The 288358-nt window shown below is 40.1% G+C and overlaps 13 protein-coding genes and 1 long non-coding RNA gene across 41 annotated transcripts in view; 2 read left to right on the plus strand and 12 right to left on the minus strand.

The window, feature by feature from the left end:
- Positions 1-2438: 2438 nt before the first annotated feature.
- LOC122780516 (uncharacterized protein KIAA0040) lies at positions 2439-14872 on the minus strand. 4 transcript variants are annotated; one of them, XM_044043515.1, is made up of 3 exons: positions 8086-8254; positions 6715-6805; positions 2439-4048 (listed from the first exon to the last, which is right to left on the minus strand). In XM_044043515.1, the coding sequence occupies exon 3, from the start codon at positions 3491-3493 to the stop codon at positions 3149-3151; it is 345 nt and encodes a 114-aa protein (XP_043899450.1). In that variant the 5' UTR covers positions 3494-4048; positions 6715-6805; positions 8086-8254; the 3' UTR covers positions 2439-3148. The 4 variants fall into 4 exon arrangements, with proteins under 4 accessions (XP_043899450.1, XP_043899473.1, XP_043899459.1 ...); XM_044043538.1 differs by lacking the exons at positions 6715-6805; positions 8086-8254 and adding an exon at positions 14775-14872; XM_044043524.1 differs by lacking the exon at positions 6715-6805.
- Positions 14873-16497: 1625 nt separating this feature from the next.
- Positions 16498-168599, minus strand: tnr (tenascin R (restrictin, janusin)). 4 transcript variants are annotated; one of them, XM_044027767.1, is made up of 31 exons: positions 168337-168599; positions 116928-116976; positions 97599-97648; positions 82747-82867; positions 81381-81588; positions 81173-81273; positions 80094-80256; positions 78506-78982; positions 73697-73816; positions 73395-73538; positions 72168-72283; positions 69267-69417; positions 66313-66491; positions 65441-65531; positions 64930-65012; positions 64048-64150; positions 63311-63400; positions 61489-61622; positions 61220-61349; positions 58696-58962; positions 56393-56512; positions 55931-56074; positions 47202-47321; positions 45238-45381; positions 38445-38575; positions 29817-29949; positions 28744-28895; positions 28461-28557; positions 23617-23778; positions 22273-22436; positions 16498-20102 (listed from the first exon to the last, which is right to left on the minus strand). In XM_044027767.1, exons 4-31 carry the CDS (start codon positions 82828-82830, stop codon positions 19983-19985), a joined length of 4128 nt encoding a protein of 1375 aa, XP_043883702.1. In that variant the 5' UTR covers positions 82831-82867; positions 97599-97648; positions 116928-116976; positions 168337-168599; the 3' UTR covers positions 16498-19982. The 4 variants fall into 4 exon arrangements, with proteins under 4 accessions (XP_043883702.1, XP_043883682.1, XP_043883693.1 ...); XM_044027747.1 differs by having other exon boundaries at positions 64930-65030; XM_044027758.1 differs by having other exon boundaries at positions 64930-65030; positions 116923-116976.
- Positions 140867-144072, plus strand: LOC122782123. Its single transcript, XM_044046339.1, has 2 exons — positions 140867-141509; positions 141596-144072. The coding sequence occupies exons 1-2, from the start codon at positions 140867-140869 to the stop codon at positions 143680-143682; spliced, it is 2730 nt and encodes a 909-aa protein (XP_043902274.1). The 3' UTR covers positions 143683-144072.
- A 15998-nt stretch (positions 168600-184597) lies between the features above and the next one.
- On the plus strand, positions 184598-185407 carry LOC122782147 (axonemal dynein light intermediate polypeptide 1-like). The gene has a single exon (XM_044046366.1). The coding sequence runs from the start codon at positions 184598-184600 to the stop codon at positions 185405-185407; it is 810 nt and encodes a 269-aa protein (XP_043902301.1).
- Positions 185408-201200: 15793 nt separating this feature from the next.
- Positions 201201-211669, minus strand: LOC122780678 (zinc finger protein 273-like). Of its 2 annotated transcripts, none has more exons than XM_044043828.1 (5): positions 210757-211669; positions 210288-210345; positions 209630-209696; positions 209290-209524; positions 201201-206082 (listed from the first exon to the last, which is right to left on the minus strand). In XM_044043828.1, exons 1-5 carry the CDS (start codon positions 211045-211047, stop codon positions 204754-204756), a joined length of 1980 nt encoding a protein of 659 aa, XP_043899763.1. In that variant the 5' UTR covers positions 211048-211669; the 3' UTR covers positions 201201-204753. The 2 variants fall into 2 exon arrangements, with proteins under 2 accessions (XP_043899763.1, XP_043899754.1); XM_044043819.1 differs by having other exon boundaries at positions 209630-209702.
- Positions 211670-212015: 346 nt separating this feature from the next.
- LOC122780688 lies at positions 212016-214122 on the minus strand. 3 transcript variants are annotated; one of them, XR_006361727.1, is made up of 5 exons: positions 213241-214122; positions 213053-213083; positions 212888-212953; positions 212685-212780; positions 212016-212615 (listed from the first exon to the last, which is right to left on the minus strand). It is a non-coding gene; the product is annotated as an uncharacterized LOC122780688 (long non-coding RNA). The 3 variants fall into 3 exon arrangements; XR_006361728.1 differs by lacking the exon at positions 213053-213083 and having other exon boundaries at positions 212888-212993; XR_006361726.1 differs by having other exon boundaries at positions 212888-213083.
- Positions 214123-214739: 617 nt separating this feature from the next.
- LOC122780657 lies at positions 214740-220822 on the minus strand. 5 transcript variants are annotated; one of them, XM_044043811.1, is made up of 7 exons: positions 220277-220822; positions 218509-218583; positions 217229-217335; positions 216677-217021; positions 215414-216542; positions 215067-215171; positions 214740-214967 (listed from the first exon to the last, which is right to left on the minus strand). In XM_044043811.1, exons 1-7 carry the CDS (start codon positions 220565-220567, stop codon positions 214827-214829), a joined length of 2193 nt encoding a protein of 730 aa, XP_043899746.1. In that variant the 5' UTR covers positions 220568-220822; the 3' UTR covers positions 214740-214826. The 5 variants fall into 5 exon arrangements, with proteins under 5 accessions (XP_043899746.1, XP_043899738.1, XP_043899718.1 ...); XM_044043803.1 differs by having other exon boundaries at positions 215067-215174; XM_044043783.1 differs by having other exon boundaries at positions 215133-215300.
- Positions 220823-221944: 1122 nt separating this feature from the next.
- On the minus strand, positions 221945-226463 carry LOC122773003 (probable serine/threonine-protein kinase kinX). Of its 3 annotated transcripts, none has more exons than XM_044031362.1 (5): positions 225642-226350; positions 225161-225239; positions 224951-225053; positions 223891-224119; positions 221945-223482 (listed from the first exon to the last, which is right to left on the minus strand). In XM_044031362.1, the coding sequence occupies exons 1-5, from the start codon at positions 226194-226196 to the stop codon at positions 222322-222324; spliced, it is 2127 nt and encodes a 708-aa protein (XP_043887297.1). In that variant the 5' UTR covers positions 226197-226350; the 3' UTR covers positions 221945-222321. The 3 variants fall into 3 exon arrangements, with proteins under 3 accessions (XP_043887297.1, XP_043887314.1, XP_043887306.1); XM_044031379.1 differs by having other exon boundaries at positions 223414-223482; positions 223891-223974; positions 225642-226463; XM_044031371.1 differs by having other exon boundaries at positions 223414-223482; positions 223891-223977; positions 225642-226463.
- A 57-nt stretch (positions 226464-226520) lies between these two features.
- On the minus strand, positions 226521-234581 carry LOC122772982. 3 transcript variants are annotated; one of them, XM_044031343.1, is made up of 10 exons: positions 234178-234581; positions 233016-233090; positions 232105-232211; positions 231523-231867; positions 230305-231412; positions 230151-230222; positions 229585-229657; positions 229397-229502; positions 229148-229313; positions 226521-228995 (listed from the first exon to the last, which is right to left on the minus strand). In XM_044031343.1, the coding sequence occupies exons 1-10, from the start codon at positions 234436-234438 to the stop codon at positions 227685-227687; spliced, it is 3624 nt and encodes a 1207-aa protein (XP_043887278.1). In that variant the 5' UTR covers positions 234439-234581; the 3' UTR covers positions 226521-227684. The 3 variants fall into 3 exon arrangements, with proteins under 3 accessions (XP_043887278.1, XP_043887270.1, XP_043887284.1); XM_044031335.1 differs by having other exon boundaries at positions 229082-229313; XM_044031349.1 differs by lacking the exon at positions 230151-230222 and having other exon boundaries at positions 229082-229313.
- A 4683-nt stretch (positions 234582-239264) lies between these two features.
- Positions 239265-246408, minus strand: LOC122779718 (angiomotin-like 2a). Its single transcript, XM_044042308.1, has 11 exons — positions 246234-246408; positions 244547-245343; positions 243926-244091; positions 242503-242647; positions 242290-242379; positions 241304-241599; positions 241006-241181; positions 240798-240899; positions 240489-240685; positions 240207-240338; positions 239265-239735 (listed from the first exon to the last, which is right to left on the minus strand). The coding sequence occupies exons 2-11, from the start codon at positions 245266-245268 to the stop codon at positions 239650-239652; spliced, it is 2112 nt and encodes a 703-aa protein (XP_043898243.1). The 5' UTR covers positions 245269-245343; positions 246234-246408; the 3' UTR covers positions 239265-239649.
- Positions 246409-262462: 16054 nt separating this feature from the next.
- Positions 262463-267110, minus strand: aire (autoimmune regulator). The gene is given in 13 exon segments (XM_044046418.1): positions 262463-262893; positions 263478-263576; positions 263977-264055; positions 264427-264548; positions 264634-264759; positions 265005-265074; positions 265167-265288; positions 265402-265538; positions 265624-265752; positions 265835-265900; positions 266231-266374; positions 266713-266933; positions 266935-267110. Coding segments are annotated over 13 exon segments (1575 nt in total). The 3' UTR covers positions 262463-262809.
- Positions 267111-268498: 1388 nt separating this feature from the next.
- On the minus strand, positions 268499-275122 carry rab6bb (RAB6B, member RAS oncogene family b). Its single transcript, XM_044029262.1, has 8 exons — positions 274909-275122; positions 272936-272994; positions 272496-272549; positions 271914-272019; positions 271704-271815; positions 271460-271553; positions 270506-270572; positions 268499-269673 (listed from the first exon to the last, which is right to left on the minus strand). Exons 1-8 carry the CDS (start codon positions 274976-274978, stop codon positions 269609-269611), a joined length of 627 nt encoding a protein of 208 aa, XP_043885197.1. The 5' UTR covers positions 274979-275122; the 3' UTR covers positions 268499-269608.
- Positions 275123-275949: 827 nt separating this feature from the next.
- LOC122766138 (espin-like protein) lies at positions 275950-286675 on the minus strand. Of its 3 annotated transcripts, XM_044020788.1 has the most exons (8): positions 286612-286675; positions 280733-282839; positions 280232-280269; positions 280066-280132; positions 279602-279713; positions 278915-279033; positions 278230-278409; positions 275950-277622 (listed from the first exon to the last, which is right to left on the minus strand). In XM_044020788.1, the coding sequence occupies exons 2-8, from the start codon at positions 280874-280876 to the stop codon at positions 276030-276032; spliced, it is 2253 nt and encodes a 750-aa protein (XP_043876723.1). In that variant the 5' UTR covers positions 280877-282839; positions 286612-286675; the 3' UTR covers positions 275950-276029. The 3 variants fall into 3 exon arrangements, with proteins under 3 accessions (XP_043876723.1, XP_043876732.1, XP_043876740.1); XM_044020797.1 differs by lacking the exons at positions 280733-282839; positions 286612-286675 and having other exon boundaries at positions 279602-279716; positions 280232-280714; XM_044020805.1 differs by lacking the exons at positions 280733-282839; positions 286612-286675 and having other exon boundaries at positions 279602-279716; positions 280066-280714.
- Positions 282961-288358, minus strand: part of kif1ab (kinesin family member 1Ab) — a 24827-nt gene continuing 19429 nt past the window's right edge. For all 9 annotated transcript variants that reach the window (XM_044020719.1, XM_044020737.1, XM_044020710.1 and 6 more), the window contains 3 exons: positions 288357-288358; positions 288120-288238; positions 282961-286672 (listed from right to left, as the gene is read on the minus strand). The exon at positions 288357-288358 is cut by the window's right edge and continues 191 nt beyond it. In XM_044020719.1, coding sequence (XP_043876654.1) covers positions 286615-286672; positions 288120-288238; positions 288357-288358 — 179 coding nt within the window. In that variant the 3' untranslated portion in view covers positions 282961-286614. The remainder of the gene's footprint in view (positions 286673-288119; positions 288239-288356) is intronic.

Raw genomic sequence — 288358 nt, forward strand, 5'->3', positions numbered from 1 at the left:
ACCACAAACTACTGTATGTTTCTTCTGCCGCCTGTATGTATATCAGATTTGTTTCCTTTATTTAAGCACATTATCAGAATCTTGGCAGCCATTTTGAAAAAATGAGGCCTGTGTAATATGTTCACATGACTCATATCAAAAGTCAACAGCTCTGTTGACTTTGATTTCTATTAGGAATACAACGAAATTCCACAAAGATAGAAAAATACTTTATTTTTCTCCCTGTCATCTTCCATATTTGTTCTCCTTCATCATTGTATTGCTGTATGTCAGAAGAAATTATGCATGCAGAGCTATCAACATTGCCCCAGTCAGGCAAATAATTAAAAGAGAAAGAAAGAACTGCCTCACCTTTTTTTTTTTGTTTGTTTTCATCTGTGGAAAAAAACAAAATGTACAATGTCATGTATAATTGGACGGGATGAAAAAAGCAGTAGAGTCCAGGACGGTTGGTTTGCTGTTCAAACAGCGGATCCTCGCCGCACAGCGCACTGACACTGACACAAGCAGAAGGAAAAAACATATATATTTCATATTCTCCACCTCTTTGACTCCCTCGGCTGATTATAACCGATACGCGGCATACAAATAAATGTTCAAAGCAAGGGAAGTCGAAACAGGTTTTAACTCAACATGCTGCCTCACAGGTGCTGACAACGGAAAATATGAGCGGTGTGTGAACATGTTAACAGGAAACAAAGAGAAACCATTAATACAAGCAACACTTCAGCATCATTTACATTTATAGCACACGGGCTGTAAAAACACTCGAATATTGTATGATGAATTTTAAAATGTGTGATAGGATCAGTGACTGAGTCTGAGATTAGAAAAAAAAGTTAAAAATGATTCATGTTCGTGTGTGAATTGTTAAATATGTAAAAAAAAAGCAATTTTCCTCTGATGGAAACATTCAGCATGTCTTACCAAATACACTGTTACTGGGTTACTGGTGGCTGCTAGTAATATTATTACTATTGCTTTATCCAATTTTTATCATTGAGTTATTATCATCATGTCAATGCTGTGTAAATTGACTGTTTATCCGTCTGTGACAAAAACAAACCAAAGCAAATTGTTGAGCCAACACCTGAACATGTCACTGATCTTATCTCCTGGCAATCCTTCCTGTCTGGGCGGTTGCCCAAATTAGTCACTGTGCTTTGCTATACAGAGGCTTTGTTATTCGGCGAATTCAGCCCAGACGTGTGCAGTTTCTCTCTGTGAACCTGCAGCAGAAGAGACACAACCACACTTCCCACATGGGAATGTGTCTGTGAAAGCAGCAGTGATGAGTGGCTCCTATTTTCCCAGCAGTGCTCGAGCAAGAAGATCAACTCCAGCGCCAGTGTAAACTAATCCATAAAGATGATGATACTGCTGAGACACTTCTCCCTAATTGGGTTTTTGAGATGTCATCTGCTTAAAAAAATAAAATGAGCCTTCCAGCACCATCTACTCCAATCACTTCATTTGATTTATTCATGGTTTCTCTTCTTCTTCTTCTTCTTCTTCTTCATCTTGAACGTGTTAAGTTAAACCAGTTCAGCGCTGCTTTCGGATATTCTTGAAATCTCGTCCTCTTTAGCGCATCTCTAAGTTATATTTACATGCATAATTACACAGTGAGAGTGACTAACAAACAAAATAAATGATTATGTTTGTTCTCAGGCTCAATGTAATTAAAATGCTGCTGTCTTTTCTAGCATTACTGAGGCATAAAAACCTGAGCCTTTATTTATTAAACTGGTGAAAATGAGACTTAATGATGCTGTAAAGACACAACTTAAAAACTTTTTATGCTTGGTGAAAGCAATAATAGCACTTTTATCAGGCAGGTTGTTCTTTCTTTCTTTCTTTCTATCTTTCAGTGGGGGATAAATAACGTATATGAATTTGCTTTCAAAGTGCACTTTGTCATTCTGGTGAGCATTGACAGCACACTCATATACATTTTCAGTTTGTGCAGCAAAAAAACCTGCTTTTTCTACCTGGTTAACACCGGTGAGCCTTTTTTTGCATCGTCATTCTCTCGCTGCTGCTGCTCAAAATGAAAAAACACACTCGACTTCTGCTTGCGCTGCAACTTCTCTCAGATTAGGTGTTTCCGATGTGACTTCGCTGGCTTTGTAGAAGAAATACAACCATGAAATCAAAGCACAAACCACTTGTAGTACCTTGTGTTAGTAATGTGTTAATATTAACGGTGTCATGTCATCCCTGATTTCGCTTTAACCAACTTCAGAAAGCACTGGATCGCTCTTAAATTCTAGGAAGTCTGAGAAATAGCTTTCATGCTGTCACATCATTTTTTCAAATGGCTTTTACTATTACTGCTATTACATTTCCACCAAGCACAGCTTTTCAATAAATGCAGGCTCAAGAATCAACGTTGACGTAGCCGTTTAGTCGCGTTAATCAATACACTGAAAGATCAGTTTGGAAAGAGCAAAGATTCTAATTTTATTCTGTTTCACACATCCACTCACACCTTTGCAGTCTCTCTAACCCACAAGTGCAGATTTACACACACGCACATACGTACTTATGCTCTGTTTGCTGTATGAACAGCATCATATATGTAAAACCACAAAAAGCTGTAAACAATGGAATCAGATCTCCACATGAATCCAAACTCGCAAAACCCTGTGCGGTTCACGTGTTTCAACAGTAAACTGTACTCAAAAAAATGGACATAGCCTTCCAGTTTGAAAGTGAAACCAACAAAGAAGGACTCCACTGTTTGAATAGAAGTCTATGGGAACATTTGGTAAACAGTTAATGGTCTCAGTCACAAAGTTCTGCTCTTCTGACAAACTATTTCGTAAACTATTTGGAGGGAAACAGACGATAAAGTGTGCACATGGACACCGGTGTGATTAAAAGATGGTACTGTCCAATCGGAGCCCGGTTGCAGGTGATCGCCAGTTTCAAAAACTGACACGCCGCTGGTCAAATCGCAAACCTCAGGAGTTAGTTTTGCAGTTGGAGGGCTACATCCATTTTTACATTACAGTCTATGTTGTCATACTTTTCTGTGCCCATTACAACATGAAGTGCTTCCCAACAGTTTAAACAAGGTCTCCAGCCTCCGTCAAGTCTGAGCTCCACTGCACCAACTGTCCCAGGATCAGCTAAAAATGAATCACTACACCATAGTCAGTGCAACCCTGTCAGGTGTCATTGGCCCCGTCTTGACAGAGATCCATAAGTCTTCAGAGTTGGGTGAGTTTTTTTTCTTCTTCGTGTCCGACCTTGTGGTTGCCATGGCGTCTCTGCAGCAGCAGCAGCAGCAGCCGCAACAGCAGCTGTTGGCATGGCGACAGCAGCAGCAGTGGCAACACATGACCAAAGTAATGAGGAGGACCAGCAGTGGCAGTGTTAGGAGGACCACCAGACACACGGTGTTGTAAACCCCCTGGTTGTGTTTGTCCATGACAAAGGTCCATATTTGATGGAAAAAATCCCGAATGCTGTCAAATTTCTCATCCATGGCTTCAGAATACAGAAGTGTGACTTCTGCGTAACGGAGCCTGTGTGGCAGATATAAACTTTTAATGAATCGTTTCAGAAAGTTGTGAAGTTTACAAGACAGTAAACGAGCATAAAAAGCTGCTGGAGATTTCAAAGTAGTTGAGCCTCAGGTTTTAATTTGAGTCATATTAACTAATTAACCAACACTTTTAAAGTGGTACGATGTGAAGTGTTCAACAGCTGTCGGGCGGTGAATTTCATTTGCTTGTCTTCTGCTCCTCGAGATCTGTGCTCAAGCCTGTGTTGTTCTTATTAAACAGTCAGACTGGAAGTAGACGTGTCCCTGCTAAAAGGGTCTTTTAACGAAAGGCTGAGCATATTTTTAAATAAATCAAGAAGATGAGTTGTTTGAAACCCCTCAGTTACGATGATTATGATCCTCAGGGACAAGTTTTATTTCTTCATGCCACTCTCTCGATCTGTGTGCTTGCGGGTCGCCTCTTGTCCTCCAGCCTCTCGACTCTAGGTTTAGTTTAATCCAGCCGTGAAGAGGTGGTTCAATTTGGTCGTGTATCTGGAACAAAAACAACAACAACAAAAAAGACAGCGTGAACGTGGACAGAAATGTGGTTTCTAGCAGACAGCTCGTCTTCAAACCGCTTCTCTCCCTTCCCCTGCCTCCGATCCATCTTTCTCGGTCTTTAACATCTCAACTCCAGCTCTTGTCAATGTCAGCTTTAGATTTATTTTTTTATTTTTTTTGCAGCTCTCCTCTCATTAATACTGCAGAGTCTTTCAGGATTCAGGGCAGAGCTCTCGAAGAATCCCACTGTGGAGGACGGGGGTTAAGAGGTGGGGGGGAGGGGGGGGAGAAAATGAAACAAGCGAGAGGGAGAGTGTGTCTGAGGGAAGCAGAGACAGTTAGAGGTAACCAATCTCTCTAAGAGTCCCACTGAGACAGAAAGTGTGACAGAGCGTCAGAAAGAAAAAGAGATGGGAGAGAGAAACCTGCTGAAGGAGGTTCATTTGAATATATGCAGCTAATGGTTCCCACTGGAGACGATAGTTTTTGACCTAAGTTTGAATACGTTTCCGATTGTAAAATTGCCCACTGGCCTCAAATGAAGATTTATCTTAACAGTTCATCTAGAGAAGAAATCATAAGATAAGGTATTTTATCCAGTAAAGGTCTTTAAAAGAAAAGTCTGTCCTTTTATCTATGAGAGAATACTTTGACTGAGTCCAAGGCCTTAAGGCAACCATCTTTATATGAACAGTGTTAAACAATAATAGTATTTCTAATATATGTCCCCTCAGGTCTGTGTAACTCACGGCCACAAAGCTTCTTTATATTCTACTTGCTGCAGCATTTGTTTTTATCTCACATGCGGCTGCTTCAGAGATTGAGGAAGATGCACAAAAAAGAAAGAAAGATCTGGCATGGCTGTCACTGTGTCTTGCATCTCATGTGTGAAATTGGTTTACCCGCACACAGCTCGCTAACTTCAGCCCTCTTCATTTCCTCAACAGGAAGCCGGCCGTTTAAAGCTTAGCAGCAAGAGTCACCTGAAACGTCAGAGTTTCAAAACCAAATCAGCACATTTGAACTGTGCTGATTTTCATATGAAAGATAAAAGAGGGGCATTCACACATCGCAGCGGTGGGGTGTTTACGGCCTGCGAGGTGTCACAAGTGTTTTTCAATTTCAGACTTTTTTCTGTACATCATAGATGAACTGATGTGGCACGAGAAAGGAAGAACACTTAATGAACTCGTACTGGGCTGAGACAATAAAGTAACACAAATGTAATAATATACGAGATTGGCCCCTGAGTTAAGAAGGAGCCAGACAAAGTGGATTCCACAGTGGAAGGGATTTAGCATTTTGTGAAGGAGACATTAAATACGCTTGCTCTTCAACATTAGTTTTAACTCGATAGAGTAGAAAAAGAGGAAATAAATACGTCTGGTTTATAGCTAAACCAATCATGTGGGGATTTCAATAAGGTTTGGATGAAGTCACAAGGACAAAGCAAATGCTTTCTACATTCATATTTCTACAGTGTTGTTTTTCTCTGGATGGTTCAGTGTATAATGTGATGCAGGAGAAAAGATTGGACATGAAGCACATAAAGTTCCTTTCCTTATCGTACAATAGTTAGCACTTAATCCTTTAAAGTTCTATTATTATATTAAATGAATGGAGAATTATGTTCTGCAACTGTTGATCTTGAAACAGTTTACCGTATATACTGTATATACTGTATATACGGTAAATGTAATAAATAAGGTGCTAACCCTTTTTTCCATTACTATGTTAAAACGTGTATACAGAGGCTATAAGAATGTGCAATATAGAATATATATATAATAATATATACATGTAATCTGATGTAAAAATATATTTTTTTAATTTTCATCAACCTGAACAAAAAGTTAAAAGTTTAAATCAGATTGAATTTGGAAAAACGTCACTTGTCTCGTTTTTATGAACAAAAAGTAGTCTTTTTTGTGACTTTTGCACAATAATCGCTACACACATACAAAACGATACAAAATTAATCATAACTTTGAAATAAATGCATTTTTATAAAGCCTGAAGATGACCTATAAACACACACACACACCCAGGATGTCCATTTAAGGGGTTGTGTATTTTATTCCCGCTGCAATTTACCAAGGGTGCCCCAGCGGCACGGCTCTGTGCCGCGTGAGCACGAAGGGTTAAACTACCATTGATCACTGACTACACAGAGGACTGGATATTGTTGGGAGAAACATCAATTGTGATTATTCTCTGTGTCCTGTCCGTACGTTGTTGTGATGAGCCTGACTGAGCTGCAGCATCCTTGTTCACTCTCTGATCCCACTTACATTGTGAAAACATTGTCAGCATGACAAAGCGCAGTCAAACAACTGAATGTCTGTTTAAAAAAAACGGACAAAGGTGTGAGCTGTATGAAAGACAAGCCGACAAGTGTCCCAGTGTAAAAGCCAGACACGCACGTCACTTTTAAGTGTTGTGCTTAATAGTCCCTAACCCTAACCCAACAATGAAATCATTGAGAGTATCTGTACGCTGAATTACGTATATTGTGTTCACATGTTATTTATGTGCTCTTACACAAATGCCAGCCAAGGGTATTCACTGAATATTGATTTTTTTCTTGGGTGACTGGCCTCTTTGTCACCATTGTCATCGCGTTCCCACCTGTCACTTTTATAGAACTGTGAAAGTACCTTTTTCTTTATCTTGTTCACTCACTACATCACTTGAAGACACGCGTCTGAACCATAGACCATATATGGGCAGAGACTCTTCTGGCTTCCTCTGTGAAGTCAATCACAAAGTAAGAATGAATTGAATAGCAACCAGAGGGGAAAAACAAGTCATTTTAAATGGATGTCTATGGGAAAACAAGGAGTTAATGGTCTTAATGACTTGTTTCAAATCATCTTTAATACAACATGATGTTCATTTTTGTAAATGATGTTCCCATTTCGAGGAAAATTGTCAAATCATTTAGATGCAAAACCTTAACATGGCTCTGGACTAATTGTAATTTTGGAGGCTTAATAAAAGCGGTACGGGTTCCTGCCACTTGGTCGGAACTGAGGTTAATTTATCAAAGGTAAACAATAGAGAACATCATTTATAAACAAGACATAAATGTGTTTTCAAAAAAAACAAGATGGCCTTCTTGGTACATTTGAAATTTCAAATGGCGCTCCCTGGGCTTTAAATATCTCCTCACTTCATATCATCTCAGTGAGATGCATTTTCAGGACTCTCACTGAATGCTTTACTTTCTCATGACATTGTGATCTCCCGCAGCCATTCATATGCAGGAAAAGGCCTTTTCTGGGGCACACAAAGCCAGGAAGGGGCTGAGAAAAATGTTATGATTGCACTCAATGAGCCCCTGCTGCTTTTTAAAGGGACGACACTTGACCTAAAACGCAAAGTTGTGACAGAAGGCATGGCAGGAATGTTTAATGACTTGCCCCCAGCACATGTTCACGGCAGATCGTTCATCAGGCAGCTCTAATGTACTTGGTTTGATGGTGTACTTTGTCGCGAGTCGGCCGCCAAATGTAGTTAGATTACGATGTTTTCGTTTGCATGATGCAGCTGTTTCCATGCATGCCTTTTAATAATCGGGAGAAGTGCAGCTCTCAAGAACAAGCATGCAAGTCCATTACAGTCCAGACTTGCATCAACTCGATCCCGACGGAGCAAAATGAGCATTCCTACGGCACGAGCAGCAGCAGGAACAACAGTCTCTCTGATGAAACTGTCATGTGTAACAGTGTGAGGCAAATGTTCATGTTGTGATAAGGTCCATTGAGCAGAAACAACAGGAAGATACTCCGTGTGCACCAAATATACTGTTAAAATAATTAGCGTTAAACATTTAATTTCTACTATTTCCATACATTTGAATAGGAACATTTAAATAGATATCACTCTATCACTCTGACTTCTCTCTGAAACTTTTGCCAACTTTTCCATGAGTCACTGACAACAAATCATCAGCAGCTTGTACACAACAGTCAACAAAGTTTCAAAGCACTCGAAGATGCTGGCTCTAAATGAGTTTGGCCTCTTACCCCGCAGGCACTTGTGAAGTGGTCAGGTTTCCTCTCATGTGTAATCCAGTCAGCTGCTCAAACTTCTGCCGTTTCTGTTTTTTGGTGTCTCTGCTCTGTGCTTGTCCCCTTCACCCAAACATCTTGACAAGTCTTCACTTTCTGTTCCTGTTTCCCTCCGTACCCTTGTTTCCCATCCTCCTCCCACTCCTCCTCCCCCTCCTCCTCCTCCTCCTCTCTGTCTATTTGAGTGTGTGTTTTGGTCGCGGCGTCACTGCACCCTGCCCACTTTGTGTAAGAATGGGCCCTCTGTCTGTGCTTATGTGTTTCCTGTACGGCTCAGTGGATTCTTGTGGTTTTCTTTTCTTTACTCACACAAGCACCGAATGATGTCAAGCGGAGACGGAAAGATAGAGACAAAGGTGGAGCTGGGCCACAATTATAAGAAGCCATATAACAACTTACACATGCAAGTTATTGAGAGTTCATTGCACATACGTGTGCTAATCTGAAAGCCGTGCAACACCAGAGCAACTTGCAGTGGAAACATTTTACATAATGACATCATATTACGGCTGAAACACCCCACACCACCCGTCAAAGTGTGCGCGTGATAAGTAGCACCCAGTAAAAGACAGATACAAGTGAAGAGTGAGGTCATGTCCACACACACTGCCACAGGCAGCATGTGTGGTGCCCTTTCAGTTCAGTCAAGCCAAAGTGGATTTTAGTTCAAGTACAGGAATAAAGAAGAATGCATATTGCCAGCATTAAATTGCAGTCTTTGTATTCTCCTCTTCCCTAAAAGAGGGAAGTTGTGACGGGCACTCACACACACAGTATGACGTGAGCTGTCAGTTGGTGAAAATATCCAAATATTGTACATTATATAACAAGAACTTTGTGCAAAACAAAAAAAAAATAAAGATTACAAAAGAGAGCATTTCTCATATGCTACATATAAATCAGATCGCAAGTGTTATGTCACAAATCATTTTGTCATCGTGAAAACACTTTTTGTAGCTACAGGGTATGGTTAGCCTCACCATGTCTGCAAGTAACACACACACACACACACACACACACACACACACACACAGAGAGCTGGTGCTGTGTGACTGGCACCTAGAGCAAGTGTTGATTAATGACCTCAGTGTAGCAGAACTGTCCTTGAAGGAAACACTGCCTTACAGTAGATTATATGAAAAGGATCTCACCATATACATATATATACAGTATATATATACTGTATATATATACAGTTTCATGAATTTATTTTTTAAAATAATTCTGTTGAAGCATGGTTGAAAAGCAGTGTCTGACTTTTATTGGTTAAATTTCATAGAATTTTTATTTATTATTACTTTTGTCAGATTCAAATTATTTCTTTGACCATTGTGAGTTTTTCTTTCATTAACCGAAGGGTACCAACAATTTTGTCCATGTGTATATGTATATATATATGTATATATATATATATATATATATATATATATATATATATATACACACATATATATATATACACACACATATATATGTATATATTGATTGCAATTGATTGGGAATCTTCTCAGATACAAGAGAAAGTTGTTGTAACCGTCTTTTCAAATACTACTCAGAACAAATGAGCAATAGTTGTGCTGGATTTATTTTTCATATTCTAAGGACATATTTCACATGATATAAGGACTCGATTGTACCTTTCCTTCTCTCCGAAGGTAACTTATGTTCAGCTTACGCTGTGGTGACCCTCGTATGCGTCTCATTTCCTCCATGGAAACCTTTCTCTCCATTATGCTGTGTTGACCCTGTGCTATAATGGGCGTCGCTCCCATCTGGTTTATAGAAACCTTACTCTGAGCTGAGTTCGTCTAAAGCTCAGACAATATATCCCTTTATCCGACTCGAGTCTGTGGCTGAACAAATTGCAGGAAAGACCAGTGAGCTGGCACTGAATCACTGATCACACAGCCATGATAGCAAAAAGTGACAGTGACATTAGTGGAAGCATTAGCCACATGGAATTACAGGAGTGTCCAAACGGGCGTTGCAAATCACTGAGACCCACTGGCTCTGCCAACACACACTGAGATATGTGTGAGCCTGAGCCTGAGCCTTCCACTGTGAAACTTTGAATGTGAGTGCTAATAAAAAAGTGTCTAAAAGGTGTGCTGTAGTGGAATCTGACAAGCATCCAGAAATAGTCCACCAATAAAAGAAGTCGCCCCAGGGGTAAAAACCTTCGCTGTGATTCAGTTGTGTAACATGTTTGGACCCAGCGCTCTGAAAACAGGCACGAATGATGGAGAAAAACGTTTGCCTATATAAGGAATTCAATCTTGCTCTATAAAAAAACCCCCAGTGAAACGGTTGGCATGTAAACATGTAAGCTTTTGCGAGGACACCTAATTGCCCACTCCAGCGCTGAGGTTACTCTGTGCTATTAGAATTACGTCATCATCTCAGCATAGTTGTCCCGTGACATGTTTTAAACCTATTTTCTTGGCTTGTGAAGAACAGATGTTTGCTCTCTGTAGCAAAAATGTGATGCCGTCAACTTCCTTTTTTTTCCTAAATGGCTACATTTTAATCAGAGGGGATTTTCTACCTTCCGCTATGCTTCCCAGTATTTCCAAATACAGAAAGAGAAACATGAGACACTGTGGGAAATGACTTCCTTTCCTGCTGAGAGTTGGAAGATTAATACCACACTCATTTCTCTATTGTAAATAAGAAACTTGAAGTCTTAGTTGCATAAAAGTTTCAGTATCTTTGCACAAAAACAGAGCACAGGAGAAAACTGTGAGCTGTATAAATTCTCCCTGAGAGCAATGTTTAACACTCACTCACCAAAGTGTCGCCATCAATCAAAAACTTTAGATTTGCAACATTATCAACTTAAAACACAAATATGATTATAAATGATAGAATATGATGTGGCATTAGTTAGATTTAAAAGAACCTTTGATTAACTAGTTGTAGCTTTGATTAATTAGTTATAGCTGATGATATTAATCTAGATCTGCTTTGAGTCAATAAGTCTCTAAAAAAAGAGAGACCCGGCCAAGAGAGGGCGTGACCATTTTTAAAATGACAATCATGACACAAACAAAGACAAATACTGTACCACACACTGTAAAAATATAATATACAACATAAAACACAATAAAAAGTCAAGACACATAAAAAGACGAGAATAAAATAAGGCGCCGTATTAGAAACAATCAATTTTTAGCCTACATTTTTGTATATAAATTCCCCAAAATGATCAATTGTGACATTTTGAGCAGCACAAGTTCACCATCATTTAAGTGTAGGTTTGGATCATTTTGGTTTCTGCGCATGCATGAACACAGATGCATGGGAATCAAACCATGCATAAAGAGCACGGTAATGTGCACAATTTCCAAGACCAGTAATAAAACACAGATGATCCACAGCATCCTTCTGCAAAAGGTAAAAGCCTCCGTTTAAATTTCCTACAGACGTACACACAGTACGATGTGACCTTTTCAGTATAAACTCCTCATCAGTAGAATGGGTGGCAATTTTTGATGTTTGAGAATATCACGTCTAACGACTGCTAAAGATATTCAGTGATACATTACGAATGCTGTGTCATTATCTCTCACAGACAGACTTGGACTGTTGCTTCCTGCAAATAATAAATGTGACAGTTGTGTCGTCGTATGTGGGTCACGGGTAAACAACAAGAGTTTGAACACCAACTCTCTTTTAATAGATTCTCCCTGATCACACAAGAGATTGATGTTGACTTCACTCAAAACATGAAGTGATCATTCCAGAAAATGGCTTTCACCCTTTGTTAACCATCATTGTGAAGTAAAATAGCACAATTCTGCATATAACTCATATGATTGAGCTATGACTTGTTTTCAAGTTTGAAGTTGGGATGATAAACCTTTTCTTTGAGTTTTTTGTTTGTTTGTTTGTTTGTTTGTTTGTCGAGCATTCAGACCGACATTCCTGACATTCCCTGGTTTTCCCCCCAATCCTTTCACGACCAAAAACTAACACGCCATTTCAGTATGAATTCAGTTCAGGCAATTCAGACTGTGCACTGATGCGTGCATGCGTGCACTGAATTCAGGCTAATACACTCTCTCAAATGGCGAATGTGCCCACACACACACACACACACACACACACACAAATGTAACATCACAAACTCTGCTCCGAACACTGCAGTCTAAAATCTTGAGCTTGTGACACTGTTTTTCCTGCAGGTGATGTGATAAAGTGGTGAAGCTTCTCTCTGCTGGACTCGTCCCTCGGGTCACTGTAGCCCTGAGAGACACTTTCATATGTGTGTCAACTCTCATATTCGAGCGGCTCCTGGGCAGCACTGATGGCACAGAGCAAAAAAAAAACAACTCTATTTCCTATGTGGCCTTAAATCATGAACAGGTAACAGAAAATCATCTCTTTGGATTGGGAAAAAGAAACTTTGAAGAAACACCGTGTGGTGAATCGAGCACTTACATTCTTTACGGGTATCATTTCTGTAACACATAGACATGTAAGACATAGAAAGGCTTGATAAGCATTACGTGTGGTCATTTAACAGACATTTATTTGTTCTAATCTCGCAGGCTGCAGGATCCAAATCCAGTTTTGAAGCTATTATTATTATTATTATTGTTATCATTATACACTACTGTAAATATTTACATATTTACAGTATTTTATACAACACAAGAATACAGCTGGCTTTAAATGCGATTTGAATTACAGTACAGAGCCTTGACATCGTCGATGTTGTAATTTGGCGCTATACAAACAAAAATTGAATTGAATCCAAAAGTTACACACTGCAGCTTTAATTACGAAACATGCATGGAATGGACCCTGGGATTGATATACTCAGACTATAGTTCTGCCTGGAAAAGTGAAGCCTTGAAAGCAGGACGAACAGTGCAGGGCGACTCTACTGTCAGTAAGCATTTTCTGAGGAGGTAATGGTCTCAGCTGGAGGAAAATATGTCGATTTTGTAAATAGTGGTCGCATTTAATTAGGTAAATTGAACACTCTAATTTGACCGTAGGTGTGAGAGTGTGAGTGGATGGTTGTTTGTCTCAGTGATGGACCACTCATCACTATGTCAGCTGAGATTGGGACAGCACCCCCCCCACCCCATTTAGTGGCAAATATGAGTGTACGCCAGTATGACTGGCAACTGCATCATGCAAGAGGGGCTTGGTTGCAAGTGGCATCTGTGAATTTCCATTTTCTAAAAGTCATAGCGCAGGTTAAATTGAAAATCTTGACGCTTCAGAAATGTCCATTTTCATATAGAGTGCATGGTTACATCATATCAAATGAAAGGACAGGGGGAGAACGAAGGGAACGAGCGAACAAGTTCCTGTCTTCATCCGGTGTTGTTTTTTTTTTTCCCTAGAACAGCTGTCAGTCAGACTGTTTCCTTGTCATAGCCTCACCGTCTGAACCAAAACACTCACAGCGTTTAGGTTCTGCGTGAGTAAAACAGCATGAGTATAAGCCACTGGAGGGAGTGGAGACTCTGAGTAAGTCGAGGGCATAATTGGCCAGTAATTATTAGTGATGAAAAAAGAAACTCAGTCTCATTAAACAGCGTTTTAATTTCAGTGCAGTTGTTCATTAACTGCAGGTGTTCAAGACGATGATGAATGACCGAACGGATGCTTGGATTGATCAGTCCAATAATAGGCGTTTTGTCTCTCTCTTGTGATCACTGATACGGCTCAGGTAGAAGGACTAGATGTTCAACCAGCAGCACACTCCTCCTCCTCCTCCTCCTCCTCAATTCCACTGAGGTCGTCAAATCACCCTTGCACGTATCTCTGATTTATGAAGCTCAGCGCAGTCTCCCGCTCTCCAACTCATGCTCCTCTGAGCATCAATAAATGCCTGATGAAAATCAAGCTGTTCACTGGCCGGTGGCCCAATTAAGCTGTGGTGTTTACAACGCTATCACAGAGAGGGTCTAACTGGAAAATCTGTGTTGTACCTCCCTCTCACTCAGACGCCTGCCAGGGCCTGTTAACTTTCTGGATTCACTGAGATGTAAAGAGACACTTGGAGCGTATGGGAGACTGGGGAAGGCTCACAATGCTGCTTTATATCAACTTCACTCTGTCACCAGCTCTGTGCTCAGTCCTGCACAGAGACACGGAGACGTTACTTGATGGATGGCATGACGGGAGGAGAGGAAAAGTGAAAGCAACAATGCTTGTTGCTCCATTAAAGGTAGGGTGGAGCACATTTTTCTTTTCTACTGTATTGCTAAAAATCCTCTTCACAACCCGATTGTCATTGTCACAGAAATGAAACATGTCAGTCAGCTGTGGAGCGGACAGGCCTGTGAAAACACCATCCTGTGAAAACGCCATACGGCCTGAACAATTTCATTGGATGGCGATGCATCAATCAAACTGCCATCTGCCACGCACATACACCTCTTCGTGCACTCATCGCACATGCTCAGAAGTCAACGCCAGCGCTTATGCTAGCTTGCTAAATCCAACGAGACAGTTGCAGCAACGTTACGGCAGAAAAGGTGCCAACAACAGGTGCTGGTCACAAACGAAAGATGACTTTGGCGAAAGCTACCGCCAAGAAAAAAGGCTGATGCAGAGCGATCCAACACCAGATCATCATCAACTTGTCAATTGAACAAGTATTTAAAAACTTTACCGTAACGTACCGTAAAGTTAGCGATGCCGCGCAGAGCTCATGAATCCGTGTTTGTTGCGTGATTCCTGTGCTCTGGAGGTAAGTCTGAAGAAAGGGGCTTGGACTTTTGACTGTTTTTACAGGATCTCCAACTGTACCTTTAATAAAGCAGAAGTCAATTTATTTACACTTATAATGAAACCAAAAAAAGACATTTTCTGACATTCGTGCAGCTCTTTTGTTTAAATTCAGAATAAACATCAACAAAAGATCACTGAACACTGTGATTGTACTGTGGAGTTGGCATTTGCCATCGGTCAATAGAGTGTAAGTAGGGTGCAAGTTGAATTATTTTCACTTTAACCAAGACATCCTTCACCACATATTAATGACATGGAACTCTGGCTACAGAACCTCATCAAAATATCAAATTGATTAAATGACTCCGCCGTGCATGTGAAGTATTTTGTTTTGATAAAGAGTGAAGCAGAGCTTATCTCTGTGACCTTTACTACCAGTGATAATGTGCTGCTCATTTATTTGCCTGACTGTAATATATTCACAAACCTTGTGCAGCCTCATTATCTACTGAGCTGTTTGTGCTGACCAGACACTCCAATGGATAATTAATGGCTAATAAGAACACACATTAATTAAGCAGAGTCTTAAAACTGCTGCAATGAGGGTTTTTTTTTTTTCTTTTTTGAGGATCTGTTGTGATAATAATCTGTAGCTGTAATCATTAAGGTTTGTGTATATGTAGATTAGCATTCTTTTTCCTGCATGAATAAATCTTAAATTACAGTTTCAAATGGACAAGAACACAAAAGCAGACATTAATTATGAACATATGGTTTTGAATCACAGTGAAAAAGATTAGTAGTTTAGTCATTTCAATACTAAGCCACTTTATTCGGTACACCTCGTCAAATATCTAATCTGGGGAATCACATGGCAGCAACTCAATACATTTAAATACATTTAAATATGTAAAGTGCTGACCTGCTGAAGTTGAAGCGTCAGAATGAGGAAGGAAGGAGGCGTGGTTGGCTGTTGGTGTCAGATAAGATTTTTCACCCACATTCATCTCTGGGGGGTTTACAGAGAACGGTCTGTAAAGGAGAAAATATCCGGTGAATGGCAATTTCTAGGAGAAAATGTCAACCTATAGAGGGATCTATAGAATAAAGGAAGCAGTAGACGAATGTTGAAAGCTGCTTAAAATATCTGATACAAGACGACTCTCTATTGCATTATAAATGCTTTGTCTTACTGTCTGTATTATTATATGTGTTGTCTTGTGATGTTATTTGTTATTGTGAACGACTGGGTCTCAGCTGTAAAGGAGATTTTCATATTAAAGAGTCTTAACATTTTTTTAGTCAAGACATCGTAATTGAACTCAAATTCTTCTCCACAACGACTTATTTGAAGTCCATTAAATTGTAAAATTGTAATAGAGCGCGAATGTGTGAGCATGTGTGTGTGAGTACGAGTTTGCAGCAGGTTCATGTAGGTCTGCTCTGCCTCTGTGTGCAAGTGTAAATTATGTCCTGGAGCCAAACCACATGGGTGACGCCAGCACCTTTTCACTGCTGCTAATGATGTGAAATTAGAGGTGAAGTTGCTTTGAAATGTTTACGGCATGAAGTGTTTCATTATTTACGCGTACGAAAAAAAAAGGAGGAAGTAATCGTAACAACAGCTCAAACGAACACACACCAAACGAAGGGAAACACACGAGACACCCAATGTGACTGTTTTAATATTTTATTAATATGTAGAAAATGTAATAAAAAAGGAACTATATAGTACATGTTCAAACTAGAGCTAAATTTGACAGTAATATCCAAGGTTATCCAACGACAAATCCACTTATATGAGCTTTTCAAACTGTCAGAATCACAATTTTGTCAACATTTACATTTCCATGGCATGATTTCAATTTACTGACAGTAGTTGTATAACAAATGCCACCAAGCATCGTGGTAATATCAGTTAATCAACTTGTAAAAGTCAACCCCACGAGAAAAAAAAGAGAAAGAAATCATTTTGACTCCACAAAGGACCTGGTGTCATTATCAACCTTTTTTTTGTTTCTTACAATGTCGCCATCAGTCACCGAGTGACTGCAACATAAAGAGCAGTGAAATAAATGAGGGGGACATGTTTGTTTTCCAGTGACTGAGACTTGAGTTTTATACCCACATAACAAAGCTGAAGCGACACAGCTTCATATAATCCAAAACAGACAAAGATAAAACAAATGAGATTAAAAAGTACTTGCGCTTGCGTGACGCTAGAAGGAACACAGCCACATTATTCATAACACAAACAATATAATTCAGGCTCTGTCTCATCTTTTGTTTGTGATTGTTGCATTTATTTCAATTTAAAGTATTTCCTTTATTTTCTGAGAGCTCGCAATGAAAAGTAATATTGCTTTTAACACGCATGGGTGTGATGTCTGTCAACAATTAACAATTTTAATTAATGAAACACACGCATGAATTAATAAATAGTGGATTCACTTTGAAGGGATGTTAGGACGACTTGACTCGAACACTTTCCTTCTTGTGATTTCCTCATGATTGACAGAAACAGCGTAAACTCTCATATGCGTGTTATTGTTATTTTTTTTAAATAAAGGGCACCTTATTTTTAGCCATGAGACATATCCTAATATAATACTAATAACATTATGTTCCTTTTCTGTAAAGCTTCATGACCTTTGTTCCTTCAACAAAAATGCACCGAGGCAAACTTCATCCGAGTCGTTAATGAAATAAGTAAGTACACAGAGAATTCCCTACTCTACCATAAATCACTGTGGGAGATGGATTGCATGAGAGGCTCTGAAACAGTCACGTTGACACTGAACCATAAATCAGACCCGGGAAGTGTCGCACATTGAACTTGTTTGTTTCAAATCATATTTTAGTTTTTTTTCTTTTCTTTTTCTGGCTTTGAGGACCGACTCAACTTCATAGGAACCTGATAATCCATGTTGTCTTCTGTCTCACGAAACCCTTTCAGTTCTGAATCAAAGAAAATGGTCAAAGTAAAACACATTTTCCACCCGGTTCAAGTTTGCTGTTCAGTCAACATGCAGTAGGCTCCGTCCACCAGTGAACACAAAACTGGCTAAATATACAGAGGTTAAACGGACATGTTTTAGTGAGCTTTATGAGGAGTGTTTGATGTATAAAGGAGGGAAACACATCAAATGACACACTATCCTCTACTCTATCTACATGGGTATATTAGTAGTCGTTTAAAAGAGTGGAAAGATGCTACCGTTTAAAACAAGTTCTAACAAGAACATCGAATGAATAACATCCACAGTCACATGATACACGCCAGATTTGCTGGTTCGCTTCAATGAAAGGACTGAAATCTATAATAATGGAACTGAAATAGACAAGAATCAAATTCCCAGCTGATGAAAAAGGAAAAAAAAACCCCGAAATCAGCATTTGGAATATTGAACACATACCTGGCAAACTGTTGCTTGTAGCGATGGTGAAACTGATATCGAAGTGTCGTTGGACAATAGTCTATAGAGGAGAATTACAGTAGCCAGTCGTTTGTGTTCAAACTCAACAGTTGAATTGTTTGAGGAAAAACCAGAAAAAACAACACTTTGTGCAACAGCGTGAAGAGTGAATAAAATAAAATTGTTGGTGGGCACGCTGCAGATTATGGCCGCCCTATTAAAAAGAATACACTCGCTGCCATGTTTGCTGATTATGCCGTTTCATTGGGGAGCTTAGACAGCAAAGCAAGTCAAAGGACGGCACAAAGGAAAGAGGCTTGGCTGCTCTCCACCTACTGTTCTGCTTTCTTTGCTAAGTTCATTGCAGTTAGCAGGGGGAGAGGCTCAAATCTGCACAATGCCCACCCTGACTTTCTTTTTTTTGCGTCGAACTTAGTGTTCACATGGCCTATAGTAAAGCCCGGGGACATGATTAACATAAAAGTCTCTCAAGAGTGAGAATCTATTAAGAGAGGAGGGCGGAAAAAAAGAAAAGCTGCTGCAGTGACTTTGGTGACAGAATTGACTGGCATCTTTCCAAACAGCAGGCTCACTCTTAATTATGCAGCTCTTTGGTTAGACGTGACATCTATCAGCACCATCTCTGCAAGCAATCACAGCATCGACAACAGGGGTGAAATAGATGTTAAGTGTATGTCATTTGTTTGAAAGTCATATGAAATGCCACCGAACAACTTCGCAAATTAACCAAACTGAATGACCAACAGCGTTCACTGTGCTCCTACTCGTAGTGCAAATCCTGTCTCGTTTTTTCTTCATAAACCAAAACACGGATGTTCATTCTGCTTTAAAAAAAATGATCATCATTATCAGTAAAAACAGGCGTGGAAAGAAATAAAATAGACAGTCGTGAAGCTGTTGCTGGTGCAGTGCTTTGAGTGATGAGTCAGTTTTGCTTTTTGATGGTTATTTTCTCTTTATAGCCAGTATTCCTCATCGTGTTGTATGATTAAACTTAATACGCACTAAAAAAAAAAGTAAAACCCAAGGCATCAAATCATATTGATTAGATGGGACTTCTGTCACAATATCAGTTATAAAAATATATATATCTTACAGTTAAGGGTTTTTTAATGGCATATACAGTATCATTTTCATTAAAAGTGTTGTTATTTCATACAGATTAAAAATAACACCAGCTCTAGCACGCTTGAGCACATTCCTCAACGCCTTTCCTTTCCTTGCACCCCTGGGAAAGGCAAATCACAGACCAAATCACGGGGGGGTTGTGGGTTACAGCAAATAAGACCATTGTCATTCAAAGTATTCAATAAATTACATACAGCGTCTTCTATCATTCGGGTACAAGTCCAGCAGGGAGAGACAGCTAAAGCTGGACGGGAGTGAAGATAAACAGATTCCGGACATTGTTTCCCCTTTTGCTGTTACTGTAATTTTTATCACACCCATGCTTATCACAGCTTCTGATTGTTGGTGGTATTTTAATAATGTGTGGTGTTATTTTACAAATGAATATTAATAAAATATTAGTATTTTTCGCTTTTTTTTTTTTGTCGTCACAACCATTTTCTTCTTTGCAGGCTTAATAAAGACCCTCAGAACTGTTAACATGCTGTGCTGTCAGTGAGGCACACTGAACACTCGCTTCTAAACATTGTCCGAACTCCATTTATCCAGACAGTGGGGGGAGGGGGAGGGGGAGGGGGGGTGGAGGCGGTTTGTTTATACGGGAGCGGACCGCCTCCTCTTGCTGCTGATGCTACGGTAGTTGAACGGCCTCATCTTCATCTCTACAAAGGGGATGGAGAACTCGTGGCCCTTCCAGTGGTACCAGTTGATACCCTGCCAGAGAGTGAGAGAACAGTTTGAGAAGCTGCTCAAATCAAAGGCAGGGCAAAGTGTTTGAAAGTGGCTGGAAATATAAAATAACAGTCTGAAGATGGCAGTGTTTTATTTTCACTCCAGTGTGTTTTGCTGTCTCGCTCGGAGGAAGCGGGCACAGCGGTAAGGCAGAAATGCAGATTAAAGAGGAAGCACAATAATGAGCTTGGTGCAATTACAGTCTCACTCCGGTCCTGTAATACATGTCACCATTAAAACCCTCCGGTACGAAGCTCCACACCAAGTCGCAATGTGTTTTCTCCCATCGCTCTCTGCTCCCACTTGGTCTTATTTCATGTCATCAAAAGACCAAGAGAAAGGCACGGAGCACAGCGAGAGCAGCAGCGATGCCTTTTGTAGCTCGACCTACCTAATCACACCTTCACACAACACCTCGCTTTCTGTCTCTTTTTTCTCCCTTCTCTGTCAAGCTGAGAGAGAGAGAGAGAGCGCTACATCACACAATGCGGACAAACTCTCAACTCTCACTCCCTCCTCACCTGTACGGACTGAACAAAAACATGTTCATTTCACTCAAAGCTTCTTTTTGTTTTTTTGACTTGAATATAAACTTGTGGACATGAGAGTGTTGGATATCAAGATGAAAAAGAAACACATCACAGATTCTGTGAGGATGCAACACATTTTTGCTGTAATTAAAATTGGCACGTGACACAGTTTTGCCCTTTCAGTACGCATTAGCTCCACCATCAAACCAATCAGTGTAATTAAGTATGGAAATGGATGTCTGTCGTTGGGTAATATAATTCTGAAATCATTTAATCACGGTGCTGTAATTGTGCCGGAGGAATTTTCACTAGAATGTCAAAGTTAGGTGTCAAAATGCCAACCGGCCATGACAGCACTGAACGAGAGTTCAGTTAAGTTCATGTTAAAACACATCTGTAACTGTTAATAAAACACATTCAAAGCAAAATGAAGTGTGTGTTGGCAGATATTGAGTATGTTTGTATAATGTAAAATATGTTGGGTTTATGCAACCTCGGGTTAAGCTGGAATCTCTGTATTTAGCAAGGGTCTCGCTTTACAGAGGCTGCCATCTTGTGCCACCAGCTTTCTACGGCAGCCCGAAATGGACAAACCAGCCAGAGGTTGGATGGTTGTGATGGGGAAGTGAATGACATGAGTGCACACTACACCCACATAAACGCCTGATGCATAAACCAACGAAGGAGGAGGAAACAAAGGAGTCAAAGGCTAATTACCATCAAAACCTTTACAGTTCGGCTTTATATAATGTCCCTGTCTGATGACATCACACATGATCTGACTTACTGAGTACAGCACACGTTTACTCAAGGAAAACAGCGTCATTTAAGCAAATAAAAAAATAATGAAGTGTAGCATTAATAGAGCTGTCAATCTGCCAGTTGATAATAAAGCTGTAGCAATTAACCATAGTTGACATCAGTGGTGCAGACCTGGTTAATCCTTTACCACGGAGCGTATCAAAGACGACACGTTGCATTACTGTAATTACGCCTCGGGAAAAAGGAAGCCCGCAAATCACCAGAGAGGAGAGAGTTGGAAAAACACCTGTACATAGTTTCTGTTGTTTGGCCTCAACTTTTACCTTTGGGGTAACTCAAACAAATGTTATTTTAAATATGTGTTATACTGTTCAAACTTAACACAAATAATCTGGTGGTCGTGTACAACTAAAGTGTTTTTTCTCAATAAAAAGGGTTTTGTTTTTTTTCATTTTAAATTGTTAATACACTATTTTTACATGCAGTAAATTATAAATAACTCCCAGACATCGAAAGTTATTCTGGAAAAATGAGCAAAAGACATTTTTCTGGCCCTTTTATGGTTAAAATAAGCAAAAAAAATAGTCCAGACGGACATTTTGAGGCTTAGGTATTAAAGGATTAATACTATTCTTTAGTGCTGCATGTCCTTAAACGAATATTTCAATGATCACGAATCATTTCACACACAAAGTCTGGATCTGTTGGAGCTGCTGGACCCACAATATCTCCCCCCAAGAGGAAGGTTAGGGGTTTTATAATATATGCATACATGCACCCGTCCAACGTAAGCCACGGACAGAATATCATTTTACAGCAGATTCACTGTCTACAGTTGATGCAATAACTAGATGACTGACCTGACTATGTCTGGATTCACCGTATTTTCCATTAAGGTTGGCTCGGTGGCAGTTCTTGTACCACCAAGCTCCTTTGTAAGACAAGGCACAGTTAGTGACGGCGATGTCGTTGTCTCTGTCTTTTGTAGAGAAGGGACGACCCTGGTGGTAGCTCAGAGAGTCACCTGCAATCAGGGGGAGAAAGAGGGAGAGAGAGAGAGAGGCGCAGAGCTGTAAATATCAATGTATGATGGGCAACACTGGCGTGTGATCAGGGAACATAAATGATCAGGCAGGCAAGTCGGAAGGAAGGTGGAGAGGCATGAGAGGAACAAGGTGCTTCTGCAGGCGCTCTGAATGTATTTAAGAAGAGAGAATTATAATTACAAACATGAGGAGATGACAGGTAATTCTGCCATATGGTCGTGTTGAAAGACAGATGAGAGATACATGGAGAGCGAGGATGAGAGGAAATGCTGCAGTGGGGGGTTTCAGGCGGGGAGGAGGGGAAAAGATGGAGGGAAGGGAGAAAACATGAGAAAAAAGTGGCAGATGGCAGAAGGGAGATGGGTGAGGGTCCCCCCCCCTCCCCAACATTAAAGGTTAGGAAAAGCATAGATGGATGGATGGCCTCATTGACTACTTCTACAAAGTGAGTGGGTTGGTTGTGAGGGTTTCATCCACATAGCCTCATGAAAGGCAAGATAACACATGGAAAATATTATTAATATGGAAGATAATTAAAACTACATGACACAAGGTATGAGGAAGGAAAGGGGCTAAGAAAAAAAAGTAAAAAAAAAAAAAAGATGGAGGCAGTAATGCAACATTACAGATGGCAACTGCCATAAAACATCAACACCAACCACAAGGGCTGAACAATTAATCTTAATTTGAAACAACGCAATTGGCAAATCACATTTCAAGGTGGTCAAACAGAGTGACAAAAGTACAATAGCTGGATTAAAAAAAAAACTTTAGATGTTCATACGAGTCAACCTGACAATGTTTTTAAAACATTCTACTGTCTGAGAAGCTTTTCTTTATCTGTACTATTTATACCATTATCCCCATATTACATATTTGTCTAAAAAACAAACAGATAGTTACAATAATGAATTTAATATATATGTTTCTTTTACTAGCATGGCTGTTATGCTTCTGCCTTCTCCGTGTCAGTCGTGATGTAAAACACAGACACTCAAACAACGGTATTCATTGAGAAACACAGAGAGAGTCATGTGGAGCTGAAGTCAACTGACGATAGTTTGAATATAACTGACATATTGAAACATGACACAGTACATCTTTAACAATAATCTTAGATATCCAGATAGTTTTGTTTCAGCTTTAAGAACCACACACCTGCAGTGCCGTTGTACTCTCCTATCCTGAGCTTGTACAGATTTCTGGCATCTCCAATGGAGAACTTGTCATAATTGGCGTATACCGACTCTTGTCCGTCCTTCATGTCAATCCTCAGCTCGTAGCGTCCCTGAGCAGCAATCCTCTGGATGTTGTCCAGACCTGCAGAGAAACACAGCACACCACCTCACTTTGAGTTATACTGTAGATGCTGCACTGTATGTCAGACTCTAGAGTGTTTATGTTCCACTTACATCACCTCTCATTTATTTAATGACCAGGGAAAGATAGGATACAAATGTGTTATGTGCGATCCCCCATGGAGTTATGTAAGCTGCACTATGGGGTAATGTGATGATGAATCGGGGCTATTAACTGTTTCATTATCCTCCCCGAACTGCCCCAAAAATGAATGTAGGCCGTTTCAAATTTAAAGTCTTTGTCTCCAGATAATACGTTCACGGGAGTGAGATGGATGGACAGACGGACAGCAGAAAAACAAAACACTTTGCCTAAGGATGTCATCGCTGCAGAGGCATAAAAATGCAGTCGACACGTTTTCCGCACCCCGAGGATAAGTGACAAACACTGATTGTAAAAATGAGTTTGCGTTCAATAAAACTCCCCCTGAGCACCTTTAAGATAATGCAGCCTCAACACGCACGATGCAATTGTTGCTGCCCAGGGTCTCTCAATCACAGTAATAACAAAATGCCTAGTTTGACGACGTCTGGAGGCAGCACAGGATCATAGTAATGTCTGTGTTTGGTTCCCCTGTGCATTTGCGCTTTACTGGGACAGCTATCGGTTAGTAGAGACAGATAAGGTGGATGTTCAAAATGAAAGTGTCCCTTTACTTGAATAAAAATGCAGAATGTTGGGAACGTTTTTAGCTAATGTAACTGCATTGCTGAACAAAATACACAACATTAGCCATTTTAGGTATTTGAATACAAAAAATATAACTTACATACATTTCAATAAAACTTTAAGAGGAACATTTTACATTTCTTCATTTTTGTGATTTAGTGAAACGACCTCATCTGTCCTGTTACTTGGGGTAATAAGTAATAAATCATAAACACTACATCAGACGTGTTGGTCAGCTGGGTGTGTGGATGTGTCCAGAGAAGAGTAGTGGACACTGTCACCACCAGCAGCCCTGGAAATGCCACATGTAGCAGCTTTCAGAGATAGCTCTGTTTGTGGCTTTGCTCTCTATCTCTGAAGTGGCAGATATGAGGTTTGCTTGAACCCAGACAGGCAATAAGGCCCCAGACAGACCTGAGAGATTAGAACCACGTTCGCTATCAGATTATAACAAGCCCCTATTTGGACAAAGTCTCTTTCCCTGCTTAACCTCCAACAGGAACGTCAATTTTTTTCGTCTTCTTCCTCCAGAAACTGAGTGGGAAGAAAAATCCTCAAAACTTCACCGATAAGGGAAAAGGAAATAGAAATCTGGGAGAGTGGAGAAAACTGAGTCTGTAGTAATATGTCAATGGGTAGGAGATAAAATCTATTTTACAACCAAAAGCCACTTACAGTGGCAGGAGGAAAGCAATCGCTGTAATAAAATTGTTTGTACCAGCTCAAATTTATACTCTATAATAACACTGGATTATCAGCAATTACTGTAGCAGCCACGTTTTTACCCAACAGTTTTATAGGATTGGCCTGCTCTATTCCAAACAACAACAATTAAAACATGCAGTTTGACACACTATTGCAGTGTGGTGTTACTGGTATTTATCTTGTCACATTTTATTACTAGGTTTTCTCTCTCAAAAAGGTGGAGGGGTGTGGATTTGGAGAGTAAAGGGAATAGGATAATTATATATATATCACACACAGCCACCCTGGTTTCCCTGTTATTACATCATCAAGCTGACACTGTGTTCAGCATGAAACTGGCCGAGGTCAGTGAGGATGGAGAATAGATTGCCTGCGAGCGGCAATAAAAACGATCGCTCTCAAGCTGTAGCAGTTAATAATGAAAGCTTAATTTCCATATTCTTTACTGCTGCCCAGTGAAGTGCCTCTCCTTTTTTAGTTTGAGTGGATATAATATCGATGTTTATGGGTCCATACTGTCCACTGTATTGCAGTGATTAGCTAAATGTTGGTTATGACGGTTCTCCGGGGCGGCGACTGTGACCCGATCTGCAGAGGGGGAGTGAAGGTCAAATGGTTTGAAACTGTAATGACAATTAGTGTGACATTACCTTTTATTTGGACGTCATCATTTCCCCTGCCTTTATAAGACTTTTTTTCTTTTTAGTTTTTGTGTAATCCACTTACCGTTGTATTGTTTTGTTGCACATTATCTATACATGGTTTATTTCTGCTTTGGGTAGAGGCAGACGAGAACCTAGCAATCATACTTTGGGCCAAAACAAGCGTACTGAGACCCATTAGAGGTGGTGATTTAGATGTGATGAACTTATGGTGGGAAAATGATGTGACCTCAACGTGACCAAACTTATGAAGCATGCTCTGTAAGTTTGTAAAAACAGGTCCCCACAGCCGGGTCCACTTTGTATGCTGGGATGTGGAAGAGTAAAAACAGCACTCGCAATAGTAAACTGACTGTCTTACAGAGTTTCATAATGCAACTGTGTTCGCTGCTGGTATGTTATTTTTAATCCAGCATCATAGGGAGAAGCTCTTAATAGCTTTACACCCTGAGGTCACATTAAGCTGCTTTAATGCACTGAGAGGGTAGAGTACAAAAGAGGGAAACAGAGACCTCCTCGGGGTCAAACTACAAACCCTTGAGATGGTGGTGCCCTGGACTGTTGTACTGTAAAGTCAGATTATTGCTGATTCATCTTAAGTAGAAACAGGTCAGATGTCGTGCTGTACTCACTGACCTAGATGCGCGTGGACATCTTATGAGTACATTGCACAGCCATTAAAACTACCAGATAGGAGGTAAATCTGTGCTGGGATCATTTCTACACGCTGCGGAGTCGAGAAATACCTTCATTCTTTTTTTCAAAAAAATACTACCCTTATTCTACTAATACAAAGCTAAATCGGTGACGTATTCCTTTAAGGTGTCTTTTTACATAAGCACACAACACCAGTGTGGTCCATGCATGTTTGATCCCCAGTTTGCTACTGAAATACAAAAATAGGCAAATCACTGATTACACCAGCAGACAGAAAACATACGTTATGTGTATTTCTTGTGTAATAACAAAGTGTTAAGTGCTGCCTTTGAATGCTCTTCCTGTGGTTGTGTACAAGAGTAAGTGGGGCAGCATAGAATCTTACAAGGTATGGCTTTAAAAACCAAGTGACACAGCTTAAACACAAAATGACCAGGCATTATGTTGTCAGCCTCTATTCATGATGGGTTGAATCTAAAACTCTTGGCACATTTACTTAATTCAGTGTGCTTTAGTCACTAATGGACTAGAACGTGCAACAGCTATCTTGTCTTATAATCCAATATGTGTCAGCTGCAAAGCACCAGCCTTCCCTCGGTTATAATGTGGTTATAATGTGAAGCCATAACATTTCCTCCCAGTGTTATTTAATTTCTCTAATCAAAAAGTTTAGAAAACATTCTTCTCAAAGTCCTGATTCACTTGATGAAATATTCATGTAATATTTTCCTTTAATCATCTGCACCAAAAACAATAACGCAAAAACTGGTCTAGGAAGAACCATGACTCATTTGCACATTTTCTAATGAATATAATTATTGTTTTATAATGAGATTTAGAGAGGTGGGAGGAAAAAAAAACATTTAGTGTTCCATCAAAACAGCGAGGCTGTTCTCTTTTGTCTTTGGATCAGGCTGACACTTGAAACAATTAGCAATTCATTTCAGGGAAAGATGAGCTTTCGGAAATTCCATTAATGAATGGCATAGACTTTGTGAAGTCATGTGCTGAAAGATGAGATGAGAAAAAGCATAAAAGGTCTGGTGGCTTCATTCTCCATCATCATACAAAGTGGAAACTCTTCCAAGAAAGCATTTACTGCCCGCTAAAGATATTGGGAATATTGTAGCCCTCGATAAAAGAAAAGATGTATCAATTGGAACCAGATGAAAGCTAAGTCTCTCTATTGATTGCACCTATTAATTCCACTACAGTCATTGAGACAGTGTGCAGATAAAGAATGTAATACAGTTTTCAGAAAACTGGAACACAGATTGAACAAAACGAGTGGAAGGTTGCAGCTGAGCATCAGCCTATAGCTTATAGGGGCAGGTTAACAGGAAATTGAAGTGAGGCAAAGGCAAATCTAATCTTATCTTTCCATTATGTTGTACACCAATGAGTCAGCCAGTGTCATTTCAGTATCTTGAAGAAAACCTATGTAAAATGCAGACTCAGTTTGACTGGAGGAGGTATATTTCATAATCTTATCCCTGGGAGCAAAATCTTTAAAGATATATAAAGTTATTTTATGGAAAGATTGCTTGCTTTTTTTCCCCTTCCACTGACAATCTTCCAGTACATTAGGTTAGGTAGTGTGGTTCGCTACAGTCAGTTCATAACAATGCATTATACAGGACTTTGCATATATCAACCCCAGAGCAACATGTACTGCTGATTTAATCCCACAGAAGACAGAGGTACTAATAAACAGGATATTACCACAGCTGTGACTACTGTTGATGCATGGAGCAGGGATTGTACAATCTGTAATCGTGCTAATCTAAAATGCCAGCTGAACCAATCTACAGGAGCAAAGTTTTTGTAAGACTGATTCAACTTCACACCCACATTTATAAACATAGAGCCCAGGTTGAAAAAGGCTCGGACTAGAAAATACTGTCAGCGAAGGTTTTATCTAGAAAAAAAATGATCTCATTAGAGTCTCACCAAGCCAGAACTCATCCTCCAAGTTTCCAAAGCCAACCCGGTAGTCACTCCACTTCCTGGAAAAGTCTGTCAGGCCATTCTGACGACGCTGGAACACCTGCGAAACCGAAGTGATGGCACCACAAGTTCAAAAAAATAAGCAGTTGTTCAGACTAAAATAGCTGTTACCAAGTAATTTGACAGTGAAATTTCTCTTATACTCTCCTCCTACCTTTTCACCCACATTCACACGTTTGACAACAGTGCTATTAAAAGAGATGGTGTTATTTTCACAGGGACTTACGATCCACCCTCCTTCATCAGTGGTCATATCACAGTACACCTGCACTCCCTGGCTGGGGTCTCTGTTGATGTAAATTGTGTAGACACCACTCAGCGTCTCTCCATTCAGCAGGTGTTGGGCACAATTCTGAGGTGTTGCAAATAGACGACTCCCTGGAGAGGAGCAGAGTAGGAGTCGGTACAAGACCATATTTAGATCTCGAGCATAGAATTTGAAATGAGACGCAAGAATTTATTTGAATAATGTTGCTTGTAGTCACAACGTTTTTGCATCCTTGAACTAATTTTAATGCACATAACTAAACCGTCCTTCGCGTATGGCCGGCAGCTAATTTTAAATTCTTTTAAATACTTCTGTACGGAAGTATCTGCATGGAACTTTAGTTCTTTGTTGTTGTAATAGTTGGATGAGTTTACACACATAAGTGCACAATCCTCAACCACAACACAGTCTACTGCTATGTCCACAGGTTGATTGAAATAATGGATACTCATATTTATGTTTGAAATGTTCCCCTCAATTACATATGATTAGCAACTCTACGGTATCCCCTAACCCTCACTTGACCAACATCCAATTACAGGCTGAGGACAGTGGAGATTACACCAGACTGTTCAGCTCCATGATTGTAAATTACCACTCTGCAGGTGCAGTCTTGTGGGTCATATCTCTCACTATTCTGCAGCAAGTAAAGATGAAAATGGTGCCCGACAGTGGGGACCCATTATTATAGTTACTATAATGTGTGATGCATTGCACAAGGGGTAAACTAATTCATGAAGCCAAGAAAATGCTCGATATTCCAATAATTTCCAGGTACTCTTTTATATAATATATATACAATCACATTACATATGTGAGTAAAAGTGTGTGCATTGGGCATAGGTAATGAATACCAGTATTAAACAGACCCTAGGGCAAGACAATAAAGTCAATAAACTGTAACATTATTGTTTCTGCTAATAAAGATAATTAAGAAAATAGATTTCTTGCGCATTCCATCTCACAAACACTGTTTAAAACATTAGTTTGACTGCTCTTTGCTGTATGTTCATTACAGTGAGGTGCAGTACCTGTAGTGAAGGTGGTGGAGACTACAGCACTGGTGTCAAGTCCTCTCGCTGCCTGGAGCTTGACTGTGTACTCTGTGGTCTCAGCCAGTCCTTCTAGACGGATCCAAGTGTCCTCTGCATCCAGGATCAACTCCTAGCACACACACACACACACACACACACACACACACACACACACACACACACACACACACACACACACACACACACACACACACACACACACACACACACACACACACACACACACAGAAAATGAATTAACATACATAAGAAATTGCCTTCTATAATGTAATAAGAGAATTTGCTCGGTACAAACCAATGGGTAAAAATAAAATCCCTGCGAGTTGAAAAAGAGACACATTAAATTGCACTTGTAGTGTCAGAAAAAACCTGTGGTGACATTTATACATTGCATTAGCATCTGTTCCCCATTTGCTGACTTTATTACAGTTTTCACATATAAAACATGAGAAGCAAGAAAGGACAAGTGTAAATGGGTGAGGACCAGATAACAGACTGTTAGTGACTTGATTTTGAGTGAGAGTCACAAAGGCACATCGGAGTAAGTTTTTACAAATCCTCCTCTGTTGAGCATATTATAAAGAGTCAGGACATTTGACCATTTCTGACATCAGTTTATGACAGGAGTTTCTTAGGTATCACATAAATCCACCAGCAGGATGCTCAAAACCTTAACTTGTCAGTGTGTGTGTTTTTTGTGCATGTGTGTTCCAATTTTGCCTGAATACACATTAAATATGAACAAGTTAAAATGAAATATTCAGCCGGTTTGAGGGAAAAAAAATCATACATTTCCAGGCAATGTGTCCCTGTGAATTATGCAGGGAAGCAGCTGGTAAACGATGTCTCTCTGTCTCCAAGGAGCTGACATTTTCCCACTGGGTTTTCAGGGTCAAGATAAGATTTTTATTGCAAGCGAAACAGCCTCATCTTATCAGGTCTAATAACAAACCTTCATACACTCACCACAGATAGTGTTCGAGTGGTGTGCAGATGCCTGTTGGCCCTCGCGCATGTGTGTGAGTTATCGTCACACTCCGGAGATGCCGCGCATTCATTTACCAACGTAAATAAATGTTAATCAGAGAAGAAATTAATCATGCACGTTCTTTGAGCATGAAGTCAATTAACTCGGTGAGAGGGGAACCTGGCTGAACAGCTGTAAGTCTCATCAGAGTTAGAATACTGCTCATGGAATACAGCCATATTTTAAGCTGAGTCAGACCTCAAGTAGAGACAACTTGAGGAAAACCTCACAAGGACCATTTCGATTTCTGGCAGAAATATTAAAAGCATGAGTGGTGACTCATCAAAATACGGGACTTCTTCAAGCTGCTCACTGTCTCATAAAAAAAGCATTACCAAATAAAAAAAATGAAGTCATCACGTTGGATAAGATAACTAAGTCTAGTTGTCTGACCACATGCAAAGGAGATATGATGACGACTCTAATGCGATTATAAGCATACAAACATGATTCAAATGGAATTGTAACATGCCCATTACTGCATGTTGATGTAATCTAATGTATTTGTAAAAGCCACAATAGACAACAACTAAGCTTCTTCCAGGAACAAGGACAACACGACATAGAGCATTGGATAAACAGTAAAACTGTATGTAGAACTTTCTAGCAGGCAAAGCTATTTGTCTTTCATTCTATTTATCTGTTCATTGTTGTAACTGGTATCAAAGCACCATTGCCTTTAAAGTGCCTTTAAGGTGCATCGTCAAAGCCATGTTTTGTTATGTATTGCTTTCGTATGCGCCTTTGTAGATCTATCTATCATCAGAACCTGTACGACTTGTCGGTTTTATAACCTGACTGACTCTCTAACTGACTGAAGTAAGTGGATAACAAACTGTCTAATTGCTAACTTACTGCTGCTTAACCGTGTATGTGGAATAAACCTTTAGAAAGACAGTCGAGTTGTGCCCGCCGTACTTGTTCTGGTCACCCTTTCCAGAAGGGAGCATTGAGCTGGGAAGACCAGCCAGCAGAAATCTGGACAGTTATAAAACCGTTGTTGGCAACGTATCAGCGCAGTACGGACAGCCGAGCGGAGGACGACAATCGTGGAGCACCAGGACGCTGGTGAAGCGAATCAGTCGTGAATTACTAAAGAGCTGGAACAGAAGAGCCAACGCAGCCGTGAATAAGGTTGTGCACTTGGAATTCAGAGCTCTTCTGGGCGAAGAGCCTCACAGAGGATTAAAAGAAGTGCCGCAGCCGTGAATAAGGTTGTGAGGATTGCACAAGGAACAACGAGCTCTTCTGGGCGAAGAGCCTCACAGACTGTGACATTGACACGTCGACAGTTGGGGGCGTTGACATCCGTGTGCCACTCATAGACGTGTCGTTTGCAAAGAACTGAATCCTTTGAACCAAGTCACTGGCAACGAACCAGAGAGTCAAATCCTTTGAACAATTCCAATTCCGGAGTCCAAAGAACACAAAAATGGCAGACGACAAGCCAGACCTGGAAGACCTACAACGGAAGCGATCAAATGCACAGCGGAGCCTAACGACGCGTATAAACTGCCTTAATTTCAAGGCTGGTCGTCTAGGCACAGGAAAATTGTCGCAAGAGTTGGCAGGGTTGGAGAACGACTATGATACTTTCGTCTGCGCCTGCAGTGAATATATCGAAGAACTGGAACAAATAGACTCAACGGACGACAACTGTGAGTTAAGAGACACTCTGACAAAGAGGGACGCCATTGGGCAAAGGTACCATGAGACAATGGAAATGTTGTGGTTTAAGGATGCTGAGCCAGAAATAAGCACCCTTGTGGCACGGTTCAATTTAGCTTTCGACCAGGCCGAGGTACTCGGCAGGAAAAGTGCGCTACAGCAGTGTCAGCAAGAGGCCAGAAGGAAGGGACTGGATCAGGAACTCCAAGAACTCAGAGACGCTGTGTATGTTTGGAAAGACTATCGGCCATACGGGAAAGAAAAGTGGAGACTTCTTTTAACATTGGAAATTAAAAAGGAGGAACTGATGGATGAGTGGTCATGCCGCCGGGATAACAAACGGGGAGATGGGCATACCCGACCAGTAACTCGTGCTAGTACCACCCCACCTGTTCACACCCACTCAGCTATCAGGCAGGGCACCATTGCTGGCACCAGTCCCCCTCATCAACCTCCTCAACAGCCTCAACAACCTAATTATGGACCCACTGCCAGCTTTACTCAGCCTCCAACCCTCACCAGTACACCATGGCCACCGAGGTTTCACACTGCTCCCACCAACACCAGCATGGGACAAAGGGGAACTGTGCCCACCAGCAACTTTGGTACAGTCACAGGGGAAGAAGTCAGCTCTCAGTGGGCCCGACCCAAAGCAAAGATCACACCGATTAGCTTGCCTAAGATGTCTGGGAGCAGGACAGCTGACTGGGAGAGTATCCAGGTGCAAGCGGGTCCCACAGAGTCCATCGAAGAAAAGCAGAAGAGACTGAAGGGTCAAGTGACAGAGTTACAGAAAGTAACGGAAGTCAATGTCAAGAAGGTAGAGGAGCAGAGTAAACTGAGGGCCGAGATGCCTGAGCTGCTGAGCTCTGAAAAGACCCAAACTGCAGAGCTGCAGGAGACCTTGGTGCAAAATCAGGAGAATCTCACTGAGCTTCAGTCTGACTTCTACCAGAAAGAGTCAGAAGAGTCTACTCTGCATCAAGACCTCAAGGCACCAGAAGAAAGACTGAGCTTAGCACAGGAGGACTTGGCTACCAACACCACCCAACTCCTGCTAACCACACCACTGCTAACTCCAAACCAGACAGGTTTGGAGGCTCAGACAAAGGAACTGAAGAGAAGCCAAAGCTCATTGGAGCCAGAGCTCACTGAACAAGAGCAGAAGCACCTGGTGATACCGTCTTTAGAGAGCAGACTTTCTGAGAAAATGCTAACACAGTGGCTTGCGCATGTGAGCAGCCCCAAAAACTATGCCTTCCAGGGAAACCATTTCGAGAAGCTCTTATTGTTCCTGGCGCCTTTCCTGAAAGGCCAAAAGTCATTACTCACAGGAGTAAAGCTTTTGAAGTTCAGCCAGCCAATCCCCATTTACACTTCTGAGAGACCTAGCTACCATGAGAAGCCGGTCGACTGGAGGAGGATCCTTGAGGGAGTGGAGAAGATCCTGAAAGCAAGGGGCTTCTACCTCAAGCCCTGGGTCCGGTCTGGTCAAAGTGGGAGGAAGGACGAGGCAAAGCCTGACCAAATGACTCTCCTTACTAAAGGAGAAGTGGATGTAAAAGCACCAAACCCATTAACTCGTTGCGTCCTACTGAGCCAGATCACTGGATTGTACGACCCCATTGACCTAACAACACCTGTGAAGCAAAAAGGTGTGATTCTCGTGAGGAAGGCCTCCCAGGAGGCTGGCAAGTTCACTAAGGACACTTGGGATGAGTCCCTCTCTGACGAACTCCGGGGGAAAGCAATCGAGCTGTTCAAGGAGTACGCTCGCTTGGGGAGCATCAAGTTCAACAGAAGCCTCACACCCTCCGGCTGGAGGGGCGAGCCCTGGGGAATCACATTCTCTGACGGAAGCTGTGAATCTTACGGCGCCGTACTGTACCTGCGATGGGAAACGTCAGATGGTGTAGTTACCCGGTTGGTGGACTCAAAGGCCAAGTTAACCCCCTTGAACCAGAAAGGCGAAGCTGTCAAAGCTGAAATTTGTGGGGCTGTCTTCGCCACACGCCTGAAGGGATACATGCTGAAGCATGGAAGATTGGCTGTAGAAAAGTGGTACCACTTCATAGACAGTCAGACTGTGCTGGGAGCCATCCAGCGAGACAGTTACGGATTTCAAACATTCTTTGCAAATAGGGTCGGGAAGATCCAGAAGGCTGGGCCCGTAACTGATTGGTGGTGGATCCCAGGTGAAGTCAACGTCGCTGATCTCGTCACGAGAGGGTGTTCACCCAAGCGACTAGACGAAAACTCCGTGTGGCAGAAGGGTCCCGAGTTCCTGTCTAGTCCAGTGAAAGATTGGCCTATGGAATCTGCAGCAAAAGTGGCGGCTGATGCTAAAGAGACAGTGAGTAAACTCCAGAAGAAAGACTTTACAGCAGCTCTCATCAGAACCCAAGCGCAGAAGTTGTTAAATTCTGGCAGTGAAGGCCGGAATTTCACAGATGGAGATAGCAGGTCTCTAGCAGGGCTCCAGTTGGCAGGATATGAGACGAAATCGATCCCTGTCGAGACCAAGAAAGATGAGACACTGGGGGGAGCCACACTCATAGTCCGAGTGGGTCTGAAAAGGTACAACCCTCTAGCTAAGCTCTGTGGAGGGGTCAGTCACGCCCAAAAGGCTGTAAAGAAATGCGTTGCTCGTATAGGGAGAGCCCCTATTCCAGCAAAGTGGGAGGTAGAACTGACAGTGACCGAACTTGAAACTGCATTCCAAGATCCCCCTACGTCATCCCGCTACGTCATCAGAGACACTGTGAGGCGGGGAATAAAGAACAGACTCGTCGTCAACAAGGACGAAGCGTCGGGGCTCCTGCAGTGCTACGGCAGAGTCCAAGCCATCACCGGGGGAAACCCCGGAGTACCCCTGGTCCCATATAATGCCTGGATCAGCACCCTGCTCGCACGGGAAGCCCACGGAGCCAACCATGAAGGCGTCGCTGGCACACTCCTCAGAGTGAGGTCCAAAGCATGGGTAGTACAGGGGCCAAGAATTGCAAGAAGCATCATCGACTCCTGCGTGCACTGTCGAAAGACCAAGGCAAGGTTATGCAGGCAACAGATGAGTGAGCTTCCTAGTGAACGATCTGAACCAGCCGCACCGTTTGAGCTAACAGCACTGGATCTCTTTGGCCCACACGTTGTCAGAGACACTGTAAAGCGAAGAACAAAGATGAAAGTCTGGGGAGTAGTATTCAGTTGTATGGCTTCCAGGGCACTGCATGCTGACATCGTGGAAGACCTGTCAACGGACGGCTTCCTAAAGGCGTACCAGCGCTTCACAGCTCTCAGGGGCCACCCAAGAAAACTTTGGTCGGATCAAGGGACCAACTTTGTGGGCGCCAAGCCAGTTGTAAAGGAGCTCTATGAATTCCTGGACAACATCGACAAGGATCAAGTCCAGAAGAAAGCGACCGCTGCTGGGACCGAATGGGCGTGGGCGTTTCACCCAGCAGACTCTCCCCATCGAAACGGAGCAGCTGAAGCAGCAGTCCGTACACTCAAGAGAGCGTTGAGCAACATCGGGGTGGAAAGTCACCTGACAGCACTGGAGTTCCAGACTCTCCTCTACCTGGCAGCTAATCCGTCAAACGAAAGACCAATCGGCGCAAGAGTCCAGGTACAAGACGAGACTGTAGGAGTCGTCACTCCCAACTCACTTCTGCTTGGCCGTGCTGGGCCTAGCGGGGACTCTCGAGGGTTCGAATACCGGACTTACCCCGTTGCGCGCCTGAGAGCGGTCCAGATCAAGGTCGACAAGTTCTGGAAGCGGTGGAGCCAGCTGGCGGGCCCGGGCATCTTTGTTCGACAGAAGTGGCACACGCCTGCAAAGAACGTCACGGTGGGAGACTTAGTGTGGTTGGCTGACCAGAATGCACTGAGAGGCCAGGTTAGGCTCGGTCGAGTTGTGGAGGCCCATCCTGATGTGAAAGGCGTAGTACGAGATGTGAAAGTGAGGACGTGCCAAAGTTGTCCAGTTTCCAGTGGACAAGGTGGGAAAGGCAAAGACAAGGAGAACCGTCCCTCCACCATCCTTCACAGAGATGTCAGAAGGCTGGTGGTTCTGTTGCCAGTGGAGGAACAGAAATGGATTCCCCACCACATGATGGTGTGTTTCGGAAAAAGGGATCAAGACCCCCCCTCCACCATCCTCCACGAGAGGTGGTGGTGTGTTTCGGTAAAGGGCGTCACTGCGTCATCAAGGACAATGTGAAACCTTTATTTGTCATTTGTATCTGTTATTCATATCGTGTGTAATACGTTCATACTCCACGATGTAGCTTCATGTACCCATTTGAAAGTTAAAAAATTGTGTGTAATACGTTCATACCCTGCGATGTAGCTTTATGTACCCATTTGAAAGGTAAAAATTGTGTGTAACGCGTTCGTACCCAGCAATGTAGCCATTGCGGAAGGCAAAATTTGTGGTTGTTGTGGCCTACTTGGATTTAGGAATCAGTAGGCCAAGTGGGAGGTGTAGAACTTTCTAGCAGGCAAAGCTATTTGTCTTTCATTCTATTTATCTGTTCATTGTTGTAACTGGTATCAAAGCACCATTGCCTTTAAAGTGCCTTTAAGGTGCATCGTCAAAGCCATGTTTTGTTATGTATTGCTTTCGTATGCGCCTTTGTAGATCTATCTATCATCAGAACCTGTACGACTTGTCGGTTTTATAACCTGACTGACTCTCTAACTGACTGAAGTAAGTGGATAACAAACTGTCTAATTGCTAACTTACTGCTGCTTAACCGTGTATGTGGAATAAACCTTTAGAAAGACAGTCGAGTTGTGCCCGCCGTACTTGTTCTGGTCACCCTTTCCAGAAGGGAGCATTGAGCTGGGAAGACCAGCCAGCAGAAATCTGGACACTGTAATTAAAACTAGTCTGTTTGCTTGCATGTAAAATCTCATGAAGAGTTACAGTTACAGCCTTGTGCATGAGTGACACCCAATGGTCAACCTCACTACAGTACCAAACTTTCAAGGTTAGAGTGAAGAGTAATTTAATTTCTGTTTCTTTACAAGACACAAGTCTGTTCTGTGTGTGTGCTTATAATGTGACGTCATCGCTTTGGTCGGGCTGATTATCTGTTCGTATGTGAGCTGGTCCACACAAGCTCAAAGGACTTTTTGATTTTTTTTTCTTTCTTTCTTTGTGGCGGATAACAATAATAGTTACTTAAAAGGGGCATGAAATATCAGTGAGTGCTCTCACGACGACACAAAGGCCCAGCCTGTGTGTCTCTGTGTGTAAAACACATAATTGCCATTTTAAAGGGAGTCTTGCAAAGCATCATAGGGAATGGTTCCAGTCAATTTGTTAAAGGGTGCAATGTGCTGCACACAGATCTTACTAATGTGCTTTATTGTCATTACCCGGCCACATCAAAGGGTTTAATCAAAACAAAAATGTCTCTGTAGAGACACATAGAAGCCATGTCTCTGTTGGACAGTTTAACTGTGCAGCTCCCTTATGCTTACACGCTCCATATCAAGGTATTACAAGACTGAAAGATACATTTTGAACGATAAGGTTCTTGACACAAAGAGACTGCTGCATTCATTATGATTTAATAAAGAGTGTTTCACATTATCCAGTCTTAGTATAATTATTTGAATACATTTTGGAACAATATCTGTTTAAGAGGAAGTTTCAGTGTGTCCCACAGGAACTACAGAGATCATTGTATGATTTCAGGTGAGCGGATTAACCAAAGTACAGTTTATCTCCCTGACACATTTGCCGCTGTAGCTGGGAGACTGAACAAGATCCCGGGGATGTGTAGACTCATTCTGGTTGCAGTTAACATATCATAACATATCAACCATGGGTTTGTGAGTGCATCTGTTGTACGCGCAACGACAGACAGATGTAAGACCTGACAGCTGTGAGTGCTACTTACTTTTCGGTTGCCATCGGTCGATTTGTAAGTGAGCATGTAGTTGTCGATTTCTGCGATTGGTGGTTGCCAGGAGATAAGAGCGCTGCGGTGATTCACTTCACTGGCTGTCAGGTTCAGGGGTGTGTCCATGGCTGTGGGGACGATAAGAAAATAAACTTGAACTAAATTTAATTTGGCTGCAAACACTTTATTCAAAGTGGAATTTGAACTGATGACCTTCCTACAGCAAGGTCACAACAGTAACTACCAATCTGCAGTCAACATTGAAGCTACAACATACATATGTTTTTTTTTTTTTTAAGAAGTTATTCTATATATCTACAGAATGAAAGTGTGGTGCAGCATGATATGGATTTGTTTGCCCACAAACTTTTTTTCCTCTATTTATAGTGGGAATGTGATAATCTCATGTGTTGAAATAAAATGAAATGGCTCAATATTTGTGGTATGGGTAATGGGTAAATAACGCTATATTATATGTTGTTCTGGTTTTGTGTGATTCACACTTAGACTACTACATTTTACAGTGTGAAGTTGGCGATAATGAGGCAGAAACAGTTCTCTTAAATTTTCAACATTCACATTTCACGACAATTGTTAGGTCCCAACGCTGTCAGGCAGTGAACACTAAAGGAACAGTCAGATGTGCTCATTTGAGATTTTCTTTCCCAACATTAGCTCATATGAGTAGGCCTAGTAAAAATGAGCACACGGCCATGCTGTTGCCACGTTTTCTCTCACTGGAAAAGACCAGCACTAGATTTAGCAGCACATCAAAGACTCAACAAAACCTTGGCTCCTCCAATTCATCAAGACGGAGACTACGTATGTGCTGCTGAAGGCCATCTTGAAAGGATTTGTTTTTTTCTTCTTTTGCCACTTGAACCACACTGTAAGTGTAATATTCTCAGTCTTAATCAAGATTCAAAGGATAAGCCTGATGCTGATACTTCACTTACTGTACTGACAGCAGCACAGATAGTACAAATGGTAAAAGGTAATACAAAATTAAGCACGCAATCTAGGAATATAAAAATATATACAAATTCCATATATTAAAAATTAAGAATTTAAAGCATTTACAATGTAGACAGTGTGTAACAAGTATATATATATGTATATAGCATGAGAGTGACATGTAAAATTGGAGGGGATTACTTGCATTGTATAGTACTGGATCAACATGTGTTTTCATGTAGTCTACTGAGAGCAGTGCTGGTTGAAGAGCGTAAGAGCAGCAGGGAGCAAAGAGCCGCAATATCACTCCTTCACACACTTATAATAGGGTGGATCAATCTGTCACTGAAGAAGCTGCCCGGTGCAATGATAGTGTCCTGGAGAGGGGGTGGGACAGGTTCCCCATCAGAGATAATAGCCACAGCAGACCACTCCAAAGAAGATGCCTGATGCCACCAGAGTCATAAAAGGTCTTGAGGAGCACTCTCTGCACACCAAAACATCTCACTCTCCTCAGTGGAGAGAGAATCTGCTCTGACTCTTCGTGTGCAGAGCAGCAGCATGATCAGTCCAGTTCAATGTGTTGCTGCAAATGCTGATGCAATGTGCTACATAATGTGTAAGTTCACTTCTCAATTACTTTTTAAATATTGCTCAGTAAAAAAAATGTACACAAAAATCAACATCATTTAACAAAATACATTAAAGCTCCAGAGTTTTGAGCCTAATGCGCTGATGAATGAACGCACAGAAATATAAAATTAAAGAAAGGACACTATGCCAAACATTGAGGGCTGGGACGGAGCTTCCACTTCCACACAAATCTACAGTTTCTTAACTGGATCCCTAGTATTTGGTTTTCTACAGCAGTATGCTCTCAAAATAACTTTAAATTACAATTATTTATCTATCTATCTAAGGCATATTGAATGGATTCTTGAAATTGCCAGTTGTCCTCAGATAATTCCGTCCCAAAGTCTTTATCTCACTGATTCCCAAGGTGATGAGAAGGAGAGACTCTTTTTTGAACTGAACCATATAATTACAATATTACGTCCCCCTCGTGTGTCCCACTTTAGACATTTTCCAATCAAACTCTGGATGGGAAGGGGGACAAAGAGCCTTCACACTGGAGATGTATCTGAGAATGAAATGTCATACTCTTTCAAAAGGTTTGAAAATAATATTTCTTTTACGACTTCATCCATTACTGAACCACCACTGGAGTAGTGAAGGAGAAAAAGATACCGGCTGTAATAGGCAGACATAATATATTTATATTTATATTATATATGTATTATTTATTTCCAAGTACATGTACTGTTGTGTGAATGTAAACAACGAGGTGGGTAAAATGTCCCAACACATCCGAGTCTGTTGTTGTTCTCTCCACTTTAAATAAGGCCCGATTATAGTGCTTCACTTGGTACTCGGATAAAATCCCAAGGAGACACAGCCTCAGTTTCACCAACTTTTATCATCCCACTGATCCCACTTTCAACATGGTAGCAGAAGCTGCCTCAGCCTCGCTTTTTGAGCTTGCCTGAAAATGGATGACCTTGTATTAGAAAACTCAGTTTCCTGGAGTTACATCATGACTCTGGCACACATTGTCAGCCACTCAACCAACAGAGAGGCAGAGGTGCTGAAATAAATGAAGTGTTGCACCATGAGTGTTCAGCAGTTAAAACATCCCTGCTGTAAATATGAATCAAAGACGTCCACCGCAGAGGCGCCGCTCGCTGTAATTTACATTGTCTGATCTTCTGGTTTCTAATTAATTTTCTTTCTTTTCCATCACCACCTTTGCAGTGAAAGGACCACAGACTTTTATAATAAACACAAATTTGTGTTTATTAGCGCCTTAGCTTTTAGAACAGCATCTTATCCTGGATGCATAAAACTAAAAGGAAAACTACAACAATAACTAAATACCCACTTACATCAGTTGCTTTTCTGTCATTCATCTACTAATGTATACCAAGTGCCTTCTCTTAAATAGAGGGATAAGCAGATCCACATTGTGTGATAGGGAAAAAAGAGAAAGTGAAAAGAGAAAAATGCTTTTCGACCATCCTGCCTTTTAGCCATTTCCTCCTATTCCAAAATAAACCTGGGGTCTTCCTCTATTTCAGTCCCCTTATCTTCTCGTATCTATGTCTCTTTCTCTGCTGCTCTTCATCTTTCTATCTTGTGTCCACCTCATCCTTTCCTCCGTATCTGACAAGTTGCCATTCTAACTCAATGGGACAGAGAGTGAATTGTTCTCGTCTTCTTTCCACGTTTTTTTTTCCTCTGAATAATGTGTTGGTGGAGGTTTGTTGAGAGAAGGAAGAGACTTGAATGGGAGTTTTGAGTTCGTAGAAAAACAGAAGACCCTCAACAACCCTCATTTTCTTTATTCTTTCCTCCTCTTCGCTTGCCAATTAAATCTTTCCCCGCTCATTTTCTCGCTCACACTCTGCCTCCAATTAAACCCACTCATGGAGTGCGGCTGAGCAGGTGAGCAGGTTTTGTCTGAGCTGCTGGCAGTTCTGAACAGTGCGACTGTGATATACAGGACTGGCTTCATCTGATGTCTCATTAACTCAACGTGTAAACAATGCAAGAGGAAAAAAACACCCAGAGAGAGAATGGAAGGACAACATGGGTAGCAGCAATTTGCTGCAGGAAGACAAGAGGGTAAGTGTTCTCTACACATAACTCCACTGTATTTATTAAGTCCACCATAAAACTGAATCACAGGCTGCAATGGATATCACATTGACCTGTGTCTGTTTGTCTGTTTGCAGAATTATTCAAAAACTACACAATCACATTGCATGGCAATTTGTGAAGAAGTGAAATGGGAGCAGAGAACCAACCCGTCGCCGTTTTAAAGCAGATCCAAAAACAGGCATATATTCTTATTTTCTTTCACCTTTGATAAATAATCTAAAGTACAGGTCAATAGACTGTGGTATAAATGTTCATGTAGTTGTAGTTGGGAGCATTTTTGCCACACGATCATTAACATTACAGATTTAATGCAGATACCAGTACTTGAAAATTATGTTAATCTTTTTAAAAAAAAAGAAAAAAAAGTTGCCTGAAGAGTCAGGATTATCTTTCGTTTATAGCAGCACTCGAATATCAGCCAGAGCTCAAGGAAGCTGCCTAAAGCAAGGATCTTTGCCAGTTCAAAAACATGCCAAGCACCTCTCAGCAAATGGGCTCACACACATCTGAAGGGAAGACGTCCTGATGCTGCAGCCTACAGGCTTATAGAGACACCCGTAACAAAATCCCTGATTCTCCCAACCTTACAGCTTATATGTCAGCCTTTGGGGAGCCAAACTACCTTACTGTGTTGAACTTTTGAGCCACAAAGGCCAGACAATAAAACAACTCTCAGCTGTGATTAAGAGTTTTGGGAATCAACAAAGAAACTTTGCCCCATAAACAGCCATATTCATATCATTTTTCTTCATTCTTATCCTCTATGTGGTGTGACTTCACAGTCATCATCAAACTGAGGGCGCAGCAGTGACGCAATGATCTCATCTAATGATTAGAATAAATACTTTTTTTCTAAAGGAGCACAAATAATGTTTACAGCAGCAAGTTTAATAGTATACAATCAATAATACCACTGTGGAAAAAAATGTAAAACAAACTAAAATACTGCTGACATGATAAACACTAAGAATGAGATCATTCATCTCCGGCAGGTAATGCTGCAAGAGACCGTGTAGCTGTAAATTAAAACAATTTAACAAAGTCATTTGAGTAAAAAGCCTGCTTTTCAGCTTCTAACCAATCAGCAGTAGCTTTGTTTACAGCTTGCTGAAATAAAGAGTTATTAATTATTAATCGTTTTTTATTTTAAAGAATTGGAATCTGTCGCACGCGAATATATAAGCACAATCAAAATGCACAGCGGACAGAAACAGAGCAACAGATGTGCAATTGGAAAAGTGTTGACCACAGCCTGAGAGAGCATGTTGTGTGAGCACAGCAGTACTGGGCTTCAGCATTTCAATTAAGGAGTTTAATTAACAACACGAGAAGACCCCTCTGAAGTTGGTATTGACTCAGGCGCCCCCTGGTGAGACATGGTATCATTAGTCCTGCAAGGAAAGGAATGCAAACACGTAGGCTTTATACATATTATTATTATTGTTAGTCTGTTATTATTTACATATGCGGAGCCCCATCATGTGTGTAAAGAAAAAAACTAAGTTGATACGTTGAATATTTTAATATTGCCCAAGGGTGGCACTTGATTGGGTTGAGAGATAATAGTCATTCTTTCCATTAATTCAGTCCTTCACTCAAATTAGGTCAAAAGTACCTATCTTTTATGAAGGCCTTATTCAACATAAAAAACCACAAAAAACAATCCCAGATGCAGCTGTACACGACAGACGTTTGCTCTGTATATTTAAATAAAACTGATATAATTCCAAATATTTTTCCAAAAAAGACTCTTTCTTCTTGAATGGAGGCGAGAATTATTTGGAGGATTTCCAAGTAGGTTTTATCTACATGCCTTTTCCACCCAAAGAAACTTATTCCAAAATGAAAGCATGAATAAATTTAGGAGAGTAAAAACGGCAAGCGCCCAACTGTTTCTTTGATTTTATGAGACATGGTGTTCAAAAGAAAATCCTGTCCTATTTGCTCTCTTATGAGAGTCTAACCAGGGCAGAGATGCATGTTTCTTGTTTTTTTTTTCCTTATCTTTTGTTCCACTGAGAAGCCCTGCACTCGGCACAGCATCTGTTTCCAAATTAGAACCACCTTAAACTGCCAAGAACAGTTGTTTATGTATGAGTTGCTATGTGCACGTATGGCATTGACACTTTTAGAGGTACACCTTATTTTCCTGAGCCCCATTTATGTTTTCAAGTGTGCACAGCCCTGCTCTCAGGTTCTCTGTCAGGGTTTGTTTCTTTTTCAAGCAGTTTGTCTGTGCTGCAGTGCAGGACAGGTAGCACAGGGTACTCCTTTGGGGATATGAACTCTTCTGCTGACTGAAAAGTTTTCTTCCTCCCTCCAAGAAGTCTACAAAAAAACAAGGTTTACAGAGCTGCAACTCGGTTAAACTGGAACAATTCCTTCACCTTTCACATTTCTCACACTGGGCAACTGATAAAAGTGAATATAAGTGGAGAGGTGGGTCACATGCCGGTGAATTAATGGCCTCGACTATGACATTATGTCTCACAAGACACTAGGCCCTGTGACAAATGTGACTCCCAATAGCAACAGCACAAAAATGCTCCTGATCTAATATCTTGTGTTGTTGTATTGATGCACATAAAGCTAGACGACAAACAACATCAACAATGATTAAAATAAAAACAATCTAATTGAAATGAAGATTAAGACGTTACTCAACAACACACTAAAAACCACTTGCATCAAACAAACAACTTTTTGACTCATCATATTCCACATTCTTGCAGAAAGCCCTGTTTTGCTGCTACAAATTCACAAATACTAATTTTTTAACAATAAACACACACAATTGCCTCGGTGGGCAGCAGTTAGCACGACACCTGTGCATTTGACTCATTTCACCTACTCCAGAAGCAGTGAGCAGCCACTGCTGTTTTTCAAGGACAAGGAGCATTCTTAAGAAGCAAATACAATATTTTTTTTTTAGTGTGAATCCAGCTCGTCATCCTCATCTGAAGGAAACCCCACACACAAGTGAGAAAAATGTATACTCTACAATGAAAGGCTCCAGTCAAAACAGGAGCAGCGTTCTGCTCAGAGGCAACCGAGATTCCCACTGAGCCACCGTCCCACAAACTGTACTAAAAAACAGCTGAATAAAATGAACACGTACGTGTTTGGAGGTTGGTGATGACTGTGCCGCTGGTGAGGGGTCCTTTGGTGGCGTACAGGGCGACAGAGTAGGTGGTGCTCGGCTTAAGATTAGACAGCTGGTGCTCCTGCTTGTTGCCTTCCACAAGGACGGTATCAGCTGTCACTGGATAACAAGTGTAACACACAGGTTTACTACATTTGCACCATCCTACAAACATTCTGTTTCAACTTTTCTGTTTTTGTTAAATCTTTGAAGCATACACTGCACCATGATATTGCAGCCAATTTGAATTTCAAAGCCAAGATTATTATTAATCCACTGTGAGGGTTCTTCGTCATCTGAAATTGAGAGGACTTTATTACATATTTAGCTAAAATTAACTTCTGAGGACTATTCCACAAAAATAAGGCACATCTTCTATATGATTTGCATTAAAATACAGTAAATGTTTCAATGTAGCTGAATTTACAACAATCACTTGAAGGTTTAATCGTGGCTGAGATAAACTGACTAATTCATCTAGACCAGCTAAATCAACATTTGATTTTCAGTCGGCCTCTGACTCGACAGTGAAAAGCATTGCACTGGTAATTGATTGCAAGACAGCAAACATTTCTGGAGAAGACATTAAATATAACAAGTCAGCAACAAGAACTTGGGTCACAAAGGTTTTTAATTTATAGTCGTGACACTACGACCTGTGAAACATAACTGTGGCAGAGATGCTACTTTGAAACAGGAGAAAAACTGATTTTTTCTCTTTTGGTCAGTTTTTTTTTTATAATATATGGGTGCTCCATATACTTCCAATAACAACCTATTTTTTTGATGCAGGACAACACAAAATTAAATATGAGATTTACCGAACTTGGTTTAATACATAGACAGCCAAGGGAATTGCACTTCTGTGCACCATGGCGGGCTGCTTTTAAAATATGTGTCTCGCATATAGATACTGTCTCTGTATATGAGATTATATGGCTGCGATCCAGTCAGTCCATGAGTAATTTACACATCGATTCCTAGAGCTGAGCAATACAGAGTCTAGTGGATACCTCATGACATGGCTCATTTAGTAGGGTCATGCGCCTGTGAGAGAAATATGAGCCCTGTGACATACATGTCACCTAAGAATTTAATAGTGTTTGAAATGATGTGTCATTAAAAACTTGACTGGTGAGTGCAATCACTTTGCAGAGACTAATACCTGCCAACACTTTCGGATGTTTGTTTGAAAAATGTGAGTCCTTCGAGACTTTTTTACATGTTCCCGTTTAAGCACTCTGGCTGAGCATGTCAAGTAGCTTCAGGCTGTATCTCCCACTGGCTAACCTACTGTAAATGAAGTCAGCCACAGTTCAGAGAGTAAATTATAAACTGGCTCTGAGCGGCCAAGCAGTATGGCTATCTCTTTCTTATCTGAATATGGCTGTCAGAAAGTGAGGCCATGGGTCTTATCACAAACGTATGCTGTGTACGGCAATGCCTACGCTGAGGCTTAGGGGTTCCACCGTGCATAATGAAATGAAAACAAGACTAATGTATCTATGTTGCCTCAAAGGACCCATCACATGGATCTCACTTTTTAATGGGAATTTCTCAATGGCACCAACTCCACAAGCGGCATCTGAATGACCTAAAACTAATCTGCTTATTATAGCCTGACTCTGCAGGCTGGTGTTACTGCAGTCAGCAGTAGGATTCAAACGATATGCAAATGTTAGTATATAAATGTTTGCTTAGACAGCACCTGGTATCGTCTAGTGCTTCATCAAACACAAACAATGTTTCTCGTATGCATTTGCTTCATGTCATGAAGCACAAAAATTGGAAAAATGACTCAAGATCCTGGTAGTAACTGTTAGGAGAACACTGCATTAAAATCACTTAAGAAATCTAATCGTCATTCTATCCCATCAATCGTCTATAGACCTCTACATTGTCTACCTGAAAAAGAAAATGAGATTTTGAAAAAAACGTACCTTGATTGTGTGTGAGGGTCATGACGTAGTTGTCAACACTGGACATAGGAGGACTCCACCTCAGCAGGGCTCCTCTGGGAGTGATGTTGAGGGCCGTCAACTCAGCTGGCATGTCCATCGCTAGAATCACATTAACAGAGAAAAACAAGCCCAATGTATTTTAAATATGACGAGGTCAAACCCTAAATGTGGGTGAGTAAGCACACAGAGAGGAATGCCTGAAGAGGAAAATGAAGGTTCGAGCACTCAAACGACGACACAGGCGACTATCATCAACATTAAGAAACTGAAAAAACACCACGTTTTTTTTTTGTTATGTGCTTTTTGAAAAGAAAGAAAAAGCTGCTAAAAAAGGAAACCAAGGAAGAAAAGCGCTATATTGGCAAAACTGCCTGTAATTAGCCCCGGACGACATAATCAAAACTGTTTATGCCAAAAAAAAATTAAAGCAAAAGTGGAGAAAATCCAACACCAGGCAGCAGAACAATTACAGACATTTATCACTGTTACATGAGTGGACGTGGCATTCAGGTCGCATTCTAGTTGCAGCAACTGGTCATGATGTCACCGATAAGAATCTGAACTAATCAAATGTGATTATTGAAGATATATTCAATTTAGATTTAATAAACAAAGATATTTAACTGAAGATATTCAAATTACAGAAGACAATGTAAGCAGAACACATTTAGTTTACAAATTTGGGAAAGTAGCAAATCTTCCCATTTCAGAAGCTTGAAGAGAAGAAAAAAATAATCATTTGTACAGTGTTGATTCCAATACATTCAGCTTGAATGCATGAATAAATTATCTCAAAGATTATAATATTATTTCAAAAAGATGAGATATATCTATAAAACATGGATTATTTTGAAAAGAAAAGTATTAATCAACCTGCTTTTTGTGGTATAAAGAGACTCTTTGCCATTTTTATCAGTTTCTTCAGTTCTAACACATCAAAGAAAGATTATGCAGTCGAAACTCTAAAATAATATTCCTGAGCCCACCGTTACCCCACCCTCTTCCTCATTTCATTCTAGGACAGCTGGCCATGTCAAAATTGAGTTTGAGTTTAATTATACCTTTAACCTCAGTGTTTCAACGCCAAGTTCTCCTCAGGTGTGATATTTTGATGCAGCAGTGAGCGTGGCAGTGGAACACACAGTGCTGTACACACAGTATATTGTGTTCCACAGCTTTGCCCAGATGAGCTAATAAACACTGTGATAGGGCAGTATTTATTTCATAGGAGTAAAAAACAAATGTGCTCATTAGCACATTGAAATTAGTTGGTCTGTCTTGTCACTGAAAAAGATGAACAAACCCAATTAACATCATTACTTTAATTGCAATAAGGTTTAAGTGAATTCAGTGGAGGTTTGCCAAGTCAATTAGATGTGCAACAGAGACAGAGTAGAGATGACCAAAAAAGAGAAATATAAACAGGTCATCCTCTTTCATCAGTGCAAAAATCCAGTCTTGACTCTCCATCTCCTGATTGCACTGGTGAATCACAGGCTCCAGCCAACTACGATACACAAATCCGCACTCGGATGAGCATCTGTTCCCGTGGTCAGAGTGTATGGGGCTGTGGTGCATTTATGGGACGATGGAAATCTCAGCACAATTACACTTCAAGTGTCCACCGCTGAAGAGCAACTCCAACTCCATTTAACTCAAAATCTCTCCACGAATACAGAAGAGCACAGGCAGAAAGATAAAGGTCATGTGAATGTAAAAGCCTTCTCCAAAAAACCCTACTTTTCCTGATGAACAGTATCACAACACAACAGAGGTGTAAAGTATGAAGAAAAGGGAAAAATGAATTCAGCTCTCTAATGAGGTGCAACTATAGCCTGGCGCAGTGTTTCAATGAGACGGTAAAATGGGCCAAGTTGTACTATTCTAGTTTTACACTATGTATGCTATATATGCCATTTCAATTAAATAAAAATGGGATATTAGGTACATTGTTTGAAACCACAAAACAAGGCTTCACTTGTAATTACCCTAAGACTGTATAGACTATTTTCACCAGGGCTGAATTGTAAAACTAAAAAAAACCACATTAAATATTAATTTGCTTGAAGATCACGTCTAAGAATGAGATTATTATATTCATGTGTTTAAAGAAACCAGACCAAGTCACAGCATCTTACATTTAGTTAGAATAACCTAATGACTGTGATACTAAAAATGACTTTTCATTACTAAAATCACAACAGTTAAACCTGGATTATTAGATTTAGATTAAGTTGCCTAATGATGTGGCTCTTGGAGATCTATTGCAACCTCTATAATCCAATGGGAATAACAGGTAAATGTGTGGTGACATTTCAAGCAACATGTGATCAAATTACTCAAATGATGATTTTAATGTCAGGGAGACTGTGAAAGGAAAGTCGGCAATGTTGGGGACTGATACTATTGTTAATAGTTCACTTTCAAGTCAAAACAAATACACCCCTCTGTCTTTCTTCAGTGCTCCCTCCGAAGTTCAGACAAGAGAACACAGGAGGCTAATATAGCCATCCAACGTATCTCAGAAAAACACACAAAACGAAAATAATCTTTGAATATTTTTGCCCCTCTGAAATGGAATGGAATCTATGAATAAGATAAATGTTTATGTGTCTCCATAAAACAACAAACAAAAAAACCCATTATATGAGCATAGTACAATATTGTGACTCCCACCCTCCCTACAACAACTGTCATTTAATAGCTGCTCATAAAAAATTCCACACTGGCTCATGGTGAAGTTTTTGCTGTTTGTTTTCACATGCTCCTGCCTGGAGGTTTCTCGCTAAGATTTGTTATTCTTGTTTGTTTTTTGAGCCCGAGACTTCACATATCTTGAGGAAAAACATTTCACACAGGATCAAAGCTGATAAGCTTTTGAGTCCTGTGGTGGTTTACATTCCATTTATAATACTAATTTGGCAGAGGCCATGTTCACATTCTGCGCTGGAGTAAAACCAAAAAAGTGTGCTGACTCTTTGCGCCTTAACACCTTTGGAAGCCTATTTTTCTCACCACTGGCCTTGTATCGATGTATTCCCTCATGCCTCTCTGTGCCTCTTGACTATCAAGCTTGAGGAGAGCGCAGAGCTCCAGCACTTCTGCTTCAGCACATCTCACCCCACACTCCACTGGCCAATTGGAAGGCTGCAGGCTTTTGGTATTGGCAAAGAACTGCTGATATTTGTCTCTAGCTGATACACACCTAATTCTTTGCTCAAGACTTCCAGCCAGGGTATAAAAAAACAACCCCTGGGTAATTGGTTATTTGTTTCTTCTATGGTGCGTTTTATTTAATTTTTCTTTTAAAAGATGCCAAAAAGATGCCAGTTAATCGACTGTGAATTATTGTAAATCTACAGTATCTTACAGGGTTAGGGAGACAGATTTCTCCAAAGTCATTACACACAAGTCGTAGTTTGAGGACAATGTTTGGATTCTGATGTTGTTAACTGACACACACAACGCAACCCCTTCTATGCAGCTTTTGTGTAGGTGGGAGCTACCTCATTTATCCTGTGTGAAACCGCAGTGAAGGAGCTATAAAACATGCGGTCAAGTCCTTTTGATTAATGAGAAGCATGGCTCTGTCACGTGGAAAACAAATTACTGTAGGAATTCTGAAAAGCCATGATGAGATACTAGGTTACTGAGCAAGACTGTGTGATTATCTTCTGGAGGTATGGTGCATTGACTTAATATAGGATATCTTTATATCAGTATACAAACTTAGAGTATTTTTAATTTTAGTAACAGCACTAAACCTGGTCACTGATCAGAAAGGTCAGGTTTTCCATTGTTTTGTTTCACTGTTGTCACAGCTGCCTATTTAAAGTCTAGGTTTTTGTATTTTAATACACCAAGACCCTCTGCCAGCGTTAATCATGTTAAAGGTTTAATAACCCAGGTTTAATAAATGAGCCGCCGATGTACTGGAGGTCATTCTACTTGCATCCCGGAACATTGTCGTTTCTTCTTTCCTTCTAATCATTTTCCAAATCCAAACTGCAGTAACTTCCTGATTCATCATGTTTCTGCTCTGCCTCACTGCTATCTCTCTCTCTCTCTACCTCACCTCCACATTGCCGGCCCACTCCTGCTGCTGATTTTGTAGTAACCCCCTGAACCTCAGTAAAATTGCTTATTCCCATCAACATGTCCGTGTCAACAACACCAGTGGATTTTGTGTCCAATAGCTGGACCGACACAACTGAAAAATGAGTTGTAACAAATGTGCGTTCACTTTGAGTGCTCCTAATATGGACCACCTGCTCTCTCCTTCACCTCTACCATTTAGCTGGGAATTGTACATAGTTTCATTGTAGCCCCAATTACAGCAATCACAAGACATGAGGGAAACATTAAAGGTAAATGAGGGGACTGTAGACATCAGGGAAATGGATGTTAGTTGTTTCTATATGCCCCCCCCCTTTGCTTTGTTAATGTTCTAAATATTAAATATTAATGAATTGTGCTAAAATTGCCACCGAGTTCAGCAAACTGTTCTGCTAATAAGGAATGCATTTTGGTCATTTTGCTAACAAGGGGGATGACACCCAGTTCCAATCATCAACTGGCTGTATTTATCTGCCGTTGGCTACGGCATACCAAACTTTATTATCATGACAAGTGCATTCAGCTAATGCAAAATTGCTTACTCACATATATAGACTGTTTATAGTAATGGGCATAGCCTTACAGTCTGAAAAGTGCCTGGGGAGTAAGATAGAAGTAGGAGTTGGTCACCAGGGGGTGACTCTGTTGGTTGCAAGAAGTAATTCATCTTAATGGAAGTCCGGTTTCCTCCAAAACAAGCAGATTTGGGAAAACTGGACACTCTAAATTGCCTGTAGGTGTAAGTATGAGAGTGGATGGTTATTTGTCTCTATGTGGCCTTGTGATGGACTGGCGACCTGTCCAGGGTGTACCCCACCTTTCGCCCTATGTCACCTGGGATTGATACCAGTGCCCCCTCATGTGGAGACTGAAGTGGTAGAAGATGGATGGATGGAAGTTTATGGGAAAATGAGCCTACTTCTCACTTGATTTGTAATGTCAATACATCTACCTGAAGAGTTAATGGTCTTAGTCACTAGTTTCAGGTTGTATTCAATTATCTAGATTTTGTAAATGATGTTTCCATTTAAAGGAAAACAGATGACAAGAGCCACATGGCAGCTGGTATTGTCCAATAGGAGGTGATGTCTGTGGAAAACTATGTCCACTTTTCATCTACAGTCTATGCTCACAGACTGCTGGTCTGTTTATTCCAGAAGCACATATTACACATTATAGAAACCAAAAGGATATATTGTGGTTTCCCCTTCCTAAGTGCTACTCATAGAATAAATGTGATGCTAAGGTTTATAACCCTGCGACAAATTGAATTCTGTCCTTCGTTTTATTGGGGACTATTGGACACGGGGATGTTGCAGTGATGGGTTATTTTACAGCTAGTGTACGATGTCTGAATAACACCTCAGCAACACTCCGGGAAAACGCATCAAACCGATCTGTACGTTAAGTCGGGTATTTCTGGAACACCCCAACTGTGCTGTTTGCCAAGGGGTCACGCTGCTTTCTGCTGTGTGTGTGTGTGTGTGTGTGTTGTCATTATGTAGACCAATAGACAGGGCCGTTAGTAAGACACACTGGGCTGTTTCGCACCCCGGTCTATCTCGACAACTTCCCTCATTACTGTAGATAGTGCACTGCTTCACTGTACGAGAAAACAGGCTATCAGTGTGTAAGTGTGTCCTGCACATTCACCCCAGAGCTACACTGTATGTGTTTGTGACAATATACTAATACTCATGAGGGGCAGAACACAGCCATACAAATCGTTGTATCGGCTGCACCAGCTGCATATGAGCTGTTTGGTTGTAAAGCTGCAGGGGAACTTTTAAATCCTGAATATTAAATTTGGATGACACTCTAGCTGGAGGTAGATGTGTTTCCATGTACATTTATATGAAACATGAGACAAACACAGCCATTATACAAAATGATCACTGGGCATATTCATTAAATAAATCGTCATTAAGCAGAATAATAGAAGGTCACATTAACCACACATTTAAAATGATCTAAGTGCATTAACATTGTCCACATGATTCAGATGATTCTGTTTGAGAGTGCACTCTACAGGCAAATGATGCTAACATCATTGAACTCCTTTGTTCGTGGTTGTTCAGGAAATACTTGTTAGCAATTATGTAATTGGCAGTTAGATGCAGATCTGTTCCCTGTCTTGTTAATAACAGTTTTCTATGCCGATGATGGTTCACCAGTGTAACTGATTATAATGCAAGTGGATCAGTGATCTCTTGTACCAGTCACACAGGTGAATGCAAACCTGTAAAAAACCCAACATGGACAAGCATCACTGCACCTTTCATTTGTTGGTTTCCTGGAACATTTATCCCTTTGTTTTGGGGTAATTGTGATTTATTTATTTATTTATATATTTAATTTCAACAGTGTCCATTTTACCTCCTTTTGATCTATCTAAGAGAAATGTTGGACAAGCAGGGAGGAGTTTAATAGTCTTAAATAGTCTTCCTTCTTACTTCTACCTTCAGCTCTGGAAAGACTGATACTTAACTTTGCTAATGAGCACCTTTATTAGTACTTAAACAGGCCTTCACACAGTCCATTTAGTGCCAGCTCTGCTAAATACATCTTAGATTGGTGGTACCTGTTGTGTTAGCAAAAAAATATATGGTTTCTGCTGCTTTTCATCCATTTTGACAATATTTAATTATAGAGTCAACAATTCTTTACATGTTTAGCTAGGCAATGACACATTATTGTTCTTGTCTCCTGTATAGTTGTTGAAACTGGTAGTAAAATGTCCACTGGGGCATTGTATGATGTGAGGAAAATGTTATTTCTAAGAAGCTTGACTTTGTAGTTATGTTCTTTTCAGACTATTACAGCCCCAACACTGTGCTCATTGTAAGACTGACTGATGTAGAGGGGAGCTGATAGGAAAAGCATAGCAAGACAGAGATGAGAGGGAAAGCGTGTGAAAGAGACTCTTTTAGCTTCATCTTTCTCACTTGATTCTTGAACCTGGCGGCACCTGGTGAGTCAGGATTCATTGGCATTCAAACACTCCTCCTGTGCTCGTCGCTACTGTTCTCTGCTCTCCTGAGTTCACAAGCTTTCCACCCCCCTCTCTCTAGAATGGTGTCCCATATGCACATGCATTTGTGCTCGAGTGAGGTTTTATGTTTTCCTGACTTAAGGCAAGAGAGCTGGAGAGTTCTCGCTTATAATGGCGAATTGTGATGATGCGGTGGGGAGTGGGGAAGGGGCACGGGGAACAAAGTTTCCGGAAAAAAGTGAGAGGAATAGAAAATGGACAAAAAGATGATCGAGAACAAAGAGAAGAAAGAGGAAGCGATACAGAGTGTCACAACAATATAGGGAGGAAAAAGGAACAAGGAGATAAGCAATGGAAAAAAGTAGAGAGATGAAGTTGGAAGTGGGTTCCCAGTTACTGGGTCATCTATTGCAATAACAGCAGAAATTGCACCTCCTGCATTGTCAGCTGCACCATTAGATTGTGTCTGATGTTAGTGTGCGTGCGAGTCTGTGTGTGAATGCACATGTCTGCTATTCCTTTTGGTCCAAATCTCCCAAAGCAGAGGCGATGTTGTTGTTAGTGTGCAAGTGTAGCAGACCAAAATTAAAGTCAGAGAAAATTCTGATGTTCAAGTGGTCTCCAGCACTGTATTATGGCTAAACTGCCATAACACGTTTATTATGTCCACGCTCGGTCCAATTTCTCCAGCGTTTGCTATTATAAACAGACTTTCTAAATTATAAATTAGCATAACCACCTGCCAGAGTGAGACACTGGAGGCAACTACTCATGTCTCCTATGGCATCATTTAGCTATGACAATAAAAGCACTGATACAGTTGTTCAATGACTAAGTGTAAGTTTTATGTGTATGTTTATGAAAGGTTTTATGTTGTCACTAATCTGATACAAATTGTGAAGTGCAATGACTGAGCAGGTCATTTCCTTTCCAGCAGTAAATTGCCTTATGAGCCAGGCTCCGCACTCACTAAATCCAGTCCCAGCAAATTGACTAATTACAGCTACCTATGGTCATAAAAATGGGCAAAATGAAATTGAAATTGAAATGAGACGAACAACCTGAGCAAGGAACCACCATTAAGAGATGGACTATTGGAAGCCACTTCTCGGTTTTGTCCCTTAATAATATCTAACACTACATTACCCAGAGGGGACACACTCAGTGTCACCTCTTTGTTTCCCTCTAAATAGGAAAAATAACTGACAAAACTATATTGAAGAAGACCTGCAACTAGCGCTTGAGAATATTAACTCCACAGGATAATGTTTACTGATGTTAAATCAAGTGAGAAATACTGTAGTCTCATCTTCTCATGGACTTTTTTTTGCCCCCTGGTGGTTGTTATATATTATACAGTATAATATATTTTTAATTTAACCCTCATAAATGTTATACTCTGGACCTACTGTATATTTATAATATTAATACAAAACTAGGTCCCCCCAAAGTGTCCCTAGGTCCCCCCCTGAGTGATTGCAGCTTCTGTGCTGGCTGGAAATATACCAGGTGGTCATTTTTGATTGGTAAGAGGAAAAAAAATAAAGAAATCCCCTTCCAAGAACACACCTGTCATGAAGCCCTTATAATGTTTCATTACCTGTGAAGACGAAGGTGCTGACCACTTTGCTCTCTTGACTCCCTCTGACAGCATTGAGACTGATCTCATATTCTGTAGCAGGAAACAGACTGGACAGGGTGTAGTTGGTCACGTCACTGTCAATCACCACGCTGTCCACTCGACCTGCAAAATACACCCGAGATAAATTGTCTAACATCAGAACCTCATATTTCTTCCACGAGAGAATACTGCTCAGTCAAGTAAAGTACATTTTTGCACAACAGAGTAAATATTTAATCAATGCCACATTTCAATTAAAAATTCAATTAAATTCCACAGATAAAATGTTAGAGTTAATTACACAAGACGCGGGTGTGTGGCATGGCAAAGCAAATGGCTTGTTCATTTAAGTGAAACAAGGAAATACTGTGCCGCATATAATGTTAATAAAATAAACACCTTGTTATTATTAATGCAATGAACACAACAAATGTGCAATACCTTTGGCTGACTGGTAAGACAGCTTATAGTATTCAAATGAAGCCAGTGGTTTGATCCAGGAAATAGTCACTGCGTCCTCGCTCACGTCTGACACCATCACCTCTTTTGGTGGGTCTATGGCTAGAAGGGTGGTGAAAGGTAAGGAAAATTATAATGTGTGGACAACCCATCACATAATCAATCAATCAATCAATGAGACTATTCTAATCCCAGAAAGAGAAGAAGAGTGTACCATGTGGTACAAGTTTAGGAATTTACATAAACATCTCAAGGAAATGGTGCCTTTAGAAAGCCCAAATAATTCAGTAATCCTTTTAGGTAACTTTTAATCTCAATTTTACAATTACACATTTACACATGTGCTTCACTTCAGAAAAGTACATTTATTTCGATGCAAATTTCTGTTCGACAAACACAAAATTCAGCTATAAGCATTATGTAGAATAAGCAGGGTTTACACAGTAGTTTGACAGCTGCATTATGTGTATGCTGAGACAATCTGGTTGCCATGGAAAAGGTCAAAGCGATTGCAACATAATCACCAGGTCCTTTACTACAGGCAGAAATAAAGGGACACTTATATTGAACAAGGTGGGGAAAAAAAAAAACAAGTTTGAAACAAGAGAAACCAACCACTCTGGTTCTCACTTTGAAAAGAATGATGGCTGTTATTCACAAAACACAGGTCAATTTATAACTCTGGACTTTAAAAGCATTTGAATTGCAGCTGTAAGTAGCATTTATAATAGTTGTGATTATTCATTCTTACATTATCTTACTCACTTTGTTTTCTATAGCAGAAGGTGGCACCCAAGAAAAATGGGTAAAAACTGTATTTTCGAATGAAATTTCAGGCCAGCTCTGACAGAAATATCTACGACTGTTACCGTGTCCCCTGTAGAAGACCACAATTCAATTTGCTCACTCTAAGCTAATAAATGTACCCCTTGGGCCGAATCCTGTTACGATTCCCTTTACACCCGTCTGTAAGAACCAACTATAACTACGGTTAAAACCTGCAGAAAGGTGACGTGTTTCTAATCTTGCAAACACAGCACATCCTGAAAGCGCTGATCTAATTTACAAGGAAAGCCAGAGAGCAGCCTCTCACCGGCGCTTACATTCAAACATACAAGATCAAAGGGGAGCACAGCAATAAGACACATGCCTGAAATACTGTGCGTCCGTCTCAAAATACCCGGTCCAATTTCAGTTGACAATCTCAAAATCTACTTTTCATTGTGTGTGGGTGAATGTAGGGGACAGACGGACAGACAGACAGACAGACACACACACAGACAGACACACAGATGCCGCAAAACTCTTTTCACTATTCATCTTCAGCCCTCTCGTATTCCATTTTGAAATGTTTTCCGACAAAAGAAACCTTCGACAGGTTTAAATATCGACCCTCTTCTCAGTCACTTGAAATAAATGTTTTCAAGACTACTTTTCAGTCAAAAGCCTGTTAATGGGAAAAAAATGTATAAACACTAATGTGTTGTATAATGCATTAACAAAAGTAGGAGAAAGCATCAAGGATCTTTGGGGTGGAGTTGGAAGAAAACAATTTTTTTATTGAAAGAAACTAAATAAAATGACGGAGGCTCTCAGAGGAGATAAGAGAAGCTGAAGATTAAAAATATGCAATTCAAGTACTGAGGGAAACGTAGCAGTACAAACATGAGGACTGCTCTTACGTTAAATGTTACGGTGACAGTTTCAGTCCTCACACTGCGTCTGTCATTCTGGTCACAACTTTCCTTTTTCTCCTCCTTATTAAAATGCCATTAATGAACGCTGGCACTTTTTAGTGTATAATAAAATGTTTTCTCAAAGTTTGCATAATGTGTCAAGAAAACAAAACAAGTCTTTTTTGGAAATGTGTCCCAAAATCTGACAAAGATTTAAACAAAAATAAAAAGCTTTGGGGGAGACCTGTAATTACAAAATGAATTGTGCTGAGGCTGAAGCAAATTTAATTCACTCAACATTTACATTTCTTACACAAATATCCCCTCTCCCCCCCCACCCTTTCTCACACATGCTAATTCACAGCTTTCCTCAAATGTTTCTCCTGTTTCTTCGCTGAGCTGTGTACACCACTCTAACTATTCTTAGCTATACTCGGCTGTAGATGTAGCATTTAGCCAAACAATAAACATTGTGCCCCTAAAACGTGATCACATGATAACTTCATGTAAACAATGACATGCATGGGGAGCAGTAGTAGTCTGAGGCAAGAATGTTAGTGTTCTGCAGAAATATTAGACATCAACTTTCCATGAAATCAAGTATCTCACCTGTAGTGAGTGATGCTGTAATAGGCTCAGAGGTAACGTCCCCCTGAATTGTGATTAGACTGACGGTGTAATGAGTGGAAGGCAGCAGCCCTTGGACTAGTGACCTTGTTTTGCCGCCGTCCAGAGTCACCTTAGAGGTGTCTGTCCCATCGGCAGAGCTGTAGCTCAGGATGAAGAAGTGAGCAGGCGGCGCTGGGGCGCTCCACGCCACCGACACCGAGTCCGACGTCACCTCTGACAAGTAGAGGTGAGTTACGGGTCTGATTCCTGGAGGAAGGAAGTGTCCAAAGATCATGGGAGAGTTTTCTGCCGTCTGCTGTCATTATGGAGATGATGAAGAAGCAATGAAGTGATGGATGGAAGGAGTCTTTGATCGGGTTTAAATACATTTGAGAGGGTTAGCCACAGGTGCTGTCTTGAGGGAACATGTGAGGAACAGAAGAGACCACAGATGTGGAGGAAATAAAAGGAAGAAACAACAGCGAGTCCGCCATTAGGAAGATGTGAATGGACTGTTCGCAGTGAGAAACGATGATGACAGCAGAAGCTATTGTCAAAACAGGTGACCTGAGCAGGAGATGTTATGAACGAGTGCAGCAGCTGACGCGGCATCCGATCGAAGAGAAATTCAGTGTTAAATAGCCATGTGTTGATATTAAACAGCAGGAAGACACAGCAACATTGGCTTCTTATCCAAAGTAATATCGTTCAGCAGAGTATTGATACAAGATATACTGATTTAACACACGCTTCACAGCAGCAGTTAGACTGTCAAACACTGCACATGGATTATTATGGAAGGAAAGAAAAGGGAAGATTCATTGTTGGTCTAGTTGGTCCAGTATGACGTCCATGGTGGTTTAGTTGTCGATGACATGTTTAGGTTTTCTTGCACGTTAGATTATGATGTTTTAGTGAAGTTAACTATCAATGTGAGGTTTGTTTCTTTCTGATTTAATGATTATGATTATTCCAAGTATCTGTTGATAATCCTGGAGCGCTTCTGTATTGGACTAAATGCCAGTATATATCAGTATATATACCTGTTCCAGAAATGCAATTCTAAATCATGTCATCATGTTGATGTTTTGGATGTGACAAAACATTTATACTGCACAATATAGCTTATATTTATATAAGTGTTCACTTTACATGATTTATTTAATGTTTACATAAACATTAAATTATTTTATATTACATAAGGATTGTAAAAGAATAGAGAATATGAAGAACATAAAATTGCTCTTTGACTAATATGACAACTGTGATAAATATACAATGCAGATAATGAGTCAGAGCAAGTGATTTTAGATTTTACAGTGACACAAACTGAAGGTCAGGTAGTGTTGCTGTAAAGGCCATCTGTGATTCATAGATTTATAGATTTATAGTTCAACATTTGAATTATTCAACGTGTTTTTTTTAACTCACGGTGAAGACAGATGGTGCCAATATGGTCAAGTGTAGAGTGGATAAGACGCTGACAAGTATTTAATTATCTTTCCTGTGATTCTCCTGATCTGTCAGTTTATCATCCTGTCATCTTTCCAGATGGTTAGAGTGATCCGAGTGAAGGAAACCGCAGAAACGACGAGGAACGCGATGGTGACAACTGCCACGTGATCACAGTGAAAGGAAGAGTGGATGACGGTGATGAAAGTGAGGAAAATAATGACAAATCCGGCAGTAGGCAAATGGATGCCCATCATTCTGACAACATTGTTTGTGTGACTGAATAGCACATCAACCTTTCAGCAAAAAAAAAAAAATAAGCCGAGCAGGCTGACAACTGATCTGACACCGAGTTGGATCGACACAACAATTGTCAGAGAAAGAGGTAACATCTCGCGGGGCCAAACGGAGTGTTTCCCTGAAATAGTGTCAGGAGGAGCCAAAACACAACAATTACATTTAGGTGCAATACAGAGGTGCAATTAGGGAACACTTGAAACAAGCTCATTAGCGAACTTGACTAATTCACCATTACTAATTGCTCCTTCAAAGTCGTTAAAGTCCTCCATTTTTCTTTCAGTGCTACTGGCCTTACCTGCTGCTGCTGCTGCTGCATTGGAGGTTAATATATTCACCATCCAACTTCATTCAAACACCACTGTGTTCAAACAGTTCTCTGGGGTTAGGCAGTAATGAGACGATGTTTCGTGTCTAACTGAAAAACTCATAAGTGAATTCTATTGTGAGTGAATTTGACAATATATTGGGGGAAAACTGGGAGTACAGCATTAATACTCTTTCAAAAAGAATGTAGAGAAATAAATGGGTGGTGGTATGAAGAGAAGATTTCTAGATGCGCCCCATAAAAGTGCAAGAAGTTTCAGACAACTTCCCAAGTCCGAGTATACATGTGTGGAGGATTATATCAATTTATTGCAGTGTACGTGTGACTCCACCTCCGTAAGCTAGTGCATATTGAATCAGTAATCGGACTATGAATCACATTATCCAGGTATGTTAGTCCAACTAAGACTAGCCATTGTTTTTGGATTATGAAGAGTGTTGCTTCTACCTGTGAAGGCATCTATGGTGGCAGCAGTGCTCTGCTGTCTTCCTCTTCTTGCCGCTACAGTGATGGTGTACTCCGTCCCAGGCTCAAGGTCCACGAGGGTGGTGGTGGTTACATCTTTAGGCACCGTCAGCTACGACAAGACGAAGCAATCAAACATATATTTGACTTCTTCACAGCACAAGGTCAAAGCTTTGTTGACAACTGCAACTGAGAGATCATATAGTATGTGGCTGTATGTGCTCTTAGCTGATGGATGTCCAGTTGTATACCTCAGTAGTGACACCAGAGGAGGATGTGTAGGTGACCTTGTAGTGGTCGATGGGGCCCTGGACAATACCCCACACCAGAGTGATGGTGTTGTCTGTCGAGCCTGTCACAGTTAAATCCATGGGCACATCCAGAACTGAAAGAGAAGCAAGGGTGCTATGATCACCAGCCCCAGCATTAAGGCAGCATTAAAACCGGCCCTGCATTAGCATATTACTGTTACACAGGACAGTGCACTTGAGTGGGTTCGCACCAAAAGGGCAAGTGACTAGACAATTTAACATATTTCAGAGGCAATGCTCCTCCACCATGACAAATGTCTTCTGACTAAGGGGCAAGTGCCTTTTCTTTCATTTACCTTTATGGCTCTCATTTCCCATGAGCACCGTTTCACATAAGGTGTAAAAGATTATTTATTTTTCATCTGGTGACCGTAAACTATTTTTTAAACATATTTGAAATTTTGCAGTTCAAAAGATGCCCTTTTTTATTATTTATACTTATTTCATCTGCACCAAGCTTAATTTTCTTTCTGCAATTCATAGACAATGTGAATTTTCAGTTTCTGTTTATATTATATATTCATTTTTCTGTCATCCTCTTGTTTCATATAGTTGCATTATGCTCAAATATAAAGGCAACTTTAAAGTACAAGACGTTAAAGCAGATGCAAAAAAAAGGCAGAACCAAATTTTTCTAATACACCTTTCATTCTGCAGAACATCAAATGTATTCTCTTTTTTTTAAGTCCAGACAAAGTAGCTTCTCTTATCCTGCTAGATTGTGTTATTTTGAACATAAACATTACTTAAGTTGGGTGATAATTACATCCATAAATCATTCACAGCATTTGTCCATTTTATGCAACTTAGATTGGTGTGGCTTGACATCTAAGGGATAAGGATTATTGATGGAACTCTATATTAAACTAATGATCCCACATTATGTATTCCAGCCTTTTCATTTTGTTTGCCCAGTAAATCATCAATGTGTATTTCTGATGTAATCTTTAGTAGCATTCTCTGCCAGAACTGTCAGCTCTTTGTACAAAAAAAAAAAAAAAAATAGAGTTGGATGGAAAAGAAAAACAGACAGAACTGAAGCCATTGTTCATGGAAACAATTCTTTCAACTTTCAACCGCTCACACTGGAGCTCGTCTGTGTGCTCCGCAGACAGATGCCCTCTATCTTTTGAGGCTGTTTGGAAAAGATATGGTAGATGTTGGAGAACATTTTCAAAGTTCAAAGAAAGTGCACAAAATACTTGTGAGGCAAATGACATAATTTTGTAAAGTGCAAAATACCTTCATGCCATTAACTGGTGAAGGTCTGTGCTCTGCAGGGATAATAGAATAGTACAGCGAAGCACATCCTTTATCTAACATTTTAAACAGAGGGTTAAATGGGGTCTTTTTTCATTCAGCCAAACAACTCATGTCAAAACACAATGAAAGTTCTGATTGCTGATCAAGTACTGAAGTAAAGTGGGGCCATATGTGAAATGCTATGCATTATTACAGCAGGAACAGGAACTTTGACGCAAGCCGGCAACATAAAACCGTCACACGCGCCCTAAAATCAGCAAAAGTCATGCCAAACGTTGAGCTTAATTTCACAAAAATGGCTTTTAATGGTTGAAACAGGAGCACTGACCCACAGCACAAGCTGTGAATTACAAGTACAGTGACAAATGGGCCAGCTAGCTGGCTGCGATGCCACAATTTCAAGTGCAATGCTGCTGTGTTTCACTTAGTATGTCTTACAAGCATGAATGGATCACTGGGTTTATGGACTGTGATATATACAGTACAGCAATTCACTCACTGGTCCTGGCGTTCATTGTTGCTGGTGTACTCTGCTTGCTTCCTTTCATGGCTGAGATGCCGATGCCATACTCTGTGCCTGGCAGCAGGTCTGAGACACAAAGAGAGAACCAGCAACCGATTCAACACACAATATATGTATATATACACCAAAGAACCTGGAGAAAACCCACACACACACGGGGAGAACATGCAAACTCCACACAGAAAGGCTTGTGTCGGATCGGATCGGGTGCTACACGTCGGATGGGGTACTTATTTTTGCTGCAAGGCAACAGTGCTCGCCACGACCCCGCCGCGTGGCCTGATCACTTAAAAATCAATTCAAATAAATCCAGAATGAGTTTCTCATCAGCAACAGAAATATTGATGCAGACAAGAGCAATGAGGAATGACCAGGGATGACAAGGATTACCAGAGGAAAAAGGGGGAGAGACGGAGGAGGAATAGGAGTAGAGAGAACATTAATTGTGAACGGCTGAACAGAATGACACAAGGACCTTTAGGTTTTATTCTTATGGTGGCTGTGCCCTTTCCAGCACTGTGGCCTTTCAGCCAAAACATCCCAGATGACCCCTTCTTTCTGACAATATACCCACAGGACAACAAGAATTTCCACAGATACAATCAGTGGACTGTCACCAAAGTGTTAACACACCCACACACACACACACACACACAGACCGCATACCTTTCACATCTGCTTCAGTACATATAATTTGCCACCTTCCCACTCACCTGTGAGTGTGGTCTTAGTGGTGGCTCCCTCATTTCGTGGTACGATGACTTTGTCATACTGATCTCCAGCCAAAGTGCTGTACACCACCTGGTAACCCTCCACCTTCATGGAAACGATGACAAAACTTGTTACATTAAAAGGTTAAAAAAAAAAAAAGAAGCCTGCATTGCTGATGGCTGATAGAATGAATGGTTTATTCTGCACCAGCTCGAGATGTGATTTGACTCTCTGTCAACACTGCAAAATCATGAGGCTGAATAAATTTGCAGTGTTAAAAGGCATCAAGACAGCTTCATAAGTATGGGTGTGAGGTTACTGAGCCCTAGAAATATCACTGTAACTACTCACAGCAACAAAATTATTTACTATATTAAATTCGGAGCAAATCATTCGGTGTTCACTTGCGTGAGAGAAATCCAGAGTGCTCAGGAAAACTGAATCCAGACAAACTGGGTAAATCGGGTGAATCTCCATGAGGTCTGGTGTGGGAGAGTGTCCACTCTTCAAAAAACCTGGACTATCCCTTAAACATGTGTGAGCCATCTCATCCACTATTTTATGTCTGAGTTATTTTGTTTTATTTCTTGAATGTATAATTTACACGTTTTCCTGAATAGAATCTTTATGGATTTTTTAGTTTTGCTTGTACAGTTCCCTACACTTTTAGATGGTGGGGTGTTTCAGCTCCAGTGCCATCCTGTACAGTGAATATTTTTGTGTGTGTGGGAAGGGTCGAGAAAGTGAGCATATGATCACGCTTGAATATAATGTATTTAATTGACTTTTGCTTTGTTTTATTCTCACTACACCAGAGTACACTTAGCGCATCAAAAATTACAAAAGCAACATCCAAATGACAAAATACATATTCAGCTCATTACCTCCGCTTCACTGTTATCCCACTCCAGCTCGAGGGTGGTAGAGCTCTTGGACACAAGCCGTAAGTTCTTGGGGGCATCAATTTCTGAGAAGAATGATAAAGCTGACAATGTTGGGGACACTGAGACCAATTCGCAGGGATTGTGAACAAGCAAACATCAGCAGTTTATCTGTCTCACAGACACTGCTGCTGTCAAACACTCCTCCCTAGACTTACTCTGTGTGTAGGATGACACATAGTTTCAACTTATTTGATTAATTTTTAATTTAAATAAAACTTTTTTTTTATTCTAAGCATATTTAACTGAAAAATACATATATTTATTACGTTTTCACAAATAACGTGTTTTCTTTTATAAAGGCAAAAAAATATACACATATACTGCATGAATCACCTTGAACAGATGTTCATTACCATATCACATATACTGTAGATCAACAGTGTAGTAAACATTAGGCCATATGTCATTTCACACAACACTACCACCACATCTGCTTGCTGTCAGACCTCACCGGTAGTGAATTCAGTGGAAATGGATCCGCTCTCATTTCCTTTCCTTAAACCTCTGACAGAGACCTCGTAACGGGAGCCTGGACGCAGAACCTGTGGCGCATAAGATAAATTAACAAATATCCCACAGTCCAAAAACATGCAATATGGGGATTCGGTAAATTGGACACTCTACTGTAACCATAGGTGTGATTGTGAGAATGGGAGGTTGTTTGTCTATGGATGTGGCCCTGTGATGGACAGGTGATCTGTCCAGGGTGTGATCCCGCCTATCGCCCTTTGTCAGCTGAGATTAGCACAGCGCCCCCCGCGGCAACCCTCATGTGGAGGGTAAAGCAGTAGTAGATGGAAGGATGGATGGATCATTTTGTCAATTCTTTCTCTGTTAATATAGTCATCATGTCAAATTACCACTTCTTATAATAAGTTGAAGAGTGGGTGTTGTGGGCTCAATGAAAAGTCATGTACATGGGTGTGGAAATTAGTCACTGTGTATTTTTGTTTGCAGATATGTCCTTTGATTGTGTCACTTCCTGTATGTTTCGTCAATATGTTGCAGCGTTTGTTTATTTATAGTATTGGACTAGTGTTGGAACATGTGATGATTGCTTTTCCATCTCTGCAGATATGCAGCTGGGAAATGTTGAGACTACACACACACACACAGAAACATCATTTAAACACCTATAAAACACAACAATACTTGTGAGGCCCATACGGCTATCCCAGAGCAAACACTAAACGTAAAGATTAACAGTTTAAGTTGTGAGTAATGGACGTGTCAGTCCCCATAATGCATCTGTGTGATCCCATCTGTGACCACAGGTCAATATGAAATCAACATACATTCACACACACAGGCACACACGCTCACCTGCAGTGTGTATTGGCTGAGTGTGGGCTGGAGGCGGAAGGTGGTCCGTGGCCCCTCACCTCCCACAAGGCCATAACGCAACACGACCTGATCGATCTTTGCTTTAGGCGGGCTCCACTCCACAAATGCCACGGTGTCTGACACATCCCGCACGATCAGCTGAGTGGGGCCATCAATCACTGTGACAGAAATAAGTATTGAGTGTCCTTTTGTTATTGTTGTGAAAAAAGCAGAGTCACTGAGGTGTAATCGTTTCGTCAATCTTGACATCTACTTCAGCAAAAACCTTTGAATAGGACCAGGTAGTGTTTGACATTTATATTGCACTGCTTTTTTTAATTTATTTTTTTTAACCTCAGTTAAGTCTGCAATTCACTGCAAGATAGACACAGATACACTAGATATAAACAAGATATATAATTACACACTCAATAAGGATAGACCTACTCAGTTGACTGTTTTGGCAAACCCATTTTTCAGGTTTGTAACCCCTAAAACAAAATGCAGTCTTCTTATGACCTCCTTTACAGGTTTAAGATATGAACATATTGTATATATATTTATAATCTTGTCAACATAGATTTACATTGTGATTCACAGGAGGGATAACAACACTGGGGATTTGGCACAATGTTTGGCTCAAACATCACAAATGATCAAAAAAGGCCAATTAATCAACTAACTCACGAATGAAAATGTTACACCTAAATGATATTTGACCAAATAAACCACAGTCTTGCTCAAAGGCTGATTAAATGAAAAGTAATCAAACCGTAGGTTTTTATTCCAGCTTCTCATTTGGACCAATTTCAGTCAACATTTACAGGGGAGATGAAAATGAAATGATGGAAGTTAATACTGGAGCTTTTGCAGCAGTGCAGTAGCTATGGATTTGTTATCAGAAAACGCTTTTCTTTGACAGCCAGGCATTTGAAACTTATCAGACCTGACACATGCTGAGGCAATGAGCTTTATCTATGCAAAGTCTAAACCACGAGCCATGATTAAAGCTCCTCCAGGCTGCAATTGCTGGAAAACAACACTTGCTGTGTGTGAAGAGCTGCAAAAACAACGGGTGTGATGAGGAAAAAAAAAAAGTTGACAGAAGGTAATCATTAAACATTATCTCTACACATCCTCATTGTTAAAGCATTGGCGCCATTATACGGAAAAAGAAGTGTGAGAGAATGTGACAATTAGCACCTTGTTTCATTAACCTGTTAATTACCTTTTCCCACAAAAGCTGTTGCTTTAGCAGATAACAGGAAAAATGCAGGTGCTTTTGATTTTTCACATGAACACTTCTTGACAAATCCCACTGCTGTTAAATGGTGCTCAACGCTTCAACATAAATGGTATTTATTCATAGTGAATGATTGTTAATAGGAAGAATTGTCCAATTAAATCTGAAAAAGGTGACTTAATGTTCAACATTAGTGTTTTAAACCCCAGGGGAACTCAAGGAAAAACACCATATTTCACATAAAAGATCACTGTTCCCTTTTCAAGTCTTCGTTTGAAGCTACTACAAGTCAACCCTGATTCTTGATATATTAGAAACTGGCCCCATGGGCGTCGTCCTAGAAAACATCGAGAACCAGTCCCCATATTAGCCATCCACTCCCTTTGGTTTTATCTGTGTCTCTTCATCATGCTCTCTCTCTGTCTCCAGGGAAGAATAAATTGTTGTACTAAATAATTTAGTAACTTCAAATTTGTCTTTTTCTCTGTCTTTATCCGATATGGTGACCTGCAGTGGGCTACCATGAAAAACGAATGAGAGGGCACAATGAATTATTAATCAATACTTAATTACAGGCTATGAAATGAACAAAGACTTGACAGGAAATTGATGATGTTTTGACTGTTTTGGATTGTTATGGACGACGTTTGAATTGGTTCCATTACAGCTGTCTGACTCATCTCACTCCTGTCCACTGAGTGAAGAGTCATACAGTCTTACATCAAGGCAGAAAATGATAAAACAGTGGTGACAATCAGTGGTGAACCATGTATGTGCGTCACAGACACTTATTTGTTAATTTCACTTATTGTTCCAATAATCCGATTGTAGCTTTGCAAAGCACAGCACTCACTGCAGATTTGTTGCATACTGAACAAAAATGGGCCTGTGTCACACACACTTTTCATGCTGCCATAATGTGTAATGTTTGACGAGTTGCTTGGTAATGAAGATGCTTAAATATGGCGTGAGAACAGAGAGTGAGAGGCAATGTGACAAAAAGCCAAGAAGCCTTGTGCACGGCGACGCTTACTAAACTCTGAAATGTGCTCTCACTCCTCCACCTCGTTATTTTTGTTTACCATTAGTGTCTCTGTCTAACACAAACACAGCAAGCTGTGGCACCTCAGGTCAGCAGGTCGAGGTGTAAAGCATCGGAAGTAGACTGACGTTAGCGGCCAGCAGGTCCAGGACAGGTGCGGTGAACTAGTGGGGGACAGCTAAAGGTGCAGCCTGTGGCCAATGGGAAAGGAATTGAGCTTGTAACTGAAGGGTTGTCGGTTCACATCACGGGACGGTTCGTGGGCTGGGGGTGCCCGTGAGCAAGTTCTGCCCACTGCTTCTTCGCCTGGCTTTTGTGTGTTCACTACTGATGTGTAAAAACGAGGCATGTGTGTGCAAAAATAACTAATTCAAATTAAAGCTAAGTCGAGCGTCACAAAGCCTGGCAGCCAACATCCCACTAATATTAAATATGTGCATCCATGTCCACTGAGAAGACCCGAGCCCAGTATTTCAAAATTCATTGGGTTAGGGTAAGCTTTTGCTTCAAACTGTGGCTGTAGAAACAGGAACTCAAAGATCCTGGCTCTTACACACTCGATCTTTAACATTAACAGCTTTGAGGTATTGGTTGAGACTGACCGGATTAGTTGTTTCCTTTGAGACCAAACATTTTGGGATAAGACTGATAACATAATGATTTACATACATGTTGTGACAGTAGCGGTCACTGGCTGACTTCGACCCTGGTCTCGGAGTGCCACCAAGTTAACGGTATACTCTTCTCCTGGTCTTAGACCAGTCTGCACATAGGACGTGATGGTGCTGGGCAGCTGTGCAGTCATCCCTCCATCATTGTCCTGGTGGGGAAATAAAGAAAACAGGCTGTGGTAATAAGATGAAAATGTCACTGTAACATTGCATATTTTGTGTCAGCTACGGTGTCGTTTAAACTTCTCCCATTGAGATAAAAAAAAAAAAAACAGTCAGACATACTTTGTCAATGATGTCATGCAGTAAAGTTCTTTTTTCCTTTTTTTTAACTTACTGTATTTGTAAACGTCTGGATGGTTTACCACATGAAGTTTCAAAACTGTGTTAGCAGGCAAAAAATGAGTTTTTCTGTGCCTGTTTTGCAGAGGCACCACTCTGTACACTACTAAAAGCCTGTCACTCATCCACACAGAGACCCTGCTATTCCCAGCTGTTCACAGAGAGCCAGTGTTGCACATGCATTTCCTGCAAACAGACATATGTTACACCTACTGCTGCTCCAAGATCCCCAAAAGCCTGTGCTGCGAAGGCTCGCATTGAAAGGGAATATACAACAGCCTGCTCCTTTCCTGATTCACAACTGTAATTAGAGATGTACCATTTAATCACCTCAACTAAATTACCGAGGTGGGCAGTAACACACAGCGGTGATGTTCCAATAACAAGCGGTGTTCAATCTCAATGATAATACAGTTAAATGAAGGTAATGCTAAATTACACAAAATGAATCACCGTAATTGTATAACCTACTCCCATCTCCTGTGAGTGCTCATAATTAGTTATCATTCTCTCTGCTGACAAGATGCTCAGATACGCAATGGTGAACGGTTCTCGTGGAAGTATTTTTTTATCATCACTTTAATTTTATTGTGCCTAAGAGTGTCAAGAATGTAGAACTTTTCGATTGCCGAGTCATACTTACTGGATGCTAATTGGGCAGATTTGGTTTTCCAAATTTTTTTTTTTTTTATTTTATATGTGTATCTGCAGAATGAGGTAGATAATAGAAAATGATTGGGGTGTGTCAAAGGGTTTCCATTAGAAAGACACTAATTCTGTTAAATAAAATAAGTGTGAGAATACACATAGTGGATTATGTAGAGTAACAGGGACACGGCTCTGAAATAAATACATATCGCCTCTAGCATATTAGGGAGTCAGCAGGTCTCTCAGAGAAAGATGTATGTTTTTATTGCGAGTGAGAAAGACATTTTTAAATGTTGATCAACTTGCTGTTTGTTTAGACCTATGCAGTATAATGCTGTAGGTATATAAGTGGCACCACTTCAGCTTAATCGCTTCATAAACTATACTACACACCACTGCAGCTTCGGGGGATAAAATGAGCATGACAGATCATTTTTAGATGTTCATGGAATATGCCAGACACCTTTTTCCCAGGAGTAACAGAGTGAGTCACGAAGTTCAGTTTGAAAACAGTGCTATAGCCAAAGGCACAAATTAACATAATTCATGTAGACATCATTCCAAAACACTTTATGTTAAGCTTTGCATCCTGTGCTTTGTGCTTGTGTTGAAACGTATGTGGATAAAGTTCAGCGGACTGTTCGAAAAAATCAACAAATACTGTACATATAATATTATTTGATTAGGTCATTAATAATAACATATTTATAATCTGGTTCTTCTAGTAGTGGATGTTAATAACACCAAAACTGTGTTTGTTTGCATGGGCCAAACCCTTCATGCCTACTTCCATTATGAGACTGTCAAAATCCACAATTCCCATTGCTGGATTAGATCCACAGGTTGTGGGACTGCCAACTCATAATATGATTTCCCCTGTGGCTAGAGCAAGGGATAGAAGGCAAGTTGAGTGGAGCTAGAGGGAGTAACCTATGCAGAGACAGGCAGAAAAACAGGATGAGGTGAGGGGGGAATGGCACGAGTGGAGTGTTCCTTTTTGGGGGTAGAGAAGAAAAAAAAAATCCAGATCTACACCAAAGACATGATGGATTGGAAAAAAAAAAGAGAGATAATGATGAAAGAGTGAGTGAGTGAAGGATGCTAGAAGAATCTGAAGGAGCTGGAGAAAAAGAGGGCTAAAAGCAATCAAATTAAATCAAGAAGCAGGCCGCTCCCATCGATAGACGTTCTTCCCTTACAAGTGCTTGAAATACATACAAACATCTTAACATCAGATTTAATGCTTGGAGTCTGGCTGGACCAAAGGATATTGCCCCATGAGAACACCTTAAAGGAGAAAACCAATTACTATGACAGGGCACAAGATTGGAGTGCCTAGACTACCCAAGTTTAGTTTAGCAGGGAAAGCTTCTTGCTTTCTGGGTTTAAGTCTGACCCTGTTGTGATTTACAAGTTATTCTGGGAAAAGCTTTACCACATCATCCATCTTATAGCCAATAAGCTTAGGACAATTTGTTGATCTAATTTGGTACTGGGCCCCCACAAAAAAAAACAACTTTGTCCACCCAGTTTGTTTTTCCAGTTTCGCCACAGAAAGTCACTAATACATTTTAGTATTTTTACTAATTTTTTGTCTACACAGAATAAAATAGAATAGAACTATATTGCCTTCAGTTCACCAACATAACATAATATCATAAAAAAAGAGATGCAGGTAGTCACAAAAACAACTTGCAGTTAAAATAGGATAAGAGACATAAGAGAGATAGACATGAGAGATAAATTGTAAAAGACATAAAAAGAAGACCAAAAAACGTGTGTGTGTGTGTGTATAAGACAAGAGAAAAATCTTCACTGTTGATTCCTTATGCACACAGAAAACTTTACAGCATCACACTGGCACTGACAGTAAACACATGCACTGGGTGTGTGTGTTCACCAGCTTTACCTTGGGAATGAAGCTGATCTCCCATCCATCAAAGGAGTAGTAGAATGGTTGCCAGTGGACCTCAACTGACGTCTCTGTGATGGATTTGAAGACTAAACCATCCGGATTAGAGAGATCTGGAGAGTTCATTTCAGACATGAGCGATGCGCTTATTGATTTATTTTATTTTATTTAACAGTTTGATTTTTGTTTCTGACTTAAAACAATAATTTATATCTCACTTTTGTTGAAACATATTTAAAAGATGCTTCATAACGCATACTGCCGATGCTTTCAGCAGAGATTAGACCTACTCACTTCACTGCGTTGATAAAACTTGCACCATTGATTTTGTGAAAATAGTCATAACTCATACTTTGACCCAGTGCAATGCAAGAATGACTTTCTTCACAGGCAGATGTGGCCCTATAAATCTTCCAAGATAATCAGATTCTATAGTTCATAATTAGGTTTAGCCAAGACAACCCAACTTTTCATATCATCTCTGATAAACGGTTGCGTTGGGCTTAAATGCCTGAAATTGTCTTTACTACCCCTAATTGTATCACTGAAATTAAATTCACTTATCTGTGAATCGGAGGATAATATTAACAGCAGAAAGTGCACTATCAGACTGTTTCCACTGTATATCTGCCAGTTGTATATGAAGTGATCCAATTGTTTTTGTTGCTTTTGAAACTAGGGTTAGGGTTATTACTTATTCTTGGGCTGGTATTAACGTCCATCCCAACTCCTGAATGATCACGGCCAGATTGTGCTAAGTGCAGGTCTGAGCGTCCCCTATGTGTCCTGATTATGTCCTCTTATCTGATCCCAGAAACCACATTCAGAGGTGGTTTGAGGACGCACGTGTCCACCTCCTCAGCTGAGGTCCTTTGACCAGCAGTAGTTTATTTATTTACTTTTTTTGTCCCAATGCTCATATGTTAGGTCTGAACAGGAACAAAAGGTACACAGTACATTAATGGGCCGGTTGAGACACTGTATTGGAATTTAAGTGACTGCAAACAGATGGTGTTTGACACCGACAAACTTTAAAAAAACAGGTTGTGTGCAAGCTTAAGAATAAGAGTATGAATCCATGAGCCATAGCCTACCTTTCAAGACAAAGGAAACATGATGAGAAATGTATGATATGGGTATTACAGCAACACTTTGCAGTGGGATATACTGTGTAAGGCCTCTATGGGTTATTTTTGTCACAATGAGACACAAGACTGTACTTACATGTCCAAACAGTAATGCTGTCAGGGACACTGATACTGTTGTTTATGACAGCAAACACGTTAATGTTGTACTCCATGCCCGCCTCTAGGCCAGAGATAGTACAGGTGGTGGTGTTGCCTGGAATCCTCATTTCAAGTTGCACACCTGACAGAGAGAGGTAAAAAAAAAAGGGTACACGGATACATGGATGCACCAGAAGAAATATGCAAATAAGCACATGTATATTTATTTTTGTATATTTGTATGAATAAATAAAAGGAAAGGCTGTCAGTCAATTGAGCAGCACGGCTCTGTGTATTTACCTCTGGGGCTGCTTGGTGTGTAGGTCACCAAGAAGTCCGTCAGCACTACTGACCCCTCCCACTCCAGATCAACAGTGCGATCAGTCACACCTCGGACCTTTAAGTTCATGACAGGTGCCACTGCGGGAACAAAAAAACAAATAGCCTAACTTATCTACAAGTACATTACTCAGAAAGTTTTTCATATCAACTTTTCCTGATGTCTGTGTCATTTATATTGATATTCGAGTATATTCATTATCCTTTTTAGCCATAGTTTTGTGTCTCTCCAATGCGACTGAATGTAAACAGAATATCTATCTTGTTATCTCATCCAACTCATAAAACATGACAGATACATAACTCATGTGACTCAGAAGTGTTGGTTGTTCGAGAAATCCAACATTTTAAAAGTCCACTTTTAGTTGACTGTCACTCATTCCCTCATGTCATAAACCTGGGAGTTTCAGATGAATAAACAAGAGCATCAACATATCCCTAGCCAAAAACAGTGGGAGGAGGAGGAGGAGAAAGAGGAGGCAGAGCAAGGTGAGGGTCATCACGGAGGAGAAGACAAGACATAAAGTGCATACAGTTACAGCTGAGGAATGGCGATATGGATGCACAGTCGACAGCAAAGAACTGGAGAGAAAAAAGGGGGCTAGATGACATGTGCCAATTTAAAGAGAGCTGATGATAAGAAAAGGAACGAAAAAAACAGTGAGATTGATGATGTCATCTACAGCATGTATATCCTGTGATACAGCTCTTTAGACACTTTGAGCCACTGCTTCCTTTAGAGGAGTTTGCTCTTTCAATATCCCCAAACCTGAAACTGGGAACATCTCGTACAGTTCTCACTTAGCTACAGGAGATGTTGAATCTGCTTTATCAAGTCTATGACGTAAATAGCAAATGTGGGGTAGGAGGGGAATGAATGTGGTCATGCAGGGCAATGAGAAGATGAGCCTGTGGGAAAATAAAGACATTTAATCCAGAACAAAAAAGAGCAGAATCTCAAGAGAGCATTGTGGAAAAGGTTGCTCTGAAAAGTTCGACAAGAATGTTGAAACTGAAATCTATGACTTTACAGTCAAGATGCTACAAAAACGTATTATGTGAAAGGTCAACAACAGCCAATTAATTTGAATGCAAATGCTTGTTTACTCAATTTGAAAAAAAAATGACAGAAGCAACCAAACACCCTGTCAACATTTCTCAACAGCAGAATATCAAGAGAGTCTCTGACCTTTGTGTCTGGGCCACTTTTCATCTCCAACAGCATTTTTCATTTCCTCTTTGTTTCCCTGTCTTAACCAAATTTCAGTACATTTGTTCTTCTGGCTAAAATATCTTTGGATGGCATTAAATGTGTTATCTACCAATATCTTGACCCAGGTAGAAGAATATGAAGACTTCACATCTTCACAGGTAAGTAAATAATACTTCTCATTTACATTACATAAATGATAATGATAACTCCTCAGGCACCTATGCTTCTCAAATTTTACTTGCTGAAAGTTATTTAAGTTATGAGTTTAATCACTTTACCGTCTAACAGATTCAGGAAAATCTACTGAACTAAAACCTTGATGGTACGACTGCAGCCGACAACAGAGGTCAGTGCTTCATTAAAGGACTAACTTACCTTCAGGCTACTTCGGGCACTACACTTGCCAATTTGCTGAACTGACTAAATTGAAAATGTATATAATGTATAAAATCTTGTTGCCTGTTTGTTGTCTGCAAATATCCCCCAAAAAAATCCATCCACACCACCTGTAAACGATGTAGTATTATAATGTAAATGAATGTGATTTAAGTGTTGGGTTCTGCTTTGAAAAGGGCCCATTGGTCTTATTTCACTCAGATGCAAATTTGATTTTGTACTCTCGACAATGTGATAAAGCATCATTAGGTGTTTGCTAAGAGATCAGACCTCCATTCATTTTGATTGGCAAAGCAGTGGCACAAAATCACAACAAACACACACACACACACACAGTCAAAGACATGTAAATACACACACAGGCAGACAGTAGATACCACAAAAATACAAATGATTAAAATTGTGTTAATATGAAGAATGAGGAAAATCTAACTAATAATACATTTTAACAGGGAAAACCTTTTCATGTATTGCATATTTGCTTTTCATGTATTTTATATTTTCATGTAAAAAAAAACTACTGTACCTTATATTGTGTGTTTTTCATGTAGCTGTCAGCTTACATTAAGTGCCGTGTGTATGTCTAAAGACCAATGTGACACCACTGACGCTGTTTATCTGTCTAATAATATACGAAATATTTACGTATGTGTCTGTATTGATATGTTATATTATATTTCTGTTTTTATCATTTGCTGCAAATAAATATAGCAACAATGTTTAGATAAATTTTATTGCTGTTCTAAAGCCATGGTTCTCTTACCACCAGTGGTACGTGTGCTTCCTCTGGTGGCTTCTGTATATACCAGGGTATGTGATTGGAGTGCAGCTGTAGAATGTGTAGAAAATGAAAACAAATAGAAAACTAATAATAATCAGAGTCACCTTATCTCGCTCCATCTTAATTTAATTTCACTATATCTGTGTCCTAATATGTGAGGAAGCGGACAATGATGAGAGAGTAAATTATCTTATAGGCAATACATCAGCCTTCTGTGAAAAGTCCATAGCTGACTTTGCTCGGCCTATTTACAGCCCCGTACGTTGGCCATAATGGTGTTACTTATATATATATTTTCTCAGGTGGTACTTGGTAGAAGCAGGGCAATAAAATCTAGTAATCGAGTCCGATATCAACGCTGGTGCGATATGACAAACGTAAATGTCTCTCATCGCCCCAGTGTCACTAAGAGGATGTCAACAATGTGAGGGTGTCATTGCTGGTTGAGAAATGCAGCATCAGAACTAAAAATGAAAGTGATGGAGAAATAATTGTGTCTGAATGACACTCTCCTGCAAAAGACTTTGCTTTGAGTGAATGTTGTTTTTTTTTCATGTAAAAATACTCTATCTTTCCTCCAAGCTTCAAACATACAATTTGAAATTCCATTATTTCTCATAGTGGGGGGAATACAGGACACCACAATTTAAGCCAAATACATCCCATTTTCTTCTGCTCATAATAACATAAAACACTTAATCCTGTCACCCTACAGGTCTCTGGCAACTTAACTGCTTCATTTTGTATTCAGCAACCTATCCTCTACAAGTATTGGCTATTTAGCCACTAATTGCAAAGAAATAAGCAATCCACTCTGCCTCGTTTGGTGTAGATATTAAACTGGCGGGCAGTGCTCAGGAATCAGCCTTAGTTATATGATTTGCAGTCCCTGTCTCTCTGTCTCCCGCTCCTCTGCCTGTCCTCATTTGTCTCTTTGTTGACAGCTGCGAGGATCTGATACTTTGGCGTGGAGAATTTCTCCGAACAAAGGCAGCCTCAATTACTGCAAGTCACACGTCACACCACCTGCACTTGAAGCACAGATGGATTTGTTACCCAAGGATGCTCACACACAGCAAACAGCAGGGCTGAGTCTTGTGTTTTCCGACCTTTCAAACTACACTTCAATCCCACAAACAGAAAAATAACATTGCATTCAGAGTTCTATGCAAAAATCTACTTTAGAATACTAAACCTCACAAGGTGGTTGAATTAAGATCTTGGTTTCTTCATATTAATGTCGTGCTGCTGACGAAATGCTATGTGTCTGCCTACAGACTCTTAACACCCCACGATTTGAATGGAGACACTTGTGCAATACCTGGGGTTTATGCAGTGCTGGTACCTATAGCAACATATTTCTGTCATACAATTCTGTGTGGAGTGTGCATGTTCTCCCCGTGTGAGAGTGGGTTTCTCAGATTCCTCCCACAGTCCAAAATATGCAGGTTAATTGGACGCTCTAAATTGACTCTAGGTGTGACTGTGAGTTGCTCGTCTGTATGTGTTGACCTTGTGATGAACGGGCAAGCATTTGCTCGATTTTCTGCTTTTCTCTCTTTTAAAACACATTTTGAATTTTGCCGTGTCATTGATCATTTTAAAATATCTCTTTGGCATCGGGGGAATCGTGATGGACAATTTATGGGCTTTTTTGATAGATTAAATAACTTATTTCTTCCCATCTAAGCAAAGATAAAGCCATGATTCTATGTATGTTTGACAGATGGTGTTTACACGGAGCTTTTGGATCTTAACTCCATAAAAATCCAATCTAAACGTCATATTCATGACTTCTAACAGCATGAGGGCATCTAAAGCTCTATTTTATGAGAGAGCCTTAAGGGAAAATGCATTTTACTATTTGTTGGTGTCATTTATCAAAAGTTAGTTTCTTTACATTGACTTGTAGAATTACTCCCACACTGTAAGTAAAGATAGAAATGTTCAGAAGACATTCTGGAGACTGTAATCTGAGGTGTGCATTCAGGTTTTGCACCCACATAGACCTTAACAACATTGCCAGCCGTTCATGAGCAGAAAATGTGCCCACATTACAGATCATCACTCTTGGTAATGAATGCAGTCCATCTAATGTTGTGGCTGTAATTTATAATGAAGCCTGTTCTTCTGCAGAATTCAGCTTTAAGTGTTTGAGGGTCACAGAGTGTCACAGTGAAATCAGTTCAGACTGGATGGCTGCTCTGAGTTACTTGATCTTATTCATACTGACAGTGAGTGTTAAAGGGAGGACGACGTCTTTGCCTAGAGTTTGAGCTTCGGGGACCTGAACCCCCGAATGTCAGACAAACTACTTTTTGTAGGTGACAACAGTCAGAGGATTAAACTGAGGTGAAGGATAACATAACACACAGCCTACCAGAGTTGCAGTCATCTCCAGCAAAGCCATCCTGGCAGACACAGAAGCCTTCCTTGCACACTCCTTTCTTGCTGCAGTTGTTGGCACAGTACACCAGCGAGCAGTCTTCTCCCACATAGCCAGGTCGGCAATGGCACGTCCCATTGACGCACAGCCCCTGGTCCGAGCAGTCATTGAGACACCTCCCAACCATGCAGTCTTCTCCAGTGAAGGACTCCTCACACACGCACTCCCCGTCAATACACAACCCGCGGCCCGAGCAGTCTGAAGGGCACCGCGGCTCTGAGCAGTTGTCGCCTCCAAAGTCACGGTCACACACACACTCCCCTTCGACGCACACACCCTGGCCGGAGCAGTCGTCCGGGCAGCGGGGCTCAGAGCAGTTTTTGCCACTCCAGCCTTCGTCACAGATGCAGCCGCACAGGTCAAAGCTAAAGCTGCCGTGGCCACTGCAGCCTGGGACAAAATCCAAACGACCTGGAGAAAGCACATGTGTCACTTTTTATAGAAAGGCAAATAGGATTATTATTGGTCCATTAGAGGTGAGTCGGTTTAATTAATGAATACACTTGTACGTTAACCTTACCAATCCTTGGCTGGACATCTACTAATCTTCTAATCTGATATTCGTATGGATTTGTTTCATGTATTTTTATATTTAGCTGTGTTCTAGTCTTGTACTCAAATATGGATATGTTAACGTGCCCCCTTTGGGATTAATTAAATTGCTATTCAACTTAAATATTAAGTTGGATAGCATATATAATATAAAACAAACCAACGCCAGATTCAAAAATAGAAAACCTCCCGTCAAATCAACCCTAAAGAAAAGTATTTTTTTCATTTTGTGACCACAATAAAACAGCTGGCTTCACTAAATTGGGTACGATTTGCATTTTAAAAAGGGTAATCGTTTCATCATCAACTCAGAAATTTAATTATATGAAATATCTAATCTGCTTGGGAGAAGCAGTTGTCAAGACATCAATGGAAACCTGTCTCATTCTGTGTGCGTCCTCTCTCTGCCACTGCCCTCCCCAGCTGGACATTTCATCCTCATTCAGATTCAGATTGTGACTGCAGCAGATAATCACATTCTCACCACAAGACATGGAGCATTTCCAGAAAAAAATATTTGAATGTGGTGACGGTGTCAATGGAGTAGATCCTTTGACCACAATATCCTATAACTCTATCCATTCCGGTCTCAAAATGGAATGTCAGCGTCTTCTGGACAAAATTTTAATCAGTCGCAATGTTTCCCCACTGCTTTTAGACTGAGACTGTGCAGCAGCACAATGGAGTTTGGCCCCAGGCATCAGTATTCTGCTGCTGCTACTGCTCCATGCATTGTATAAACAGTATGTTTTGCTCTGCTTTCACTTAAAGTGCATGTTTTTTTTTTTATATTCTTGTCACCAATTAGACTGCCTGCACTGAAGGATTTTCATACAGTTCATGGTTTTGCCACACAAATGAATTGTTTATTTATTATTATTATTGAAAAAGTAAAAAAAAAAAAAAAAAAGTAAAGAGGCTTACACGGAATAAACAATACCTGCTTTTTCTTTTTGTTATTGTGACTCACCCATGGCTGAGCTCTCTCCACAGCATCCTGATCCACACTGAGCTCTAAGCAGGGAAACTTCTCTCTCGAGCATCTCTACCCTGGTGGCCAGCTGCTGGATTGTCGCTGTTACTGCACAACCACATGCAGCTTTTGGGATGTTGATGCGGTGAGTAAACGTGACCTGTTAAGACGACAAATTAAGAAATGTATTTTAAAAAGTGCAACTAACCTCATTTTACACACACACACACAAGAAATTATACCTCTGCGTCTGGGACCACGCTTTGGTCTCAATCCAGTTTCTCTAATCTCAAAGCCACATAACCTGACACCCAAATATAAACATTTAAAGTGGCAGTATCTAAACATCCTGCAATATTATACACTTACATGCACAAATGTTATTTGTCAGACACGCACACAATCGAGAGCGACACAGTTTTTCTGGGCATATCTGCATCACACCAAAATGAAAATTGCACCTACATTTTTGGAATTTCAGTCGGTGCATCTTTTCATATTCAGAACAGTAGGTCATAGTGTTTTTTTTTGTGATTTCACACATTACACAATTTCTACATACATTTTAATGTCTGCACTCAGCCAAAGCTTGGCCCGAACTATCTCTGCCATTGTTATCAGTGACATAAATATTCATCATGAATGTAAATTGCTGTGTGTGTGATGAAGCAGATGTTGTACTTCCAAAATGACTCCATGCCACATGAGAGTCAATTAACTACCCTCACATCTTATTCCCACTCCACACTTTCAGGCTACCTCTTGCCTCTCACAAGCTCAAACCTTTTTCAGATTTACATACTCTCCACTGGTTGGACACATAGATATTCCTACAAGAACCAACCAAAATAGACCACTTTCAGACCAACATCATTTCCATAAATTGTATTTCAAGTCCTGGTGACTTGCTAAAGTTATATCATATTGAATGTGGCAGCTGCTTGAAGACAAATAGCCTAACCTACATTGATTTAAAGTGGAGCTGGAGCTGAAAGCACTTTCACTTCAAAACAGAGCCAAAGCAGCGTAACTGCTTGTCTTTATAATGCAGGGGACATCTGAGCCTGAAGAAATACCTGGCTGTCAGCATCCAGAGTCTGCTCAGTGTATTCTGCAGGTCCAGTTGGATCCACTGGACCCTCCACAGAAGGTTTGGATGCCAGCTCAGCACGTGACCCTTTAAAATTTAAAAGGAATAAGTCTTAAAAAAACAATCTCCAGGACAGCAAGTCAAATATCTGCAGTGAGTTTACAGCACAAACACATTCGATGAAATGACCTCACCATCAGGTGGACTGGATGTGTCCAGGTCAACGGAGCACAGAGACTCTAAGGGTACGTTTATGTTGTAGACGTGGTTAAAGACCACAGGTTGCTCCCGCAGTGTCTGGTTGGTCGAGGAAGCGAACTGATCCTCCCCCAGGGTCTGTCTCCTCACTCGGGTGGTACGAACCAGCTTGTTGTCCCCTGATGGAGCGGCACAAGCAGCACCCTGGAGAAAAAGAAAATATGAAACAAACAGCAGCAACAAAAAAAAGACACTTCACATGGTTTTGACTCAAGGGTTTCCAATTGTTTATTTTTTTTCCTCCTAACTTGAGTTTACAGAATGATGGAGTGAAGCGAGGGAATAGAACCCAGGGGACACAAAACAAGATGACACTAATAAAAAGTATATAAAGGATTTCCTCTGGCTGCAAAAGTGACAAAACAATTTTCAGGTTAAGAATTTAGCTCATTTTCAAAGGACTACAGCATTAATTCTGTATTTTAAGATGATGTTTTCTTTGTGGAATGGCACACCTCAGAGAATTTCATTTGACATGTTTCAATAGTAGAAATTACAGTATTGCAAAAAGCAGGCAAAGTTACAGAATTACTTCAAGCACTACCTGAATCCAAACTCACATTTAAAAAACCCAGTGCAGGAGATGATCTGCATTTAAAGAGTTTGGATAGTTGTATTAACCCTGCAAATCCCCCCAAAAAGCATGGGAGCATAAAGAGTTTGTTGCTAATTAAAATGTAATTGGTAGAATATTTGCCAAAAGATACAAAACACTTCAGTTAAGCCAAATAAAACATTGTGTGAGAACAAATAAAATGTTTCCTTATCATACTTTTACTTCTCCTCTCTCCAATATACAGAGAGATGGCGTTTTCTTTAATTCAGTGTCTCCAACATAGATGCTGACTTCCTGTAACATACAGTTTCTCTTGTTGTCTTTTAGAACAATGCATGTAGACATGAAATCAATTTTCAATATATATATTTCACATGAAAATTAGTCCAGCGTGATTGGTCACCTTCTTGATTTCACAAGCACTCTCTTGAGGAAGGAGAATGTGCATTTATATACAGTAAATCTGTCTAAAATCAAGAACCATTATAGTAAACATGCAGTGTAATAGGTGGGGACATTTGCGACAGAGCTGTAGATGAAATATTAAAACGCAGCAAAAGCATGCACAGAGTCCAGAAATCATTTGTCTTTGATACTCTAAACTATCCAGGACAGATTTTGAATGAATATGTGCTCGGCGTCAAGTGATTATTATGGCAACCAAGAACTGTAGATTGCACATAAATAATAAATATGAAAAAGCCCTGAGCAGCTGCACAGGGGTATTGTGGCTGAACACATTTTACCTGCAGAGCAAGGAAAATAGCCAGAATCAGGACCCAGCCAGTTGTGGGCACAGTGGCCCTGTGATGCTGCTGAGAGAGTGGCATGCTGCGATGAAAATCCACTACTCTTTTTGACTCAGACCTGTGGAGAAGGCAGATGTAGTAGAAAAGGGAGGTGTTAAGGAAAAGGTAACAATGAAAAAACAGTGGTGCACAAACTGTAGCTGCTCCAGTGCAGTTGGTACTGTGCCAAAAATGCATTACTGTGCAAGTATGGGGAGTAACATTACCATCAGCTTATCCTCTGCAAATGGTAAATACGTTTGTTTGATCTGATGTAAAATAATTGGCTTTAAAAAGAAAATAAAAGAAACTCCTCTTGGGATTATGAGACCGACTAAGAACCTCTGAATATATTTCACTGCGCAATAGCAAATATTTGATCTGTCCACTTGGGAGGAATGTAGAAATATTGCTCAGGGAGAGAGTTGATAGATGGATTTCAGCAGAGACGTGGTTTGAGTGATGCTGCTGTAATCCCCTCTCTATTGAGTGGGGAAATGATGACAGGAACGCACTAAAATGAAAGCTGCACAGAGGAAAAACTGAGGCAGATCCTAAGAAGCACTCTCAAAGTGGCTATTTGAATACATATAGTGCATTTTTTTTTTGTAGCTAGAAAAGACATTCCTAATTAACCTATAAAGATGTTGTACCATACACAAGGTTATACAGAACTGAAAAGTAATGTGTAAGTTCACGTGTTTTACAAAATTTTAAGCACAATTCCCTTTAATTTGAATAGCTCGTGTGTACGTGTGGGCAGAAAATGGTCTTGTAGTAGAGAAAAGAAAATCTCACAGATGATCTTCTGTACTCTGTATTCAAAGAGGCCCTTTTATCACAGCAATGCATCTAATGGTGGTGAAGCGGACTATTGCACTCAAATGTTTGTCTGTTGTGGCAGCCAGATGGAAGTCTTCTTGTCACACCTAACTGCCTCTGGCTTTTTGATCATTTATGGAGAAAACATTGAAACGTCAGTGTATTTGCACATAGATGAAAAACAGAATGAATACCAGTGTGTGTGTGTGTGTGTGTGTGGGTGTGGGTGCACATGTGTAAAATACGTGTCCTTTTAAAGTTCCTCTTTTTTTTCCCAAGACTTTTTTTGTTCGAACAACGTACAAAGACGAAGGACTCCGGGTGCAAACGCACATAAGTGTGTCTTTGCATGTGTGTGGTAAACGGAAACACATAAAGGATGTTGACATCTGCAGTATATCATAAAAGAGCCATTGGGGAAAGATAGCCGGTCATATGTTACAATCTGCGGCATGCCTCGCTTCAGCCATTGCGGCTAATGTTTTTCAAAACGACTTTGGCCTTGTTGGAATAAACTGCCAACCAATATCACCCACCCAAAAGCTAAATATATAGAAAACGTTCCACTTTGAAACCTTCCCTCAAGCACGCAGCTGCTGTCCGACGCGACACAAGCCGTTAAACTGCTGAATTTGCGGAATAAATGAGAAGCATGCAGATGGTGATGGAGTGAGATGGACAAAACCAACTGGAACCATGTTGTTCAAATTCATTAGTTATAGTGCAGTTTCTCTTTGGCTGGCTTTAGTAAATGCTTTGGCTCCTTGAAAGATGTGACGGTGATGAAGAGCACAACATGGATGATTCACTTCCTGTAATAAGGAGAACAGAACTCGAGCACAATCCCCCGCCATTAGATTAGTATTTATTTGTTTGAATATTAATAAACTGTTTTGCATCAGGGCCCTCTTTATGAGCATTCAATTCCAGTCTCTGAGACTTTTAATAAGTTCAATAGAGAAATGCTCTGTTTAAACATGAAAGCTTGATTTGCTTTATCATGATTTTTTACCCAGATTTGTTTTTATATTTTCCTTTTTACTCCTTCTGCTGAAGGTCGTTTGAATACTACCTGTTACATCCAGCCTATGTCTCTGTCTTCTGCCAGTGGTATTATGATCAATGTTTTTGTACAATAACTGACCCTGACTGAAGGTTTTCTAACATTTGATCAGGGGAGAGCATCTTTACCTTTTAAAAACACATTCTTACAACACAGTTGTACTGATTGTGTGTGTGTGTGTTTTTAATGCACACTTGCAATTTTTTTCTGTATTAACCGCATATGCTATGCCTCTTTTCCACAACAAAACAATTGAAGTAAATATAGTTAAACAATGTGATAAAAGTGTCATGCAACCTTTGTATCTCCCCTAAAGGTCTCATTAATGCACGCACAGTGCACATTTCACTCTGCATTTAAATGGCTGCCAAATATAGACGTGTACATCAATACAACACTCTATACAGCACACTTTCATATTGACAGTGATGAATGTGTGAAAGAGGTTCAAAGTCATTGGGTCATGGTGCAGGCATTTGCCACACACACACACACACACAGAGCGAGAGGAGGTTTTTCATGAAGCCTCAATTAAGGACAGGCCTTTTCAGTGAGATGAAGGGAATTAACATGCTTTCGGCATAAAAACTCGCTTCATGTTCTCACTTCTATTCAGCACTCCCAACACCAACACAATACCAAATGAGTCCACTTGAATGCCATCGTTGTAAACACAAAAAAACACCAGCATTATGTGCACAGGCATATTAAATAAAGTGTGTCTCATGTGTTAGGAAGGCCTTGGCTTTCATTTTAATAGCATCTAACCTGTGTTCATGGTAATTAGATCTGTCAGCATGTAACTTCTCAAGCAACACAAGCTTTCTAGCCTGGGAGATTGAGTACGAGTCGGGAAAGTGTGACGTGACCTCTGACTTCCAAGAGGCGTGACCAACGGACGTAGCGGAAAATGCCTCTGTAATATAAAATCGGACAAACCTACGACCAATCAGACCAATGAACCAGATGATGTATGCAGATCGCCGAAAAACACATCAACTGTGCTTGATGTGGTTTTCTAGAAGCGATGGCCATCTAGTAATAGCGTCTAACCACTTTTGAGCAGGGTGAGCTCCGTGGCGCCAGTCGCTTCAAATGGAAGCAACGGCCGAATTGAAAGATGGCTGCTCTTTAGTGGCCGCCATGTTGGATGTATACAAAAGCTGGGGTTTGTGATTATAACCCTGTCCAACAACTCAAATGACCCTATTGGTCATTTGCAGCAGCGTCAGTGGATTACAACTCATAGTTAAGTTTTTAGCGGTCGCATAAATAACAGCAATCTGGTATCTTCTTATCTGGTGTCTTTTTTTTAACCCTAACCTTGAGCTCGTTAACACTTGTGCCTAATTGAGTTGAATCATACCTTATCTCTCTATCTACTGTCGGGGACCGTACATTAGGAAACATAACCCGTAAGGAAAGTGCTTACTCTGGTTGAGCTTTATTGACACTGCCTCTTCTTCAGTGATGTACTCTGCTATGGTGCAGTGTACAGCGAGCTCTTTCAACTGGAACTCATTATGAGTACAAATTTCAACTAGTTTTAGACTAACATTTTGTGGCATATATTTCTTCTATCTCAGTCCACTTATCATTCTAGTAAGTCACTTTGCACTTTTAATGCACTAAAGTGCATGCAGAGGTGGAGTAGGTAGGGTGTCTATACCACTCAGGGAATTTAGGGATTAGTGGAGTTCACACTGAAGCTCACACTGAAACAGGCTTAATGCTTTGTGGCTTTACCAAGCAATGCTTGCGCATGTAAACAGATCAATTTAAAAATGGCTTATCCTTCTCTCTTGATTAAATGTTGCCCAACTGAACCTTTGTATACATGTTCGCTAAACACTAAACTTGAGTCTATCTACCTTGAAGGGGTGTTGTTGTTTTTCCCAGAATACCAAAAAATGTGATGCATGACATTACCAATATACAACGGATAGGCATTAGGGATTATTCTACAAGCAAATCTATAATCTACCAGGTATCTTTATAATGTCATCACTAATTTGGTTTTGTTTCAGCCTCAAATAATTTGTTCCTGCCTCACCACATTGGCTCTCTGCAGACAGTGGATGTCACTTGTTTCTCGAGTTATCTGGAGATGTCCCACTGAGCTCTCATTGACCTACTTCTGTTTCTTCTTCCTAGATGGTTTCCAACGACCTATTGAGTTGACAGCTCTTGAGTTGCAACTCTCTTCAAATTACAAATTTGCTGATTTTAATCTTTCCTGGAGCAGCAACAGAACCTATTGACCCTGTCCACATAATACCTTCAGCTGTAGCAGGCAGTTTGAGTTAACAAGCAAGTTAAGCAATATCCACCGACCTTGCACCTTGCAGCTCTCAAGCAGGAGGACATGCAGTGGCTCATTTGGTTTTGTCCTTTATGATAGTGTGACTGACCAGTTACCTGTTTAAACAGTTGTTGGGAGTTTATTTTCAGAATAAAGTACATTTTCCATGTTCAGCACAACAAAGGAACATCCAATCAATGTAATAAAAGTCAAGTCAATACTCAATAATAAGCAGTTTACTGACTGACAGTCAATCAAAGACAACTATTTGGCGACAGCTCTAAAGCGAGATTAGATGCTCATGTCAGTTTTGAGCTAAATGTCAAATATTTAATGGTTAAAGTATCCGTAATGTGACAATTTGCCACTTTCCAGTCTCATGTTGTAGTGGACTAAATGTCTTTGCCTTAGGACAATAGGTCGATTCCAAAATGCTACTTGAATGCATCATCATGGACGCCTCATCACACAAAGTATACTCAAAACTTTCTTGTTATGACCAGTTACTGTTGGGTTTATATTATATAACCGATGATTCTGCTTTACAGACACATATATCATCAACCAATTCTTCTGCGGTTTTCCTTTCTGTTTGTTTGTCTGTTAAACAATTTCAACAGACCTCGGCAAAAACAAACATGTACACTGTGTGCCATTGTGCGCTGGTGTAACATTGTGAATTTCCCAGTTGTGGGACTTATCCATCTTGTTGTGTTATTGAGCTCAGACAAAAAAAATACCATTTTGGCAAGAATCAGGTTCAATGATAGATACAGTATAGTTTTGGGTGGTGGTCATAAAGGGCCGCGCACCAGTGTTGTAACAAGTAACCCAGGACTGTTTTCATCGCATGTGCTAAGCTACAAACTAGACAACATTTTTATGACCATAAGAGCATTTATAGTAGCTATGAGGGCTACTCCCCCCCCCACGACACTTTTCATCGGAACTTTGTTACACAGACAACATGAAATAAATAAACAACAATACATAAATTATAATAATAAAACACAAGGGGAAGCCCAATACAATAGACAAAAGGAAGTTGTATGTTACCGAATTAATACTAATTACTAGAGACGGAGACAAGAGATCTTATCCAGTCAGCTGCACCATGAATGAGGAGCTAACACCGATGCCTCTTCCCACACACTGCTTGTGATTAGCCTCTCTGTAAAAAAAAAAAATCTGTGCGTAGGTGTGTGTATGGGCCTGTGTGTTTTGATAGTTAAGGATCCACATGAGATTAGCATCCCCATTGGAATATAGAGTTATATGCACTGGAAAGCTTCCTCGACTCTCCCTGTGTATGTGTGTCTCACTAGTCTCACCACGGCCGCAGGGCTTTTTAGAATGTTGCCTCTCTACTAAGCGCTTGCCATCTTCCCCTGTACACATATATCTCAATCTGCGAGTGTGGTCTCTATCCTCATTGTAGCCTTGGCAGAGGAGCTCAACGAGAACAGATAAGTTAGCCTTGGGAACTGTTCGCTGTCACTATCCCTTTACGAGTCCAGAGGAGAAAGCGTTTATGAAGCATTTGTCTTCTGTAATCCGGCGGCGATGGTAATCTCCAGTGCGGCTCCAGGTACTGAGTCACAATGTCGGTCAGAGAGACACTGTAATCATGAGCAGTTGTTGCATGGGGAGGCTTCAAGTGCTGGTTTTGGTTTACGACACTGGTCTCTGGTCTGAAGAGGGGGTGTGGGAGTGAGTCGGAGACATCCATCTGCTGTTATCTTGTCTCTGCTCAGCAGCATCACACCTACTGTGTCACAAAAAGGGGAGAGTGGCCAAGTGGAGAATTTACTGATGTACTCATTTTCTTCCTCACCCTTTTATTCATCTTGCTCCCTCATCGTCTGCCGTCTCTTATTTGCAACTCACATTATTCCATTATCTCTTTTTATCCTTTTCACCATCTCCTTTCATCTCACTGACGGGGATTTCATTTTCCGTCCTTCTCTTAGGATTTCCTTATCCCTAAATTAAATTTGTTCCCACTGTGTGAGGTAATATGTTGTATAATGATGTGTAAAAATATATCTGTAGCTGACTCTCTGGCTGAAAGTCACACACTGCAGAGATGGAGAGACCGAATTTTTTCACTACTTCATTCTTTACCGTCCCTCTCTTTCTCTGGCAGCAGCCCTGTTATCCCCTCCTCGCTCGCCCTTTGGAAGTAAAGCCATAACCTCTATTTGCACAAGTTAATGTGCAGCCACCTCAACATGAACACAGAACCAATAGCAGGTCTTTCTGTGTGGGTGATCACTCACCCTTTCTCTTTCTTTCTTTCTTTCTCGCTCCTGTCTCTTGCATTCTCCTCTATTTCTTTTCTGTTGCTACTTCTCTTTTTAGCTCTCTCTCGCTGCCTCTCTCACAATCGCACTCTCCGCCTTGTAAATTGGACTCTGGTAACATTACGATGGTTTTCTCATTATTCCCATCACTCTGGCCAAATTGCCTTGTCTTTCAGGACCATTGGGCTCTGTTCCTGGTGCATGCTGGTGCAAGTCTTTTCCTCCTTCTTTCAGAGCAAAGATGGGACCAAGAAATTCATTCCATTCTAAAGAAAATAATACAACCTCAGGCTGCTGATGATGGCATGCTCCATGTTGCACAATGTGGCTGATTTGTCAAGGAGGATGCAAACAAACTGTCACAGAGAGAACTGGGACAACATGCAGTAAAGAAGTATGTGATCTTCTGAGGGTATTTGTTCTTAAATTGATATTGCTGATGTTTTCACTGATTACGTCTGGGGTTTTTTTTCCCGTGCAAGTTTGCTTACATGTGTATGCACAGTATAATATTTTGCAAATATCCAATATGCCAATATATGTCGGGATTGCTGTATAATTGCGATAATCAGTATTGATGTATATCTATATCTATATATATATATATATATATATATATATATATATATATATATATATATATATATATATATATATATATATGTATATATATCTATAGGAAGTAGCAGCTTATTCAGCCTACTGTTTAAGGGTGCGTTTATACCTGTATTTCGTTCAATTCAGAGAGTAATTATGTTACAACACTACGTGCCTGTAAACAGTTTTGTGATTAGTCAAAAATGTGCGGGAAAGGTGCCCTTTGTCGTTCTCTGGACGGTGATATATACCAGTGTTCACTATAAACAAACATTTCCAATTTGAGCGAGCAACTAGGCTACGCCGAGAAAACCAATTAACCAGACAGCTTGTATTCTGAAGATGCATAAGATAAGCTGCTTGGTTATATAGCCTATTTATAAGCCTTTAAGTCTTTTTAACGTGTAGCTCAAACTCTGTTTACCAAAGTTGGTGCTGGCAGTGGCACTGTTGGTCATACCAGTTTGTGGGTAAATGCAGGTGGAGACTATTGGAAATTGTGTGCACACTCCGTGGAGCGATTGCAACCAGACTGAGAACGCCCACTCTCGGCGGTCTCAGCCCAGTTGAGTTGTGCATGCTATTGCTGTGTTCACACAAGCCCATCAGATCTAGGGGAGAAACGGCCCTGGTTTCAGAACAAAAAGTTTGGTATGAAAGATATGAAAGCCATTTGTCATATTGGGAGATCTTGTAGTGTTTGCCAATATCATTCAATAATATATTTTAAAGCCAAAATCAATACTGTGGCAATAGTATCATGCATCCCAATACATATATACAGTATGCCAATAATCATACATCAGACTATGAGCATACAAGAAAAAAATATGAACTTGTTAGCTTTAAGAGTTTAGGAGCAGCGGTTTCTCAGAAATATAAACCACTCACCCACAGGAATATAAGGCAAGTGAATCTAATAAGGTCACACCTGTGATTTAAGTATCAAATTTCAATGTGCCTGTATTGAGTCATCATGTTCACAAGAATGAGTCTCAGGCACCAGCATGGCGACATCGTGTAATCTCCCACATGAGAAATAAAAACACATGAAATAACCCTGCTACAGCATTTTGGCAGTGGACACAACAAACAGAGGTTTGCCAATAAAAGTGTTAGGGAAGCATCTTGCATAATTATTGTCGGTGGCTCCAGTCTGTAAAAGACGAAATGCAGGGTGACAAGTGCAACCAATTAACTCCACTCCTCTGTGCATTACTCTGAAAAGTATTACACCACTGGTGATGTCCTGATTAAATCCAACCGCCCGTATTCCCTTAGGTTTGTGTCTTTTGACACACTGAAATCACTGGAGTCAAAATGAAGAAAAAAGGAAAACTGAATGGCTATCAAGCTGTGTTTCCACCGAGCGGTTTCGGTTTGGTACAGCATGGTACGTATTGTGAAGTATAGTGAAGTAAAGTTTTTAGTGGCTCTGTCTGTCTGTGTTTCCACACTTGCATTAAATATGACCAGCAGAGGCCGACAGAGGCGTGTTGCATGAATGGGGTGAAGTCTGCCATCTCTGATTGCCTTGTTTTTGTTTGCATTTCCATTATAAATAATACCAAAATAACCAGCCCCGACTGTTCCATTATTTGCCCACCTTCCCTTGGGGTACCAGGGTAAAATGGTATGGTACATCCATAAAGCTGTATTACTGCTTTTCTAACCTAAGGTTGGTCTTGAGCGAGTATTTCCAAGGCCTTCATAATTATTTTTATAACTCTGTCTATTATATCTCTTTTTTGGCTGAAAATGTGACTATTTCTTGGACTTGACTTGATATTTTTTTTGTTTGTTTTCATTTCTTGTTTAGCCTCAATAGCAAGAGTACTAGTCTAGTTACACATCTTGAATTTTTTTTTATTAAAGCTTAATAGTGGCAAACTATTACAACAATGAAATGACAGGCAGACGAAAATAAACGAGAATTAAAATAACACTGGGGGGAAAGACATGGAGGAAAGACATGGCAGAGCACAGGAGACGGAACAGAATGATAAAACAGCGTGAGAGGAAAATGTCGAGAGTGGAGGTAAATACTCATGTGCTTTTTGAATTCAGCCAGCTATGAGTCAGGAGAAATTGAAAAGATTTTGATTCTTTCTCTCACCGTCTGCTGTAGATGAATACCCACTGCTCCTTTATTCTGTGCTCACACAATGCTTGGCTTTTAGTAAACTCATTTTCCATTTCAGTGCTGCCTGCCGGTCATTTAAACTGGACAAAAGACATATACATATATATTTATGTATATATATATATATATATATATATATATACATATATATATATATTTACACATATGTATGTCAGGACGTGCATGTGAATTAAACCAGGATCTGCACTCAAAGTAGACCAAAACAAACTATATATGTGTGTGCGTGAGAAACTTTAACATCTTCACTTCAGCAGAATATCAGGCTTCACTTTGTATTGACGGATGCAATAGATTTTTATTTAAAAGCAAATAAATGAAGCTAAGACATGGCTGACTGTTCGGCACTAATATGCCTGCTTCAACATGCACCGCAATTGTTACTTTATTTGATGTATGCTGCCCAAAAAAGGGAGTGAAAGGGAGGGAAAATGTCACCACAAAAAAAAAGGAGGCGATACCCATAATAATCCTTGTCTCTAAAACATAATGTCGTATAAGTTTTAAAGCAACCACCTATTGTGTTTCTTTGCTATTGAGCCGTTTATTTAATAATTGAACACAATCCCTACTGAGCGCCGGGAGCACTTCTTCCCTCTCTGTGGTGGCATCGAACACACAGCACCCAACAGAGGAACATGTCAATCCTTTTGATCCCTCGTAGTCGCTTTATCATCTCCGCACAGCTTATGGTATTGGATTGTTGCTACGATTTGTGTGTCAACCCACCAACCCACCCCACCCCCCGCCAAATCACAGAGGAGGGAGGAAAACCGATAGCGCAGGTGGGAGAAGGATGACTTCCCTCCCACCTATTTTTACTGTATATGAAACGTACAGGCAGATATGTTGTCTCCTCTGTCCCACAAGAGACACAAGCCTTTAAGAGAGGGAGATGAAAGGACAACAATGGCTCCCTAGACAGAAAGGGAGGGAGAGCAGCAGCGAACAGTAGCTCATCAAACGGCAAATGGCAGGTTTTTTAAGCTTTTTTTAAGCTTGTTTCTTTGTCCTTTTTGTTTTAGGCCATGCCTGAGAAAAGAAGATTGGGGCAGAATGTCGGGTGAAAGGAAAGAGAGGTTAGGGATTAAAAGTGCATGACAAATTCAGTCTGACTGTTTGATGTGTATACATACCATATACTAGACCTATACCAGCCACAACACTGAAACTAATTAACCAGGTGGGCTGTACAGTAAGAGGTAATTAAAATAACAATTGAACAATTGTGTTATTATTTAATTTTCTAATTTAGCTGTAACTGTACAATATTTGTAATCAATACAAACAATTACTTAATTTAAGTAGTCAGAAGTTTCAATTATTGAGTGGAGAGACATAATCCAAGAATGTTTTGAGCATTGTCTGGAAAATCTGATTATTCTGCAATACAATTCATTAAACGTCTTTCTTTTATTTTACTAAAGAAATTGTCACAAAAATTATTAACAAAATATTGCCCTCCCCCCCTTTTTTTTATCCCAGAAGTGCTGGATTGGTTGGTCATAACCTTTTTTATGAAGGCAGGTGTAACGACTATATCTTTGGGTGTGAATTTAAAATGAAATTTTCAGAAACTTTGATCTCATACTGTTGCTATGACTTCACTGGCTTTCGGTGCAATCATAAACTCATCTAGACTCTTATTCATTACCTTTGAGACACATTTTAGACCAGCTCCTATCCATGTTTGAGCTTTTAATCCCCTGTGAACTCAAGCACAGCTTGAGATCCAATAAGGAATCACTTCTCTGGTGACTTTACAGTCCAGACGGGCGACTACGGATTATCGAGCTTTCTCCATCAGGATTCCACCAAACTCTTTGAATCACCTGGCTAATGAGATTAGGCCAAACTCTTTAAAACACTTACTTTGAAGACAGAGTGCTGTTCTGTGCTGGGGCTGCAGCCAAGTTGCATTAATTGTATGTAAATTTAAATCCAACTTGGATTGGTTACAGGTACAGTACTTTTTATTTTTTCGATGGAGGCTCTAAGTCAATCCCGTCATTGTATCTCCAGGAGTTTCGATATAAGCAACTGGACATGATTTAGTTTCTCAGCTATGGCAGTTGCAAGTCTACATTGGCAACACTTTTGAAAAGATACTATCTACTACTATATAACAAAAAAAAAAACTCACAGCGCAATCATTATTTCAAAAGAAGGTTCATGTCTTCAGAGGGATGGGTCATACTGTTAAAACATCCAATATTGATGGAGCAAACATGGGGTCAAACTGGCAAAGATTCCAATACATGGGGAGGTAAGGTCAGACTGAATGGGTTATCTCGACAACATCTCTGTACTAGGACATCAGATGGTGATGTTATCAGTTCCAGGAATAGCCTGGTGAGGAGGAGATACAAAGGTCCACTTCATTAGCAGGGAGCCTGTCACTGTGATAGACCACTCTGACAGTTTTCAGCAGCAACCTCCTAACCAAGCAAAAGCATAAAATAGGATTAAATCTCACCAGTGAGGAAATACCTCCAATTTTAAAAGCCATGTCAAAAGAAATGGTCTTGTTTTTAAGCAATGACTAGACATTCCTCCGAAATAAACAATAGTTTTGGTCAAATTTGTTGGTCATATGGTCATATAATTATTTGTCAAAACCTTCTTAATGTTGCACAGCGGGATATTAATTGTGCGGGTGCTGCTGTCGCAAGTGAAGTTGTACCTTTGCAAGACGTTTTCGGTTCAACTTTCACTCTCTTTCAAAGTTTTTTCACACTGTGCAAACTATATTTTCTCATGTCAGTACGGTCAGTAAGTCTCCTTTCAAACTAACAGCTGCAAAACAAAAACTCTAACTTATCTTTGTCCTATATAAACAACAGGTAACACAATGAGCATTAAAGCTTTCATCATAATCCACATTCAGCTTGTTTTATAATATACATTTGCAATGACGTGTCAAATATAGGGATGTAACGATTACCGGTATGACGATAAACCGCGGTAAAATTCCCGACGGTTGGTACTACCATTTCAAATTTTAATTATCGTTAAAACCGTGATTGATTACCACAACTGATGACCGAAAAACTCAGTGATACTGCTCATTTCCTGAAGAAGCATCGGCACCTGAACGGCACTCGCTCAGAAGCGGAAGCAGAAGTTTCCACTGTCCTGTGACAACACGGCTGAAGCCACCTGCGCTCCAGAGATTTCCCCCCCAGTAAAAAAACAAGATCTGAAGTCTAGGCATATTTTGCATTTTTAAATGATGTTGACGGTAAAATAATTGAAGACAAAAAAAAAACTCCGTGAAGGGGGGTAACACTTCCGTGACCACCACCCACAACGTTTCAGCGAGTGTAAAGTAAGTCAACAAAAACGGGATTTCGGAATAGTGGGAAATGTCATGGTTTGTCTGTAAAACGTTCCTATTTTCTCAATGTTATTGGGCGCTATCAGCGAAAGCGAGTAGTGTGTGCAGACGACACGTACCGTAGGTACACACATGAGGACCTGTGTGTGTGCGCACGTGTCAGTCAGTCAGATGATAATTAATAATAATAATAATAATCATCATCATATAATATAAAATATATTTTTTTAAATAAAACTTTGTTAAAAGATTTCAGTGTGTGTGTTCAGTACTTTTTGAACACATCTAACAATACCGTGATAATATTGATAACCGTGATAATTTTGGTCACAATAACCATGATATGAAATTTTCATCTCTAGTCAAATAAAATGACACACCCTCACCTGAACCGAAAAGAAAAACCCAACAGAAACGCTGTGTGTGCTGACAAACACACGGCGGAAAGAAGGTGCATAAATCATCACATTTGAAAAAAGTAACATCCTGACTCGCCAGGTGTAGGTGGTGAAATCCGACTGCTGTCAGCGGAAGAATTTCACATTCGGAGATTTTACAGTGTTCTCCGGGGTCTTTGTGTCCCAATGCAGTTTACACTCTGTACAGTTGTGTTACATATGATTTCCTGTTTCACCTTTGTCAAGAGAGACACTCCTACTCTGCTGGCACATTACAGTCACTATAAAGCAGTTTGACTGATTGTGGCAGTGCAGTCTCTACAGACTTTGGGTGTGACAACGACGTAAACACAGAGCAACTCCGGGTTGTTTTCTAAAAGCAAAAATCCATCTGTGTCCTGACTGGATGAATCTAGACTAGGCTGTGCAAAGTTTTTCTGGATCCACCTCTGTCTGTTCCTGCTGCCATGAGGACTGACAGGTCATTGATTATCAGGCACACAGACCATAATCCCCATTAAAAAATGTAAACTCAGAGTCTTCTAATGCTGTCGCTCTAACTGCAACCTCCACCCTGGATGTATTCATTTATTTCTCTGCTCTGCCTGTCTTTGTCTTTACTGGTCCACACTTGTTTCCATCACTTTCAATGCATCTCATCACTGCACCTGTTTCAACAACCATATTTGCATACCACACATCAGTAGAATTAGACATACAATTAGAACACCTAAATCAATATGAACCGACTTCTTCTGAAACACATTTTCTCCTACATGCTAGCTTATCTACAAAACACTTAGTAATTGCACAGATTGGGAATGGCCGGGCCCCTGTTTAGTGACTGCTGTTGCAATTAAACAATTTAATCAGTGAAAGGGTTCGCATTAAACAACAGTGCTACGCCCCGACAGTCACCACACCACTTCCTCTATTTTATTTATTTGTCTGTCTCTATTTTATTCTCCCTCTGTGCAATTTGCCTTTCTAACTCTGTTCCATATCAACACTCTGTGAGTGCTCCATTAGGACAATGACAATACTTTATCCCACAACAGCTGCTACCCTTCACTCCAATATTTATTTTTTTTTTTTTTTCCTGAGGAAGAAATAAATATTTGCAGACACACCACAGCAAAGTATTAGCAAATGTTTCTTGGTGAAGCTGCTCAACATGCTGAGTAGTTTTACGGTACTTACAGCAGTTCATGAACAGTTCTGTACAAAAAATATTTTCAAGTGATTACAACAGGTGGTCAAGTAGGGACATGAAAAGTAAAACTTTGGTTGACTACAATTCAAAATCAGTTGTCTGAGAGGAAATTAAATCCTGCATGTTATCTATTAATATGGATTAAATCACTTGGATACAGACGGGCCTGGTAATATTGTCCACCTACATGTACCATAAATAATACATAATTAGCAGCATATTACATAATTTCAGTGTAAAAAATAGTAGTAGTAATACTACTGTTACTGAATGGAAGTCAACGAGTGTCTTTAAAATTATAGCTGTGCAGCTGTGTCTGTGTGTGTGCGTGTGTCAACTGTATAATGCGATAGAGGAGTGACAATCCGTGTGTGAACCTTTCTAGAATGCCAGTCATGGTGATGAATTCATACATGGAAATGAGTCCAAGATGAGGGCTAATTGTCTGATTAGATGTGCTTCAGGTTGATAGATGCACAATAAGTCCATGCGCACATAAAGCAGTCATTAAGGAACATTAGACCATTAAATTGAACATTACATTTTAGCCAGAGGGAAAAATATGGATCTTCATTAATGTGCAGTGTGGCTACATTTGTGAGTGGGTGCAGTACCTTTTCCTGTGTGTACTTTCTTCTGTCGTTGCAAATCTCTAGCTCTGCACCTGTTCGGGAGAGAGGGGGGAGATTAAATTAGCAATACGCCAATTACACATTTGAATTGCCTTCTCTCCAATTTAAGACTTAAGCATTCCCTGGAAATGATGTGAAATGCAAATCGCTTGGTTGCAGAGATACACGCGCTGTAGCGCTTCTCTAATATCACAGACGTGTTTATTACTCCCACACACACACACAACACGCCATAAACTGCAGGCATAAAAATACATATACAGTACTTTCTCTTAAATCTCGTCTGCCCCTTACTGCTTGGCAATGTGCACATGCAAAAGCGCGGGGATGTTATTTTAATTAGCAATGTAAGTCGGCACTTACATAGTCACACTGCTAAAAAAGCGCTGCCTCCAGTGGCTTTTAAAGAAACTCAAGGGCACTGTAGGGAAACTTAACATGCACGCACACTCTGGCAGGAGGGCTCCTAGAAGTGCATTCTGTGTCCCATGCTGTGCAAGAACAGGAAAATAGTGAGGCTCTTCGATCAACATTGAAAAGGGAAAAAGTGCTCATTTGCTTTCTTTGTCTGGCATGCTGCTGAGGGTTGTTTGTTGCAGCACACCTCCTGAGGCACTCTCACACACACACACACACACACACACACACACACACACACACACACACACACACACACACACACACACACACGCGCAAACACAAATCCAAACCCTGTTTGCTTTTGAGGGTGTCTTGCTCACCCTGAGAGATAAAATGATATGCTTTGCTGAATGAGGTTGTTTACGGCTCAAAGGAAATGCAAATTCTCTGAGAATAACCACCTTCTAATTTCTGTGGAACTGGTTAAGCTCAGCTAAGCTATGATTTGAATTGCGATTAGGTTGCGGTTAGTCATTAACTGGTTATGGTCAGGTTTAGGGATAACAGTCTGTCCAAATGAATGGACGTCAATGAGAGCAGCTGCATGAATGTAGAGCTGCAGCTAACGACTATTGTTCTAATCCATTAGTCTGCTGATTATTTTCTCGATTAATCGAGTAATCGCTTGGTCCATAAAATGTCAGAAAACGTTAAAGTAATAATGGCCTGGAAATAATGAGGTTCTCAAATGTCTTGTTTTTTCCCCAAACCAAAATAATTCGCTTGTAACTATTTCTTTGTTATATGGAGCAAGGAAACAAAGAATATATCCACATTTAAAGAAGCTAAAACAATTAGAAGTCTTGTTTAAATCATGAAAAGCCTCCAACCGATTAATCGATTATCAAAATAGTTGAAGATTCATTTAGTAATGAGCTCTACATGAATGTGTGTGTGAATGTAATTCTAAATATTAAAATATTGGGGGAATACTATGAAACCAAAAACTGAGCATAAATAAAAACATATACAGTAAGAAAACATAAATGAATAATAAATAAACTGTATTCCTCTATTTTGGAGGATACCACATAATATCAGCAAGCTGAATAAATAAATTTGGGGATAATGGGTTACAGATGGGAAGTGTACTGTTCGAATGAAAAAGCTGTGCGAATGGAAAGCATAGTCTTTGAACACAGTGTGTAGTGGAGGAGTTGGCCAAAGGGATTTACATTCCCCTGCTCGCTGACTTATTTCACAGCTTCCACATGCTGCCGTTTGATGTCCAGTCTGCTCAACAGTTAAGTTTAAAACAATTAAAGGTGTTATTATGATGCTCAGTGAGGAGTGAAACTGAATGAAGCAAGATTAGTGAACACTGTAGTTAATTAGCATAGCAGTGGTAAGGAACTAGCACATTTCTCACATTTTTTCTTTCAAATTCATTCTTGAAGCACAAAGTTCCTCTGGGGACAAAGGGTGAGGAATGGAAGGTGCAAAGCAGCTGTGGCTTCTTTGACAAACTGATACTGTTCCTAACTACTTCTTGAGGTGCTTCAAACTTTGCCCCGAGTCTTTTGGTATTTGCTTGTTCGTGCCATGTTCCCAAGAGCATATTGTGTTTTTCTAGATCCCTCAAGACGTACTGCATGTCATATTACATTTAACCAGTAACATTCTATAGCTTTATAATATTTAGCCACAGTTTTTGGACGCACAATATTATTGCTACAATCTGCTGATATTGGATTTAAATGTATTATCGGCTATCTATGCTTGCAGCTTCACCAGCAATTGCATTAATTTATATTTTACTCTGCAGTTGGACGCAAGTATCGGTATCAGTTGTGGGCCCCAAGTACTCAGATATCGGCATGCATAAATTGATTCTGAGTATATGACCAAACATACACCCTTCTGAGCAGCGATTATACATTCATGATTTTTTTTTTATTATTATTATTTAAACAATTGAGGAACTAATTTTGTGCTGCTCATGTGCACATGAATCTGAAAACATTGGAACTTAATGTGCATTATTGTTTATATTCCTAAACCTTGGCATAATTCTATAGCAAAGCTGCTGGAGAGACTCCATAAATCACGCTGGATTATTGAATTGAGGAAGTATGAAAATCTTCAGATGATAGATAGTTGGTATTTAGTCTATACGGCACTCAGCTCCTTGTAAATTATATTGTGTGAGTGTGAAAGAGAGAGCGAGGGGGGGTAACACAGATTGAAAGACATCCCCTCTATCTTCCATGCTCTTGAATACAAACACACACACATGATTTCACTGTGCCTTACAGTGTGTGTTGTTCTTGTGTATGAATCAGGGGCTTCGCTCTCTCTCTCACCCTTTTTTGTATCAGTGGATGATCCCATTTCTGTTGTGTTGATGCAGCAGATGGATTCCCTCCCACTAACCATTCATCACCTGCAACACCAAAACCTGCCGTTGCCCCCTTTACTCCAATGAAAAATGAGTTCTGAGCCACAGTTTTCCTGAAGAAAATAAAAGTCGGTTAACGTGTCAACAAATGGGTTCGGTCGCACGCTCCGACTGGGAAAAGAAAATTTTGTACTCCAATGGCGACGCTAAAAATGCTTCTCTAATCATCATAAAAGGGAGAGACATAACAAAGAGAAAAAAAACAACAATATAGTAATTACACTGCAACTGTCTAAGAAATCATTGTGTTTAGTCATTATTCAATGATTAAATATATTTTTCTTATCACCCTTTTCAATTGCACTCGTAAAAATGTAAAAAAAAAAAAAAACATTAGGGAAAACATGGTATTTTTTTTAAATTCTGATTAACATACACCAAAGCAAAGATAATTTGATTTTACTGAAATGGCTTTCAACAAATCCTCACATTTGAACGAAAAGAGGAATTCGATTTTTACGGAAATAACTGCGTGTGTCTAACTCTCACCAACAGTAAACGGACCCTTTCGTCTCTTTTTAACCAAGGTAATTAGTAAAGCATTGTGCTCATACGTCTTTGGATTTAATTTAGATATCACTCCACTGTGTCGGTAAAAATAATGAAGCCAACTGTCACCGTTAATGCAAGTGAAGGAAGGTGAAAATGACACATCTGTTATCTCTGTAGGGCAGGAAATTAAAGTCAGAATTAACCACACACTAACAAGAGGACTAGCACTGCTGCTTAAACTTCAGTGACATGAAGCAATTAAAAATGTGTGTCTTAAAAAAATCGCCATTTATATGTAAAAAAACAGTTACTGCGGACAGTGCACACATCAGGGTTTAATTTGATGAGGGTCTCCTCGCAGTGTATTACAACAGCAGCGTGCACCCTCATGTGAAATAAAACAACATCTATATCAGGGGTGTCAAACATGCGGCCCGGGGGCCAGAACCGGCCCGCCAGAGGGTCCAATCGGCCCACAGGATGAATTTGTTAAAATTTTTAGATCTAGTGTGTTGTGTAAATTGTAAATTTAGGCATGATATTGTTGAAATTGCACTTATATTTCTCAAGAAATTTCATGTTTTGTAAAATTATCCTTCATTTAATGTAAAACAAAGGAGAAAAAACAAAAGGGTTCTTGTTGTTCATAGGTTATTATGCTATTATTTTACTATTTTTACTGGTCCGGCCCACTTGAGATCAAATTGTGCTGTATGTGGCCCCTGAACAAAAATGAGTTTGACACCCCTGATCTATATGAAGACAAACTGGTGTTGGAAATGTTCCATATTTGCATGACGTGTCAGACAGAAGAGACACGACATGAAACAGTAAAGGTTGCATAAATAATGAGTTTAGAACGTCATCTAATTACTTAATCAATCAGGATCAATGAAATACAGCTCAGTAGCTGACAGTGACGGATCAGTCATAGTGCAAAATTCTCAGAGCAGCATAGTGCTTTATAAGTGCAGAAAGGATGATGAGACGCAGCTATGTATCGAACCCACAACCTTCGAGTTGAAAGACGACTCTGAGCTACCGTCGCCCCCTCATTATTTACAAAAAATATTAGTTACCTGTCAGTGCACCATGTATATTTCCAATTGCACTGCAGTAAGTATGAAACAATTTCCATCAAGCATACTCAATTATTACAGAGCAAAGTCTAAAACACAGAATCCAACCGTTTAACTGCTGCTACTCTAGCAGAGGTTAATATACTGATCATTGCAGTTGTCAGATTCCTCCTCTGAAGGGTAAATCCTTCAGACTTCAGATACCTTTCACGGCCATATCATAAAAATTGTATTCACATGAAATATTTGACATTTATACCCGTCTCCAAGGTTAGCCTTTGCCAAGTATAGAAACAAGACTTGACATTCGGCTGCGCTGAATGACACAACTGTATCAAAAGGAATCATTAAGAAAAACAGCAGACACATGCTACACGTAAAGCTAACAGCCAAGCTTGTATATACAGCGTCAATATTCAGAGGTCACGTGATTCAGTAGGTTTACGCCGCCATGTTGGCAGAAGGCGGCTCTGCAAAAATGAATGGCTGTCAGAGAGGCACGCCGAAAATCCATGGAAATCGAGCAATAATATCACAGAACTTTACAGACTCAATACATCTGGGTTGATTTCACTTTACAAGTGAAATCCGTTGACCGTGGGTTCCCATCGCTTCGTCTTCTACACTCTCTTGGGATCTTTGGTAATCTGGTAAAATGCTCTAACCATTGGCCCCAACTGCTTTGGTATCCCAGGGCACAACAGCTACCCACCATCTGCACTTTTTTATGAACATAGCCAGTGAAGAGATGAATTACCTGGCATATTGCCTGGTACATATGCTGCCAGTTACATACCTCCATGGATTTGAACGGTGCAGCTTTCTGACAAAATGGAATTGTTTTGGTTCCGTGTGTTGCATGATGAGATAGTGTGATGTCAGCTACCAGAGCTCTATAGTAAGGGTGCAACGGTTCATGCAAGTCATGGTTCGATAGATATTACTCGGTTGCGGGGTCACAGTTTGAAGCAAAACAGTCCCAAATGCATACTTCTAGTTTTATATTCATTTTATTCAGTGCAATTTACCTTTTGTCTGAAAATATAGAGCAACTTCATTACGACGACACTCCCACTTTCAGTTTCATTAAAGATATTTACAAGTTATAATGAAAGTATGACTAGTTTAAATTAGTCACAAAGCTGTGGTGTGTGTGCATGCGTGCGTGTGTGTCTCGAGGCGTATCTTAGACACTCACACAGACTCCATTTACATTAAAACCTTCAACAGGTTTCTGTGCTTTCACAAAAAAAAAAAATTCACAAAAATATGCAAAGTGTTTCTGCTTCTCTGCGCTCTCTCTCTGAAGAATGTTTCTCTGGTGAGGCACAGTGTGAGGAAGTGTGGAAGAGAGCAAAAAGGCCACAAACTTGTAATGGACACACCTTTACACTCCAACTGTATAATGATGTTCCCTGTTAGTATTAGTAGTATGAGTAATAGTAGTAATAACGTAGCTCATGTTTTTTTGCACAAATCCATACACTCCATACACTCAAGATTGATAAAATGTCAGTAGAAGAAGTTGCATTACAAAAATACAATATACTAGCAGTGACGCACTAAACAATAGTTTGACAGATTTTTTTCCCCCCATTACTTTCATACATGGCAGCCAATGAGATATTTTATTAGAAAACAGTCATTGAGAAAGACATTGTACCACCATTAAGGAAAAGAACACAGAAGTGTTTCCTCTATGTCACAATAGGCTATATTTCCTGTGGAGTACACATACAATCTCTACCAAGTTTCATCACTCTCGCTCTCCCCCCCCCCCATCTACCTCTTTTGTGCAGAACTACACACTCAGACACACAGTTGCAGACACACACACACACACACACATTCATCAGCCTGTAATGACAGCACACTCGTTGTCAGAGCAGAGCACTGAGGTTGGGGCTGCAGATCTGGCCATGCATATCCTGGAGGATGAGAAGGGCGCATGAGAGGGAGAGAGAGGAGAGGTGGAGAGCAGCGCTCAGTCAATTTCTATTGAATCTCACTCCAGTGGAAACAAGATAAGCAAAACAGACCTAAGGGACGTAACAAGCTAGTGCATTTCTTTATGTTTGAAGAAAAATGCTTAACTGGACATAGGCAAGCTGTTCAACGCTCTACCACTGTTTGATTCCATAAATCATTTTTGAAGCAACACATTTCTTGCATGAGCCAACACTAATTTTAAACGCATGCTCAGCCGTGAGCAACAGAAGAAGCTCTGCAGTGTGCACAATAACGCTTGTTCCGCTCGTGATGACATACAGATTAGACATAAAGACATTATGTAAACATCGCTCCATTTAGAGTCACTTTGGCCAATTTTTGCTCACCAGAGAGTAGTTATTAGAGCAGACAGACAGTCGAGGGGAAAAAATACTATATTCCCAGTGGAAACGAGAATTAGAGGCTATTACTGTAGTAAAACAGTACAGAGAAAAGATTATATGGATGCACATTAAACAAGAAGCTAATGCATGTGCATGTCAAGCAAATGTAAAACCTACAACATCTCTGGTTTGACAGACATAATAAAAATAAGAGCAGGGACATTAATTAAAGCTGTCGTGACTTATTAATATTTCATTTATCCCACTGTTAAATGAGTTCTCACAGCTTTCTATGTGTTTCTCAGTGTACCTGTGTTTTGTTTTCATGTCGCCCGGTGACATTCCTGCACCGCAAGTAACCATGACTGATGGTCTCTGTCCCCAAAACTCCACATTTGGAGAATCCACATTCTCTATTAAGGGCTGTGGACTCTGGAACACATTCCCAACCAAAATCAAATTAATATCAGAAATAAAACTATTTACAACAAAGGTTAAGTGCCGGCTAATAGAAACATTAAGCTGTACACATTAATTGTTTTGTATATAAGGTTTATTTGACATGCATGTTGTGTTTTAGTGTACTATCAAGTGTAGTTTTAGCACGTTTTATCATATTTTATTGTACGGATTATGTCTTATATTTATCATTCGACAATTGTTATTGTGTGCATTCTAGTTTATCTTGTAGTTATGTATATGCTTTTACATTTTAATGCCTTACATAATGTTAGCATGTAGGTTTGTGTTTTATTGTAGTTTTAACGTGTTTGATCATGTATATATTATTATACTGTACTGGACAAGAGTTGCAAACGTACATCACATCAGTTGCAGCTTTTCAGGACTGCTTTTAATGATTTATATCTTATTTTTGTATGTTTATTTTAATGTTTTGCATGTTAGAGTGTGCATTTTTTCATCTTTTGAAAGTGCTATATTAATAAAATGTATAATAATAACTATTAGTAATAAGTAATTACCAAGTTTTCCAGCAGAGTGTGCAGTGAGCACAGCTTGGCTTGCATCCATGCCCTCTTTACTCATCAGAAGAAGACAACAGTGAAGTTATGTTTAGCTTTTTGTGACACTGAAGGACACAAACATTGTCCTACTTATGACACCGGAGTATCTGAAAAGTATCAGTCAGCTTAGGCTCTGCACTTCCGATGGAGCCAACAGCTAAACGAGTCAGCGGAGGCATCGCACACAAGCCTCTGTTGTCATATTTGTGTGTGTGTGTGTGCGACTCTAAGTCGAAATGGTAGAAAGTGAGATGACTTGCTCAATAAAAAATGATGTTGCACAGCTCCACAGTGTGACAAATATGTGCAATAACATAGCCAACAATTATCTACAATTAAATTCATAAGCGAGTAATTTGTAGGTAATTTCTGCACCCCTGAAGACAAAGGAGAATTGCAAGGTGTAGAAAATGAGATTTTGGGAGAAGGGAGAAGAAGTTAGAGTGATCTACTAATTATTTAAAGTTTAAAGTTTTAAAACACAGATGCATGAAAATGTCTGGATGCAGTCCTGGTACCCCATTTATGCCATATTTACGACGGTGTGTGTGTGTTGCCTTCCAGGCACATGCAGATTGAAATAAAGGCTTTTATATTTTCAGGCTTACAGAGAACGTGCATTTCAGACTTCCTCCATTTGGGACATGAATGAACTATGCTGGCCACAAAGATGGTTTTTACTGACTCTGGTAAAACATAATGTAAATAATACTGGCTGTTCTTGTTTTCTTTTCAGTGGATTCAAAATGAATAAAAGATAGACAGACGTTACACACTGTAGCTTTAGAAGTACTCCAGTAGTAATATAGATTTAGTTTCGTTGTTTAAATAGTATTTTGAAATTTAAATGTAGGATCAAAAATATAAATTACTGTTGAAGAAGGAAAGAAGGTCTGGATCTGTCACCCAAATCTGATACGTGTATATATTTTGGAACAAACATGGTGATTTTATCAAATCTGTCAATCAAAAGACAAATAAAAATAGAAACTGATTATAGCTAATTGAATTCATCCCCATCTCTGCAAGCTTTCATTCTCGCAAGCAGTCATCACACGTGCATTTACAGTGGGAGTCTCCGACGTTTATGTTGCCTGACTTGATAGACAAGAGAGGGAATACAACAATGTTGTGCCATTTGGATATTTGCATGCATAATGCATCTAAATACTGCATGACAAAAAAATGTGATGGATAAACTCAAATTTGAGCACTAATATTAGAAGCCAAGTGCATGCCAAAAATTGTTGCTACTAAAAAAATATTAATTTAAATCTGCCATGACATTGCGATGACACACAGTAATAATGTATAACTATTAATACTTGCTGGTGGGCCTTGTGACTGTTAAGGAATGAAAGAAATGAAATTTAAATGTCCTTAAATACTAAAGCCTTGAAAACCAACTGTGACGATTTTTCTACGTTTGTATTGACTCGGAAATGACGACCTTCAAAGTAAAAGTCTCACATAAAGCTGTTCCAACATAAATTACTCCTTCCCAAAAAAAGTGGTTCCAAGTTCCGGGTTTAGTGTCAGTACGTGGCATTCAAGTGCAATTTAATCAAAGATTAAAAATATTTTTGTCAAAACACTTCTCCTTAGACCAGGACATTTCATATTAGGTGGTATGATGAGGGAATTACTAACTGTGGGGTCCTATGGCTACAGTAGCTAAAGTGGATGATGAGATTATGGCGGCTCAGTGGTCGTGAAAGGTTAAAACTAGGGTTTGAGATCTCCGCTAAATATATGTATATGCCGTAACGTCTGTTGTGGACATGGTGTTCGGTAGTGATTCAATTGTTTTTAACAACAAATTGACCCCTACATTATTTGTGCGGCACCACGGAAAGAAAAATGCATGTTCAACTGCACGAGCACAGGGATATAAAATACATACGTTATCTTTTTGAGCAGCAGACTCTCCAATACTCTCAGGACATGGCTCTGCCTGTCGATGAGCAAAACTGGATTTTGAAAATGAGAGAGGGCTTTGATAAAAGTTTTCTATTACCTCAGTCGTTCAAGTAAAGCTGGCGATTCCCAGGAACCTTTATATACCTTCAACAGTCTTCTGAATACAGGTTCATATTTTTCAGCCAATAGGTCTGTAAATAGCAAAATGTGAAGTGTGAGGACAGACCGTGCCGGGCTCTATTGCAGTACAGTCATGTGTATAAGGAATGAAAATCTGAAAATTGTACTCAAAAAAAATACCACAAGATTGTAAACTTAAGTAGACAACAATGATTTGTTTTAAACACTGCACTTATTTCATATTTTTGACAACCTTTGCTCCATTTTGAGATGAGCTAGTAGTAGCTGCAACCAAGGCAAGAGTTAAAACTTAAGATGTTTCTCTTCTCAGGTTTGCCGGAAACTTCAGGTAAACATGCAGTAAAAACAATAACCACACCCACAAAATACCCACATGTTTAACAAAATAAAATGTGTGTGCGTCAGGATCCATTCATCCCAGACTCACTCTCTCCAAGGAGCCTTTCTGTGCTTCAACTGTGTTTGTAATACAGAGATTGTTTCTCCACTGTTTTTTTTTTTGCTTTGTTATGGCACTAAAGTCTGCTTCAGTGCCTTGCTAAATGAACATGCCAGGCATATAACTCACACACACACACATGCTGGCATTATATGACAGACAGCTGTGAACACACAACTTGATAAGAGATCATTTTGTTGATTTGACACTATGGATTTGTGAGTCATTTAATGAAACAAGTCTCTTACATAAGTGTCCTTAAAATAATGAATTGTAAAATGCTTGTCCACTCACTGCATTCTAAGGACAGGATCGATACATCTTGTATGATGCTGAGTACGCAGAAACTCACTGCCATTATCCAGAGAACAACACACACAAAACATGACAGATATGACAAGAACACAATTGTGAGATGACACTGTTTTATATGTGAGGTTCCAGACATGGAGGCCGTGGAAGCACACAGCTCGCTGAATATCATCCATCATCCAAACACCTAGGAAAAGGATGAATATATTAGTCTATTTTTAGGGAGGTATGTCTACATTGTGCGGTTACAATATTTGCCTCCATTATTTTGCAACAAAAAACAGGTAATGTGGATATGTAAGGCAGAGAATTATCCTATCAACAGGGAACATAGCTTACAGATGGAGTCACAAGTAATGGAAAGTAATTTTCACCGGGGGCTGTTTTCCATGCATATAGTTACCACACTGCCAGCTCAACTAGGACAAATGGCAGCCATTCTGCCAAGTCTCTACGGAAACCTATACTAAATAGATAAGTATGCCCAGCTGAGGGCCTTAGATGCCTAAATGTTTCCCCCGACTATAGCAACAGTACTGTCTGGACAACCTGCACCGTAACAATACAAAAGCACATTTGCAAAATGTGAATCTCCAGTTTCCAGGCGGATCGGGGCAGCGTCTTCAGTGATGCGGATGTTCAACCGGTCTCTGAATAGGGAGCTAAGCCAGAAGGTGAAGCTCTCGATTTACCAGTGGATGTACATTCCGACCCTCACCTATATGGTCATGAGCTTTGGGTAATGACCGAAAGAACAAGATCGTGAATACAGGTGGCCGCAATGAATTTCCTCCACAGGGTGGCCGGGCTCAGCCTTAGAGTAGAGCCGCTGCTCCTCCACACCAAGAGGAGCAAGTTGAGGTGGTTCTGGTATCTGGTTAGGATGCCACCCTGGGGAGGTATTTCAGGCACGGGGTAACCCTGGCCTAGGAAGACTTAGGATCTCCCCGGAGGAGCTCGCGGAAGAGGCTGGAGAGTGAGCTGTCTGGGCTTCCAGGGCTACCCGGATAAGTGGAGGACGCCAACGACTATGATGAAAATCCAGTTTCATCTGAACTTGCATATTTTTTTGGAAAATCTACTGTATCACACAGATTCTTCAAGCTCGAAGTTATACATGACAAATGTGGTTGACAGCGGCAGGAGTTAGAAGAGAGCAAGCTGTTTCTTTGGACTGCGCTGTTTCAGGTGCACACTGAGACATGAAATGCAATCTAATGAAGCAAGTTTGCGTAACAGATCCATGACTATACAGCCGATTGTAATGAGATGATGGGGGGGGGGAAATATTCATGGCAGTTTTTCAATCATTTCTAGGTAGGAATCACAAGGTAAACAGCAGAAATGTGGTATCTTTGGCACAGTTTAATCCACCCAGTAATATTTTGAGACTATGTGTTTCATGAAAGGCAGAAAACAGACTGAAGAGGGCCTTGAATACTACAGACGTCAGCTGGTTGACTGATTCGACAATTCATTGGACAGAAAAGGTAGAATGCTGAAAGCTAACTTAAATAGATCATCAGGGTTGAAAGAAATGTACTTTTGTTCAGTAACAAAAGTTGTTAGAAACAATACAATAAAGAGGTAGAACAACTATTAATTCAGCTCTTATAGGACATTTTACAACCTATCAGGGTCATGTGGAGACACAGATCACCATTGTGCATTGAGGCTAATAGCCCAATTAGGGTCAGTGGCTATATATTAGCTAATTTAAGGGCATCTTACATCTTCACTTTTACTCAACTGTGAAAGAGAGTGTGGGTGTATGTAAAGTGCAGTATGTCAGGTATACATGGGAGGTGTAAAGTGCAATATGTCAACTGTACAACAGAAGAGAATGTAATTGAATTCATTCATTTTACCCCATTAAGTTGTTTATTTACTTTTTGATCCAGCAGTGGTTTGCTGGTGTGTCCATACTCTAACTACACCTGCATGACAAACTTTGAATTATGTTCCTTGTTTTTAGACATAAAAAGAGTGTTGTTACGTCATCACATTAAAAATGTGTTTTGATTTTTTTTGTTAGTTTCCTTGTAAATGCCTAACTCCACATGTTACAAAACAAATATGTGATTTGTTTTAGCTGCATTTGGGGGAAAAAAATACATTTGAAACGGTTATGTGTAATGGGCTTTTCTTCAAGCCTTCAAATGGCATCACATTAGCTACACAGACTTCAGTAATGCACTAGTCACAATTTACCATGCCTGTTTTTCAGTGTTGGTTATTCACAGAGGAGGAATAAACTGCACAGTGTGACAGTAAATAAAGTAAATTGAAGCTTCCTTTGAATTGAAATTTTGAATGGTTCTAGCTAGATAATGAGAGCCCCTTAACAGTTAAGCAGTAAAGCAAGTAATTGCTTTTTCATGGACTCAGATTTTGAATTTCTATCATGGGGTGAGACTAAAATAACCCATTCACATGGATAGCAATTAAACTCCTCAGTGAAATTCTGACATGGTTCAGTTCAAAGGTAATCACATAACTTTGCTGTGATCCATACTAAATTCCCTCTACGGTAGTGTAGCTGAAGTTATATTAAATCCATGTACTGCCATGAACATGTCCATGGACAACTCTGTATTACAGACAGGAATTTGCAGGATAAAATAAATGTGACGGTTCTAAAACTACTTTCCAGTCAAGAATAGGGACGTCCCGAACCCCCGGTCCCCAAAAAGGTCACTGTCAATAAAAATAAATAATATTCTTGACTGAAGTTTAAAGGTGTACAACACTCAACAGCACTGTATATCTACTACCAGCAAGACAATTTGCCTCAAATGGCTACTACAAATCGTGATAACCTCTGTGACACACAGGTTTATCTATCAGTTCTGCAAATACTTCACAAAAGCCTGAAATAAATGGGCTTCCATTATGGGCTTTTATTTTTTTAACTGATCGGATAATGTCAGACTTGAGAACGGGATATCCCTAGTCGAGAGAAACTTTAAGCAATGTCATGCATTCTCAGTGTACATTATATAGTTCAATGTTGACAAATATAATTAATGAATTAATTAATATACTGTCCAGCTGTGTTTCCCAAACTTTATTATGAAGACCCACTTTTTTAACAAACCGTCGGAACCAAAAATAAATTGTGACAACACAGCACATTTTGCATTATATAATGTTTTCTGACTATTTTTACTGCCATTTTTATAGCACCTAATATTATTTTGAAGAGGCTAGGAGCCAAGTCAACCTTGAGAAGATGTGGCCCTTTTTTTAAATATTAATCTTCAATAAAAATCTCACCCAAAATTTGCAACCACCTGTGACCCACCTGTGGTGACCAACCCAGTCTTTGGCAGTGATGGGAATAAAGTCATTAAAATAAACTGGAAGTACAGACATTACTCCCCCCTGAGATAAAAGGCAAGAATGTATAAGTAGAGTATAAAAAACATTAAAATAGTGTAGATAAGTGTACAAAGTTTTTTGTTAATAAAGTATTCTATTAAGTGTCCATTTCATTCATTAAACATATTTTCTATTCAGATTGATGATAAATACTTGAGCATACACTTGAATTTTTGAGTTTCATTAAGGGGGGAATCCAAATTCGCCAAATGTAGTGCAATATTTAGTTTTTACTTTCTAATTTTAGTTATTTGGGAGAAGTAACTAGTAACTTTAATACATTTTTAAGGTGACGTGCCCAACATTGGACTTTGGGAAAGATGGCTATGGCATAGGGCTAGCCAGGAAAAAAATTATAAAATTCACTTTATATTCTATAACTGAAATGTTTATTATTGCACTCACATGTCCCTAACTTCAATTGACCTTAGATCACTTAAAATGGCAAATGTAATAGTGTTTTCTTAATCATTATTATTATTTAATGTATTACGTTAACGTATTGTCAGCAGTGTAATATAACATAATAAATGAAAGGCTTAAACTGGTCACAGACAGATGAGGTAATGTTATGTGAAGATTTTTGGGAGGGTGCAGAAAAATAATAGGTTTGTGACCAGTGTGTGATAACAGAGCATGCCGAGTCAAATACAGGACAGATTGAAGCAATCCGTTTGATTTACCACCGTTTCCATCTCTGAGTCTGACTCGCCCTGCAACCACTTCCACATGGTGTTCTGTCCACCAGCAAGCGCACACTGCATTACTGGACTGGTCACAGTGAATGGATGCTGCTAACAAGTTGTTGCTCCTCTCTGACCCCAGTTTGCACATGTGTGTGTGTGTTTGTGTGTCATGGTGGATATGTTTCTTCCAGTGTGTGTGTGTGTGTGTGTATGTCAGTGTATGTGACCCAGACTGACTTGTTTCCAATAAGGAAATTAAATCCATTGTGTGATTTTTTTTTTCTCTCTCCCCCAGCGAACCATTTCCTTTTATTACTTCACCTGCACTTCTTTGAGCCACTGGGTGTGCTCCCCCACTGCAACCAACTCCCAGACAAGCATCAGCAGCATCTATCTTGTGGACAGAAGTGCTGAGTGGCTATTACTTCTCAGCAGACCACATAAAAACCACAGCAATTAAATGCTATTGGGCCGTTCGACTTTGTCTTCTTAGAGGAGAAAAAAAACAGTAGGGGGTGAGAGTGGAAAGGCACAGAAGTGTAAGACTGAAAGCAAGAAAAAAAAAAACCAAGACCTTAACTACTTAACAGAGAGAAAGATCTTTATGTCAGTACTTTTAAATGAAGATGGATGAATTAAGGGTGTCAAAAATGGGAAAGGAGCTAAGAAATTAAAGCAGACGCAACACATTTTAGTGTCATTCTCAAAGGAACACAAGGAAGCATTTTGAACCGAGATAAAATGCTTAGTCTGAGCAGAGCATGTGGGAGTGCATTCAGGTCTCCCCACTTTTGAAGAGCTTAAGTGCATTGTTGTTCTGCCCTCCACTAAAACGCTTCAGTCATGTTGTGTGGCCTTCAGCCTGCTTAAGTGAGAGTCACTTTTTCAGTTAAGACTTTAAAAATCTATTTTGTAAAACAGAGGAATACGGGTGAAGACAGGCCAGTGCTGATGTAGTTGCACGTGAACAATATACGTACATATATGCACATATATACATATACAGTACATATATACACATATATACTGTATATACATATAAACATACACATATACAAGAAACTTTAATAAGAACGGGCTTAATAATATGTAGGAAAAGCATGATTGAAACGAACAAACTGCTGCTTGTCTCATTACCAAGCAAAGTCACATTAGATTAACCGTGGTCTAATGTAACGGCTGCACTGCGTTGGCCTCTCATGATCAGTCTGTCTATCTATCTTCCTCTCCGTCTCCTTGTTAAATCCATCACTTTCTTACGCTGCCATTTATCCACTAGCGTTTCTCTCTCTTCTTGCCTCCTTCAGCTTTTTTTTTTTTTGCCTTTCTGTCTAACTGACATTGAGATGCATTTTGGGTGATTGGAGCGGAGATGGAGCTTGACCAGCAAATATGTAGCGATGTAGGGGGTTCAGGGCATATTGTGGGCAAAGAAAAGTAAAGTCATATCATAGCAGCTGCTTTAAAAAAAAAAAGAAGAAGAAGAAGTTAATTAGCCATTAACAGTCCTCTGCTCTGTCCTCACGTTATTCAAGGCACCTGTAACACAACTTCAAAGAGGCTGCATCTGTATTTTCTATTCTGTTTTGTGGGACCAAACTAGAAAAAGTGATGTGAGCTGTATCATCATTACTCAGAAGCTAATGTAGACACTAATGACACATGAAAACCAGGTGTCAGATGTCAAGAAACACAGCTTAAAATGTCTTTGTGCCTTTCTCTTTCTGCAGAAAAACTGAAGTTTAAAAAGTACTCTAAATTCCCTTTAGAGCAGGCAAATTGCTCAGACAAAAATGGTGAGAGGTTAAAAAAATCAGGAGAGGAGAGAAAAAACAACAACATTCGGATTGGAAATAAATTATAAAAGTTACTGTATTGACATTGTAAATGGGCTATGAACCGATACATGTTGACATCATCTACCACTGGTGTTGAGCTTGCCTGCTTTAGCTCCTGGACCATGGTCAGCAAGCACAGGGGAGGTTGTTTCTCCAGGACCAGCAATGACGCTATACTTTGGGTAACTTCCTTACGTTTTACTTGCAGAATATGAACACATGGACACTCAGCTTAATCTGGAGGTATCTGGGCACATCTGGACCGAACAATACACATTAGTAGCTTACTTTGTCTCTGCTAACATTCATTTAGTGCTTTAGTGCATGCATCTCATGGTCGCACACACAACTGGACCACTCCCTCTGTTTCAATCAACAGCTCACTCAGTGCGCCTAACATGGCCCTTCTAACGTTACACATAAGACTAGCTTAGGACATTTTTGGACCACTTTGTGCAAAAATTTAAATTATGCAAGCACATCCAAGTTTACATAAAATAGTGATGCATATAGCAGATAAATTAATTCAGCTTATGCAGTGTGGGCAAAACAAACCCCCTAAAATTATGATGCAGAGATATTGAAGGAGACTAGCTGATTAATTGTAGCACTGTTTCTGACCTTCTGACTTAGTGATCTGTTTAGACCACAGGAGGAAAGTCCTGTGATTTTGTCCAATGAGAACAAACAGTTTGCCAATAGCCTCTGGCTATCTCGATGTGCAAATAAGCACTGTGTTTCTCCTGGCCAGATCGATGTGTCTCGATTAGGTTGCTCGGGCCAAAAAAGGAATGCAGTGACGTTCCTATTCCTCAGCAACCAAAAACCCATTCTCATTGAATACATGCAGACAGTGATGTGCACAAACACACATGCGTGTGTGCATATACACATATAACGGGGAAATGCAGTAAGACACAGTGATGACACACAGACGTCATTTGTCCCATGGTATTTAGCACAGACGTCAAATAGTGTAGAGTCCAACAAAAAATCAATGGGCATTTGCAACAATCAATGCCCAGATTCCCATGAGAAGTAATTAGAAAGGCAAACACGCAGCGCTGCTACTTTCCATCGCTCTGCCTATCACAAAGTCCCACACTAAGTGCTTCTTCACCGCAGGGTAAAAACAAAGTTCAACACAGCAGGGATGCATCCAAGGAAGGATTGAGTTTATTTGTTATGAACTGGAGCTGACATGATGTAAAAATAAATTATAAAATGGGTGTGGAGCGAAGAGCGATAGTGTGGCTCCCTGCTATCGGGAAAACAAAGGAACATTTGTCATTTGATTTAGTTGTTAAACTCTGTCTTTGACCTACAGGTGGGTTTGTGCATCCTGTTTTTTTACTCTTTCAACAATCTTGTCTCCCCATCTTAACAATTACATTGATATAGATCTTTGAGCAACACAGTAGTGACACTACTGGCAATGAAGAGGTTTCTGCTTTTGAAAATGCCAAGACAACATTTGTGACGATGGGCTGCAGCTAACAATTATTTCAAAACCAGCTCATCAGTCAATTATTTTCTCAACTAATCATTTAGTAATTTCATCTATATAATGACAGAAAATGGGGCGACATGTAGACTGACGTTTGGGCATAGACAAAATAGATTTAGTTTAGTGTTAACGAGGAGCAAACAAACCAACGTCTATTTAATGAATGTGTTAAAATTAACTGTTGCAGCCCCAAATGTACTGTATATTTCCCAATTTAGCTCTAGTCCTATCTAGTCCTGTCACTCACAAATAATCTACCACCAAACTACCAGCCTCTGTCAGTGTATTATTGAAAAACAGATGACAAATAGAATTGGAGAGATAGACACACTTACATCTAATTAACGACAAAGCGCATTACTAGCTCAAAAAAAGAAGTGTGGAATAGTTTGTTAATTTTTGACAATCCTGAGCAGGCTTGTCAGCCTCAGGCCATCTCTGCAGCTAACAAGCCTGCTGTTCATGTTCATTCTGTTTAAAGGGAGAATAGATGTGTCTAAAATCCATAGATTAAACCACTATCACTGTATCTGCGCTTTGCATGCAAAATGTATAAAATAATATAATTCTTGACCAACAACAACTGTAATTAAAATACTGAAGTTGTCAAAGTCAATGCATCATTTCGGCGGAGTGAGCTACAGAGTCAAACTACTGCAGGAGGGATAATGGTGTCTCTAGATCACCGAGATATGTAGCACACAGTTATTGCTCCTGTGTGCTCCGATGCTAATGCAGCTAAAGGGAGCATCCAGGGACACATACAGATAGCAAATACGCCTCAGCTTATCTTAAAGAATGTCTAGTCAGCCTCACACAAAAAAACCCAAACGTGGGATAAAATAAAAAGGTGTGTTTTTTTGTTTTTTTTTATTATACAAGACATTTAAGAGCAACAACAAGAAGGCACCTGGTGACCTCAATCAAATGATCATTAGTTTGTGCATTGAAAGGAAAACATAACCTTTTCTTCATGCTTTCTAATCACATCCTGAACCACATTGAGTTGCTATTCATTGTACGCCGTATGAATACATTTTTTGCAATTTTTGCAAAATTGAAGGCAGTAAACATTATGCATGCGCACGCGCACACACACACACACACACACACACACACATATTCTTGTCTACCTTTACTTATAATGCCTTCCATAGCCTCATAACATTACAAATAAATGCCTACCCCAGCTCTTCCTTACCTGGAACTAAATCTACCCCTTAAAACAAATTCAACAATTGAGGGCCGGGCACAAAATGTTGTCCTCACAACCACAGGGACACATGTCCAGGCATATACAAAGCTGATGCTGTAGCACAAATTGTAAAGACGCACCTCACCTTGAGAGGACGAGACACAGTCGTTTCTTCAGTCTTCTCTAGCTTGCAGCTGTCAACAGAGAGAAAAGAGGTGGTTTCAAGACCCTGCCTTGATGTGGAGAGGGACACTTGTGAATGGAAGCACAGATATTTTTCTATAGTGAACACTTGGATCAGGTGTACAAAAATAAAACTACTAAACTGTACATACTGTATATTAACCACAGTAACCTAAGCTGTGGTTCTGAGATCTGCTTAGTTAAAATAACCTTATAGGGTTGTTGTTTTTTTATTCCAATGAAGACACTCTGTAACATTCTGCATCTAATTTTGCTTTGCTAATTTAACAGTTGCAAATGAAATACCCATTACATGTTATTACGCTTGATAATGTTCCGTTTGTGAGTGTTGCAACTGAGATAATTTGCAATCATAATGGTTTTGAAGGACACTAGATATCACGCTCATTTTACCCTCGAGACATGAGCCAGCACTTGACACTAGACTGTTGAAAAAGGTAGGGAACGCAGCCGTGGTTTGTCTTTAAAGACGCATTACAGGACTTGACCTTTCCTGTTATGTAAGTAGAGTTGCAACTAATGATTATTTTCATAATCGATTAATCAAGGAGTCGTTTAGTCCATAAAATGTCAGATAACGTTGAAAAATGTCGAGCAGTGTTCGTCAAACCTGGAAATGATATTCTCAAATGTCTTGTTTTTGTCCACAATCCAAAATGATTCTGTTTTAATGATTTATTTGTCATGTGGAGCCAAGAAACCAAAAAATATTCACATTTAAGAAGCTGAAACAATCAGAAATCTTGTTGAAAAAACACAATGAAAAGAACTAATTAATTATCACAATATTTGACGACTAATTTAGTGATCGATTAGTGATCAAGTAATTGTTTCAGCTCTATATGTAAGGTTTTCAGTTTCATGATATTAGATGGCCATATTGTTCCAGTGTGTGGTCAAATTCAAGTGCTTATTAAACGTAGGTTTAATAAACACAGCTGCCATCAGTATCTTGAATGGTCCAGGTTAGATTCAAATTATAACGATTGATCAATATATTCATGATATTCATGCAACTTGCCCCAGTCTCCCTAAAAACTAAATAAGAGATGAAATTAGTCCAAATTAAACATTAATCTCTCGTTAACTGTAGAAACATGGCACTGGAGGCAACCAAACACAAATAAGCAAGTCACACAATTAATATTCACAAGGTCAGAGACACCGGATCATCTAGGCTCTGTGGTGCTTTCAGGAAAGTTTGATTTCACTTTTAAACAAACAAATGGATAAAGTCACCATCAAAGGCAATAGATTTCCGGCTTACTTCTGTTGTCAAATGGTTCCAAATTAGAAAACAAAAAACATCAAGACAACACAAATGGATCTCTACAGTACAAGCTCGATCTGATTTTCCCAACCCTAACATATCACAAGAAGTTGTGAATTAAAACATACCCAATAATAAACAATTAAATGCTTTAAAAGAAACCAAAGGACACACACCCAAGTTGAAAAACTGTGCTTTAGAGAGTTCTTGCTGCACTAAGGGGAACAGCTCATACTGTAAGGTAAAACAATTTATCAATTCAAAATGCCAGACTGTGTAGATTTAGATTTAGTCTCTTATTATACACACACACACACACAAATATACAGTATGTGCTCATCTAATCTTTGTTTGGTTTAGTTTCAAAAGATCAAAACTAGCCTTTATATGACTTAGGGAGACAAGCAAATAGGGGAATCTACAGATGGTGATTATAAATTATAAATTCCATGACACACACAAAGAGAGAGGGAATGTCTGACATGCATCCAGTCACATCTGCTGTCGCAGCAGACAGTGCCTTTGGTGAGCTGATGATGTAGTGTGTGTGTGTGTGTGTGCTTTGGTGGGATTCTTCACAGCTTTCAGTTCATCATGTCATGCTTTCCTGAGGACATAATCCACCCACTTGGGGGAGGAAGTGATGAGAGAGGCACAAGAGTGTGAAAGAGGAGAAAAAGACAAAAAAAAAAAAATCTAAAAGATAAAAACGGTTAGTTAATTTTTACGTTGTACAAATCCCTGAAAACATAACGACCACAGTTACTCACACTCATCTCCTCACCACCATTAAAATCTGGCACCGGGAGGAGACTGCAGTTGCTGCATGCGCCACACTTTACACGTGTGTTTCACAGCCGGCAAAATTGCTGCACTGCACGGCCCCCGCTCATTTACGATGGTTTGCACATAGTTTGCACATAGTTCAATAGTTGAGGTAATATCCGCAGATATCCAGCCCTAAGACAAACTATAGGCAAAAGCAAAAATAAATAAACAAATATAGTATGACACAAAAGAAGACTTTGTCCTTGAAAAAAAAGTTGAGCATGCATCACATCATGCTGTACCCTACAAGTGCTCCAATTCTGTGCCTTAAAAGGTGATGCCAGTGGAGGAAGGAGGAGTCGAAAATGCTGATGGTCGCAGGATTCCCATTTCACATGAGACGAGGCATAAAGAGAGTAAAATGTACTCATTTTCAATGTAATATTCGCCTTTCAATTACATCATAAGCTTTCCCCATCGTTGCAATAACTTTAGGTAAAGAAATGACTCTGAAACTGATGTTAAAAGAGAACTTTAGTTTACGACATGAACCCTAGTTCTCTGAAGCATGAGTGAGGTACCAAAACAAATGATGACAGACACTGTTACTCTGTGTGTTGAGTTTTGTTTGTTTCAAGATCTCCTGGTGGCAAAGACAACAGTTCCCATGATAATATTCTGCTTTCCAACATCGTCAAAGCAGGTCTTTTAGTATTGTTTTGATTGACAGATACTGATACTGCACCTATAAATGAAAAGAAAAACAAAACTATATTGTCTCAAATACCCGATATCCATTCATCCTCGTTAGGTCACCCCTTCTCCTATCTCACTAATACAGAACAGCTAAAATGTCACAGGAGCTGTAAGAATTGTATGACATTAAACTGGTCAGACAAAAAAAAAACTCTCTACTATTTGTCCTCATTACAGAAAAGCCTTCGACAGCTCACCTTAATTACCCCCACCGCACCCACAGAGGGCTATTTTCCAACCCTGCTTGGCATAAGTCATTTTAACGACCACCATTTTGTCCCCCATCAGCTCAGGATGCCTATGCTTTAAATTCAGCAGTGCAAGTAAATCTGCCAGCTTTAATTAAAACAGCTTCTTTTGTCGTGCTTTCTTTCTCTCCCTCCATCCCTGTGTCCCTGATGACATAATGGTGCTGGGAACTTCCCTCTGCAAGGCTGACTCAAAAGGAATGACCCTAAGAAACACGGAGGTGTGTTGCACCATTTTATGATGAGCTGGCAAGAGAAAAAAGTCACATCTCATCCTATAGCCGCATCATCCCGCTTCAACCTGACTTCCTGAGTAAGAGGATCATTATGGAAATTGCTGAAACAGAGTCCACTAATAAGGAATGATGCTACATTATGTAAATTTAAAATATGCAAGAAATCAATGAGTTTGCGTCAGGCACTTTAAAAGTACAATGGGTTCCACAGTGTGTGGGGTGTCCTTGTTGTGTGTGAAGGTCGGCCTTTCTTAGGCGAATAACGATTTGTGAAGCCGAATCAATGAGGCTCATTCAGGCCGTTTTCCTACAATATTGTTCAGGGACTAACTTTGGTGCCATTGATTAGCTGATTTATAGCTTGCATCTGCTCTGCGATCGCAGGGAAGGTAAAGCCACTCATTACAGGGGAACGGTGGGGGAGAAGAGAAGAGAAGAGAAGAGAAGAGAAGAGAATTTAGCATTTTGTCATGTATCAAAATATATTTTTTTACCGTATGCAGACAAATCACTATAAAAGCAACAAATTATGTCAGGAAATTTTGGCACATGGCTTCTGCTGGAACAGCAGTTAGCATTACACCCAGTGTTGCATAGTAATAATATATAATATATTGTATTGGCTATTCAATACAATGAGTATGTATTTTCAGAAACCGACACAGTTAGTCTAATTCAGTGTGTATAGATTTAGAGAGCTGCGTCGGTAAATTAAGCAGCAACTTACAACTATTTGAATGTTTTATGAAATCTGCTGCATTTTTTATGCATCAATTATCCAAAACAATGTAGGAACGTCAGAAAACAAAACGTCCAAAAAATTTGCAGTTTACCAAAACACGAGTCACGACACAAAAACCTCTCAGTGACAAAGTTGAAACTGTAAAATACAACAGATAGGACACCCCCCCAAAAAAAAGCAAAGGCACATGAATTTTTAATCCACCGAGGTTAAAACAAGAAAAGTCAGTATTATTTTACATTTTGTTTTACGTCACTGGGCCGAGTCAGCAGAAACCATCTTTGTGGCTGGCATTGCCCATCCATGTCCTACATTTAAAAAAAAAATTAACTTTCTTTTTCCAAGTAACACCCTCTTTAACGGTGGTTGCTCAGTGCCATACCTCCTTTTCCACTGTCCCTAAATCTCTCTTTCTACACCTTTCACCTTTCCTTACTCTTTCCTATTTTCACTCCTCTCTGACAGACAAAATTGCACTAATACATCTCCCTCCCTCTTTCTTTTACAGCTCCTCTCTTATTCCCCCCTCCTTTCTTATCTGCACCCCTGAAGGGGTTGTCTGTCTCCTAACCAGCTGAAGCAAGGCATCCACTGGTCTCTGCCTGGCCCCTATTATCAGAGCATGACAAGGAGCTGCAGTGTCGACATGTCAGCCTAATAAACATCCTTTATGGAAACGGCCTGGGTGTGTTTTGAGGGGAGTCAGTCAGCCACCAAGCAGTGGACCATTGATTTCATAGATGGCGCATAGTGCTTACACTTCCACCCGTCTATTACACAATGGACAGGCTGCAATTGTTTTGCCATGCACAACCATACTTAGGACAGCCACACTCCTGGAGGCTTTCCATTTTGTTTGAGATGTGGTTTTATAAAGAACGGCAGAAGGAGAGCAAGAGAGAAAGAATTAAAAAGTCTCCAGCATAGGTCAAGTATGGCAGCGCTTGAGGCAGCAAGACATTTAATCACGGGCTGCTTTTTCCAGACCTTTTCATGGGACATTCTTTAAAACGATTGTTTAGCAGGTCAAGGTCAATAAGGCTTTCACATTTTCTCTTTCTTTACAATCCAATACTTTCTTGTTTTTAGTGCAGGGGGTGTGAAGTGTCATACAGCAGCGGAACATGCCATTTAATCACTTAGCAATAGCAATCAAACCCTTTACTTCCTCCATTGCACTTGAGCCAGCCTGTGTAGCTGACACCGTTAACTGATTCAGGACCACAGTGAGAGGGGGAGAATGATGGGACAAATAGATAGACATAGAGATAGATACACAGAGAGTGACAGAGAGAGAGAGAGAGAGAGACAGAATGTGTGAGAGACTCCAGTGCTCTTCAGTGGATGAGTAGTTCAGCACCACGGACAGCAACATTCTCTCAACTACAAATCAAGGAGATGCTGGTGAGAAAAACACATCAAACTGTGCCTCTTTAACCTTTTGTCCACTAGGAGGATATAATTATTCATAACAGGTGGGCAAGCTGTTATGTCATCTTTGCAAGCAGGCAGCCTGAAAGACTCAGACTCAAAGTGTATTAGATATTAATGAACTTTGGGAAATTATAATATATTTACCTAATACTTCACATAGCGTCAAACAGACATGGGCTCTTTTGCGATGAATAAGTCAGTTGATGCTTCCAGTGTCTGTGACCAGTCATAAAGCCTTCGGTCTCTTCCCATTGTTGTTGTTTTTGACAGCTAAGAGAGATATTTCAGCTAAAAGCATGACACAGTGCAAGGCCAGTGCCTCGTTTAATTGAATGTTCAAAGAGTTTGTTTATTGATCGGTGACCATGGACATAGAAGTTAGAGCAAACTGAATGGCAAAAAAGAAAAGAAAGAAATTTCAAATCACTTTATATCTTCAAGACATTTTAATAAAAACAAGCCACAGTCAAGGTACAAGCAAGCAGTGGTCACACTCGGACTAATGCAGCTTTAATTGTATTTGCTATCTTTTGAACCGGTCATCTGTCAGTACAATCCGCAATCACAGAAAAGTGGCATTACAGAGCTTTATGAATCAACAGCAGCAGGCCAGGCAAACCTGCCAACCCGTTAAACTGTCAGAGCGACCTTCACTTACCCTCAGTATTGATGGTCCAATCATATAGAGATATGAATTAGTACCTTCAGGGATTTCTTAAAATGGGGCATAATTCTTGGATATGTCTTAAGAAAGAGGAATAAATCATGGTGTGACTTAATGGCATCGTCCGGAGAGCTTGAGAGGATGAATTTCAAAAACATGTTTTGCTTACTCCTCCTAGCTGTATATAAGGATTGTGGTCAGAATAGTGATGAGAAGATAGACCGACTACAGGCACTCAACAGCTAAAAGCAAGGATATCATAGATGTTGATTTGTTTTGCTGTTGACAATGTCTTTTTCATTATTTGTTTATTTTAGATATATATTTCTATTATAAAATCCTCAGAATGCAATGGACCCTGAAAAACAATGCATAGTGCCTAAAAATCATCTTTTCTGCTCTCAGACTACAGATTTGTCTTTCAACCCTCGGGAAATGTAGTTCAAATTTGCAGTAACTTGGATAAAAACGTTACATGACACAAACAAACATGGACTCCGAAACTCAAATATACAAATCTGAACAAAAAGAAAGACAAAATAAACACACCTTTTTTTTAACAACATTTGTCCTACACTACATGGAAGCATAATAAAAACACTGCCAGCCTCAGTTCTTTCCATCCTTTTTCAGCTTTTATATTCACTGTATTTAGACGTTCCCATTATAAATAGATGTCAATGTCCATTACTGTTTCTGGAGTCCTAAAAGACCCTGTTGTATTCTGAAAGCTCTCTCTGTCCATCTGTGCTTTCAGACAGGGTTTGGAGTGTATACCCTACAATCTCTATGATTTTATTAATACATTACTTTGAACCACTTCCCGTATTGAGTCGCCATCACAAAAAAAATGCTGCTCTCATTGGAAAAAGACGGACACTGGTGGATACTTTGTAGTGGCGTAAAACATATGAAGATACAGTTGTGTGTCTTTAAGATATTTGTAAAGGACAGTTTGGCTGAAAAATAAACAGCTCCGTCTTTGGTGGTAAAGAAATCTATCAATATGCAGCTAAAATTCAGCAGATCGTGCATTTGTTCAACTAATCAAAAGGATGCAAAGCAACGGCTTTATCTTAAGATTTTTTCTCGCAAAATAAATGTTGCCAATATTAAATGTTCCACAAACAACAGTTAGTGCTATTTTTGTTGAATAATACTTCTACAAAAAGGTAGCAGGATTTGAATTCCATACAAGAAAATGTTCTAAAACCTGCATAACAGTTAGCCCGAATCATTTTAATATAATTGTAATGAAGCTTATTTTTAGATTAAAGACCATAAATTCTGAGTGCTATTAAGTCAATGATGATTAAAATGTAGCACCATTCAAACTGTTTTTGAGATCTCAGAACAATGGACCCAATGGAGTACAGCTGAACAATCATACTAAAAAAATGATGTCTGTTCTGTCATTTGAATTTTGCCTACAACACGAATGGATAAATATGGCACTCGCTCCGTCAAATGGCTCTGCACATATCCACTCCAGCTATGATTGGCAGTGATGGAAACCAGACAAACAAACCAATTTCTCCTTATTATTATTATTGCTATTATTATTAACATGTATTATGGCACTCGAGGCAACTACACTGTACCTTTTTGGTGCTATGCCACATCATTCATGCAGTGATCTAAAAAGGCTTCTCTCACTGTTGTTTGACACTGGGACTGATGTGAAGGATGAAAGAGTACAACCATTAAACATTGTCTCCTCTCATTCTTTCAACTCCTGCTGCATTTCCCAGCATGTTGTTATCCTACATGTTGATTTCCCACACTTTTGTTTTACAACGTGTTGTTTTCCGGCAGCGCATTTGTGCTGTCAAAGAAAAGAAAGAAAAAAAAACAAAAACATACAGGCAAACACCTCTGACAATGGGAAAGTAAATCATAATTATTAGCAGGTTTACCTTTGTTAAAGAGACTAGAATCTATATATGTTAACTATGGTGTATAAGAAGTATCAGACTCAAAACTTCTTAACACTCTTCCTACACAGATTGTTATTGTTTCAGCATAAGCGTTCACTTCCTGCAATAAAAACAATAAATTCAAGACTATAGACGACTTGCAATGTTTACTTGCATCATTTGTTACAGGCGAACGGTAGAAATGTAAAAACCTAAAATGCCTCTTTAGTGTGCAGGGCACACGTCTATCCTAATTGAATGATTCTGAATAGTGTGGTGCAGTATTTATGAATATAAGGTGCACACAGTCTGAATATAAATAGGTAAATATAACATGGAAGTCAGACACTAGATAAATGTATTACTTGTCACGACACAAAGCAAAAAAAAAACAAATCATCAAAAGTAAATGCATTGTGTACAGTAAATGTGTATTATTGTGCCGTTCGTGTGGGTAGTTGTGTGTGACAGTTTGGTAATAACAGTGACAAGGGCAGGCGATTGGATTTAACTGGAATGAATAATAAATTACGCGTCCTCTATGTAAACCACTGGCAACCCTACTCGTGGCTTTAATGCTCGTCTAACAAAGAAACACAGTCGGGCTCAGATGCAATGCACACTGTCCCGCTGAGCCTGCGTGAGCGCAGAGGTGTTTGCACACTTATCAACTCAAAGATGAAACACAGCATCACTGTCAAGAAAAAGCACAGCACAGTTGGTGGGGACCACGGTACACCACCTGAATACTGGCAAGGTTTTTATCATTTCTGCCAGACGCAGGGACACGACGGAGGTGTTCATTTATGTTTAATATGTTGACAGAATCTTTTATTTTATTCTTCCTATTTATTTCCTGTCTTTCTCTTAAGTCCACATGTGCCGAGTGGCTTTTTGGTTCCTCCACTCTAGTTAACCTCTCTGCCACGCAGAGGTGCTGCACTGACACTGACCTAGTGAGATCTCCCATCACAGCCAAGGAGCTCTGCCACATCTTCTCTAAAAGAGCCGTCCCCAGGTATTATTACTCCACAATAAGGTTTTTTTTCTTACTTGGTTGTCTTTGGTTAAAGGAAGGACTATATTGTATTTTTCTTTTTTGACAGAAAGACCTGAAGAAGCTAAACAAGTATTATATTGCGTCCTATGTTTTATTGACTGTGTAGTAACAGTTAAGGTCTTAAACAAAATGGTTGTATAGGTAATTAAACTGATCTGGCCTTAAAGAAATGGATAACTAAAACACAGAAGTAACAATGACTATTCTTTTCCCGATACGTTAACAGATTATTATCACCAGACATGCTAACGTGTAAGGTGTACATATAGCGATTTAAGTTTTTCCTTCTGTAACTCATCACTGACCAGCAATCTGTCATCCGGACAGCTGTTTGAAAAGAGTTCCACGTCCATCTTAAATTTGCAAAAGCTTGATGAATGGCTCTTCTGACGTTGTTAAACTACCGTTGCATTGAACTGACCTGCTAATTAATTGATTGACAGGATGATTAATAAGCGAGGGGCGGGGTTCAATCAAGTTAAGATTGAAGTCAAGCCATGGTGACAAATATTTGAAAAAAACACAATTGAGATACCATTTCAAACAAAAGCTGGAAGCCATCCAACGACCAACAATAGAAACCTGACAATGTTCCACTGACAGTCACCAGATAATATATCTTTTCTTTTTTTAATATGGAACAAGGTCATTTCAGTCACAAACCAACGTGGAACGTCACACGCGACATTATTTAAACAGTTCCATCCAATTACCTGCAACTGACACGAACACAGATTGTGGCCACACATAGATCCGCTGAGAGGAACACAAGATCAATGAGAGTGCTTTTATTAAAACAGCAGGTTTGTCCTCCAGCCAGAGAAAGAAATGATCTATGTAGATCTCATTAGCCCCCTATGATGACAGACGTACGACCAAATGATTAATGACCAGCAAGAGAATTATTGATGTGACCTTTAGGGGACGCCTCTGTTCAGGAGAGAACAGATCCCGGTCTTTCACTGAAATGATCCACTTTGGCTCTTTGACATTTCCATCTTTTGTCTCTCTCTCTCTCGCTCTTATTTTGTATTAAAACCAGTTCAGTAGACAGTGCACCACACCACATTTAATAAAATGAAGAATATGCAGTAAATTTGCACAATTACTGATTCTATTCCATCCATTACACTGCATTGTGTCATATTCACAATGTCCATAAACGTGTTAAATTCACATTTAACGAAACTGCGGCAGAATAGTCGTCTGCCTATTGCATATTATAGACACATCCTTTGTGAGGGGGAAAAAGTGAAAGTCGATAACAGTAGATAGTGTCATCTCAGATGATGAGGTTTTAATGACGGGGAGCCATCCAGTCACCTTTCCACAACCCCCAGAGATAAAAAGACCACCGACGGTGAGCAGAAAACGTTGAGGGAATTAATTCGACATTATGTGTGTGAGAGTATGTGGAGGAGGCAGAGAAGTGCAGACAGGTGGTGTGTAGATAAAAAAGGAAAAGGGGAATTGTGTAAGGAGGAAGCAAAGGAAGACGCATGACGAGCAGTGATCTTTCTCATATGTTCTCATTATACACATGATGAAGTGATACAGAAAGGGCAAGAAGCAGTGAGAAGGAGATAATGCAAGACACGAAGATGTGGAGAAGGTATGGAGAAGTGTGGGGGGGAGGGTTGGGAAGTGGAGGAGAAGCAATGATTATAGAAAGATGCAGGGGAAAATGTTAAGGGGAAAGACAGATGGCAGATAGAAGAGCTACAAGAGCAGCAAAATTGAAGATGAGGGAACGTCGAGGAGCCTTAATGAAGGAGGAGTGGAGGGTGGGAGCGTTTCACCGATCGGAGCTGTTACAAGCCCGTGCCAATTAATTGGCTTGAACTTACACAGATGTTTGCATTTTGCCTAAGGCTCATGCTTACCTGCCCACTTTCTTTGCTTCTTCCAGCAGTCCGGATCATAATCGATCGGGCGAGCTGCTGCCCGATTCATCTAGTCCTCTCGAAACATTCTGACCCGTCAGCTCCAACTAGACGGACTCGAGAGCATCAGTGTCATCGATTCGACTCTCTCAGTACGGGAAGCATAATGTACTTTTAACAAATCCATGTGGGCAACACAGATGTGCAAAGAGAGATTATTAAAAAACAGACAAGCCCTTTTTTCCTTTTACATTTTCCAGTGCAAGTGAAAATACACCTGCTTTGTTGAATATTAAACATTTCTTCATAACGTGTATGTGCAATACAAATGTAAAACAATATTGCCTTTGTGATAAGGTTTAACATTAAGATGCCTTCGGTATATTCTATAGGAATATTTAGTCATATCCGCTCACCACAACTTCCATGCAAAGCCTATGATCATGGAGCATCACTGAAAAAGTCAGGAAACGTCAAAGTTACAGACACAAGGTCTTGAATAAGTACATCATACCAGAAGCATATCAAGGGTTTGGATCAAACATTGCTCCACCTCACAGCAAAATAATGTTAAAATAATGAATGTTGTTCATTCCTTCGCTGTATTATTTAGGAACAGTCTCCACACATGGAACATTGTCCTGAATCTAAAGTAGACAATAATGCCATTAAATATGCTGAAACTATCTCAGCAGCATGTAAATTACAGGCACCTGCAGACCAGTTCAGAATATAATATATATTTATATTTAATCCTTTATTTAAATCGTATTTCTAAAAAAAGTTTGAGCGTCAGCAAGATAGAATTGCTAAACTTCTAAAATACTCATCAATCAATAACTTGGAAAGAAGCTGTAGACCACCGAGTGTAAACTAATTTATTCCAAATTGTTGATAACAATATTCTAAAGCAAGTTTTTCAGATTTATTTCACACTTCCCATGCAACCTGCCTTTAGTTCTTCGGTGATTAAATTCAAGGGAATCTGAAAAACTGGGCATCTTTCGGGAAACAACAGGTTTTACAATTGATCATTAAAAACTTGGATACAAAAAATGTGGTTGAGAAGAGGACTCTCATTTCATTTGTTACATTTTACTAAAAATGCTTAATTCCACATAGTTATTAATGCCAATGTTAACAGAAGTGACAAATAATCACAACCCGCTCTCTTAGAACGATAAATACTAAGGTTTAACTTGTATTCGCCAGGAATTACTGTGATTTATTGTAGCGGTGTAAACTTTATATGAAGTGTATTTCCTGTTGAGCTATTCTCTTGTCCAATCTCCAAGAGGCCATCGTCTTTATTGACAAGCAATACGGGAGCAATGTGTCTTAACCTTCAAGATAATGGGAAGCATGGGACTTACTGGTGTGCTCTGTCGGCTCGGACACGCTCCATAATGTTTCTGGTGTTGTGAAATTGAGTGCAGGTCCCAGCTGTGTCATATCAACATCTCTGTCTTTCCATCCATCTTCTCTTTCCCTTTTTTATTCGCCATTAAATAGAGGTGACAAAGTTCAACGAAGGATGGAGGGCTTGGTTTCATCTGCTCAGGTCTGAAGAGTGCAGCTTCATACAAGAAGGGCTTTCAGGCCTGACATTTTGAAAATGTCTCTAAGAGCAAGTGTTAGTGTAGATACACAGTCAGACCTTTGAAAATCGCCAACATATATTCAGGGGTGCTTAAAAGCGGTGTGCTTTCAGCAGTCTTTAATAAAAGCCTCAATCTATGTTAATAGATTCTTTGAGACGCTGGTGTAATTAATCTATTTTATGTTTATATGTATTTTAGGTTATGACTCAGTAAGAAGACAGTGCCCTCAGTCAGATTAAGGTCTTAAAAAGGATTCCAAAACTTTTGCAGACAGCCAAAGCTCTAATGAGAAAAATTGTCGTACAACATATGGTTAAAAGTGTATCAAAGCGATCCCTCCCCCACAAAATTCAATAACCTGGGAGAGTAATGCAAGAAAAACAACAACAAAAAGCTCAGTCAAGGCCGACAGATGAGCAAGCATCCACTTTTAAAAGAGACGGATGGCAGAAACCTGTCCATAAGAACTCCAAAGTAAGATAAATGTTGTTAATTTATAATTGTATATCAAATATTGCCTCCAAACTCATATAAGCATGTAATTAAAATCTATATTTTTCCTATTGTATTTTCAGGACAAATTATCTGCTTCAGTATCTGTTAGGAATGGAAGGATAATGTATTCATGTTGAAAACATATTTTTGAACAGAGTTGAGAGCTTCATTATATTCTGCATGTGTTTTATGTATTTGCTGATGTTGCCAATTGGTCAACATGGTTTGTCAAGCTGATGGTGGGTGCCCTCTGGACGTCAAGGTAAATTACTTCAGTCTGCTGTGCTCGAACACTGGAGTGTTTGAACTTGAACAGGTCATCCCAGGTCAAACATAGACCTTTTGTTTTTTTGTTTTTTTTAAAGAAATGTTTAAAAGAAAGTTTTAATTTGAAATCAAAGACAGTAAGAGCAGTGAGAGGACTTTACGTGTAAGAAAAACACTTAAAAATTAGCACTTTTGATAGTTAACAAAGATGTATTCATAAAAAAGGGAAGCATGAGATGAAATTACATTAGTGCTGACAAAAACCCGCATTGTATGTGATAACACGCCTTCTTTGTATGTGAATTTCTATAACAATTTCTAGACTCTTGGACGCATGGCTGCAGGAGAAATGGCCATAAATTAAATTAGTAACAAACTATTGTTAAATAAGGTCACTCGCTCAACGATTAACATTAGAATCCAACCCAACCCACTTATATATTTCCATGATGTAATGAAGTGTAACATTAATGTCCATTCACTGATCACACTTGCTATGAAAAACGCCAGTTAAGAAGTGACCAGCGGGTCGATGGAGCTGATAAATGGTTCATCTTGCTCCTGTAAAAGGTCAGAGCTCTCATTATTTACAACACTAGATCTTTGTCATGGCTCAGTGACACTGACCTTGCACAGAACCTGTGTCCGTCTGTCCGTCAACAACTGTGAGTGTAAGGTTCTTCATTTTGGCCGTATACTTACGATGTACAGTGCCGGTTAACACTAAACATGTTGATCCACACCAGCATTCATGTAAACACACACACAAACACTGGAGTGACCTTGGTCTAGATTAACAATGGTCCTGGAGGAAGAGACCTCATTCGTAAATCCTCAGAGATACACAGTGTATTTTTGTATTACACTGAAATTTATTGAATCCTTGATAAATAATGAACAAAGTACATATAATAGAAAAAAAAAACTAAAGGCATAAGAAAGAGCAAGAAAGAGTACGCTATTTCTACCAAGGCCAGCACCACCCCTCCACAGACTGTCATGACAACTTTATTAATTAATTATTAAATAAAATCACAATTCGTCAGATTTATTTAATGATTTGTTCCTTTTTCCTCATATAGACAAATAATGTTTTAATAAACAAACAGTCCAATTTGCTTCTAAGCTAATTTGTCCTCACAACACTAATATTAGATGAGAATTTTATCAACAACTTCCAGTGCCAACACCAGATATTAAACAAAAAAACAGGGACTAGATCATGTTTATTTGCTGTGAGCTCCATCCCAGACATCTTCTTCTTCTTCTTCACTGAGTCAACACACTGATTTGAAGAAGTAGAATGACCCTGGACAGCAGCTTTAAAAGCATGGCATGCTCACTATGGAGCTACTTATTCCAAGAACTCCACTGCATACTGGCAGACAAAGAAATAATGCTCAACATAAAATGTGAGTTCACGACAGGGTTCTCAAATGATGATTCAAATCTTCACTTTTATGGTGCAGACTGAGGCAATGAGCCCAAAATCAGGTTAGAGAGACAGCGTTGTACTTGCTTGGAATGTCTTCCTCTGATGCTGGTCTCAAATATTATCTTTATTTAATGGTTTTTAAAAGTTTTCCCTGAAGAACATCATTTTTTGGGGGGGGGTTTGTATTACACTGTGAGGGATATTTATAGGTTTAATGTACTTTCCTTGTGGCGTATTATTGAGCTTAAACAAGACTCTTTGTGGACAAAGAGTTTGATATAGTCATATAAATATGTATATATATATATATATATATATATACACATATATACATATATATATATCTATATATATATAGATATATATATATACATATAGGTACTATATATATAGTATATATAGTACCTATGTGATTCGTACCTGAACGGGCCTATAGTGAATATAATGTATAGTGTCACGAAATGGCAGGCTTATATTAAAGATGAAAAATACCAATCCTTGCAATACAAAAACACTGCTTAAAAACTAATTTCAGTAAAGTTAAACTTCACACGACACATTCACTCCTCAGATTAGGTTTAATTCAAGACTAATATTGTGGTAAAATGGTGCCTTGGCTTGACCACTTTTTATGAATAAATCATCCACCCTTTCCCCATTGTATCAACTGTCTCTGACTAGGGCTGATTATTCACAATAATGATGATTTGGGGATTTATCTAATGATACAGCTGAGGCATGCAATCTCAGCAGACTGATGCTGTACCCTGTTATTATGTACGAGACTGCCACAGTTCACATGGGCCAAATCTTCAAAGTCAAACCCTTAGGTGTTATTTTGATGTGGGACAAAACGTGTCCTTGATGAGTTATGCCCAGCTGAGACACCCTTTGGATTTATAGATCGCGTCCATCTGCCTGCAACACTGAAAAATGGCAAATCAGCATATAAATGACTGCATTATTGAGAGTACTAAGAAAAATATCAACCCACAAGTCCATTATATTAATTAGAATCGCCCTTGCCATGGCAGGCAATGGCTCTAGTTGCACTAGGGTCGGGTTGTGATAAATGAAAGATCGGAGTATGAATATAGCCTTGGCCAGTGACATAGCAGAGCATGTGAACAACTGCTCCCTTTTGTTTATACTGACCTTGTAATTAATCAGACAGAGGCAGGGATAGAGGAAAAATGCAGGAGACGGGTGGAGGAGGAGGAGGGTGATGGAGTGGGATTTAAGTCCCCACAGAGCAGACTACATAGGGAAAACATGAGCAAATACCTGCTCTGTCCATGGTACTACTTAAATGATGTGGTTGAAGTGATGCAATATCAAAGGGAACAGGGTTTTCTCACTTTAAATATTGTGTTTGTTCAGCTTGTATTTCTTTGTTTGTCCTAGTTGGGAACTAGGGCTGTCCCCTTTTTTGGTGGTGTTTGGTGATGCAACATTTCTTATATTTCTTCAACGATTCTGTGTCCCCCATCTGCACACACAAATGTGATGACATAATTTATTAAAAACACTCTTTGTTCCTTTGTACAGATTTGTTCCTTTCTTTCTCAGCTACAGTGAACAAGCCAAAATACTTCCACAAGCCACTTTTCAGAAGCTTTGGTGTTGTGATTGTCCACTAAGGAGGAATGTTAATTTGCTTATGTAATCCATTTTCACTGATATACTCACTGTGCCCTCTGCTGGATCAAGCAGTTATTACCTTAGACGGTATGATGGGCTTCTAGGCAGTATATTTTGAACTCAAATCGATATCCAAATTTCAAATAAAAAGTAAAAGCCCAAAAGGACTTGTGTTTTCGCATAGTGCTAATAAAAGTTTCAGGTTCTGGGATAAAGCTGAGCAAGTCAGTAGCTAATGTGGTATACCATTCCAGTCAGAGCATTACCATTTTATCTAACACAAAGTTTGCAATTATTCAAATTTTATAAAGCCTTTAATACAGTATCCGAATTCAAAGCAAAAGCTTTTAGCAGTGTGGCAATACAGAGAATCATTTACTCCAACCCTCCTAATGTTTCATATGACCTTTATTCATTCCATTGTACTCTAGGGGTTTGGGCAGTCCATCCCCGACAGCTTAAAACTTGCTTATAAATTGTGCACTTGAATTCTGTGCTTCTTTTCAGAACTAGGGATGGTGCAGATGCAGCATCAACATATGCAAATAGGCTACAATTATTCAGACAGAATAAGAGTAATTATCTGCCAGGGATTAAATTGAACATTGCAATGTTCTACAGATCAAATTTCACAATATCAAGTGGACACCACACAACACTAGTGTACCTACCATATCTAACAAGACAATTTGTACTGGGTCTACAATAGCCATGTGGACATGGAGACTTGGTCTAAAGACAACCATGAATAATTCAACCAAAAAGGGAGGAAAAAAGCAGTACCCACAAACCCATGACACACTACCAATTACTAGGCTGACAAGGTCGATAAATTAGCTAACCTTGTTATTTTTCTGGGCACTCCACAGTTCAACTTCTTTCTCTTTGCATCAAAATCACATGCTGTGGTGATGATGGAACACCATGCAACCAGAGATAGTAATCCCCTCAGATCCACTTTAATGTTGAATGTACATACTCTCACACAAATCCAAGACCCTATGCAATCTAGGAGTTTCATATCCTTCCAGACTATACAAACCCTAAAACATTTTAGTCAATGGCATCCCTTCCTTGTTCACGGTGCTGACTTTCTATGCACATTACACCAGTCTGACATCATTCAAATATGTGTTTCATTGTGTCTTTTTTTAACTACTATCTCTTTTAGGGTACCACATACTATTCCATCAGTTTGTACTTGTCAGACCTCTGCACCTGCTGCTAAATATATAAATGATGAGAGTCTTAGTAAGCTGTGTGATATATTCCTGTGCAGTTGGCCCACTATCTCAACAAAGGGAAAATGTTATGAGAAACTGCCCTGAGGAAAAACTGCTCATGAAGTGAGACCCTCAATTAGACTTATGTGACTCAGGAATATACAGTATAGATTTATTGGATGTATTTACATCATGTGGCTCTGCATACTGCTGGCCCATGTATATAGTACATTAAACAAACATAGACAAAGATAAAATCGCAATGTTTGCAGTACAAACCACCAGGCTTGTTTAGGTGAAACAGCCAACGTGTTGATCATTTGCATGTGAATGTAACCAATTTAATTTTGCAATTATGAAAATAATACTGTGACCCCTGGAAGAATTACAAAAGAAAATTAAAAAAAATACAAATTAGCTTCTAAGTTATGGTTTTCATGCTTACTAGTTGTACAGTGGCACCTATTATTTGAGAGTAACAAACATAGGGAAATAGGTTTTTTTTAGCAAGTGCAAGATGTTTATTTCAGCTCCACAAAAAACAAAACAAAAAAAATGAAATATGGCACATATTTATTTTTATCCTTATGTATGCTAACACATAACTTGGTTTGAATCGTCTTTTTAATCTTTACGCCCAACTGCAACTAAGGCTGGCTATTGTTCATGTTCCTGTAAATTACCTTTATGAGAACAATTATTGTAAGTCTGATTGTAAGTCGCTGCACTTATTGTAAGTCGCTTTGGATAAAAGCGTCTGCTAAATGACATGTAATATAACAAGTTTATGAAACAGATAAAACGTGCTTTATAATTTCACAGTAAAAAGCATGAACATTTCACAATAACAAGGGTCAAAGGTTTTCTCATATGAAGAAATGTTTACAATAGAGCTTTGTATATTGTCAAGGCCCTGAATGCAATAGGGAAATTTAAAATTCACTGCTTGACTGAGATGACGTCCATGAGAGCCAGGTGTCTAAATAAGACTGAGGTTGTTGCACAGCCTGAGTCATATTTTACAACTCTGTAACATATTTAGCACTTGTAGAGCCCTTATGGGTTTCAAACCCCAAACTACCAGCAAGTACTTCTGCAGGTCATGACAATAATTAAACAACCACTTTCCTAGTGCATCCTTGTGTGCATGTGTGTGAGTGTATGTCCAGCTATTCCAGAGTAATGGAGCAGCCCCATCTGGACCTAACACATGGGCCTCGACTGTTCAACCTGTCAGGAAATGAATGTGCTCCTGAGACGGTGTGCGTGTATGTGTGCATGCATGCATGCATGTGTGTGTGTGTGTGTGTGTTAGAGACAGAAGCAGTAAGTGGTCAGCCCAGAGAAGAGACTAAATACCTGCACCTGCTTCCAGAATAGAACAGAGACGCGGGAGATGGGGGTGGGAGATGTAAGCTTGTATCACAATATTCCAGGGAAATCTGGGATAACGATATCCATGACAAGATTAAAACAAATTTGAAACTCAACTGAAAATGTGTATCTCTCTTTGCAGGCAGTCGATTTTATACTGCCAAAGCAAAGCTGAGCTCCTTCAGTGACAGATAGTAAATGTGTGAAGCAGCGGTATCACAGGTTGTTCCTCCCTGCCGCTGTAAAACCAGCACAGTGTATGTGTATATATACACATATGTACACATATATATGTATATACATACATATATACACACATATATACATATATATATATACACACACACACATATATGTACACACACACACATATATACATATATACACATATATACACATGTATGTATATACAAATATACACAGACACACATATATACATATACACATACATACATATATATTTGTTACAATGCAAAATAAAACCAATGATCTTTCCCTGCTCTTAAGCCTCAGCCAATTCTGTACCAGTACCATAATATGTCCACCACCTTATTGCTGTTACACAGCCTTCTCCAAGAGGGAGAAGTAGATTTTTAATACTTTTTTGCAAAAGACGTTTTGCTTAACTTTGAGTCACTTTGTAAACCACTCATTTACCCACACCACAGTCGATATAAAGAAAAAATTTTAAGCTCGCAGGAACATGGGAGTAGTCCTGCCATGGCTGCCTCACTCAGTAGGTTCAATCATGACTTTGGTGTTACTTTTTAGTGAATTTAGTGAATAAACAAGTCAGCAGGAGATCAGCAACTCCTGTGTCCTGCAAGCTGGTTGTGCTTTCAGTTATGGATGTATTGTAGAGGAGACGACAATTCATGGGGTCAAGATGTCAACATGTTATTTAAATGTATACTGGTATTATTATAAATAATATAGTATGACACAACCCTAATTGAAGAGATGGATGAATTAGGTAAAAAGATGGAGACAGTGACAGCAATATTCAGAGATGTACCGAGAGAGAGAAAGAGCAGAAGGAGTGATGTGTTAACAGGGTATGTTTACTTGCCTTTATCTCTCTGTTGTGTGCTTTGTGGAACACAACAACACAATCAAGGCCTAACTTCATTATGGTGGCAGCTTTTGGCTGCTGTTGAAAAGACTGATCAATTTAGCTTCTCCCTTCGATGTAGCCCCTCCATGCTGCCCATGACTCCACAAAACATTCAGCTGCTTGGCAGCACATTGGGGGCTGGCGGGCAGCAAAAGAAATTGTGGCTGCACTAAATAAGGACTGTAGCCCAATGAATGAGCTCATTCTCTGCCCCCTCGCACTGTCTCATCTGTATTGGCACAACGACACAATGCGTTGCTGTGATGGACAGTCCAACATGGAGACATCCAACTTTTCAGCAATAATTATGACCAATTTTCCTTTACTTAACTTCCACTAGAATACTCTTAATATTCATAATTTAAATGTGTATATGAATAGACTGTATAAAACCTGGGGAGAACTAAATGATCATGACCATTCCTCCCATCATAATTTAAATATCAATGTCTTCACAGCACAAGTTACCTCAGCATATTTGGGGGGGGGGGACCTCATTTGAGGTTGCAGAGCTCATAAAATTGGATGAATAGAGAATACCCAGGTCGTTTCTCATACCGGGCATAAAGCAGCTGACAAAAATAGCCAGGTGGCACCATCAGTTTAATAGACTTTTCAGCCATTAAAATAGGTCTTCTAGTTAAATGTTGCTTGCACGAAAGAGACATTCACTCTGCTTTTCCGAGGAGCCTTTCAAAAACCAAACACACATCTCAACAACAAACCTCTACTGAACTCTGTTAGAATGCTTCAGGTTTGAAGATTGTTTCTTATTTTCTGTGCTAAAAGGAAAGGAAACATACAGTTAGTCTCCTCCTCTAAAACACTCACACACATACAGCACTTTACACCTCCTGTATACACTCACACACAGTTCCCTTTGGCTGCCTTGCTCACATCAAGCACTCCCCTCCGACAGAGTGACAAAATGGAGCTGCTCAGGTGGAATGATTTACCTGTTCAAACAGGAAGATACAGTTCTTTTTCTAACTTCGTTCGGTGTTTCACTATGGGATATCGCCTTGGCATGACCAACCAGGGAAGCTCCAATGGCACCACGTCTGTCAGTGACAGACAGGTCGAGCTGTGCTGGGGCACCGCCCCCTTCATACTATCACAGCCGACCCGCCCCTCAAAATCATTCTCGCTTTCTTCCCGTGAAGAAACTGTGTGGAAGCTCCCTCAGCTATTCGGGCTAGCTTGGTGTTGCTAAACTGTTCGCAGACGCGCCGTTAAGGTCCTCGTCGCCGACCGCAGTCCCTGGCTTACGTCCTTTATTTGCTGAGTAAGTTCTTCGCAAGAAGTTTTCCACTTGATCTTGGTGTAGTGTCCGCGTCAAGGCGAGCTGCTCCACCGACCACCCTGTATTATCTGCCGGGGGTCGGTTAACTGTAGATCAGTTACCCACAGACTAACGCGTTGCGGCGAGTCAGCGTGGATACGGTTGACATTTGTTTGTTAACTGTGTGTTTACCGGGAGCGGAGCTAACGTGTCGCGGCGAGCTAACTCTTAGGTGTTTCGTTAGCTAGGACCTTAAACTCCGGGTGCTAACGCTAATTACCGAGCAGGGCTTAGCATCACAGCTAATCTGCCGGGTGCACGGTGTCTTAGCCGACAAGCTACATCAGTCACCGAGAGTAAAGCTAACGCATTACGGCGAGCTGACTTTACGGTGCTTGGTGAGCGATCTCCGTGCGCGACGAAATGTCTCTCTCTTCGCCCGCTGCCATGTCCTCGACCGCAACCCCCGCCAAAGGGCCGGTTTCGAAGGTCAAAGAGGCTGCATCCCGCCTGTGTCCCGCGTCATGCGGCTCATCCATCTCAGGCAGGGACCCTCATCCCATGTGTATTACGTGCATGGGTGCTAAACACGCACAGGCGTCTCTGGCTGACCCGCAGTCGTGTCCACACTGCGCGGATATGCCAGAGAAAATTTTGGAGAGGAGACTGAGAGTGGCGGTCGCTAATTCTCAGGACCCATGTCTGTCGGGAGAAACCGCTGTGGCTAAAACTCCCCATGTACCGCGAGCTACCACGAGCTGGGCGGATATGATGGAGGAGGAATACACAGACATGCCGCCACTCTTTGAGGAGCTCCCTGGCGTAGAGCCAGAGGAGGATGCTGAGGGCTATGCCAACTCAGACATTCTCAACTTGGATGATATGGAGGAGGACGAGGACGATGCCACTTTTCCAGTGCCTTCTCGCCCCTCCAGTGCATCTGATGTCGCTCCTCCAGCTGACAGCAGCCTTTACGAGGTCTGTAAACGAGCTGCTTCTAAGCTGGGCATACAGTGGCCTGCAGTTCAGGACGCAGGTGGCACTGAGAGGGACCTTTATGATGGTAAGAGACTTCCACCAGCTCAACCACCAGCCAAACAGCTCCTTCCAGCCGTGCCTGCGTGCATGAGGGAAATGAGCCGTTTTTGGTCCTGTCCCTTTAAGAACAAGCTCCCCACCAAAGGATGTTCTAAACTGGAGATCCATGGGATGAAGGAACTGGGGCTGTCCGAACCCCCAGTGGTGGAGTCTTCAGTAGCCCACCACCTTCACCCTGATCGCCGCTCTGTCTCGGCCTCCTCTAACATCGCTCTGCCTAGTAAGATGGAACGCGTCACATCTTCCATCTTCCAGAGGATGTATAAATATGCAGCTCAGTCAGTCTGTTCTCTGAATGCAGTTACACTGCTGTCTGCGTACCTGGCTGAGATTTTGGAGGAGATGGGCCGCCAATTGGACTCTGGAGCACCAAACCCAGCTCTTTGGGACGAGATCTGTGTGGTGAATGATCTCATCCTGCGCTCCTCACGGGGAGCAGTGCAGGGCAGTGGCCGAGTTATGGGCCTCGCTGTCTCAGGAGAGAGGGCCCTGTGGCTGAACCACTCGAGCCTGAGTGATGCACAGAAGGCGGATGTGATGGATGCCGCATACGACCCCACCAAAGGTCTGTTTGGCCCAGCTCTGGAGAGGATGAGGGAAACCAGCACCCTCAGAAAGCAGGAGGGAGAAGCCTTTGATCTCTGTCTGCCCAGGAGACAAGCCCCTCGCCCCCCTCAGGCCGCCAAGCCCACCTTTGCAGCCTCAGCTGCCGCAGTGAGGAGACGTCAGAGCAGTGCCCGCCCTCAGAGGCAGACTGGTCAGCAGGGCAACCAGCAGCCCAGGTCTGACGCCCAGAGACCGTGGGGCAAACACTCCTTTGCAGCGGTCGCAGCAAAGAACCGCCCGTCTCACCCCACTGACGGAAAGAAGAAGCGGGCGTCCTAACAACCCCAGCTTCTCCATCTCCCCCTCCGGTCAAGTTAAGAGTCATGGAGGGGGACCACCAGGACCCCGTCATGTGTGGTTCAGGAACCCTGGCTGTTGTTTGTTCTCCAGGGCTCCTTGTTCAGTCTCCCATGTGGCAGGCCCACGGGGAGAAGACACAGGGGTTCTCCAAGTTAATGTGTCACCAAACACTTCCACCCTGTCCAAACCTGTTGCAAATAAAAACAGCATTTTCGCAGCCAGGCACAAAGCCAAGGGCGAGATGCAAAATAAAAAACACAAAAATAAATCAATGTCATGCACCCCCCTCGCCACCAGAGGGAGCTCACGCTCCACTGGCGAGACACGATTCTCACCGAGTCGTGGGGGTGACGTCACCACAGCTCGACACAGGACCTCTCTCTGTCAGAGCGGACAGGTGGCGCGCATGCGCAGTTCACCCATGGATTCTATCCACTGTATCTCACGGATACAGACTTCAATTTGCCATGAAACCACCCAGGTTCAACGGTGTGTTAGTTTCAGTGGCCAAGGGGGACGCTGCACGGGTTTTGGAAGACGAAATAACGTCTTTACTGAGCAAACGAGCTATCAGAGCTGTCACGGCCGCGGAGTCACAACAGGGTTTCTACTCCCGGTACTTCCTCATTCCCAAGAAGGCAAGCACAGCCCTTCGCCCCATCCTAGATCTCCGTGTGCTAAACAAACACCTACGGAAATACACATTCAGGATGTTGACACACAAAGTGCTCTGTCGCTCTATCCGTCAGAGAGATTGGTTTGTAACGATCGACCTCTCGGACGCGTATTTTCACATCGCCATTCACCCTGCACACAGAAAATATCTCAGGTTCGCTTTCCAAGGCAAAACCTACGAGTATCAAACTGTCCCATTCGGGCTGTCGTTAGCTCCGAGGGTATTCAGCAAGTGTGTGGAGGGGGCTCTGTCTCCATTACGGAGCAAAGGCATCAGAATTTTTTCGTACATAGACGATTATCTGATATGCGCTGGCTCGCACGAGCAGGCGGTCATGGATTCTGCTGTGGTGATAAATCATCTCAGGGATCTTGGGTTCAGTATAAACTGGACGAAAAGTCAGATAGAGCCCGTACAGTGTGCGGAGTATCTGGGTCTGAAAATAAACTCCCTGTCATATCGCGTCACGCTATCAGACGGGAGAATAAAATCTCTCACACAGTGTCTCTCCCTCTTTCAGATGGGGAGAGTCGTGTCGTTTCGACTATGCCTACGTCTGCTCGGCCTGATGGCATCAGTGATAGCTGTAGTGCATTTAGGTCTGTTGATGATGAGAGATTTTCAGCGGTGGGTTGCAGCTTTGCACCTGTGCCCGCGCCGTCACCTCAACCGCAGAGTGAAAGTGACTCGGACCTGTGTGAAGTCTCTCCGTCAGTGGAGGAACGCAGGGGCGTTCACCACGGGGGTCCCGCTGGGGACGGTGACGTCCAGGGTTACCATGACAACGGACGCTTCCCTGTCAGGGTGGGGAGCAACGATGTCAGGCAGAGCGGTGAATGGCTCCTGGGGTCCAGAAATGGCCCAGATTCACATAAATGTTTTGGAGCTCTGGGCAGTGTTTCTAGCGCTGAAACACTTCCTGCAATTTCTCCGAGGCCGTCATGTTCTGGTGAAAACAGACAACTCCACTGTGGTAGCCTATGTCAACCGTCAGGGAGGCACTCGCTCACTACGGTTACACAAGTTGGCTCGGGAGATGATACTGTGGAGCAGCACCAGGCTCCTCTCACTCAGGGCGACACATGTGCCGGGAGTTCTGAACAGAGGGGCGGACTTGATGTCTCGTGGGAATCCTCTGTACGGGGAATGGTCTCTGCACCCGCAGGTTGTGGACCAGATTTGGAAGAGATACGGCCGAGCCGCCGTAGATCTCTTCGCCTCGCAGGAAAACGCCCGCTGTCCGCTGTTTTTCTCCCTGTCGGACATCACTGCACCTCTCGGTGTGGATGCTCTGGCTCACCCTTGGCCAAACGTGCTGCTCTACGCATTCCCTCCCCTCAGTCTGATTTCCCCCACCCTGGCCAGGGTGAGGGAGCAGAATCTGTCTCTCATACTGGTGGCGCCAAGATGGCCGTCCAAACACTGGGTGGCGGAAATAGTTCAGATGTTGGCGGGCGACCCCTGGCCTCTGCCCATACGCAGAGACCTCCTGTCCCAGGCACGCGGGGAGATTTACCACCCCCACCCAGACCGCGTGGCGCTCTGGGCCTGGCCCGTGAGAGGTTTAATTTGGACGCAGCAGGACTGCCTCCGCAGGTTATAGACACCATTCAGAGTGCAAGGGCTTCCTCCACCCGTGCTTTGTACGGCTGTAAATGGCGGGTTTTCGAGGAATGGTGTGAGTCTAGACTCACAGTCCCTTTTCAGTGTTCAGTTGTGGACCTGTTGTGTTTTCTACAGGAGCTGGTGGATAAAGGAAGAGCTTTTTCCACAGTAAAAGTGTACCTCGCTGCCATCTCAGCATGTCACGTGGGTTTTGGTGATAAACCGGTGGGACAGCACCCCCTGGTTTGTCGCTTTATGAAAGGTGCACGTCGAAAGCTCCCAGTTTCTAGGCACCTGGTTCCACTGTGGGACCTTCTGGTGGTGCTGGATGCCCTTTCTCAGCATCCCTTTGAGCCTTTGGAGGCTGTGGGGATGAAGTTTGTGTCTCTGAAAACGGTTCTGCTTTTGGCTTTGTCTACGGCGAAGCGCGTGAGCGACCTTCAGGCGTTGTCTATCCGCCCTTCCTGTCTACAGTTCGGTCCGGGACTCTCCAAGGTTTGCTTGCGGCCCAATCCGGCTTTTGTGCCTAAGGTGGTGGAGTCGGCTTACAGGTGTCCCACAGTAGAGTTGCTGGCTTTTCACCCGCCTCCATTCTCCTCGACGGAGGAGCAGAGGCTTAACACTTTGTGTCCGGTGAGGGCTCTGCAGTCCTACGTGAGTAGGACGGCAGATTTCAGGCGTACTGACCAGCTGTTTGTTTCCTGGTCCACTACCCATAAGGGCAAGCCATTGTCCCGCCAGAGGCTGTCTCACTGGATTGTGGAGGCCATTTCTGTGGCGTACAGTTGCAAAGGTTTGCTGCCGCCCCAGGGTTTGCGTGCTCATTCCACCAGGAGTATAGCTGCTTCCTGGGCTCTGTTTAGAGGGGTGTCTGTTCAGGATATTTGTGCTGCGGCGAGCTGGGCTACGCCTCACACCTTTGTCAAGTTTTACAGGCTAGATGTCTCTGGTCCTTCTTTGGCCCAAGTGGTGCTCGGTGCCGGTGCTCCGGGGTTGGAGTGATGTTGTCACTCAACCTTTTGTGGTAGTTAGGCTTCGGGAGTCATATGCAATCCGGGAGTGGTCTATATCTCCCATAGTGAAACACCGAACGAAGTTAGAAAAAGAACGAAGGGTTACTCAACGTAACCCCGGTTCTTTGATAACAGAGTGAGGTGTTTCACCACACGCCCCTTCTTGCATTAGGCACGGAAAGAAACCGGTCTTGAATGATTTTGAGGGGCGGGTCGGCTGTGATAGTATGAAGGGGGCGGTGCCCCAGCACAGCTCGACCTGTCTGTCACTGACAGACGTGGTGCCATTGGAGCTTCCCTGGTTGGTCATGCCAAGGCGATATCCCATAGTGAAACACCTCACTCTGTTATCAAAGAACCGGGGTTACGTTGAGTAACCCTTCGTTTTGAAAGCCACCATTTTTCACGAGAGGTTGCCACCATCTACCAAGCAGTCATAAAGAGACAGCACACATCCATACAGGAAACCAGCTCATCTACGGCAGCCCTCAGCAGTACTTTTAGATCTTTTTCCTAAAACTGTTGGAATAAATTGTCTTTTATTACATGTGTTATGCATGGTAAACACCATCATAAACTAGGCTGGAGATGAAACAATTATATTCCATATTTATCTAAACAGCATCAATCATATTCCATATCTAGTGTCTTGGTTTCTCAGTTTTTCTTTGATGATTATGATCACAATTTTAGCACATCAAAACAAACATCACACCTGCAACTAATGCAATAACACTGGATGTGATGCTGGACCCATTGTGATGTGCAAATTAACGATGCTTACAAAGAACAGGATATATAGGTAAATAACTATACCTATAGTCAAGTGTGTAACACTTTATTATGATGATTTCTTTCATGTTCTACTCTTAAGTGTGGTTGTATAAATGTGTAACACATACAACTTACATATCCTACAAATAAGCTTTGTATATGTAACTTAGATAAGGGAGTTGCGTTATGGACGGACAATGTTTCTTCAGCAGCCTGAATGGACCCGGGTTCACGTTTTGAAGCATAAGTTACCAGAAATGATAAATGGCTCCACTCCAGTTACCTGATGCATAAACCATCAAAGACAAAGCAGGAAACAGCAGAGTGTGTGGAAAGCACTACACTGTGACATAGTGCCACAACTCAGACAGGGAACAGTGCAGCCAAAGCAATGATGCGGCTGCTTGTCAATTACTTTTCAAATTCATCTAACAGCACTGAATCGGTGAAAAGAAAATTTCCTCTGTGACAAACTTTCCTCTGGATGTAAATCCTATTGACTGGTGGAAGGCCAACACGCCATGTTTCCCCAGGTTAGCCAGGTTAATATCTGTGTATCACACTGACATCTGAATTTCTCTATACCCTGACTTCAGAGGACAAGCAGCTGTTTCGAGCAACAACTGTTTTACTAAGCAAAATTATTCAGAAATGCATATTTAAATATACATTAATACAGATAAATACATCTAATAAGTACAGAAAATTATAATTCTATCTATATGTGTGGGGAAGTTCGCAATATTAGATAAAAGACTAACCATTAGTGAATATACTACTCTTCATCTTCATCAAATAAAAATGACTTTCTTCACAAATTATGCAAAAAGTTTTTAGCTTAACAGAATGCTCATGATGTATTAAAACATGAAGTTATGCTTAACATTCAAAACCACACATGTCGTTAATATAGATTTGGATCAATGACCTTTGTTGCTTTATTATCAAGGTCAACTCACTAATGCAAATACTGCCCGCATATCAGCACTTGTCTGAGTGCATATTCCAAAGCTGAAGTGTATAGTTCTCTCTCAAGTTTTAAATTGACATAGCTTTACCCAAATTGTGATTATCCTCTTGATGATTTTCTATAAATTCGATCATTGCCGCTGAGCTGCAATCGACTCTCCAGTCTCTCACTGAGCCTCAGCCTCTCCACTTAACCCTCCCCTTGCGCTCTGGCTTACAAAAACTGGGCAGCATGATTTGTCTTGACCCTCAACCCTGCACTAACAACAAAAGTGGGTAGTTGCAGTCTCTTCCCAACTTCAGCCAGAGAAAAGACAGAAAGGCAGAAAGGAAGACAGAGAGAGGCAGAAGCAGGAAGAGAGAGGGAGAAGCAGGAAGAGGGAGGCACCAAGAGTGTTGATGCAACACATTGAATTAGACAGTGTAGAACGCATGTTATTGAACATGGGGAGCTGGCGGGCCGGTTCTTGCCCCCGGGCCATATGTTTGACACCCCCGTCCGTCTTAAGGGGTAAATGTACAGCAACAACCAAGGAGAGGAGAATGGGCTATCTTTGCATACACTTTCTGTGAGTTTTTGCAAATGTTTTGCCCAAGATAAAATATTTTAACCAGCACAGGTGGAGTGAGTAACATGAATAGTGCTTAATGTCCATTGCATACAGTGTAGGGGATTGTGAAACAGGTGATTCAAGTGCAACAAAAATAAACCGATAAATAAAAAATTGTGGTTGATATTGAATTTTCCAAAATCTGCAAAGACTCAGGAGTTCCTACGGTGCCAATACACACTGTATATCATAAGGATTTTCTTGGTTGTTTGTTTTTGACTAAATCTGTGTCGCTTCTCACTGAAGCATGACAAAAAGGAAGGTCTCTGTTTTTCCTCACCTACAGCTGCAGGTTCAGCTATAGGTTCATCCACTTGGTTGAACTCTGCATGTGTTTATGTAGGTTCTGAGCTCCAAACACTGTTGCTCATAATGGTGAAGGCTGATCTTCATGGGCCTTTTTTAGGCTGCAGCCCAAAGCAGATTTTTAAGCATATCCAGATTGGATCTAGTTCGATTTTTTTTGGCAGGCTGGACAGCTAAAATACACTTGAAATCCGATTTTCCCAAAGTTGATTCAAACCACATACAGAGGTGGTTTTGAATGTCTTTTGCGTCAAAGCGCGACTCAAATGACGAGAACAAAAATGACATAGATCCTTAGAGATGGAAGTAAATTGGAGGTGCGTTAAACGATCGACACAGTGGAAGACAATGGTTTAAAAAAACAGGATTATGTCTTCTCTGGCATTTGGTAATTTGAGTGCCACATTGTGTCATCAAACATCCACACCATGCGATTCCACCAGGCACCGCTGGTCTGCCTGCACCACATGCCACACACCACTGTGCGAGGAAGAAAGTCGCGGCTCCACATAACCAACAGGCACAGATTTCTGTCGTCCGTTTTGTTGTTTTTCTGTAACTGTACAAATCCATGTGAAAGACAATGTCAATATGGACACAGCCAGATCAGATCTGATCACTTGCAATATACAATGCGAACAGATGGTCAGGAAGATCAGTTTCGGATCGGATACGCTTACAAATCTGATTTGGGCTGCAGTCTAAACAAGGCCAGACTGTCACACACACACACAATTCTCAAATCGAGTGCCATTCAACCGGAGTCTGACACATACATGTTACCATGACAACACTATCAATACGGTTCTGACCAGGGTCAGCAAGTCTTGCCTCTCTGCTTCTCTCTCCTCTTCCCACAGGTCCTGACATTTGTAGCTCTGTCTCCTTGTCTTCATATTCACCCTTGAACAGTTTTTCATCTTTGGAAATGTTCTCCTTTCATCGATTTCTCTTGCTTGTTTCTCGTCTGATTAGGTATGTCTCAAGCGCGCACACACAGGCACACAATCTTCAACACAATGTGCATGAGCACATGAACGTACTGAAACTGAACTTATGTCATCATACTGACCTCTAGTTCTCTGCAAAAGGTTGACCGCATAACATAAAACGAGTTGAAACATACAGTTCATTGTGCAAAACTACTCTAACTGTAATAATACGGACACATGTGCATATTTAGCTTTTTAGCACAATATATGTCGCCCTCCTATGTCCAAGACCACAATCACCATAAACAAAAATTATACAATTTCTTCTAATGGCATAAATCTATACCCACATACAAATTAATTCACTAAATGCCAACAACCATGAATAATGAATCAAGAAAAACATTTAGGGATTTATTCAACTTGAATAATTGAAAAGCGTAAAGTGGATTAGCAGAAATATGCATAATGAAATGAATGCTAAAAGTGTATAAGAGGCTATGGCTCTTCTTTTTTATTATTAATCTCCGACTCAGATTTAATATGTATTTTACTATATAACTGTGTTGGTACATTTTCCTTTTTTTAATCAACATAATTACCAGATATTTTTAGACTGTATTCCATTTCACAACAGCTGCATCTGGTACAAACTGATGACTTTCAGTGTGTTTGGACAGCAGAATGAAAGGAACACTTTCGTGGAAAATGTAGATGGATGAAACTGTGTTTGTCAGGCACAAAAACAGTAAATCAATCCCCGTCCGCCAATGACAACCAGGACAGCAGAGTCTTCTCCATCTCGTGGGATATGCAAAGTGTGTGCCATGAGCCTGGGGATGGTTAGGGATGTGTCAATAACAGTGACACTTTTTCTCAAGAAGAAACTGGTGTTTTAGGTTCAGCTAATCCGATTTAATCCCACTCCCAGCGGAGTAGTGCAGAGTTGATATGGGTCACACACTTTGTTGGAGAGAAAGCCAGTGGCTGTCAGACAGCCATCTGCCCATGCATGTCTGCCTGGGGAAGGGGCTGCCAAACCAAAACCCAGTGATTGGGTTGTTTTTTTCCCTATATTTGATTTTCTCTGCACTTCACACAGTACACACAGTTTTACGTCTCAGAGTTGAATCTCCAATCATGTCTTCTCCTCTCCACTGCTGATTAATTGTTTTCCATCAAAGTCTATTATAAAGGTCAAATACTGTATGAAGACATGTTTGCATATATTTGTTCATAGTTGCTGAATTGGACCAAATCTCAAAATGTCACACCACATCACAGCAGTTTCCACAGTTTCCACAGCAGACATTAACAGACATTGGCGGCACACTGGTTTTACCACTGACATTAATTAGGATTATGCTCCAGGTTTTAGAGAACCAGTGCCGTGCTATTGTGTTGTTGTTTTTTTAGGAGTTCCAAAAGTATGTTATTTTGTGGCTAATTTAAACTTAACTCATGTTGAGCTTTTGGCTCTGTTCTGCATTTGGCTCTCTTGTTCCAAACTAATCTAGTGACCACCACTGTATTTCTATTCACGTTTGACATTAGCTTTAGATTGATGTTCCATGACAATTCAGTCTGGCCAACTTTATGGGACTCATCAACATTTACCAAGTGACTCACAAAAAAATGTCCCTCCCTGAATCCGGTTGGAATCCAGCTCAATAAGGCTCTCAATGAAATAAGTGTGCTAATTAATGATACATCACAACTTGAAGGCTCTGGGGGGGGCACAAAGAAAACCTGTCAACCTGCTTCAGTAGGCTGCCATGCAATGTCATACATGCTATCCAGCTTTCCAGCACACTTTGATTATATATCAGTGTGAAGACTTGGTTGTTTCAATGGCATGACTGCCCTGTTCCCTGATGTGTGCCAAATGAAAACCGAACAGTGCCATCCCCAGAGGCACCTAATGATCCACAAACAACCTCAGACACACACACACGTAAGCATGGAAACACTGTCAGCTGCACATTCACAGACACACACACAGCAGCTTATTGATCACTGTCAAATCTGTCTATAGACTGGAAACAAGCCTCTAAGCAACACAGAAATTAGGACACTGATGATTTGTTAGTTAACATAGTCAGGGCTGACACCAACCCACACACATTCACCACACTGTGTGTGTGTGTGTGTGTGTGTGTGTGTGTGTGTGTGTGTGTATGTGTGTGTGTGTGTGTGTGTGTGTGAGAGAGAGAGAGAGAGAGGACAGTAACTGACTGATATGGGACAGTGAACAGGGAGTTCTTGTCGGGCTTTGCATTATGTCTGGCACTAGACAGTTCTGGACACATCTCTGGCAGGGAAGACAGTGTGGGTGTCTGAGAAAGAAAGGCGCAGAACAAGGGAAAGAGAGAATCAAGCATGGCAACAGGAAAACATTCAGGCAGGGAGGAGCGAACCGTGTGAACCTTACAGCCCTTACAGACCCAGGTCTCTATTGTCCCACACTGACATTGGTCAGACAAAGCCATAAAATATGAACACACAAGCAGTGAATGATGCAATCGGTCTCTGCCAAAGTGGAACCAAACACATTCAGTTGTCTGGACGAGGCATCTCAAGTTTTTGGATGGAAGTCGGATGAGCCTGCCTGCCTTTCTGGGCACAAAACGAACAGTGAGGAGAGACGGGATGGCAAGGAGTTAAAAACTCAGAGAGAACAATGGGTGTGTGAGAGAGAGAGAGAGAGAGAGAGAGAGAGAGAGAGAGAGAGAGAGAGAGAGAGAGAGAGAGAGAGAATGAGGACAGATGCTGCCACTTTGAACAACACTGGCTATAACAGCCAAATGGCACAAAGGAAGAAGGAAATCAATGCCAACACTAATTAAAACAATTGGTAATTGTTAAGCTGCAGTTTCCATCCATATCTGTCCAGACCTTTAACAGTTGTGAAAAAATATAAATACAAAGTTTTGAGTTCAAAGTCATCTACACAATTCAAATCAAATCTCCTTAAAAGTCCAGTGTGCAACATTTAAAAATGTAATGGTTTTCATAGCCTTAGAATAGGCTTTTTATATCAAAGCAGGATCCTTGCTTTGCAGAGGCCGCCATCTTGTGCCACCACATTTTCTACAGCAGCCTGAGCGTCCAAATGGCCAGAGTACATTTTGCATTACTATGCAAACAGAGAAGAACATCCTTTCTGGAATACAAAGACCCTATACTTGTGTACCATTAGTGGGAATAGGAGGGGTGAGTGGAAGAGTCTCACCTTTAGATGTCACTAATTCCTCCATACTGGACCTTAAAGTCTAAGTGAAGGTTTGTACTGAAATTGAAGAAATGTTCTTAAATCATTTCGGAGAGATCCTGTTCATGAGGCAAGAAAAAAACATGTTGACCTTGGCCTTAGACCAAATTATTCATCACAAGAGATCATTTAAATGCATAATCTCCTGTGGAGTGCTACACATGGCTATGTTGCATCAATCAGAGGAAAGAAATATTGTGTCCCTGAAGTCCCTGAAGAGGAAGTCAAACACAATACTCCAATACTGAGTACTGAAAGGGGGTTTAAAGAAAGAAATACAATATAATACAATTCTGAAACACGTAGATACTTGGGATTGTTGGGCTGAACATAATACACTCACTCAAACACAACTACATTTTATTTAATTTGTCTATATACAGCCATGGCCTTGAAGATTCATTTGTGCCTGAGGACTAAACCGTTTAATCCTTTGGCATGCACTTGTGAATGTTTGCACAACCAGGGTATGTTATGTATGATCTAAACCCTCTAAAAATTGGTCCTATATGCAAGTCCTGTATGGGGGACAATGACAGGGAAAGAGGAGTTAACAAAAGGTGAATGTTGAATCTCTCATATCCTGTTAATGTGGGATTTCATCCAATTTCAAGCATGACTGGCTCAATAAGATTTCTGCATCCCATTTAAACGTTCCTTCAGAAAAAAAAACATTTATCCAATTTGTTTCATGGCTTCCTGCTTCCATGCTCTCATCTTACACATGCCTGTGGCAGCCGACTGGAGTAGTGTGCACTGTCAAACGGGAAGCCAGGTTCTGAAATTCTGGAATTTTTGGTCCACTTTGCAAAACATATTTATGGGGTATTCCAGCATGATGTGCATGAATAAGATAGGGATATTTGTAGGAAATATGCACTTGAAATTAAATTAAACTGATCCAACTGAAAATATGCAATAAATAGTTGCACGTTATCTAATACCTACATGACAGAGCAGGGAATGTTTACTTTAGGTTATACTATAAGATTTCAGGTAATCCTTCTCATTCACGTTTTTTCCATCTCATTTGGCCTGCTGTTCATCCCTCACATTGAATAGCTCTTTTCTGTGCCAAAAACATTTTTATTTAGCTTTTTTGTCTGTCATTACTTCCCTCTGAATGACCATTGATGCGGCCGCTGGATGCAAAAGCTGCCCCATCTCCAGGCACAGGGCCTATCTCAGCAGCAACACATGGCAAAACAGAGAATCCATCCAGCTAATGACAGCAACCCTCCCTATTCCGCCACATTCCCTGCACTGCTCATGTTGCTAATTAGAAATGAACTGGGTAATTAACCACCTTGTCTCATTGTCTAAGATGGAATATTTCCCTATCCCACTATTCAGTGCTTTTGTTGTCAAGTTACAATGGCATCACTTTTTGTTGTTTCGATTTTGTGTGCACCACACATTTCAATTCGATCTCCCATTAACGTACAATAAAAAACATCTAAAACTTAGGACAGATGTAGATGGAAGGAGGGAAAAGTGGCAGAGCTAGTTATTTTCTGCCTTCACAGGAGACGGCTCACTATAAGAGATCCAAATCAAGACTCGGAGCATCTCTGGGCAGGCACGGCAAATCAGGTTAACCGCATTCAAAGCCATGAATGCAGTTAACAGTCATCACAATTAACTGCACTTATCCCATAAATATGGACAGTTATTCAGTGACAGCAAGAACCTTCACCACAAAAACATCTGAAGGTAACAGGTTAAATTCAATTTTTGTTACGTTTTCTTGCCTTTTTCTTTTGGTACTTTATAAAATTCTTCCACCAGACGTCTGACTTGGCACCAGGATTTGATTTGATGCATGGTAAAATGAGCATTTCTTTCAATAAAGGTCAGTCAGTGGCTTTTGAAAAGTGGGCGCTAGGTGTACGAAATATCATCGGTCATGTGTTACAAGAGAAGAAAGACACTCGAAATGAAAACTACATTGTGGTCCACGAAAAATAAGAAAATATATTACTTTTATAATAGAAGAGGGCATGCTCCTTACATCATATGTGAAAATACTTGGAGCGGTATAAACCAATTTTTGACATCAATTGCTAGTTGTTACATTACCCCCAACAGATCAAGGCCAAAGGTTATTTTTTTTTAAAGTATAAGTTTTGTCTTCTATATAGGGGTCGAGTGGCTCAGTGGTTAAGACCGGTACTCTGTGTGCGAAAGATATCATGGTCGCAAGTTCGACTCCACCCCTGGCTGATTATACTCAATTCCATTGTAAGTCGCTTTGGATAAAAGCGTCTGCTAAATGACATGTAATGTAATGTAATGTAATATAATCAATCACAGTACTTAAACATTGAATTGAAAGGTCCACTTTAAATCTCAGGTTAAAACCAGAAACTGCACATCACATCCTAAACCCTAAACCCTTATCTGTACATAGCATGTTTAATATTTAGGTATCTTAATACAAATTACACAGATGGCGTATTATTGGTTTGTGCATTGTTTTAACATGTTAACTACAAAATGGGTCAAACCATAAAGTGTAAATATTAATTCTGAAATGATCAGGGTCAATTATTAAGTTTATAATTAGGTACAAATACTACTTCAGCTTTAATTTTCATACAAATCGTCTACAAAGCCAGTGACCTTTCAACGAGCTGTTTTGATCTGTGTCCAACACGCTTGATTGGAACAATGCTATTTGCCAGTTTCAGCAAGCACAAAAAAAGGCCTTGAAAATTGACTGCAAAGTGCGACAAAGAGGGTGAAAAAATCAGAGGAAGAGCGAGCATCAGACAGACTGAATAAGTGAATGAGATCATTGTCTGTGCTCTCTCTAGTTTAACAGTCTGGTGTTAAACAAGAAACATTTGTGTCTTAATTGTTCAACAAAAAAAAAAATTGTCACCCGAGAGAATGCCCTTAAAATCCATCCAACCAATCTATGACAGTGCTCAAAGGGAATTTGTACTTAGAATCAAACCATTGGTTAGACGATGACGCACATTGCCTCCTGAGCTAAACTGCACTCATAAGTAAGGCTGTACTACTACTTGGGATTAACTAAATAATAATCCTATTAGGTAGAATTTGTTGGAGCCAGAAGTGTCCAGTTCATGCTAAATGTTTTTGGGGTTTTTATTGTCATAGAAAAACATTGTTTTTCCACCAATTTTGATTTTTGATCACCTAATTACAATATAGGAATCAGTACTGTACCATGCAGAGAGAAGGATGTTACATATGAAGGAAATAGAAACAGTGATGTTGGACTGACAGTTAGGGTGCCTTCCTAACTGTCGTGTTTCCACCGAGTGGAACAGTTCGATGTGGTACTCAGTTTTTTGCATTTCCTTTAGGAATAGTACCAAAATAAGCGGCCCCAACCATTCCATTTTTCAGTACCCTTCCCTTAGAATACCAGAGTAATGATACGGTACAGGTGGAGCTAGACCCACAACAATCAGTTGATTGGGCGACAGAAAAGCGTCTCTACCTTGCGCCCATAGCCTATTCTCATACAAAGTTTGACATCATGTTGAGACAAGCAGCCCCAAACCGAGCAGAAAAAAAATGAGCTGCTCCGTTGTGTTGTCATCTGTTGTGGGGCGTACAACATCACACTACATACATCACTGCACGGCCATCAGGCACAATGCACAACCTGCCTACCAAGTAAAGGTAAAGTTCACAGTCAAACGCAAGCCTGACTGAGGGTTTTACTCTTCTAACTCTAACCAACCGAACTGTGCCATGATTGAAACATGCCATTAGATGAATGTTGAGCAGTAAAAATTTGAACAATTTGTTAAATATAGAGAAATGAGAAGGAAAACTTCAAAATAGATGAAAAATAGTGAAAAAGCATCTACCTCATTGTTTACATAAAATAAAGAATAATCTTCTACCACTGTAATTTACTCATCAAATATTTACTGTCGTCTCTTTAGACGAGCTAGTGTGAGAACAAACTCTGCATTTCCTCAAGCTAATGTAAAAATATGTATAAATCATTTTGCTGTCATAGCAGGGAGCATTATTCATTCACTTTCTTCAACATAGCAGACTTAAATGTTAAATGCCTTTGTTTTGGTTGTCCGCCTCTGCTTGCACACAATAAACAGAGACCGCATAAACGATTTAGCTTTTTCACTTCTTTATCCCGACTTGATTTTAAATGTGCATAAGCATCTGCCGCAACGTGTTGGTCTCTTGCAGAAAATGTCAGCCTGGTAAGGCACAGAAACATTGCTGGGGAGCAGTTTATTACAACTTTTGTTGAATTTCTTTGAGTCATAAGCCTTAGAGGAAAGAAAAAAAAAAGACCAAGAGTGTGTAAATACTTCAAATCATATCATCATGCCAAGCTCAAGCCGAGACTATGAAAATCCTACAATAATTCATTGAAAAAATTGATTAATAATCTGTTACTAAATTATTCATATACTATGTTGATAGTCAACTAATTGCTGAGTGTTTCAGAGCCCAGATTTTTCAGCCTCTTTTATTAATGAATGAATGAATTAATTATTATTTTTTTTACGTGCTTTGCTCCATACAAGAAAAAAACTAATTTGGGTGTGTGGACAAAATGCTGTTAACTGCTGTTAAGTTGCACACTGCAACCTAATGGGACCTTCCTCTTGAATTTTGGATTATCAGAGACAAGATAGTCTGCTTAAGGGCAAGGGGAGCACACTAAGCTTTTATTAAAAAAAAGTCTCTTAAGCAGAAGAATAGAGCTGTCAAACAGGAGGAGCAACTGCTTCCTCCAATTCCAAAGACACTTGATGCACTCATATGAAGTGTTGAATGTTTTTCCAACGTGCAATTTTGCAACTGAATTTTAAACTTGTCTTTCATACCCATCCAAGAACCACTGAACCACAGCAAGACATGTGTATGACTTTCACTCATGTAACCCCAGTTACACAGAATAACTGACTCCATTTTGGTTCACCACAGTTTGAGGACCAGTATAACAGGGATTCTATATTGTTTCACAAACCAGGGGGAAAAATGCAGCTAGCATTAATTCTCCTTAATTTACATAATTGATTCTTTGGGATGTAGCTTTGGTAGTCAACTGTGGTAGCATAACCACTGGCATTTAAAGTAAAACAGCTTGTTGCTTCATGTGATGCCCACGCAGGTGTGAGGTACACAACACTAGTAGAGACAGACAGGAACCCACACAAGCATAAATCAATTGTATCACAACATTTATGAACCTACATTTAACCTTACTCTCAGTAACATGCACTAGTAATTAAAATCACCATACACACACAACAGTCCTACACAGTGTTTCTTTGGTTTGAAACCCACATTAAACTCGCATGCAATCATAATTTAGGCCACACGTTCTCGTTCCCTTCGATCGCTCGGTCAATTACAGAGGAAGTCAGAGAGGAGGAAAATGACAGAAGTCAACAATGCATGCAACATCAATGTGTCAAACCACCACTGTCTGCTTAAGTGGAATTGACTTCTACTCATTTCCCAAATTACACATATCTGACTGGCCCACTGCTGCAGGGGCTACAGGAAGCACAGCACTAAAAGAAAGTCTTTCTCACACATGCACAACCTCCATTTCTCTGCAAGGAATCAATGATGTCTGCTTAATTATTGGGTGAATTTAATCAGCAGCACAGCAGTACTTACTGCCTTGTGACCCAATAGCTGTGACTGAGTCATTCAGTTTCTCACAGTGCTCAAATAACTGTTGTCTCTAAAATAGTGACACAAATGTCACAAATCTCAGTGATCTAGACAGCAGAGTGTACAGTGTAATGGTGCGTAATGTTAGGATTAGTCACAAAATTAGTTAATTATCATGTCTAGCCTGCTGATTATTCTTAAAATGTCTGTGAATATCATCAAGATTAATGGTTGAGATTATTAGACAGCTGCGGCTTTGTTTGAAGCATTTTATATTTCCTTGTTTCACAAGGTCCTGATTCAATTCAATTTGATCTAATATAGATACATTTAGAGATATTTCAGACTTTCACAGCACCAACACTGCACATTGTATAAAATGTGAATCTCTACAACCTGGTTCATCATCAAAAATAGTAATGTTTACATAAAAAATGGCCTCCAAAGTAGTCACATGAACGCATGTTTATTAATATGACCACACAGTGCAACTCTACAGTAAAGTAAAATTTGTGATAATTCAGACTCATAAACATTAACAACCAGTTCAAGTTCAACCTAGAAAAACAGCAGATATTTTAAAGTAATAAATTATCCAGGTGCTATGAGCGTAGCTTGCTAGGCATCCATTACATTACATGTCATTTAGCAGACGCTTTTATCCAAAGCGACTTACAATGGAATTGAGTACAGTCAGCGAGGGGTGGAATCGAACTTGCGGCCATTGCGACCATGATGTTTTTCGCACATAGGGTACCGGTCTTAAGCCACTCCACCCCATCCACACCTTCTTTGCTTATTAAAAGATTATGGAAGTATATCGAGTTCTACATTATAGATGGCAAAGTAAAGAACAAATCTGCAAACTCAGCTCCATGAAGCCGAGCCGTTAGCTTCACTGGAACCAACGGCTTGTGGTTGTCTGAGACTCTCACAGTCAAGTGTCACATGATTGCAATTGTGCTGCGAGATTTGTGCAGAGGACCGAGGAAACCCAACTCTAGTTACGATTCTATGTACCATACCACAACTGTATGTGTACTAGCACGTTTCTATTTGATTCACACAAGACCAAACATTTTCGTAGACGAGAAAGCTGAATATTACCACATCGAAGATAAAACTGAACTAAACATAAAAATAAAATAGGCCAGAAGACATATTGAGTGAAAAATGGGTCTGCCTTTGACTACCTATTAAATTGAACACACTTCTGAATAAACATCTAGGGTACTATATCTGGAATTCACTGCAAATGATACGAGTCAAAGCGGTTGAGCTAGAAAATCTGTTTGACCAAGAAACAGCAATTTCTTTGCCACACATACAACCTCCAAAACACTTAACTTCTTAGTGAGCAGTGAGTATCTTGGCTCCAATTTCAATGATAGTCTCATTTCTATATTTTCACACAGAGGGCAAAAGGAACACCGAGTCCACACTAAGAAAACACATGAAAAATGTGTTTAGACATTGTAATGCCAGGCCTAGGCTAAAAAAAAAAAAAAAACATGTTCCGACTGCTTGTATCATTAGTTGATTGACTTTCTATATGTATTAAAATGAAAATAAGTTTCACTTTGGAAAACATCATTTCTGCTTGTTAAATATACAGCTAAGACTCATAATACAAAGCTTAGCTTAGCAAAAAGCCTCAAAGCTCAGATTACTAAACCTGGCCTCAATCTCTCAAAGTTAAAAATCCCACCCAGCAGCACCTCTGCATCTCAGAAAGTGGAATGATGAATCATTTATCTGCATAAGGGTTGTGCTCGTACACAATCCTGACAACTGATGATGGAGGAAGTCATAGTCACAACATGTCACTTTCTTAGCCTGCTTGTTTTTCTTCGTGGCAATAAATTAAAACAACTGATGACTTTCTGTTGTCACGGAACAACTACACTCTGTGTTTTTGACATACGAGCACAGACAAAGCCTCATCAACTAAGCATAATCACCATTATGGCATTGAGTAGTGAATCCACAAAAGTCTGATCATATCCTTAATGATGATTGCTTTATTCATTAAAACTCTCATCTTTTAAGAAGTCAGAGTGGAAATTACAAAATATATATTAAATTATTAACTGCACGCACCATGTAACTTACAGTATTTCGGTGGTATCACAAATCTGATGACAAAACGTGGTGAGAGGGGCATCTTATTGACTTTTACTTTCTTTTACTGGGTTGAAAAATGCCACATTTTCCAGAGACAGTAGTCGACTGGGAGAAATCAATAAAAAAGTCTGTATTGCATATATTGTCTGGATTTTGTGTTGCAACAAAACATGATTTGTGCAAGAGATACTGTATTGATTTCCTGTTTTTATCAGAGCAAATCTAACTTAGCGTTCCTTTGTTATGTCTGTTGTTTGTCTATCTGCCTGTTTGCATGTCAGCTATTGTTAGCAAGATAAGAGAAAATCTACGGAACCTATTTCCTTAAAATTTTACAGGAATGGTACAGGACATTAATTTTTAGAGCAGATATGATTAAGTTTGTGATCCAGATAGGGCTGGGCAACAATTTAATGACAAAATATGTTTGTATGTATATATATATATATATATATATATATATATATATATATATATATATATATATATATATATATAGTTTATGTATAATTTTCTTAAATATCAAAATAATAAGGTTATGTATTGATAAAATATTTACATGCAAACCCACACAAAACACAATTGCTATGCCTCAGAGTTGTGAAAAAGTCATTTGTTTGACAAGCGTTAGTTGTTATCTGTCAATAAAGAGGTTTAAAACCACATTTCACAGTGTTTTGTTTTTCAATTTTTCCTCAGAAACAAAAACTCATCTTTAACTGTCAGTACATAGTGACAATTATGGATATCAACAGATTAGAAACTAATCGTGATAAGGTTTTTTGGCCATAGCAGCATATAATTATCAAATTGTAAGAATCAAATTTCTATTCCCTAACTCTATTGTTATGTTCATCAGAAATAAATATTATATTTTTTTGTGATTACAGATTGTGCGAATAAGCAGAGTGAGCAGCAAAAAAGGCCCTAGGTGTCAATTTTGAAATGCCATAGTATCGATAAGCCTGATGTTATCAGTGCTGGTGATGCTATTTAACATTCAACAATTTGACAAATTAAGCTGCTTGTCTATGATGAGATATATCCTCTGTAGTGTCTATGTATAGTTCACAGCTCTATTTTAAACTTTGAACCCATCCTTTATCATCCCACTACCCTGGCCCTGATTTAACCTTTTTATTGACTGATGATCTTGTCCTTTGAGAAACCCTCTCTACCATTTCTGATGCAGATCTCCTTAAGGTGATTCAAGTAACTATGTCACCAATTGACATTAATACAAATGATTAAAAGCAGAGACAAACACCCTGTTATTCTAAGCAAATATATCAGTTGCCAATTATTGGGTATATCTTGTGCAAACTAACCAACAACAGCTCTGTTTTGCATATTAAGTGGAAAAAACTTATCTATGCAAATGCATATTCTGTGGAATTATGCAAATGGCACAACTGAAGCAGATATAATTGTTCAGCGTGTGCTAGGAATGAGAATGGCTTTTTGTGAGAGCTAAGGACATATTAAGTTAATGACATAATTCTGGTAAATGGCAGACAGATGGAAAGTTCACAGAAACAAAGAGCTGTCATAGTTCTTAATCACACATGCAATTACCTGGTATGTGAAGGTGTTGATTTGATTCATTTGTTATACACTGGTTCGGTATTCCATTCAAAAACTGTTTTTTTAAGAGTCAATTTAGTCGCTATCCTGGAGTGAAAGCAAGCTACCGGGAGATATCCCTTTATATCACCCAAATGAAAGTACAGCGAGAAAAGAACTGAAACACACTGTGTTGTCAGTGGGGGTGGAAATGACTGACACACTCTGTGGGAGGAAAAGTCACATAGCAACAGAACAGCATTCTAGGTGAGATTAAGAAAATTTAAATAATGGATTTATTGGTTTAAGCTGTACCCGAGCTTTAAATATTCATTCCATGTGGTGTTCAAAATCTCAACTATTGACAATGAACTGGACTTTATTCTCTACCATCAGCAGGGGTGTTGCAACAGAGTGGGCAAACCGGATAATTGCCTGCAGCCTCATGCCTGAGAGCGGAGTTTTACTACATTAGTCCACAGTTGTGACATGTTTGTGAAAACGACCTTCCATTTTATGATTGGCTCTGTGCAAGAGACAGCGATGACACTGCAGTTGGAAACCCGATTCCACTGGCTTTCTTTGGCACACTTTGATGTACTGTAGGGCCCCAAAAGTCTGCTAAAACACCCCTAGCTGCTATAGAACCAGTAGGCACCATTCACCTACCACCTCAGAAAAGCACACACACTGCAGCTGAAGAACTAGCCATAGGTATGTTTCCATTGAACTGTTTCTTTATGCGCATTTGTAATTTGTGCATAGAAATACCGGAATATAAATACTGCGTTAAAGTTTTTAGGGTTGGAAAAGTTGGCATGTCAATAAAAAGTACATGTGAATAAATTCAATGGAAACAGTTTTGGTGAATATAAAAAGGACATTTAGAAATTGGACAGCAGAAACTTCTCTCCCACTTCTGCATTTCACTGTACTGGAAGAATACATTTGTAGAAGATGCAAATTTCCTCCTTCTTAGTACAAGAAATAAATATTAGTACGATAACTCCACCTTGTGTGCTCGGACCCCAAAAATGACTTAATGCAGCAATGAAATGCCACCATATATCAACAGCTATTGGGGTAAATTCTTTATTTACGTCATCAACTTGCACCTTGATATCCTACTGTGGTGACACAGACTTAGACAGCACCTACTATTGCAGTGAACTAACTCTTAACAATATTCACTTTTCGACAGTTAAAAATAAGCATCTCAAGGTCTCCAGCTGGCTTCTTTTTTTTCCCCAGGAACTAAAAAAATAGTTAGAAGCTAGTAAGAAACAACAAAACAACTCTTTTCATACAAACATATCCACTGTGTTTTAATGATCAGCATCCACTGATTTAGAAGTTGATTTCTGATTTGCTAGTAAAGACTTTGGACACTGACTTGTCTCAACTGACTTTGGGACTTGAGTTGAACTTAAAAGCCGGATTTATGTTCCCTCTTCTTTCTCCATACTCACACACAAACAGGTATACTTTGTACGTTCACGATGATGATGATGATGATACTCAAAATAAAAAACACCTCCATTTTAAACCGTTTTGTACACTTCTCTCAACTTATCTTGAAATACTTACTGTATATACTGAGCTGAAAGTGTATACATGCAGTTTGTTTTGCACGGTGTAAGTTCAGTAGGTTAATTAAGGGAAAACCTATATTTCTTTTAAGTAAGTAATAAGTCTAATAGTGATAAATAGTCCACTTGACTGCTGAAGTGATACACAATTATTTGCCCCTTGTCAGACAAGATTAGTGGAAAGAACAAAATAAGGAGGACAGGAGTGAAGAGAAGGAGGAGAATCTGTCTGGAAGCAGCTTCTTTAAAATGAAATGTTCTTTGTAAATATCTGTCGTCTGTATTGCTGACTGTGATGCCACACTCTGCATTCTAGGATTTCCCTGCACTATCTTGCGTGCTGTGATGCACCTACACTACATGTTTCATCATCTCTCCAGTTCAGCAGTTCAACTTTGATCCACATGACAAGCACACGAGCCGTGTGTTAGCCTTCCTGTGTATTTACCTCGAGATTCTTGACTTTAGAGACTGATGAAAGACCGTCTCACCCTCTCAACTTGTTTTGCGCGTAAAACTCTTGCAAACAGACTCGACACTTTTGAAACCTGTTATGTTTGGAGTCATGCTTTTGAGTCTCTCCCTTGTGACACAGCTGCTACTATAATAGATGACACTTCAGTAAATGTGTAAATTAGATTTGTTGTCAAATTTGAACCGACTCACAAGGAACACAATTCAAACAGAACTAAAGAGAACTCTTTTTTTTTTTTACTAGCACTAAGTTGCAAATAAGAAAAAAAGAACACAGAGAAGCTGTAGTTCAGGATAATTCATATATTCAGTCCACATTTTATGGGACGTACTTCCCCCGGTGTGCTTTCCCCTTCCGAAGGAAAGGTTACATAAACAGAATATTATGATAAGTATCAAAATGATGCAGTATAGCCTGGACTGTGCAAACTAAGATAATCCCTATGGTAGGTATCAAACAACCACTGCCTCTCAATGCAGCACAGTTGTTGGATAAACAGAGCCAGAGCATATTTACCCTTCAGCTAAAGGTGTCTCTTGAGCCTACATGATTGTGCATCTGAACAGCCATCACGGGCTGCAGGGAGGGGACTCACACCTGAACTTTAAGCCTTTTTGTTCACAGCAGGGGAGGAGAAGCAACTTGTATCAGAGGTCATCAGGAAAACTTCCTTCTCACAGGACTTACAAGCAAGCAGCAATGTGCACATCTGTGATCAAACACACGAGCACCGCGTTCAAACACGGGTACTCTCCAGCACCTTGGGACCTGCACTGTGCATTAAATATTTTGAAAAAAAAAACAAAACATCTGAAGAAGAGGTTGAAAGAGATGGAAGACCTCTGCACACCATTTCCCAGTGCAAACACTCAGGTAGGAGGAGAGAGAGAAAGCAGGAGAGAAAGGATGGCTGTCGCTAAGTGAGGTGGGTGTGCGGAAAGGAGGTGAAGCAGGGAGAGAGGGAGACAGACTGAGAGAGAGCAGGGAACAACACCAAATGTTACGTAGCAGTTGAAGTGGAAGAATTCCATTTTGGATTCAAGCTCCTTGGCTAATGAGGATCATTAACATGGCCTGCCCGGCTCCTCTAAACACTGGGGAGGACTGGAAGATGGGGTATAAAAATAAAACTGCTCAAGCATATCCCCACAAGATTCATAAGGCGGGCACTTAAAAAAAAAAAAAGGGTATAGCACATGCCAGCTGCAGAAGGTCTTAATTCAACATAACACGCCATGGACCATCGAAACGGAGAAACTTAGCACCCAATTGAACTCTGAACTCTAGAGTCTGTTTGAAATGCAGTGCCAAACAAACTTATTTTTAATGTTTAGTGAGATTCCATGGGTTAAAATTAAGAAAAAGGTGAATTTTGTGGACACAGCACTTCATGTTATGATATGGATCAGGTTTAAATCAGTTCAACTTTGTTGCCCTACAGATGCAGGGGGGAACGGAGAAGGACCTGCACTGCACACAAACACTTTTTTTAAGGTGCATTAGATGCATACCTTCTCACAGAGTTACACATCTTGGTGAACAGCTAACGTAAACATTTAAATGTAAACAACATAAAACATACATCAGACAAAGACCTAATCTCACATTTCCCTCTTCTTGTGTTGAAACCAACGCTCTCATATTTCACACACATTTCAAGTGGGCAATTAACTTTCACATTTTATGATCTTATCAGGTTTATAATTTCCCAATTCACACAATGCGCAACACAGTAAAAACAAAGCTCCTGGGAGACTTAAAAAAAGTCCAAGCCCCTGGCATGTTTGTGCAAATTGTCGGTGATACACGGTACACTACACGTCCTTTTTAAGTACTTCTGACCACTTTTACAGCATGATCAATTGAGTGGTTAAATCAGACGACATCAAAACAGTCGGGGAATACAAATGTTCTTTGTGGTCATGGTAAGGCAGACAGCTACATTCTTGGACATCCTGCTATCGATCCCTGTTTTTCCTCTTTCTCAGCACTGTCATTCTCCGCCAGTGACAGCGCTACGTATGTGAAATTTACGACGTCTTGTTGAGACAGGCTTTGCCGACCAGTAAACAATCTTTTGTTTTTGGGTTTTATTTTCTTGCTGCACTGTGAGACCCGGGGCCACACGGTGGAGTAGTGGTTAGCACTTTCGCCTTGCAGCGAGAAGACCCGGGTTCGAGCCCCAGTTGGAACAAGGGCCTTTCTGCATGGAGTTTGCATGTTCTCCCCGTGTGTGCGTGGGTTCTCTCCGGGTACTCCGGCTTCCTCCCACAGTCCAAAAACATGCAATGTGGGGATTAGGTGAATTGGACACTCTAAATTGACCATAGGAGTGAGTGTGAGAGTGAATGGTTGTTTGTCTCTAGTTGTGTGTGGCCCTGCGATGGACTGGCGAACTGTCCAGGGTGTACCCCGCCTATCGCTCGATGTAGCTGAGATTGGCACAGCACCCCCCCGCGACCCTCTGGTGGAGGATAAAGCGGTAGATGATGACTGACTGACTGTGAGACCCAGTGTCAAGTATCATGATGATTTTAACATAATAGGTACTGTATATTCCTTCATCTTCATGCTTCAGTGGTTTAGAGAGCAACAGTATTTGCTGTGGATGTCTAGTTTGGGGTTTAAATATCTCTTGGGGAGAAGTACTACCAAAAACACAGTTGTGGTTTCAAGTAGTAAATCTAATATAGAGCTGCAACTAAAAATTATATTTATAATCGATTAATCTGTCGTTTGGTCCATAATATATCAGAAAACCTTAAAAAATGTTGATCGGTGTTCGTCAAACCTGGAAATGATGAAATAGTTGTCGATTAATTTAGTAATCGATTAATAATCAATTAATCACTCAAATGTTTCAGCTCTAATCTCATATCTGCCTTTTAGCAGATTTTTGTCTCTTATTTCTTACGATAATTTTGTCTAGGTTAATGCATATTGCTAAACAAACCATTTTTGTGATATTTAAGGCATCATGACTTATGACATGCCTAAAACACTGTGTAAAACAAATAGTTGTGTTCTTCACCTTACTGTATGCACATAAAGCGTAACCATTGACAGCAATTACAAATTAATTTATTCATCACACCCCCTTCACCGGAACATAAAATGACGCATCCCATGATATAAGTCTTTACATTCTGAAGTCCAAACAGGTGGTAGTGTTGTATAATCAATGACCAGATGAGGTCTATTTGGAAAATAAAAAAAATATTTAAAAAAATTATGTATTTATTTATTTTTAGGATGTTTGTTTTTTAAAATCAAGCAATTTAAGTAAAAAAAAAAATAACATTCATTTACTTGCTGACATTTTTGGCACTAAAAAGTAAAGAGAGAGAGCAATGGACATTACACAAAAAAAAATAAAGCAAAAACATCAGTGTTTCTGGTACTCAAGCTAATAATGTTGTAATTATTTTGGGAAACAAATGAATTTAAAGGGTTAAAATCCTAAAAACATGTATCCCTTTTGATGTTGTTTTTTAAGATTAAAAATATATTACATATAAAGTCTCAAGGTCTTTATAGAGTGTGTATATCTTTTGCACAAAAGGTGAAGAACGTTATTTATGTTAAACATTCAAGTATATTCAAGAAATATTAAAGATAATTTGCTCTCTCATAATCCTCCTCTTCCTCACATATACTTCAGGAACTGGTACAGTGAAATTAGATTAAGATGGAGCGAGGGATAAGGTGACTCGGGTGATTTAATTTATTATTATTGGTTTGATTTACTGCGCACTCCGATCACATACCCTGGCATATAAAGTCGAACAGTATTTCTGATTTTATTCCAAGTGCCACCAGAGGAAGCTTGCGTACCACTGGTGGTACTCGTACCACAGTTTGAGAACCATTTGTCTAGTGTATTTGCTCCTCTATGACCGTAAACTGGATATCTTTAGTTTGTGGAAAACACAAGACTTTGTGTGACACTGAGGATTTTATACATCCACACACAAGAAAGAAGGAGTCGAAATGTACGTCAAAACATTATGTGTTATGTGAAATTCTGTGTTCCTGTACCATAACAGCATTTAATCTGTTTGACGTTGGTTGTCATTTCATTTCTCCTCCTGCAGTTTGTTTTTTTCGCTCTGCTACTGTGCTTAAATCAGTGCAGTGTCTGATGGATAATGCCGTCGCTAATGAGAACTGGATATGTCCACATTTAACCATCTCCCTAACGATAAGTAATGACGGTAGCTTAGCTAACACAATTAACACTGGCACACAGGAAAATAAAATTCCCCCTGAATGAAGTATTATGTAAATAATTAATTAATCACACAGACAATTGCAATCTTGTTCAGTTGCCCACTGGTGCTCAAATAAATGTGAATGACTTGACGACAGAGAAGGGAAATAAATTGGATATAATGCTTATATCCTGGGAAAGTGAGAAAAAAAAAGCAGAAACTAATTGTGCCACCTGCTCATTGAGTAGTTCATTGAATAATTTGCATTGGCAATTTGAACAGCAAACACAGGCACTTATCCAGGCTGCCCACAAATGTATGTACAATGAGAGTAAGCATTTGGATAATTTTACATTTGTCAAAAGAAGTTAAAGCAATGCATTTCCATAAATCTGCTGTAATTAATGCAAGTCTGAGACATCCTACAAATCCAGACACAGCTGTCCAGAAAGTACAGTATTGCCTTTCCAAATTATCACATCTCAAATCTCGGTTTCATCTAAATTACAGTCACATGCACAACACAACACTCCCATTTTATATTCAATAAGAGGATGCATGTTTTATGAGCACCGGTTTCCTACAAACACTTTCCAGCGTGCGTGTTTCAGCAAAGGAAAGAGCGACAGAGTGAGTAATGAGCAGATAAACAGCAAGTGAGAGGTAAAGACAGAGACAGAGACGAAGAGAAAGGGACAAGAGGAGCGCCTGATGTATCAGGAAGAGAAAAAGGTAGGGAAAGAAAAAGTAATCTCTCAGATTCAGTGTCTCAGCTTAATGACACTAGACCCACATGGGAGACAGGGAAAAGCTCTGTGCAAGATATGATGAATCCAAAGACTGATAACCTGAAAACCTCCCAACTCGCAGCCTGCACACACACGCACGCAGTCATGAAAAAAGAGCCAGACTCAGCTCCTCTGTTTACGAGGAAACTGAATAGGTCATTTTCTCTTTGCTTATGTTTCTCTTTTTCACTGCCGCCGTTGTTCTGTCATTCCTTCCCTCTTCTCAGCTCCAGTACTTTGAGCCACTGCTTTCAACAATATAGTGTTAATACCCAACACCATATCCTCCGACCTGTTCCCCCTGTTGTTACCATGGACAATAAAACAATATGTAGGGGCTGACTTTGACAAATTAAACCAACTCGATATATGGCAATAACCTTCACAGGACGGCACTCGGGGAAAGAGGGAAGCAGTGGTGGCGGGTCGGGGTGGTGTCAATGGAGGGGGTTATGGGAACAGGAAATGAGCATAGACTGAAAGTGAAAAAGAGACATATACAGATGGATGGTGGGACATAACGACCATGGCATGGCATTTCCAAACCAGGGATAGTAAGAAAAGTCCACATACAGAATGACTTTCTAAATGTCACCATGCTTCATAATAAGAAGCACAATTAATTATCTCTGGAAGAATACAGCGGTTAACAGCTGCAGAGACAAGATACGAGCATTGAGGCAACCTTATTTTCCACATACATGTGAGCCCACTGGATTGGAACAACTTTGAAAACAAAAGTATTAACTGTAACCATTTCCAGTCTAAGCTGATCCTGCATCATTAGACCACAGTTGGAAATTCAAGTGTACAAATTGACATTTTTTTTCCCCTCCTAAAAGACCAGAGTCTAATGCTGTTAGATGAGTTGAATCTCAACATATGCTGAACTCGACATTTTGGTGAGAGTCCGTTATCGGTGCTCAACCAATTCCAATTATTTTCTCAAAGCATGCTCTTATACACCTCAGGCAATTCAACCTCAATACAATTACCTGTTACAATAAACACCTTCTGCGATTCACACACAGATGCACTTCAAGTACACATGCAAACACACACAAACCAGCGGGGGGTGGGTTTTAAGCAGCTTTGTCGTGCTGCTCTCTGCTCAGCATGATAACAGATTGATTGGTACTAAGGTTCCACAATTAATCACCTGGACAGATGTCTAGAGACTCGCACTATAAAAAGGAAGTGATGCACAAAATAAAGCAGGAGAAAACAGGAAAGAACCCACCGAATAACATTGGCAAATACATTTACAACAGCACAAGAGTGAAGAAACAGGACTCACAAGCACACATACAGTCTCAACAGACACATGACAAACTGAACGAACCGGCCAAAAATCCATCCCCCACTCCAACACATGCACAAGTTCACTCACCTGCTCTGAGTGAAGAGCTGCAAGCTTTCAAACTGGCCTTGGATAATCTTCTTCCCTCTCACACTCTCCGTCTCTGTCCCTTTCTTGCTCTCACTGCGTGGCAGAAGACAGCGACTCACCCTTCCCGAGTGGCTCAGCACAAGTGGTATGCAGTCCTGCTGTTTCCCCAGGATTCTGAGGTGCTCTCTCCTCTCCACCGCGCACTCTGCCTCACACAGCTGCAGGAGGAAATAAGAGGATGAGCAACGTGTGAGTGCTGCCCCACTCACTCTCTCTCTCTGCCTCCCTCCGTCTCTCTATCTCTCTCTCTCACTCACTCTCTCTCTCTCTCTCAGTGAGCTGAGCTGGGATGCTCTCTCCCAGGTTGAGAGCTAATAATATACAATGCTTACTCCTACTATCGCTTCACTCTGTCACTCTTTCTTTTTGTGCTGCACTGCACTGTTTTCTCACCTTCTCTGGGGTTTTTGTTTGGCTGCTTCTCCATAGAATTCTCTGGCTTTACCTCTCGCTCTCTCATTATTGATCTATGTGTCGGCGTCTTTGCCAGTGCAGCCTCTAGTGGTTGTCTTTTCTCCATGCTGCTCAGAGAGCCGGAATCAAATTTTACTCACAAAGAGCATGAAACATAGTGAATTTGCCTCAGGTTTGAAAGAGGCACCATCCTCATCTGAAAAGAAATCAAACATTAACCCTTAAAATGTCAACTAACGCATGACTAATAGTAAGGAGTAACCACTTCTAATTCATTAATTTATTAATGAATGAATTGTTAATTTCCCCAGAACTTGAGGTGACCCTTTTGTGATATTTTCTCTGTCTTACAAGTGAAATACTAAAAACAACATGAAATATTTAAAGCTTTCCAGACAGTTACAGCAGACATAATTCAGCATTTTCAGAAAATCAAGAAAACAGTCTACAGTCTGAGGTTGAAAATAAGAATTAGAAGAATTGGCTGCAGCCCATAACGAAAAGCCTCAAAATATTTGTTTTATAATTTGTTTGTGTTTGAGAAAAAAATCAATTGTTTTTATTGATTGTTTCTGAAACAAATGTATTTATTTATTTATATATTTTGCAGTCCTCAGTTGAGCATTTTACTTTAGATGATTGCATTGATATGCAGATTTTAAACAACATAACAATCAATATCAATTTGTCTTTAATTTGTGATAAAGGTGGGTCAGTTGAAGAGACTGTCATACTTCTATCCATCCATTGTCTAACGCTTTATCCTCTTTTCCTTTTTTTTGGAACAAAAAATCAAGTCTGGAACATGGAGAAAACCTACAGAAAGGCCCAGGAGCTGGAGGACGCAGACCAGCAACCTTCTGGAAGCCATAGTGCTAGCTATGTGTGCCACTGTTTGGCCCTGGTACCTCTAATGGATTTGTAAATATTACAAAACAATATAATTAAGGTTATTTTAGGTTAATAATTATTTGTTAAAGCTGTACATTCACAGTTGATGACAAATTATTTCAGGGGTAAATGTGTGACTAAGAAAGAAAGAAAGAAAGAACAGGAATATGCTCTGTCTGAGGCTATGAATGAAAATACTACAAGATGAAATGAACATAAAGCTATTATGAGAACTGGTTTAGCGCTAATGTAACTGCAGAGAAACTGTGTTCCTGTCCATGAACCATAACCGTATTAAATCTGCTGAAAACAGTTTAACATTTTAAACATTTCATTCCTCTTCTTGCAGTTTCCTCTCTGCTACTGTGTTCAAATCAGTGCAGTTCCTTGTGGATAATGTAGTCGCCAATGAGAAGTGAACATGTGATTATGGTACATTAAGTAATATGAACCAGGAGGACAGATATCACAACAACCACGTGTGTGGTGTATTCTAGTGATTTTATTTACGACTGTTTGTTTGTTTGTTTTTTGTTTACCTGAAACAATTAACTAGGATATTAGGTGTCTCTTGGGTGGACGCCTGTCAACTTAAGAGCATTTCATTTACAAAACAATCATTCAATGTAATTTACATTTATGTATCACTCCATTCTGGTGAAGCTAAAATGGCTCCATGACGCACGTTATTGAAACTGATGGTGTAATATATTCACAGTGTCTCGGGGGGGGAAAGAAGCATGATGAGCATCTAAGGAGCACTAACGTACAGACACGGGTAGAGTAGGTCAAGTTAGCCCCGGAGACTAAACATTGCGAACGTTAACACGACTTTAGGCAGTCTCTCTGTTCACAGGTGCAACAGCGGATGCTAATCACGGTGGAAATCAGAGTAAACTTACCAGAGGAAAACTGAATATTTCCGCCATGTGTCCAAAGGGAAATAAATGTTAAAATGAGGTAGCACGGCTGCAAAACACAAACACGACTTTCTCCAAATTTCAGCGAAATTCCGTTTTCACCTCAGTCCCACTAAATTTAGCTCCCGGTTTTCAGTGCTGCCACCACGTGGCTGGAAGCAGTACTGCCACAACTTACTGCAAGATGGAGGGACAGCTTCTCAAAAAAATATATTTTCCAGTTCAAGACAAAAAAGAGTTAGAGCAGGTGAATCGTGGCTGAAAAAAGGTTGAGAACCACTTAGATAGACTAGGACTAAATTGCATAGTAATGCAGTGCCAATGCAGATTTCTCAGAATGCACCAGCAGGTACATTTAATTCAGCGTAACTGCTTTAACATTCACACATCCATTTTCTCAGAACCAAAGCTCTGTTTAATAATTGATCTTGGGGTGTCTTTTTTATGATAATACACCCAACTCTTGGACTACATAATATAATCCACAATGTTCCATTACAGGACTTTGCAGATGAAGCCTTTTTCACATGTCACAGCTGCAAACTGTCAAATTATCAGCGCAATACCATTCAAGATAAGATAAGATAAGATAAGAAAAGATATTTCTTTATTAGGAATAAAGTGGAGAAATTTACATTGTCACAGCAGCAAAGACAGTAAAGATAAAGATAATAAATAATAAACATGCATTTAGCCGCCTCAGTGTGCAGTAAGAGTTGCTCTTTCTCTGTTTACTGCTGCACCATGAATATAAAAAGAGTCAATAATAAAGTTATTGGTAACATTTGCGGTGCCAAGTAAAACATTCCTCTGTTATCAGATGTTTCCAACATCGTTAGGCTCGTTAAAAAGATAAAAGAAAATATTACTACAGTATAAAAGTATAGACAAACTACTTCAAATACCAAACCACACTGTAGCACTGTATGTATTATCTGTTACATATTGTGCCTCATGCTTAAATATGACTCATATAATAATGCTATGTACTGCTGGTAGTTTTGTAACATCCTTATACATCCTCTAAGATGTATACATTTAATTTAGGGCATAATTATTGGAATCATGTGATACCCATCAGGCACAGGACAATATTATTAAAATAATTAAAATAATATTTGATATAATATTTATATATATTTTACAGTTAAATAGCTGATTTACAAACATATTTGAATGTAAATGCCATATTTATATATTTATTTATATTATTTATATATCTATTATTTATATTATACTTTGATTAGATTATTATATTCCATTTATATGATGAATAACAATTGCCAAGATTCTAATGGCACTAACTAATGTAAGTGATGAACAGGTTGACCCTCTCCTAAGGCTCTCATAAGATTAGTATCAACCAAACCAAAAACTAGAGCCTAACTTTCCCTAGACACTGAGGGAACCAAAAACTGAAATGTTCTCCTGTGGTTGCACCGTGGATTCCACACAAAAGTGTTGTGTGGAATCCACGTTCTGGGAACCTTTAGAGAACGTTCGTTAAAGGTTGCATGAAGGTTGTAATGTAATGTTCTCGGAACCAAATATGCAACCAAAAACTAATGTTAGGAAAACTATCAGTGGCAACCATAGGAGAGCCTATAGGGGGAAACCTTCAGGGAACGTTCTCGTAACCAAAAAGGTAACATTCTCAGAACATTCTGGAAGCTCGGATATACAGAATATTTACCTTTAAATTGAATACAATCGGAAAACATTTTTCAGTTGTCTTAATATGATAAGTCAACGTAGCCTGAGAGGGGGATTTATTTTTCTCTAAAGTGTTTTTTGACTGAACGACAACCACAAATGTGTCTTGTCCTCAGAGCGTCTTCCTCATCACCAACACAACCGTGAGTTGACGAGGTTCTGAAAATCCAGCAGCAGATAATGTGTCAGAATTCACTGACGCATTGCTGTGTTTGTTCCTCAAGTGCATTATAGGTTACTGAGTAAAACATCAGGCATTTTCATTTATTTATTTAGTGATTACTGCAAAGTCTGTAAACATGCAGGTGAAAGCACGACCACAGAGACAATACAGAGTGTGGAAGTGTGGAATAGAGAATTGCTTTCCATCAGTGTTTACACGACAATCTGGATGAAATAGCAACATTTGTAAAAAAAAATAAAAAATAATAATAATTATAAAACTGGGGGGGGCAGATGTTTTATTCTTAGCAATTCACACAGACACCTCAGCGTGAAGAGTCAAAGAGTATCCACACCACAGGAGATGAACCAAAAATACCTCAGGCTTTCCAACAAACAGGACGGATGATAATCATGAGTTTGTGTGGGAAAGAAAATCTTGTGCAGGCAGAACGGGAAGATGCTGCATGGCCTAGATCGAGATCCATAGGGTGCCATTATCCAAGTATACAATGAGAACCTGATGCTGGCTGTCACAGGAACAGACCTTGGAGGAGATCAATCACTGGCTTACGTAGCCATTATCGCTGTGAGCTAATGAGAAATGCTCAGCAAGAAACCTTTGTGAAGAGATACAGACACGCACACACCTCCAGACACAAAAGTGAGAGGAGAGTCAAAATGGTGTTTTCACCTGAAACAGCAGTCGCACGTATTTTGAGTAAATCTGAAGTTTGAAAACTTTGCGCAACTCTGAAACAACAAATCAACTTCGGATAAATCTGGATTAAGATAATAGACAACCATAAACACAGTCTAGACTAGAGATTTTTTATTTCATTAGTCATTACACCAAATTCCAGGAATAAACAAAAATACTCTGATAGAAGAACACACACACACACACAATGATTTATACATTATACATTACATTAAGTTTTGCATTCACCTTTGTCCAAATATGACTCACATTCTTTATTGTACTGAACATAAATCATGAGAATAGGGTTCATTGTTGTGTAAAGTTATGTGGCTGTCACAAACTCTCCACATAACAGAGACTACAATTAGCAGTTCTGTAGACAATCTTTGTGGTTTCAGCAGAAATTTCAGTATCTTCCTTCCTTCAGAATATCAAATTAATATTATTGAGAAGTAACACGGATAGATAGATAGATAGATAGATAGATAGATAGATAGATAGATAGATAGATAGATAGATAGATAGATAGATAGATAGATAGATAGATAGATAGATAGTTGTCAGCACAGTAATACAAATACTCCCAGCTGTGTATTTGTTCTTGTTGAAGCCTTTAAAGACTGAAAGAATAACTCTATGGATATGTACACAGACACAGGTACACACTTGTAAACACATCAACAAAAAGAGGTGTTCAGTTTTTAGCACGACTGCAAAACAAAACATCACTGTGATTTCTTTTTCTTTTTTTTCTGGGCTGCAAATGATAAACATGATTTCAAAAATAGCAACAGCAATGTTGATTATTTTGAGCAGGTATTACCATGCAGAATGCAATAAAACAAGCTGTGCTGTGCAGAACTCAGCACTCACTGCTGCTTCACTGGCTTTCCAATTTATTTACCTCCTGCAAGACGCATTTATGGAGGAATAAATGCGAGGCCAATGACATTTTCCATATTGAACGGCCTTTCACTGCATCATTGTCGTTTATGGGCCTGAGAAAGTGAACAACTTCATGAAAATGTGATGGTAAGAAATGATTTAAATCACATGCAGATAACCTTGGTCTCTTGGTGCTTTTCCCTCAGGTGCTACCAAGATTGTTCTTCCTCCTATATCATAAAACAAGAATAAACAAGTCTTATTTTTTATTCCAGCCCCAGCACATCATCTGGAGCAAAGCTCATTGAAATGCCACTTGAAATTGAATGTGATGGCAAACTAAATAAGGCTTTTTAAATCAACACTGGTTATCCTTTACACTTTAATTCCTGATGTGGTTTGCTGTAGAAAAGTGGGTTCGGGGCTTTGAGTCACCTTGCCGCCGATACGGTGGATGGCGAGCCACACAAAGCTGTAGTCTGGGAGGCTAATTCCATTTCAGAGCCACAATAGGATTCAAGACAGCACCATTCTTCCTGGAAAATACAGCAAAAGTAGTAAGCCTGTAATGCTGACAGAAGACCTTGGTTTATCATAAAACACAGGCAAGGGCATCACAGAAGAAATGGTATTCAGGACTGTCCTCAAATTTACACATACTGTATATGAGAGTGCTTTATTTGGGTGCTGACCGGCAATAAAGCCTGTCATACTTTAATCAATAGAGCTGTCCCATTGTTTCTTACTAGTACTTGAGTGTAACAATAAGGAAATTAAAACATTTCTGGTCTACACGGGGTCACACGATGATATACAGTGGATAGCATTGTTGCTTCACAGCAAGAAGGTCCTCAGTTCTGATTCTGAGTGCGTTGCTGTGTGGAGTTTGCATGTTCTCATTATGTGCGCACAGATACTCCAGCTGCCTCCCATTGTCTAAAAATATGCAAAATTTGGGATTAGGTTAATTGACCGACGGTGTGAATGTGAGAGTGAATCAGAGATGGGGACTCGAGTCTGAGACTCGGACACAAGTCGCAAATAAGTCGCACAAACAAGACTTCTGACTGCTGTGCCATGTGCGCACAGTCACCGGTATCAAAATATGCATTGGCCATGGCAACTAAGAGCCCCAACACCATAATACAAAGCTATCCAAACATTGTTTTATGCTGAAGAAGAGGTGAAATTTAGTGTGGAGAGACATTCACTAGATCTTTAATTAGAAGAAATAAAGAACATTTTCATGTTTAATTAGGTAAAGAAAGGGATGTTTCCTCTTTTATTTAGAAAAGGGTGGATGTTTATTATTGTCACAGATGCTGACCTCTCGTTGCAGGATCAGGAATGTTTGATTAGTAAGCATCCGTTAAAAACCGAGTGCCGAGTATTAAAGTGTCTTCAGAGGATCATTTAGAAGAGGTAACGTTGGCTGAACATCTGTAAGGAGAGTACAATTACCAAGGGAAAACATCCTTTTCTGAATAAAAGAGGAAACATCACTTTCTTAATTAAACATGAAAATGTTCTTTCTTTCTTCTAATTAAAAATCTAGTTGGCAATCTCAGGTGTCTGAACGTCTCTCCACACTTCATTTCTTTTCAGCTCCACACCGGCGTCAGAAGAGGGGTCTGTCACTGACTATTTTGTCAGCACAAAACAAGAAGGCTTGGATAGCTTATCCAAGGTATTATGGTAATGATGCCGAGAATAGAAAGGAAATAGATTTAACTAGAAAAAGAAGGTTGGAGCATGAGCTTTTAAAAAAGTGCAGTCCAGAGGCAGGATCCACTCCATTTGGTCACATTAAAATCTATGGACAAAAATGTATAGTATTTTCTGACTCTAATCTTCACAAAGCTGAACAAAGTATAAGCCAAATATTGACTAATCATAACAAAATAGAATATGCAGGTATGTAAGTGTTATATTGTTCTACAAGTCGAGAGAGATGTATTAAAATCCATCCATTAACTACTTGTTGGTACAAGTTTTAATGATTAATAATATGAATTAATATCTCTTGAAATTTCAGCCACGCTCAGCTGTGAATGTCAAGTGATTAATACTTACCGTGCTATCATTAATGTAATGAAGATGATAATAAGAAGAAAATGAATGGAGACGACGTGTAAATATAATGACTGCGTTTAATCACCGTTTTCCTGTTGTGTAGTTAAACAAGAAGACCTTGTTTTCCACGTTTATGATCATGTTACAAATACATTACTAAATTAGACGTGCCATCGCTGTTTAAAGCTACATTAAAAGCTACATTAAAGCCTTGATAAATGTTGTCAAGTATTAATACGGTTCATTTTAATGCTATATATTTTGGGGGGGTTAAGGAGCGAAAATATGTCGAGAATTATAGGTGCTTTTAGGTGTGTTATTGGCACGTTTGTATTATAGACGCAGAGTAAAAATGAAAACATGTGCATGAAATTAAAATGCTGTTGTTAATGATGAAACTAATTTGCATCCAAAATTAATTTAATGAAAGCAACCTGCTTTAAAAACACATCCTGTTTCATCAGATGGGTTTTTTGCCTCCTGCCACTTCACACATTTTCTGTGTTGCTATGCATCACCAGTGAATATAACGCCACTTTGGTAAAGTTCAAACTATTTGTTTCTTTTATAAAATAAGTGTAATGATTGAGACTGACATAACAGAACATTGTATGTTTGTTTGTTTTAGAAAAGAGGAATAAAAGCATTGCACTGACTTTCCAAAGAATGAATGTTGAGTAACATGAGTGGAACATATAATCTTCTGCTCCTCGTAATTCTTTATAATTGTATACATTTGAAACCGAAGATGTCTCAAGATTCTAAAGTGATATCTTAGAATCAGGTGATATAAAAGTTTAATATATGCCCAAAATGCCTTTACAACCAAAGAGAAATCAATATTTAACAGAACACCAGCTCAGGCCTCAGTGAGTTGAACATAGTTTCCCCTCTGCGTTTGCTGTTCATAGCCAGATATGAAAACTGGTGGGAATGGAGAAACCCTGTTCTTTCACTCTGCTGTAAATTTTCTTTGCTTTTGAGAGAAGGTCATTGGGTTCGTGTTCAAATGCAGAAGAAAACTGTACTGATAATGGTGCTGCTTCCCTCTGCTTTATTGCTGTTTTTCACATCTACCATCTGCAACGGACGCCAAGATCAAATTAGGTGGCCGGCGCAAGAACGTCTGCCACAGATCTTTTTATCTCTGTTTGTTTAAACTGCTCTCTATTCAAGAAAACCCTGAATAAATATGATGATCGGCAGCAAGTATACATAGCCCTGTGTTAGAAAAGTCATGAAAATTTGTTGCGGCAAAATGAATCAGCCTCAGTGACTCACTGACTGTTTCATAGCGCGTCCACATGCAGGACAGATTAACCTGTGACTCTGTAATATCTTGGATGTTAATGTGTGTGTGTGCAAGTCTCTCTACAGGCCTGATCTTACATGTCAAAAGTAAAACCCTGTAATAGCTTTGAGATGGGCCAACACACAGAGACAGTTAGTTTGTGTCCATTAAACCTTTGCATGTTTTTGGATTGTGTGTGTGTGTGTGTGGGGCTCCACACTGAAGGCCCTTGGTCAAACCAGGATTTGAACCGGCAACCTTCTTTCTGTGAATCATCAGTGCTAGCCACTACGCCGCTGTGTGACCCAGCTGTGAAATGTGTCATTTTAAGGGTTTATTATCAAGATACAATGTGTGCGTCGCATTCACTTCAGCATCGTTGCTTGTTCTCAGTCACTACCTGGAAAATCTGCCCCCATGACAGCAACAATGCCAGACGGAGTGGGCAGACGGAGTGGGCAGACCTGGCTTTTCAGGGTAATGGAAATGGCAATGGAAATCTTGAGATAAGTGAATAGATATAAATAATTGAATTTTATCACCCACCCCAAACTCCCAGAGTTGTACTATAAAACAAAAATCCTTGACTTATCTGTATGTTTCTTGTTTGGAAACATACAGATTTGTTTTTGACCTTAAAGTCGTGTTTGTTGTTTGATTATGGATCTTGATTAAATCATCTGGGAATGTAGGTTATGGCCCAAGAAATAAAGGATTCGATTTTGGTGGTGATCCAGATCTGGATTCAGGATTTGTCTTTAATACAAATACAGGATAAGGTTGTGTTGACACTGTGAGAAACTTTGGTTTTTGAGTGTTCACTTTCCATTCTTGTTCCATGATCACGTCGATCACATTTTATTTCGCTGAATGCCAGTTTCATTTTGCACCAGGGTCATTTTCTTTCAGATATCAATGATTGTTCTTGTCCTAAAGGAACGTTCTTTAGACCGTGCACTTAGACCGTTGAAATGTCCTGCATGTGTCAGAAAATAGACTGCAGATCCGTCGAGGATATAGTCAGCCTCTCACTCACTACAGCCTCACTGCAATGCCTCCTGAATAAGCAGTAAAAAGGATGGATGGATGGATGGATGGATGGATGGACGGACGACAGACTGCGACTAGATGTCACCAGGGTTTTTTGACGAAAGTTTAAGTCAGCAGTCCAACCAACAATATTATTATGGAGGCCCACAGAAGCACAGAACTAAAAATAAGTGTGTGCTCGAAAATATATTTATCAAAAATGTGAATATCTCAGCAGAAGCACCTGCAGAAGCTCGACTGTGAGTGGGTGTTTACTCTCACATTTAATTTGTCTTAAATATTTCAGCTGACAGGACCGCGCCTCATGAAAAACGAGTCAAACTTACAGCAACCGGGGTAAACGGTGATGTTTATTGACTTATTTGTTTGGTTCCCGAACAGGAACGTGATCAAAGACATCAGGCCCATTGAGCCTGGGGGGGTCATACTGTAATAGTGCACCGACTTCTCTGTTGTTTTCTTAACAGCAGGATTTATTCTAACGTCTGCACATGGAGAAGAAAGTGACGGGACTCGTTATTGTATATCACATAATGGTAATTGTGTCTTTCGAGCTACATGGAATACAGGGTGGAGCTGTTCAAAGTCCTGAATGAAGGCGGGACTGGAACTACCCCAGAAACTGCATAATCAGCATCTCTGTGTGAACACAGTATATTCATCAAACTCCCCTATAGAGTTGCTTTTATACATTGTAATGAGCTTTTATTCATTCCCTTGGTCTCTTACATTGTTTTCTTTCGCCATTTCCCGCTATGCTTACTTTGCTCTTTGCTCATATTATTATTATTTATTGGGCTCGTTTTCTTCCCGGTAAAGCAGTTTGTAACTGTCCTGTGAAAAGTGCTAGCTAAATAAAAATGATAAATAGGCTCAATTGTTGAGGAGTCTGAGAGCAGTGGGGATGGAATTGGATCAGGCTGAACTTTGCCTTTTTACTTCAAGTGAAATGACAGCACATTGGTTTTCAGCTTTAGCTCCTCTGAGCTGGCAGCAGCTGTCACTGACAGACAGCACAGCCCACTGTTGAATGTATAATCAAGCCGCTTTTGGTTCAGTAAGTTATATTCACATGTATGAGTGTTGTTTTTTTGTGCCTGGATATTTTGTCCATCTTGCTCAGAATTATTATTTTCTCTCCTTAAATTGCTGATTTGTCTAAATCCTGCATCACACCACAAATGACATGCTGTAAAATCCGAGTTATATGAAACGGACTAAAAGAGGCTGGTGAAATTCTGAAAGTGTGCGTCGTTATCTTGAGCTGAAATTCCCGACACTGACAGAGTTCAATGTGAGTGGAATTCAAATGCTCTAATATTTCGTCTGTAACCGAGTAACATCACGACTGAAGAGTAAAGTGTGTCAATGTTTGCTTGAAAGCGTGCGTGTGTGTGTGTGTAATTGTGCGTATTGTGCGTCTGTCGAAACAGGTTTCTATGCAAATTGGAAATCTCAGACTATCTCAAAATAACGTGCCTCGTCTCTCACTCCTGCTGTGTTTCTCTTGAAGTTCATGATGTTGACAGCGACTCTGGCAGCAGCAGCAGCAGAAGCAGCAGCAGCAGCAGTAGCAGCCGCCTCTCACAATGGCCTTTCATAGTTTGCTGCTGGATGTGTCTAAAGTTTTCTCTTTTGTCGACTTGGCAATTTCTCAGCACTGCCATATACAGTGACAAGCAACCGTAAACACGCAAATAAAAACAAGTTGACTTTTCTGGTTTGACTTTCAGTGGAGTGAAGAGAAGAAGAAGAAGAAAAAGACATGGGCATGAAAAGAGGGCGAGATAACGAGGGAATGTGAGAAAGCAAGTGCAAACGCAGAGGTGCCAGCAGTTCTTCTCTGCCACACTGGATTCTCCTTCACCAGAAAGATGAAGCTCTGTAAATTGCATCTTCTTCTCTTCAGTCATATTCATTCTTATTTAATACGAGCTATTGTTTGTTAATCATGAATGCATGTAAAAGTGTTAGACATGTCACATACTGTATGAGGATACATGAGGTTGCATCAGTTACAGCAAAATGTCAACTTTCAGTGAGCTAAGAATAAGAAGACATAATGACGCATTATTAACGCAGATTGTTTATGTTTTATCTTGAGGAAACTAAATGTTTTTAACCATCTAATCGAGCAGAACCACAGACGCCTACGTCACTTATGCGGGCATGTTGGGTTATTCCTGTTAGCATGCTCTGGGGCAAAACTGGCACCTTATTAAGGTATTGAAATTTGAAGAAATTAACATAAAAAACAACGTGATTTATTTTGCTGCAAACAAATTAGACTTTACACACTTAGCCTCTGGAGGAACATGGACAGTAAGTAAGCAAGTCAAGTTTATTTATATAAAAAAAATAACATTAAAACTATAGTTGTCACATCTTCAAGAGTTGATTGTGATTAATAGCATTTTTATTATGTTTACAAATATATTACTTTGCCATTCATAACAGTTAAGTCCATATTAACAATGTAAAGCAACTCTTAGTGCTGAATCTTGATGAGTGAGTTACTTTATGAACTTGACTGATAATTTCAAATCAAAAGAAGTAAAATAAACCAGATGAAACCCAATGTCTTCTTCACAAATGTAATGTTTTCCAGTTTAGTTGCCTTCGGTTTCCTACAGGCTGAGTATTAGAGTTGGGGACACGAACAGACCAGGTTGCAGCATTAACTTATGCAAACAGTTCTATTATATTATATAAGCAGAGTGATTGTGTGACAGAGAAGCGGCAGACTTACCTCTGCTCTCTCAGCAGACCTGCAGCTTCCTTTATCTTTTTATTTCATTTGCTGACTAAATGATTGATCTGCAGCCTTTTTACCGCAGCTGTGTCGTCTTTGTAGGTTTTTTTTAGATCATTTAATCACAACAATCTGTTTCTGAGTGAGTAACTCCAACACAGAGGAGTTTGGAGATATAGTGTGGGGTTTGTACATGAATAACTTTAAAAGTTAAAACGAAAGAGTTTAAACGTATGTGAAAAGAGCATAAGACCAGCATGACGTGGAATCTTTTACTATTTCTGGTAGGATTGAAGGCAACAATTACTATATATGCTTTCTCCAACACAGCTTTGGTAAACTATACTTTATTCATCTTTTATACATTTTGGATGCGCGATAATTAAATACAAAGCACAGATAAATTGGTAAAAAAGTCAACTAAAAGGTAACAAGGTAACTTCCAGATATGGCATTTTATTCTTCAGCTGTGCCCCACTTACATTCTAAACCTCACTACTTTTCCAGTATCTTGTTTTGGTGTGAAACGTGAACATCAGCACCAGACCATAAAACATTCAATTCCCTGTAGCATCTCTTGGGATCGATATGAGCTTTACGTTGCAGAGGCAGGTGTGCACTGTGACCTTCTGACATTCAGCTGTTTGCTCCGAGTTCAGGGTGATGTGCAGAGGAGGCACATTTGTTGAAGCTGCTTTGATGGTGGACAGATCTGAGTGCATGGCATTAAAGTAGAAATACCAGCCAGATATTTTTTCAATTCCTGACTTACTTGTCAGAGTTAGGATATACAGTATTGTAATGATCTTTTCAGCATGTATTCAAATGCTCACGTGTGTTTATCCGGCATTGTTTTTGCACTAATGTTACAAGTAGATGGAAACCCAGGGTTCTGGTTCTGGGGTAGGAGTGAGAGCAGGGTCTACTTTTGTGTTCTCAGCCAACAGTGACTGTAATCATTTATCCAACGCTGTAGCACTGAGGTTATTATTACAGTATTTTAGTTTGACGTATCTTAAATTGAAATTGATCTGTTAGAAAAACAAAGACATGCTAACAAGCTACTGCAGTTTAAGGGATAGTTCAGGTTATTTAAAGTGCGGTTGTTTCAGGTATTATTATCGTGCAAACACTAAACAAGGGCTTGAATATATAGAACAGCCACGTATAGTGTTGGGTAGATGTTGAGATATTTCACTTAAAGTTAAAAGTAACCTTATAAATCCTGTGGGTTTCCCAATTCGCTGCATTTTATCCATGCTCTATAGAACCAGGAGCAGTGGGCAGCCACTGCCTGGGGACAAACTCCAAATTAAATGTCATTGCCGTGGTCGGGGGCGCTGACAGGAGCATAACGTGACCATCATCACCTTCAAAACACATACGGATGACACCCACCGGGAGAAGATGCAATCTCAACACCTGGAACACCGTTCACCACTTGGCCAAAGAAAACTGAGCCGTTCAAAGTCACTGAGATTGAAGATTTGAGCACCGTGGATATTTTTGTTCCAGACATCACAGCAGTTGAGCCATCATTTGTCTAAAAAGCACTAAAACTGTCCACCTGCTGATGAAATAAATGCTTCAAGTAATTCCAAAATATACAGATAGTTAATGAGCGAGCTGCTCATTTAAGTGTTTTCAGTTTCTACACTGGAAATAAGCTGGAAGAATTTATCTCCGCATGAAGAATTGATCATTTAAACAGGTTAGATGTACCATCTTTCTGTTGAAATAAAGTACCAGCAGTGTTATTTCACTTGATGGAGGATGTAAATATAAACGTTGAACATCTATTTTCTAAAAGCAATATGAGTGGAATTACTTCAAGCGCAAAATGTTGATTACAGCACAGGCTGGAAGGTGAGGCTGAACTGAGAATCCACAAGAGAATGTCGACTTCTGTATGTGAAACACACAACACACAACCTTGGACACATTCTGAATGTTTAAAGACATATTTAAGCAAGACTAGAACTCATTCCCCTTTCCACTAAAACTCATCATGTCCTTCCTTGGGTTAGCAGCGATATGATTGGCCTGTCTGACACATCCCAAGTGTCTGTAGATGTAGTTTGTGTGAGAGTGAAGAGGAAAGAATCTACAGTGTAAAGGGAGAAAAAAAATAAATACATTGGACAGCAACATGTATGCTTGTCTGAGCAGCTTAGTGATGTGCCAGAGGAGGAAGCTCAAACAAGATAATTGGATTTCATTTCGGTCTGCAGGGGGAAAAAAGAATGCTTGCTTTCTCCTTAGAGGTCTGCGACAGGTGCCATAAAGGTCGAGAAATGACTGAGGCCTGCTAAGAATTCAAATGCTGCCTGCACACACACTACACACAGCCTAGCAGGAGAAATAGGAAACACCTTATTACCACATTAAAATAATGCCCTTTTCCACATTGAATGGTTTTTTTGGTTTGCTTTTTTAATGACACTGCTGGAAGTATTATGTTGGTCCCGTTTTTGTGAACTCAAGAATGCCTTGAGGGAAAGCTTGTACTTCAGTGCAAAAGTGTTGAACTGATTCGATAATTTGGAGGTCAAATGTTAAAGATCAAGGTTGCCGTCACCTCAACAATCACAAAATGGCTCTAGATGTTTCAGACATAGAGCTATTCCATCGATTTTTTTAACCCCTAAACACCGAACATATCGTGGACGATTTGTTCATCAGACGTTTGCGCAAGGGCACTCCGCATTTCTGTAATAACACAGCAGTTTGTGCTATCAGAAAAAATTCCAGCGGTTTCTGAAAGCTGAGAAGTTACACTTCAAAGCGAATATGTGATTATTACGGTTATTCCGCTCGTGGTGTTTCAGGAAGCTGGAGAATCAGCGTCTTTTGTCGCCAGAGAGTTTCAAACTGTTCCAATTTCAAATTTAACACACAAAATCTGTTGTTCATCTACAACTGCCTGCAGTGTTTTTCTAAATAGGTGCAGTGTTTTCACTTTTTTAACATGCAGTAAATAGCAAATAACTGCCAGATATTGGAAGTTATTCTGGAAAGATGGCAAAAGCATTTAGTTACATTATCTGGTCCTTATATGGTTAAAATAAGCAAAAAGGGCCAGGTGGACATTTTCAGCTTCTCCCTTGTGTCCTCTTCTGTTACATCAAGGCTTACAAAGTTACATCACAGTGTCATATCGATGACGTCATTACTCCTTTGATCTTGCAACTGCAAAGGACTTTCTGTAAGTGTATACATTAACAAATATGTAAAAGCACGAGAAGCGCAAAAGGATTCTGACGCACACGAGGAACGAAAGAGGCAGGAGAGCGCAAAACACCAAACAAAAAGTATCACAGTCGCTGTTATTATCACAGTAGGCCACAATGAATCCGCCCGACGAATCCATGAGTCTCCTGAGGTATGACATGCCAATTATGGTCAGCACAGACCACGCAGATTTAGCACAGGTTTGCTATCCTAGTGGGAGCGCTGACCCGCAGCCTTCGACGTCTCGGCGTTTTCCGTCACCTACTAAAGGTAAGGCAGAAACCAGCAGTCAGCAGAAAGCTGAGGAAATCCTGAACACCATGTTTCCACCCAAGAAATGGTTCAAGGACGACAAATTATGGGTGCAGCAGGTGTCCCATACACCTTGTAGAAGACTAGATGTGGTGGACCTGGAGGAAATCTTTGCCCAAAGGCTTACGGAACAGCAGGCCAGAAAAAGAGGCATCTGCCCTATTCGGATGGAGATCTACTCCCAGTGCTTTGACGAGCTACTTAGACAGGTGACTCTTGACTGTCCTGAGAGGGGACAACTCCTGGCACGTGTCAGAGAGGAGATTAACATGACAGTCGCTGCCTATCAAACCCTGTTTGAAAACAGCATCATTTACGGCATCAGGAAAGCACGCGAGGCTGAGCAGTGTGCCACTGACCAAAAGAAAAATATTACTGCAATGGAGGCCGAGATTCGCGACCTGAAGACGCAACTGAGCGAACAGAAAACCAAATATGAAGCGTATGAAAAGGTTGAGAATCAAAAACAGCAGCAGATGGAAAAGCCTTATCGAGCAAAGATAGAGTTCCTGAAGAGAATCCAACAGCAAATCATTGACCAGAGAGATGAAATAGAGAAGCCGTTTCCAATTGAAGAAATGCAGTTCATAGTCAACGGTGAGGAAAAAGCCTGAAAGGCTCACAGTAATGGATGATTAAATCCAGAAGGAGGCAGTAATGCAACATCACAGGCGCTAACGGCCATAAAACAAAGAGGAAGCGGGACTTTTTTTTCTCTTATTGCTATATTCTGTTATCAGAAAAGGACAATCTCCACAGAGAAATTTACAAAATCTCACTACATCGTTACACAATTCAGTGTAACGGCTGTAACGTTGTCTATTGTACATGAGCAGTGGTGAATGTCATGTACTTTCAAAGATGTAGTTTCACTCTTGGAGGATATAAATGACAACAGTTGGGAAAAAAGTAACAAAAATATTCTTTATTGCCAATAAAGAATATGTTTTGTTATTATTGTTACTCTTTTTTTCGAAGCCACTCTTCAATTGCAACAAATAAAATAGTTCAGCTATGACTACATTCATATTTCTCTGTGACCAGCCATGGAAAAACCAGCAACAAGTGGGCCGATGGACATTTTGAGTTATTTACAGAGTATTAATATGTCATTGTCATGTCTAACACATGTAAATTTGAAAATATTTGTAGAAGATGTGGCCATTTGAATGTAGGCACTCCTCAAACTGCTTTAGGGAATATTTTAGCCTCAAAGATTTACACCTTCTGGGAGCCAAGAGACAGAATCATCACATTTACATAGTTGTTCAGATTAATAGCAGATGCTCACATGCTCCTGTTACAGCAAGGGTGTCCAAACTTTTTTTTTTTAAACTAGGGCCAGATTTGATAATGCGAAGATGTCTGGGGGCCAATGGTCACATCAAAGCTTTATTTATTTATTTATTTTTTTTTTTTTTATTTGACAGGAAGCCACTCTTCACTTCACTTGTAACAATTGTACATATTTCTCTATATATCGATATATCAAAAACCAGTTGTCAACTTAGAAATGTACCAATAAACAACCTCAGTTAACAAAAGTTTTATCCACTCTTCATTTAATTGTTAACATTAACTTGCTCTCTGTTCTCGTTGGTGTCGGAAAAAACAACAACTGCCGAGCCAGAAAAAACACACAAAGGAACTATGACAGTGACTAATGCACACCCTGCTGGTGAAAATAAGGAACTACAGCAAAATACGAACTCGTTCAGACTATATAGCTCGACATTGTTAAACTCCTGTTGTACTGTGTGTGTAACTAAAGGGCGTTGCATCAAGTTTTCACAAAATCATGCTACTTATGTAACTGCAACAAAACAACACTCCCCGTCTGCTTCACTCATCTATAGATCTGGGTGCAACTTTAAAGAGAAATGATTCACAATTACCCCCTTGACAATAACTAGTCTCTACCTCACCAACTGAAGGGGCAATTGTTGTATTGTTTTGTCATTGTGTTGCCTTTTGTACAACAAAGAGTTAAAATTAAACATTGTATTAGTTCATGTTTAATGGGCGATGACAAAAGAAGAATGATGCAAATAATTCAACCCTAACCTAATAATCAGTGAAATAAATCTACTGAGGACGTCTGTATTTAAAACTCTTCACGTTTTAGTTAAGTTAGATTTCCATCTTCAGACACGTTCACTTCCACCGTCAGTATGTCATCAATCTTTTTTTTTTAAATAAACAAATGGAAAAACTCACACTATCTTCTTCAGACTATTCCGGTGCACAGCTGAAGAAAAATGGCTAGGTAGAGTTATAGGACATAAAGTGGTTGTCTGGGGACACACGTTTTTACAGTCTATTAATCTATGAATAATTAAAGGCTCTTGGAACACCCAGGGGAGATTACAGCACTTTGTCTTTCAATAGAGTAACTTGTTTAGTGGCATCCAGTGCACAGTGAAGTCTCTATTATCACGAGAATTAACATCTGCATCCAATTTTACAAACAAAATAGGTCAGAAAAGAGGGTACAGTGCTCCTGATATTGCTATAGCTTAGCGAGAGGTGCAAAATAATTAGACCTCCAAATTCATTTTACTCTAAAGTTGCAGAAGATATGCGCTGTCATCATGTTTACATAAACACAGTTTGCTATAATTTGTCACAATCATATCGTGGCAGTTTTCGACCGTTTCAGTTTTCCGAGCAGTGAAAGAGTGTTCAAACAACAGCTGTTAAAAGCTGGCTTGCAGGACTGGTGACAGTAAACAAGTGCTTTTGTGTGCACATGATAAACAAATCATTTCCAGTCTGTTTCTATTCAACTATATTAATGCACATTTTGGAAAATGTGGAAAAGAGAAATTGGATGGAAACAAGCAATGATTGCATTTACTCTTAAAATGTATGTGTGTCACAGAGGGGAGTTAATGGATCTGCAAACAAAATGGAATTAGATCTGGTTGAAATGTCTTTCACAGTAATAATGATGCCATGGCACGGGAAACTTTAGGATTTTATCGATACTTATGTCACAGTTTGCAAAAAAATTAGGACCCAAATGCAGGATTACCAAAATAAAAAGTAATGAAACAATATAACAAACAATCCAAAGCAGGAGGGGATGGATTCAACTCAAAGTGAACAATACCTTTGAGTAGCTGAAACCCAAGGAGCAGGAACACAGACCAGAACTCATATAGGATGAATTGAACAGGTACACAGTGCACAGAAACAACACACCAATAACTGGAATGAACCAACAAAGACAGCAGGGAGTGCAGACACAACAGGGAGGCAGGCATCATCAAACACAGGTGAAACTAATATGACACAGGTGAATCATATTAGGGTGGGGCAGACAATCAGGAGGGTAGCCAGGACAGGAAGTAAGACCTAACACAGGTGCACACATAAAGCGGGGCAAACCAAGAAACAACCAGAAACAAAGAACTGTACACCCAAGGAAAATAACTAACAAAAGCACTACAACTAAGTCTTCAAGTGTCTTAAGTTATTGGATTAAACTGAATGAATGTAGGATCCATACAAAACTGCAACCACAAGTTGTCTGAAACAGCTGGGAGTCACCACGATGGTGCTCAACTTTACAGATACTTGTGTAAAAATGACTCTGGTAAAAGTAGGACTACTGATTCAACTCCTTTACTTCAGTAAAAGTAAGAACGTACAGGCTTTGAAATGTACATATGTACAAAAGTAAAGAGTAAAATCAGTTTTACTGTCAGTGATAGACAATACCTATAGTTGTCCTTCTTTTTTTTAGCAACCTACAAAGTGCTGGTAAAGAGAAACTTACCAGAGGTCCTACATGCATGAGCTTGTGGGTTAAAGTTGGCACAAGACACAACACATTCGCCATGAATGTCTTGCTTCTCTGAACCTGATGCAGAGGGTGAAAAGGTAACAAGCCAGTTTTGACAAGTTAGGAGTAAAAAAGTACAGAAACATGAAAAGTAAGAAAAAAGTAAATCTACTTAAGCACAGTAACAAAGTACTTGTTCTTCGCTACTTCCCACCACTGATTTTCTTTCTCGTGTTCAGTTATCAAGACAAATACAACTTTTTATAAAGTATATAGTGTTTTATTAACCATTATGTTTTCACTTTGTTGTGACTGTGTTGGATAGAGGGGGGAGGTGTTGCATATCTTAAAAAGACTCACTGGGGACCAAGTGTGCACACCTCCAGAATCCCAGTTATCCATTAGTGTGTGTGTGATGATGGCTGGTTATGCAGGAGCACATGGGGGTCGGACATTTGATTTGTTTTCCAGACAGGCAAGTTCAACATATGTTCTATCTTTGTGCTTGTTACTGTATTTCCTCTAGCATTCTGCATTACTCTACCCCCTAATGTTAACTAATTTGATTGCTGATTGCAGTGACGTTTGAGGGGCGGATTTATTATTGTCTACTGATACAATAAGTTTGATTACAACCGCTTATGTGCTTTTTAATAAATGACTCATTCAACTTTCAACATATTGGGGAAAACGCAACAGAGGAAACAACTAGCTGAACTATTCCTTTAAATTTGAACATCATAGGTGCGCTTTCAACGACAGGGAAATCATTTGGCAAAGGTTTTGAAGACGAATGCTTGATTCACACACACACACACATCAAACATTGCACCCTTTGGAACGCTGCTAAATAACAAACTCCTCACAGCAAAAATGAGCAGTCTTGACATGATTTTCATTTCTGCTGAAGTAAATGAAGATTTAGCTCCTCAGATTGCAGTACTTTATCTGTAAATAGTACACACAATCATTTAAAAAAAGACCTGGTTTTATAGTTTCTTACAGATTTCAGAAGTAGGAGTGAATGTGAGGTGAGTAGCCATAGCAGATGGTGAGCAGTAATATTATAAATGAGCATCAAATCTGGCTGCATTCAGAAATATAATATCACACTTATTAGTTAAATCTACAAACTGTTTTTGTACAGTTACATTTTGAGTGTCTTTTACAGTTTGAAAAGACACTCCTGGAGGTTGTGAAGACAATTTAATGTCAGATCTTTCTTTCGTTAAGACTGCTATTATTCTCAAAAAGACTGAACAGAAACCAGTTCCAACAGTCATTCTGATTCCAGCAGTGTTGTGTTGCCTCTCGGTATTGAAGTGAACAGCAGGGATTTCAGCAGCTATTGTGTAAGGCCAGAAGGCTGTTTCCTGCATGGTCATGAGGATATGTGAGCTCTCTTTGGCTCATGTGCCCTTTCTCAGTTTAACAAAACCCACAGAACAAGCAACTGTACAATTTCAACTGGACTATGCAACATCCTGTCAGGAATTGGACCTGGACAGTAAAGGCTCTTGAATACAGTTGTTTTAACTCAATTAACTCAAAAACCTGTTCAGGGATGGTGGCTGCAAAAAGTTTCTGCTGCTTTTCTGCTTTTTTAAATTTTTTAAATTTGTTTAACTATGTTTTTAACCATATTTTATCCGTATCATCCCTGTTAAAAAATAATAATAATAAAAAAAACGTCTATCACATTAAAGGAAAGGACATTTTCTTTAATTCATTATTTACTTTGGAACCAAGTGGCAGTTGATGGTGGCATCACCCATTCAGAACTCACCTTAACCTAAAAAATGGCAACTCGGCCAGCATTTTACTCTAAATGGGAACATCATTTATAAATTTGACATCATGTCCTGTTGAAGAAGACCTACGACTAGTAATTGAGCCCATTAACACCTCAAGAAAATGTTCAACAATGTTATAAATCAAGTGAGAAGTTGGCTCATTTTCCCAGTTAATGCCATATACCCCTTTTGCAACAGCGAAGTCACCCCTGGTGGCGATTTCAGTACGTTGTCCTTAACTGGCAAACCAGAAGTCTATGTCCAATGTTACTATACAGTTTAAGTTTTACAATCAAAGAAAAAATAGAAACCTACTATTTAGACACCCACATTTGTGAGCTCCCATTTTTCAAGCCTTGAGTTCAGCATTGGGCAATACCTGTCACTCACATAGTACTCATGCTCCACTACATGTCATTCTTTTTTGTTTGACTGTAAATTGGATCATATTTTAATATTTGGACAAACTATATTAAGCAGGAACTGAAACCACAAACTCCTTGGGAGAAGGTTAACTGATATTATAAATGAAGTGATATGCTGGGTCACTTGCTTACACAGTACTTATATACTACAAGTACGTATAATATAGACATATTATATACTTGCTTTGTGATGTTTCCGTTCTAATTGCTTATTGTGACAGCAGCGGCTGCCATGGAGATCAGCATGCTAACGCAGGTAGCCAGACTTAGCTGTCAGTGCAGTCGCTAATTACAGTACAAACATACTATATCACATGAAACACGCATAACATAAGGCTGACAACAACAACGTCACGTGATATAGACACAATAGCAAATGTATGTGTTTTTTGGTGTGTGTTTATTTAGGGTGTTACGTTCACACAGCCACGACACAGATTTAATAAAATGAAATATAAAACCAGTATGACCAGTTTTGTGTTCACAAGTTCAAATGACTCGTTTATAAGAATGCTCATTCGGTCTAATTTTTGTCACCATAGCAAAAAATAAAGAAATAAATAAAAACACACAAGAAGCTCACAAATAGACCCCAAAGTCAATTAAGAAACACCAGTGGTGTCTGTGAACATGTGACATAGTTATAATTGCTAGGTGACAACACGGGGAAAACTAGAAGAGAGGAGAGTTGTCAAAATCAAAAGCCTCTCCACGATACCCTTAAAAAAGGTGTGTGTCTGCACTCCTCACGGGAGATGAAAGGGTAAAAAGGTGCGAGTCTTATGAAGATTGAAAGTGTGTCGAATGCTCTGGTGGGGAGGCTTAATTTTAGCCAGGAGTAAAAGAGGAGAGAGGAGTAGTTGTGTAGAGGGGCGGAGCAGCAGTCAAGGCCTGTGCCAGACACTCTGTTCTCACATGGGATGGCTGTAATTATTTTGGACTCCTGGCTGCTGGGTGGCATCAGCATTAATGTGTTTGCGTTTGTGTGTGTGTATATAAACATGTACGCGCATGTGCGTGTGTTTGCGCGCACGCACACACACACACACACACAGGCTTTTTATCAGTGATGACATATCCCTGCCCTCCTACTGTATTTTGCCCTTGAGGTGCCTATTTGCATTAGTGTCTGACACACACACACACACACACACACACACACACACACATACTGTCCACTTCTACTGTAATAAGACCGCCACTGGTGACAGGGTGCAAAGCACAACCACCGTCAGCAGTCACATCACAGAACTACGCACTCTTAACTCCTGACCCTGATGACCTTGTCTGGATCATAGCTATATCATAGCCTTCAGAAATATTCAAAAAGGAATAAAACTCATGCACTTACCACTAAGACCTTGACTGGACTGGAGTGGATGAAGAGGCAGATATTTTTCACATCCACATGATTTAATGACAACTCACTTATAGTATCAGCATGAGAGGATGCCCTAAATGCATGTTTCCATCTTTCGTGACTGTAATAAAAAACGGACTTCTAAAGGTTATTGATACCATTAGCTGGGATGTTGTCTTTTTTTAGTCCCTTGAAATAGAGCTGAAACAAGATTAATATGTGACTGCATGTTTGCTCAATGACTAGTCCACTTACCACAGAGGGACACCGACATGAATCATTCTGGCATACAGAAAAACATTCTGTCACTCCTATGTAACAACTCCATAAATGACTGCTTTGCACTCATTTCAAACTCCCAGCAGGTTTTATTATAGATATTCAGAGCAATTCAGCAAGTTTCCATTCCAAGGTTTTCTTCCTCACAGATTCCTCCCTCTCTAAGAAATGAACAGAATCATTTTGTTAGGGCCACATATTGTGAGGGTAGGGTATTGTCATTGTGGATTGTTGGGACTCTCTTGGGACTATCTCACAAGTCACCTTGACCAAAAACAGTAGCATAAGAAGCTGAAAGTCAAAATTACATAAACCTGTCAAAGAGTTTGATAAATATTATATATGTCATTATTGCCAACTTCTTCTTCTCATTATTATTATTTCAGCATATGTTCCACCAGGGGACACAAGGTTTGTGTAGTGGTTAGCATTTTTGCCGGGCCCTAAAAGTCATGGTGTGGTTGTTGTCTGCATGAAAATGTCTGATGTGATTGATATTTCCATCTCTAACCTGTTTCTTTGTGTAATCCAATCTTGGGTAAAACCAGCCCAACCTACAGTATGACCCAACAGCCTTTACCCAACATTCGGGTATTTAAAATAAATAAATAAATAAATACAGTGCTGTGAACAAGTATTTGCCCCCTTCCTCATGTCTTATTTTCTTGCATGTTTGTCACACTTAAAAGTTTCAGATTATTAAACACATTGAAATATTAGACAAAGATAACCCAAGTAAAGATGTGAAAAAGTAAATGCCCCCCTTGCAAAATCATGAAGTAAAAGCTGAGCGCAGTTTCACTAGTCACACCCAGGCCTAATTACTGCCAGACCTGTTGAATCAAGAGACCACTGAAATAGAACCTGTCGGACAAAGTGAAGTAGGCAAAAAGATCCCAAGAAAGGAAGACATCATGCCACAATCTAAAGAAATTCAGGAACAGATGAGAAAGCCATTTCCTCAGTCAAACATGGTGGTGATAGTGTGATGGTCTGGGGCTGCTCTGCTGCTTCAGGACCTGCACGACTCGCTGTGATTGATGGAACCATGAATTCTGCGCTCTCCCAAAAAATCCTGAAGGAGAATACGTGGCCATCAGTTTGTGACCTCAAGCTGAAGCGCAGTTGGGCTCTGCAGCAGGACAATGATCCAAAACACACCAGCAAGTCCACCTCTGAACGGCTTTAAAAAACAAAATGATGAAAATGAAGACGCTGTGGCATGAACTTAAAAAGGCGGTTCACACTCAGTCACCCTCCAATATGTCTGAATTAATTCAACTCTGCAAAGAAGAGTGGGCCAAAATTCCTCCACAGCACTGTGACAGACTCATTGCCAGTTATCGCAAACACTTAATTGCAGTTGTTGCTTTTTGACATAGGGAAATGCAGGTAGGTTTGGATATTTTTTTCCCCCTTAATGAATAAAATCATCAATTAAAAATGTAATTGGGTTATCTTTGTCTAATATTTAAATTTGTTTGATAATCTGAAACGTTTAAATGCGACAAAAACAAGAAATCAGGAAGGGGGGCAAACACTTTTTCACAGCACTGTATGAAGGCAGATGTGTAAAAAAAAAAAAAAACATGGAGAAAAGAGAAAGAGATTTAAAAAGGAAATGTGCATGTTCCACAGTTCCAATTAGTTAACCTTGGCCAAACTGAAGGACAAACCATCAGCAGGGGCAGGACTGTGCCTGCAGGCACACACGCACACACACACTGCTTTAATTAAATGTACAGATGTCAAAGCTCTGATCACGAAAGCAAATCCCTCTCCTCCCTCCTGTCATTCATCTGTCCATCTATCCATGCACTCCTCCCTCTTTCCCACCCACCGTGAGTCATGAGGACAGCTCAGAGTGATGTGACAGTGAGAGTCAAACTGAAACACATACACCGTACACACACACACACACACACACACACACACACTTGCTCTCTCTCTCCTTCTGTCTGTCTGTCTGTCCAACAGACACAGACACACTATTGATCTGTTCTGTGGCTGATCAGAGAGTAATGAACTTCCTGTAGAACAAACGGCAGCCACTGGAAAGAGAAACCTGCTCCAAATGTCCTGGGCCCATCAAAGATTTTTGACTGATGCTTTGATCTCAGTTTTTATAAATATATATATATATATATTCCACAGTGACTTCCTCATTTTTCAAGAGCTTGTGTTTTTGCAGCGCCGCCATATGCCATTTTGAGGCATTAGCTGTGATGTCATTTCAGAGATCACTGTCTTCACCAAGGACACAAAAGATGAAAGACGTTTTTGAAATGCAGATAAGTGTGTTGGTGTTTAACCAATGTTCTAATTTCTTACACTTCTCTTATTCAAAGTTCGGCTGAGTAGCTGAGTAGCTGAGAAAGATTATGAGAAAATATACTTGTTGTTTCGTTTTATAAACGAACAAAAACAAAACTTAACATGACACCAATGCTGCCTCATTCAGGTCTGACGGTTCTTCTTGACAGAGTCCATTTTCAGATTAAGGATGCAGCAAATAAAATAATCTGACATCATTTCTGTTCACAGAGACCAAACAGAGGCAGCATGACAACAACAGGAACATTAAACGCCTTTCACTTACTGTATAGTGTAAAGTGATGAGGTAACTGCTGTCTAACAAGGACAACAACTATACATGATTGCTGCTCACAACCAGGGCTAATTATTAAGGGATCACAAGAAACGGGGGGGATTGGAAACCACTGAGTGAACCAATCAAGGGGAAATTCAATTCAGTGAACAATCTCGTTATTAGTTTCACAGACAGCAGTGGAAATGTACAGGCTGCAGCAGACCGAGTGCATTTCTTCACTCACCCTGGCTGCACGAGGATCAAGAACCAACTCTAACTGTTAGGTTCGCTCCATGTACAACTTGTCAGGTACTTACATGGATGACCTGATGCTGATGGGCTCCATTACACTCTGTAAGGGAGACCAAATGATCATGAAATAACATGATCGAGACTGACCTTGCTTATCCTCTCTTAACCGGGCAAAGAAGTACTTGTCTTTGTCCTGCTCTTCACTGTCTCCCTGCTCTCCTTTTTTTCCCCAGAGCTGTATTACCATTAAGGTAATGGAGCTGCTGGAGCAAAGTCTGCCTGCGACTTGGATACAGAGAGAGTATGTGTGCCCTAAATGACCCTGGCATCTCTCTTGAATTTAGAACGGAATCCATCAATCTTGGTGTCTGACTGCCCATCCAGTGGTACACACATCACAGTGCCGCGTCTATATCTGTGTGTGTGTGTGTGCCCCTGTGGAGCCTTCTGCTCAAGGGAAGAAATAATGGGATGTAATGGAGATGACGCTTATACACGTTCTTTCCCCCTTTAATTTCCTGTATGTATACTTCATTCTCCCTCTCTTACACTTGCATCACCTTCTCCCCACAGACAGGCCCGTGGTTCATTCTGACCGACAGTCAACACGCCGCAGTTAATACTCCTTCACCTTGGGCAGCAGCCGAGCATAAATCTTACACCTTCTTTTAGGAAACGCTGCTGCAATCAGACAGGTTTTAAAAGCAAGAAACGATTCCAGCATGACTCCACGCGAGGAAGCTGGATCTCATTAGAATCATCAAATGTATTCAGTTTGCCCATCTGCTCTGTCCTCGCGCAAGATAACAAGCGCTTAATCCACTTAGCATTTTGATTTTGTCAGTTAAAAACCCCCAGTAGTCATTTCCAATCTGTCAAGGACCACACACCCCGCCCCTAACAATGTGTGTGCATGGTGTAAAAGTTGAAAAAGTCACTCATTCGCTAATCTCAAATTTCTACTCTCTAGTGATTAAACTAAACTGATACGACACATAGTATAGCACCTAAACCGGCTCATGCACAAGAAGCCCCATCAGTATGACTTCCTTTCATGCACAGTGTTTCATGTTGAACGCTACAGGCTGGCTTAATAGGCGTGGATTTTCCTGTAGGATTTACTGTAAGAGCCCAGTGATAAGAGAGAGAAACAAAACAATAAACTGAGCTGCAGCTCCCAGACGGAGCAATGTGCATGGAGAGCTAAATTATATTATTTAAAACACTGCTTCCCCTTCACATCGCACTGTCAGTTACTCTCAAACATTGCATGTGTGTTACAAAAACAAACATGCTGGAGTCAGTGTCTTTAACTTCTTACGGCCGCAATCTGCTTAAAAGTTTCAGATGTTTTTTTCATGCTTTGTATACGAGACAACGGAACAGGAATGGACATCACGAAAGGCGGTTCTTTTGCAGTAGATCAGATGTGGTTTCGAACTGTGCGATGTTTATGCAACACACTCACAGACAGACAACAGTGTAGAACCCACGTCATTGTTTTTAAAATCTACTCAGTGCAGTGCATCTTAAATGACTTCTCTACGTGTTGCTTTTCAAACCACAATGCGACTCTGCACTACAAGTCCATTAAAAGCAGTGGCGTGACAACATGGACAGACAGGGGCCAACGATAATCATCTCAGAGTGCTTATCAAACACCATTAGACACCCTGTATGTCCTTTTTATATGATCTGTGAATGGACTTCACGGAGAACGATGTCCACTTTGTCCTTCGTCTAATGGCGCTGTGAGTTGATAGCGTCGCCGCTACATACGCCATAATGTTCCTGATGCATCATATTTGCAGGCAGCAGTACATATGCCATGAGGTCAGCGCCATTATTTCACCACAGGCTCATTGCAAAGAAACGACCCATGAACCTTGGCCATTTTGAGAGTAAATTGTATTCAAGCTTGTCAAATCATTCACAGTCTTTACAAACCTTCGGGACAATGGGGTGGAAAAATGGGGGGAAATGGGCAATTTTAACATCCGACAATATTTACATGTCACCACTGTGAGCTGCATGACCCATATTATTCCCAGCCAGGCCTTATTCTTTAAACCCACTGAAAGTTACATCAAACATCGTTTGTTAAGGTTGTTGACTTAAATCATTAGAGCAAGAGTATGGTAGTAATATCATTGGCAGCGGTACAATTGCTATTATGTTTTTGGAAGTCAGCATATACAGTGTGTGTGTGTGTTTACACGGCTGCAATGAGATGGAAAGATAACCGCACGCTGTACTCAGCAGCACAGTTCAGCCCAACAACCCGTCTCTGAAAGCAAATGATATTTTAATACATATTCATGATTCCATTGGTACATCCTTCTCATGACCTCTCTGAATCGCTAACTCATCTGCACACACTCGCACTCGGGCCTGCCGTTCTTCTGCACTGGAGCCAGCAAACTTAAGTCAAATCCAATTGCTCATGTTTGGCTGGTAAAGCATGAGAAGGGATGTAATTGGATGGGTAAGCATTACCAGAGAGAGGTGGAATGGGAGAATGGAGGAGGGGAGAGAAACTGTGAATGTGTTCATAAGTTCATAAGTGCAGGGGCAACTGTGTAATGAGAGAGGAAAGGGAACAAGGCATCACTGGAGAAGAAGTAATGTTAGTCAAATGAAAAGAGCGTATAATGCGCAGAAGATAAGGGAATATTATAATATTATTTCAATGCTGTAAGTTGGATCAAAGCATAATTCACAATTTTTTTTACGTAGAATAAAGTCGACAGCAGGAGAGGAAAACTGCCAGAAAGAATTAGGCGTGATGGAAACATCGTACAGCTAGAGCTAAAGAAGGAAAATATGAAACCACGTCTATGAGTTGATTGTTGAACTGGCTGCCTGTTTTGATTATACGAGGTCAGAGAAAACTAGCAAATGCAGTGGCCCCAGCAGCTCTGTGTGTGTGGGTGAATAATGAAAGCAAGGAAAAGGGCAAGCTCAAACAAACAAGTTGCTCCCACCTTCAAAGTCACTACAGGTTTCATTTATTTTGGAATAAAGGTGCATCAATTCCTCAAGTCTCAAGCTGAGCGTTAAAGCACAAAACAAGCAAATTAAGAAGACCTCTCCTCTATCAATTATATTTCAGAATTACGGCGTCTTTCCAACTGTGTCATGTAACAGTATCAAACAGAGAATGAGTGCATACATAACTAACTGTGACTAACCGTAGCCAATAGGCTCTTACAGTAAATGTCATGTTTTACCACATGATGCAACTTGGATCAGAGGATAATGTCCACTGTGGAAACGCTACAGTGGTGCTATGTACACAAATAATGAAACATTTAAGATAAGTAAAACTGTTGTGACGAGCATCAGCATCAGCATCAGCATCAGCATCACTCTTTGGGCTCAGGAGCCGAGTGCAAATGTGACTTGTCTGTGTTGATTTGGAGAAACAGAAAACTCTGTCTGGTAGTGTCACAGCCACTCGACGGTGTCTGTCACCTCTCGTGTTCTGCTCTCAGCTGCTCTTCATGGGTTTGCTTGTGAGTTACTAACTACAGTATACAGTATATACAGGTACGTCACTCCTCTCATTACCAATCAGGGCTCCTCACAATCAAGTATTTAAAAGGTATTTGTAGTAACAACCTGTGCAAAAAAGGATAAGGTCAAACTTTTTTTCTTTTTTTTTTTAGATACTGTCCCATAGTTTTGAGTATCCAACATTTTTAAAACATAAATAACACACATATTGCCACGGAAAATACATGACTTTCAGTATCTTAGCAGATCTTTTTCCCCGTTTCGCAATGTTGTTGTTTTTATATGCCTGTGTCTAAGGGAGGGTTTTATTCCTGCTGAGGATAACAACAGGCAAAGTTAATGCAATATGCTGCAGCTCCTGTAAGTTGATATTATTTGTCAGGTATAATTATCTCCACTGGAAAGTTGAAGGCAGAGAAACAGCCCTCCAAGTGAATTTTAAATAAGCAGCATGTTGCCTCACTGCACATCTTAAAAACGCAAATACGTACTTGACTAAATTCGTTTTTAGTGGGGGAAAAAAAAAATTCAGTGACATGAATTGATTAGATAAGGCACAAAATTAGCAAGAGACAGCAACAAACAACCCTGACTGTTGCTGGCTATCAATACTTGTTGCTAAGCTGTTAGTGTTGGTTTGGTGTGCTCCTTGGAATAAATGTCTCATAGAGCACTTGCCCTTTCTGCAAATAAAATCTGTTCCCTCAGGTTTCACGGGGGGGTTTCTTGTTTTGCACTTACAAGAGAGCTGAATGCACATGCTGTATATTTAGATATCCCATGTAGTGATGGTATACACGAAAGAGATGACTATCTCACAAGCACAGATGCTATGAAAAACCTATTGTGAGGATTGCATGCGGATTTAAACTCAAAACTGACAACAGTAAGGATTTTTAGGGGCCCTCTCCCATCAAATTTATGCTCATCCCTGACTAAGATCTAACAGTTAACACAACTCAGGGAGACATCCTTGACACACTACTCAGTCCCTGCTGTTTTGGATTGACGACGTCGCACGGAAACTGGGGAGAAAGCTAATACTTGCCACTCAACCAGGCAGAAAAGCAGGAGACTATAGTGATAGAGGTAATGCTGCACAGACCGAGACGGAAGGAGGACGGGGCTTCCTGTAATAACAGAATACAAATGCTGCGTGGATCGTGCTTCCATTAAAGGTCCTATTGGTGAGTGGTGAGTGTGCAGATTGTTAGAATCAGAACCCTCTGCTCACCTCTATTTTCCCAAGTGTTCCAGGGAAAGGTGTCTCTTTCAAAAGGTCAAATCTGCCCACAGTATATATACTGTATTAACCCTTCTGCATGTGTACTTTTCATTACTATAACTCCTACACTGTTTGTGATATCTGTCCAGGGTGTGACCCCGCCTTTCACCCTATGTCAGCTGAGATTGGCACAGCACCAGCAGTAGAAGATGGATGGATAGCGGGAAGCAGAGAAATAGAGCTTTGCGCCCATATACTTGTCATTACGGTTACGACCTTCCAATCGCAGACAAGATTCACCAGCAGCATGTTACACGTTTGTGACGTCAGCTTCTCAGTACTGTAATTCCTAAACGGCTGAATAACTGCCAGATATTGAAAGTGAAAGTTATCTTGGAAAAAGGGGCAGAAAAATCACTCATTTTCAACATTTTATGACAATTCTACAGCCATAAAATCTAAATAAATCCAGGCGGCCCGATTATCATAATGGTCATAAGAGAGTTAAAGACTATTTTAAGGACACAAAACCAACACAATTATACTAACATACAGTTAATATTTGGTTAATCTATTCAAATGCTGCCAATAGACGATTCTACATGTTACACACTGGAGCTTTAAAGGAACATTTTAGACCGTACCATGACATGGTTAAATAGCCAATGACCAAACGAAAGGATTTGTCAAAACAAAATCACGCACATGATACTTGGGTGGGGTAAACAGGAAAATGTCAGTCGGCTCACGCAGGTGAATCTCTGCTGGTTTGGCTGATGACATTTGTAGAGCATTTGTGTTCCCAGGCGTAGAAACCTTTTAAATATGATTTCTTAAACCATAAAAGCTAAAGGTTGCTCTCTGCGCGCCTGCTTGTTTATATATCCTCTTCATTTTCTAATCTCGGCTCAATTTATTTTTTACCACGTTTCTCTCCCACATCTACTTAGAAGCGGAGAGGAGAATCTCTGAGGGAATTTAGAGTGCCAAACAAACACTATCACGAACACACTGGTTGCACTGTTCATGTCCAGTCCACGTCAAAGCATCAGTCTAGTTCTCCGCCAACAGAGCGTAGCTCAGATTATTCAGCCGATGTCTTAAAACATGATCAGACACAGAGAGGGGGGATGATTCATAAAAACAGACAGAAACAATAAAGAATGAGCGATACATCATGCATGATCATGATATATTTAAAAAACAACAACAACAACAAAGCAGTAAATACATGAATGTTTTTTGCGATCTCCGGCAGCAGACAGCATCGTGGGTTACTTTGCTCAGAAATAAATCTCAATACCCCCATGCCTTTTCAAGGATTTGGGGGATATCTGTGGGAGAGATAACATGCTCAAAAACTGCGTTTCCCCCAAGAGAACGCACTGCATCCAAGGGAAGAGGACAGGAGAAGGAAAAGATAAGAGGACCCACTCGACAAACAGGCTCAGGTATTGTGAGAGAAGTAACAGCTAACGCACTAAGTGAATATGTGTTGGGAGAAGGACAGCAGTGATCCTAACTCGTATCTATGGAAAATGATGCTGTATTTCTGGCTCAAGAAGGACATCTAGTGGTGATCAAGTGACTAGCAGTACACTATATAGTGGTTTAAAATCCCAGCACACACTTAACACATTATAAATGTTAGAAAATAGTGGCTGTGAACATGTGAAGGTAATTAAAAGATGTGGAGTAAACAATTATGGAATATAAACAGTTTCTCTCCAGTCTTCTACTCAAAATTTTTTTTTTTTTTTTTAACGTGTCTAAAAAATATGTCCCGATGACACACCAGAGCCATAGTTAACATTACTCCTCCTCAACGGCTGTAATGGTATAAACACACCATTTTACTCAGAATATATGAACCCAAAAAAGTAGCATATTCACTATTCAACTGGCAGCGCACACGCTGACGACGGGTCATGTTTCATATCTCATTAGCATTCTGTACACACACACACACACACACACACAGGTAAGGTACATATTTGGCTAAGAAAGAATGTTACATTTATAGCGGCAAGAGAGAGAGAGAGAGAGAGAGAGTGCGGATTTGCTCAGCACCCTCCGAGAGCAGCAAGGCACCGTCCGCCTCACCTTTTTGCCCTTTCACTGCGGATTTATGTCCGACCACAGCGATCAACAAGACCGAATACACACATTCATTAAAGATGATGGCTAGACTGAGGAAAGTCCCGGTGCATAATGAATGTGGTGTCTGTAAATATTATATTGGCCACACACAGAGAGACAGCAACAGACACGCATGCATCAACCCTGTGTGTGAGGGACAGCACAGGCCGAGGTGAGGCTTCCACACCTCGTATTTGTCCCCTGTATTTGAACAAGAAATACCCAATTTCGGGGATTTCGAGAATCAACATGATCAAAATTATTGGAATCTAAACCTTTCGTTGGAACTATTTATTAGTGTTTGTTCTTTTGATAGTTAATAGAATAGTTTGTTCATTATAGCTTGTTTGTTTACATAATAGTTGATGATACTGCTTTGTTTAAAATGTGTAGTCTTTTATTAATTTATCTTTCGTGCAAACTCGCAAGTATAAAGGCAGGAAGTTGGTAGGAGACTCAAGTGCACCTGGGTGGCGGGCATATGGTTTTTTTTACCAGAGCAGAAGAGATGATGGATTTGTTTGTTTGCTTTGGACTGGACTAAATAAACAATGAAGAGTGCAATAACCCAGCATGGACATTCAGTTTTCTTTTGCCCGAGTACACTACATGCCCAGGGTGTGATGGTAGTCGTTTGATTTAAGTTTATTAAGATTAATTTTGAACATATTTTGTGTTGACAAACGGCCACTACACCTTTAATCCAAATCCCATAAATATTCTTTACCCATTGCACATGACAAAAGCAGCACATCCCTGCTACAACCTGTCATTTAATTGATTTACTCAGAAACACTAAAGGTCTATTAATCTGAATTAACAGCGCTATTAACTGGACCAAATTCTAAAACAAAAAACAAACAATCAAATAATACATTTTCTTCAGGTTTTTTCGACTTCAGCCAAGTCAGCTGGGACTGAAATTACAAAGCCTGTCCCACGCTGCATAATAGATGATTTATAGAAATACGAACCTGCTGCGACAGAGACATATTTGTTGCACAAATCCATAATGCAGAGTGTATAAAATAAATTCTAGCTGAATTCATCAGTCTGCTCAGACTCATTAACTTTTTTGGAAGAGAAATAATGAGTGATATTGCAATCAGACAAAATGAATTAAAAGAGTTAGTTATCAAACTAATTCTGTTCGACTGTTTTTTTTTTTTAATTTCCCAGTAAGCCCACTTGGACAAACCTGGGCTGAAAATGAATTTCATTTTGAATTTTATCTTTTTCTTCTGACACATTTTTCCTATTGAAAGGAGGGAAGTGCACTTGTCCTTGAACAACTTTAACACAAAACCTGATGAGCCTTGAAGCGAGATTAGACAGGCAGAGAGGAGCGAGAAGGATAAATGTGTGGCAGTCAGGGGTTTAGATCAAAGTGGGAACTGTTTACACCAGACACATACCTATACATTTTAATCCTAACAGATGGAAAGACAGTTTGCAGGGGGAAAAAATGTCATGTGTTCTGCCGATATTGCCTCTTTGGCAAGATACTAATCCACAGCTCTCGAGTTGCTCACAGCTAGAAACATAACCGACTCCTTTTTAAATCTACTTGTAATGAAACACTCATAAAAAGGCAGTCGCATTTTTGGTTTCATGTAATTGCAAATGAAATGATTTATCGCGTTATCTACAAACGACGTGAACTACTTTGTACTTTGTACAGTTGTTGCACATCTCTCCTCCACATGGGATTAATTCCTCACAGGTTTAAAATCCCATCTGTCAAAATCAAAACAATCACAGCATCGGTGAACTTTGTCACAAACTGACAAATTATAACGTTGCTATTCAACAGCAAGCTATCCATGGACTGTTCACGAGGGTGCGCTTCACGGGTCGCCCTTCGTAGGTGTGTTATTCTCACATCGCCAGAGGGCAAAAGTCTTTGTTACTTCACTGCGGTGTATAACCAGCTGCATCTGCATGAGCTCGCCTGTGTAACGTGACGCGACAACTGAAACCAGTGTACTATAAGAACTATGGAAGATTCAGACATCGAAACTGCAAATTCTACCACTAGCTACCACTGCCACAGTGTAGCAACTGCACTACACTGTACAAAACCAATAATACAGTTTAGCTCTTAAAAAAAAAAAAAAAGTAGTCTTTTTGAGTCCTCTGAGAGAAGCCATCAACTTTATGAAACAGAACAATTCACTATCTTTTCTTGTTTCTACAGACATAAACTATGTAACTTCACTGTGGTGGAAAAAAGAAAAGATAGAAAAATAAATGTGTCTTCTTTAGAACCTGGCATTATCAATAGAATGTTTTTTCATCAAATAGCTACGTTTCCCAAAAATATCCATCTCTGCTATGTCTCTCTGAGTATCTTAGCCACCACTTTCCTACATTCTGTATCAGGGTTTTGTGGAAACTACCAGGACAAGCTAAACGGCTCTCAAACATTAGTGTAACCTTTAATGGCTTACTTAGCATCTGAAAGTACTTTCGCTAATAAAAAGTATAAATAAAAAGCTTGCGTAAAGGCATCACTACAAAGAGGTTCTGCATGGTCCTCCACTCATTAGGTCTCCTCTCTGTCTGTCGTCTGTTTGCAAAAATGTGGGGGGTTTTCACAAAACTACATTCTTCCTTTGTCTCCCAAAGGAACTGGAACTTTTCCTCTTTCCTTTTTCATTTCCTGGGTGAAAATCAGAATCACTGTCATGCTTTGGTCTCTTCCTCTTCCTCCCCATGCTCCTCTGTGTCGTCGGATTCTCCTCTTCGTCTTCCGAATCGTCAGATGAGCTGCTGTTTATCTGGTCACGCTCACTTTCCTCGGCGCTGGAATCACTTCCCTTTGACTTGTACGCCTTTGATTTGGAGCTCTTTCTTTTTGAACACTTGTCTTTGTTTGGCGCCGTAAGAACCGGGTCACCTGCAGTGGCACTTTTTGGTCTTCCTTTGGGTCTACCTGTGGGCTTCATGCTGATGTTAGGCATTTCGGCCGTCATCTTCTGTAACTCCTCTCCTGTGTCTTGTTCTCTCTCTAGGTTGTCAGACTCCGAGTCTGTGCCTGTGTCGCTTGGCCTTTCATTGATCTCGCCCTCCTTGCGTCCGTGCCCGGAACTGGAGGCGTGATAACGCTGGACATGACTCTTCAAGCTCACATTATGATTAAAGCATTTGTCACAATGCTGACACTTAAAAGGCTTCTCCCCGGTGTGCAGACGCATGTGAGATTTGAGGTTACCTGCCTGGTTGAAGCCGCGCTCGCACACTGGACATTGGTACGGCTTCAGTCCGGTGTGCACAAAAGAATGTCTCTGAAGACGATGCAGATTCTTAAATTTAAACCCACAAACTCCACATTTGATCTCTTTCTCCCCCCCATGTGTTGGCAGATGGACACAGCGCTCTTTACGGGAGGCAAACTTCTCCGGACAGTCGGGACATTTATAGGGACGTTTTTGTTTCTTATGGATCTGCTCATGTTTAAGTTTGTCCACCCTTGTTCTGAACGTAACGTGGCAGTATTTGCAAGGATGTTCGTAGGTTTCACTGTGGATCATGTTGTGACGTCTGAGAGACATTTCATTAACACATCTTTTGCCACAAATACGGCAGGAATACGGCTTACTTTTGTGCTCACACGTGTGAGATTTTAGTGTATTGACAAAACTGCCGCACTCTGTGCAGAGCTCTTTCATTTTGAGGCCACCTTGGGGTTTATCACCTTCTCCCTCTTTCCCTTCATCTTCACTTTCCTCCTCAGAGTCCTTTGTGAGCTTCTTAGCCAGCAAACTTTCCTCAGTTGGATTCCATTCCCCATCTGAACTCATACCTTCTTCGTCTCCTTCATCTTCTTCGTCTACTTCATCTGAGGAATCTTTTTCTTCATCACTCAGAGAAACACTCCCAGAGGAACCTGCACTGCTGGGGAAGTCATCTGTTGGTAGTAACTGTGAACAAAACAATGACAAGTAAGGCAATCAAAAACTTTTTCAGCTCTGTGACAGAGAAGCTATAGTTTTATCAACATTCCTACTGCTTCTGTGTGACTTAAGTCATATGTAAACACATTGTTCCCGATCAGATGTGGTGTTAACAACCCCACCAAGAAAAAAGCAATGGAATTTTATTTTATTTGCTTTTCTTCTTCCCTTGGGCGAGTAAAAACCACCTCTGACCTCTGCCAAATAGTCAGGATTTCACTTTATGATTAAAGTATGAAATTTCATGCAAATGCCACAAGTGGTAGAAAAAGTCCAATAAATATAAATGTATAAAGAAATAACCAACCAACAAATATCCAAGGTACTGGACACAATTTATTACTGGTAATTACTACAAAACACTGGTGGTTTTCATTTCAGCAAAGGAAAGAACAAGGAAATATTGCACTTCTAACATTTTCATCTTGACTGCATCTGTGTTAAGGTGCCACATTACAAAATTGTCACATTCAGTCCATTTGCATTTATTTCTTATACATCTCATCCTTGGTTCAGAGATGTGTAAGCACTAGTTTTTGGTCAAGGTGCTCAAATTGTTGGCTTCCTTTGCCATTGCTGACACAGGAAAACATTGTCAACCATTAAGGGAGCTTCACCAATGCGGTTTGGTCTTGCGGTGCCAATGCACCTGACACCTAAGGAGGTGTGCAAGTTCTGAACCAAGGAACCTGGAACTTGTGAAATAGTTGTCACAAGAGACAACAGACAGCCGAGACTGCTTTATAGTTTTGCAAAGTGTTGTCACCACTTTGGCTCCTAGAGGTAGCGTCTGCTCCTGCTCACTGAGGGCGACATTAAAGATTGTGGATACCCCTTGTTACAGCAACAAGTCGTGGATTATGCCAGATGAATTTGCTCGGCAGAACAATTTAAAGCCCCACTTATCTGGCTTGTTGGCGATATATTGGTGGAGAGTGCCAGTGCAACAGCTAGAATCTCCTTTTTGGCATATCAGCTATCATGTTGGTGCCAGTAGTCCCCAATGGATGGAAAGCTGAAAACACCCATAAAAAGAAGAATGCCCAAGAAATCCTCAATTTCTTTAGGGCTTGTTTTTATTGGGTCCCCCAACTCGTGAGCAAGGTACAAATTTGTATGATGAGCAATGTGTTCAATCACGTCATCAGTGAAGAGCATTTTGAAGTACTGGAAGGGTGTGTGTACAGCCTCAGGAGGCTCAAATTTGCAATCCGGAACCTGGAATTCCTCAATGTCTTCATGCTTCCAGATTCGTCTTGTGCTTTTATAGGGGCCTGAGGGGGAACTTGGAAAATGAGTGTCCCCTTGCTTCTCTAAGTTAACTGTTTCTAGGGTGTGTTTGCCTTTCCTGCCCTTCTTACGAGGCGGTGTGTAGAAGGTCTGCTTGTCGAGGGAGCCTCTTCTTCATCCAGGGATTCAAAAAGAACTGTCACCAGTACCTTCTGCTTGTGTTGGCTGATAATCGGGATCTTCTATTGGGTCGCCATCATTATCATCACCACTCTGGGTTTTGTGGTACGAGGGCCAGATGTGTGCGTGGTCTTGTAGAGTAGAATGTTTTAACATCCATCTAATAGTTAGATGGATGGATGGATGGAATAGTGCAAGAAGTTAAGAAATTACTTACAAAAAGGAAATTCTTTCAACATATTCATGATGTACTAACACTTAATGTTTCATATTTACAGCAATAGCTGAACAGAATTTTTTTTTTAGCAAATTGAACATTTTAATTACATTAGCTCAGTTTCACTACACGTAGCTGAGATTGGCACAGCACCCCCCGCGACCCTCTGGTGGAGGATAAAGCGGTTAGATGATGACTGATGACAGTTTCACTACACTTACCATAAAGTGACAAAAAGTGAAAAATGATTAGACGGACTGTTTTTGTGGGATCAAGTAATATAATTCTGTTCAGTAAGGCCTCAAACACTATCGTAAGTAAAAGCAGTGGCGGCTTGTGATAAAAAAAAGTGTGTGTGTGGGGGGGGGCGTACTTTAATAAAAAAATTAAAAAAACCACTACAAGAATCACGTGTCTCATCTGCTGTGTGGCCACACTGATGCTGCCAGATCTGCAGCAGCGCACAAGAGCATGTCCCTGACTCCCGGTAGTTACCGAAGTAAAAATGTTTATCTGTTCTCTGGGACAGGCCGCTCGGCTTTGGGTGGTCTTTGGATGCTAAATGGTGCGCCCAAAGAGTTTTCCTATCTTTTGCATTGCAAGGGTCTGCCTGTGTGCGATGCGTGACTATAGCGCGAGTCTATGGTAAAGAGGTGTGCACCCTAAACCATATGATTGAGCAGCAGTTAAAAGGTAGATGGAAATTTTGCTTCTCGTGATTGTGCTCATATTCTCATTTAACCTCGCAGAGTTACTGTACACTCACAGCAAGAAGATCCAAAAACATGCAGAGGTTAATCGGACACTCTAAATTGACCGTAGGTGTGAATGTGAGAGTGAATGGTTGTCCATCTCTATATGTTGGTGCTGCAATGCAATGTACACTGCCTTGAACTTTGGGTTAGATCCATGGCACTCAATCTGTGGTACGTGAGCTTCCTCTGGTGGTACTTGGAGGAAAATCAGAAATGAGCTCCATCTTAATCTAACTTCACTACACCAGTGTGTATAGTATATGTGAAGAAGAGTAGGACGATGAGAGCAAATTATCTTATTGGGAATAAATCTGCCTCCTGTGAAAAGTCTGTAGCGGTCTTTGCTCGGCCTATTCACACCACAGTATTTTAACGTTGCCAATAATGGTGTAACTTCAATTTTGTATTTTCTCAGGTGGTACTTGCTATAAAAGGTTTGAGAACCCCTGGGTCAACCCAGTCTTGGCTCCCCCTTTCAGGATGCTCCTTATAATTGTTATATACTTGTTGTTTTTTTTTAAGTTGTTGCACTATTATGTTCCAGTCGGAGCGGTGAGGTCAACAGCTCAGCAGCTTCTGGTCATTCCATGTTCCAGATTAAAAAAACTGAGACCACCAAGCCTTTTTTGAACTCTGGAATATCAGAGCTGCTGAGACTCTGGCTTTTAAGATCACTTTTATGTTATTATGTATTGTTTCCATAGTTGTACCCATTTTATTTGTAAATAGACTTGATGTTGGGGTCTGGCTGTAAAACCTTTCATTGACACATGGGCAATAAGATAAACTTACCTTTTGGGTTACTGGTGGTATGTCCTCCGCTGCTGGGACCTTGGCGTTGATCTGGCTTTTCCACTGGAATCTGTACTCACACTGAAGGCACTGCTGGTTGATAACAATCAACGGCCCATAGGTGACTTTCTCCATGTGAAGTTTACAGTCACAAGATGGACATTTGTGGCGAAACAACTGCAGCAGGCAGCTCTCGTTCACAAAATGTTTTCCTTTTATCTGGAAATGAGGAATTCTAAAAAAAAAAAAGAAAAGAATAATGAGTCTTGTTAACAGCTTGTTTAAAAAGGAAAGGTGAGGTAAGTGTCAGCAAACATGTTAAAGAAAAACCGTAACTTACTTTTTCCGAATCAGATTTGAGCTCCATACATTTTGTTCATTTTGGCCACACCCAGATGTGACAGTACCTGAAACTGAGACACAATACTCACTATTTTACAACACTGTGACTATTATTTTAATCTTCTTAAAATCTCTAGTGTGTAACATTTAGAGTGTTTTACTGAAAGAAATATAGTACCCATATGTTTGTATAGGTGCATGGTTTTAAAATTAAAAAAATAATCGTGTGCTGATCTGCTGCATGTAGTTCACATTTTCAGAGCACAGTTCACACCATTTCTGCTGTAGAGCTTATGTGCAGCTATGTTTTACACTGTTTGCCTTTGAAAAGCATTATATTTTCTTATAATCTAACCATTTCTCCTTACCCAAATACAGTCCAGGAATCTTCAGTATAAATAGGTAACAATAAAACTGATTAAAGATTAAAGTTACAAAACTGAAATGCTAGAATGCTTTAACCTTGAAACAGGGACAAGAAGCGCAATGTTTGTGGCATTTGCTACAGATGCAGACATTGAAATTGAGAAGAAAGACAGTTTCCACTGCCTCTTTTCATTATGAGACGTGCATGGCTCAAATAAAAAAGAAGAATCCAGTGCAAAATAGATGGGAGGGGTGTTTTGAGCTTTCAGAGAAGACTGGTAGTTTGTTACCTGTTTCCAGGTCATCCCGCTGACAAGTGATTTCCGTAGTTTCCACATACTCAGGCACCTAAACACAAAAATAAAAACTTTGAGTTCATCACAAGCTTGAAACAATACAGCGTATCCACCCATTTGCACTTTCACATTAACCAGTGACTTCAAACCTATTTGGCTGTCTGTCTCAATAATAGATTGCTACTGTCGAGGAGAAGTAAGGTATAGTAAGGTAAATGCCTATGCCGGAAGTAAAACTCAGCGGCCAACATAGAAAAGAAAATAAATAAAAGGAAAAATATAGTGGATTTAAACTCATTTAACAATCGTTTGAATGGAACAGACATTAATTAAGATTGACAAAATGATATACTACAGTTTTATGTACAGAAACAGAATTTTGATACTTAATTAAATTACAAAATGTGTATGATTGACTGATGGAGACAGACGGACGCACAGCTGTCTCTACTCACGCACTCACCGCGCACTGTGGAAAGATGTCAACAGCATCTTCCGGGTCTGACTTGATGCACAGTGACGGGACAGCACCTGGTTTCAGCTGCACGTCACTACTCGTCGCCTTGTACTCTAAGCAGTCGTGTGTAAAGTGTTCTCCACAGACAGAAATGTCCGTCCACGACGACTCCTTGAGTCGCTGTCCGTTAACTTCAAGAACAAACTGAACCCACTCCAGCCGCTTCTCTGGGTCCTCCGGTAACGTGAATCTCTGCGCGCTGCGACGCCACGATTCACATCCGGCGATGGAGCACATCCCGAGTACAAGCTCGGTCCAGCCTTATATCAATACTGGTCAGACAAGTGGCGGGATGTAGGTCAGAACGCAGGGTCAACCATAACAGTAACAAGCTAGTACGTGTGTTTTGCATCCATGGTGTTTTGCTGCTAGCTGTAGAGAGTAGGCGGGGTTATGCCGCGGGGTTGGCTTGGTTTTGTGTCAGGCGTACCCCGGCTACTGGTTCAGTATGGGCAGCTCATATGACCCATTCACTCGCTTGTCTTCTACCGCTTTATCCCAAGTAGGTCTAACACAGTAACACAGTACAAGACACGCCCCTACAGTACAGACGCGCCCACTCGGCACTGATTGGGTCACAGAGATCGTGTTTGATACGTGATGACGTTTAGTTTTATTGAAACTTTATTTATACACGCATATCTCAAAGTAAAGTAAAGTCACCCCAGTGGGCGACAGTAATAAAGAAGGATATAATACTCGTGTTGACATTTATGATGAACTTTGAATGCAATTTGTGAATAATTAAAGTCACTGTAAACCATTAAATGTTATAACCAAACTGATAAAATATATAAATGCCGGGATGTATTTGGATCAGTATCACGTTATAACGTGATTCTATATTGAATAAACATGACAATTGTATTGTATAAAAGTGATTATATAAACGTGATTATCATATATACTGTATATTATTATATGGACAGTATACTGCTTCATCAAAACTCCTTTGAGTTCAGCATAGCTTTCAAATCCAAGTACTGAATACAAGTAATGAATGATAAATTGTTTTAATTTGTATGCACAGCAGACATTAACTACTATTAACTACAAACATTTTTCCCAAAAAAAATTGGCTTGGGATTGGGAAATTGGGATTACAGGCCCCTAACAAATAATAATAATAATAATAATAATGGTAATAATAATAATAATAATAGCAATAATAATAACAATAATAATACATTTTATGTTAAGCACCATTTCAACACTTTATAAAACAAACAAACAACAATAAAAAACAGAAACAGGATGAGAGTAAACTCTGCTCAGCTCTGAAGCTGAAGTCTTATCTTGCTGATAAGGCAAAGTTATATAACAAAATAATTAAGTAATTAATGACACTCACATACATTAAGGGATATAAACTGTCGTGAAAATTGGATTAACAGTTTCCTAAACTATCTAATTTTCCCTCGAGTCAAACTGAGTTCCACATTTGTACATCTCTTTGGCTTTGTCCAGGGAGAAGATGAAGTGTACAGGTGCAAGGGCATAAATCGTTACCTGTGTCATGAAGATTTAGATTTAAGATTGTCTTGAACAGCGACCATGTGTTAAAGGGAAACATATAAAATATGTAGCCTAAAAATCAGTGTCAGTGTCTGATATCTCACCTCTGGCAAAAGTACATCCATGATTAAAGCCACTGAATCTGCAGACTTCTTATCTGTCAGTGTACTTTCAAGGACTCCAGACAAGAAGTGCAACATCTGGTCCACTTGTTCATCATCTTCAAAAAGAATGAAGACCCTGTCCTCCTCCTTGGCCCAGGGAGACACAATGTTGCCTCTGATGATTTTCTATAAATATATAGGTTTATAGCATGGGTATATATACACAAACACCACACACAATGCCATGTCACTCACTTTAAGGTGTTGCAGCATGCCTTCATCCTGGGTAATGAAATGAATGAACAGCCAACTGGATTCACGTCATTACTGTTTGGCTTGTTGGGCCCTTTCCTAAAATTAAATTGTACAATGCATAAATATGCAACACTGAATACATGCGAATAAGTACTATGAATAAGACATTTTCTTTCCCTGATCATTTGCACTTCCTTACATACCACAAGACTCTTGGAAGACGTGTCATCTAGGCTGGCAACATTTTTGGCCACAGTAACATCACTGGCCTGAATGGATACACAGATAAGCATGATGGAGAGTGAAGATCTGTGTGGTTGATGAAAGAAATGCTTAGACTTTGGGAGGAAAGATGGAAAGCATCTTACTGTAGGGATGGTCGTCAGTGTTTGGTGGCACCTGTAGACATTCCATCACAATCAGAATTGTGCCATCATGTCTCATATGCACATGTCAACAATTTCAAAAAGAGATCCATGCTGGATTCAAAATAACACAGTACCATAGTAAACATACTGCATGCGTCATAACAATCCATGTAGTATGTATTACTGACCACAGGGCAGCTTGAGCGCCTTCTTTTACGGGTGATCCTAAGGACAGGCGGTGGGTTGTCTTGGAGTTTCGCCATGGATGCTGGATTCACCATGTTTTTACAATGGAAAATAATTAACATATTTATATATGCAACATGCAGCCTCACCAAATTATGTTGATACATTTTACACACTGTACTTTTAAGCAAAACATCTCCTAATGCTACACCAGCTGCTGTTATTTTAATGATGTGTTACCTATTTATAACAGCTGTAAAATTAACCTTTTATAAATAACTAGTATGTCAAGCTAAACTTAGCATAAAGTACAACTAAATGATAGGACTTAATGTGGCTCTTTCCCACATTTAAAGAAACCAGAATCATCCAACACAAGGGAACATGCACTTGATATCAGTCCAATTTTATTCAAATGTAACGGGAGTGAACAGTGAATGAGACTCAAAATCCCATGTCAAAAGTAACATGGGTTCCTCCCATGTAGTGTACTGAATTCCCTGTGTCTGTCCCAAGCCAGGATAAATGGGAGGGTTACATCATCAAAAACTCCTAACGGTAAAAAAAAGTATTTCATTTCGAAAGAAAACTCCAACCAAAAGTATATGTTGAGTTTGCAATAGGTTGTGTGATGAAAAACTACACAGTTCTGCATTTTTCTGAACACCTCAATTAGTTTTTTTTTTCCATCTCAATGACTTAGTAAAGCTCCAGCTCCATGTTGCTTGCAGGATTTTAACATGTTCTCTCTGCTTCTTCTTCGTCGTCATATTCCTCATCATCATCCTCGGATAACTCATTGTTGTCATATTCCTTTACATTATATGTAATTTGGCAGATGCTTTTATCCAAAGCGACTTACAATAAGTGCATTTCAACATTTTGGTACAAACAAGAGCTAGAAGTAAGTACTGTAAGTGCTTCAAGTAAGCCAAACTATAAAGTGCTAGTTATAAGTGTGATGCACAAGTAAGGGCTTGCCTTTTTTTTTTCTTTTTTTTCGTTGTCGTTGTCTTAGTCGAGGTAGAGTTGAAAGAAATGTGTTTTTAGTCAGCGGCGGAAGATGTGGAGGCTTTCTGCTGTCCGGATGTCGATGGGGAGCTTGTTCCATCATTTAGGAGCTAGGACAGTGAACAGTCTTGAGTTCGATGAATGCCTCTGCGATCCCCTCAGTGAGGGGGCAGCAAGCTGGTTTGCTGATGCAGAGCGGAGTGGGCGGGCTGGAGCATGGAATGCAAGCACTTGAGTCTTGAAGCGGATGCGAGCAGCTACAGGAAGCCAGTGAAGGGAGCAGAGGAGTGGTGGAGTATGAAAGAATTTTGGTAAGTTGAAGACCAGTCGAGCTGCTGCGTTCTTGATGAGCTGCAGAGGTCGTATGGCACACGCAGGGAGACCAGCCAGAAGGGAGTTGCATTAGTCCAACCGTGAGATGACAAGAGCCAGGACCAGAACCTGTGCCGCCTTCTGGGTTAGAAGAGGACGTATTCTTCTGATGTTGTGCAACATGTATCTGAAAGATGGAGCTGTTGCAGCAATGTTGGCAGTGAGGGAGAAATGGTCATCATCCTCATTGTCAGCAGTTTCCTTATCACTGACCATTTGAGGCACACTTGTCTTCCTCTCTATATCCAGTCTCATCACTTGATCCCTCTGTTTTGTTGATAGAGTCAGTCACCTCATTAACGCCAACATGAAACACAAGTAAACCTGAGTCTTCTGTTGGTCCGGCCTGTTAAATGATGACATGAATGGGTTTGAGTGAAATAAAATATTTTTTCTTTCTTGAATATTGGCTATGATTCAATATATATAATTGCTGATGTTGTACCTCTGGAATGACCTCTGTGCCTCCTATCAGGTGATGGCATTCAGCAGGTGGTGCACTGGTACTGACCTGGCTTTTCCTGTGGTGTCTGTGCACACACTGATGGCACTGCTGGTTAAAGACAACCAACCCGTGAGTTTGTCTGTTTGTTTCTTTGTTTGTGTTTCCACATTTGCCAATTTGACCAGCAGAGTTCGCCAGAGGCTTGTTGCCTGAATGGGGTGAAGTCTGCCATCTCTGATTGGAAATACAGTACATATAAATACAATACATGTATTATATATACACATCATATTGAAACCATAGCACAATAAATTATTTTATATTGCATATAATATATACATGCTTACCTCAAATGCACGGTCATCCTCTGCATCTTCTCTTTCTTGTTTGCTCATTAGTGGCACAGTACTTTGATCTGTTTGTGCTGGTGAACTTTGATCCACTTGTGCCGGTTTACTGGTACTTTGATTTGCTTCCGTCAGTGTTATGTTTGGTGTGGTCTGACGAAGCGCCACATAATGACATTGATCAATCAAACCAATGGTGACTACTCGACGAGAAGGACTGTCATCTGGTGGTTTAACAATCGTCATGGCATCCGGATTGATAGTTGTTACGATGTGAATCTCCATGTCCATCATGTCCGACAATGCTTGAACTGTCACATTATCTGCCCAGGCACCCTTCTCCAGTAGATTCACATATCGGTTCCACGTTTCAATTTGGCGATCAACTACGTCAGGGATACATGCAATCGCAAAGTCAATGTCCTCTGGCATGTCCACATCGTAGCCAGCAACTATTGCCTCATGACTTGCTATTGGGTCTGGGATGAACTGCTGATATCGGTCCACATCATTAGATGTCCTGAGAAACCGCACCAACGCTTGTCTCAGCTCATCTGGCGATACACAGTCTATGTTGGATCGGGCACAGGTAACATGTATTGCATTGAAGAAACAATTACCATCTGAAGGCACATCTTCGACGTCATATCCATATCTTTTCGCTATACTATAGATGTCTGTTCTGGCTGCCTGGGGAACTGTAACAGTAGAAACTTCATCAGTTCTTGCACATGGAGATTGGTTGATCACTTGCCAGAGATCATGATCACCGTCTTGCCACTCTAGCGGTCGCAGGTCACTTAGTTCCTCTGGTATGTCACTGAGATGAAGTCCATTGGCCTTCGCCTGTGCAGGCATCTGTCCTGTCTTCATTGTAGAGTCACAAGTATTGCAGATCCAAGTGCAGTCAGTAGACAAATGGTTGGTCAATTCAGTGGTGACATCCTTTGAGAATTTGTTGTATTTATCCTGATTAAAACGTACAACAGTCTTCCTGTACATAAGCCGATGACAGACACAGCAGACACATGTTGGCCCTTCCTTAATTCGCTCACTGAAAGCTCTAGATGCATCTTCAGTGGTAAGTGCATTTGCTGTTTTTAATTTTGTCATTGTGTCTCTTGACAATCTGCAGTGCAAAACACATACATTTTGGTGAGACATTAATCCATGAATAACATTTTTGTCAATAAAAAGATCTTGCTTTGCCATTAGCTGCCATGGAAAACCTTGAATTGAGAATTTATTTAACGACAAACCCACCTTGTGCTTCGTTGTTCAGGTGTCTCTGCAGTGCAAGTTTTGGCAGTTCGACGTTGGTTTGCTGACAACCGTATAGCTGCATCATCTGGTGTCTCTTTTGCACGAGTTTCTGCAGTTTTACTCCTGTCCTTGGATAACCTGGCAGAACGTGCATCTGGTGTCTCCTTTGCACGAGATTCTGCAGTTTTACTCCTGTTCTTGGATAACCTGGCAGCACGTGCACCTGGTGTCTCTTTTGCACGAGCTTCTGCAGTTTTACTCCTATCCTTGGATAACCTGGCAGCACGTGCATCTGGTGTCTCTTTTGCACGAGTTTCTGCAACTTTACTCCTGTTATGGGATAACCTGGTAGCATGTGCATGAAAAACGGTCAATGAGACATACTTTTATATACATATAATATTTGTAAAATAATTATTCATTTTGGAGAAACTGCGTCTAACATTAATTTTCGTGTGAGAGATGTTTGAAACTTGTGGTGAGATCTTCATAGTTCACACTCAAAAGAATGTCAAATGCATATCAAAATTCGGAATAACAATGATAGTATACCGTTCATATCGTTGCTTTTCTGTTTCTTGTTTCCTCCTCTCTGCCATTCTCTCTCTGTTCTTTATCTTTCGCAGCTCCGCTTGTTCTGGTGTTTCGTTCTCCAAAGCCTAATAACAAAATGCCACATTGGACCATAAACAGATAAGGTATAGTGTATTAATGTTGTTGATACATGATGGAAATGGTGTCATGCTATATGCCATATTTGAACATTGTACAATAATCTGAAAGCCCAATTATCTAGTGTTAACTGGTCTATTTGCAAATGAATTTGACCAGATGAGGATATAATGCACCGGTTAGCAGTATTATATATTGGTAGGATATATAGCCTTTTGAAACACTAATCTAAGTGGCCATGGCTGTTATCTGGTCTCTGCACTCTGTTATTGTTTTGTCACCCACGCGTGGTGACAAAAAAAACTGCTGGCATAAAATGGTTTTCGAAGATCCCCTATAGAGCTAGGGAGTTTCGGCAGAATGGCTGTTGAATATTCTCTGCCTTTGTGCATTGTTGTATTTCACATTTAACGACGAGGCCTACGATATTTTCTGTTTGCACTCGTAGGACTCTTGGAATCCTCCTTTTTCCAGTAATCTATGATTCTTCTTGTGGAATAAATCTCAGGTTGATAAAAATCATAATGTTCCTATTTTAATTTGAATTAAATTAAATTAAATTAAATTAAATTAAATTAAATTAAATTAAATTAAATTAAATTAAATTAAATTGGTATAGCGCCAAATCATATCATACAATATCTCAAGGAACTAAACATAGACAACATCAAGGATTTTGTGGCATGCATGTAATGTACAAGTGACAACTATAGCCAGAATACTCCTATCAGTTAAAAGCATATTCCAATCTTGTTTAATTCATACATATAGAAACGGAAAGTATTCCAAATTATAATCCTCTGTGGACTAACCTGTGGAATGTTTCTATCAATCTATCATGAAATGTACATAACACAACATAATTCTAAATCAGCCAAGTTAGGGCAGTATATCGCTATCGACAGCAGAGGAGTGGAATGATGCCCTTCTTGTGGCACATTGTCGCTCCATAACTTGATGCCCAGGAGTTGACCCCGACCTTGGTGCACATGGAAGCAACATGGCGGATAATGGCGGCCCTCATAACCGCCATTATCAAAACTATAGGATACCTCCATAAGGGTAAAATGTTGGTGACGATATCTAATGAAATATTGGCTAACCTTGGTATCCTTCTTTGCCATGTGGCAATCAACTGATAAACTTATAGATCTACATACCTTTCTTTTCCTCTGGCGATCCTTTTCTTTACGACGTTCTGATCGTGGTCGCAGACAGACAGATACACTTAGCCACTAAAAACAATACAGTCATATGTAACATGTTGCATAAATTTTAGATTCCTGAATAATCTATTTCTCAATGAATTCACTTGTACAGGTTTCCAGAAAACTGTCCCATGTCATTTATTGGTCATTATTAATTAAAGCTCCCTGCTCCAAAATTGGTTAAATTGTATGGGATGTACAAGACATGTCGGAATAAAACACACTGCTCGGCCAAAAAAACAACCGCCACCTAAAAAAAGGGTCACATCGTTGGACCGCCTTTAGCTTTGATTACGGCACTCATTCACTGTGGCATTGTTTCCATAATCTACTGCAATGTCACAAGCTTTATTTTCGTCCAGTGTTACATTCATTTTTCACTAAGATCTTGTATTGGTGATGGGAGAGTCGGGCCACTGAGCAAAGCCTTCTCCAGCACATCCCAAAGATTCTCAATGGGGTTAAGGTCTGGACTCTGTGGTGGCCAATCCATGTGTAAAAATGAGGTCTCATGCTCCCTGAACCACTCTTTCACAATTTGAGCCTGATGAATACTGGCATTGTCATTTTGTAATATGCCCATGTCGTCAGGGAAGAAAAAAATGCATTGATGGAATAATCTGGTCATTCATTATATTCAGGTAGTCAGCTGACCTCATTCTTTGGGCACATAATGTTGCTGAACCTAGACCTGACCAACTGCAGCAACTCCTTACCTATTTGCTTAGTTAAATTCAGGTGGCGACTTTTTATTTGGCCAGGCAGTGTATAAAGAAAATGGCCAATTTTATGTATACATGTTTTATGACCCCCCCAACTCTCTTGGTATAATTCACACATATATGGTGAAGAAGAAAAAACATAATCCGGCCGTAATTGACGTAAAAAATTGATGCCTGATGGTCTTTGACCACGTCTTCTGTAAGTTCAAAAAGATCTATCATAACAGGACAGTAGTGTGACACCCAGTGGACAAATCAGGAACAACAAGTGCGGAAACACAAACAAACAGACAGACAGAAACACAGAGCCACTAAAACAATACTTTTTTTTCTTTCTTTTTTTTAATTGTCTGTGCTAAAAACCCCTTTGAATGGTCACTATGTTTGTTGATGCCTGCAACTTGGTACTCCTCTCTAGAGGAAGTACGGTGTTAACATCCATAAAAAAACAATGGATGCACAGAGATATGTAGGGTCATGACAGATAACGTTTGGGATGGATGGACGAAGAAAATGGACCTTAAGGCAGCTTGGGTGTATACAACAGTAACACAGGGGCAGGCAGAGGCAAGAAGTGTTTCACCAACCATCTTACTTTACAAGCACAATATTATTGTTGCCTCTTTCTGTCTTGACATAGAACAATTCACTTCTATAGAGTGGCACGGGAATATCACTGGGTGACACAAGATGCAATAAACACAGCTCCAGTGGATTTAAACTCATTACTCCACCCCACGGAGTGTAAATGAAGTATTGTTTTTAGTTGCTCCGTGTGTCTGTCTATCCGCACTTGCCAAAATGACCAACAGAGGTTTGTTGAATGAATGGGGTGAAGTTGTTTAACAATAGTTTGAATGGAACAGACATGAATAAAGATTGACAAAATTACATACTACAGTTTTAAGCACAGAAACAGAATATTGATTACAAAATTGTGTATGATTGACTGATGGAGTCGGACAGATGTTCGCTCAACTGTCTACTCATTCACTCACCGCGCACTGTGGAAAGATGTCAACAGCATCTTCTGGATCTGACTTGATGCACAGTGACGGGACAGCACCTGGTTTCAGCTGCACGTCACCACTCGTCGCCTTGTACTCTAAGCAGTCGTGTGTAAAGTGTTCCCCACAGACAGAGATGTCCGTCCACGACGACTCTTTTAGTCGCTGTCCGTTAACTTCAAGAACAAACTGAACCCACTCCAGCCGCTTCTCTGGGTCCTCCGGTAACGTGAATCTCTGCGCGCTGCGACGCCACGAATCACATCCGACGACGGAGCACATCCCGAATACAAGCTCGGTCCAGCCTTATATCAATACTGGTCAGACACGTTTCGGGATTTAGGTCAAAACGCAGTCAACTATAGCAGCTGTTTCAGTTCGTTCTGTCTCCTGACTCAACAAACTGGACGGACGAGCATTTCCCTTGCTCACTGGGTCTTTATTCAAATAGTATAAACAGACATACGCACAACTGTAGCTGTCAACTCTCGGACTCTCCGACTTTCACTTCCGGTCCGTGACTCGAAGACGTCCGTGCACGACATAAACAATGACAAGTGGGCGGAGTTACGCCGCGGGGTTGGCTTGGTTTTACGTCAGGCGTACCACGGCTACAGGGTCAGTATAAGCATATGACCCACTCACTCGCTCGGCTTCTTCCGCTTTATCCTCCACGTGAGGGTCGCGGGGGGCGCTGGCTCTAATCTCAGCTCGACAAAGGGCGAATGGCGGGGTTAATATAGTCCAGTGTTAATTCTTAATGTGCCTTACAATTTCATTATTTTGTTGAGTTTAAAATTATTTTATTTTTTTCTACAAAATAGTGTAGCAATAAACAAACAAACAAAAAAACATGGGGTAAACATTTTGCTAGTTTAAAGATCTCTCTTGTTTTCTTTTTCAGCTATTGAAACATCCACCTCTGACATTTTCTTCTTGCTGTTAATAAAATAAGTTGTGGGTTTTTAGAAAGGTGCATTTTTAATTCTCTTGTCACAAATTAATCTGGCTTTTGCAATATTCAGAATCACTTCAGTTCAGAGGTGGATCATCACTCATAGCAAAGTGTATAATCACCTCGTTCTATGAATTGTTTTCAGAAACCTAGAATAAGCCTTACAGGCACTATAAAGTGTATGATTTTGGACCACCATGTTTTTAAAATGGCATTTCTTTTACATATTTTGAGTTATGATGTTAACAGATTCTCCGGGTTCTCTGAATGGTTGTTTGTGTGGCCCTGCGATGGACCCCGCCTATGGCCCTACGTCAGCTGAGATTGGCACAGCACCCCTCACGACCCTATGGTGGAGGATACAGCGGTAGATGATGTATGGATGTATGTTATAGAATATAGAATATCCAATATTAAATTATTCAGAATAATGTATTTACTAACAGTGGGGACAACATACTTCCAATAAAATGCTACACCAGCTGTATTATTTCAATTATTTGTTACCCATTTATAACAGCTGCAAAATTAACCTTTTTATAAATAACTTGCGTCTTCACAGGAGTATGTCAAAAAAACTTAGCATAAAGTACAAATAAATGATAGTGCTAAATGTGGCTCTTTCCCCCAATTAACATGTCATATACAGTGTATGACAGAAAGATAGATTTAAAGGAATCAGAAACATACAACACAAGGGAACATGCACTTGATATCAGTCCAGTTTAATTCAAATATAACAAGAGTGAACAGTGAACAAGACTCAAAATATATTTTTAGTAAAGTAATATTATCTCTTAACAGTGGGCAGCCAACAGCAAAAAATGGTTGCATCAGAAAGGGGATGCAGCATTAAAAAAATCTAAATCAAATGTGCTAATCATCCTCTGTAGCAACCCCTTGAGAGGGAGCAGCCAAAAGAAAACCCAAAAAACTCTGAACAGTAAAAGAAATATTTAAATTTGAAAAAAAAAACTCCAGCCAAAAGTGTATGTTGAGTTTGCAATAGGTTGTGTGATGAAAAACTGCAGTTCTCTATTTTTCTGAAAACCTCAATAGTTTTTTTTCCCCTTCACAATGTCTAAGTGTCTTGGTTTTTATTTGATCTTGTCCTCTTGTCCTGTTTCCCTGAGTTTTTACCACTGTTCTGGTCGATGTGTCTCTTTTTCTTTGAGACTCCTGGGTCAAAATCAGTGTCAATATCTGATTTTTTTCTCTTCCCCTTTGATCTGCTTGAATTCAGTGTTACTCTCTCTTCTTTGTCGTTTGAATCAGAGGATACGTTGCTTTCGGTCAACTCATCCTCACTTTCCTCATCGATGGGTTGTGTTCTGTTTAACTTCCGAGCCTTTGATGTTCCAGACCTGGAATTTGAACCTCGGCCTCCATTTTCCACGTTGCTTGCAGGATTTTTCTTTGGCCTTCCTATTGGTCTAAATATACTACTCCTTCTCCTTCTGGGTTTTTTACTTCTCTTCACCTCTGCTAGCTCAGGGACTGCACATGTTTGCTTGGAGTCGGATGTGTGGTAACGCAGGACATGACTCTTTAAGCTCACATTATGAGTGAAGCACTTGTCACAATGCTGACATTTAAAAGGCCTGTCTCCTGTGTGCAGACGCATATGAGATTTGAGGTGACTACTCTGGTTGAAGTTGCGCTGACACACAGAACACTCAAAAGGCATCAATCCTGTGTGCACTATAGAGTGTCTTTGAAGCTGATGTTTTCTGTCAAATTTCATGCCACAGACGTGACATACACTCGGGGCCTCTGGGTGTTCCTTCATGTGGTTTTGGCGTTTCTTACTTTCAGCAAATACCTGTGAACATTCAGAACACTTAAAGGGATCTTTTTCTGTAAGGTGTATCTGCTCATGAGTGATTTTGTCCCCTTTTGTTTTAAATTCCATGTGGCAGTATTTGCACAGATGCACATATTTTTCATTGTGAACTTTGCTATGGAGGACTAAAGCAGTCTCATTAGCACATCTCTTGCCACATATGTTGCAGGAATAGGGCTTAAGTTTGTGCTCACATGTGTGAGGCTCTTTGATATAGAACTTCCCACAATCTACACAAAGCTGACGGTGAAACATGTGGTTTTCTTCATTGTCCTCATCAGAATCTGCTTGCAGACGCTCTTCGAAGAGAAGCTCCTCCGTTGGAATCCAGTCATCATCTGAATCCTCATCAATTGATTCTTCCATTTCATCCATGAAATCGCTCTCCTCAGTCACAACCTGTGGGCAAAATTACACATTTTTAAAAACTGCACAGGGAAAGTGTCCTACACATCGCGGTCAAATAAAAAAGTGGTCCATTCCACTGTATGAGACAAAGTCAACAATTTATTCAGTTACCGTGATTATTAAATGATAAAACAGCAAAATAAGGTTTTGATAACTTTCATAATGTTCATTTTTACAGGTCACAATAAGAAAAAATGAAAGTGTAAATAATCAAATGAATATTTCAGGCTCCATGCTGGTTCATTGTCACACAACCTTCTCCCACTTGAACTGAACAGGGACACCGGAAACCATGTCAAAACGTCTGCTGTGAAAAAGACCTATACTATCGGAAAGTGTCCTTAGCCCTCGTGAGTGTGTGAAAATATGGTTCAGTAAATGAGACTGCTGACATCCTACCTCTGAAATGACTTGATCCTCAGCTGTTGGGAAAGGGCCGCTGCTCTGGCTTTTCCAATGTTTTCCATAATCACACTGAAGGCACTGCTGATCAATGACGATGAATAGGTTACATTTTACTTTTTCAACCTTGACTTTAGAACCACACAAAGGGCACTTGCTGCTAAACAGCTGGAGGAGCCGGTTTTCATTCACAACATACTTCCGCTTCATCCGAAGAAGTGCAACTCTAAAAAAAAATAAAAAAAATTTAAAATTAGATACTGGTTTAAAGGGGACGGTTCACTTCTTTAAAAGTGGGTTCTTTTCTGATGTTCTTATACAGAATCAGCATCACATCCTGAGCTGTCCGGAGAAGCAACGTAAGGCAGACGGGCACAAGCTCAGTGAAAACATGGCTGCAAGCAAATTTTAGCCACTTAATAAAAGGCTCACCAAATAATACACCAGCTTAATTGTACACCATCTGTTTGGGAAATCTCTAAAGACAGGACGTGTTCTAGTGATATCTAGTGTCTTTTCAGGCTGATGTTATACTTTTTTTTCAAATTTTTAATTGACAGTAGTTGGCAGCACTGTCAAATACAAGACAATGAATGAAGAGAGGTGGGAAATATGAAGTCATCGTCTTCCTACAGTATCGTATTCACTGTCTACACGGAAACGCAAGGCCGGTGTTTTGAAATTGTCCCACTCTGGGAGGCGTTTTCAAAAAAAATACTGTTTCCGTGAAGACAAAACACCTCACAGACAAAAAAAAAGTATGTGTATTCACCTATACCCGTTCTCCCCACGCCACAGGAGTCCTTTATAAATAAAAACAGCACAGATTTTAACTTGCAAGACACAGGAATTGCTCATCTACTGCTGCTTCATTTAATTAAGATTGTGTTACTGGGCTAAATCCAAGCGAAGGACACTGAAAACAAAATAACATGTTCAACAACTGTGTGCTGACTCTGTGTACAACCACACTCAAACAACACATAAAAATCTACAACTATAACTTTAAAATATGACCTGATGCAATAAAGTGAGTACAACTCTTAGTCTAACTTACTTTTCCTTGATCACATCAATATTCTCGATCTTTTGCAGCATCTGATCATAATCGAACGTGGAAACTTCAGAGGTATCACTGGGCACTGGGCTTACTGGGTTATCTAACAAATAAAAAAAAGAAAAAGTAGACACATAATGTAATGCTTTTAATCTTTTTGCATGTAAACCCAATTAATTTTTATTTGACAAGTCATTTTAAATAACTTACCAATGGAAGATGGGTTAGATACCTCATCAAAGTTGTCAGAATCTGTGTCACCTGAATTGATCACAAACTCCACAGGTTCCTTAGCAAAAAAAGTACAAACTCATGATTAACAACAGCAGGCAATCGCAGTAGCACTGTCCTACATTCATGTTATCATCCAGAAGTATTGCAGAGAGATAAATGACAACCATATTTTGGATTATCTAATCCCAATAAGTAAGAGATCAGGATACCAGTATATAAATGTGGAATTGTTTTATGCAGAGATAGTAAAAAAAGAAAGATACACACTTAAAAGATAACTGGTTTTGAAGTTAGGACCCATTGGTGAATAACCACTTATCAACACTTAACAAGCCTACATGTCATGCACAAGTGTCTTGATTCTATTGTTTTCATTTAATTTAGTGTCAAGTGTGATCTGCAGCATCATGTTGTTGATGATGAGGACTAACAAAACATAAATGAACTGAAAACTCACCACAGGTTCTGCCTCAGGCGGATTCTGGTGTTCTGGTTCAGGTAGACACACAATCTGTGACTCAGGTGCGTTCACATTTTCTGGCTTTGGTTGCTCTATTTTTACATGTTCTTGCTGTATTTCCTCTACCTTAACATGTACTGGTTCCAGCAGTTCTAACTTAACACGATCAGGCTCTGGTCCCTCTACCTTCACGTGTCCTGGTTCTGGTTCTTCTAGCTTGATATGTGACTCTGGTTCTTCTAGCTTGATATGTGACTCTGGTTCTTCTACCTTGATTTGTAGCTCTGGTTCCTCTGGCTCTGATTTGACACATACTGATGGGACAGCACTGGGTTTCAGCTGCGCGAAGCCCGAGTCACCCGCGTATTCAAAGCAGTCATGTGTGAAGTGTTCTCCACAGATAGTGATGTCCGCGCAAGACGATTCTTTCAATCGTTGTCCGTTGACTTCGAAAACGAACTGGACCCACTGTAACCTCTTCTCCGGATCCTCCGGTAAAATGTACCGCTGCACGCTGCGACGCGACGAGTCACAATTAACAACGGAGCACATCGCTGATATAAGCTTTTTATCTGTTCTGCAGTATATTATTTCTACGCGTTTTACTATGTGGCGTCGAAACTAAGCTAAAAACAAGCCATTTGCTCAAATGGGCGGGCCTACGGTTAGAGGAAATCCGCGAGTTTTTCTTCTTCTATCGGTCTTTTCATGCAGACGATACACACTTTTAAGTGAACATCGCCACCTACCGTACCGGATAATGCAGAGCAGGAACTTTTACCATTGAAAATGGTAAATAAATATGTTTGAAGGTCACAGTTACTTAAAAGTACGTTTGTTACATTGACTATGAGAAAGTAAACAGTAAGCCACATATACGTGTAGTAGAGTATTTATTTCCTCTAGCAGTTTTGACCAGCAAATAACGTTTTGTTTTGGCATAATGTAACAAAGTAACAGACTAGCAAAACCTAACACGAGCAGGAGTGGAGTGTTAACAACTGTTAGTCATGAACACATTGAACACAAAATAAATATCACTTCCTTTTTTTTAAAAAAAATAACATTTCACATCATCTTCCAAGAGCTTTTTGTGGGCTGTGATGTATCGTTGACATTTTTGCAGTCAAATTGTCTTCTGTTCTTCAACCTGTGGCACTAGACATACTGAGGTTTCAAAATAAACCCTTGAAACGCTTTGTTTTATATTCTATCTAATCAATCTACCCAACTACAGAAGCCTTGCTGTTATTTGCATAGTTGAAATGACTTCCCTTCCCCTCTCAAATGTATCTCATGTTCAAGAAGGTTACACATCAGCCAACAAGCTGCTGCTTGACCCCCATTCAAATAAAATAACAGATACACTTTGCACTTATTAACGAGGTGCTGTTTTACTACATTATTTGACTTTTGTTTTAGTGGGATTTTTTTCTACTTGAATATTTAATGATACTATATCAGAATAATAATTTGTTGTTGTTTATTTTTGGAGCTCTTAAATCACACCAAACAAAAAGTCATTGTCATGGTTAGTAGAGTAAAAATGTATTGTTTTATTAGGTTACTTTATAGTAGGCTGTCACCATATTCACCTCTTAGTATTCTGCCATTTTGAATATGAAGTCAAAAAAATCAACACAAGGCCTTCCTTCTGATTTTGACACCATTTAAGACTAAAGCCAGTTTAAGTGTAAGTGTAACAACATGCCAGACTGACATTGTAATGATCCAAGCAACAGTTACAACTGTGCAGTCACCCCAGAAGCATCATGTTGCCCCATGGAGGTTTGGGCCAGCCCTGAGCACCAGCAAGTTGAAGCACTGGCGTTTAACATCAGTCCTGATAAGTGTCATTTTACACAAGTCACATTTGTAATTGTTTTGAAATTAAAGCTTTAACTTCTCTGAACAGATAATGGTTTGTCTTTTTTTTTCTTCCTTGTGGTCACTGATGTAAAAAGTCACGTCATTATTATTCAATATGCATGTATTACTGTATCATTTAAGTGCAATTGTTTATGTTCTTTTCATGAAACTTCACACCACCGGAGTTTTTCTTGGCCTCCCCCTCTGCTTCCCTGGGCATTTACCACTTCTCTTCTTCTTTGTTTCATCTGGGTCGAATTCAGAGTCACTGTCAAAATGTGTTTTTTTTCTTCTCGATTTTGTGGTATCCTTTGTGTCCGTGCTTTTCTGCCCTCCCTCCCCTGCTAATTCAGAGATGGTCCCGTTGTTGTCAGTCAGTGTCGACACCGCCTGTGGATCTTCAGTATTAATTTGTGAACTTGGATCTTCCAGTTGAATTTCCAGCACCACATTACTTGATGCATAACTCTTAGGCCTCCCAATGGGTCTACCAGTGTGTCTCTTCTTTTTTCTTTCCTGTTCACTCAATTGTGCATCCTGTATCTTCTCTACAGTGGCAAGGACAGAGTCTTCACCCATTTTGTTCCCAACACCCTGAGCATCACTAGTGTTCCTTTTTTTCCTCTTGGCATTATTACGTTCATTGCCTGGTGTGTGGTAACGCTGAACGTGACTCTTCAAGCTCACGTTGTGATTGAAGCATTTGTCACAATGCTGACATTTATAAGGCCTCTCTCCTGTGTGCAGGCGCATGTGAGATTTGAGGTGACTTGGCTGGTTGAAGCCACGATGGCACACTGAACACTTATGAGGCCTTAGACCTGTGTGCACATTTAAGTGTCTCTGGAGAGCAAGAGTCCAGAGGAACTCCTTCCCACAGATATGACATTTCAACTGCTTGGGGCCTGTGTGATCCTCCATGTGGAGACTGCGTTCCTTATTTGTGGCAAATGCTTCTGAACATTCAGAACATTTATAGGGCTGTCCTTCCGTTTGGTGGATCTGCTCATGATTGACTTTGCCCACTTTTGTTTTGAATGTCATGTGGCAGTATTTGCACCGATGCGCGTAATTTACCTCATGAACTCTGCTATGGGAGTTTACAGCATGCTCATTAGCACATCTCTTGCCACAAATGTTGCAGGAATAGGGCTTAAGTATGTGCTCACATGTGTGAGGCCAGCGTTTTCTGTAAAACTTCCCACACACCGTGCAGAGCTCATTGGGCTGGGGAGCAAGATTATAACATGTTCTCTCCGCTTCGTCATCATCCTCAGATTCCTCATCGTCATCCTCGGATTCCTCATTGTCCTCAGATTCCTCATCGTTATCAGTTTCCTTATCACTGATCACCTGAGGCACACTTGTCTTCCTCTCTGAATCCACTTCAGTCTCATCACGTGATCCCTCTGTTTTGTTGACCGAGTCAGTCACCTCATTAACACCAACATGAGACACAAATGAGTCTTCTGTTGGTCCGGCCTGTTAAATGATGACATGAATGGGTTTGAGTGAAATAAAATAATTTTTATCTTGGATATGATTCAGTATAATTGCTAATGTTGTACCTCTGGAATGACCTGTGTGCCTTCTGTCAGGTGAGGGCGTTCAGCAGGTGGTGCACTGGTACTGACCTGGCTTTTCCTCTGGTTTCTGTGCACACACTGAAGGCACTGCTGGTTAAAGACAACCAACCCGCCGTGGGTCACCTTATCGATTCTGAGTTTACAGCCACATGACTGGCACTTCTCGTTGAACAGCTTAAGGAGGTGTTTTTCCTTTGTCTGTACAGGTGCTGCTCTGAAAAAAAATATTTACAATATTGATTAAATAATGAGTAAAACATGAAAGAAACTCCAAAAATGGAGATTAAGAAAACTTACCTTTTCAGGATCAAATCAATATTCACATTTTTTGGTAGCATTTCAGACACTGAAGTATCGGAAACATCTCTTGTTGAACATAAGACACTAAGTGGAACTGGGCCTTCTGAAAAAGGAGATGCAAAGAACTTATGAGAAATCACTTTCTTTGACTTCATTTAAATGAACACAACAATTATTTATTTTACCTCTTGCGGGAAGCCTCGATTCTTCATGAAAAGAGGGTGAATATGTCTTAACTTCAGTGGTTTCCACAGGCTCCTACACAAGGAAACAAAGGTAAGTGGTTTGTTTGTTTTAGCTTGTGTTTTAATACTAACACAATAATAATGATAATTCATTATTATCATTGTTATTATTACTATTACTGTAATAATAATAACAACAATACAAATAATAATAGTAGTAGTAGTTGTTGTAGTAGTAGTAGCAGCACTAATAGTAATAGTAATAGTATAAGAAGAAATGTATTCATGAATAGATTATAATTATAACAAGGCAATCAGAGATGGCAGAAATCACCCCATTCGTGCAAATATGGTCATATTGGCAAGTGTGGAAACACAAACAGACAGACAGACAAAAAGATCGATCATAACAGGACAGTAGTGTGACACCCAGTGGACAAATCAGGAACAACAAGTGTGGAAACACTGACAGACAGAGCCACTAAAAACAATACTTCAACTGAGATGTGAATTTACAGATATATTTTAATGTCTGGCATGTCATGATCCGAGAAATACAAATATACATTGTCATGGTCCTGTGGATTGTCCTCCTGCACGCAGGTACTATACGGCAAGCCTCGCGCTGCTGCTGTTTCCTGGAAATATATGTATTATATATACACGTCATATTAAGACAATAAAATTATATTATATGGCATATAATATATACATGCATACCTCAAATGCACGGTCATCCTCTGCATCTTCTCTTTCTTGTTTGCTCATTAGTGGCACAGTACTTTGATCTGTTTGTGCTGATGAACTTTGATCCACTTGTGCTGGTTTACTGGTACTTTGATTTGCTTCCGTCAGACGAAGCGCCACATAATGACATTGATCAATCAAACCAATGGTGACTACTCGACGAGAAGGACTGTCATCTGGTGGTTTAACAATCGTCATGGCATCCGGATTGATAGTTGTTACGATGTGAATCTCCATGTCCATCATGTCCGACAATGCTTGAACTGTCACATTATCTGCCCAGGCACCCTTCTCCAGTCGATCCACATATCGGTTCCACGTTTCAATTTGGCGATCAACTACGTCAGGGATACAAGCAATCCCAAAGTCAATGTCCTCTGGCATGTCCACATCGTAGCCAGCAACTATTGCCTCATGACTTGCTATTGGGTCTGGGATGAACTGCTGATATCGGTCCACATCATTAGATGTCCTGAGAAACCGCACCAACGCTTGTCTCAGCTCATCTGGCGATACACAGTCTATGTTGGAACGGGCACAGGTAACATGTATTGCATTGAAGAAACAATTACCATCTGAAGGCACATCTTCGACGTCATATCCATATCTTTTCGCTATACTATAGATGTCTGTTCTGGCTGCCTGGGGAACTGTAACAGTAGAAACTTCATCAGTTCTTGCACATGGAGATTGGTTGATTGCTTGCCAGAGATCATGATCACCGTCTTGCCACTCTAGCGGTCGCAGGTCACTTAGTTCCTCTGGTATGTCACTGAGATGAAGTCCATTGGCCTTCGCCTGTGCAGGCATCTGTCCTGTCTTCATTGTAGAGTCACAAGTATTGCAGATCCAAGTGCAGTCAGTAGACAAATGGTTGGTCAATTCAGTGGTGACATCCTTTGAGAATTTGTTGTATTTATCCTGATTAAAACGTACAACAGTCTTCCTATACATAAGCCGATGACAGACACAGCAGACACATGTTGGCCCTTCCTTAATTCGCTCACTGAAAGCTCTAGATGCATCTTCAGTGGTAAGTGCATTTGCTGTTTTTAATTTTGCCATTGTGTCTCTTGACAATCTGCAGTGCAAAACACATACATTTTGGTGAGATATTAATCCTTGAATAACATTTTTGTCAATATGAAGATTATGATTTGTCATTAGCTGCCATGGAAACGACACACCCACCTCGTGCTTCGTTGTTCAGGTGTCTCTGCAGCGTGAGTTTTGGCAGTTCGACGTCTGTTTGCTGACAACCGTATAGCTCTTTCATCTGGTGCCTCTTTTGCACGAGTTTCTGCAGTTTTACTCCTGTCCTTGGATAACCTGGCAGCACGTGCATCTGGTGTCTCTTTTATACGAGTTTCTGCAGTTTTACTCCTGTCCTTGAATAACCTGGCAGCACGTGCATCTGGTGTCTCTTTTGCACGAGTTTCTGCAACTTTACGTCTGACCTTGGATAACCTGGCCGCCTGTGCATCTGGTGTCTCTTTTGCACGAGTTTCTGCAACTTTACTTCTGACCTTGGATAACCTGGTACATGTGAAGGAAAAGGGGGCAATGGTTATAATACTTAAATACTTTTTTATCACGTTAATGTGATTACATTTTACCATAATATTTATAAAATACTTCTTCATTTTGGAGAAACTGCATTTAACATTAATTTTCGTGTGAGAGACGTTTGAAACTTGTGGTGAGATCTTCATAGTTCACACTCAAAAGAATGTCAAATGCATATCAAAATTCGGAATAACAATGATAGTATACCGTTCATATCGTTGCTTTTCTGTTTCTTGTTTCCTCCTCTCTGCCATTCTCTCTCTGTTCTTTATCTTTCGCAGCTCCGCTTGTTCTGGCGTTTCGTTCTCCAAAGCCTAATAACAAAATGCCACATTGAACCATAAACAGATAAGGTACAGTGTATTAATGTTGTTGATACATGATGGAAATGGTGTCATACTATATGCCATATTTGAACATTGTACAATAATCTGAAAGCATAATTATCTAGTGTTAACTGGTCTATTTGCAAATTAAATTGACCAGATGAGGATATAATGGCAGATTGGCTGTTGAATATATTCTGCCATTGTGCATTGCTGTATTTCACATTTAACGACGAGGCCTACGTTTTTTTTCTGTTTGCACTCGTAAGACTCTTGGAATCCTCCTGTTTCCAGTAATCTATGATTCTTCTTGTGGAATAATGCGCAGGTTGATAAAAATCAGAATGTTCCCATTTTGTGGCATGCATGTAATGTTCAAGTGACAACTATAGCCAGAATACTCCTATCAGTTAAAAGCACATTCCAATTTTGTTTAAATCATACATATAGAAACGGTGTATGTAACTTGTGTAACATTTCTAGTTTAAAGCAATTTATCATGAAATATACATAACACCATAATTCTAGTTCAGCCAAATTAGGACAGTATAAAAGACCAACAGCTGTCATTCGATAACTTGATGCCCAGGAGTTGACCCCGACCTTGGTCGCACATGGAAGCAACATGGCGGATAGTGCCGGCCCTCATAACTGCCATTATCAAAACTGTAGGATACCTCCTTAAGGATAAAATGTTGGTGATGATATCTACTGAAATATTGGCTAACCTTGGTATCCTTCTTTGCCATTTGGCAATCCACTGATAAACAATAAACTTATAGATCTACATACCTTTCTTTTCCTCTGGCGATCCTTTTCTTTCCGATGTTCTGATCTTGGTCGAAGACAGACCGACACACTGAGCCACTAAAAACAATACAGTCATATGTAACATGTTGCATAAATGTTATATTCCTGAATCATCTATTTCCCAATGAATTCCCTTGTACGGGTTTCCACAAAACTGTCCCATGTCATTTATTGGTCATTGCTGTGCCAGTCTCAGCTGACATAGGGCGATAGGCAGGGTGCACCCTGGACAGTTCACCAGTCCATCGCAGGGACACATATAGAGACAAACAGCAATTCACTCTCACATTCACACCTATGGTCAATTTAGGGTGTACAATTTACCTAATCCCCATATTGCATGTTTTTGGACTGTGGGAGGAAGCTCCCTGCTCCAAAATTGCTTAAATTGTATGTGACGTACAAGACATGTCAGAATATCATATAAAGAAAATGGACAATTTTGTGTATACATATTTTATAACTCATCCATACATGTTGTGGCATATAGAGTATTTCTGCAACATCAGATTATTTCTTTGCAGGATTTCTTTCAATTACTCTTCCATGCAGTTTATTATCTGTATATATTATATAGACACTAGATAATTTTGTATTAACCTTCTTGGTATAATTCATACATATATGGTGAAGGGAAAAAACAACAACATAATCCGTCAACATTTGATCATTTTGTTTTGCTGTGCTTTTTTGCTTCCAAATATATTTTATGTCTGATTTGTCAATTAAATAGTATTTTTTATTCCTGAAATATGACTACCGAATCCAATCAAATCAATTCTATTGACGCCTGATGGTCTTTGACTGCGTCTTCTGTAAGTTCAAACAGATCTATCATAACAGGACAGTAGTGTGACAGCCAGTGGGCAAATCAGTAACAACAAGTGTAGAAACAAACACAACAGACACACAGAGCCACTAAAAACAATGCGATCAGTGATGGCAGACTTCACCCCATTCACGCAAATATGGAAATATTGGCAAGTGCGGAAACACAAACAGACAGACAGAAACACTAAAAACTCCATGGGGTGAAGGAAAGAGATAGTGAAAGAAGAATAAAACCATGTATTTATACCACGAGTTGACATAGTAAAACTACAGCGTGTGTGTGTGTGTGTGTGTGTGTGGTGTCACTCACTACCTCTGGCTTAGACTGGACACACAGAGATGGAACAGCACCGGGCGTTAGCTGCACCGCCCCAGTCGGAGCCACATAAATCAAACAGTCCCTTTTGAAATGCTCAGCGCAGATAGTGATTTCAGTCCACGACGACTCTTTAAAACGCTGCTTATTAACTGTGGCCAAAAACTGAACCCATTCCAGTCTCATCTCTGGATCCTCCGGTAACTTAAACCGCTGCGCGTTGCGATGCCACGATTCACATCCGTCGACGGAGCACATCCCGGAAATAAGCTCTGTCCACGCACACCGCGTTATGAGTGTTTATTAAGACATAAACAGGGACGACCTCTGTTATTTGTTAATCAGGAAATATTATCAGGCAGCTATTTTAGCCACTCGTTGCTGCTACGGAAGCCGAGATGGCTCAGTCGGCGAGAATGTTTTGATGGGTTCGCGCGGTTTGTTGCCAGGCGTACACCGATTGGTGCCAGACCACAGCCCCCGGTTGGCTATTGATTATTAACAGCAAAAAAACACAATTTACATCCCTGCACTGGAAAAACGTCTTTATTTACGTCTTGTATTTATTTGTAACTCATAGCAAGTGTAATATGACATCAATGTAATCAATACTCAAATATCATTGTAAAATTATAAAATATAAGCAAATAAAAAAGATATTATGCATTGGATTGTTTTATCAGACTATGTAAATTCATATTTTCCACACTGAATCCATAGGTAGGTTTATAATATAAAAATGTATATTTGAAAAAAGTTATTATTGCACCTATATTATTATACATACATATTATTGTATACTTATAATACATACTTATTTTTGAATAATTGCATTATTTAATGTCTCAATATATTCCTATATATTTTTTATTAATACATTTATACCCTTGCCTGAATTGGTTTGAAATAAAAAATAATGATAATTTAGTGCATGTATGTGTGTATATGTAATTACAAATGTTAAAGTTCCATGGCCAAGTCTGTCTGGGATATATCCAGCAGGTGTCACCTTTTAGCTGCAAACTTTCACCACATGACTTACGCTGTTGCCAATTGCTGTGCAAGCATTTAGGAGATAACGGATGTTATCATGTGTTTTTTGTGTACATGGTGCAGTCAACTGAAAATGTTAGAATAAACCTTTGATATGCATTTTAGCTAAGGACATTACTTTATCGAGGCTGTGTTTCTACTTAAGACATTACATTACATTACATTACATGTCATTTAGCAGACGCTTTTATCCAAAGCGACTTACAAAAGTGCATTTAAACATTTGGGTACAAATAAGAGCTAGACTGAATGTACTTATTGTGTATAAGACATAAACCTGATGCACAAACCAGCAAAAAAAGATGCAAACAGAAGAGAAGTGAGTGGAATAGTGGAGGGAGTTGTGAAAGCCTGTTGACCTCCTTTCTCATAAGCAAAGGTCACTGTAGTTCCCTGACATGCTTGGTGGATCAGAGGAGTCAGATTTGTTGCACTCTGCAGTCTCATCTTTAGATGTCACTAATTCTTACACACTGGACCTTTAACAGATCCAGTCAAAGGACAAACATACTCCACCGTGTCCATGCAGGTTAGATGAAGAGCTTATCAAGAGGAAGGACACTGAGGATGTTCAATCAGAAAACTTCAACAACCTGCCTACTTTAATAAATGAACACCAGAATGATGCAGATCTTTCACTTCAACAGCCTCAGGGAAGTGTGGCTGAAATATGGTTCTGGGGTCATGTCTGTGGTTTTAAATACATGGCCCCTGAACAAACAGGAATGCCATTCATGACTGCAGGCTCCGCAGCAGTCTTCTGTAGCAGGTGTTGACAAGTTACACATCTGGTAGGCTAGTTGTTTTCCCCCAGAAAAAAATATGCCATGATTTTATAGATTTATGGTCTGACTGGATGTTTTCTTTCAGACTATCTGACAAGTTATTTCATATTTGCCCAGAGGAGGCCAATTTATCTATCATCACATCTGCTGAAATTCACTCATATTCTTATGTTTGTTTGCACGGCAACATTTATTGGATTTATTTTATTTACAGGGTGCTTGGCCACATAAATAGAACACTTACAACCATGTGAAGCAAGGCCAATCTGTATTCCAAAAACAACCTATTTATTTTCCTGCTTTGATATCATCACCCACCATCAGTATGAATGTGCTGAATGTGCTTGTACCTCGCTGAGTATAACTTGTGAGGAATGTGTTGTGAAACCATATACATCAGGGTAGCTGTAATAAAGCCAGCACTGCATCAGTGTTTGCACAACAACAAACCCAATTCCTTTCACGGTTGATTGTGAGTCCAGAATGAAGTTCCCATGTGAGTGAGCCAGTGAAAAGAAGAAAAACTGGGAAGACCAAAGAGTGCAGAAAATGTTCATTTTCCTGGACATATAAGTGGGAAGGAATTTGACCCCAGACTCTTTTTTGAAGACTCAATCGTTTAAATTCTGGGAAAAATAGAGAGAAGGAGAGCGTCGCAGTCAGAACATGTCAGCTGCCTTTCACTTTCACACAGGAATGTTGGCAAGTCTTCACAATGCTGTCCATCACTGTGCTAGATAAGAGTTCACAATTCATAAATAAGATTGATAGTGTTGCATACCACCAGATCGTGCTCTGTGTTTTCCCATACAAGCTTCTCTGTCAAAAGCATCCGTATGATCTCACCAGCTCATATCCTCTCTGGCCAAGTCCAGGCTTGCATAGGTGTTTTAACAAATTTACCCCTTCCATTTATCAAACCAAACTTTTTTTAGTTGTGCAATAGACATTTCTATTTTAACTGACTCAAACCTGGCACAGAAAAGTGGCCTCTGGCAGTTTGTGTTGTGTTTTTTAAATACTCCAGATTGACTTTAAACCAAGTAGCCTTCAGGACACCGAAATATCAAAAATTATTTATCATCCTTAGACATCCTTAGCTAACCCCGCGCACACAATTAAGTCTTGATGACAGGCAATTTGGATCAAAACAAACCAGAAAATCCTGCTCAAGGTTTGTGGGGTAACACCTTAATTAAGTATAAGAAATTTAATTGTGTCAAGTCAGGAGTAGTTTGTTATTGGTTTTGGGTTCTAATGTACTTTTCATGACCTGGTGACCCAACCACTGTTATCATAATTGATAACTGAAATAATTGATTAACCTAGAGTATTTAATGTATGACTTAAAACCTTATCGAGAAAACTGTAGTGTCAATAAACTAAGACAACCAAAACTTTGCACAGAACACAGCCAAAAAGAAACCACAGACAAACTATTTGTTTACTGACGCAATCGACTTCCCACGGCCGTTGTGTATACAATTTTTTTTAACATAAATAAATAAAGCCAAGCTACTAATATCACCTAACAACTGGCAACAAGCAGTCTCACTATATCTCATTCATTCCCTCGGTTTCCTGTTTATCAAATGTGTAAAAGCTTCTCTGCCAGAGCCAAGTTGTAGACACACACGCAAGTGAGTGGATGACTGGTGAACCATGTGACCATGCGTGTGACAGTAATGACATCATAACATTCATTATTCTCGCCAGTCATTTACATTGTCCCACATTAATAACAAGTGTGATGTATTGTCTGTGTGTGTGTGTGTGTGTGTGTGTGTGTGTGACAGACACCACATCACACACAGAGCTCCCAAATCTCCTAAAATAGTGCATAAACACCGCTGGGCGTGAGTAAAATTCGAGTCAATAAAAACATTGAGGAATGCAGCGCATGCTAGTAAAGGTGGATGGCAGCACAAAGGAATTTCAGAGGGCATTAGCGACTAATCTGGGAGAAACCTGTCTTTGTCGTGTATAGGGTTACGTGTCCTTATGAGAATGTGATCTATGTCAAGCATGCTCTTCATGGCAAGAGGAGAACAAGAGAGCAGGCCACCCGAGAAAGTTGAACCCAAAAGAATGCTGCTCTGGTATTCATTAATGAAGAGCACTCTCTGTGGAGTAAGAAGAGGACAGGAATGAAGAGATTGAGTTACAGCGTGAAACAACACCATTTACCAGTGAGAAACCACAGCTTCCCTGCTTATATTTTGATTTCAACAACACAAAACAGCAGGATTGTTTTGTTTTGTTTTTGAGAGTAAAGAGTAAAATCCACTGTAAATGGAATCACAAGCCAGAACCAGAGCCTGGTATATTAGAATATTTTATTGCTTTATGAAATGTTGCATGAATTCAACTGTAAAAACCTTCATACTGTTTGAAGTTCACAGAAATGCCTGTTTGAAGTCAACACTCGGTTGGTTGGGAACAGCTTGACATGACCATGATTGTCCGCACATAACTTACATCAAACAATACAAACATAAACTCTTTGGCGTCTCTCTTAAAGCACTATAATATCTAAAACAACAAATACAGACATCTGTATAAAATATATAATAACAGTAAATAATATTAATAATAATAACAATAATAATAATAATAATGATAATAATTAACCTGTGTGTTAGTTTGAAACTAACAGCAAACACAAAACCAACATGATGCAGTTTTCAACATTCATCCTACAGTGGTGACCAAACCAGCAGAATCACCACGTCAGGAAACACACTCGCATACTGTAATCACACATGCAAACAGACTCTGAGAAGGAAAAAGTCAATAAAATAAAAATAAAAAAAAGATGATGAAATCAACACCATGACGCTACACCCTCCCAATATTACAAACAACACCAGGTCTGTGTCAGTTTGGCAACAACATACCAAATATATTATGTATCTCGACTGTTCACACCCTTCCAAAGCCTTTGTTGAACCAGCTACTCGGGCTGAATGAGTGTGGACAGCAAGAGCGTATTTAAAATCAGCAGTGTTTCATGAGTTATCAGCTTAAATTATTGAGCAAAGGAAAGTCTGCAAGAACAGATAACACCCATGTGATGGGAATGAGGGTTTTTTTCAGATTAACATTTTCTGGAGAGGAGGGGGAATGCAGGTCACATAGATTATCTTTTATTGAGTATTTATCTAGAAGAACATGAGGAGGCTTAATATCTGGGGAATGTTGAAACCAGATAAGATAAATAGGTAGCTTCTTAATTCACCAGGGGAGAGATAAAGAGGGAATATACAAGGGGAGCAGCAATAATATATCAATATCAATATATATATTTATATAAATATTCCGGCATACACCTTCTGAGAACATGTTGCCCTATTACAATCCACAATACTGTCCAAGTACCTCAGAAGATTCATCGTTCTCTCCCTCAGCCGGGCAGACTGCCTGCAGCTGCCTTAGCTTACTGAGAGTAAATGTGTCGGAGCACAGCTCTGTCTCTTAAAAGTGAAAACAGTCCTTTTTTTTCGTGCTTTGGCCTCTTTACACAAACATTCTTGCATCCAATATTTTCTTCCATTCACTATGTAAAGACACTCTTCACAGATTCTCAGAATTGCTTTTCACCCCTCATTTAAAATCCACTCCTCAGTCCTTTTTAAATGAAGATCTCCACTGCCTCCGACTCCAGCTCTTCCAGGCCTCTGAAAGGGTTTAATAGCAACTTCTTAGGAGCTGCCTTGTCTGGGGGGAAAAGACAATAAACAATCAGAGAGATGTTTTAAAACAGTGGAAAAAAAATAAATATCCCAGATACAGCTCAGCTATCAGCAAGTAAAGGTTAACAGAGATTTTCCACAGTCAAACAGACCACTCTGGTGAATGTGCTCAGTCAACAGATCCACATTATTTTCTAACCATGCACATTCCACAAGGCCCGCATTATGAACCATGACCTGCACTCATGGTAGCTGATTGGCTGGTAAAGCAGTGGCATGGTTAATCAATGTGGACATGCATGAAGTTGAGGTCCAAAGCTCCTCTCATGGGGGCGAACAGTCCAATTAGTCTAATTGCAGTGTGTGTGTGTGCACATGCAGGTTTACTGATCCTCAGTGGTGCATGTGTCTAAATAATTGATCATTCTGGTTTTATAGTGAGAGCAGTACTTTCACTATACAGTAACACTCATGCATATTTGACAAGAACACTCACCACTGTGGAGCTTAGTTGTGCCGGTGGCCTCTTTGGGGTTGGTTCCCTCCGTGTGCCGCTCTAATGTTCCAGGTTCTGATTGAGCAGAGAACTGACGGTTTGGCAAAGTCTGATCATCGGAAAGACTCTTACCTAAAAGACAACATCGTAAGAAATGTCAGCGTCTTGTTTTACCTCTCATTCATTACGAGGACATTCACAGAAAATCCTCCATTGAATACACAGCAGTGTAGATATTTGAACTAGATCGAAAGGATCGGCTGCTATTGCTATTCTCCTCACCTCTAGTCTTTGTGTTACTCTTGAAGGTGCAGATGGAGGGGGTGGAAGAGGCCGGTCGGAGAGGTGCCCCCGCTATGTTCAGGTGACTTGTTCGGGGATTTTGCTCATCCTTCCGCCCCTGGTCCTGATGCAACCGCTGGTTGAGGATCTTGATCACTGCGTCCTTTTCTAAGATCTGAGCGTAAAGAGCACGGATCCTGAAGCGAAACAGAAAAACGAACCATCAATCGGAGGAGCTCATCGTGACACAAATCTTGATTCTGTAATGATATGTAAGGATAAGGAGAGAGTTCAATCAGCAGTCGGTACCTGTTCTCCATCTCTTGATTCCTGTAGTCAGCAACTGGCAGGTCTTCGTTGAAACTGTTGTTAGAGGAGTGGCAGGGGGAGTGGTTAATGATGGTGGTGTCTCTGCAAAAGGAAACAAAATGGAATTGAGCTTCAAGTCCACTGAAGAAGCATAAGTACAGGTATATATATGCAATGTCCTAGCAAAAATCAAGGCCCAACTTCCTACCTCTGCGCAGCAGCAGTGGCAGCCACCTCCATGGCAAACTGCCTCATGGTGCTTTCCTCCAAGTACTTCTGCTCCCAGCGCACCATGTCGGCCTCAAGTGCTAGGATTCGCTCCTCCCGCTCACGCAGACGCTCTTGGAGGGAGCTCATGGTCACTCCTGGTGGCTGGGTTTGCCTCTGAGGTGGAAAGTGAAGTGAAACAGACATTGGTCAGGGTAAGTGAAACTCCTGTTTTACAGTTCATGCCATAAGACAAAACACTAAATACGGTTGAGAGTTTGGTGGCTTTGTGAGTATACCTGTTGCGCCCTCAGACTCTTCAGCTCCTGCTCAAGTCGTGTCCTCAGCTTCATCTCAAGACTCTCCCTCTTCTCACAGGTGGACTGTAGCTGAGCCAAAGCACTCTGAAGCCTCTCCACCTTCTCCACATATGCTCTCTTCCTCCTCAACTCCTCCTCAAGCTGACGGCCTCGTCCTCGAGCCGCCTCCAAGGCCTCATCAAGTCGCTTGGCCCTGAGGCTCTGCTCCTCCGCCGTGGTTCGCAAGCGCTGCAGCTCTCGCTCTACGCGCTCCCGCTCGAAGTTCTGCTCCTCATCTGACACAGCAAAATAAAGACGGCCAGGTTAATTTCAGGTTTGATTCATTTCTGCATCAAATTTAAGACCGGAGCTTACAGACGCTGCAGGCCGTGCAAAAGCAATAATGACAAAAGCACTTTACAAATTGTCCCTCCTGAGTCTAACTCCAGTAATAAGTAACAGAGTAGCTACACGGTGGCCAGTGCTTTTCATTTAGCGAAACACTTGTGGAATGCTGAGCAGAGGAAGGGGGAAAAAGCTGCCCTATCCCTTTGACCCACATAGCAGAGCATTCCTCATCAAGGCCGTACAAACACCATTACTCTGCTTGAGTCCAGTTCTTCAACATGCAGCATAAATCAAACTAACAACAGGTGGGGGGGGGGACCTTATTTATACCACTTCCACTGGTGCTCTGTGATTTAGAGCCAGTTCACATCCCTTTGTAGAGGTGTGTGTGTGTGAGAAAGAGAGAAAGCGCAAGAGAGAAAGAAGGGAGAGAATGTGTGGATCAAATTCCCTATTATAAAGCCTTCTTACCAAATAAGCTGAGGTTATGCAAGTGGAATTCCTACACAAAGGAAGACTTAAGCTTCAAAAAGGGCACCCTACTATATCACAATCCAGTTCAATCACGCATGTTGACTATAAAGGAGGATGGAACGGCATTGGAATGGAAATCTAGCCATCTTCACTGATAAACTTACTTTGTTCAAGGAGTTTGGCCATGATGTGCTGATTATGGTCGGCTGCTTGAACTTCTTTTGCAACATGCGTCCTGGCATTTTCCAGGTTTTCTGAAAAAGCAACAAAACAATGTGCATGTTGGAACCTGGTATTACATGGTTGTATTATTAGTATCATACTCTATTGTTATAAAGACTTTATACGGATTTACTGTGAGGATTTTGTGGCTATACCTCTGAGGTCTCTGTTGAAATCCTGCAGCCTCCTGATCTCAGACACCAGCCGCCTCCTCAGTGTCTGCTCGAGGTTCTCTCTCTTACTGCTGCCCTGCATCAGTGTCTCATAGGCCTCTGAAATTCGCTGGATCTCCTGCTCCAGCTGAGATCAGAAAGAGAAAGGAGGAGGGTAGAAGGGACAGAGGAAAAGGAATGAATAAAGGAAAAGAGTAGGTAGAGAAAAACATTTTTTTGGTTAGCCTACTTCACATGTCAGGGAGGAGCTGGAATGTTGATTCATGTTGTTACAGTACATAAATATACAGTATATATGGGTACATTCATGACTGTGTGTATACAGTATGTTCTGTGTGTGTGTGTGGTATAATACTGAGAAGGAATTCAAGCATGCACCACTCCCTGTGAGACTGATTTATATCTACATTCCTGAGGGCTGATAGCTCTAGTTCCAGGTGTGTGAGCGCACAAGAGCGCGCACAACACACATCAAGGTTAAAATGCACACAACCACACACGCACATGCACATGCACACAAGTCCGGGAAGGTTGCCAGCAGAGGGAAGGTGTGCATGCCTGTGCCTGGGTTGTGGAAATGGCAAAGAGACACCCACCATTACAGCAGTCACACAGGCATGTTTACTCTGGGCTGCGGCCTGACGGAGAAAACTTTCCAACCCCAGCAATTATCATTCCTTTAGGCTGAGACAAGGCAATGGCCATGTGACATAACTCAGCAGAGAGCAGAGTGGATTTTTTTTAATTTTTTTTTTTTTAAATCTGGCGTCCGATGTCTCTAAAACCATTTCCACCATGTTGAACAAGAAAAACTGTTTAGGGCCTGTTTGGCTGGACATAACTGGGGTGGTGGTGGGCGGGAAAACAAAAGAGAACTTTCACTTTTTACGCAAAAGTTCTTCACCTGCCACGGACCCTCAACGCCCCTTCAGCTGTGCACCATTCAAAACCCCATCAACAACTGCAGAGCAAGCTCTAGAAAATCTATGGCCTCCCTGGAACTAAAGTACACATGCACGCACGCACTCTCTCTGGCCTCCACTAGGTCAGCGACACAATGAAAGGAGTGTGTAAACACAGTAGCAGGCGGTGACCTCTTGTTTGTGCCCCTGTGGTACTAAGGTAGCAGCTGCTGAGCTCATCTGGTCAGTACAGATGAGGGCGTGTGCCTGGAGTTGGATGTCAGTGAGACAGCTGTCCACTGGGGTTGTGTTTCAGGGACAGGTGGCTGTGATGGAGGATGTGTCGGACTATTTGGCAATTCAATAACTTTCCATCTCAATTCAGTTTTTGACATTTTTAAGCTGCCATTGGCATCTTTCAGTCCTACATTTGAAAGAAATATGTGGGTTTTTTGAGTATTCTTCCTGATAGATTTGTCAGCTGTGTTGAAATAATATTTTACCTTCTCAATACGGCCACTTTTCTCCTTGTGTGCCTCCAGCTCTTGCCTCAACCTCTCATTCTCCATCAGCAGCAGTTCCACCTGGTTGGGCTCCTCCAAACCAGCAGGTGGCAGGCTGGAGAACGTGTAGCAGGAGACTTCAGCCGGCTGGCCTGACTGTACATACCTATATGAGAGGAACATTATTAAGTTAAAAGCAGGCTCATATATATATTATGTGAATTAGCTGAACTCGCTAAAGGGAAAGGCATCCGAAATACCTCTCTATTCCTGTCTATTGCCAGGCAGACATACTGACTCCAGTGACTCTAAAGAATGTTAACGTCTATATGAGGAACATACTTTTATAGAAGAATCCAAGGTAACACAAGCATGTGAAACTATCCAGCGATAGTATGCCAAGCATTACAGACACCTACAGGGCTGGACTCGTTCTCCTGTTAAGTATTTCAAGAAGGAAATTGCTACACAAGGTACGGTGTGACTCACACTGATAAGTATGTGTTAAAGCATGTGAACCACAATGACGCGCTGTGGGAGATAATTATGATGCAGTCTCTTGTACAAAAACACAACAGCATATTGTATGACGTAATGCAAGTAAATATGTCCTCTGTGTACCTGTGCTGCTGTGCCTGCACTGGCTCCTGGACCTGGTGAGGGATAAATCCTTGACCCTGAACAGGGACTGAGTAATCTGGAGGGGGGCTATGTTTGCCCAAACTCAGCCCTGTGCTCTGGTGGGTTGGTGGGCTGTAGTAAGGCAGCTCGGGGTAACTGTGCGAGGCGCTGTTTAGTGTCTCTGCTTTAAAGGCTGCATCGTTCCTCTCCAGAGATATCTGCATACGATGCTCACTGAGCGACCGCACATGGCTGCACTTGGGCTCCACCATATCTCCCTCCTCGTGGAAGACCCCCTCATGAAGGAGCTTCCCTTCGTGGAGTTGCCTGATTGGGCCCGTGGAGGTCCAGTGAGAGGCAAGATACTGAGATTGCGCTTTGGCCTCCTCATACGTTGGCAGCTCCTCTCCGTGCAGCTGGTAGAGCTGATAACCACTTTCTGAGTGGTGGTAGTCTCCCTGGTGCTCCTGGCCCTGAGGCTCCTGCCTCGCAGAGAGCTGGGGGAACATAGGGTCCTCCTGGTTGAGACTCTCCAGAGAGGATCGTGGACTCCTGCCCATGTCTCCTCCACTGCTGGGTCCACTGTTGCTCCCACTGCCTCCACGCAGAGCCTGCTGCTGGATGGCTAACAAGGTACGGGTGTCCGTGGGGTTTCCATAGCGTAGCTGCTCCTGGATGAGTCGGTGCAGGACCGTGCCAGACGGCTCTTCGGTGGACGTCATGTTGTTTTGTGTTATTACTCTCTCTTTAGATCTGCTGAGCACTTTCCGAAGCGTTAAAATTAATCAGCTGTGAACCTGAAACAGGATGAGAAAATAGAGTTGAATCAGTCTTGAGGCAAATGTGACAAAAGTGCAAAAGTATCAGGGCCCCACCAGCTTTGTTGACAACATGTGTAAGTATGTATGTTCAAGCACGTCTTTAATACAGAGAGCCAGGTCATGCTACTGATCAAGTGTAAGGGTAGTTCTCACTAAATACTTGAGATTTTAACTTGTAGAAACTGTTTTGTTCTTTCTTTCTGAAGATTGTGTTGTTGTTTTAAAACAGCAAAGATGTATTTTCTGGACTGTGGTCATCATAGCAGTGCTAAAACAACAAATCGAATGCACAGTGTAGTTAAATACATGACTATGAGTATAACACATGAGGCTCATAATAAAACCCCACACAGAGGAAAGCCTATGAAGAATGTAAACCATGACATTAGACTCTAATACCATACAAACACTTTTGCTTTTAAGTAAAATTAGATGCAGATCAGAATCAGATTGGAACAGTAGTCCACACACACAATACAATACATACAGTAAAAAAGAAACATAAACGCATGTACATAGACACTAGTGTCAACAATAGTAACATATGGAAAAGTCAAGGTTCATCACATCATAGTGAAGCACTGAGTGTGTTGTACAAAACAGCGACAACACAGAGATGTGGACACATCCTCCACAGCAGGCACACACACAAAAATGCATGCGCCAAAAATTCCAGTCTCACGGGGGAGCAAACGCGTACAAAAACCGCACCGTAAAATAACTTCATCTTTATTCTAACAACAATAACAACAACAACAACAACAAACACGTTGTCTAAAGTTTAAATGCTACTGGTTGTGATTTGTTTGTGTTTAGAGCTCGGTTTGCAAAAGAAAAGAAAAACAAGGAAAAGTCGCTTGTCTTACCAGCTCACGCTCTCATCATAACATCAACCTTTCTCTCGATCTCGATGTGTGGAAAACCCAGTAAGTACATTCACAGTAAAATCCACTTTTGTTCTGTTTTCAAACGAGTCTCATCGTCCTCATCCACGGACGGAACACGCTGCGCTGCTGCTTCCTCTGTTGCTGTGAAATGATTGTGGAGAGAGAGCGAGCGAGGGAGAGAGAGAGAGAGAGGGAGGGAGGGAGGGAGAGCGCAGGCGGCGATAATAAGTAACCGAGGAGGGACTGAGGTCGGAATGCCAGGAATGTAAAACGCGAGGTCCCTCGGGGATCAAAAGCGTAAAACCACACGGGAGGGAAAGAAAGAGGGAGAAAGGGAGGGAGGGAGGGCTGCTGTGCGCCCGATCATTACCAATAAGGAGGTAAAGAGAAGTGTAGTATGTGAGGGAACAGCGTTTGTTTTGGAATAAATGCAGAGAAAATGCGACAGATTTTCTCATTCTCCCTCCTCCGTCTCCTGCTGCTATTTCCCCCGTGTTATTTATGTGAAATCAACGATGCTACAATACTCGATTGATCACGTCATGATGCGTTTATCTTTAAAAATACAAGTTGTACACCATCGTCTTTAGAGTTTGACCTGTTTTTTTTGTCAAGCCCACATTTTCTTACATAAAAAGTGAAATATGTGTAATCTGTCCAGTATATACTCCATAAAGTGAATTTCAATTTAAACAGTGTTATTAAAATTGAGTAAAAGTATCTTTGTTATAATATTACTTAAGTGAACGTCTTAAAGTGTATGTCATTTACTGTATCAAAAACCATTTGTTTCCTATAAAATGGACTTACGTTTTAGAAGTAAAAGTGTTAAAAAAGTAAGAAGTAAGATTTATATAAATACAGACCATTACCAACTCTTCTTCTTCTTCTGATTTGATTTGGTAGTAATGAGTAAAGATAGTTAAAGGAAATGTAGTGGAGTAAAAGTTGCTAGAAATATAAATAACATATAAGTACATATGTGTGAATTTTGTACTACTGAATTTCAAGTTATGTATAACCTCTATTTATCTATCTGTACTGTATTTTGTGTGGTTTTTTTATGGCAATATTCACATATACACTTATGATTATCTGTCTTTTGTTGTTGCTGATAAGACAGGAATTCTTATCATTGGTACCATAGTATGCAGCTGTTCAATGTGCCAAAAAGCAATAAAAAGAGTTGATAATAAACTGAAACTGAAGTCGTAGAGTAAAAAGTAATGTACAGTACCAAAATAAACAAAAAAAACATTTTCTTTTACAGTTAGATCAATAAGATCTATAGCTTTTTTGTAAATGAAGCAATTAATGCCACTCGGTCAAAAGTTACAATCTCCAAGACTAATATTTAATTCTTACACAGATTGAGTGGACCTCAGGACCACTGAGTCCGTGTAATATAGTTATAAATTCATTTGAAATGCTGTAAGTTCTCATTAGAGTCGGAGAAAGAAGAGCTCTGCTCTCAGTATTTACAAATCCAGCCCCCTGGCATTCACCTCAGGTCAGAATGGGTAAATACAACTTGTCTAAGTTGTTCGCTCTCTGTCTGTGTCTGTGTGTGTGTGTCCTTCTCTGTGGTGCATGTGGCAGCTGTCCCCTGGAATCTGAGGTCTGTGCTTGTCCCATTACTGCAAACACAGTGGCTCTTTGTACCCATCATCACACTCCATGGTGCAGACCAGTGCCTGGAGAATGCCACACATGGGCATGCCCTCCTACTGATATACAAGTGCAAATCTCAAACATGCAAGGCAAGTCCTCCTCCTTAGACGAGGTTAGACTCAGAATCACCACATAGACAGATGAACATTAATCCTTTATATCTATCTATCTATCTATCTATATATAGATAGATATATATACATACATGTGTATATATATATATGTCCAGCTTTGTTTCCTTGAAATATAAATTCTCCAGGAGAGAAATCAAATCTCACTCAGACCAAACCACTGCTATACTGAGGACGTCAGACATGGAGGTGTTTCAGATATGGTCCAGATGCACCTTCAATAAAATTAAGTTAACACACCTATAGTACCAAAATGTGCTCCTGAAAAAATAAGCTATAAAAATGGTACAGTTTTTATTTTATTATGTTTTAAAAGAACATCAGTCCTTACATACATTTTATGGTCTAAAAAAACATTATTTTTGGTTTCATCATTGCAACCTGGTTTATGTGAAATGTTTCATATTTAATAAAATACTCACCTTAACTCACCTAGAGTAAGTGTGCTCATAAACGAAAGTGAAGTATGAAATTGCCAAGTTTTCGTTTTTGCCAAGTTTTTGTCATGATGCGTCAAAAACTAGCGATTTGAACGGGTTTCAATGGTGTTAGTGTGAGTGTTTTAGTTAACACTGTTTGCAATAGACTTAATAGAATAGAAAAAAAAATACACAAACAAAAATTGAGAACACATAAAATATTCTAGAAATGAAAAGCCAAAAACACAAAACATGTGTCCAGGTGTGTTTAAGGGTAAATCCAAAGTTTCTCTCCTAAACAAAAAGAGTACAACAAATACATCAAACTCCAACAGAATCAATGAACAAATGCAGCCGGAACATGACGGGTCACAAGAATTGATCGCTTTACAGTATGTGGCCTCTAGCTTCTAAACTGATTTTCTCATTAGACCCAAAAATCTATAGGCCTGATGAGATGGTATTGATGGTCACGTCATCTCTCTGGCTCGTACACCCTCCTTAATTAAACACACACGCGCACGCACATTCTCGTCATGTTTCACATGCTGCATATTCTTAAACTGTGTCTTTTTAAAATGCATGCAGACACTGCGTCTCTGTGGGCGGCACCCACACGGAGGCGACCGGTCAGCTAAGTGGAACATATTTTCACCCCCCCACTCACGTTCACACTGTGAAGCAGCACAGCCTCTACCTTTTTAAAAGTATGGCCATGTCATTTAACACCACCTTACAACTTCCTCTATACTCCCACTCTGTATGTGTGTCAGCATGCATGTGTTTGTGTGTCGGTGGACAACGCCTCGAGCTATTGTATCACACTTCCTGTGAACTTCCAGAGGAATGCGAGGTTGACCCTTTGAAAATTATGGATGCTTCCAAAGAGTCATTACGGGAGATGAACATCTGAAAATGGTGTGCCATAAAAATTCCTCAGAGTCTGTCTGTAGGTGCTGAAACCCCAAAGTAGGAAAAACTTACTAAGAGTGGCAGCGAGGAATACTTGAGGACAACACAGTAAAACTCATATTGCTTTTGAGGTTTTGGCGGAAACATGAGCACAAATGAGGCAACAGTGAGAGTACGCAAACTACCAGTTACACAATTGGAAACAGTCTGACTCTAAATTTACTCATCTGAGCAGTATGTTAACATTGATGTAAAAGAGGCAGACAATGTGTGTGTGTGCGGTGAACTACCATTTCTGTGAATGGATCATTTCAATTTTATACAACTTTGAATGATTTTAAACTGTAGACCATGATACACAAAAGTGAAAAAAATAAAAAAAGTACCCTCACTCTCAAAATAAATATCCTGGTTGCAGTTATTCCAGTTAAGTTCCACTTACACAAATATTAGTTAACAAATTACCATTAAAGGAAACTTAAACAGAGGTAGAACATATTCACGGGGTGACTGCAAGTTCACGGCCATTCACATGCTTTTTAACAATATGGACAAAGTTGAAAGCCTGTTTCAGGTTACTGAATACTACAATACACCATCAGCTTCAGGGCAGTCAACCATTACTTTGGTCTCAGTGACTGATGTCTTCTTTTTTCTCCATCTTCTTTGAGTGTTTTATGGCAGTTTGCACATGCGTAATGTTGCATGAGGCGGTCCACAAGGGACATTTTGGCAGGAGGACGGTGTCCATTCTAAGAGTGCGGTGAAGAGGAGAGTTGCTGGATTCAAACGTGGCATAGAGATTGGAAAATGACCAACGACGAGCAATGTCAGTGCACAGGAAGCTATTAACGCAGCCTAAATAGATTCCCTGTGCTCGATGACCAGCAGTTTAAAGCGGATATATTTAAAATATGTACAACGGTGACCTTTTTATTTTCTGTCACTCCATGGCAACACTTGTATCGCTACATCATGATATGGATTTAGAAAGTAATAAATCACCTGAATCATCTGACAGCTACTTAACAGACATTATCACAATCTATTTTTGACTTTGTGAAACATTAGTGGTTGTGGCTCATAAATCAGACCACATCATATTTCATAGTTTAGAAGTGATTATACAAGGAGATGTGTGATGTCTTGTTAAACTGAAGACAAAACAACATATGTGGTGTTCTTTTTCCTATCTGTTTTCATTTCCTTGTGCAAGTTTGTCTCTCGAGATAACTTCAGTGGTCACATCCATCTTGACTCTGAGATAAAGGGATTTGATGCGACAGGAAGCGTGCTGGACTATGTGGGAAAAGAATGAGACAGAATGGGAGACAGGGTCATGTGATACGGCAGGATTGGGGAGGAATGTAACTGATAGTGTTGGAAGGAGTGAGATAGATTCCTCTCCTTGGCTCTCACATCCAGGAATGGCTTCCTCGTTCACACAATACACAATAGAAGAGGACAAGGTGCGCTGTCTCAAGTGGTGTCCTGTTCTCAGGGAAACACTCACGACAAGCTTCCCATGTATTCACATTTCACAACAATTTAACTTGTGATTTTTGTTGAGGCAAGCAAGTGCTAACTTAATTCCTCCCTGACACCTGTTCACAGTAAAATCATAAAGAGTAAAAAGGGTACCTGTCATTTCGTTTGAAGTGAAGTGAGTTGAAGCATCTCATCTGCATGTCGCAGCAAGCGCGAGCTGAACTCAAGGGAATTTCCGAATGTTCGTGGCAAACAGACGTGAGTCACAAGAGGATGAATATGTCGAGTGTGCAATGATAACAAAACAGATGTGGAACGCAGATGTAGCTGGGAAACTGGGTTTTGTTGCGCTGTCTTCGGAAAGTGATCGATGGGAAGGGAAAGTGTTTATTTTCATTCTGACAATGATCACAGTCATGTCTATACAGTAAATACAGAAACTAAAGACAGTTTGCTTTGTTTTTAAGAATGGAGACAGGAGAGAACTAAACCGTATGTTCATACCTGCCTAAGAAATTGATATCAATATTAACATAAAAAGTAACTTTTCAATTATTTTAAATTGTTCATTGATCAATTGTTCAACTATTAATTTAAGTTGACTCTGCTGTGTGGACGTTGGTGTCGCCACTGTTTATAAGTGAAAAGAAGCCTGAAGGATTTAAAAAATAAAGGCGGCGATGTTATCCCTTTCGCTGAACGCTACGTTACTATCATTGTCATTATTGACCGTGTGTTGACAGCTTTGGAACCAGCTCTACGTTCAACAATACAACATACTTTTGTCAATAGCAATTAAAAGTCACGCTCCCTACAAAGGGAGGTGTAAGCAAGTTAATTAGAGCATGACAGATACAGCCCGGATTTTTTCAACCTGTCCTGTGACACATTTCCTCTTAGATGATCAAAATAAAGACTGTCGATTAGTGATCTAGCCATAGAACGTTTATAAAAAGTGAACATAGTCTTCTGTTTGCCATTTAAGGACAACTTGAAAATAAGGGTTTATCGATTAGCCACTGGTGCCGCACAGCAGAATCATGGCTAGGACTGTTGCCTTGCAGCAAAAAGACCCGGGACTGTGACGCCGTCCGACCAAAGGCCTTTCTGCATGGAGTTTGCATGTTCACCCCGTGTGTATGTGGGTTTTCTCTGGGCACTCTGATTCCCTCCCACTGTCCAAAACATGCAGAGGTTAAATGGACACTCTAAAATGAGTGTAGGTGTGAATGTGAGAGTGAATGGTCGTTTGTCTCTCTGTGTTAGCGGGGATTGGCTCCAGTGGCCCCGCGACCCTCATGTGGAGGATAAAGCGGTAGACGATGACTGAATGAATGAATGAATAAATGAATGAACAGCGTTCCTGAAGAGGTAATGGTCTCAATCACCAGTTTTATTATACTATCATAAAAATATCTAAAAATAGAGTATGTAAATTTTGTAATATTTGGTTCTCATTTAGAGGAAAATAGATACAAGTTCACACAGGTGTGACTGACAGCTGCTATCCTCCCGCTGGTGCCTGGTTGCAGGTGATGTCTAAAAACTTCCGATTGCAAAACCTCAACATGACGCTGGCTTCAGTGCCAATTTTGAGGATTCAAAATGGAAGTTCATGTTCTTATGGGCGGTGTCACTACCAACTGCCATTTGGATCTCTCCAGCTGTGTGAACAAGTAATGAGTAATAGCATTAGATTAACAGGAATTCTGTGCGTTTGGCAATAAAACAATTACTCTTCCACACATGAGATTAACATGTTGATGTCGCTATGGCAACTTTGCTGTTTCCTCTTGTCTCACAACACTGAATACTTGGCCTGTGCTCTCAGACATATTACTCATACAGTGCTGAGGGCAAATAGCTGAGTGTCACTGTTCCTCTTAAGGTTTTTTTTCACTTCCGCACTTCTCCTAAATTGAGCGACACGTCATGTGTCAGGGCAGAAAACAAGTCCTAAAGTTGTACAACATAAACTACCAGCCACAATCTGCTAAATGATGTGTGGACGCTCAGCACCGGGACTAATGTTTTACTTCTTTAGTGGGCCTGATAACTAATACGCTACAATTACTCTACTTGGAGAAGAAAAACTGGTATTTTGTATCACATGCCTTTCTCACCATCTTCAACAAGAACCTGAAGCAAACTGAACATTCTCACTCTGAGGTCTAGCTCATGGGGCTCTTTATAGATACCAATCCAAGCAGCCCTTAAGAGGTGTGAAAACATTTTTGCAATGTTCTGCCCCGCAGACAACATGCCTCTCCAAGATGAATGACACAGCAACAAGCCGTGTCACCCTGTCCTAAAACAGTCTTCCACCCCAGCAGCCCACTGGCATCCTGGGAGGTCACCAGAATGCCAGTCATTTGGGCCCCAGCATGAGTGCCCCCAGCAAATAGCTGCACTCGTCTGCTGCTGAGGCTGCACATAGCATGTGATTTGATGGCTGGCTCTGGCCAACGGCACCATGGAAAGAGAGAGGGAGGAGGTTCTGTGTCTGTGCACAAGCTCAACAGCTCTGAAAATGTACCAGGGACTTTCCATGCTTCAGATGCAATGAGGTGAGTGGAGAGCGTGGAGGTGAGGGGACCGGGTGAACATGCAGGTAAAGTTAGGTGATGCATGATCATGTAGTAAAGCTGGAGAGGGTGTGAAAGTAGTCTGTTATGACACCAGGCCCTTTTCATCTCTTTTCATTTTGTGCAGATTCAGCTAGATCCTTCTTCTTGTCCCGGTGTTGCACTTCATATAGAGTCATATTACATTACTTTCTTTAACCATGACCACAGCAGCGCCGTACACACAGGACAAACAGGTTTACACTCCCGTCTGCCTCCAACCTGTCTTGAAAGCCCCTGGTGTCAGGGTCCTCCGTATTTAGGCAATTTCTTTTATTTGCTCACTAGAATTTGACAACAAGTGACTTCATGAGCCACCGAGCAACAGAGGGACAGGAGAGAGCCGGTGAGACGTGACAAACACCACGTATCGCAATGAAGTCTGGGATTTGTTCAACCCTGGTCAGTTCTGATAGATGTGAAATTGTATCTTTCAAATGTATGTCAATGGTAAAGAACGTAATAACAAACCAGTTAATCCAGCAATGGTGACACAAATACTGACTTTGTCCCTCCAAACTAATTTGCTTTTTTGCATTCTTCATCCACTTATCTGGGTCAGGGCCACGAGGGCAGCAGTCTGAGAAGAGAAGCCTCTCTTCAGCCACTTATATTGTGTAATAATATCATTTGTATTGTTGCAACATATTTCACACTGAGCAAGATCTGTCAATTCACTGGATATGAAATGAACCAGAAGTGCCTTGATTTGATATGTGCACGTGGGGCATAGTTATTTTTTCGTATTATTTTGTACATCAGATATTTGAGAAGGGTTTTATTTTTTCAAAGCGCCTCGTTTGGCAGCATGTTTTCCTGCTTGGCTTGCGATATGTCCATTGTGCAAATCAAACGATTTCTAAAAAAGTCACAAGCAAAACATTCCATTATCTTAGGAGATGATTTCCAACTTTGGTGTTACTACCAGTAACTGCTGATGATTCAGCTGTAAAATATGCTAATGGTTGCAACTCAAGGCCTGCTCTGACACACACACAAAGGCAGTATTGTGTGGAGGAGAAGAAGGTCATTGTCTTATTTTACACAGACTGTCTATTTTTGAGGACGAGACTATTTATTCTATTTTGGGGAAACTTCAAATGGACAATTGTACAAACTGAGGGGAACTATTTCAATCACTTCATTTGAATCACATCGCAAAGTTGATGAAAAGACACTTTGTTCACTGACCCTGAAAAATAAAGCTGTTGGTAGATCAGATGTGTCTGCCCTGTACAGTTCGTATTCCTGGAAAATGGGCCAAATCAATGTTGACGGGACAATATCATTACATATCTCTCGGTTATCACCCTTTCCCCAGTGCCTGCCACTGATCTGTGTAATCACTTGACCAAACAAATTCTCTCGACCCAAATTAAATCTTTAATCTCTGTTCTGATGTGGTGAAAATGTCGAGATACATTAACTGGACTTGATTTTTCTCTTGAAGATGTTTCACCTCTCATCCAATAGACTTGCTTTCTTCAGAACAGTTGCTTACGACTCCATGTGTTTTGGATAACGTTGACCTCGATGAATGAGAATCTGCAAAGACAGTTAAACCAAAAATAAAACCGATTGTCTGTAACAACTGTTTATCTTTCATAAATGACACTTGAAAAGACTTTGTTTGGCCTCATATCTGCTGCCGTTTTTGAAATGCCCAGCAGAGTTCTCACAGCTAGCGTCAGTTACATTAACCAGACGTGTGAAGGATAAACCCTGACATTATCGGTGTTATAAATGTACCACACAATTTCACAAAGGGAGTTTTGAACATCGTTCGCATCACTGCGATGTGAAATCAGATATACGGTATAGTCAGTAAAATTATATAAGAAAGTTTCTATTACTGTCAAATTGTACAAGGTCACTTGGCGCATTAGAATAAGCTGTGAATGTAAAAATGTGTAAATATTTGCCAGTGTCCACAGCCATTTAAAAGCAAGGTGGCTGGACGTGTGATGAGTGTACACGCACAAGCCACCAAATATTTAATCAGCCAATCACATAGAAGCAAATCTTTAAGGCGTGTATGTAAACAACCTGGTTGAGACAACCTGCTGAAGTTCATACCCAGCATCATGGGGTAAAAGGTGTTTTAAATCACTTTCAACGTGGCATGGTTGTTAGTGCCAGACAGGCTGGGATGAGTATTTTAGAAACTGCTATTTTCACACACAAGCATCTCTAGGGTTTACTTTACAGAGAACGATCCAAAAACAGAAAATATCCAGTTCACTGCAGCTCTCTGGCCAGGAAAAAAACTATTGTTTGCCGACGATAACATGCAACTTGCACCAACAACAAAATAACAACTTGTTACATCCACGGTTTGCAGGAAACCGTCTCTGAACACACAGCACATCGAGCCTTGAAGCAGATGCACACAGGTGTCCTTTGTACCTAATAAAGTGGCCAGCAAGTGATTGTCCAATTTTTAGCTCTGATTTGGTCTCTGTCTGTTTATGAGAGCTACTGTGCACGCTGATTTAAAAAATAAAAATTGACTGAAATCTACTGGCTGTAACTGTGTCACATCTGTGCTGTTCACAGTGCGCGGTGGAATGCTCAACATCTGCCTTCACCCCCACACTCATATAATTCCTGCTCGGGACAGGGCGGTGATCACAGGAGACGCCATTAGCGCTGCTGTCCCAAAGCAAGAATGCAAACATCCCAGCAGCTCTTCCAAGAATCCCCAGTTGAGGACTTTTCTGGAATGTCCTAATGAGACTTCACCGCTGTGTTTACAGTTTCAGACGAATGGCAACCCTGCAATCTGCATTGCCAGTGTATCATTATCTGGCCTCTTCAGGGGACACACAGAGGCGCAGTGAGAGTTAGACTTTGTTTTTTTTGTTTTTTAACTCCCTGACCAGTAGTTTAGATATTTGTCTTTAGACCGTTTAACTCTAAACAGCAAGTGTATGTGACATAGAGACTACGACATCACAGACGGTGGCTTCATGGGTTTTAATAAAGTGCCGTAAAACACTTCAAATTATGGTAATGTCCAGACTAATTGCTAGATGCTGGGGGAGCCGCTGTCTTGTCAGATTAAGATCATTGTGTTGCATTTTCTCAAGGGTGTTGGGTTGAAGCTGCGGGAGACAGTCCGAAGCAGTGACCATAGTTTTTAACTGGAGCCTGCTACGAGGTTACAAAAGTGTCATGAGTGTGGCGTGTGTATGTGCGTGTGTGCATGTGTCTGTTCGTGCCCAGCTAACAGCATGTCCTGATCTACTTCACTGAGATCAAAAACACAAATATATGATTTCAGACTTGAGTGACCTCCTCATACGTCTCTTATGTAACACAGGAATGTTACATTGGACTGTCTCACTGAATCAACACACACACACACAGTGTAATAGAGGTCATAGTCAGAGGTGGAGTCGCATTACTGTTATTGAGTAGGTTTTTTGTGTACTTTTTTTTAAAATGTGTAATTTTACTTTTACTTAAGTAGGTTACATTTTAAATCACATCTGTTACTGAGTAAAAAAAATGTGAATTACAGCCAGTATTGAATGATGAGGACAGGTGCTTTTTAGACTAGTACTTGTAATATGCTAATATTTGATCAAAATAGTGGTACTTTTGCTTGAGTAGAATGTTTCAGTATTTACATACAGAACTTCTGGCTCCAATCCATCAAATTTAATGACAAGTAAACATTAGCAGTAATAATAGCAAAAAACCTTTGATCATATGTTTTGTCAATCTAACGTAAAGTTATGTACAGTATGTATGTATGTATGTATGATGGCAGTCTGGAAAGAAACCTGTACAGCTGATAGAAAAATGTAGGGGTAGTGCAGAGTTTCCCATCTGACTGTAAAGACAAGTGATGATTACATGCTAAAGTAAAGTACAAGTCCCTCATAATTGTACTTAAGCACAGTAGTTGAGTAAATAGTGTGTGCTTTGCATTACTGCTGACTACCTGTATTATAATAACATATATGGACACAAGTATTACGGAGTTGGTCCCACTTCTGCTGCTATGACAGCGTCCACTATTCTTGGAGGGCTTTCTATAAGGTTTTAGTTTTAGGTTTTAGAGTGTTTCTATGGCCAATTCATTCTGTCCTCAGGGACCCCTGCCCTGCATGTAGCAGGTGTGTTGGAGCAGGGCAACATCTAAAACATGCAGGGCAGGGGTCCCCGAGGACCAGAATTTGGAAACACTCACTGAATGTAAAGCATTTATGAGGTCAGGCACTGAAGTTGGACAAGAAGCTCTGGCTCGCATTCTCTGTTGCAGTTCATTCCAAAGGTGTTCTATGGGGTTGAGGTCAGGGCTCTGTTCGGGCCAGTCAAGTTCTTGCACACCAAACTTATCAAACCATGTCTTCATAGTCCTCGTTTTGTACACTGGGGCACAGCATTGTAGAGCATAGCATTGTCCAAAATGCCTTGGTATATGCTGAAGCATTAAGAGAAATAAGGGGTGTATCCTAAAGCCTGAAAACCCGCCTATACCATTATCTTCCCTCCACCAAACTTCACAGTTGGCACAATGCAGTCAGGTAGATCATGTTCCACAGCACAGTAGTTGAGTAAATAGTGTGTGCTTTGCATTACTGCTGACTACCTGTATTATAATAACATATATGGACACAAGTATTACGGAGTTGGTCCCACTTCTGCTGCTATGACAGCGTCCACTATTCTTGGAGGGCTTTCTATAAGGTTTTAGTTTTAGGTTTTAGAGTGTTTCTATGGCCAATTCATTCTGTCCTCAGGGACCCCTGCCCTGCATGTAGCAGGTGTGTTGGAGCAGGGCAACATCTAAAACATGCAGGGCAGGGGTCCCCGAGGACCAGAATTTGGAAACACTCACTGAATGTAAAGCATTTATGAGGTCAGGCACTGAAGTTGGACAAGAAGCTCTGGCTCGCATTCTCTGTTGCAGTTCATTCCAAAGGTGTTCTATGGGGTTGAGGTCAGGGCTCTGTTCGGGCCAGTCAAGTTCTTGCACACCAAACTTATCAAACCATGTCTTCATAGTCCTCGTTTTGTACACTGGGGCACAGCATTGTAGAGCATAGCATTGTCCAAAATGCCTTGGTATATGCTGAAGCATTAAGAGAAATAAGGGGTGTATCCTAAAGCCTGAAAACCCGCCTATACCATTATCTTCCCTCCACCAAACTTCACAGTTGGCACAATGCAGTCAGGTAGATCATGTTCCACCGACATCCGTCAAAACCCAGACTCGACCATCTGACTGCCACACAGAGAAGCGTGACCCGTCACTCCGCAGAACACATTTCCACTGCTCCACAGTCCAGTATCAGTGTGCTTTACACCACTCCATTCGACCCTTGGCACAGGACTTGGTGATGTGAGGCTTGCATGCAGCTGCTCGACCATGAAGCTCCTGCTGCACAGATTTTGTGCTTACATCAATGACACAGGAAGCTCGGAAGTCTTGCTATGGAATCAGCAGAGTGTTGGCTTGGACTTTCATGCACCATGCGCCTTAGCAGTCATTGACCCCAATCTGTGACTTTACATGGTCTGCCGCTACGTGGCTGAGTTGCTGTTGCTCCTAAACACTTCCACTTTTTAATAATATCACGTACAGTTGACCATGGTATAGCTAGAAGGGATGTAATTTCATAAACCATCTAAATTGCAATGCTCAAAGTCACTGATCTCTTGAGACTGACCTATTTTATATCACAAATGCTTGGAAATGGTGACTGCAGGGCTAGGTGCTTGATTGTATATACTCATATCTTCCTGTTTCAATTACAGATTGGCTGATGAACAATAATTCTGCATACTTTAAATCATGAATTCGTCAAAAGACCTTTAGTGTCAGTCCTTTAAAAAATCAGACTTTTTGTTGATTTTTGTTGAAATTAAAACAGAAGTTCATCTGCTCATGAGTACATTCAACTTGACTATGCATATTGTTTCAACCCACAAGGTTAAATTATATATTAACTTATGATAATGTCTTGTTCAATCAACTTGTTCTATGTTTCTCAGTCCTCTGTGGATTATTTGCAGCACAGTATATCGATTAAGTAGAGCCCCAGTGAAGGAGTAGGGATGTCATCTTCACCACTTCCATTTCCCTTTTCTTTATTTTCCTTAGTTGTTTTGGCTTCACAACTTACTGACACAAGTTAAATGAATGTTGATCACTTTTGTCACAATAATGGAGTTTAACTTATGAAAACTTAATCACTTGCGTTTTTATGTCCAAAGATCATCACAATAAGAAATGATTTTATATAGGATCACATATAATGGTGTGGAAACTATAAAACTGTCTTTCAGCACCATGTGCTCAGCAGTTAAAACTTTCTGTGCTGGTTCCTCACACCAGGACAATGCAGGGCCTCTGGCAATTTCCTGCCTACAAACAAAAGTCTGAAGAGAGAGAGTCAGGTCTCTTGACTGGAAGTCACCTCTCTCCCAAACTCTTAGACCATCAGTGGCACAGCTGGAAAACAGAGTTGAAAACTGCCCACAGTCATGAAATGCTAAAAAAAATAGAAATGTAGGGAGAGGATGCCCAAAGCGTGGGAATCTCACCTATCATTTTTTTTCCAAGAATTCCAGAAATATGACCAATGGCGTAGTAACAGGATGCATGTAGGGGTTTGAGGAATGTGGCCTTGTGATTGCTCAACTCACACACATACACACACACACACACACACACACACAAAGCTGCATGCGTACATATTGTGTTATATAGTTACTTGTGATTTTTGTTCAATTCTTGCTCATGGAATGAGTACATTACATTTCTACAACATTAGACAACAACACAAAGGTGAGTCCACGCAGGTAAAATCCAAATAATCACAAAACAAATCAAAGCAAATGGAAAACAAAGGGGAAAAGGGTGAGTATTCATACAAACACGAGGAAGGAAACGAATTAGGGTAGGGCAGGTAACGAGGGAGTGATGAAGTGACACGAGGTGAGCGTCCAGACAAAATGTATCAACATAAAACAGGATATTCACAAAAACCAACAAGAACAAAAAGCACAACACCAGTTCCTCCTAATACTAAGTTTTTCTTTCTTTCTGTGTGTCTTTTGATCATCTTAACAAATTCTCATTCAGACTTGTTGGGTGTGTTTCTGATGATGATGATGACGATGATGCTGCTGAGGAAGCAGTGGAGACTCTTAAGTTTTTTTTTAAGAAGCACATTTTTTAAGAATTTGTTTCAAACTTCACTTGACAAGAGAACGGAAAGACAGAAAAACAGGTAGAACGCGATTTCTCCAACTGTTAGTGACACTAGTGACTATTAATGCCTCTATATGAACTACTGTGCTCATGGTTGTAGCGTGTGTAGTCACTTAGAGATGACTCGCTTTGTGTCCAAGGGCTTGTGAGAATAACACTGTGAAATGGCAACCGGCTGGCAGTCAGGAAATATACTGACCGTTGGGAATAATCATTTTTTCCCCCACATTTCCAACAGACATGTTGTATTATTATGCAGACAAACACTGTGTGTTAAAGTTAAAGCTGACCTATTTTGAAAGGAAAGTGGTGATGTTTTATGTCAATAAAATGAGCAATTTTTTAGAAAATGTCATCCAAATACGTCTACTTTTACGCCGCTTACAAAACAGACAAATGCAGTGCAGAAAAACATTCTTCTAGGCTGAGGTAATAAAGGCCTAACACAATATGTTAGTTGAGTGGAAGATCATAGGTTAGCAGTGATGCCTCACAGCAGAAGGTTCTCTGTTCAAGTCCCAAATGAACCAAGACTCTTCTGTGTGAACAACGATGTTCTCGCCATACAGTACAGTATGTGAGTGGGCTTTTCCAGCTTCCTTCAATGTCCAAAGCAATGCAGGTTGGAGTTTGGTTAATTTAGGATAAACTGCCTAGTAGCTGTAAAAGTGGATTGTAAATGTTGCTTGTCTCTGGTGACCTGACTGTCTCCACCTTTTCCTGCAGCCGTCAAATGATCAGGGTTATAGTAACAGAGGGATGGATGTAGCTGCTTTTGATGAGGAAGTGCTAGTTTATACAATTTTTTTTAAATAATAAAGTAACTGTCCATACAACTGCAGTGCAGTACTTAAGTAAATACATTTAATACATTTACTGTTTAAAGTCAACTCTGTTTCCTTCATGCCTGTCATATTCTGGGTAATTCCCACTTACAGACTCTCCAAACAAACACTGTTTTATCAAAGGAAATACTTCCTCTTATCATTGCTTGTTTGAGTCCCTGCCTCACATTCAAGGTTGGGTGCCATCTAGTGGCCAGAAACTGTTTTCCTTTTCTTTTCTTTTTTTAAACAGGGAGCCCTTGGAAACAGTTTTTCCATGTGGTCTGTCATGTGGTATGCAACTAGAAACGGAAGGAATCCAAGAGTAAAGCAGGAGTAATGTTGGTGTAAGCACATTTTTGTGCAAGATCTCATCTGGAGAATAGGAAAAAGAAAAAAAATCATTATTGCTGCTATTGATTGGAATCAGAGCATTACTGCTTTTGTGAACTTTATGTCAGACTTACTGATCTCACTGTGTGAGATGGGATCTACAAAGACAACTGTTTTATAAACCATTAAGAAAGTGGACTGATAAATAAACAGATGCATATACACACACACACACCATGGAACAAGTATGTTTCTCATCCACTGTTTTGGGCCTGAAGGAGTTGGGAGCCATGGCAACCAAATACCGAAGGGAGAAAAATCTGCTTGGCCAAGCTCCATCCTTCTGGCAGTTGTGCTCAAACTCTTGAATCCCATGACAAAAACAACATTCCTCATCTAAGTGATAGTCTTCAAGGAATTATTGTTTAACAGAGGCATTTCTCAGTGCACATACTTCATTGTATTGAAACCATCTGGTGCAACGTGTAGATGTGAATTCTTCAGTAGACCCACACATGTGAGACAAACCATCTCTGTAGTGCATTTCTCCATAACTACACATACTGTATGTACACACATGTTTATTTGCTGTGATGAGACACTGTTCCTGTGCAGTCTGTGGTTTAATTTGAGATTGTCTTCTATCCTCTACAACACTGCTGTTCCCCTGTGGTATAAAACCATGTGAATCACGTGCAGGTGAAAAAACAGGCTTACAGTGGTGGAATAATGGCACATTTAAAGTGTATTTACTGCAGTTTGTACAGAAACTCCCATTTACCTTGGTATCTTATGATTTAAAAGTATACTAGACACAGTAAGAAAGATGCTAGAACATTTTTGTTGGCTCTTGTGCAGGCTCATATTAAAAAAGGGTTTACTGTAGACGTTGAGAGCCCATGCATGTGTGCACTATGTCCTACTGTCACTGGTAACATCCTTGTGAGTCTGGAAGAGTTCGGGATATGTTGTTGAAAGCCCATTGTAAGATGCCGTCAATGGAGCTCTGCTGAGAAACAAAGGGCAGAGAGAAAAAACACAATAGAATCAATCCAGACCATCATACATATGTTAACATGTGTGTGATGTCAACACACTAAATTATATCATCATGGTTAGAGCAACAATCTTTACTACCCTTGACATGTATTTGTCTTAAAGGTCCAGAGTGTGACAATGTAGATGAAATGATTCCCATTTGGCAGAAATGGAATATGTATAAATATATACATATAAATAGTAGCTAGCAAGCTAATAAAACCTTGTAAATGTGAAACACTGGACATAAAATAAAATAAAATAAAATAAAATAAAATAAAATAAAATAAAATAAAGTAAAATTAAATTAAATTAAATTAAATTAAATTAAATTAAATTAAATTAAATTAAATTAAATTAAATTAAATAAGAAGAATACACCTCACTGCAGCAGAGAGAAACTTAAACCGCTGTGCCACACACTACACCCCACCATGACACATCACTAAGGCTAATTCCATATGTGTGTGATGAGAGATAGTGTGACCTTGTGTCTGATATGCACAGCCACAATGAGTGTATGAGTGTCTACATCTGTAACTGAGCTACACTCACATCTGCCAGGATGGAGTCCAGATCGTCCTTATGCAGGATGGGTTCAGGGACTGAAGAGCCGTGATCATGACTGAGTGTGTTCTGACCCACTGGGGCGACCTGCACACAAACACACCCACACATGAAGAGATAGGGTTTGAATATTAAACAGATAATTCAGGTTTTTTCCAAGTAGTGATTTTAAACAAAGCACAGAGGAGTTATTGATACATTACTGCTGCCACAGTAAGTTTATGAATTCTTTTTGTTTAGCGACACAAACTTCCCAAACAAGACAGCAGTAGACCGTAAGCTCCAGTGTCCCAAAGAGCTAAAAATGCTTATTATTTTCTCTATGGACTTTGGTGCTGGAGAGTAAACACTATAGCAGTAACAGGCTGGGATTTGGACAGCCAATCAGCTCTGACTATGCTTCAGTATCTCAACCACAATTTAAAAAAAAAAAACACTAGAAACATCACATTAAGGTTGATAGCTTCTTTGTACAGACTGTGCAAACCTGTGTGCCTCTGGATTCAGCCTCTTTTTCTGCAGAGCTGGCCCAGGGTCTGGAGCAGGACAAGCAGATGGATCTCCCTCTAACACACACACACACACACACACACAGTAAGTGACTTAGACTATCCTCTACAGCGTGTAGTGTTACTGTCAATCAATATGCAATTTCTAACACTCAAGAGGATTGCAGTGGAAGAGACACTTTCATAAGACAACTTAAACTGATTACACAGGCTCCTCATGTAATACTATACAAATACTAATGAACCAATAGGATCCAATAACCAATAATTCCAATTTCAACGGAAACACTTTTTTGGATAATGAGACATGAGATCTATCTATCTATCTATCTATCGATCTATCTTTGATGTCTTTAAACGATTTCTGAAATTGCTTCATTACAAGTCTACTATACTGTTTAAAAAAAAGAAGACAGTGGATGTCTTACTTGGAGAAGAGGCAGTGCACATGGAAACGCTCAAAACACTGGAGGCATCGGGTCAAGTCTCCTCCACCGAGGCGACAGACGCCACACACTTCTCTCACACTGAGTTGATTCACACCTGAGCTCTTCAAAACACGTTTAATGCATACAAGAATGGGTTATCGATGTTATGTTGCAGGTAGATGAACTAAAGGCTGATCGGTTGTTTACATGGTTTCTGGCAGTGAGACGATTCGTAGAATCTGCACAGATACTTGTGAGCGGAGAGGACGACAGCGAGGAGTAGAAGGCGGTGTCTATGATGGAGTTGGTTTGCTGAGGCTGGGCCACGAGTGACTGAAGATATTTTGATTTTGATTAGTGTTGAGTGTTCATCAGTTTTCCTTCAATTCTTGTAAAAGATTTTCAGACATGCAGGAAGAATACGCTCTTTGAGGCAAACATGGGATTCTGTGTATTTACACCACAAAAAGTGGAAATTCAAGAAGGTCGTTATCCCTTTACCGATGCACTCAATAAAGTAATGCTTGATTTAGCATTAGGAGCCTATGTAAACTTCCTTATCTAATTTTGAACCTCACTTGTAAAGGTAGCAGCGGTTCCTCTCTTTTCACTCTGTTCTCACAGCATACCTCACACTGCCACGTGCCACTGCAGATTAGAAGTTTAATATGAGAGTGAAAACAAACAGACATGAGCACAGACATACACTGATATTATGGGTGGAGACAGTTATTTCTCACCATGGTATGGACGTGAGTGGAGGGTCAAGGCAGGTCAGATGAAAAGCTCGAGGGCAACCATCACAACAGATCAGCTCTCCTCCATCCTTACATACAGTACACTCGTCATCATTATAATGGCCCTAAACACACATTCACACACACACACACACACACACACACACACGACATACAAACAGTACAAGGCAAATACAGACTGTGTGTCATGAAGAATAACAGAAGCTGTGAGCTGCACTGTGCCTGTGGTTGTCTCCACCTTGTGGTAAAAAGTGGACACGGACGCTGAGCTCGTCTCCTCTAATGGACCCTGGGAGTAAAAATCTCCACCGATGTTGATGCACTTCCTGGCACTCCCTGCTGATGTCTTCAGTACTGATATTCATTCAAAGTCAAAAGTTGACGCTGATTATGTCGGACAGTTTCATCAATATTTGTAAAAGGGATGCATTTTACTTACCATCTGAGCCAAACACCTGCTTGATGTGGATCGTCTCACTGGGTTTGTGGCTGATTGACAGCTCAGTGGAGGAGGAGGAGGAGGACAGGACGACTCCCCTCTGGACTGAGGAGGACACTGGCTGCACACCTGCGGTAGAAATTTTGTCAAATGTATATCAAAGACTTCTGTAAAATGTATTTATTTTTTATTACAATTTATTTAAAATTACTATTTCCAGATTGTAGCTGAGATGCTGGAGCTTCGCTCTTCACTCTGTACAATTTCACTTTACCACCTGGAGTGAAAAGAGAAAGACGTCACATTAATGTTTTAATGCACGATAATATCATTTGACTTCATTTCAACGAAACACAAAGGGCTTTTTTATGGGAAACGAAAGAAAGCAGCTCACTAACAGGCGGTGTCAATATACTCCTCTGTCTCACAAGGTTAACAACTGATTTAAGATAATATTGAATCTGTGTCCAGATTCCCTCAAACATCAAATATTTCTTCCTTGGGCCATAAACTTCATGCCCAGAAAATTCTATTCAAATGCATGGATCACTTTTTTGAGTTATGCTGCTCAGAAAAACAAACAGACAAATGAGGCTGAAAACATAACCTGGACCATCACTTGTCTTTGCATGATACTGCGAGAACTTATTGGAACTGTTCTTTCTCTCCTCATGGCTCCTCTTCTTCACGTGAGGAGTTTTGTCACATCCAGAAGATTTCTTCTCACTCTTGGAACCTGTAGTGTCTCGTTCTGTCAAAAATAAAAAAAGGCAGAAAAGATACAGTAGATTGAAAACTATTATTCTGGGAATGCAAATTATTTCAAAGTCTGTCATAAAAGCTGCTGTTTCACTGATGCTTTGGAAATCCATTTTAATGATGACCAACAATAAAAACATATAACTCACAATTAAAAGTTGAGTTTTAATTGACTTAACTGGCACATTTGTATACACAAATACAACTCAGTAATGAACAGTTCCTATTCATCTGTTCTTACGTAAATGTAAAAGTCTGGTTATTTACAATAAGTATGACAAAGACGTTAGAAGAATTGCACAAATAATTATTCCATTTCACAAACGTTACTCGAGTGTAGGTGAGTGACCAGTGTATGCAGCTTGGGGTAGCTGTCCAGGTTATAATCTTTGGTCATGTTGCGCCAGAAAGCCTGGACGGTGGACCTGCTCTGCTCGAGGACACAGGACAGGAGTGAGTACATGGCCTTGTGGATCCCCTCACTGCTCTGCTTCTCTAAAGTGTCCTGCAGAACCACACAGACAGCAGAAGTAAGTTACACAAGTAGCATCCGGTTTAAAACTTTGTGCATTTTTGCTCACCTTAAGCATTTGGTCAGTGATGATGTTTTTGTCTGCCAGACCATAGACAAGAGGGAAGGGGTCGTCCACAGCCATCGCAATGTCAGTTCGCAACTCCCTCAGTAGGGAGCGAAGGTTTTTGTCCCTGAAAGCCTCTACTCTGGACATGATCGGCTTCGTAAATGAGATGCAGAGTGGCGCGGACCTGAGCTCATACATACGGTGTGTTGGATAGAAGAGGTGTGTCTTATAGTCTGGGAAGAGCACATGATACACTTGTGGAGTAAAGTGATTTTTTTTTTGTGATCAAGAAGATATGAGAAATTAGATAATACAAATATTATCCTTTTAGCAGTAAGGAAATGAGTGATAATTAAAGTTTGTTGCATGTAATTGTACTTACATGTTGGAGATGTAAGGAACAATTAACTAATCTTTATCTTAACCTTGTTGAGATAAAGATTATGTGTGCTTCCAACAGGAAGTACACATGATGTTGTTAGTTCCCCTTTAAGACGTCCTGTAGGCAGTTAGGTGTGGAATTCTGGAAAAGTGTTTCATCTATATATATATATATATATATATATATATATATATATATATATATATGTGTGTGTGTGTATATACTGTACATATACATCATTGGTACATTGGTATTCACCATCAGTTGACATAGTGTTCTACTTCTGGTCTTATTCTTGATTCCCAACCGTGTACAAATGACACCAATACTGTGCTGCTTGTGCAATAGTTGACTGGCTGAGACTTTCAGACACCCCACACTGAAGATTTCACCCGCGGGGGAACATCCAAGAAGGCCAACCCCGCGACCTCTATTCTCTGTTGACTTCATCTGTCGACTGCAGCAGCACTTACTGCCTCTGCCTGCCTGCCGAAACCCTTAGAGATCATGTGACGTGCTGTCAGTCCAGGGGAATACCTGTCCTCTCTCATTAGCGCAGTGAGTGACAGTGGCAGTGACAGTGACAGTTCTCTTCTTAAAAGGTTATTTCCACCTCAACTTCCCCTGAACTATCAGGTTTGCAGACATTCAGTTCAGCATTAGTATCAGTCTGAATTTGCAACACAGTTTTCTCACTGAATGAATAAATGATCTTATAAACCTGTCTAGTAAGTCACTATCCAAGTACAGAAAGTATAAGCGACTAGTGAAGACCTGGCTTTAGCTCATGCTACATTAGTTGACCACAAAACTACAACTTAACACTTAATTATAATAATAGTAATAATAATAATGATAATGATAATAGTAACCTTTGTCTCTATTTATATTCTTCTTCAAATGCACATTTTTAGATCAGGCTATTGCTCTTTGTCTCTATCTATTGTATTTATTTACAGTAAAAACTGAGATAAAGAGGCATCTTTGATGAGAGGCGAACAATCTGCATCTGAGCTCAAGCAAGTCCAACCGCCTGTAGCTACACATCGAAACATTAACCTTGTATAAAACAAGCAAGGATGCATTGTACGACCATTTTTTGATAATTAATTACATAAATTTAAGTGGTTAAAGACACAAAACCCAGAATGTGTGAAATCTTACCAAAACCCTTCTTTATATTAAAAAATTAAAATACATGATATGATCACTATACTTCATGAAAAGGAAAAAAAAAATCAAGGTAACATTTATTAGAGCAGACCATTTTGCTACCCGGTGAATGTTGATGGTTAGGAGAGTGAAGCCCTTTAATTTGTAATTTATTAATCATTAAACATTATTACATTATTCATACTGGTGAACAAGGACCACTTCTACAGAGGGACGTTCACAACATACATATTACATTATTATATACAGTGCAGTGCATTACAGTGGATCGTTATATGTGTATTACCAGGATGAAGGGATGGGGAAGACAGGAGTAAAGGGAGGAGGAGAGGAGAAAGAGGAGAGGAGTGGTTTTGGGGGGAGGTGTGATAGTAAGTTGTCTTATTGTTACTTCTTCTTTTTTTTCTTTTTTAAACCACAGTACAGTTTGTTCTATAAAAGTTAAACCCATAGAGATAGAGTGCCACGTTTTCACAGCTACTGTTAAGTGAACCTACTAGAAGTCGACTCTTGTGGGAATATCAAATGAGTTACGTTTCGTCATGAGATGCTATAGAGAGATGCTATAAAACATTCTAAGATAATCAACCTCCGTCCAGAGAGCAGAGACCCTGGAGGGCAGGCCAAAAGTCAAAGATCAGATCAGCGTGCATGCGTGCTGCAGACATTCAGATGTGTTCGGCCTCCACCTTATCCTCCTTCTATCTTTAGGCATCATTTTTGGTGCTTTCCCATTTTATATATAAAAAATACAAAACTTAACAGCGAAAAGAACGTCATTGGTTGTCACGTTTTTTCTCCCCCTTGTCATTTTTCCAAAACGGTTATTTGTTCATTTGCATGTCAATGTTTTTTGTTTGTTTTGTTTTTTTAATTAATCTTCCCTTTTCTCCACCAGTCACTTACATATTGACAAAGTATACAATATTTTACAACTGAACAAGACTGAGAGATAACATTTGATTTGTCCGATCAGATACAAGGCCCAGACATCTTATATCCAACCAGAGAAGTCAACTGGAAGCTAACCAGTAGTAAGCAACACAACAAGCCTATGGTGTGAAGGGAGCTGTCCGATAGCAGCTCTGCATTAACATGAGCAACCGCCCTCGGGGACACTAGGCTCCGCCGGTTTGTCCAGCTTGATGTCGATCACTGGGAATTGTCAAGTTAGGGAAAAGACAAGTGGCTGAGAGAAGAAATGTCAAATATCTGCTATAAGATGGAGTCATGCTTTATAATACGATCTATAGCACTTCACTAAACACTCTTCTCACCAAGTATTCATTTCATTGATTTGTGGACTACACAATGACAGATGGATATTTAAGGATTAACACAATTATAAAATATAAAATGCACTTTTAATGCTATAAAACTACGAACTGCAGTCCCACAACATCCCCATCGGCCGAGTTTTCAACGTGGGGCTTTTTTTTATTTGGTGTGTCATACTTTTTCCACATAAGCCTTTCCTTCTACAACATTAGTAATAGTTTAGTAAAAAAAAGAAAAAAGGCTGTTCTCATGTAGGATTATACTAATACCTGTCAGATTAACTTTGGAAGCTGTAATGTAAAAATAAATGTAAGCAGGTTGACTATTCTAAAATAAAAAAAATAAAAAAACTACTATAAAGTAAAATAACTTAATATTATTTATTGATTTATTGCACATTTGCTTATCAATGTCTCTTTTCGATCACTCCCTCTCCATTTTCCATCACGTGTCCAAAGCACATGTCGTTTCACATATGGCCACAGAGTGGTGCTATACCTGTGCATCAACACTATTATCCTGGCTCTGTGCATTTCTTCTTTATTAAGCAGAAGACGATTTAATGGCCTGTGGCTCAGCAGACAGTAGTCTGGGCACTTGTGTTTGTAACGGTGCCAGCAACCACTCAGAGATTAAAAATAAGCTGCCTGTTGCTCTGCCGTTTGGCCGCATCCAGAGCGTCAGAGTCACAGCTGCTGGAAAAGGATACTGCCTTCAGGGTTTGCATCGTCCAAGCTTTCCATTCCAGGTAGGGCTGCTGCAACTCGACGAAACAGCTAGCGGAAGGCAAGCGGGGAGGAGAGGAGAGGAGAGGAGAGGAGAGGGGAGACACAATGGACAGTCAGCTTATTCAATTCCAAGTAAAGGAAGTTCTGCACATACAAACATTATCCAAAATGTACTTTATGTACAAAATGTATTTTAAGAAAGTATAAAATTATAATTGCAAAACATAACAACGAAAACAAAACCTTTACTGCTCATCAATCAACATAATACAATTGTTCGCATTAACATTATATCATTATGTATTGTAATGTAAATGTCTTCTGAATATTATAATTTTTTGTTATGTACGTCTGAAGAAAAAAACTAAAGAAATGCATATTATTTCACTTGACAATCATTGTTGGTGCACTGAAGAGTGAGCAGCATTTCACTGCAGTAGATTTAAAATGACTGCCATAAAAATGCCAAAGTGTAGGAAATAAATACAACATGTACTTATACCAGCGCTGTTTGTCAGCAAATAAAACTCAGTCCGCTGCAACAGGATTCAGTGTTTGCCTACATATTATTTACACCTGAAGGTCCAGTATGTAACATTTAGAAGGGTGTATTAAACATACAACCCATAAGTATGTTCATATCAGTGTATCATATAACTATAAAGCAGTAATATTTGATTTGATATTCAAAGCCTTAGAAACAAGCATTTTATAAGATTACAAAGAATGTCATCCTTTCTGGTACATGAAGGCCACCGTAGTTCTGCTTAGAAAATGAAGTGAGAGGTCACTGATTCTTAAACCCTGGACCTTTTTAAAACATTTCATGTGGACTGGTGACTCGATCACCTTGGAGGCAACACAGAGACGACAGAGGATCTGAGAGCAAGCGGCGCACAAAATTCTGTGAAATATGGAGAAACTGCAGGCATCACCTGTTTGACATTGGAGCCTGTTTTGGCACTTGTCTCGATGAACATGACGTTGAGCTCCTTGGCTCTCTGCTCGCCTTCCTCGATCGTGATTTGCCTGCAGGGAAAAAAAATCAGGCCACACTCATAATTGCATCATGACGGTGAAGGCTAATTATTCATCACATCGCTTGTTTAACAACATGCTTGCTTTCTGCTCACTCAACAACAAATATCTCCATGTCAACGACTAACTCGACTTACTCACCTCTTCTCCTCCAGATCTGTTTTGTTGCCGACTAACATGATGATGACATCACTTCCCCTCTCCGTCCTGACATCATCAATCCACTTGCATGTCTGCTGGAATGAGTTCACATCTGTGGAAACCACAATTTCATTAAATAAACACATTTCTACTATATAAGCGAGGTGCAATTCATCCATGCACGAGGTAAGTTAGCATGTTGCTGCTCACTTGTAATGTCATAGACAACCACAGCCACAGTAGAATCTCGTATGTAGCTTGGGATGAGGCTCCTGAAACGCTCCTGTCCAGCTGTATCCCACAGCTGGAGTCTTACCTGCACACACACACACACACACACACACACACACACACATTGAAATGCACACATTCAGCAGCTGTTTCTACATCAGACTGCATTATGTACTGTAGAGAAGTTAACTTTCAAAGAGATAAGCCAGTATCAGCTGGCGTGCAGGCTGACTGAACATAATATCCTGACAAAGACGCTGTATTAATAGCAGCTAAAGAAGCCAGGATGATCCACAGAACAGGATTTGACTTCTTAGGGCTTCAAAAGCCAAAAGAATCCTCACATTTTATTTTTGCCTCTTATAAATAATCTTGGGGTAATCATGTTAGTCTATGAAGAGTGCAGTAATGAGGTAAATCAAATCAAGGCTTAGTCAAAACAGAGTGGAAACTGGGACATTTCTTATACATATAGGATACTGAATGACTGACTACAAGGGTAGGAATTGGTCTTTTTGTGTCCACACATGTGAAATTACAAAGATAATCAAGGTTTCCTACTGTTCGGTCTTCCAGGTACATGGTCTTTGATAGGAAGTCAATTCCAATGGTCGCCTGTGGTGGAGAAAGGAGGTTAAACACGTCAGTGAAAGCACAAGCTTTGTTGTGTCAAACACAAAGAGATATAATGTTAAATAAAAGGAAAACATAACATTTATTTGAATGATTGTATTCAATATGACACAATTCACATTTTGCAATAACCCTGTGTTTATTCTAACACTGTTTCTCTTGCGAAGTAGTCATCATTATTTGACTCATCCCATTAATACATTATATACAACTCTGACATTTGAGGACAGGGATACATATTTGCACATTACATGAAATGACTAGCCATTTCTAACCACCATCACTTATCATATAATGTACAATATCATATGGAGCACTGAATTCCCCTGAGGTTTCAAAAATGTTTTAAGCTGTGCATCCGGTCTTACCTGATACGTGTTGTCAAAGCTGTCGTACATGAATCTAGTGATGAGAGATGTTTTCCCCACTAGAAACAGAGCAGAAACATATAGTCTTTAAGTGAAGTAAACAAATTAACAAGAGTAAAAATAAACAGAGTGATGTGAAATCTGGTTCATTTCTCAAAGGGTCAAGTGGAATTTGGTCAAATAGTGACTCAGATGTTGCTGACTTCACTACTGTCAATATTTTTTTTTCCCACAAGCAAGTCAATCTGCAAAAACAAAAGATGTGATGATCAATGAATCATTTATGCCACACTAAAAACCCTCAGTTGTCAGTTGCAGCCTTAAACTAATATATCATGGTGTACATTTATGGTGACAACAATGCTGATACAGTAAAGCAGTCGTTCCCAGAGATTGTCTGGCGTCAGCACATACATTTTAAAAACAAAATAAGATAAAAACTGCCTTATACTTAAAAAAAAAACCAAAAAAAAAACATATGCAGAAGATGTCATTTGTTTATCAAACACATCTTGTGGAACTGTATAGTCCATTATACTATAATAAATGTTACAAAAATGAAATTTGGTTAACACTGCTGTAAAATGACATGAGTCATGAACATGTATTTCATGTGGGAAGATGTGATGAGGAGGGGAGGAAAAAAAAAAACAAGCCTATGTGTCAACAATTTTAATCAAACAGAAGATGCTTCCACAGATCAAATGTTCACAGGCAGATGAAAAAAAAAAAACAAAAAAAAAACCCATGATGACTGGTGACTCTAAAAGCCATGATGGTTACTTGTCCGAGGATCAAGGTGAGGTGGCCTGGCCTAGTGAGCTCCATTTTTATTTACATCCCACCCCAGCACCATCTTTAGCACCAGCATCAGAGGAGTGGGGGACAGCACACACACACACGGACACAGAGTGAAAGAAGTGAATTCTTTGAAGCCAGCTCTACAGTATAAGGGCAGTGGCCAGGCCTCGATTCAGCACCATGGACAGTTCCGTTGCGGCGCAGGCCACACAAACACACATGGAGGCTTTTAGTCGACACACACACACACACGGTGTGAAGCTGCTGTCACAACAGGCCTAACGATATTCATTCTGTGCTTTGCTGCTCTATAGTAAGAAATCAGCTGCTGCCACACGCACACACACACGCACACACCTCATGTCTGAACACGTATTACAGCACTAAACCACTATCGATCTGCACCTCCTAAATGCGTGTCATCACATCCAAACAACACACACACATTCCGAACCTGAATACACACATTATTGAATATAAACTGCAGCCTTGTCACTGTCAGTTCCGTCTGTTTTTTCCTTCTTTATTGGATTATTTATGGAACTGAACCGGACACTGCGAGCTTTGGAGATGCTGTGCCGACATCGCCAGCCTTGGGTGTGTCCCGGGCTGACACATGGAGACTGTTTATTATCTTCTCTAAAAAAACAACCAGGGGTGGTAAATAAATACACGACATAGATCGCACACTATAGAGTGAGGCCACACTAAAGACTGTTGGTGTTTGTAAGGAAGAGATGGGAGTTAAATAAAACAGTAATGTGGAGACAGACTGTGCGTATTTGTCGGTCACTGCAGCACATCAAAACACCCTGAGTACATATCGCCTACTATGATACGGAATATCACAATTTTGCGACAAGTGAGAATACAATAAGGATGTTTAATGCGATTAGTATCATTTCCAAGGGATTACGGTGGTTATATTCAGTCAAAGGCTGTAATGTATGTGCATGCAGGCTTTTTTTTCCATCCTCGGTTAATCTAATTGTCTTCAGTCACACACCTTGTGCCAGGGGCAGCATGAGCGCCACATCCACCACAGTCAACCTCGAGATTCAGCCACAACTTTCCAAATTAGCTCAGTCACATACATGGCCTTCATCATACAGCGAATACGCACGTTTGCCATTAGGGCAGGACAACCCCAACCCAAGCACCGGCTGACTCACCGCTCTGCTCTCCCAAAAACACGAGTTTAAATTTCCTCAGAGGGTTCCCTAGATCTCCTCCAGCTGACATGGTGGCAGATAATGAGCTCAGCGTGGATTCTTTTTGTTGGTTTTTTTTTAGGATCTGCTCTTATGGCTCCTCTGCGTCTCCTTCTGTGTTGTGGCTGCGCAGGCAGGGGATCCTCCTCTCCTCACAGAATGATGGGAATGCAGCTCAGCATCCTCCTGTCACTTTAGGGAGCGTCTGCGCATGCGCGACCTCACCTATTTCTGTCCCTTACCTTTCTTTACATGTATGTATGTGTGTCTATATACAGTCTATATACACAGAATATACAGTATATAGACACTGTGTATAAATATATATATATATATACATATATATATATACATACACATATATATATATATACATACACATATATATATATATACATACACATATATATATATATATATATATATATATATATATATATATATATATAATGTATACATATAGACATGGCCTTCATCTGTTGTACATACATATATGTATATAGATATATACATATATACACTGTGTATACATGTGTATACGTGTGTATATATATATATATATATATATATATACATACAGTACATACATGTATATACATGTATACACACACACATATATATAAACATATATACACACACACACACACACACACACAATTTAGTGTGTCCAATCTGCATGTTGTTGGACTGTGTGAGGAAACAGAGAAAATCTACACACAACCTAATAAACCCAATAAATATATTTAATTAAAAAAGAAAAAGAATACATATGCAAACATATGCCAATCCTGCTCACTTTGTCACATAAGGTGAACAGCTGTCCTCGGATCACCCCCAAAATCTGGTAGTTTCTTCCTTGGGCCTGACATACACACCCAAAAAATGTAATTTTAATTTTTAAATGTTTTAATTTTTCATGTATGCTGCTCACTCACAGACAACAGGACAAACAAGGCTAGAACCATAACCTCTATGATAGAAGTAATGCTAGTACACCAATAATAGATTTCAGTAGAATTTTATTTTGGTACCTATCACCTTATCAATATACACAAACACAAACTGTCACATTTAACTGCGGACTATTGTTCAAGGTCAAAGAGCTCCGACTCCTTCTCTTTCCAAAAAGCAAAGCTGCGGTCAATGTATTTACAGATGTCTTCATTGTTGAGACCAGAGAAGTCTGTGTTATTGCTGCTTTCATCTGGAGAGGCAGTTTGAACTACAACTTTAGGTACGAGTTTAGAATCTGGCAATAAAGACGACGATGATAATGATTGCGATGGTGGACCGCAGCAGGGTCCCGAGGCCCCAAAGAAACAAACTGTGATGTCTTCGAAGCCGTCGCTCCACTGTCGTCTCCCAGCCTGGATTTCCTGGAGAACGGCCTTGTGGTAATCCAGCAGTCTCTCCCAGGAGACACTGCCAACACGGTCAAAGACCTCAAAGCAGAGGAGGTGCCTCATCTTCCTCTCCTCGGGTGACAGTTCCTGCTCTAAGATGCGGAAGTATCCCAGCATGAAGAGGTTGAGGGTCAAGCTGTCATGGCTTACAGCAACACCATTCACATCAGGCAGGAACTGCTCTGGGGAGTAGGTTACCAGTCTCGACTGGGGTGTCAGTGACGTAGACAAACAGGGCGTTTGCATCTCTTTTAGTTCAAGCTTCTTCTTCCAGGTGTTGAGTATCTTGTTCACAGCACTTCGTTGTTGGCAGAACTGAAACATGGAGGTGATTCGACTTCGTCTCCCTGTCTCTTCCTCACGTGCCCTCTTTGCTGTTCTTAATGAAATGGCGTAGGCAGACTTCTTCCAGTGGCTCAGGAACAGCACCACTATGCGCTCTTTCCTCAAGCTGGTTGTTTCAATAACAGGTATAAATTTTTTAGCAGCTTCACAGCAGCTCACCTCACAGCTGGGGCCTGTGCTGGATTTGTCACAATTAACTGCTGAAGCCACAACCATAGTCTGGCTCTTTAAGCCATGGCCTCCTTTCACAACTCCAGCAAAGGGAAAAATTCCACCGATCTGACCTTCAAAGTTGGATCTGAGGTTTCTGACCGACACCCCAGACTGCTGGATCTCCCTCTCTACCCTCTCTCTCCGTTCTCTGCTGTAGCTGTTGGCCTCCAAACGATGGCTGAAAGCAGAAGCCATACCTATGTGAGGTATCCTATATCCACTAGAGGTCTCCACATGTGCTGGCACCATCGCCTGGCCTTGCTGCATGAGTCTCTGGTCTAAATCTTTTACACCCTGAAAAGCTTCAATCTCCTTCTTCACGCTTCCCACTATTCTCCTCTCAACCCTCGAATCTCTGGTTTGGGTCAGATTGGCCACAAGCAAAGACATACTCTTAACGATCTCTGAAATACGACTGCACAAGGCAGGCAAAATCAGGTGCGTTTTCCCCTCTGAATTCATCTGCTGCAAGACCTCTTTGTTGAGGGAGATGTTGACAATAGGATCAGGTAAAATGGCCCTCAGCTCCTTGGTTAGCCTGTCCAGCTCCAGCTCATAGGCCTGACAGTGTTTCTGGAGTGAAAGAGTCTCAATCTGCTGCTGCAGGTAAACCAAGTCGTCCTGCGTTAGGAGCTCACCGAAAGGCCCCAAGACTGCATTGTGGGCTTGGCAGAACTTCCAGCTATCCACTGTTGTATGGCCATTAGTCATTTCCTGTCAAACAGAGGAAGGACTTTTCTTGATTGTTTCATTAAGAGATACTTAATGAAAGTTTGGACAGGGTCAGTGGTTTAGTGTTTTCCGTGTTTTTACTGTGCTAAGCTAACTAGCTGCTGGCTGTAGCCTTATATTAACTGGACAGTCATTATAGAAAACTATTTATTGTATTTCAAATAAACAAAATCTTGTATTGCCTTTGTAAACCAGCCTCTTGTCCTATAATTACATTGAATATATACTGTTTTTTTAAAAAAAACAACAACTTTGAAAGTAGCATTTGACCTTTTTTTTTTTTACCACTAATCTGTTTTGATCTAAAAATAAAAGATAAATAAACTTAGGGAAAATAGAGATAAAATATGTAGTATAAATTAAACATGACATTTAACTTCTTTAGTTGTTGTTTCTTTTACACACAAACTAAACACAGGTTGCAAAGTTGTTGGACTTTTGTGGATTTCTTTACACTTTGGATGACACATTTCTGCACCATAGCTAACATAGCTATTTTACCACAATGTTCTGTCCATGCAGTTTTCTGCCTGACCCTAAAAATGAACAAACATGTTCTCATACAGCACAGAGTCCAAATGAAAAGTACCTGTGTGGTCTGTTCCTCCTCATCCTGCAGCCTGACCTGCAGCTGCTTCACCATCACCTGTCGTTTCCACTCTGCTATGGGGCGACCGGCCTCGTCATGAGTGGGCACCAGGGAGTCGATGTCAGCCAGAATCACATCGAGGACAGGCACCTCGTCTGAAACCTCCTCGCTGTCAAGCCTCTGTCAGCATTTTAGCAACACAAGACAGTCCACAGTGTCACACCTGTGCTCCACGTCTGAAGCCACATTCACAATATAACATCAAAACATCTGTGAGCAGCCATTCTGCATACATCATATCAGTATTATATAAGCTGGAGATAACGCTTTTATTAAGAAGGTAATAACATACAGAAAAGAGATAGATGAAAATCACAAAATCCAGTATAAAACATACAATAAATATCAGGCAGTTGAAAATACCCAGTCAAACTTTAAACTTCATTATCAAAGTCATGTCATGCTGTGTTTAATTCATTAGTTGTGTATGATAGTTTTATATGTCTGTTTGTGTTATTGTAATCTGTGGCCACGAAAGTGAAAACACTTGCATGAAAGCGACACACAGGATGGAATAAACCGTTAAAGCCTGCAATATGAATACTATCTACATCTAAGTCATATTTAACACAAATCTACAACTTCATCTCCCTTCTCGTGTTTTTTCTTGAATGACAACGCTCACCGATTGTCCAGTGAAGACGGCAGTGAAGCCAGCGTGCCTCAGAGACTTGAGAGATCTCATACGAGACATGAGGGTGAGATCTCTCTCCGGAGGCTTCAGATGATTGAACGACGTCACAACTGTAAAAAGTCACAAGATGATATAAATATCTGTCAATGTTTCCGTGACCCAGTGCTTCTCAATCCTGGTCCTTGGTAAGACTCACTGTCCTGCGTGTTTGAGGTACTTTCCTGCTTCAACACACCTGATTCAAATGAATGAGTCATTACCAGGCTTTTGCAGAACTTGTTGATGAACTGACGATTTGCATTAGATGTGTTGGGGCAGGGAAACATCTAAAACATACAGTATCATTAATATTTAATTTCATATAACCTACATTTGACGTTTGTGTTGGGTATAAAGTCAATATTTTTATGATTGTATTATTATACATTATTTCTTTCTAGGCAAAAAAATAAATAACTGTTGATCACCACTTGATGGCCACCTACGATGTGTATTCATAAGTACATAAAGATGGGTGAAACAAACGTAAAACAACAAATGTCACCAGTTTCTTATATTTTAAGCACTGCGGGAATAAGGTGACAGATGTTGCACCACTGTCCTCACTTTCAGGATAATATAAAAATAAATTAAAAAATACAGAGTACACAAACTGAAATCCAAAAGTGTGTTCATCACCTGACGAAGCCAACTGTAGGTGCTGCATGGAGCCTGTGGTGTGTTTTCTGGACATGGAGGCAGCGGGAACGGCGACAGGGTGCCGAGGCAAGGGGGGCACCTCTTTTACTGGCTGCTGGACACAGGCAGAGAGAGAGAGAGAGACAGACAGCATTGGTTAGTCACATTTAAAGGGGCAGTTAACCCAGCAAAAAAGTAAGTGAATAAAAACTTCCCCTTTTTTCAAATGTTTCTTTTGGACCTAGACTGGGGAAAACTGTGTGACAATAAAACATCTATAGAATGATTTTTATAACCACAGACAAAGATGTAGAGCTGTCATAACTGCGTATGTCTGTAGAAACTGTTGAGTCAGCACTGCTTTTATGTTCAGGGTAATAAGGTAAAACCCTATATCCCACATGCTAAAAGCAATCAAAGTGTATCTGCCAGTAATTTAATTCTCTGCACGGATCAGTGGTCACCTTGATGTTCTCCATGTCGACTGCTCTTTGTAACTGTCGTGTTTTAAAGCCACAGATGTTCCTCTTTCTGGGGAAAAAAAAAGTGCAATGAACATAAACAGAAAACAAGATAAACCAAGCGCAATAAAAACTTCACTAGTGGAGAAATATGACACAGCTCACATACTGTAATCCTCTAAGTGACCAAGACCCCCAATGGTGCAGCTGTACAGAGAGAGAGACCATATCCCATATAAGTTCTGTAATTCAAACTGGTGACACTCAAAAAAATACTTAACATTGGGTTGATGGACACTAGTTAGTGTTCTATTTTTTAGTATTTTTATTCATTTAATGTTATTCGGTGCCACACAGAAGTGCCTCAAGGTTTGTCTTTTTTTCCCCGACGAGTCCTTCAAAAGTGCATGTGTACATATTGAACGCCATACAATAAAATAAAGTAAAATAGGTCCTCGAGTGGACCACTACTTTGTTTTCACAAATTCAATCTGGTCTTCACAAAGATAAAGGCGCAAACGTATCACTGCTCCAAAAGACAGGCAGCTGTTATTGAAAGAGAACAAATAATGACTGTAACCACAATTGTTAGCATTTGAAAAAAAAAAAAGTAATCTATATACTTTTTTATTTCCTAACTTTTCACTTTAGAAAATCATTCGGTACTTACAGAGGGATGGCACAAAATGATACTTGATGAAACAGAAGACGGTCCCTCTTCACTCTGAAGCAGCCAGTATACAGTAAGACCAAGGAGCAGCATCAACTGGAGCTGGAGCCAAGCCTCAGATGGGGGGGCCTTCTTTATGTGCATAATTAAACAGGTGGGATAGAGTGACCCGCACCTGGAAGTATAGAACGATAGCACACTGTATGTGGGAGATGGCAGCTGTATGGGACCGTGTGTGTGTGTGTGTGTATATTTGTATTCTTTCTATCTTTGTCTAGGCTCCACAACTTTAAAGTCCTTTTTCAGGGTTAAGACCTGGTTTTAAGGTCAGGATTAGAACTGGGTTAAGGTTAGGCACTTAGTTGTAATGGTTCAGATTAAGGTAAGGGTCTGGGGAGTGCATTGTTTCAATGATGTGTCCTCACTAAGATATAAAATCAAGTGTGTGTGTGTGCATATGTGAGACTTGGCCTTGGAGCGACATTGTGTTTTGAGTTTTCTTTTGAGTTGATTTACTGTTCTGGCCTCAGTGGTTGAACGTCCTGTTGCCATAGCAACCATCACTGACAGGGTTCCTCAGTGGTTATGGTTTTATTGACATTGTTTTGCTGGCAAAAAAAAATTAGCTTATACTAGCATAATATTTAACATACCTCCTGACTTTTAGTACTTAAAAAAAGATTTGTGTTTATTAAGCTGATTTACTGTTGCTTTACATCCATTTACTTTTACTGTATTTTCCTATTTTTTATGATTACTGTGTTATACTTGCTGTGGTCATGTGAATTTTCTTTACCTCTTTACGCATTTTTGTCATGCAAAATGTTTGTTTTTACTTTGCAATCACTGTTATCATCAACCTTTGGTGGAAGTGTGTTAGCTCGTTGTTTGGCAATGCACACAGACGGCACATGCAGAGAGAGGATTATGTAGACAGCTAGGACAGAGATATGGAAACACAACACATGGTTAAATATTCAACGTGCATTACAGAGAAAAGACCTGCAGTATGTTACCAAACATATTGTTCAGCGATCTTGTGTAACCATAGACTGCAGCTCAGTGCTTGATGGGAGGTAGCTGCTCAGCTGCCCCTCACTCAGTCTGGAGCCTTTGTGTCAAGCCCAGTATTTCTGCCTCTGTTACTAGTCGGACTGGTCGTCGTGCTGCTGCTGCTGCTGCAGCAAAGCATATGTCAGTGCATAATCAATAATGGAAGGCGGCTGCACAAACACAGCAATCTCACACAGACACACATGTGTGTGTTCACTCAGAGCAAAACTGTTGCATAACAGACATGAAAACACCATTTCGTTGGGGGCTAACATTAACGCAAACGTAGATTATAGCCTTTGTTGAATCAAAATGAACAGACCAGACCCAATATATGATGACTGTTAAGGTGCCTGACCCTGGCACTGTCTAAAGGTTGCTGCTAGGAACATTCTACATCTTTTTTTATGGGCAGTCAAACAGTGTCTGCTTTGTTGTATCCGAGTGGCAGAAAATTGCAACTATCCTTTACTGGCTGTGGATATAATATCAATTGTGAGGATAATATTGGTACAGATATGGATACTGGTGATGCTTATAGACAAAGGTGGTGGAGCACCATGAGAGAAGAGGATGAGTGTCCTTCCCACCCCACCACCAGAGGGCAGAATCCTCCACTGTGGTGAGAGACTGTAAATCTTTTAGGATAAATTTAGCGACAGAACCTTCTCATTCAGCTTCTCCGGAGTCATTTTACCTCCTCTATACAAAGGATAATGAACTGAACTGATTTCCACTTGTCCTGCATGATGACAATTTTATAGAGTAAATAACACAGCCAAAGTCAAAAGTAACCTTCACGAGAAGGTTGAGAAGCAGAAAATGCTAGCATCACATAAATATTGATAGCAGAACAAGTTATCACTTACACTTACTCCAGTATATGACCAAATTGGAAGTTTAGTACCAGTTCTCAAAAGATAAAATATACCAATAAGCATGTAAACAGAATAATCTCTATACATTTGACACGTACCTTGTACGAAGGAATCAACAGAAGACCAGAAACCCATCCCTGAGGAACTCCTTACATGTCAGTCTTTTTGGACACATGCTATAAAATGGTAGAAAAATGAAACTTAAACTTGGCCGTGCTGTTAGTAATCATTTAAAGTCTCACAGAAAGTATTGTACAGTAGATTTATGATGATTTAACACACAAAAACACACAATGCTAATATGCTGCGTAAGTTTTCAACACTTGTTTATTTATTTGCCTTCTTTTTTTTTTTTTCTTCACAATTTTTGTTACATATCCACAGATATGAGGAAAAAACTCTGGAACACTCAAAAGATAAACGTGAGGACTGAGATTAAGACGTCATCACAGGCTGGGACCTGCCACTGCTTTCGATTTGTCAACTCAGAGCAACGGTGCAGACCTGGAATCAGCAAACCACCATTTCATCCACGCCAAGCTGAAAGACTGACCTGTGGTCAGCACCGTTTATTCTGAGGTGACACCCGACAAAAGCATCAGGCCAGTTAATCTAATTCATCATGGTATACAGGGGAAGAGAGAGTTAATATCATCTGTGTGACGAGACCCAACACAGAAATTCTCCATTTATATACAAGACAGAGCCAAGAGGAAGGTTTCCAGTTAGTCATTACAAGGATCATGAATGACAATACTTTACAAGCAGCACTTGAGGGGGGGGGTTGTTGTCATTAGCAAGCAGTAGTAAGGCAGGAGAGAGGGGACAGAGTACAGCAGAAGATAAGTGGACCTGCATGCTTTGATCCACATGACAATTAAAAAGCAGCCAAAATATGAAATAATCAATAAACTTTCAATTTTCGGCCAGTGCACGATGACTGTCTTGCAAGTGTTTGTGGGTTGTTGTTTTTTTACATGATGCCCTTGAACAATTCGGGCTGGAAGCACTGCACAACATCTGCCAGTTATAAACTGATAAAAATAAATCAATGCATTTTTGCTGCAGTGCTGTTTGTTTATATTGTCAACGTGAAGATGGCATCAAATCTCCGCCTCCTTTCATGACACTTAAACACAACCCAGTCTTTTCCTCACATTCAATCAAACCATCCCATCAAATCATATGAAATAAACTTGCTTTGTGCCCGAGTGCAATATATTATAATCTACAACATAATCCATCCTTGGAAGCTGCATAAATAAAACTTTCTATTGTGTGTTCTGTTCCAGCAGACGGTATACATTATATAACTCTTAGCCATTTATCAAACAAATGGAGTGGATTATACCAAGATGACCCAGTTGCTCAAAGAAAGAATATCAAGTAGTGTAAACTAAAACGATGTATTGGTCTGGTTTTAAAGCATTAGGCTGCTTGGCTCAACAGGTTGGCTGGCCTGTGGCATAAAGAGGCCTAAATGCTTCTTGTTGGAGTCTGAATAACGAGATTGTGATTAGAAAGACATAATGGCTGGCTGACCATGTCTCTTATTGTTGTAAATGAATCATCTGAATGCAAAAAAAAAAAAAGTATAATATGTCATTTAAATGATGTCTGGCAACAAATAACCAACATTCGGGGTCATCTTGGTACAGTGCGAAATAACTGCAACAAGTAAAAGCAACCAGGAGTCATCCTCGACAGAGACGTCATGACAACAACAAAGCTAATCATACTGTACTGGTTTCAAGCTGTAAAATATTAAGCATTTACAGTACAAAGGCGAAGAAGTGCAACGTTTACAGTAAATGATAATGGGATATATATATATATCTATGCTGTACTGTACCATCACTGTACCAACATACTATAAAGCATCATTGATAATATTCACTCTCCGAAACATTTGACATACAGTAGTTCATCAATATAAAAAAAAAGACCCTTAACGTCCTCTACTACTCTACATATTAGGTTCCTATACCAGACATTTTGAAACTAATGTCAGAGACAATGATGAAGAAGGAAGGGAGAAAAAAAAAGAGGTGAAGAAAGGGAGGCACTATCTGGTGCATGGGGGCAAAAGCCCACTCAAAGCAACTGCCCTCGACAGATTACAGGTCCTGGGTCATTTTTAACTTTCCACGTAGCTACAGTAGGGGACTTAAATAGTAAATGTAATACATGTAACAACTCTGCAGGCTCAAGTCCGACACAATAAGTGCTTAACAGATTTTTTTAAAGACTAAACCAAACATTCGATCTAGTTGTTCAATGTAAGTGTAACCGGGTGACTTGAAGAAATTATGCCTGAATAAAAACAGTAATTTGCCTTCTAGGTAGAATTTAGAAAGCAAAACAGGTTATAACAAATGTTCCTGGACAGACAAAATATTGGTACAAGACATAAAATGGGGACTGTGTCCTTGAAAGCACATTGAAATAATGAACATAGCAAAAAAGAAGTGCAGTATATGTACATGTGTTAGCATACAGACCTCACAAGGATGTACTCATCTTCTAATCTTAGTCTCAGATGAAGGCAAATTTCTAACTATATGCGTCACTTTCTGTTATCCCCCAAAAAAACTGTCTGTGTGCAGAAGACAAAGACTTGAAACAACGCTTTTGGTTAAAATAACTGCGTAAACGATACAAGACATAAAGATAATAAAGTGCCATTAAACAAAACAGGTTCAGTGGTCCTGTCACAAACGAGAATTTACGAGAGCAACAACAACAGGTACAAACTTACCCTTTTTTGTCCCACATTGCTCCTCATGCTACTTCAGTGTTACAATGACTCTGTGAAACCTCTGCAGTGAAACAAATACTCTACAGTAGAGCACCAAGCCATTCCAAAACAGACATAATATACAGTATTTAAATAACAGATGTATGTGGAACTACACACTTCTACACAGAAAAGGAAAAACATCCAGTTTGGAGTTTTGGTTTTCACTCTTTTCCTGGTGTCATTATTTAGAAATACATGAATATATAGTTGGGACCTTATCTGGTAACACTTTACATTAAATAAATAAATATAGTTATAACATGGTAATAGTGAGTTTATCATTTTGTAATAGGGCAGTAATAGTATGGTAACACCATCTTATTTCTCAAGTCATTTCCAGCATGGCAATAGCAATTCTTTAATATTACTATAACGCCACACTATTAACAATGTAATATCCAGGTTACAGCTTGATAATGACAATACATACAATTCCATTACTTTTTAGTAAATTTAGTTTTAACCCCTTTTTTTTAAAACCAGGAAGTAATTTGAGAAAATAATAATAGTACACAGAGTATATAAAACAACAGTCAAATGTATTTACAGGGGGTGAACAGCTGCACATTTATATCCCAATACCTATTCATATAGATTTTCCATGGGGATTCATATACTTCTTTCACATTCTTTGGCAGTGACTTTGGAAATAAGATGTTATTACATTACTATTTAGCTCCTATCACCATAATGTTACTGTACCATGTAAAGTGTTGCCCCTTATTTCAGTTAAAGAAGATAAAGCGCATAGTAACTAACTATAGGGATGGCCTCAAAGGTTTCTACATGTATATAAAATTAAAGTCTATAAACTACAGTAGAACTATAGTCCAATCGTCCAGCAGAGACAAGTTACCTAACATGTTTGAGTGGTTAGTATTTCAAATATCTATGTATATTTGTAACGGTCAGGAGGGAGCACACACCATGCAGGGACTGAAGTGTTGACTGTAAAAAGAGAGAGGGGACAGTTTGTTGGGATAAGTGAGTGACTGAGTGATTCCACATAGACGGGTTTTATATGGTTAAATGTATATGTTTGCTTATACGGTATCAGTGTTCATAAGAGCAGGATTTTGAGTGTTTTGAGATTTGATGTTTGTATTGTTTTGTTTCGTTTGTTTTTTTTCTCCATAAAGCTGGTTCACCTCTCACATCCTCTGAGCAGACGGAACCGACTGCACCGACTTTCTCCGAGAGAGCTTTGACCTGCAGAGACATGAAAACATTTGGACATGGGTTAGAGAAAAAGTTAAATGTAAAAAGTACACGTAAGACTTTTCCTGTAACATCTCCCTGTGAATGTCCTTGAGGAAAAAAAATGTTTTTGAGTTCTGGAGGAATTTCTTCCTGATAAAGAAATCTGCAAAACCATTTTTGGCCACTTGAGGGCGACAGAACCATATTATAAATATAACAGTTGGCCATTTAAGGCAGTAACACTGGTTATGTTTTTGTTTTGCTATGTCTGTCTTTAAAGCTGGCTGGGATATGGAAATCCAAATTAAATAGTGTTAGATTTTGTTGGTGATCTGGCTATTAATCTAAATTATTATTAGCATTGTAACGATTGTTGATTTTGTGAATAGGGGAATAAATTAAAAGAAAATGGAGGTAAAGGATGATTTCTCTATTTCAGACCTCTCTCAAAATCCTAAAAAAAAAATCTGATAGGATGAATATTAACTCTCTAAACTGTACATACAATATAATCCATCCTCACTAAATACCATAAACTACAATTAACAGGTTATCATTACTTTCTTTTCATAAGCCAGAAGGTTTGGCCCTGCTCTGCTCTGCTCCATAAAGTTTAGTTAAACTTTATTGAGAACAATGTAAACATTTGTGTTTAGTAGAGCTGAACAATTAATCCAAATTACTGCAATTTTCAAATCGCAGGAGGCGCAACATGTTATGAAACCAAAATGTGTCTTAATATCATTTTAGATTAATTATTGTCTTTAATCTAATACAAATCTTGCAGATCTGCACAAATATCACATTGTAATAATTTTTAAAAACGTTTTTCAATTAAAACGAAGAATAATGATATTGCAAATCATATCGTAATCGCAATTCCTGTCAAAATAATCGCAATTAGATCGCTCAGCCTTAGTGTTTAGTATCAAATTGACAGTTATTAGTATGAAATTAAATGGTTTTCCAGGCTCCACTGAAATTATTTGCAGTTAGTTACATACTATATCAAATTCTCTCTCTAGGAGTTAAGCTTCATAGAATTCAGTTCATTGAGATAGCATTGAGACAGAAAACTCCAAATCCATAACCTGCTGTTCATTATTAAGTTTGGGGAGACTGATAATGTGTTTATCTGGGTACCAGATGAGTTATTGTTGGATGAGTATAGGTTTTTTTTTGAAAGCTGACAGAATAAGTGCAATTGTGTTAAACCATAAATGTGCTGGTGAGCATTACAATGCCAACAAATAAGAACGACATCCTCAAATAATCAAGGACCATCATACTGTCGTTCCCAGATGCCCTTGGGAAAGGGAGGGGTGACTGCAGAGGTCCTCTGTTCCTTTCAACCTCCACTAGATGTCACTAATTCTCATACACTTGACCTTTAAACAGTCACGTTAAAGAACGAGGCTTCAGACGATGGCTCTTCAGTTGGTTCCTCTCCACCCACCTGATAGTCCCTGCTAACAGAGGGTTGAAAGCATACAGCCAGTCATGCATCTCTTTGTCATTGGCAGCCTGCAGCAGGATCCCGCGATGTTCAGTGCACACAGCAAACGTGTTGGGAGTCTGGAGACATTTAACACACTCGGGTTACTAAGACATCTGAAGATCATTCAGGTTCACAAAAACACTGTTTATTTAATTGAGAAATTGGTTTCAGCATTGAACGGAGGCTGGGTCGTACCC

Source organism: Solea senegalensis, linkage group LG1, assembly GCF_019176455.1.
Source record: "Solea senegalensis isolate Sse05_10M linkage group LG1, IFAPA_SoseM_1, whole genome shotgun sequence".
Lineage (NCBI taxonomy): Eukaryota > Metazoa > Chordata > Actinopteri > Pleuronectiformes > Soleidae > Solea > Solea senegalensis.

Coding starts and splice junctions, on each gene's coding strand:
- tnr (XM_044027747.1), bottom strand. CDS start 82,830: ATGCCACTCTCTCAGCAGCATCACAGGGCCACTGTGCCCACAACTGGC. Junction 58,963..61,219: donor CACCATAGATGCCTTCACAG/GTAGAAGCAACA, acceptor TCCTTCCTCCAG/GAATCAGACCCGTAACTCAC. Junction 22,437..23,616: donor AGAGTACAACGGCACTGCAG/GTGTGTGGTTCT, acceptor CCCTGATTGCAG/GTGACTCTCTGAGCTACCAC.
- LOC122780678 (XM_044043819.1), bottom strand. CDS start 211,047: ATGTGCTCCATCGCCGGATGTGAATCGTGGCGTCGCAGCGCGCAGAGA. Junction 210,346..210,756: donor ACATCTTTCCACAGTGCGCG/GTGAGTGCGTGA, acceptor TTTTGTGTTTAG/GTGCCTGAGTATGTGGAAAC. Junction 206,083..209,289: donor TACCACCAGTAACCCAAAAG/GTAAGTTTATCT, acceptor TTTTGTTCACAG/TTACTACCAACAGATGACTT.
- rab6bb (XM_044029262.1), bottom strand. CDS start 274,978: ATGTCAGCTGGAGGAGATCTAGGGAACCCTCTGAGGAAATTTAAACTC. Junction 272,020..272,495: donor TGTACCTGGAAGACCGAACA/GTAGGAAACCTT, acceptor GTGTGTGTGCAG/GTAAGACTCCAGCTGTGGGA. Junction 271,554..271,703: donor ACAGATCTGGAGGAGAAGAG/GTGAGTAAGTCG, acceptor TTTTCCCTGCAG/GCAAATCACGATCGAGGAAG.
- LOC122782123 (XM_044046339.1), top strand. CDS start 140,867: ATGAAACCACCCAGGTTCAACGGTGTGTTAGTTTCAGTGGCCAAGGGG. Junction 141,510..141,595: donor ACAGTGTGCGGAGTATCTGG/GTCTGAAAATAA, acceptor TCCCTCTTTCAG/ATGGGGAGAGTCGTGTCGTT.
- LOC122780657 (XM_044043775.1), bottom strand. CDS start 220,567: ATGTGCTCCGTCGTCGGATGTGATTCGTGGCGTCGCAGCGCGCAGAGA. Junction 217,336..218,508: donor ATCGCCAGAGGAAAAGAAAG/GTATGTAGATCT, acceptor TTTTGTTATTAG/GCTTTGGAGAACGAAACACC. Junction 216,543..216,676: donor CCTGAACAACGAAGCACAAG/GTGGGTTTGTCG, acceptor TTTGCACTGCAG/ATTGTCAAGAGACACAATGA.
- LOC122780516 (XM_044043538.1), bottom strand. CDS start 3,493: ATGGATGAGAAATTTGACAGCATTCGGGATTTTTTCCATCAAATATGG.
- LOC122782147 (XM_044046366.1), top strand. CDS start 184,598: ATGAATCCGCCCGACGAATCCATGAGTCTCCTGAGGTATGACATGCCA.
- LOC122779718 (XM_044042308.1), bottom strand. CDS start 245,268: ATGACGTCCACCGAAGAGCCGTCTGGCACGGTCCTGCACCGACTCATC. Junction 242,380..242,502: donor TTTCAACAGAGACCTCAGAG/GTATAGCCACAA, acceptor TTGCTTTTTCAG/AAAACCTGGAAAATGCCAGG. Junction 241,182..241,303: donor AGAGTCTGAGGGCGCAACAG/GTATACTCACAA, acceptor TTTCCACCTCAG/AGGCAAACCCAGCCACCAGG.
- LOC122772982 (XM_044031335.1), bottom strand. CDS start 234,438: ATGTGCTCCGTCGACGGATGTGAATCGTGGCATCGCAACGCGCAGCGG. Junction 232,212..233,015: donor ATCGCCAGAGGAAAAGAAAG/GTATGTAGATCT, acceptor TTTTGTTATTAG/GCTTTGGAGAACGAAACGCC. Junction 231,413..231,522: donor CCTGAACAACGAAGCACGAG/GTGGGTGTGTCG, acceptor TTTGCACTGCAG/ATTGTCAAGAGACACAATGG.
- LOC122773003 (XM_044031362.1), bottom strand. CDS start 226,196: ATGTGCTCCGTTGTTAATTGTGACTCGTCGCGTCGCAGCGTGCAGCGG. Junction 225,240..225,641: donor CGCCTGAGGCAGAACCTGTG/GTGAGTTTTCAG, acceptor TTTTTTGCTAAG/GAACCTGTGGAGTTTGTGAT. Junction 223,483..223,890: donor AGGATCAAGTCATTTCAGAG/GTAGGATGTCAG, acceptor TTTTGCCCACAG/GTTGTGACTGAGGAGAGCGA.
- LOC122766138 (XM_044020788.1), bottom strand. CDS start 280,876: ATGCACATAAAGAAGGCCCCCCCATCTGAGGCTTGGCTCCAGCTCCAG. Junction 279,034..279,601: donor CCTACAGTTGGCTTCGTCAG/GTGATGAACACA, acceptor GACTTTTTACAG/TTGTGACGTCGTTCAATCAT. Junction 278,410..278,914: donor CCGTCTTCACTGGACAATCG/GTGAGCGTTGTC, acceptor AAATGCTGACAG/AGGCTTGACAGCGAGGAGGT.